At 36.9% G+C, this 269298-nt stretch overlaps 6 protein-coding genes across 14 annotated transcripts; all 6 read left to right on the top strand.

Moving 5' to 3' along the window:
* Positions 1-51072: 51072 nt before the first annotated feature.
* On the top strand, positions 51073-190972 carry LOC137020079 (5-hydroxytryptamine receptor 4-like). Of its 4 annotated transcripts, none has more exons than XM_067385308.1 (8): positions 51073-51369; positions 76404-76485; positions 92370-92483; positions 98989-99189; positions 116386-116539; positions 121939-122495; positions 149183-149267; positions 189071-189146. In XM_067385308.1, exons 1-7 carry the CDS (start codon positions 51294-51296, stop codon positions 149244-149246), a joined length of 1248 nt encoding a protein of 415 aa, XP_067241409.1. In that variant the 5' UTR covers positions 51073-51293; the 3' UTR covers positions 149247-149267; positions 189071-189146. The 4 variants fall into 4 exon arrangements, with proteins under 4 accessions (XP_067241409.1, XP_067241401.1, XP_067241385.1 ...); XM_067385300.1 differs by lacking the exon at positions 189071-189146 and adding an exon at positions 174844-175710; XM_067385284.1 differs by lacking the exon at positions 149183-149267 and having other exon boundaries at positions 189071-190972.
* A 2428-nt stretch (positions 190973-193400) lies between these two features.
* LOC137020064 (matrin-3-like) lies at positions 193401-210141 on the top strand. 2 transcript variants are annotated; one of them, XM_067385273.1, is made up of 21 exons: positions 193401-193536; positions 198982-199800; positions 200234-200295; positions 201839-201877; positions 201992-202095; positions 202188-202246; positions 202475-202597; positions 202710-202835; positions 202923-203087; positions 203874-203998; positions 204501-205101; positions 205503-205626; positions 205989-206008; positions 206113-206235; positions 206446-206574; positions 206668-206790; positions 206878-207008; positions 207112-207409; positions 209120-209270; positions 209498-209613; positions 209798-210141. In XM_067385273.1, the coding sequence occupies exons 2-21, from the start codon at positions 199117-199119 to the stop codon at positions 209849-209851; spliced, it is 3357 nt and encodes a 1118-aa protein (XP_067241374.1). In that variant the 5' UTR covers positions 193401-193536; positions 198982-199116; the 3' UTR covers positions 209852-210141. The 2 variants fall into 2 exon arrangements, with proteins under 2 accessions (XP_067241374.1, XP_067241366.1); XM_067385265.1 differs by having other exon boundaries at positions 193402-193536; positions 209117-209270.
* Positions 210142-212868: 2727 nt separating this feature from the next.
* LOC137020053 (matrin-3-like) lies at positions 212869-223809 on the top strand. Its single transcript, XM_067385254.1, has 21 exons — positions 212869-212983; positions 215525-216423; positions 216815-216876; positions 217757-217795; positions 217909-218012; positions 218127-218185; positions 218339-218455; positions 218570-218695; positions 218771-218932; positions 219200-219324; positions 219411-219972; positions 220494-220614; positions 220799-220818; positions 220939-221061; positions 221261-221389; positions 221505-221627; positions 221701-221831; positions 221935-222232; positions 222320-222473; positions 222732-222847; positions 223012-223809. Exons 2-21 carry the CDS (start codon positions 215656-215658, stop codon positions 223063-223065), a joined length of 3393 nt encoding a protein of 1130 aa, XP_067241355.1. The 5' UTR covers positions 212869-212983; positions 215525-215655; the 3' UTR covers positions 223066-223809.
* A 4163-nt stretch (positions 223810-227972) lies between these two features.
* Positions 227973-241369, top strand: matr3l1.1 (matrin 3-like 1.1). Of its 4 annotated transcripts, none has more exons than XM_067385187.1 (22): positions 227973-228072; positions 228819-230264; positions 230998-231059; positions 232502-232540; positions 232633-232682; positions 232767-232882; positions 232969-233079; positions 233203-233328; positions 233990-234106; positions 234215-234339; positions 234503-235490; positions 236123-236192; positions 236339-236373; positions 236495-236626; positions 237016-237155; positions 237268-237460; positions 237574-237705; positions 237791-237921; positions 238665-238722; positions 239304-239439; positions 239696-239817; positions 241092-241369. In XM_067385187.1, the coding sequence occupies exons 2-22, from the start codon at positions 229020-229022 to the stop codon at positions 241119-241121; spliced, it is 4158 nt and encodes a 1385-aa protein (XP_067241288.1). In that variant the 5' UTR covers positions 227973-228072; positions 228819-229019; the 3' UTR covers positions 241122-241369. The 4 variants fall into 4 exon arrangements, with proteins under 4 accessions (XP_067241288.1, XP_067241297.1, XP_067241314.1 ...); XM_067385205.1 differs by having other exon boundaries at positions 227985-228068; XM_067385196.1 differs by having other exon boundaries at positions 227981-230264.
* Positions 241370-241427: 58 nt separating this feature from the next.
* On the top strand, positions 241428-245889 carry tmem216 (transmembrane protein 216). Of its 2 annotated transcripts, XR_010895143.1 has the most exons (7): positions 241428-241509; positions 242291-242304; positions 242394-242487; positions 242949-243041; positions 244347-244548; positions 244757-244852; positions 245644-245889. XR_010895143.1 is itself a non-coding variant. In XM_067385238.1 (6 exons), the coding sequence occupies exons 1-6, from the start codon at positions 241428-241430 to the stop codon at positions 244770-244772; spliced, it is 501 nt and encodes a 166-aa protein (XP_067241339.1). In that variant the 3' UTR covers positions 244773-244961. The 2 variants fall into 2 exon arrangements, 1 of the variants encoding a protein (XP_067241339.1); XM_067385238.1 differs by lacking the exon at positions 245644-245889 and having other exon boundaries at positions 244757-244961.
* pde6a (phosphodiesterase 6A, cGMP-specific, rod, alpha) lies at positions 245668-268302 on the top strand. Its single transcript, XM_067385225.1, has 23 exons — positions 245668-245749; positions 245848-246767; positions 249349-249501; positions 249795-249884; positions 249978-250118; positions 251292-251366; positions 251513-251577; positions 252434-252500; positions 252728-252775; positions 252863-253012; positions 254311-254454; positions 254722-254787; positions 254866-255012; positions 257152-257259; positions 257747-257856; positions 260546-260633; positions 260810-260910; positions 261271-261378; positions 261555-261618; positions 262215-262289; positions 262644-262727; positions 263970-264138; positions 267142-268302. Exons 2-23 carry the CDS (start codon positions 246291-246293, stop codon positions 267189-267191), a joined length of 2580 nt encoding a protein of 859 aa, XP_067241326.1. The 5' UTR covers positions 245668-245749; positions 245848-246290; the 3' UTR covers positions 267192-268302.
* The last annotated feature ends 996 nt before the right edge of the window (positions 268303-269298 follow it).

Below are 269298 nucleotides of genomic sequence, written 5' to 3'. Positions count from 1 at the left end.
CCATTGATTTGTCTCAAGATGCAGATCAGTAATGTTTTTAAGGCACATTTGTAAAAGCTGAACTAGGCCTAATCCTGGTTTAATATAAGCCCTGTCTGTGAAAGCAGGCCTGACTGTTCTGTTTTAGTTTAGTTTTACTGTTTTGGACTTTTTAATGTTTAGTTGTACTGTTTTTGTTCTTTTTTTTTTTTAGTTTAGTTTTACTGTTTTTGTTCTTTTTTAGTTTAGTTTTACTGTTTTGGACTTTTTTAAAGTTTAGTTTTGCTGTTTTTGTTCTTTTTTAGTGTAGTTTTACTGTTTTAAACTTTTTTAAAGTTTAGTTTTACCGTTTGTTCTTTTTTTGTTTAGTTTTACTGTTTTTGTTTTGTTTTTAGTTCAGTTTTACTGTTTTTGTACTTTTTTAAAGTTTAGTTTTAATTTTTTTGTTCTTTTTTAGTTTAGTTTTACTGTTTTTGTTTTTAGTTTAGTTTTACTGTTTTTGTTGTTTTAGTTTAATTTTACTGTTTTGTTTTTAGTTTAATTTTACTGTTTTTGTTCTGTTTTAGTTTATTTTTTACTGTTTTTGTTCTGTTTTTAGTTCGGTTTTACTGTTTTTTCTTTTTAGTTTATTTTTTTTTTTTTTGTTCTGTTTTTGATTAGTTTCACTGTTTTTGTACTTTTTCAAAGTATAGTTTTACTGTTTTTGTTTTTGTTAGTTTAGTTTTACTGTTTTTGTTCTGTTTTACTGTTTTTGTTAGTTTATTTTCTACTGTTTTTGTTCTGTTTTTGATTAGTTTCACTGTTTTTGTGCTGTTTTTAGTTTAGCTTCATGGTTTTTGTTCTTTTTTTACAGTTTTTGCTCTGTTTTAACTTTGTTTTTCTGTTTTTTTTTTACTATATTTGTTTTGTTTTGTTTTACTGTTTTGATGATTGTGATGTTAGGATTTTCCTTGTCTTGTAAATTTGCATTTAACTTTTTAAAAAAGAAGAAGAAAAAGAAGGGAAGTCAATTTTAAACAAACAGAAGACGCAGCACAGTTGTGTTTTTGTCTTTGTCTCAGATGTGGTTAAAATTATCTAGATGTTGAAATATACATTGGGATTCCTTTCTACAGTTCAGTCGGTTGAAGGGCAAGAGTCAATCTCATATGAGAATGAGAGATTGATTTTATTAGAGTGGTCGTCATCCAGCAGCTTTCCACGTCAGTATTTCTTCCTGGAAAAGTCATCCATGCATATCTGCACATGCTACGTTTTGGGCAAGAATGTGGTCATTGGCTGAAGAAGTCTTGATGTTTTAGCTATTATCAGCTGGGTGAAGATGTTGTTGAGCTCTGGGATTTAGAGCAGCTGTTAAACAGATTATCGTCAACACATTTATTGCCATTTACTGGTATCTGTAGTCCATGTTCCAGTAATGAAAATTTGGTTGACCACTCTGGGATAACACATCCTAACATGTTTTGTCCTCCTGAAATTCTCAAAGGCATCTGGTCTTGTCTATTATATAAAGATTGTTCTGTAAAAAACAGAAAAACAGTTGACTTACATTCTTAATGAAATCAAATGTCCATATCTGTTAGCTTCTGTTAACTATGATCTTTACACAAATACTGTTCTTTATACATTTGATTGGCAGAGAGTGATAATATACAGGCAATAATAATGGATGATGAATTTTGAATACAACAAATGCAAAAAAAAAAAAAAAGAGGGAGATTTTTTTTTTTTTTTTTTTAATTGAATGGCTTTATCTACAGCATCTAAAACCATACTTTTCACAGTGCATAGATTTGTTAAGTGGCTCTCAGTCTTATCAAAGAGAAAGTGACAAACTGTGGCACTTTAGTGGCTGAATTACTGATCCCTTGGTCAAAGTTACAGTCAATCACTGTTTATGTTGTTGTATGACTCACTGTCACAGTCCATTAGACTGCTTGATGTAAAACATCATTATTCAGTCTTATGAAGCCTCTCCCTGGCTCATAAAAGTCACATCCTGTGAAATGAATCCATAACCTTAACAGGTGGTCTGAGCTGCCAGATTGGAGGCTCTCTTTAGTCTTTACACACATCAATGCAGCCAGAAGCCTCTGGCTTTGATCCCCGTACAACGACAAACATGCTTTCTGCCTCTGAGAATGAATATGACATGAAAAAAATGGGATGACAAATCTCACAATCCATCCCCTCAATAAGGCCTATTTGATCCGGACAGCCGACACCAGATCTGTCAGCACTTTTGGTGTAACACATTGATTTGAAGTGAGGGCATGCGACGCCTGCACTTTGCACAAACATATTAATTAGGAGGAAATCACAGTATTAATGGCTCTCGCAGATGGGGATAAGTCGATGTAGTCTGAATCAAAAACTTAATTATCATAGATTTTCTTTTGAGAAAAAATTATATATAAAAAAGTATTTAAAGTGTTAGTTCACCTAAAAGTGAAATTTCTGTCATTAATTACTCATCCTCATGTCGTTCCACACCCGTAAGACCTTCATTCATCTTAAGAACACAAATTAAGATATTTTTAATGAAATCTGAGAGATTTCTGTGCTTCCATTTACAGCCAATTTACCACTTTATTTATAAAATATTAATCTCCAGTGTGCGCTCACGAGAGCACCATGATGCATGTAGTCACTGTTTAATGAATGCACAAGGTTAATATTTTGTAAATAAAGTGGTAAATTATGTTTCTTGTGCAAGCAAAGCACTTGAGTCACCTCATAAAACTGAGGTTCAACCTCTGGAGTCACATGGATTATTTTAATGATGTCTTTACCACCTTTCTTGGGCTTGAAAGTGTCAGTTGAGTAGGCTGTCTATGGAGGGACAGAAAGCTCCCAGATTTCATTAAAAATGCTTAATTTGTGTTCTGAAGATGAACGAAAGTCTTTACAGGTGTTGAACGACATGAGGGTGAGTAATAATGACAGAATTTTCATTTTTGGTTGAACTAACCCTTTAAGATGAACAATTTCACATGTAATTCTCATCCTTTTTTTTTTTTTTTTTTGTAAGAAATAATCTAGATATGGTGTAAAATATTAAGTGTCCTAGGTGTTTTAAGGTCTCACTTATAATGATTTCAAAAAGTTAACTTTAGGTCTTCAGTAAGGTCATACTGAGGGCCTTTCCAAAACTTTTATATCAGGTAAATTGGTGTCAGACTCAGTTCTGCTTTGCAATAATGAGAAAATTATTCTGGTAGCAATGACTAAGCATACTATAGCCTACAAAATGGTGGTCCTGCAGGTTAATTGTGTGGGTTAATCACACCATTTTGACTACACAAATTGTGTTTGTTTCATCAATGGGGACAATTCATTTGCGGTGCTCATTTAACATTTGAATACTTTGTTAAGTGGGCAGTTAAATTGCTGAAATTATAAAATAGATAGCTCTGGTTTCTGGCTTTGGTCCTCATCGGTATATACAGTGTTCTAGACATGTTAAAATCCACTACATTGAGACAGCTACCATTTACCATGCAGCAGAATCCAGAGCAAAATGTTATTTGTTATATATATATACACATACATACAATACAGAATGGCCACTTTTAACTTATTGCTTAATTAAATGTTTCCGAACCACAGAGAATCCAGCAGTTTCAAAGAATTAAATCTCAGAAGTAATAAGAGTAAGAACATGTGTAATACATTGTAATCGTCTTTATTGTAGACAAGTATTCCAAGTGGCTGTATATTGTCACTTGACTGCAGGTCTACTTATCCACAATGAGGCTCTATTGCACAGTAATTCCCTACCTGACGTTTTAATGAGACTGTGATGGAATGAATCAGTCATCAAGGAAGTTATAAATGCAACCTTTGCTCCTGCTCCAGCAGGATATTAAAGACATGTTGTACTTCTAGTACAATCGACAACATATAGTTGAGAAAGAATGAACTTTATACTCGTGAAACAAACTAAAGGAAAGTTATGGAAGCTTGTTTCCGTCACTAAATAAAAAAATATAAAAAGGTAATTACGACTTTTGATCTCAAAATTCTGACTTTTTCACTCTCACAATTGCATGTTATAAAGTCAGAATTGCGATAGTAATGATATTAACTCACAATTCTTAGAAAAAAAACGTCAGTCTTTTTTCCCTCACAATTGGACATTATATCACGCAATTGCGAGTTTAAACCTCACAATTCTGACTTTATAACTCACAATTCTGAATTTATATCTCGCAATTCTGACTTTATATCGCGCAATTCTGACTTTATAACTCGCAATTCTGACTTTATAACTCGCAATTCTGACTTTATATCTCGCAATTCTGACTTTATATCGCGCAATTCTGACTTTATAACTCGCAATTCTGACTTTATATCTCGCAATTCTGACTTTATAACTCGCAATTCTGATTTTATATCACGCAATTCTGACTTTATATCTCGCAATTCTGATTTTATATCGCACAATTCTGACTTTATAACTCGCAATTCTGATTTTATATCGCACAATTCTGACTTTATAACTCGCAATTCTGATTTTATATCGCACAATTCTGACTTTATATCTCGCAATTCTGATTTTATATCGCGCAATTCTGACTTTATAACTCACAATTCTGAATTTATATCTCGCAATTCTGACTTTATATCTCACAATTCTGACTTTATATCTCGCAATTCTGACTTTATATCTCGCAATTCTGACTTTATATCGCGCATTTCTGACTTTATAACTCGCAATTCTGACTTTATAACTCGCAATTCTGATTTTATATTGCACAATTCTGACTTTATATCTCGCCATTCTGACTTTATAACACGCAATTCTGATTTTATATCTCGCAATTCTGACTTTATATCTCGCAATTCTGACTTTATATCTCGCAATTCTGACTTTATAACACGCAATTCTGACTTTATAACTCGCAATTCTGACTTTATAACACGCAATTCTGATTTTATATCACGCAATTCTGACTTTATATCGCGCAACTGACTTTATATCGCGCAATTCTGACTTTATATCTCGCAATTCTGATTTTATATCGCACAATTCTGACTTTATAACTCGCAATTCTGATTTTATATTGCACAATTCTGACTTTATATCTCGCAATTCTGATTTTATATCGCGCAATTCTGACTTTATATCTCGCAATTCTGACTTTATATCTCGCAATTCTGACTTTATATCTCGCAATTCTGACTTTATATCTCGCAATTCTGACTTTATAACACGCAATTCTGACTTTATAACTCGCAATTCTGACTTTATAACACGCAATTCTGATTTTATATCACGCAATTCTGACTTTATATCGCGCAACTGACTTTATATCGCGCAATTCTGACTTTATATCTCGCAATTCTGATTTTATATCGCACAATTCTGACTTTATATCTCGCAATTCTGATTTTATATCGCACAATTCTGACTTTATAACTCGCAATTCTGATTTTATATCGCACAATTCTGACTTTATATCTCGCAATTCTGATTTTATATCGCGCAATTCTGACTTTATAACTCACAATTCTGAATTTATATCTCGCAATTCTGACTTTATATCTCGCAATTCTGACTTTATATCTCGCAATTCTGACTTTATATCTCGCAATTCTGACTTTATATCGCGCAATTCTGACTTTATAACTCGCAATTCTGACTTTATAACTCGCAATTCTGATTTTATATTGCACAATTCTGACTTTATATCTCGCAATTCTGACTTTATAACTCGCAATTCTGACTTTATATCGTGCAATTCTGACTTTATATCTCGCAATTCTGACTTTATAACACGCAATTCTGACTTTATAACTCGCAATTCTGACTTTATAACACGCAATTCTGATTTTATATCTCGCAATTCTGACTTTATATCTCGCAATTCTGACTTTATATCTCGCAATTCTGACTTTATAACACGCAATTCTGACTTTATAACTCGCAATTCTGACTTTATAACACGCAATTCTGATTTTATATCACGCAATTCTGACTTTATATCGCGCAACTGACTTTATATCGCGCAATTCTGACTTTATATCTCGCAATTCTGACTTTATATCTCGCAATTCTGACTTTATATCACGCAATTCTGACTTTATATTGTGCAATTCTGACTTTATAACTCGCAATTCTGACTTTATATCACAGAATTCTGACTTTATATCTTGCAATTCTGACTATAACTCGCAATTCTGAATTTGTTAATTGCAATTCTGAGATTATAACTTGAAATTGTGTGTTTATATCACTCAATTCTGACTTTATATTACACAATTCTGACTTTATATCTTGCAATTCTGACTATAACTCGCAATTCTGAATTCGTAAATTGCAATTCTGAGATTATAACTTGAAATTGTGTTTATATCACTCAATTCTGACTTTATATTACACAATTCTGACTTTATATCTTGCAATTCTGACTATAACTCGCAATTCTGACTTTATATCACACAATTCTGACTTTATATCACACAATTCTGACTATAACTTGCCATTCTGACTTTATATCAGACAATTCTGACTTTATATCTTGCAATTCTGACTATAACTTGCCATTCTGACTTTATATCACACAATTCTGACTTTATATCACACAATTCTGACTTTATAACACAATTCTGAGTTTATATCTTGCAATTCTGAGAAAAAAAGTCAGAATTGTGAGATAAAAAGTCACAATTACCTTTTATATTTTTATTTCATGGCGGAAACAAGCTTCCATAGAAAGCACTAGCTATACATTAAAAACAAAAGGATTGCCTTGTAATGGTTTGTGTTGCTTCCTGTCTCTAACTCCACTTTCCACAAAAGTTCGCTCTGATTTATAGACGCTGGCCAAACTTTACTCCATCCACTTCAGGAACAAATAGGAACAAACAGATAACAAAGTATAACATTCTGTTATACTCACTAAATGCGGGGGAAATTCCTGCTGTGATGCAATTTCCTCCTTGTGAAATGACATGTCACCTCTTGAGTTATCTAGTGAATTGCTGGATCTATTGCCAGTATACCACACACTTTAACCTCTAGCACTTTGCACGAATTGGCTGTTGAAGACTATTAAACGTCTAGTTAAAGCTCAAATGGAAAGTGCACAGTGCTCATTAGCAGTTGCTCCAAGCAGTCTCATAACTGGCCCTCTTCTGAGTAAAGTGTCTCTCTATTAATCCTGGACCTGGTCTTTAAGGTTTATAACATCAGGACCCTGGTGTTCTCCATCTGATGCAACACACTGTGCTGTCCAAAGAACACCCCTCCCAAAATGGTCCAAAATGATCTCCAAAATGAAGATATTTGACAGTGTTGCAAGTGTTGCATTTCTCGGATGATCATGTGCCATGGGTGCAATCAAACTCATGGCATGACGGAATTTCATTTTTGCATGATCCTTCCACTTGCGCACACGGTACAAGAACACGTTAGCACATTGATATGTAAACCGCCTCTAAGGGAAACAGACAACCGAGGCTCATTGGAAATGCGTGCCTGTGGCTACATTTCCACAAAATCATATGACGTTGCTTCTTTCAAGTTTCGCAACAAAATGTCAAGTGTGTGGTGCTAAAGGCATGTTCAGTTTTATCTAAAACATGAACATGAATCTGACAATATTTTATTCCATAGGTTGTTGTCTGTATTTTGACAGTTCGTAAATTGAATGTCTGGTGAGTGGCGCTAAAAGTTTAATGTGTAATCATCTTTGCAAATAAAGTAGCATCTACTCTAAACCTAACTGATTGTGTTAACAAAAGTAAACGTGAGATAAAAACACATTTGCTGAAGCAATCATGCCATATTAGCTACTTCTACAGGTCACTGAGCTCTTTTATTGTGACTTGAGTGTTACATGGGGTGCTCCTCATTTCTTATTTGTGCATCCTCATTTCCTTTCCTCGCTTCATTTCCTCGCGTCTTAGTTCCATCTGCTTAGGATGCAAGGGAAGGATACACCTGTGTGCAATTAGATTTTTGAGAATTGAAATGTCTTTCTAAATGGCTGAATTCGATCCATTTCCGGGTCACGGGCTGGAGGACGGAGGACTGAGGAAATGAGGAAACATCAGTGTGACTATTGAGAAGCATTCATGTTCTTCTGTGGATTTACTGGCAGGTTGCAAACCAACTGAAAAGGTGCATACTGCCACCTACTGTGATGGAGTGTGACGAAGATGGAATACGTAGAAGATTTTCAAACCACTGTTTCCCATGAACTTCATTATTGCTGTACCAGTTTCTGGTCTGATATTTAAAATATTACATTAAGTGAATTCTGTAATACCAAAGGCTTGCAATTCTCTTACAAGATTATTTTTTTTCTGTTCATATTTAATGCATCTAATCAAAACATGTTGTACGGTTTCCATTTCCTGACATATACTGCATAAACCTGAGTTGTGTTTGCCCATGATATGAAGTGTTGCATTAAATTTAGTGTGACCCATTCTTAATCTTGTTCCTTCATATTTACCTTAGAACTAATTTTACTTATATGTTACTTTGTATTCTACGAAAATGTCTTCCTTTCTGACACGAGACCCATTATTTCTGCCTTTTCTTACATGCTTTTCGAATCAGAGACTTTCCTTCTACTTGAACTGTTATGCTAATATTATCCAAACTAAGTGCTTCCTTGGCCATTTTGTCTGCCTTTTCATTTCCTTGTATCCCAACATGGGCTGGTACAGAAGTGTTACATGTTCCCTTTTTGTTTGGAATTGTATGATGTTGTATTTCTAGTTTCCTGTTCCTGTGTCTAGTTTACTGTCTCTTTTTAGTCCTTTTGTTTCATTGGTTCCCCTTGATTGTACCCCAGGTGTGTCTTGTTACCTAGTTATCTTGTTAGCTTGACATTGACACTCACCAACCTGCCAAAGGCGGGTGGATTTCAGCAGTGGCGTGTAACGCAGTCACTCCTACTAGCCACTTTGGTGGGTTGAATTTTATATATAATATATACATTTTTTAATAGTAGTTTTTTAAAAGGCATCTGAAATAATCAACTCAGTTTCTGAAATATCAGAAACGTTTCCAATACTCATTTTCCACTGAATAGATATGATACCAGCTGCTTTTTCTCCCTCTCATCTCTCCAACAGCGAATCGACACACAAACCCGCCTCCCCTCACTCACTTGTTTCATTTGCTCTGGATGAATATTGTTGTTGTTACGGGCTTGAAGTTTGGTGTGGGATTGTGCATATTGAACATAATTTTACTCATACATGCAGATTTTGTTCTCACACCCAACGTGGAGCACATAAAGCCGCCTCTCAGTGCTAAATTTAGTTATTTTTTGCTGCTTATTGCACTAAAACAGTCAAATACACACAAAATAATTTCAAAATGCCGATCTTGGTGAGTATTCACATAAATACAGTCAGTTATGTATGAAGTGAACATAAACAGTTGAGAAAGGAAACGCATGGGTACAGTATAATGGATCCGTGCATCAGGTCTTAAAGTGACAGCAGCCTAATATACTAAAAATACCTATATGGCAGTTTTCCCCATGGTATCAATGTCAAAACTGTGGCCAGTGAAAATGCTGAGTGGCTAGTAACTTTGGAAAACCACTAGCCGCAGTGGCTGGTGAGCAAAAAAGTTAAAGTCAAGCCCTGCCTTTACTACATCAGAAAAGCCAAAGATATGGAGCTGATTATGAGGTGCAAATGTCAAAATGTATTAGTTTACAAATTATATGCTATGTTAAAAGCTTTTTGAGGTCATAGGACTGTTCGAGGAGCTACAATTCAACAGGAAACTGCAATAAACTGTATGTATAGATAGAGTTTCGCGAAAATGTAGAGACACATTTCCAATAAGCCTAACTGCAACAAGACATTGCATGCCGGACCAAAAAAGACTATTCATTATGATGAAGCAGTGATATATTTGCATTACTTGTATAAATTTGGACCATGTGGGTTTGAAATAAGAGGATAACAATTATTTAAATGAACTCATTCTGTTCCTTAGGCTCCCAGGGGGCTTTGAGCCTGCTGTCATGCCACACAATCTATTGTTTATTTTTTCCTTTTTCTCTGAATTGTGAGCCATCACTTTAATGTGTCATATTGTCCTTGGCTCCACAAGACAGGGGTAAACACGGCAAAATTGCTTCTGCGTCATGCCACTTTTTGGGCAGTGACGGTTTGGTGGGTCTCCATGACAACTAAGTCTAAATTCCAAGAAAAAAGCTCCTGGGCAGGTATTCGGCAGGCATTCTTGTCCAGAGCGGCCTTTAATGGATAGGGTGGGTGGTGGGAAAACAACAGGGTGTCAAACTTCCTTCCCTGAAGAGTTTACTGCTCAATCACAAATCCCCGCTGTTCACTGCCAAAGGTATTATCCTGATGTGAATAGGGCATCTACAGGTTTCTTCTCAGGCAATTTGCACTGGTATTTGGTGAGGTGAAGTCATTTGTAGATGATTCATCACTATGCTCAAGAAAGTGTTCGTATCTGGGTCCTCCAGAAACGCATTGCCGGCGCACAATCACAGCCTCTCTGTGGCGTGTCTCAGATGATAGAGACGTCTGGTCCGGCCTTTTCTAATACGACTGCATGAAAACCCCAGAATCTGCAGCTCAGTAAAGGCTCACCAACAGGATGTGCAATACAGGTTTATTCATCCTCGCCCCTTAAATATATTGCTTTTGTCCCTAACCTTGTTAAAAATAAAGTTTAGATGCTACGCTGTGTCATGGTGTTTTACGTGCACCCAACCCAGGATTCTGTTTGAGTCATTTTTTGATCCCAATAATATTACAATATAATAAGACTGGTGTAACGGGTGAATGGCTGCAATAAAGCGCACGGCAAAGGAGTAAACAACAAAAACGGTCTTAATAATAATAATAATAATCCAAAAAGAACATGCAGGAGATTTCAGGAGTAATAATATAACAACGACAGAAAGACGAGACCAAACAAGGAAATGATTGAACTGAAGGCTTAAATACACAGACTGAGTAATCAACGGAAAATAGAACAGGTGCGTATGGGAAACTAATAAGCACAGGGAACTCAGAAAACAGGGAAAACAGAACCAAAACACAATGAAACAAAACAGACAAAGAACTACACATCACAACTGAATATTTATTAGTATTTTTTATTTTATCTGTATTTCTTCTTACTTTGATTAGTTCCTTTATTTCTATGTTTTAGATATATTACATTAAAGGGTTAGTTCGCCCAAAAATAAATTACTCACCCTCATGTCGTTCCAGACCCATAAGACCTTCATTCATCTTCAGAAATCCAACAGGTTTTGTATCTTCCATAGAAAGCAATGTAAAGTCCAGAAAAGTAGTAAAGACATCATTAAACCGTCGACGTTACTACAGTCATTCAAACTTAATGTTATGAAGCGACGAGAATACTTTTTGTGCACAAAAACAAGACAAAAATAATGACTTTGTTCAACAATATCTTCTCTTCCGTGTCATTCTCATATGCTGTTTACGTTCAGAGCTTCCAGGTTCTACATCAGAACGCCGGCTAATTATTGGCCGACTCCTGCCTCAGCATCACACGCATGCATCGTGCTGCTCACGTGTAAAACCACTGCAGTCACGCTGACTATTTTAAAGATGTTTTTACTACTTTTTTTGGCCTTGAATGATGGTAATTATGTTGTTTTCTATAGGAAATTGTAAAAAAAAATCACGGATTTCATCAAAAATATCTTAATTTGTGTTCCAAAGATGAACGAAGGTTTCACGATTGTTGAACGACATGATTAATGACAGAAATGTCATTTTTGGGTGAACTAACCCTTTACATATTTTAGTATACACATCTGCTCTGAAAAATATAAAAAAATAAAACTTGCTGACCCCAAACGTATGAAAGGTAGTGTATATTATTTTTATTTGTACATTAAACAAAATATTTTACTCAACTTTTTTCCACATTTTACGTCTATATGCTGGTTAGGTATGTTTTGCAGCATGGCAACTGGTCATGAGCTGGATTATGCTGGTCAAGTGAACCAGCTGCCATGCTTCAAAACATACCTAACCAGCATATGCTTGTTTTTTAAACAGGGACATTAACTAAAGCTATGATTCTCATTCCTGTTCAACCTGTACCGTGCACGAGTGCCATTTGTTACAGGCAGCTGTGCAGCCTCCAGATGTCCCTTCACAGGCTGTGCTAATATTAAATTACAGTTTTCTACCTTAAAATCATCCGTCAAGCACTGCCAAGTACATCAAGTACCAACTGTATAAGTGCATGAAACTCATTAAAGTCATTTCAAGAACAAAACACACAATAAACATCAAGGGCCCTATCTGGCGCAATGTGCAACACAAGTGTTTTTTGCTAGTTTCAGCCCGACACAGTTATCATTTTCGCATCCTGTGCCACGTTGTTTAAATGGCAAATGCATTTGTGCCCACCTGTTCGCCTATGGGCGTGCTGGACTAGAAACGAGGTGTGTTCAGGTGCATTGTTGGCGTGTTGCTATTTTGAGGCAACTGAAAACGACTGTGCCATTGAGCATCTGAAACCTGGTCTAAAGTCAATGATGCAACATTTGTTTTGTTAATTAAAGAGCGCGTTAGTAATATGCGCCTATATGCGGGTGCACAACGCACATACACTCTGCTTGTTACACACACACAGGGACATGCAGCAGCACACAAACATGACAAATATTAAAAACAAAAGGATTGCAATGTAAAAGATTATTATTGTGTGCATAAAGATAAAATGCTTTGGTGGAATCCGGCTTTTCCCGTAGATGATCTGCTTTAACCTCACGCACGAGCAGATCCATTTCCTCGCTAGAGAAGCGTTCAGTTTTTCCGCTTGCAAATTCCACCCCGAATCCGCCATGGCGCGAGCGCAACTGGCTTATAAAGGGAATAGGAGATGAGACTCTGATTGTTTTTTTGCCCGTTATGCCCAAAACACACCCATGACTCATTAAAAGAATGGGGACAACTCTTTTGGACCATGCGTCTGGCACGCTGACCATTTTTCCCAGCCTTAAACTGGCAAAAGTGGATTCGTAAACACGGTGCAAGTGCACTTCAGACCATGTGTTTAGATCGTTAAAATAGGGCTCCAAATCCTTTGTGTGCTTGTCATTATTTTTAATATTATCTTGACTCAGTAAAACAAAGTACAGTCAAAAAGGCAACTTACTGCTGCAGATTTAGCAATTCAATTTAGTACCTTTTTCACTTTAAATGTGCAATGAATTTTGGTGACAGTTAACAGATGGTAGAAGCCAATTTTATGACCAGGGCCCACAGGCAAAGTCCTCTGTCATCAGACATAGTCAGAAAACTCTGGCTCCAGGATGGAGCGGCCGACAGGCCTCAATTTTACCAAAGATTGGGTCTGTTTAGATGCCCAGTGGATCCAAATAAGTCCTTAAGCTGATTCATTTCCTCTAACTAGTAATTGCTCACCATATTATGAACCTGTATTTAAGCTTTGATATTCAAAATGTGCCACATGTGATTTGGAGCAGCTACAATCAATCTGTGAGGCTTAGTGCATGAAACGAAAGCCTTGATAGATTAACAATAAAGCCCTTTTTTCCCACAAATCTCGGCATGTGCTTCTACACATTGTGCACACATGAGCGTGTTGTCAGAAAAGTGATTTCACAGCTTAGAACAGCATAAATCCTGTATTTAAAAACTGATGTCTCATTGTCATTACATTCAGCAGAACAGACCAATAACTTTTTCCACAATCAAAGCGTTACGTGACAACTGGTTTTCAGGCTTTTACTGCAGATCCAGCTAGATGCACAGGAAGTGCTCTACATGTCATTCCATCAATACAGTAATGGTACCCTACAACTCAATTAGAGGCGAGCGACAGATAAGTCATTATCACCATTGTGGGAAACCATTGTATCATCAATGTGTGGAAACTCAAAGCTCAGAATGCTGGGTGTAATATGTTTTTTTTATTTTTTTTATGCATTATGGTGTTTATCTATCGAGGTTTGTCATCAGAGGGGCACACTGAGGTCTAAGCTTCTTACTGGGCCCCGGGGAGAAGGGGACCACCCATAAAAATGTTATTCCAGGCCCTGTGATGCTTCACAGCAGCTCTAAATCTACCACCCCCTCATTGTTCCCACTCAGTAGGCATCAGTGGCTCTGATCAATAAATAAACACTGTCCTATGCCAGTATGCAACACTTAGTCCTTTGTGTGGGTCAGCTGACTCGTGGACACTGCATCCTATAATTATGTTAAATTGAGTGCAACTGTTCATTGACATGACGTGCGAGAGTGTGCTTCTGAGCTACTGCATGACTGAACCTGACATTGGACATCAGATATGGTCTCTGAAAATCTTAAGTAATCTATAAATGATGTAACAATTTTCCAAGGGCCCGGACATGCTGAAACTGTCATATCACTAATTCCACATTTCAAAAATTGCATTTGCAAGTTTATTTTTCTACGCTTGCATAGACACTGAAACCTACATTTACACCTTTTTGTTGCTTATGAATACAGAATAAATAGATAGAGTGTATTGTATCTAATTAATGAGATTAATTAAACATAAAAATGTCATTCACATTTATTTACTTAATTATGTACTTATTATTATTTTTTGACATGGAACAAAAGTCAGAAGTTTAGGGTCAGTCATATTTTCTGTTAAAAGATATTAACACTTGTATTCAGCAAGAATGGATTAAAATGAATGGATTTATTAAGGTAGCATTTATTTGATCTCTCTCTCTCTCTCTCTCTCTCTATATATATATATATATATATATATATATATATATATATATATATATAAAATATACATTATTTCCTAATTAGGCTTACCAGCAACTTTCCATTGAAGTGCAAATCAATTTATCTTAATTAACTGATTTCTGTACCATAATGTATGGCAGATGTAAGTAACAGGTCAAGTTATTGATCTGCTGGGAGTCACATTTTGGACAGGCATCAATAGTACATTGCCCTGAAGTCAGAGAGAGCCACAAATAGAATGACACCACATTGATCTGGGGACTGCAGGCCCTTGAGTGGAATACATCCAGCTGAGATACTGTGAAGACTGTATGCAGTTTACTGAACCTGATTCATTTCAAGATGCGGATAGATTCCCGTGAGAGCTGTTAAAAAGGACTGTCAGATTGTTACTGTAGGACAGTGCTTGACTTCTATCACAGATGTGTACAGTTTACATGAAGGAGGGTGAAGGCACAATGACTTTTCCTGCTCTATCATAGGCAAGTGTTTTCAATTATTGTGCTCCTCGGATCAAGCAAATGCTGTCTCCACAGAAATGCAACAGGCTAACTAATGTTAATATCTTATTGAGCCAGAACCACTCCTGTGTGGAGAATACATTGTTTTGTTAGGCCTTGCAATTGTGAGTACATCATTATGGAGTGTTCGAGCAGCTCTTCGATCAACTTTTAAAGGTGCCCTAGAATTAAAAATGGAATTTTCCTCAGCATAGTTGAATAACAAGAGTTCAGTACATGGAAATGACATACAGTGAGTCTCAAACTCCATTGTTTCCTCCTTCTTATGTAAATCTCATTTGTTTAAAAGACCTCAGAAGAACAGGCGAATCTCAACATAACACCGACTGTTACGTAACAGTCGAGATCATTAATATGTACGACCCCAATATTTGCATATGCCAGCTCATGTTCAAGGCATTACACAAGGGCAGCCAGTATTATTGTCTGGATCTGTGCACAGCTGAATCATCAGACTAGGTAAGCAAGCAAGGATAATAGTGAAAAATGGCAGATGGAGCGATAATAACTGACATGATCCATGATATCATGATATTTTTAGTGATTTTTGTAAATTGTCTTTCTAAATGTTTCGTTAGCATGTTGCTAATGTACTGTTAAATGTGGTTCAAGTTACCATCGTTTCTTACTGGATTTCTCGGAGACAAGAGCCGTCGCTATTTTCATTTTTAAACACTTGCAGTCTGTATAATGCAAAAACACAACTTCATTCTTTATAAATCTCTCCAACAGTGTGTAATGTTAGCTTTAGCCCATTAGCTGCAGCCTAGCTACTATCAAACTCATTCAGAATCAAATGTAAACATCCAAATAAATACTATACTCACAGGAATCGATGTATGCGTGCAGCACGCATGACGAACATCTTGTAAAGATCCATTTGAGGGTTATATTAGCTGTGTGAACTTTGTAAATGTACTGTATTATAGTCGAGAGCTCAGAGGGGTCAGGGAGCGCGCAATTTAAAGGGGCCTACTTAGTGGTTAACAATGGCTAATTAGCATGCCACTGAACGTTTCTGGGAAAGAATAAAAACTCTTCCCATCATAAAGCTGAGCCCAGTTGGGACTTATACGTCACTTAAAAACTTTTGAATATAGACATTTGCCAACAATTAGCTTGAGAAACTTAAAGGTCTTTTTTTTTTTTTTTGGGTTTACCAGCAATTATCTAAACTAAAAAAAAAAAAAAACAGGTATGTGAAACAACAAGCCTCCACCATGAAATCACTCTCTGGGGGAACCAAAACAATATTTTGACACAATATTCTACTAAACTCATTTCCTGTTTAATTTTCCAACAAAAATGGTGTAGATGGACCCAAATGTCACTCAGTTCACACAGAGCATTATGCAGCAAAATCCAAACTGGCGAAAAAGGTGACGGTTATGAGAAAGAGGGGGTGATCAATTCTAATACAAATAATACTCATTAATAGTATTATTAACATTAATATATGTTGTTTAGGTAGTAATGTTGTTTTGAAACAACACCAACATCTTTGCTAACATACTAAACTGTAAAATCACCTTAAAAGAAATTATGTAAAAACAACTTTACAGTTCAAATAATACAAGTTTTGAAAAGACCACAACGTTTCATAAAATGATAAACCTCAAATTTCAGCCTTTAAAATATTTCAGTCCAAATCCTTTTGCAGCATTTCTTCTCTTCTCTGGCACTGGTATTAAGATGCATTTTGGTTGATTAGATCACAAGTGGACGATGCTAAATACAGGTGTAAAACGTTTTGAGTTTGTCCACTTTCAACCACTTCCAGAGGTAGTCAAAAACCCATTCGACCGGATTGCTTTCATGGTGTAGGCGCTCATGTGGTCGAATGTGTTCGAAACAGCTACAAAAGACCTAATGCGTAAACATTATGGAAAGCTCTCTAGCCAGATGGGATTTAAAGTTTGTCGACTGAAGACCCAAGTTTGAAGACGAAAAATTATTTCTGACATACACTCACAGTGTTCGACGTGGTCTTGCAGCTGTCAGAGCAGAAACGAAAGCTGCTGCTCTCCGTCATCTTCCGGGTACGTCCATATGTAAATTGTGCAAGCTTATTTTGTTCATTAGATCGAAAGATCTGTAAAAACCCATACATTTACCCACCCATAAAACCTCCCCTCAAAGAAATCAGGACAGAAGTGGTTGAAAGTGGACAAAAAGACAGATTAAAACACCAGGTGTAAACGGGTATGTGTCTCCCACATCTACTTGTGATCCAATTGACTAAAATGCATCTTAATACAAGGTTTAAACAAGGCCTTTAATGATGTGTTTAATGGTGCGAGGGCAGAACCTGTCACTCACATCATGTCATCACAGCAAACTACAACCATCCAATCAATTCCCCAAGGACAAAATCAAGTCCTGCCCTTTCTTCATCCAGAAACTGTTTCCATTGGATATTCTCAACTTTCTTTTCATGCCGACTTTAATGGAAAACAGAAACACAGTGGTTACACCTGTACACAAAGTAGCATTGCACTGATAAACACCATTGTATCAGACATTATTTGAAGGTATGATGAAAAGAAAATGCGAAACTTTTCTGAAGACAGTCAGTTCAATCAGAGATACATTCATATAAAGCCGCTCATCCCCATCCCCCACTAACAGAAGCTATTTCTCGGATTTGTACGTCCTATTTCAGTTTCAGAATGGTGAATTTAGTAGAAGAGCGAAGGGTTTGTAGTGGTCTAGTGACTGATTGTGCCAAGTCTGAGCTTAAGGACCTCCAGTAGCGAGGGAAGTGGACTAAGTCTTTGAAATCATTCATATGCGTCCAGTATGTTATGAAGATAAAGGCCACAACCTTTCTTCTCGCCTGTGGAGAACCAACACCTTCTTAAGGTACCTCCCGTAGTCACAGCCAATACTACATCTGGACCTTGCAGCAGCTCAAAGTGTTTTGCTTTTCTTCCTTCCAATGCACGCTTCCCTATCCTGAACAATGTCATTTTCCCCCACAGCGGTTTCTATTTAAGGCTAGCCGTCAAAGTGGCCTCATTCATGGGCTGAGCGTTACCGCCGAAGCATGTCAATATCTCAGAATTAACACGAATCACTTCAGAAATCACTTAGGATTCAGATCATTCCTTATTTCTGAAGCATTCATAGCAACCAGTGTTATTTTTACACCATGCATGCAGATTAGTGAGGAAAAATGGGCTGTAAAGGAATAGTTCAAGCATTCAAAAACGAACAGCTGTGGCAATCAGATCACCCCTACTGTGAGGCAGCTGGGGTGCTGCTTTCAGAACAGATACCTACAGAAGATCACCCTTCATTTATTAGTACTGTATGGCCAGATTTTATCTCACAAAGTTAATAGTCTGATGGGGATATTTAGCCACTGGAGAAAAGACTGGAGGGCATCAGCCGCTAGATAAAGGAGTAGTCATTAATGGATCTCTTTCAGTCATACACATAATCTCAACGAACACAAAGCAGTATGAAAATGTCTCATAATTTGCATGCAAAAGCTCCCTTACATCTTTTCTGTGAGGTCACCAAAGGATCAGTGTTTTATGCTCAATGGAGTGAAACTGGAGTGGATAACAGAATTATTAACATCGGCCCATGAACGCACAAAACATTTCCTGTTAAGGAGCAGGATTTATTTTCATAAATCTCCATAATTTTAGATCCTCTATTGACCTCTTTTGAAATGTTTGCTACCCAGTGATAAATGACAATCAAATTAATCAGTGATAAAAGATATCTGGATCTATTTAACATATTAAATTCGGTTGGTTTTATGCTGTATAAGAAGACAAATTATATATTATTTTGGATGCAACTGATACTGGTGTCCACTACAGTGAAAAGATATGCAACCATTCAGGTTGTGATTTTACATCCACATTTGACCCATGCTCATAATACTATATGGCTGTCCTCTTTATATGACATTGTCCATTTAATTTATGGCAACATAAATTCAACATTGGCTGACGAAAGTCGTGAAGCACCAAGTACCTCTATGCACCTCTATCTTTTATACTACAAGGTCCAGATTTAAGGGACAATTTTATTCAGGTAAAATTTGACAGGAATATTTTTTTTAGATATATATTATAAACACATTGGGTCTCATTCATGAAATACGAGCAGAACGAATTTTTGTGTAAATCGTGTGTAAAGTGGTTCTGGCGTAAATTTTCGGATTCATTAAAATGTTCGTATTTTCCAAATGTTAGTTGGTACGAAAGAAATCTACACCTGCTCCCAGTCACGCGTAAATAGTGCGTTTAACATCCGAACGTTTTGCTCATTAATAAGGCTGCATTTTAATTCACCTTAATAAGGTACATATTGACAGCATTTTGAAAAAAATATTTTATATAGTAATCACATACGTTTTTTTCTTTTTACTTTTATTGTGAGAGCCAGTAATAGCATCTGCAAACGGAGCACTTTAATCAAATAATGGATAGATTTCAATACGGGTGGGCAAACTAATGGCCCCTTATTTGTTATGGAAATTGTTTCCTATAAAATGTCCAAAATCCTTCGTTTGGTGTCATAATATGATGCCCATATATAGTTGTCAGTCGGATTTAATGGGCGGGATTTATGGTAATTGAGAATGAGCATGTGTGTGTGTGTGTGTGTGTGTGTGTGTGTGTGTGTGTGTGTGTGCAGGGTCTGTTGTGTATGTGAAGATGGGAAAGTACTATGAAGATGTCTATGTACATTTAACCATTCTTCAGTCTTTTAAAAGCCTCAGATACTGATAAGACCTGTATTATTTTCTACAGAGGGAGAGAACATAATTTATTAATTATAGTATGTTGTTATAAATTCATTTGTCATAGGTAAACATGATAAAAAAAGAGGCATATTCTTTGCTTACCTGATTGCAGATTACATTACAACCCTAAATTTATGATGATGACTACAGTGATGAAAGCTGCTGGTTTCCATACAATGAAAGTCAATGGTGACCAAAAAAGATTTAAATTTACAAAACAAAAAAGTATATTTTAGTCTGTTCCACAAGTAGCTATCACACAGCTTTTGGAGACCTAGAATATAAGCATATGAACTACTTAGTTTTATGATACTTTTATGTGATTTTTGACACCATATACTTTCATTGTGTGGAAAACAGCTTCTCAGACATTCTGCTGAACTTCTTTTTTCTTCCACAGAAGAATGGATGTCAGTGGTTTCTCATAAGGGTTCATTTTAGGTGAGCTATCCATTTGAGATAAGGATGTAACCATGTCTTGAACATTAATTCTAATAATTTTAACTATTTGCAAATAATATTTGCATTAATTTGCATTAAAATGTGCACGCATGTACTTTTTTTTGTATTCCTAATATGTCGAAAATGTAAAACGTTTCTTGTCTTGTTACACTCAGTTAGGAAATACATGAATGACGTGAATGCATATTTTTCAATTTGAATGCATATTTTGTTGTTTCAACTCAAATTTGGATCACAAATGGACAAACCCAACTCTTGGGTTACATTTTTAAATAAACTTTTTATCTCAGTGGTTGAGTTTGTCCATATTTGACCCAAATTTACATTTTTTAGAGTGTATTGTCGGTTGTTTAACATTTCTATCTCAAAGCAGTTGACGTATCAAATGTTTCTCTATTTACATCTTATCTCACATCATAATTCACGTTCTGCTTCTGTGAACCGTAAACCCCGCCTACTTTGATTTGATTGGTCATCTTAATCATTCAGACATTGATGATCGCTGTTAGACTGTTGAGGCAAACCAGACTAAAAGTGTCCCTTTTAAACCTTTTTGTCATCCGAACAACATACAGAGCGCTGCAGAGTGGAGTGCAGCAGAACAGTGCAAGAATTTCACATAGTGGGAGGGACAATTTGGCCATTTCTAATTATTGGGGGGGACAATAATTCCCACTCAATGTCTATGGAGGTTATGGCCCTAAAGGAGACATATCATGAAAATCTGACTTTTTCCAAGTTTAAGTGCTATAATCAGGTCCCCGGTGCATCTACCAACCCAGAAAATTTGAAAAAGGACAACCCAGTAACTGTGTTTTGGCAAGCCTTTCTCTGCAAGCGTGTGAAAAAACAAGCCCCTTGTGACGTAGGTAGGGGATCTTATTATAATATTACCACCCCTTAATCTGCACATTTACACCCACAGCGCCACCATTTTTTTTTGCAATCGACAATGGCGTACCAGTTTCTACTTCTTTAGAGAAGAAGAAGAGTTGTTGTAGTAGAGTGTTGTTGACATGCCGTCATTTTACACCAGACTGCTTCACAAATGAGGGTCAATTCAACACTGGATTTGCACAAAAGATTAACATGACGCACATGCTAGTGGATGAGTTGAATCAACTCCACAGCAACTACATAAATTTATCCACTAACCATTCAGAAACGTCCAGTTTCTTTCTAAAAGTTGTAACTTCTTCCTGAGTCTCTCCATCAGTGTCGACTCCGGTTTGAACAATGTAAGGCTGAACACCGTTACTGACAATCCTCATTTTGGCTGCGTGAGATTCTCCAGCTTTGTTGTTGTTGTTGAGCAACCGAAGCGCGAGCTGATAAAGCTCCGCCCTCTTCTGGAAAGAGGCCGGGAGCAGCAGCTCATTTGCATTTAAAGGGACACAAAAGTGTTTTTGCTCACACCCAAAAAGGAGCAAATTTGACAAGCTTCAGTATAATAAATGATCTGTGGGGTATTTTGAGCTGAAGCATCACAGACACATTCTTATACAAGACTTGTGAAAAGGGGCTCTTTAAGATATTAACCATATTTTAATAATTCAAGCAGGAAAGGGATAAACTCATGAAAATGGTTTACAGGGGCTGGTTTCTATCTCTTTGTTTCTCACTTCTTACTCTCTTTTTTTTTTTTCTATTTCTCCCCATCGTAACACATGGGGTCTCGAGGGATACTTCAGTCTCAGTTGACCCTGAGTCCAGTCCCTGAAGGATTTAAAAGATGTTCTTACAGTGTTACAGTCTTACAGGTCATCTAAGAATCTGCAGAGCACATTGGGACGCATATCCTCCTCTTCCTCCACAAGGACAGCCGTCAGTGCAGCTCAACTTGTCTGACAGTATGCTGTGATTGATAGGGACGGCAAGGGGCAAGGGACCCTGGGAGAGTGCCAAAGGCTGATGCTAACCGACCCTGATGGTGCTGACAGAGAAGAGGCTTTACAAATCAGTGCTCACTGATGGAAATCAACCTCAGATTAGCCACACACAAGAGATAAAACATACTGACAATGTCAAGCCCGTCCCAGCAAAAACGTCATAGACCGCACAGTAATGTAAGTACTGTAATGCTCAATACAGTGAAAAGGTCATCTGAAATGATCAATCGTAACCATTATGCAACACCAGTAAACATTCCACCATAAGAAATTCAGGCAGTTACAAACAGGATGGGGAATTAACTTGCTTGCCCACAAGCCACTGTGACCAATATGAATGTTGAATTTTACCAACTATGCAGAATTGAACAAATGAACAAAGCATTAAATCCTGACAGCTGTTACATCTGTGTGTGTGTGTGTGTGTGTGTGCGTGTGTGTGTGTGTGTGTGTGTGTGTGTGTGTGCGTGTGTGTGCGCGCATGTGTGTGTGTGTGTGTGTGTGTGTGTGTGCACGTGTGTGCACGTGTGTATGTTTAAATATCAGATTCGTCTTTAAACCTTAAACTCTTTAAGACATAAGCTGAGAGAAAAAGAAGCCAGGTTTCTTTGTGTCCAAACATTGTAAGTGAACTCTTTTTGATTCTGGGTATCTCTTCAAACTAAAAGTAAATAAATAACAATTAAATTAACAATTAAAATCCAAAGAAAACACTCAAAAAAAAAACAAAACAAAAAAAAAAAGTGTAAAAATAATAATAATAATAATTAACACAGTAAAATGCTGTTTTCTGTTGAAACAGAAATGTACCATAAAAATAATGCATTCTGGGTAATATTTGTCATTTTTGAAAAATTAACCTAAAGGCTACTTTCTCGAAAATGACAAATATTTCCCAGAATGCATTGTTTTTACAGTAAATTACTTCTGTATATTATAATGCATTCTGGGTAATATTATTTGCCTATACTCTATTTTCTCGAAAATAAAAAATATTAACCAGAATGCATTGTTTTTTACGGTATATTACTTCTGTATTTTACAATGCATTCTGGGTAATATTATTTGCCTATAGGCTACATTCTCGAAAAAGACAAATACTACCTATAGGCAAATAATAATACCCAGAATGCATTGTAATAGAAGCAATATACCGAAAAAACAACAACATTGCATTCTGGGTAATATTATTTGCCTATAGGCTACATTCTCTAAAATGACAAATATTACCTATAGGCAAATAATAATACCCAGAATGCATTGTAATAGAAGTAATATACCGAAAAACAACAACAGTGCATTCTGGGTAATATTATTTGCCAATAGGCTTTCTCAAAACCGACAAATACTATTACCCAGAATGCATTGTTTTTACGGTATATTACTGTTTCAATGAAAAACAGTATTTTACTGTGTAAATTTGTTTTGTTTTTTCATTTATTTTTAGAGTGAATGTTGCTTTGCCATGTGTCTAACTGTATTATTTAAATCTAATTAAATTAAAATTAATACAAGCTCATATGTTGCATTAGATATTAATTCTTAATATGCACAAGTTTTTGAAAGACGTTTCTTATGTTTACAAAGGCTGCACTTATTTGATCAAAGCAAGAACAGTAATACTGTGAAATATTTCAATTTCAAATATAGTAATATTCAAATATCTTTCTACATTAATATATTTTAAAATATTATTTATTCCTGTGATCAAAGCTGAATTTTCAGTATCATTTCTCCAGTCTTCTGTGTCACATGATCCTTCAGAAATCATTCTAATATGCTGATAAGCAAAATTCTGTTTCAGAATGTGCAATTCTGAACACAGTTGTGCTGCTTAATATTTTTGTGCAAACCTTCATAAAAAAAAAATTCTAGAAAGTTTGAATGAACAGCATTTATTTAAAAAATAAACATTATTAATGTCTTTACTGTCCCTTTTAATCACTGTAATGCATCCTTGCATAATAAAAGTATCAACCTCTTTAAACATAACCTTACTGAGCCAATGAAAAAAACATTAAAGAACAATAAAAACCCAGAATGAAATCGGTATGGAATCTGTTCTTATGCCCTGTGAATACTGTGAGTGAATTGGCTCAGATGAGCAGAGAGCAGAGCAAAGCGTCGTGGGTAACTGCTTTAATCCTCAATCTGAATGCTGTGAGAGCTGCTCATACAGTCCGGCTGGCTCCTGGCACAATGGGGGGTGATGTCGGTTTCGGGGCTTTATGAGAATTATAAATAATCTTTCTAGAACAGAGAACAGTATGATTTTTAATCAGCTTACCGGTGGCAATCAAACTATCTTCTTTAATGCAAATTTAAGAATAAACAAACTGTGATAATGTGGAAAAAGCAAGAATTATAATTACAAAATGAAGGATAATTACATTATTTGCATCACAGCTTGACCAACACCCAATTATCCAATAATCGTTTTTGTGCAAATAACAGCTAAAGAGTAGCACAAGACCTCACATTGTCTCTGTTCACCAGGTCCAAGTCTGTCTGACATCGTTTCCCGCCAGCATAATCATATTCCCTTGTGATGTCTGCAGACAACCTTTTCCCTCTGAGCAGAGTGCTTCTATTTTGATGGCGATCTCTTAGATCTTGACTCAGCCTCCCTTATCTCTACTGACATATGCCATTGGTCTGAAATAAGAGAAAAAACACCTCGGTTTCTTCAGTAGCAGGTGTAATGTGAAAGCCCTCGGTGTGATTCAAGGTTCAACTAGATGTGCATACAAATAGGGCGGTTTGTGACAAATAAATAACATGGCTCTTAAAGTGAGGTTGTGTATAGTAGGCCTGGCCTTACTGGAAGATCATTACGTTATGCATTCGTTTGTTTGCTTCCTGATTACACCAGATCTGAGCCATTAACTCCTGCATATGAAATGGGCCGTCAATTGGACCTTCAGTCACAGGGTAAGACCCCGAGTTTGAGCTGTGCAGGAAACCTAATGCTTGGAGACAAAGAACATTAGTGAATAAAACTGGATGCTGTCAAAGTCTTCTGGGGCCTGGTGGTTAGGGAATGTGCTTCAACATCAAGAGATACTGTGGAAGCCTATGTGAGTGAAGTTTAAATCCTAATCCTGTGTTCAAGACAGCAAAAAGAAAAATACTTAAAACAATAAACTTGTATTAAAATATATCCTACGAAAACAGGTTTTAAAGGGATAGTTCACCCAAAAATGAAAATTCTGTCATCATTTACTCACCCTTAAGTGGTTCCAATCCTGTATGAGTTTCTTTCTTCTGTCGAACACAAAAGAAGAAATTTTGAAGAATGCAATCAAACAGTTGATGGCACCCATTGACTTCCATAGTATTTTTTTTCCTACTATGGACATCAGTGGATGCCATCAGCTGTCTGGTTGAAGAAAGAAACTCATACAGGTTTGGAAGTACATTAGGGGTGAGTAAATGATGACAAAATGTTCATTTTTGGGTGAATTACTCTTTAATATCTTAATTTACCTTGTTTTAAAGGGTTAGTAAACCCAAAAATGAAAATTCTGTCATTAATTTCTCATTCCACACTCGTAAGTCCTTCGTTCATCTCAGAACACAAATTAAGATATTTTTGATGAAAGGTTTTTTTATACTCCATTGAAAGCAATGAAATTACCATATTCAAGGTCCAGAAAAGTAGTAAAGACATTGTTAAAATAGTCAGGTTTAACCTCAACCCTTAAATGCATGACTGTTTCGCCAATCATTCGTACATATTCGGGTCTTTATCGACCCGGATCTATATCTAACACGGAAGGATCTCTACCTGATGAAAACTCCTCTGATATTAGAGTAACAATTACAGAAGAATAAAATAAATCGTATTTTGTTACCTTTTGGAGCTTGAAAGGGCTCCGTTTGAGCAGATGTTTTATGCCATCATCACTGTCCTCGTCAGAGCTCATTTCCCAGTAAATTCAGCAAATAATGGGCTAGTTTTATATTTGTGGTCACAAACATGAGCCTATTCGCGATCTCAAACGTATTCTCAAAACTATATAATTTTCAACATCTTCAAACTCACTAACAGCTTCACCAGATCAATCCAGTAACAGTTACAGTCATATTTGACTTGCTCGGCAATAAATCGCTGAGCCATTTCATGTTTTTCTTATTTTTTCGTTTTCTGTCTGAATGAGTCATCACTTCAGCATTGTGTATCAGACATTGCCCCCTTGTGGAATAAAGGTGAATTGCACTTATTCTGTCATCTAAGATTCATACACACCTCGGGTCGTTTGCGACGCTATACAATTTTTACAAAAAATTTATACAAAAATAGGCATTCTTTTATAATTTTATTATTTTTTCTTATTATATTCTTTATGATGAATTGATTGAGGAATACCAAGAAGGTTGATGTCTAACTTTAAAAAATGAACGAGGTGAAGGGTAGTGAATGATGTCCCGGGTCACTGAAGACCCGAGGTATGCATTTAAGGGTTAAAGTCATGAAGCAACAAGAATACTTTTTGTGCAAAAAAAAAAAAAAAAAAATTACTTTATTCATTAAATTCATCCCTCCACTACATACCGAGCTGATGTTCTGATGTAGAACCTGGAAGCGCTGAACATAAACAGCGTAGGAAAATGTCACAGAAGAGAAGATATTGTTGAATAAAGTCGTTTTTGCACACAAAAAGTATTCTCGTCACTTCATAACATTAAGGTTGAACTACTGTAGTCACGTCGACTATTTTAATGATGTTTTTAATACTTTTCTGGACCTTGAATGTGGTAATTTCGTTGCTTTCAATTGAGGATAAAAATTTCTCAGATTTCATCAAAAATATCTTAATTTGTGTTCTGCATATAAACTAAGGTCTTATGGGTGTGGACCAACATAATAAATGACAGAATTTTTTTATTTTTGGGTGAACTAACCCTTTAAGGATGTTTTAAAAAATAAATAAATAAATAAATAAATAAAATGTCGTCCATCATCGGTTGCGAGTTCCTCAGTTCATCTTGTGTGTTTATGATAGCAACATGATTAATTATGCAGACACTCACATACAAAATCATGCTACAATGCACTCACACAATTGTGAAAACACCAGCACACACATACTATAATAAGTGGGTCACATGGGGATGTCAGGCATTCAATTAATTTCTAAAGAGTTTTTATAAGTGGGTTTATGGTGCTGTATAATTAGGTCTAAGGATATATAGAGGGATGCAGAGATAGTTAATACAGAAGAGCACAGGACAGAATGGCCAGCAGCTTTTATTTGGTTGTTAAAGTTTCTTACATCACTGGTAGCTGTGTGTTCAATGTATGTGTGTTCAGAGAATTTAAAATTGACCCAGGCATTTCAGTATTTCATATAGCATTATAATGTTTCATAATGTTTCATATTGCAATATATGTGAAATATTGCAATATGAAACATCCGTATTATATAAACATGATCCATATGTATGTACATGTATTAGAATGATTTCAGAAAGATCATGTGATCCATCCTAATGATGCTGAAAATTCAGCTTTGCCATCACAGGAATAAATACCATTTTAATACAATATACACTAATCAGGCATAACATTATGACCACCTTCCTAATATTGTGTTGGTCCCCCTTTCGCTGCCAAAACAGCCCTGACCCGTCAAGGCATGGACTCCTCTAGACAAGTACTGTCTCCATGGATCTGACATGTTTGTTCAGCACAATTTGGAGGCCAAGTCAACACCTCAAACTCATTGTTGTGCTCCTCAAACCATTCCTGAACCATTTTTGCTTTGTGTCAGGAGCATTATCCTGCTGAAAGAGCCACAGCCTCTAGGGAATACCTTTCCATGAAAGGGTGTACATGGTCTCAACAATGCTTAGGTAGGTGGTACATGTCAAAGTAACATCCACATGGATGGCAGGACCCAAGGTTTCCCAGCAGAACATTGCCCAAAGCATCACACTGCCTCCACCGGCTTGGCTTCTTCCCATAGTGCATCCTGGTGCCATGTGTTCCCCAGGTAAGAGACGCACACAAACCCGGCCAACATCGTGATGTAAAAGAAAACGTGATTCATCAGACCAGGCCACCTTCTTCCACTGCTCCGTGGTCCAGTTCGGATGCTCACGTGTCCACTGTTGGTGCTTTCAGCTGTGGACAGGGGTCAGCATGGGCACCCTGACCGGTCTGCAGCTATATGCAGCTCCATACGCAACAAACTGCGATGCACTGTGAATTCTGACACCTTCTATCAGAACCAGCATTAACTTCTTGAGCTATTTGAGCTACAGGAGCTCGTCTCTTGGATTGGATCACAAGGGCCAGCCTTTGCTGAGACTTGGCAGCCCATGACCCTGTCTCCGGTTCACCACTGTTCCTTCCTTGGAGCACTTTTGATAGATACTGACCACTGCAGACCGGGAACATCCCACAAGAGCTGCAGTTTTGGAGATGCTCTGACCCAGTCGTCAAGCCATCACAATTTGTCCCTTGTCAAACTCACTCAAATCCTTACGCTTGCCCATTTTTCCTGCCTCTAACACATCAACTTTGAGGACAAAATGTTCACTTGCTGCCTAATATATCCACCCACTAACAGGCGCCGTGATGAAGAGATGATCAGTGTTATTCACTTCACCAATAGCAATGTTATGCCTGAGTGGAGTATAAATACAGTTATTTTAATTTGTCATAATATTTCCAATTTTTACTATATATTTTATTGTGACCCCAAACATTTGAATGGTAGTGCGTATATGAACAGCTGAGAAAAGTGTATCAGTCTGGAAAGGAAACGAAGTAGTTAGTTGAAAGTTTTTGGACTGAACACTGAACTTCATGAGCCATTACCTGAAAATGGAGGTGAATATTTGCAGAAGTGGCCAATCTGCCAAAATGTCTTCAAGGCCACAGTGCCACCTGATCCAAGAAGTTTCAAAAGGTCTAAGAAAAACTTTCAGAGAACTGCAGGCATTTGCAACTTCGGCTGAGGTCAGTATTCATGACTCACTCATAAGAAAGAGACAAAAAAATGGCATCATGAAAGAGTAGCATGGCAGAAAGCATTGGCCAAAAAGAGGATCATCAAAGCTTATCTCTATTTGCTCAAAAGCATCTTGGATGATCCCCAAGAATTTTGAGAATATATAGTATTATATTCTATGGACAGATGAGTCAAAATAGAACTTTCTGGAGGAGGCGAGTCCACTCCATGTGGGACTGCAAAGAGATGTTTTTTCTGCACTGGAATCCTGGGTACATGAAGACAATTATTAATGAGAATATCTGGCCATCAGTGTGTGAGCTGAGGCTAGTGTAATTGGGAGCAAGACAATGAGCCAAAACCCAGAAGGATTTCCACATCTGAAACAAAGGATATGAACTGGTTTAAAGTTCTGACTTGAATCCTATAGAGACGATGTGTCAGGACCTGAAAAAGATCCATTTATTCCTACGGATCTACCAGTCAGTCAGAGTTCTGCAAAGAGAGTTGCCCAAGATTTCTCAACAGAGATGAACAGGGCTCATATCAAATTATAGATGATTTTTATTTGTACGGTTGCTAGATATTCAATCATAGCAGGTTTTATGGGGGCACTTACTTTTTCACACGGATGATATGAGTCTATATTAACTGTTTTCAAAGAAATTAAACACTAAAATCTGCACAATATTTTCAATATTTCAAATTTGCACAACTTTAGTGCCTAAAAAAGGCAATAAGGCAAATATTGAGAGAATGAAAACAAATAAATATGCTTTCACAACACAGTTTGTTTGATTTTCAAAGTTTTTCAATGCGCCAATGTGAATTTGAAAGTTCTTTTTATGTCAGTACTTGTAACACAATTGTGGGCTGTCTACTGCCCATTCCATTAAATGGTTTGTATAGTGAGAAGACCTTTTAGCATGGCCTCTTTAACAGTGGAGGGAGTGGGATACTACAAATTTAATTATACTGACAATTTAATGTCTGCAAACACTGTCAAAAAGAGGAACAACATTTGAGCGCCTCCATTATTGCATCCAAACACATTATTCATAACATTTTAGCACTTGTGCAACTTTTGTGGCAAGTTTCTGGCAGCTCTGTCCCGGGTTATCTTAGCAAATAATTAAACCGCCCTTCTAATTGCCTTAGCTATGCTGTTGACAAAGAGGTGCAGGAGTCTGTACCCGGGAAAATGAATAATGTGGTGAACTGTCCACTGACACCAAATGTGCAGCCAATTCAAATTTAGAAACAACGTCATTCATTCTCTTCCAGTTCAAATCCACCTGATAGTCCATGACTGGCACACAAGAACCCATTTATGACACAACAGCCTAATGATAAAGTGTTTGTTTTTACTTCGCTATAGGAATTTGTAGTATCCCACTCCCTCCACTGTTAAAGAGGCCACGCCGAAGGGTCCTCTCACTACAAACCATTTAATGAGACAAACATAGCAGATAAAGGGAGAGAAGGTAAATTAAACCGAAATGTCTGTCAGATGAAGACCTTTAAAGGATAATTGTGTGGTTTATCAAATATACAGTGTTTGTTTGATAGAGCAAGGCTCATTGAGGCATATGTGTTCAGCAGCTGTGGATATTAAACACAACATTTAGAATCCACTGCAACATGTTTGTTTAGAGCCTGGCATATTAATTGCCTCCTTCAATCCCTTTCCTACTGATGCTATTTCTGGCTGACGAAAGGTCTGAGACATGAGTGGGCTGCCCTTTTGCCAAGTCCCCCCTACCAGTAGCGACTGCCATATTGTTCAATGAGCAATCCAATAATGTTCTTCTCCCTGTCGCACTGCAGGATGTCATGTAAATTCATAAGTGGTCCATTCATAACAACCAAGCATCACAGATTGCCTTTGTGTTGTCTATTGTCATTCACAGGGATAAAGAATGAGCAGTTATTTCGGATTTTGAATTATTCGAGCAGAACTGTGGGAGCGCAGGCCGAACTATCTGCACGATCAAGCCTCCTGCCAAACCAGTCCTCATCTGGAGTAATGAAATTCTGGTATAAGTAGGACCCGTCAGATTGGACAAAGAAAGAGGCTTTGATGTGAGACCCTTGACATTTAGGCTTGTCTACTTACGCAGGTACTCCCACATAGACGCTGTGATCAACTGAGAACGGTTTATCCGCAATCCTTATCCAGAAATGTCAAAGGCACCTTGTCATATCTCCTGTGGCTTAGAGAAGTGTCTGAATTTACTTTAAGGCTGTTTTTTGTTCTATTACTTGGTGTGAACCAGAGTATGATTGCACCCTCTTCTCCTGCCCCTGCTGGACTCTTTTCATGTAGTAGCTTCTTTTAGGACTAAACCGCCTACGATTGCGCCATCAATGCGAGTAGCTCCCACTGTTTACTATCACAATACTTCAGAATCAGAACTTGTGATGCCTATTTCAAAAATTAAATAAAACGTATTTTATAGGGAATGATCAAATGGGTTAACTAAACACTCTAAATTGATTGGTGTTTCAGACCGAATCCTAGACAGATAATTCACACAGTGGTAAAACGACACTATACTTCATAAAGAACAAACATAGTGCAATCTACAATCCAAGTACCTTTAATCCATTGACTAAGAATATGCAAATATGAAAATTACATCACCTATCTAGATCAGCAATTTTCCAAGCAATTTTACTGTTGCAGGAGCTGCAGTAAAACTTGTCTTGCGTGTTTGTCATTCATCCACTTATCAATTCCAATTTAGTCAGTTCTTTTCCATGTATTCAGCGGTGCCAGGTTTTCACAACAAAACCTGCCCAATTGCTACTCAAAACTAGCCCAAGCACATTTCAGTGGGGTCCCCCAGTGAAAATCATGTTTGGGGGGTAAAATTCTTGTTTTTGACAGGGTGTTTGCTATTTAAGCAACGTGACGCAGGACGGGCTGAAACTAACAAAAAACGCTTGCGTCGCACCTGGCGCCACATTGCAACAGGTGTATGATAGGGCCCAAGGGCTGCGTTTACACTGGCACACAAAATCAGATTTTTTGCTCACATCTGACACAGATCAGAATTAGTTGCACACGTGTAAACAAAAATCTGCACAAGATCCGATTTTTTCGCATCCGATCTGAGCCACTTCCAAATGTGGTTTTAAATCAGATACATATCCGATCTCTGGACACGTGACCTACATCTAAACACGCATATCTGATTCCCCTTGGAAATCCAAGCCACCACACGGCAAGGGCGATACATTTGCTCACTAAAAGGTAGCTTTAATGTTGTATTATGAAGCAGGTGTGCCTGTATGCACTTGAACTAAAAATTCACAGCTTTATTATTGAGGTGGGAACTTTATAGGCTATGTCTAGGCCTATATCCGTTCCTAGAAAGAAACTGCGCGCACACGCTGTGGGCACACACACATTCAGCAGCTGAATTTCAACCTCTGCCCGGTTCATTTAAAAAAGCCCACCGTGTTTTTTTGTTTATTTGTTTTTTTTTTAATAAACCAAAAGCATCACTGGGTATGCTACTCTCTCGCACACACGCTCTCTCCCTCACTCATCATTCATATTCGAATTCATTCAAATAGGCTATATATAATCTTACCTGTTACTTTATTTCACTTCAGAACTATAGATCTAACAACTGTAGATAAAAAATATCAAATGCAAATTACCTTTATTTTCCAGTCTATATCCGTTTCATTCAGATTTCGCTCTGCAAAACATCCATGACACTGACAGCTGTTAACTTATCCGTTCTGGCAGGTAATCATGGCCACCCGACGTGAAATATATGGCCATGGCCATTCAAAACCCGAGGGTCTACCATGTGCATGTAAAACTATCAATGACAATCATTTTGAGTGGGAATTAATGTAAACACAGATATTGGATACCAGTCGCATCTAAAGTGAATGTGAACACACTGGCCAAAAAATTAGATATGGTCAAAAGATCGGATCTGTGCATTAAAGGTGCCCTAGAACGTCTTTTTAAAAGACTAAGTCTAAGGTGTCCCCTGAATGTGTCTGTGAACTTTCAGCTCAAAATACCCCATAGATTTTTTTTAATTCATTTTTTTAACTGCCTATTTTGGGGCATCATTAACTATGCACTGATATATAGGTTGCGTCCCCTTTAATTCTCCTGCTCCCCCTCCCCCGGAGCTCGCGCTTGCCTTTAACAGCATAAACAAAGTTCACACAGCTAATATAACCCTCAAAATGGATCTTTACGAAGTGTTCGTCATGCAGCATGTCTAATCGCGTAAGTATTGTATTTATTTGGATGTTTACATTTGATTCTGAATGAGTTTGATAGTACTCCGTGGCTAAAGCTAACATTACACACTGTTGGAGAGATTTATAAAGAATGAAGTTGTGTTTATGAATTATACAGACTGCAAGTGTTTAATAATGAAAATAACGACAGTCTTGTCTCCGTGAATACAGTAAGAAACGATGGTAAATTTAACCACATTTAACATTACATTAGCAACATGCTAACGAAACATTTCAAAAGACAATTTACAAATATCACTAAAAATATCATGTTATCATGGATCATGTCAGTTATTATTGCTCCATCTGCCATTTTTCATTGTTGTTCTTGCTTGCTTACCTAGTCTGATGATTCAGCTGTGCACAGATCCAGACGTCCTGCCCTTGTCTAATGGTTTGAACATGAGCTGGCATATGCAAATATTCAAATAAATTCAATATTTAATTCTAGGGCACCTTTAAGACTTGCAGTGTAAATGCAGCCAATGACTCACTCATAAGTCACTTGGGCTGCATCTGAAATGGCATACTTCCCTACTACATAGTAGGTGAAAAACAAAACATGTGACAAAAGAAGTATGTCTGAACATGGTGAATGTAGCCCATCTGAATTATATTCATATTACACACATTCATATTATATAGAACTTTTTTAACGGTCAAGAGAGTATGCAGTTTCGGATGCAACCTCACTTTGTCCCTGAATGATTCAACGGCTCACTCGTTAAGATTTGCCGCCACCTACTGGCAGTTTAGTTTCAAAGCTAAAAATACAATTTCATTATGGTTAAAGAAATAGAATGTGTGGATAGTGGTAGATATAATAGTCTATTTATAAACGCATTCTGAGTGAACAATGAGATTGCATTGTTGAATATAACAGAGATAATAAAGTAAGTGCAGACGCTTTGCGTGACAAGAGGGTGGTAGGTGAAGGTAGTACCTATTTGGTCTTTTTCATTAAAACTCAAAAATCCCTACCTAACCATAATGGGCTCATGAGTTTGTCATTTTACTGATCACCAAGGTTCCATCATGAATGTTAATGTTCCTCCCTTTACCATCTTACATTGTAAATTTGCTATTATGCGTTCATAACAAATGTGAACCAAACCCCAGACAGCCTTTTTTCCTATTATTAGAAAACCATTTTCACATCAACCAAACTTTCTGCCCCATACGCTCTAGTGTAAAAGCATCCTAAAACAAGCGAGAAAGGCCCAGAATAGTGTCTGACTCATATTCTTCGCTTCAGGACTCTGCCCTCCAACATGCAGGTATCTGCATTCTTGAAGCCCTATAAACAGCAAGTTCCTCTTCAAAACGCAATTTCTGCTCTGCTCTTTTCACTTTGCCTAAACTAAAGGAACGAGACATTAGTAGTTGACTGGCCTGTACGTAACCCTGCATCAGTGACATTTGGCTGAATGGACTATGAATAGCTATGTCTCAAGGGCTTGGGATACATTAGAAACACTTTTTTTCTCAGCCCGGCAGCGGCGGACGCGTGTAGCTTTTGTAAAGACATGACCCTTGTTCAGACGGTTGTAGATTTACCCCTACTCATAAAACACGCACCGCACACACACACTGCTTTTCTGCGGTGTGCCTCCCAGCAAGGTTGTTTTCCTTCTGCATCTTGTTTGCATTAGAGTCACATAATATTGATATCAGATAGATTGGATGGTTAAACAATGCTCTGAAGGTAATGAAATCATGCACATTGTGTTAAAAATTAATGAGTACATGTTATTGAATCACTAAAACTGTGACAAAGGGCTGGAGAAAAATAAACTGATTTGATGGCAAGCACAAGCTATGGTGAATTTTTGCTGCAGGACAGATGAAGATCAGTGTGAGAGAGATGTGTGAAAAATGAGTCTTTGCACTCCCTGCAGAGTTCATGATTATACCAGGTTTCATAATGCAACTTTCCTTCATTTTACAGACTATAGATGAATGATATCTACAGGTGGTGGCATTTCATTTCGCTCTATCCACCTACATTGCAACCTACCCACACACACTATTGAGTTTTTGTCTGTGGGAATAATCTGCGCCATAATCATGTTACTAGTTCTCAGCAATAGACTGTTTAATCACATGTTACAATAAGCATGAGATACTTTGAACACTTCTGGTCCACGTCAAATTCCAGAAATCATTTCCTGCAATTCTTTCGAAAATGATTGCGTCTGCGTTTCAAAATATTTGTCTAGCTGGAAAGTGAGGAGAAAGTCGGACTTAAAAGTGCAATCGAAGAAACCCTATCCCCTCGAGATGGTAAAGGAGCGAGTGCTTCAGACCGGACGCCTCAAGGAGAGACGTGTGTGCTCAGCAGGGAGTCAAAAGGAGCCTTTGTGCAATTTACGCTGATGGAAAGTTTGATTGGTCAATTACTATTGTGCATTTACATTCCTGATCAGGGTTAAGTAGTGACTGTTCTTTACATTATGGTCACATTAAGGGTAAGTGTGGGTGGACAGGATGTCTCGAATGAATAGCAGGGACAGGACACCCATTGGTCTTGAACTTGCAATGTTCTTTATGCAAAGAGAGTGTAAAGTGTAAGTGCAGATGGGGAGTATATATATCTTTCATTCAAAAGTTTTGCATCTGTCAGATTTTTTGTAAGAAATTAATATTGTTTTTGAGCAAGGATATACTGAAGGGTTAGTTCACCCAAAAATTCTGTCATTAATTACTCACCCTCATGTTGTTCCACACCCGACCTTCGTTCATCTTCAAACACAAATTGAGATATTTTTGATGAAATCCAATGGCTCAGTAAGGCCTCCATTGACAGCAAGATAATTAACACTTTCAATGCCCAGAAAGCTACTAAAGACATATTTAAACAGTTCATATCAAACAGTGGTTCAACCTTAATGTTACGAAGCAACGAGCTTTTTGTGCACCAAAAAAAATAATAATAATGACTTTATTCAATTTCTAGTGATGGGTGATTTCAAAACACTGCTTCATGAAGCTTTACGAATCTTTTGTTTCGAAGCAGTGGTTCGGAACGTGTATCAAACTGCCAAAGTCACGTGATTTCAGTAAACAAGGCTTTGTTACATCATAAGTTTCTTGAAACGTTTCGAAATTTCAATGGTTCACCACTGTGAGGCGATGATCTCTGTGAACCCATGAATCAAGTCTATAGGTTTTACCTGATCTCTGATCAGTTTTATAAATGTGTAGATGTTTTAATTAGACATTAGTAGGCCTATAATTAAAAAAAGAATAATAGTAGTTAATAGTCTCTTATTGGCCTGGGTAGCTAAGCCATCCAATGAGCAAACAATCAAGCCCTGAACATTTATAAAAGGAGGCATTTTATACATACACTTGATATTTCATCTTATTATATGATTTATAGATTTTACTTTCAATAAAACATTAGCAATGGGTTTGTAAAAGGTGTTTATTTGCATGAGTTTTTATAGCAAACACTGTTCTGACCCAGATTCGAACCCAGTCCAGAACTCCCCCATACATTTCCTTGTTTGGCACAAACAACAGGTACATTATAATTTGTCAATGCATGTCTGAATTGTTGTCAAGGTTATTGCAAATCAACACCTGCAAGTGTTTCGAAAATTCGACACAATTCGGCTCATTTGCTTTAACTGTTTCAGTGTTTCATGAAGCCAATTTCAAAACACTTATGACATAAGGAAGCCTCATTTACTGACTTTGGCAGTTTGATGCACGCTCCGAACCACTGCTTCAAAACAAAAGATTTGTAAAGATTCAAAGCTTCATCTGTGTGGAATGACATGAATTAATGACAGAATTTTCATTTTTGGGTGAACTAAACCTTTAAGTTGATTAAAAAATAACAGTAAAAACATTTATAAAGTTACAGAATATTTCTGTTTCAAATAAATACTGTTTGTATTAATAATAATAAAAAAAAATCCTAAAAATGCATCATGATTTCCACAAAATACTAAGCAGCATAACTGTTTTTAACATTGATAATAAGAAATCTTACTTGAGCAGCAAATCATCATTACAATGATTTCTAAATGTGTCACTGAAGACTGGAGTAATGATGCTTTTTTCCCCATCCCGGAAATAAATTAAATTAGTTATTTTAAATTGTAATAATAATATTTCACAATATTATTACTGTATTTTTAATTTTTTTTTCAAATAAATGAAGCCTTGAGATCTTGCTAACCTATTACTGGACTGTATAACATACAACATAATTTTAATAAATGCACCTGCCATGTAAAAAAAAATTACTGACATTTAAAAAATAGTTTTCAGCAAATCACTTTTTCTCCACTTGTGCCTGTTCATCATAGGCAGATCGATATGATTTTTAATTTATGGTCTCATGGCAAAAATGATGCATTTTGATGGATTGAGGGGGTTATGCATCTTACCCTCTGACACATCTCACCTCACTCTCATTTACAGTATTGAGCGTCTGCGGGGACCAAATTGCAATTTTCCGACCTTAGAGTTTAATACATTAACTCAGCTGAAATATTGAACAGTTTTTCTGAGCAATCCTGATTTAATTCATTTCCTTTATATCTGCACTTGGTCAAAAACAATAGTTCAGCCAATGCATTATATAATCTGCTTTAATTTGCCACATGGTTAGTTGGTTGACATGCAGGCAGCCTATAGTGTCTGGACTGGCCTCTCCATCTCCCCTGCAGTTTGAAGCCACACGGCCTGATTAGTCTTGTCAGCCTGTTTACTCAGAGACAGACAAGATCTACTTCCAACTGCCAAGTAGTAGCAACAGTGCTAACAACCTCTGAAATGCCTTAAGACACTCACACAGAACTTTTCATTCACAGGCACTTAGCTTATTGCTCGTATTGCACAATTTAGAGACTCATTGGTTTTAATGTTCTGTCGTCAGCATTAGCACAGAGTCCTACTCCAGAGAGTCTTGTGTAATTGCAATGCAGAAAACTTTTTATTTCCAGAAGAAACATATAAACATCCTTAACAAGAAGAATTTCTTGAAAAGCGAACTTACATAAGATATTAAGATTTGCTTTCACAGACTACATCTTGGAAGTGTGTTTTTCTCTAAGCTTAGAGGAATATTAGTGGAAAAAATGTTTCTTATTCAGTGTTGTGTGTTTTCCGAGTATGTTAACCAGTCCTGTTTGGGTTGCTGTAAGTGTGAAGTTAGACCAGAGTCTCGCCAGCTCACATTCTCCACCTTGGCCTGTGTCACCAGAGGGTTTGGTTCCAAGGAAACATTCACACAGAATACAAATTAGTAACTGGAGTCGGTAGCGGCAGCCGGTTCACTGAGATAACAAGTCTGGCGGTATGTTTAGCTACTTTAAAGTCATCCCAATGTTTGCTCAATTTAAAAGTTGCAGGTGAGGACGTGGAAGCCTCATGTTCCCAATCTAGCAAAGAGCAGACATTAAATGTTGATTTTTTAAAAATGCGAAAATAAGTGTTTGGAGTTCAGTTGATAATTCAGTCGAGCATCAGAGGACTTCAACTGTGAAGAGTCTTGATGTTGTTTCGGGTGTATTTGGAGCAGGTGTTCTAGTTTAATACGAGGCAAGATCATTTAAATGGCATACATTTTGTTTTCTCTCTTTTGATATATATGCAAATCTATTTGAAAACCTGCCAGGCTTCCATGTATTTGATCAGTCATTGTTATTGAAGAGCCTGGTGGCTCATTTGGTTTAATGAATTTGACAAAGGCATATAATAAAGACACAAACACTGCGTGACCTGAACTGGTGCCAGTGTAATTAGCTTGAGATCCCAACCGATAACTCTCGTTGTGTTTTAAATGATAGATGCGTGTATAGAGCATAAGGAGCTCTAACATCCAAACGTTTACTTGTCACTAAGCTCCGGGAGGGGCCTCGTGAATAAAACTTTGCATAGAATGCATCCTAAAAGTGTGTACACGCACACTAAGTTTTCCGAGTTATGAAACCATACACACGGCAGAACATTTGCATGGTTGGCTTTATAATTCACAATTATCTAAATATTATGCACAGGGGCAAGTGCTTTCAGTTTGCCTCGGTCTCCTCTCTGAAATAATCACATATGGAGCTTAAACGTTTAGTTCACCCAAAAATGAAAATTATCCCATGATTTAGCCTCAAGCCATCTTCTTTCATCTTCTTTCAGAGGAACATAATCAGAGATATATTTAAAAATATGCTTAGTCCTCCAAGGTTTATAATGGTTGTGAATGGGGGGCCGCATTTTGAAGTCAAAAATAATGCATCATCTATAAAAAAAAAGTAATTCATACAGCTCCAGTGGGTTAATAAAGGCCTTCTGAAGTGAAGCGATGCATATTTGTAAGAAAAATATCCATATTTAAAACTTTCTTGCACACCCTATTTGTTTGATACTCCTACATCCTGCGTCATACATCGCGTCAATTACTCATTTGGTCGACTTGCGCATTTTGTGTACGGTTGTCTGCAGGAAGCTTGTTATTTGAATTTATAAAGTTTTAAATCTGACTCACAGGGTCATGAGTCAAACAGGCCCAGTGATTTTCGTTCAGAAAGCTGCTCAATCTTCATTGGCCAATGGCAGACATGTTTTTCGAGATACGTGAATGTCTTCAAAGGCATTCTTGGCACCTTGGACAAAGAAACTGCATGCCAATTTTCAAGCCAATCAGACTTAGGGTTGCATAGTTATAGCCATTTTTCCATGTTATAGCACCACCAAGTGGTCTGTCGCTATGTCCTTTTTCACGCAACCACAAAATGAGATCTTTCTAGGGCTGGGATACATCTATTCTGAGCTTAGTTTTAACAGCATTCTATCTAGTTTTGAAGAAGACTGCTGGACAGCGCTCAAGCGTTCGGCTGAGTCATGTAAGTGGTTAAATATACTTGCACTTCGTCTCAGAATGCTTTTATGATGCAAGATTTGCAATTCGTTTCAACCTTTTCAAACTTATAATGATTATTTTAGGTTTAAGTGGTGTGTGTAAAGGAACTGGAAGCAGGCAGTGTACGAGTGTTTCTAAAGCACGTATAGTAGTGCCATCTGCTGGTTAAAAACTATGCTAGGAATCGATTCAAGTGAGAATCACGATATGGTGGAAAATATCAGAATCGCTCCAGATTCTTCGTATCGTGAATCAAGATTTGATATATTGTCCCAGCCCTAGTTCTTACATAGGTGTGCTGAGTTCGGTGAAAATATCTCATTCTGTTCATGAGTTATAGCCATTTTAGTAAAAGTTCTAACATTTTGGCAGCACTTCGAAACTGTAAATCGAAATTTAAACTTTTTTCCGATAATTATTGACAATCAGACTCCAGAGAATCTTGCTGCACCAAAAACCTTGGATTAGTTCACAAAATAGGTTTTTCAAAAAAATAAAAATAAATAAAAAATCAAAAATACCTGAGAATTTTGTCTATGCCTAACGTCAAAGTCCCTTTAAGACAAGTCAGTTCACTCAGCGGCCATCTTTGAAACGACTCTCGGGCATCCTGGGCATCATGCAATCACTTTGAATTGAGAAACATCAAATTCTCCAAAACTGTTCACCGACCTTACGATTAAATTTCATATTTGAAATCACCAATGAAATCTAACAACCACCGGCTCATAAATTTAGTTTCTAAACGCTCGAATCATGACAAAAAAAAAAAACTGTATTTTTCAGGCTGGATCAAGCTAATGCGCATGCGCAGACCTAAATGCGCGTCTCTTCGGAGGCGCGCGTCTGACTGTTTCTATAGAAACCGGTGAATCTAACGGCCGCTGAAGTGACGCGATGACTTTACCAGTCGGCGATTGGCTCTTATTTAGAAGGCGGGACTTATTCCTCCATATTGCGCGTTAAACTTTCTCCCATTCAAAACAATACGAGTGACACGTCTTGTGTTATTCTGTAGTCTAACGGTTAAGGAGTTATGAGCAATTTTTTAGCCATAAGATCATTTTCTGTCCTGAGAGCTGAATTATGATATACACTCTTTCATAGCCTTTCTATTATACTAGTTCCCATACATAACATGTCAGTAGGCTACATTGTCTGCTCTTTTACTCAACATTGTTCTTGAGTTGGCTCAATAACACACACATTTCCAACGCGGAAATATTCATTCACAGACATGCTTCAAGCACTTACTCTTCAATCAGTATGATATCTGTCATGACTGGAGGGTATGAATGAGATGCTCTAATGTTAAATGGTGTTTTTTCTAAGTGTTCAAATTATGTATTCACATTAGCTAACGGTTATATAAACCTATCAGTGTGAAAGTTTCCGTTTGGTCTTAACAGCCTCTTTGTGGACCCAGTCCAGCCTTTTGTTGTGTAGACACAGCTCTTGCATGTGAATTTGTCACATCTCTTTGTATGTCTTTTGGCACAAGTGTGGACTTGTTATATCAGCACAGTTGTTTGTCCACGCTTGATAAATGACACCCAATTAACTCAGCAGAACAAAACACATTGTCTACATAGATAAATATTCATTCAGCATTTTCAACCATATTTCCTATCAAGGTTACGTTTTGTCATCCTTTACAGCTTCTACGTTGTTCGCAAATGTTATCTGTTTTCTGTGGAAGTGAAAAACCAATTTAAAATCAGCAAGCTTTATGAGTGTCTGTGCTGACCCTGACCTCAACTCATCTCACAAAGGATGACGAGAGATTTGCTTTCAAAGAAAAGTGTAAGGCCCATAGTTTCTACCAAAGAGAACAAAACACACACATTGAATCCTTCAGCCAACATAAATTGAATTGGGTGAATTTCTAAGATGTTTTACAAAGGTATACAAAGGTAAAACAACAATGTCGGCCTATTTTGAAGTTGGGCGAGATGGACTTTTTCGCCCTTCCACGGTACTTCCACCTATACGTCACGTGTGACCTTTCCAATGTGATTATGTAATGCGTGGCTCATCGCAGAGCAGTGCAAGATGAGCATTTGTGGTTAAAAAGCATATACATTTTATTTTTTTTTTTTAGAAAATGACCAATCATTTTGCTAGATAAGACCCTTATTCCTCATCTGGGATAATGTAGAGCTCTTTGAAGTTGCACTGAAACTGACATTTGGACCCGTTGGTCCCTTTTGGAGAAAAATCCTGGAATGTTTTTCTCAAAAACTTTCATTGCAGTCTTTTAAAAACACTCGTTGCAGTCTTTTAAAATGTGCATGAGGGGTGAGTATAATTTCTTGAACAATTATGTAAACTCAGTATGCAGCTAACAAGCCTCATAAAGAGAAGGTATTTTTACAGATCTTAGTCATTCTTGCACAGTTAGATCATAGAGTTAATTATCCTCATGCATTGCTGGCCACCAACAGAATGTGCCAATGAAATAAGTGGGAAAGCGCTGGAGTCTAGGCAACTGCATTTCTATAGGCATAAACGTGTACATTGTGTTCCAGATGCTTTGATTCTAGTGTGCTAAGCGGACGTGAGTGACCGCATGCACATTTTATTCTTATTTTTCTCATTGAATCTATTGACCTGTCTGCTGCAAGTATGCGAATATATAAAAAGAAACAACCTTCTGTTAAAATAAAACCTTGAAATGATCACAAATAATACTGAAGCATTTCAGCTTCATCACAGACAGTCTGTGAGAGTCTGTATTTGTCATAATACACAACACGAGCTCTGCAGCTGCAGTGAATGAGTAATCACAGTATGTCACTTTCCTCTGCTGGTATTTCTGTCAATTGTTGTGAATGAATGCGGCTTATTATCTTTTAACAGAATATGTTTTTTTTCTTGTCTTTCTCCCTAATCAACATCAAGTGGCATCAAGAGATAGTTAAAAATGAGATTGAAGTAGTTTCTGTCAGTGACTTATTGACATTGTCTTGACAAGCAAATTTTCACAGAATGTTATATTGAACTATTAAATGACACCCGATAGAAAAGAAAAAACACAAAAGAGATGTCTATAATATCTTTATTAGTCTGTAGTCAGCTGTTGAAATTAAATAAATATTTGTATTACAATAAAATAAGCTGAAATAATACAGAATTTGTCATTATTACTTTTTTATTCATCAATCATGTGCCCATTAACAACTACTTTCTATTGATAACACTTCAGTTATTTTTCTTCAGTATATGGGTCAATGACGTGACGCATAATTTTTGTCCAAAGGCCTTAATAATAATAAAAAACAAAGATATGACATTCAAAGTATGTAAGGAAGTACAACTAGATCTCTTTTATTAAATCCAAAATGTTTTAATTATATTTTGCTACATATACAGGTATTTTAAAGATTTTGAGGTGTCATTTGGTTTAACTGTCCAAAGGCCATACAGCCATTTCATTTGTGATTAAAATATCTTAAAATGTAATAAATGTATATATTTTTTTATTCTGGCACGATTTTATAACATCATATATCAACATATATGCAAAATGGTATTAAAATTATGTGTAGAAGTCGTTGCTTTGTTATGTGAAAGAATGTCTGGAAAAATTGAATTTCATTGATGTCATTTGGAGTAACCGATATAAAGGGACCGTTTCGGATCAGGTCATGCGGTCAATATCATGTGACAGGATGTGACATCATTCAGACACCTGTGAAGGACCAAATGGTCATGAAGTAACGCAACTAACTCTCTCTTAACTATTTGAAAAATTGTTTTCACTTGCTCATACGCATGTCCCAAAACATCAGGTCATTCTGTGCAACCGCTATAAAACATGGAAAATATTGAAATATTTTAAAAACTTGTACTAAATATAAAATGTTTGATTGTCCTTTTGCTAGATATCAGCCTGTTAGCATTGATTGAAAATATCGTCATTCGGTATAACCAAAAGTGTCATTTGGTGAAACCGAAATTTTGGTTACGCTGAATGACTTTTTTGGTGTCCATCTTGTAAAAAATCACAAAAACTGTCAATTGATTATAAAAACCACATAATCTCATTGTTAACAGTTAATAAAACTTTAAAATTAAAAAAAAAATTACACTTTAAAAAACCTTCTTCATCAATGACACAGATATATCTGATATATTCTCCTGAGCTAAGAGGAGGTGTTTTGTCACAATTTGGACATCAACGGATGTTTGAATTATGTGAAATAAATGTCTTGATCCTGCATGCTGTATGAAGTCTTTTGAGAATATTTAGACAAACATGAACATGATTAAATGTTATGATGCAACCTCAATTCCCAGTTTACAAATATCATTATGTATTCTCTCTCTGGTTGTATGGCACTGCAAGAAAGGACACTCGACCCATTTCACTTGTGCCCTTCCAGCTTCATTTGCATAAATGATTTTGTATTAGAAACTTTAATTAGACCTTTACTCTTGGCCGCCAAGACCTTCCTTGACAACAGCAAACAGCAAAATAATATAACTCATTACAGTGGTCTGCCAGACTCCCCTCTGTACTTGAGTAAATGACAAGTACAGTATTCTTAGTTCATCAAAATTCCCCTATCAATTTACTAAAAGGTCTATTTGGCATCCAGACATGTATCAGACACACACCGCGTGTGCAATGACATCAATTTGGATCAGACGGACACACAAACAAAGGCAAAACAATGTGTGGGTGGATGCTGAGAAGCTGAGGCCATTTGTTGTAGAGAACGAGTTTTTTGTCATTTGTTTGATGTTGATCAGCTTGCTTCAAAAGACCAGAGATGTGGACGCAGCTGTGAAAAAAAAAAAAAGTTGATCAAAGCCAACCAGGCTGCAAGACACAACAAACATTCATACAAACATTCAGCATCAGAGTCCATCGGGTAGGCTTGTGTACAGTAGTTTATTTTTCACGATTTTTCATTTTTAAGATGCACTGTGGGAATTCAGAGCTCATGCATATGATTTACCTCTCCAAAGAAACTTTGCTTTAATCTTACAACCATTGATTAATGTAGTGAGCATGTCCTCATATAAACTTGCACAAAATACCCAAAAGACTCTGTTTAGACCCTGTACAAATTCCAAAGTGAAGTCGATGCTCCATAAAAATGCAACAGCTGTCATCTAGATAAGATAAAAGCCATTTTCCACTAGTCTAAATGCATTTGTCTGGCTGAGACATTAAATATCATTAAGAAAGAACCACTTGGTCACTTAACAGTCTGGGCAAATACACAAACACATCATCCAGTTTGGTCTTCACTTTGTGCTCGGTGTGCATCGTAAGCAAAGAGCTCATAAAGTACAGTGAGATGGAAAATTTGAGCTGTCTAAAAAAGTTCAAGCGAATAAGCTTTAAGTCCATTTTTGCTTGTCCCTTATGGTATGAGTAGAACTTAAAGCCAATAATATTGCTCAGCATAACCTCTGATTTAGACTTGATTCCTCTGGGTACAGCAAACCCTCACGGTTCAGAAGGAATATTTGCTGCCTTAAGCATTGGCAGACTCTTTCTCTGAAATCCAGGTGCGGGTAATAGCATGGAGGGGCAGAAGGGCTTGAGAGGTGTTTCTCAGCCGCATCTCTTCCTTTACTCATCCCGACCTTATTTCTTTCTCTCTAGGGAGCCACTAACTTCTCTCATCCCAAGTAAATCACAAGCCCTTGATTGCGTCTATCAAAGAAATTGCGCTGCATCAGACCGATGTGCTCTGACACTGGTCACTGCGAGGAAGGGCATGACCGAGCAAGCTGCCATCGATATCGACTTCTTTGACTTGGAGTCAATGAAACATGTGGGTCAAGTGCTAAGTAGTGTCTGGAAGCAGCTGAAGATGGAGCCCTTTCTAATATGTCAGTCATTATTCATTCAGTAAGAATGTTGTTTGGAGAGCACATTAACTAGTCATTGTCAGAGTCATTGACCCGAAATTTATCTTAAAACATCACTTAACAATAATAATTCATGAACTTTTGGTGTTCCCTTAAAATCGATGTTAAACTTTAACACAATGCTACACTCTATGCTACACTCTAAAAAATGCTGGGTTAAAAACAACCCAAGTTGGGTTGAAAATGGACAAACCCAGCAATTGGGTTGTTTTAACCCAGTGGTTGGGTTAAATGTTTGCCCAACGTGCTGGGTAGTTTTATTTAACTCAACTGTTGTATAACAATTACTGTATTGCTTGCTTAAAATGAACCCAAAATTAAAATTATGGAAATTAACATTTATTAATATGTTTAATAAATGAGCATTTATTAATAAGATAATGAATAACAATAAACATTTATTAAATTGCTATTGCTATTATTAATAATAAATGTACACCTTTTGATTATTATTGTTGCCTCTAGTAATTTTGTCTGATTTTTAATTTCTCACCTATTTTGGATTAATTTTAAGCCAGACATATAGTCATTTTTAATCAGTAGTTGGGTTAAATAAAACTACCCAGCAGGTTGGGCACACATTTAACCCAACCACTGGGTTAAAGCAACCCAATCGCTGGGTTTGTCCATTTTCAACCCAACTTGGGTTGTTTTTAACCAAACATTTTTTAGAGTGCAGCGATTGGGATGTTTTAACCCAACATGCTGGGTAGTTTTACAGTACTTAACCCAACTATTGTTTAAAAATTACTAAATGGCTGGCTTAAAATGAACCCTAAATTGGTTGGAAATTAAAAATCAGACACGTAAGTATAGAGACAGCAATAATAATCAAAAGGTGGACTAATAAGCAGTTTAATACATTTTTATTGTTTAATTATTATTCATTAAAAATGAATAAATGTTCATTTATTAAGCATATTAATAAATGTTCATTTCCAACATACATTTTAAGCAAGTAATACAGTAATTTTTAAACAATAGTTGGGTTAAATAAATCTAACCAGCATGTTGGGCAAACATTTAATCCAACCGCTGGGTTAAATCAACCCAATTGCTGGGTTAACCAAACTTGGGTTGTTTAACCCAGCATTTTTTAGAGTGTTTTTTTTAAATAAAACAACAACAACAACAACAAAAAATGATATTTTGAGAAATGTCATAGTGTTTTTTGTCCATGGTCCTCAAGTTTGGTTACCAACAAAATATCTTCTTTTCTGTTCTGCAGAGGACAGAAAGTCATGAACATGATGTTTTGTTTTGAGTTAACTATCCCTTTAACACCTTATTTAATTAGATGCCAAAGAAAATAAGGCTATAAGTGATAGACATAATCCAAAATGGCGCAATGTCCCATTTGTCATTTTATGATGCCCTTTTGGCTGCTGTGCCCTCTTTTTATGATAACTGTTATAGCACCCTAATCAGAAAAGCTGGAGTTTGTACTTGCATTGTGGTATGAATTATGTCCTGGCATATTAATGACACATGAAATTAAGCTTGCAGTGATATTAAAATTCTGGTGATAATAATAAGCAGATAATTATTTTCATGTAAGACTGATAACTGGAAAATGGCTGATATTACTTTTTTTCCCCCTAAATAAATTAATTGCATTTATCATGCACAGTTAAATATCTAACATCAGTTGATACAGATAAATTAAAAAAGTAACTAACTTGTGCTTCCTTAAAGCTTGTGTAGCTAGAAATATCTGCATTCACATGCAGTTGTAAAAACATAAACATAAAGATGTTTCAAGAGCAAACTTTAAATATATACTTCACGTCAGTACAAACAGGTGCACACACAATCATGAAAGATGTATGACTAACATTTGAATGTACTGGCTGTTCATTCACCCTTTACACATACCTAGAGGGAAGCAGTCGACCTATTTTCCATAATGAAGAGAAATACCAACATTTGCACATTTCTCTAGTAACGCAAGTGGCATCGTATGTGGATGCAGAACAGAAAAGTGACTGTTTTGAAGAGGAATCTTTTTCAATTTTCGTATCACTCTGTAGGAGGAGTGGGAGTGAGATTTCACAAGAACAATGAATAGGTGCCTAAGTAATTTGGCTCTACGCATGAAAGAGCAGAAAGATCCGAATGCAATTGAATTATATACTATGTTACGGTATAGAGCACGTATAAGGTGAAGGCTTACTAATAGTGCCATTCAATACATATCGTGAACTGAACTCTACTGTAAGGAGAGCATGCTGAGCTTCGGCACACAAGCTTGATTTAGTAAGTGCCTTCCATTTATATATGGCAAGACAGAGTACTAGAGGCATAATAATGGTCCTGTCTGGCTGATGACTGGACTGGATAGCAATATCGGTCGTGGAGAGAAATCACTGGAATAAGAGAAAAGGAAATGTGTGAGGCTTAGGGAATGGAAAAATGCTGTCTTAATGAAGTATTTTCAAACATATCATTAATTCCTCCAGGAAATAACATAGGGAGACCTCCAGTTCTCATGCCCTCTTCACTCTTTACCGCATAAACAATGTCTTGTTGACAAGAGTGTGAGGGGATATATATATATATTGTGTTGGTCTGACCCGTCGAGGCATGGACTCCTCTTGACCCCTGAAGGTGTGCTGTGGTGTCTGACACCAAGATGTTAGCAGCAGATCCTTTAAGTCCTGTAAGTTGTGAGGTGGAGCCTCCATGGATCGGACTTGTTTGTTCAGCACATCCCACAGATGCTCGATTGGATTGAGATCTGGAGAATTTGGAGGCCAAGTCAACACCTCAAACTCATGCGCCTCAAACCATTCCTGAACCATTTTTGCTTTGTGTCAGGAGCATTATCCCGCTGAAAGAGCCACAGCCACCAGGGAATACCTTTCCATGAAAGGGTGTACATGGTCTGCAACAATGCTTAGGTAGGTGGTACGTGTCAAAGTAACATCCACATGGATGGCAGGACCCAAGGTTTCCCAGCAGAACATTGCCCAAAGCATCACACTGCCTCCACCGGCTTGCCTTCTTCCCATAGTGCATCCTGGTGCCATGTGTTCTCCAGGTAAGAGACGCACACGCACCCAACCATCCACGTGATGTGAAAGAAAACATGATTCATCAGACCAGGCCACCTTCTTCCATTGCTCCGTGGTCCAGTTCTGATGATCACGTGCCCACAGTTGGCACTTTCAGCAGGTCAGCATGGGCACACTGACCGGTCTGCAGCTCCATACTTATGTATTCTGACACCTTTCTATCAGAACCAGCATTAACTTCTTGAGCTATTTGAGCTACAGTAGCTCGTCTGTTGGATCAGACCACACAGGTCAGCCTTCGCTGAGTCTTGTCCGCCCATGACCCTGTCTCCGGTTCACCACTGTTCCTTCCTTGGAGCACTTTTGATAGATACTGACCGCTGCAGACCGGGAACACCCCACAAGAGCTGCAGTTTTGGAGATGCTCTGACCCAGTCGTCAAGCCATCACAATTTGTCCCTTGTCAAACTCACTTAAATCCTTACACTTGCCCATATATATATATATATATATATATATATATATATATATATATATATATATATATATATATATATATCCCATTCCTGCTTTAAAACCATCTGATGTCATACAAAGCTGATGTGAGATTATTAAAGCATTCACAGCTGGTCTTTTCATCAGGGCTGGTTATTACAGCTATGTTTTCTCTGCAAGTTATTTTAAATAGTTTAGTTTTGTCACATAATGTGGCTATGTTGTTGGACCTGGCCTTTCACGCTTTGTGAGCAAAGATATCCTACGCCTATACATGAACTAGATTAGAGAAGCTGACAGAGGTTGTGGATTAAAAAGGTTAGATAGAGAGGATCAAGGGAGTTGAGAGCAAATCCATGTTTAACTGCAACAATAGGGAAAAAAAGACTGACATGTGAGTTATTGAGGTCTCATTGCAGTTTCTGTTCAATTGTGTGCTGTTTCAGTTCCTTTATTGTCTTTATCTTCCTCAACACCGCTTCTAAGTGAAATTTTTTAGCCTTGTTCTGGAAATGTACATTGTCATAACATGACAACTATATTATAGGTAGTTTATAACACACAGTCAAAAATGAGTAGGTGTCCAGTTTTTTTTAAATGTTATATTTATTCTGTATTTTATCTTCATTTGAATTTAATTCAAGCAAAGACTAATCAAATGCAAGGTTTCATTATATGAAATGATTTTTTAATTTAATTTGCTAGCATTTACATTAAAAAGGCATTTGAATTAAAAGGGCATTTGTGAAAATTAATATTCCTATATTTATTGGTAATGGTAAATATCACGTTCATGTTCTAAATAAATATATTTATATTTAGTAAGAACGTAAATAAAGCTATCATAGCTGATGCTTACCTATAATAAGCTAATGACACATTCCTCATGAGCCATTTGAGTTAGTTTCACAAAACCTCTAAATGATCATTATTAAGCATTTATTTTGCATTGACCTCACAAATAAGTTTATGTATCTAGTTGTACAGGGGGAAAGTTTATTATGCGTTCTCGTTGTAAGCAAGATGAAAAGACCCTGTTTTTAAAAAATTGTTCAATATCACGTGTACCAAGTTGAAACATAAACGCGCGCGCTTCCTACAACGTTGTTGTAAATATGACAACGATACTGAGCACGAGTTTCTTGAAAAGGGCAATAGACACATTGGAGGTGGAAGTGGTGTGAAAGAGGAGGGACTTGAGACTTCAGTTTGCGTTTCACTGTGGAAACTGCAGGGCGCTCGCGCTCGGTTCTGTCGGACTGACCGTAGTGCCACGGAACTGCCCGCGCGCTTCTCACGCGCGTATCTAGTTTGCGCTGACATTACCGTCACACGTTAAACTCCCACAACTGTGCCCACCACCGACAGTGGACCATTCGTAAACCCGGCAAAGTCTTTTTTTTCTTCTAAGACACTCTCTTCCATGCGAGGATGTAAATTTCCTGAGGAGGATTTTGATTCGTGCCATGGTTTTGACCCGCGTGCTCCTCACAGAAATGGTGAGTGATACATTCATCATTAACGCGCTTTGTAATTGCCCTGAAACACTGAAAACTATTCACTTATTTCTGTGCTAAAGATGAATACACCGAAATGTTTGGGCTGCTATGAATCGTACACTGCTTAAAAGTGTCCTTATATGGGAGTTATATTACTAAATTATCCGCGCATTTGTCACACAGTCTTTTATATAAAGAAATCACACTAAACTGAGAGACTTTACATTCTCACATTTGCCAGTTTCAGTTCTTAGGATATGAAGCATGTTTTTATGAACTTATGTGGTATTTCGTTCAATAATATTCTAATGAGAAACAACTACATTCAAAATACGCATTTTTATGTTCATTTTCTACACAACAAGTGGCTTGGAAACAACACTGTTAGTGCTTCCCATGTCTGTGAATGTCATTTATTATTCATTAATACAAATGTCATATTCATATTTGACATATCGTTATGTAATCTACTCAAACTGTCTCTAAGGACAGAGTGGATCTGTGTACCTTGCCCAAAGGTGCAATAAGCAACCTGACTGACCCAAGATGGTGTGATTTTCAGGTGCTTGAAATGTGGATCAATTAAAGCATCCATTAAATATTGATGCATGTAATGAATCAACAGAGCATCATGTTATCATTTTGTTGAATACAACTTAAGCTTTTGCATAGCAAGATCTATTTTTCAAATAGTCCTGTTGGATTTTAGTGGCTAATCAACATTATCAGCTGTGTTGGCTAGATGCTGACAGTTCGGTAAATTTAATGGCAAGGTAATTTCATGATTGTCACATTTGGAAAGCGCTCATTCTCCATCACCAGACTTTCTCCAGTGGCGCGGAAAGAGAGAGAAGAGAGTGAACACTTTATAGAGTTGTCTGTGTTTTTGATATACGAATAATTGTAAACCTGTGGCGATGGAAAGTTTTAACCCTTTTGAATAACTGTAATCTGTTATGAGCCAAGTCACAGAGCGTGTTTTTATTCATAATCTATTTGCAAGTGCCTGTAATAGTATGTGAACCTGTGGAATAATCAGCTCTCTAAAGAGGGTAATTTCAGTTTGAGGTTCCAATCAATGAGATGACAATCAGGTGCGAGTTTCAGTGCCGTTCCCTATAAAACAAACACAGACTTTGGCTGTTGCTGTCGGAGGATATGCTCCCAGCTACGTGTTTATGAACTCGGTCGTGCCCTGATTAAATGAGACTTTTAGAAAAAGGTTTGTCGATATTAATAAGTCTGGAATGACTTAAAAAATCATTCTTAAGTCTAAAGACTTTGACCTCTGTAAATAGTGTTCAAATGAGGAAATCCAACAGCATTGTTTCTCTTTCTAATAGTGTACAGCTAACGTATAATAATAAATGCATAAAGCCGTACTTCAGGAGCTTTCAAAGACCCGAAGTTTTATCAGAATTCAAAGGTTTTTATTTTATTACTTTTCTTGTATTGCTAAGCAAACCAAATTTGTAAGACCCTGATGAAGACAATACCTAAAGAGAAAGGCATGTACGTGAACATACCACTATTCTCCAAAAAATACCTTCTCAAGTTTGTATGCCGAAGCCCGACTTGATAAAACCAGCAGCTTTTTTAGTTCACCACAGTCAGAGGCAAAACTTTTTGGGGTGTTTGTGAAACAAAATACCTTATATCATCTATCATGCAGCATTTTGCAGGTGACTTTTTCATTTAAAGCTTTCATTTTATGTTAAATGAATGGGTCAATGACACAACAGCTCATTTTTTTGTCTAAAGGCCTTAATAATAATAAAAAACAAAGATATGACATTCAAAGTATGTACAACTAGATCTCTTTTATTATTTTGCTACATATAAAGGTATTTTAAAGATTTTAAAGTGTCAAAAGGTCATTCGGTTTAACAGTCCGAAGGCCAATACAGCCATTTAATTTTTCATCTTAAAATGAAATAAATGTATATATTTTTTAATCTGGCATAATTTTTATAACATCATATATCAACATAGTGCAAAATGGTATTCAAATTATGTGTTGTTGCTTTGTTATGAGAAAGAATGTCTGGAAACATTTATTTCATTGATGTCATTTGGAGTAACCGATATAAAGGGACCATTTTGGATCAAGTCATGTGGTCAATATCATGTGACAGGATGTGACATCATTCAGACACCTGCACAGGACCACATGGTTGTGAAGCAAAGTAACTAACTCTCTCTTTTCACTTGTTCATACGCATATCCCGAAACATCATTTGGTACAACCGCTATAAAACATGGAAAATGTTGTAATATTTAAAAAACATTTAGTATATAAAATGTTTGATTGTCCTTTTGCTAGCTAGATAGCAAGATATCAGCCTGTTTGTGTTGTTTGAGAATATTGTCATTTGGTAAAAACGAAATTTTGGTTAAACCGAATGACTTTTTTGGTGGCAAATTTTGTCTATCCTGTAAAAAAATAACAAAAGTAGTGTTAATTGATTATAAAAACCACATAATCTCATTGTTAACACTTAAGAAAACTTCAAAATGAATCTCAATGTTTTGTCAGTGACCCGAATACAAATACAGATAATTCAGAAAAGCTCTGGTGCGATGCTTCGGGTGTAGTGTGTCCTAAAAAAGAGTGCAGAAACGAGTCCTCTGTGCTGATATATGGACCGTTAGCAATGGGAGGAGTTCATCACTTATCCAAAGGGGTCCAAGGTCAATTTGTGTTTATGCAATAGTGAATGCAGCGGTCAATATTGGAGTGCCAAGCATGGAACGAATGTGTTTTGATAGATGGCTTAGAATGGGTCTGTAGCCAGAAGATCAATAAGCTCTCTTTTACATTGCATTAGAGCCCTGTGCTGAGCCTTTAAACAAAGGTGAAGCTCGGCTGCATAATGCAAAACATGCGGCTCTCTTTGCGTTTCCTGTAGCTTCCTAATCAATTTTCTCTTTTGTCTAAGCACTTTTTGGGCCAAAGGTGTAAATCCATTGAATAAAGCTTTGCGTTTTCTTTGGGAGCCATGTTGAACATGCTTCAATTTTGGCATAAGAAATCTGAGGATTAATGAGTTTGGGTAACCGAAGTGATTGGGGTGATTTCATTCTCAGTCCCTGGTGTTGAACAGCTTGTAGAGGAAAGATTATTAATTGGTCTCAGAAAAAACTTGGAGATCCAGCTCACTGCTGTCAATCACAATGTGTTACAGCCCCGTTAATGGTGTTCTCAGTGTTTAGATTACTGCAGTATTAGAAAGACTTTTAGTAAGTTTTAATGAGTTGCCGACACGATTCTTTCGATGTTAACAAGGGGTTGAGTTTTGTCTCATTTCTTTGTCTATTTATCAAAACTATTTTTTAACCCTTTAGAACCTGAAGCTAAAATAGCCCGTTTTCACATATTATGTTGTTGTATTCTCATACAATGTGCTATCTTCAAGTGCAAGGTGTCAAAAAATGGCTTTCAATAAATTACAGTTATTGACCATTAATATGTTGAGTTTGTAAATAGTATGAAAATGATGTAAAATGATGATTGAAAGAATCTAACACTTCAATCTTGAAAATTTAACTATATTACATGTATACAAGTCTTTTTGTTACGCTGGGTTGCATAGTTTTCATTCAGGAGACATTTTTTTTCATACACGCACACTTAAAGGGATCACTTTTTGCCATTGAGATGACTTGGAAAAGTGTCCTAATCACTCTGAATTCACCTTACATATGCATGCATACATTTACACGCACAGACACATTATACAGATTCACACACTAAATGCAAAAGAGTCTCGCTTAGCCTTCTCCCAAGTCTTATCAAAAATCACCCCAATCGCCTGTGTACTCCTTCACCATGTTTTTGTTTGTTTCTTCTATTATTAATGCGATCCAAAACTCCCTAAACTGCTGCGCTCCATATCATTCCGTTCAAATCCTCCTCTCCCTGAAAGCGGCTGCCATTTGCTGACGGAAGGCACAAAATTACCGTAATAGCCCATTTATTGCTGAAAAGCCAATGTTGTCTATTGTCTGCAGCAATTTGCATTATTACAATATCATAAAAGGTTTAAGAGTTACGCTAACATTAAGACAGCTTGGTTGGATGTGTCGGCGCCAACACGACTGGTTTACAAGAGTTAGTGAACAGATTTGTATTAATACATTTTATGGTTTCACAGACAAGGCTTAAGCTAGTTCTAGACTAAAATGCATGCATACCTTAAAATAAATCAGTGCCATTGTTTTGTCTCAAGATGTCCAGTAATGTTTTTTCTGGTGTACAATCGTAAAAGCTACTTAAATACCCTAATTGAACTAAGGTTTAATCGGTGATGTAGTCTAGTTTTTTAGTCTAGTCCCAGAGCGACACCCCATAAGCACCGCCACACTCACTAATATAGTATGCATCTTATAGGCTACATGTTATTGAGAGCATTCTGAAAGACTGCTTATGTGTGTTTTAACAAAATGTCAGTTTATTATAAGCAACACAAGACTGAAGAGACTGGACTGATTTTCTACTGTTTAGTGTCAATCACCATCAGCCAGTTAAGATTAAATGTTATATGAATATGGTCCCTGGATAGGTTTTATCAGCTGGCAAGTTTTAATGTACATTTATGAGTGCAAGTTGCAACTATTATTACATTCTAAAAAATACAACCGAAGTTGGGTTGAAAATGGACAAACACGGTGGTTGGGTTAAATGTTTGCCCATCCTGCTGGGTAGTTTTATTTAACTCAACTATTGTGTAAAAATTGCTGTATTACTTGCTTAAAATGAACCTTAAAATATGTTAGAAATGAACAATATTACACTCTAAAAAATGCTGGGTTAAAAACAACCCAAGTTGGGTTGAAAATGGACAAACCCAGCGATTGGGTTGTTTTAACCCAGCGGTTGGGTTAAATGTTTGCCCAACCTGCTGGGTAGTTTTATTTAAACCAACTATTATACCCAATTGCTGGGTTTGTCCATTTTCAACCCAACTTGGGTTGTTTTTAACCCAGCATTTTATAGAATGAGATATAATAATTAAACAATAAACATTTATTAAATTGTTTATTAATAAATGTTCACCTTTTGATTATTATTGTTGGCTCTAGTAATTGTGTGTCTGATTTTAAATTTCTAACCTTCATTTTAATCCATCCATATAGTAATTTTTAAACAACAATTGGGTTAAATAAAACTACCCAGCAGGTTGGGCAAACATTTAACCCAACTGCTGGGTTAAAACAACCCGAGTTTGTCCATTTTCAACCCAAATTGGGTTGTTTTTAACCCAGCATTTTTTAGTTTTAGAGTTAAATGAACAATAATGGAAATATGAGGCTTATCATTATGTCACAATATCCTTCTGTTTGGACTTTGTTTTTTGCTTTGCACAATTCCCTGCCAGTCTGTCATCATAGTTATGAATTTCAAACGTGCAATTTGATTTGATATCAGATATTTATGGATATACTGTGTATCAGGTACAGTACAAATTTTAATCAAGAAAAAAAAATATCTCGTTGCTGTAAAATATATATAGGAATCAGTTGGTACTACATTAATATTGAAGGTTAAAATGAACTGATTTGTATACAAACTTAAATCACACTTAAGGGACTTAAGGCTATAATAAAGTTATAATAGGCCTACTAACTAACCTTCAAATTATTTCTACTCCAATTCGTTTTTTTTAAATATAAACATTTAAATGGTGGCTGTCAACTTGACAGATTTATTCAAACATGCATTATATAGGTTATTAAAGAACATTATATATATATATATATATATATATATATATATATATATATATATATATATATATATATATATATATATATATATATATATATATATATATATATATGTATATATATATATAGCTATGGAAAAAAATTAAGAGACCACTTAACATTGATTTCTGAACTTGGAGTGGTCTCTTAATTTTTTCCATAGCTGTATATATATATATATATATATATATATATATATATATATATATATATATATATATATATATATATATATATATATATATATATATATATTATATTATAATTAATATGTAATATGTTGCCTATATTTAGCTAAATGCTCCTCTCTAGAGTAAATTTTTCTAGCTGACTGTTTGTTCTGAGGTAAATATGACGTTACATGGCATTGATTACAAGCTTTTTTATTAATGTCTTTCCATGATTGAAACACTGAATAAGCCTACACGAGATAAGATACGGATTTCGTCAAGTTACAACTATCTTTTAACATGCCTTTAAAATGTTTGTTCATTCATGTTTATTTCACGCTTTATTAAAGCGGAGGAGAGGATCGGTTCACGTGTGCTTCATGCTGCCGCTTTTCTTCAACTGTATTACTTTTACTCTAATTATTCAAATTACTTAAAATGTACACATAATTTTGCAACCCATAGTTGTTCTTGGAATCACAGAGAACAGCATGGGAATTAGGTTTATAACATGTAATTAAATGTGTCACATGTTAGTAAGGAACATTTCATGCTGTAAACCTATGAAGGTGTTTTAATATGCTGTAAAATATGAGAAAAATCACCCTATTTCCTGTTAATCTTGTTTTCCTTTTTTTTTTGCATTTTACATATTTAATAAACATATACCCTTGTGAAAAAAATAGTAAAATGTATTTGATATAATTTTTTTTTTTTTTTTTGTGCAAAGTGTACTACAAATACATTTACAGATTTGTCTGCTAAATATAAATACCCTGCAATTGTATTTTGGTATACTAAACTGGCATGCTTAAAGTCTGCTAAATTCACTCTAAAAAATGCTGGGTTAAAAAAAACCCAAGTTGGGTTGAAAATAGACAAACCCTGCGATTGGTTTGTTTGGGTTAAATGTTTGCCCAACCTGGTGGGTAGTTTTATTTAAAGTTTTAACTATTGTGTAAAATTTAATGTATTATTTGCTTAAAATGAACCCAAAATATGTTGGAAATTAACATTTATTAATAAGTTTAATGAATAATAATTAAACGATAAACATTTATTAAATTGCTTATTAATAAATGTTCACCTTTTGGTTATTATTGTTGCCTGTAGTAATTATGTGTCTGATTTTAAATTTTTCAACCTATTTTGGGTTCATCTTAAGCCAGTTGTAAAGTGATTTTTAAACAATAGTTGGGTTAAATAAAGCTGTCCAGCACGTTGGGCAAACATTTAACCCAACCACTGGGTTAAAACAACCCAATCACTGTATTTTTGTCCATTTTGTTAATGGTTTAGTATTTTAAATAGATTTTACTAGGCTATGCATACATATTCAAGCGTACATATTCAAGTGTTCTTAACCTTAACAGCCTTCTTATCCTGCAGGTTATTGATGTTCCTGAACAAGATTCCTATTACAGTTTCTCAGTCATACAGTACAGCTTTGAAAAAAATCCCAGGGCTCTGGCGCCTAGTGTGAGATATCAGAGGACTGATGGCTATGGCATTAGAGTGGGACTCACAGGAGGCATGAACCCACAGAAACACCTGGAGTTGTCTTCATTAGCCTTATGATGTCCACCAGCATTACAGTGCATATCAGAGAAGATCATAGCAGACCATCTCCTGCAGTGCTGGAGCCACGAAAGCACTGTTATTACCAACGCTGCACTTTGAGAGGGACTAAAAGGCTTTGGTTAGTTATTTTTTGAGAAAGTACATTTTTTACAGTGGCTCTGAGACATCAGCACTGGAGTACATACTAAGCAGAGCTGTTTTATGGACATAATTACACTATTACTTCAACTATTTCAAATTGTTCTTGTTCTTCACCAAATGTGTGTACTAAGGCGTCATATGTTTTGAATTTTGGCTTCGCTCGCTCAAACATCCACTCCGTGAACTGAAACGATAGGACATATTTGGTAGCATCTGGGCCATTTTCCAAGATACTACTTGAGTTTGTTTTGAACGTGTGCTTAATGGAAATCAATAGTAACAAAGATGCGAAACTAGACAATTAGGCATCTGATATTGATTTTCAGTGTGCATATTAGTTCAGGAAATGCACTTTAGGATTGTTTATAAAACACAATAGGAGTTTTTTTCCAGAGTTGCACAATGATTTTTATTTTAACCAAAAATATGCATTAACTAGAGTCTCGCTCTGTTCGTGCAGCTAACTGGCTGACAACACCAATATGAGGCTACTTGGGAGATTTGAAAAAAACAAGCCTGCTGCTGTCAGCTCTCGCCTGCCGGTGGACAGAAAACAAACCCAGGAACGGAGCACTTGCGCTTCCGCATGCTCTCCTGGCTTGCGTAAATGTGGCTGAGCATGACGCTGATTTATCTGCCAGTCGTCTCTGAACTCGATAGAAGAAATATACAGTTTGTTCGGGAATGTTAAAACATTCCGTATGCTTTAGATCAGATCAATTTGTCTTGCCGTAACCAATGCAAATGTAAATCTTACTTTAATTTGCATGGTGGGGAGGCAGAGTTGCAGAAGTATCCGAGATGACTTATAGAGGCAGAAGTCAATGAGTGTTTGACATGAGTAGGGTATTGACACAGTAAGGATAATATTTGTTCTGCATAATACCAGTAGACCTTAATAATTATGCTTGTTGTTTTTATTACAAGTAGTTTTACTGCTGCCAAGGCTCCATAAAGCTGTCTTTCTCTCCAAAGAAAGCAAACTTGATATTCTACTAAGGTTTTTTCTATTTCCATGCAAGAACCAGTTTATGTTCACGTGTGCTAATTAATCAATTAAACATGAAATGCTCGATCTTAAAGGTGACCTTTCTGTGCAGACAGTCTAATTTATTTTCCATGCATTGTGCATTGCTATTTGAATGCATGCAGAGCAATGTGCTGACATTATCTCAGCTGATTCCAAGAAAAGTCATTATTTCAGGGTGATATGTAAATCCCTGCCACGGGGTATATTGTAGTTAGAGTTAGTGAGCAGCTTTCCACCTGACTGATAAATCCGGCACCTCCAGCTGCTTGTACCTGATCCATGCATGTTGTTTTGCAGTGCCGTTGCACATCACTTTACTTCTGCAAACCCTTCTTAGCTCAGATGAAGCACACTGGCTTTAACTCTAACAAAAACAGCGCTCCGCAATCCATCCAAGTCCTCTCGCTGCGTCTGCTCTCCACACGAGTTTGCACAGAGTCTGAATTCCAGGTCTGCTGCAATCCAAAAGCTCCACATCTGACACTTAGACTAGGAGTGCATGAATCCCAGACACCAAACTGTGAAGTATTTACCTCTAAAGAAAGGCTAGAGAGAAATCATCATAGTTTACCCTGGCAGAAGTGCATCAGCTTTATAACCCCTATATGAGATGCCACCACGTCCTCCATACCCGCTGACTCCAGAAAATAAACACTTAGAGCTAAAGCCCATTTCACAACGTGAAAATGGATTTCCCCAAGCTTTTTTCTCCCCCCTCTGGGCTTCATCCATTAAATCCATTTGGAAGCGGCACAAAAGGGGTATGCAGAGTGGCTTTTTGCTTTGTGCAAATTCACTTAAACAAACATGAATTCCCCAAAAATGTTTAATCTGTAGAAAAATACATTCGTTTTACAATGGAGACAGAAGAAAATACTCCCAAACTACCCGAAAGAAGCTTTTGCGGTTCCACACATCCCTATACGTCATTGGAAATATAGAGAAAAATAATTCCTTGTGAACTTTGCATGATATTTCAAACATGTTGTAAATTAAATAAAAGAAGCCAGTATTTGATGACTTTCTTCCTTGTGTTATTGTCCATGACCTTAATTGCATAATTTGGCCATCTGCTTTATAAATCCAATTTAAAAAGAGAGAAATTCTTGTGGGTTGACTTTGGTAATTCTAAAATTACTAGTTTTCTAGTCTAACATGTAGAACTAAAGCTTTAAAATGGGTCACCTTGTGCCATCTGCACTGCTGTTTTGATCGCTATACCCTTCATTGAAAAGAAAACTTTAATCAATTTTTTTATATATATCTGTAACAATTATTTCTGAACAAAAAGGAGAATCAGCTGTGTTGATAGCTTGACACATTCCTTCTTACATTCATGCATTTCTGGTGTCACTTCATGTACGTTGTTGTGACAATTCATTTTCAGAATATTCTTGTAAAGATGCAAATTCTCTGTCAAAAAGCATTGAGGTTTGCAAGCAGACAATAGAGCATTACAGTGATTTGCCACTTCTTCAGCTGTCTTTGTCCTGGAAGTATTTTTCTCATTCATTTTCTCTATTTCAGTAAATTCTTCAGTAAAGAGTTTCAAATCAAACCAACCATCTCTGAGATGAATCACAACATTACTAATTTTGTGTTGAAGCAAGCGCTGAGAGTGTAGAGAGACTAATGTCATTTGCAATGTTTCATGGGATTGAGCGGTCAGTGATGAGATCTTTTGTCGTCATTTTCATTGGCGTAGTAACAGTGACTTCTTTGGTCATACTCAATTAGAGATTACATTCAGTTAAAGGGTTAGTTCACCCAAAAATGAAAATTCTGTCATTAATTACTCACCCTCATGTCGTTCCACACCAGTAAGACCTTCATTCATCTTCAGAACACAAATTAAGATATCTTTAATGAAATATGAAGAAAATGACCACATTCAAGGTCCAGAAAAGTAGTAAAAACAACAGTAGTTAAAATAGTCAACATGACAGTGGTTCGACCTTAATGTTATGAAGCAACGAGAATACTTTTTGTGCGCAAAACAAAACAAATATAACAACTTTATTCAACAAAATCGTCTCTCCCCTGTCATTCTCATGCTATTTTCGTTGCAGCACTTCCAGGTTTTACTACTTTTCTGGACTTTGAATGTGGTAATTTTGTTGCTTTCTATTGAGGATAAAAAAAACCTCTTGGATTTCATCAAAAATATCTTAACTTGTGTTCCGAAGATGAACAAACAGTCTTATGGGTTTGGAACGACATGAGAGCGCTTAATGACAGAAATGTAATTTTTGGGTGAACTAACCCTTTAATCTTGGTGCACCACTACACAAGCTATTTATGCTACACATCTGCAGTAATACTAATTTCAGTGGGACTGATTTGAAAGTGTCACTGACTATCACTGACAACTCTAGGATTAGTCTACCATTTCAGTCCAGACAGGCTGGCTAGAGCAATATCTGTACTGACGTCAGTGGTTCTTCACGTTCACTGATGTATGAAAATGGCAGGAGCTCACCTTGAATGCCTGCAAATTGAGATCTCTGCTCTTCCATCTATCCAATAGATTGGAGAAGTGAGAAACATGGTCGCTATTATTAATCCCTACATGAACTGAAATGAAATGACAGAAAATGACAAAAGACCTTCATATAATTACAGTTATTGGTGAAGAAGAATAAAGGATTGCATAAACTTTATAAGGACACATACGGATTGTAAACTCTCAAACCTATGCTATTTTGTAAGATCTGCATGAATCTTAATTTATGTTGCAGACTGTCATATATTAGGCATGACATTGCGTTTTGATTCTTAAACTGTGGACATTTGCATGATTTAGTTGTTGATTTTTTACTAAAACTAACAGATTTCTTTTTCTTCTTATTCTTCTTCTCTGTGAAACTGTCTTGGAAACTTTACCATGCCCCTATTTATTTTAGCAGCTTTTCAGATACTTTACAGTAAAATATTCCATTATAAAAAAAAAATCAACTTTAATAAATGTTGATAATTTAAGCAAAAATGAAATAAATCATTATTGGATATTTTCAAATTATTTTTACCATCAGTTTTTCCTGAGTAATATTGTTTTAAATTGCACTTGTTTACCAGAGAGGCAACAGTGTCAGTAAAGATCATGCTTGAGATGAATTATGAGAGATAATGTTTGAAGAAAATATTGAAAAATCAAGTTACATTTCAAGTATATTTTCATCCAGTCAAGCTGTAATTTTGTCAAATTATGCAAAAAGTGATTTTTTTGGTTGCATAAAAAGCTTGCTATTAATATACCCTCAAAAATATATATTTTTAAAATGTTTTAAATTGTCCTCCACATTTAATTTATGCAACAATATATCCAAAATCACCAGTATTCCATTTCTTGTTACATATTTGGGTGGTAAAAAGTTAGCAATCCTAGACAGAGCGGTATGCAAATGATGACTGCAAACATTCTAAAATTAATTTCAGCAAATTCCATGAATTACATTGCTTCAATCTTGCTTTTACACTTTAGTGTAAATAATAAGTGGCTCAAATAACAGATCTTTCTCTCTCATGGACAGCCTCAGTTGGTTAACAGAATAGTAATATGAGTGTGTTCTCAGAGGAAATTTGTTGGCTACACGGAGGAATGTGACACTCATTCATTCTCACATTTTGCAAGGTTATAATTTAGCCAGAGGACATCGGAAGAGCATTACGTTTTTTGGTACATTTTATCCGCTTTATTAATTTAAGATGCAAGACAATCAGCATGCTCATTTCAAATCAGCATTTCATTTTCTCTGCCTGCCTAAGGCAGTCATTGCAGCTTTGGAACAATCCCATTTGTCCTGGATTTAAACTTAGTTTATTACTAAGGCTTTTACTTTGGGGTCTGTTTGAGGAATATAATCTGTGAAAGCATTTACTTCAGTTCAGCGTAGATGCAGATCAAAATAAGCTTGCCTTGAGTTAATGCAAAGTAAGTTTATCACAGCAAGGACACTCTTGTGTTCACCAACTGAACCATAAAGCAACTCCAAGATGCAAAGTAACATGTTTTCTACTTCTGAAATGCTCTTCGCTGGGATTTTGAGGACAGAATGACAGTCCATCTAGAGTAAAAACCCACTGAGAAGACATGCTTTCAGAATGAATCTCCTCTGTGATGAATAATTTGTCAACTAGAGTCTCGTATTGAGTTTTTCATCGCTCTGGATTTTGTCATGTTCATACAGTCCCTGCAGTCAGTGGCTGTTTCAGCTTCAATCTAAACAGCATTGTTGGGCATTTTAACATGCCAGTTATACTAAAAAATGTTGACTAAGTAGGGTTTGAAAAGATTAAAATTTGTTCAGTGACCGAAGTGGAAGCCTACTAGGCTTGAATGCTTCAAATGTGCCTATATAATGCACAAAAAAGGCTGTCAAGTCTGAACAATTCAAACATGCCTTTGATGCCCTTGAATGTCATCTGTCGTATTGAAACACAGCCAGAGATTGTGTTTTTGATAAACTTGTGGCCTACAGTAGAGTGTGTGGTCGGTGACAGTGGTTTGCGGCAAAGAAAACGCTACACAGTACGGGAGTCCTTGGACTCTGCTCTCAGCCTTTGATACATCAAGGAATCCAGACGGGCGGTAATTGGTCGTAAAATACCAGGGGGTGTTAAGATCGTAAAACCATCCACTATTGAATTAGATATGGTGACTATATTGTTCTCAGAGAAATGACTTGATTTTGGCACAAGTCACGGCTATTTACAGGCCTCTTTAGAAAGCAGTAAGACCTGTGAAATCACTGGCTAATTTACCTAGACTACATTCTGCATGTCTGATAAAAGTCTTTTAAAGGAGGGATTTGTGCATTATCAGGACTTTACTAGGAGGGCAAGTTGAAGTTGATTTTAATCACAGGTTGGAAAAATTACCTTGTTCACTGAAATGTTCAGCATAGTGTCTACAATGCCAGAGAGATCTGATTGCTATAGCTGCTACTAGGCTGTTTATTGTTGGTGAAAAGCATTGTATTTATTTTCTATGAACATAATGGGCTTGCATTACCTTGCTGTTAGAAGTTTTTTTTTAATATACTTTTTTATTATATGTGACCCGTGCTGGCAAAATGAGTCACAATGAGTACATTTTCAAAATTGAGTTATTGTTTTTCTTACATTCTCTGTTAAAAAAACTTTCAAAATTATGTGTGATTTGTTGGAATAAGACTTGAGCTACACCTGTTTGAAGTTGATAGAGTCAGCAAAGTCAATTTTAAGAAAAATCGAGTTAAAGTTTTCTGAAGATTCCAAAAACAAAATCACCATATCTTAAAATCCCTGGTAATACCACCAAATTTGACACAAACTAAGTCAAAACCCATATCTATAGTATATATATTCAACTTTTTTTCCATGATTCCACAATTGTTTGATTAACATTAATGAAACAGACAGCCTATATATTAAGACTTACTGTATCACACGGATCTAACATAATGTTACACATCAGATGTTTTTCCACAACAGTTTTTCGCTAGTCGTCGAGAAGCGAGCAGAGAAAAACAGCATTTTTCATGGTCAAAGGAAAGGTAGCCTACTCCTCTCAGAAAACATATAAACAAAGATACTTATAGATGTTTAATTGCTATTTGGAGCACTGGGATCACTAGACGAGGGTTTAATGAACTCATTTTTGTGAAAACCTCAATTTCAACCAACATTTATATTTTTTGCTGGTTTTGCCTGTATCTCGAAATTAGCCCGTGCGCATTCTGACTCATTTTGCTAACATGGGTCACATATATACAGGGTGCGATTTGTGAGGGGGACGGGGGGGATTTCCCCCCTTCTGGTCTATGTATCCCTGCCTCTGTTGAATTATTTTTATCCCGGGGGGGGATAAAAAAATATCCCTCCCGGGTGATGCTACTCCACAAAGCACCAACAGAGCATATCAAATACCAAAAATGAAAATCTTTTTTTAATACATCACCAAGTAAAACGCTGCGTTTATATAGAACTGTCTCTTTATGACCACAACAAACGGGACACTTTTCAGACGCGCATTCCGATTTCGCCTCAGCACCAGGCGCAAGTCAAACGAGTGTGGAAAGGGTAACGTTAGGTGACGACGAGGGAGCTTCAGTTGAACAACAGTGAACTCCGGTCAGATGAGATGTTGTCAGGCTATGTCTGTAAAACTCAGAAAAATGAACATGTCGGTCCAATCAGCTGTTATACTGTGCTCTTGGCACGCACTCAAGAATTGCATGCGCACATGCGCCGGCGCACACTCCATAATTACTTTATTATAGCTTAAATAAAGCGCAAAAGAAACTACGAGCAATGATCATCAGTGTTCTGTTGTAAGTTAAGTCATGAAATTACCAAACATGCGATTAAAGCTGCCTCAAAACTGTGCATGAATATTTGTTGACATGGGTTTAAAGCTATTGTTATCCAATTTATTGGCCGAAAACGTCTTAAAAATGCACATATGTACACCAGGGACATCTAAATTTTCTTGGGGGAGCATGCCCCCGTACCCCCTAGAAAACAACATTTTCTGACCTCGATAATTATGAAACCCTGCGTATGGCCGGCTTATATTCTATCTAATGAAATCTGAGGTAAATGTGCATTTCTCCAAATGTGCGCACTTTTGGACTTAAAGTTTGTTTGTGTATGCACTAGGGCTGTGTATCACCAACAATGTCACGATACGATACGCATCACGATACTAAAGCCACTATACGATACGTATCATGATATGGTTCAATTTAGAATTTAAATTTCTTTTGAGCAGAGATTAGTAACAGTAATATGTGTTTATTGAATAGCCAGTGTTATAACAGTCATGATAACTGAAAAAACTATTTTGTTTTTGTCATTTAAAAAAAAACAATGATTTAAATTAAATATAAAAAAAGTCACAAAAAAGCTTCTTTTAAAAGCTTGCTTTTAAAGTCACTCCCTCAGTAACTGAATTGACAATTATAGTGACACTGAAGCATATCAACAAAGCTCAATGACTAATTTCACTTGCAACAGTAAGTTGACTTGTAAAAAAACTAAGTTAGTTAATTATATCGGCTATAATATCATAATAATGTCTATACTGCCTGTTTTTTTTGTTTGTTTTTTTCATCTGTAAAAATGATTTTTTTGGATATCAACTAAAAAATATGTTCTAGAACAACATACATTTTTATTAACGTGGTCTACAAAATATGCGCTACATGAGTTTACAATACACACTTAACAATAAGGTTCATTAATTAAACATCAGATAATGTATTAACATGAACCAACCATGAGCAATACATTTGTTACTGTATTAACATACTAATTAAATGTGCAGGTCTCCTCTCGTGCGTCCTCCCCACTGGACGAGGCCAATATCACTTTCGTTTTGCTTTCAGATATCTCTATTATATATGCCATCACTGCTTTTAACTTTCTAGATGTAATTACCGAAATCAAAACCATAAACTAGTCCATAAACTATATCCTCACGAAAACGTCAGTCAAGCCAGCTCGCGCCTCAACCTGAGAGATCGGCCTTCAAATTTCTTGGTTTCTGAATGGACGGTTTGGCTTGATTGACAAACGCTAACGTTCGGCCATGATTTATATACCATCGACCTGTCCTAAAACGTTAGCACGCATTGATCGATAATTTGGAGATTGTGTCACGTGATTGGCTAGATTTAAAAGCAAGACAGACACGATACGGCAGCTGCTGTATCGATACGCGCATCGTCAGGAGTTCATGACGATGTATCGTTGTATCGATATTCTGAGCACAGCCCTAGTATGCACTGTGATCAAAAATAAATGGGACCAAACACGATTGAATGTAAAGGTTTGTGTCTCGTTATTCTATTAATTACTACCGATTGATTTTGCATTTCTATCAGAAACGAAGAATTATTAGTGTCATTGTAGTGGTGCAAATATCTAAGCTATCTAATACTTCAAATCTCAAGGTTAAATCAGAAGAGTTTTTGCCTGTCAAGCTTTCGCGTCTGGCAAGTCATTTACAGTGTGTATGCACCGGTGTCAGACATTTTCAAGGAGACAATTGGTCATTTTTGGCGAACAGGTGAAATATCTGAGAGAGCAAGACAAAAGGGACTGCAGCATGCATTCAAGGGATATATCCACGACATAATAAGCAACCGATTAGAAAATAATTTTGATCAAAATTGAAGCTAAAGCTCCCAGCGCGAGCAGCAGCCGCCTCATATGCTGACCATTCAAATGGGAAACACACAATTTATTGAGGAAAAGCTTTGTTCATCCACAGCAGGTTAAGTGAAATTAGTGAAAATAACCTAATAATTATAAATCAAACAGCTTATCCATAAGTCTTGTGGAATAAACAAGACGTTAGCCTGACCATTTTGCAATGATAAGATTCTCCTGCTTATATTTTTAGCACGCCAGGCTAACGTAACTCTGTCTTGCCTTTAATCATTTTATTTCATGTTCAAATATATGCGTTATGAACAAAGAACCGTCATTATTTCCAAGCAATGATGTGCTGAGTTAGCTAGCTGGCTAACCTACCCGTCAGATTGTCCTACCCGGGCTTTACTGGACATCAATATTACATCATTGCTGTCATGTTAAATAACACAAAATTACTGTATATGCACTATTATAAGGGTAGGTTCAGGGTTGGGGTAAGTGTAGATGTTAATAAAGCCATAGACCATGTTAATATCACGCTGGAAGCACAATCTGATAGGTAACGTTTGCATTTTTCGGATTTTGTCAGATTTTGCTAACTTTACCTACTGTTTCAATGGGAGGTAGCAAAATCTGACTGGGTAGCACAAATTCTCAGAACACCGGCATTCCTCCACTTGGGTTTTAGGTGTTGGGAAGGGAAAAACTTTTAGGATACCGGGTATCAGGTTAACACAATCCATAAGCACAACGCTTCGGCATGTTCCCTCGCTCGAAAGCTTGACAGACCTCCCGCGCCTAGTAACGGTTGCTAAACCACGATTGGCCTGTGGCGGTTTTTGGGCGTGGCTTAGCGAAGGGTCCATTAACACACTTGAAGTTATTTACATACATTTCTAAAATCCAGATTGGTGTTTCGATTCATCCAGGTCAAATTTTCTGTGGCTGAGTCATCTTATGCTTCCCATCATAGCTTATGGAAGCCCTCCCAGAATACTGAATGCTGCATAATATATATAATGATAAAATACAAATGTTATGAGTTCATATTGAGATCTCTGACTTTGGTATGTTGATCTGAACACAGATTGTGACATTTTTAAGATCTCTCCTGAAACTTGCTTAGGAGATTATTGGGGTCTATTTCTCGTGAGAAAAAAATCTCTCTCAATTTTGCTCTGAATTTGATCAAACTAGTGTCTAAAAGAAATAATATTTAAGATATTTGAGTAGTATCATTGCCGATTTTTTTTTCTACCATTCAAAGAACTAGTGGTCACTGCACAGTAGTTGCTGCATGGAGTGGTTTAATGTGTCTCTTCTAAAGAGCAACAGCTTGCTGAGTGTTTTTTGAGTGCAGTTTAAGTTGTACCTGCTATTGTGGGAAATTCATCTCCCATCATTTATTTCCCGTTACAGCACTCACCACTATCAACTGACTTCAGTAAGAAATTACATAATAATTCCTGAACAGGCATGTCCATATGTTTTAACAAAACATTTCATTCTTATTCAGCGCACACTATAAAAAATAAACAAGCTATTTAATTCACTTGTCTTGGCAACGTTTGAACGTTTTTCTTTAAAAGGACAATGGTGAACAAAGTGTGCAATGATTTTGTGGCTTATTACTGACATTCTGGCATTAAATTGTAAGCAATTAGTAACACATGACTCAGTTGCAACTCTGTTAGTATTAGGGTGAAAATGAAAATATTCAGCTCTGTCACTTTAAACTAAGCAATATATAGCAGACCAACGACAAATTAATGGCCCTAAAACAATGATCCAGAGAATCGGCAGATGCAGGGGTTTAAAAGAGTAGATGCCCCAGATCATCATTAAACCCAAAATTTGCATTTAAATGAAATTTGAAATTCCTCGGAGCGTTACACAGCCTCGAGCATAACGATGAGACTCATTTGGAAAGAAGAACCTTTCTCTGCACTCATTTTTTCTATTCATTACTCGCATACTGGGAGAACCTCAGGTGCTGGAGACCCTCCTCACATCTGGGAGACGGTCTCTCCAGCATTTATTCAGTCTCCCCACTAGAGAGGGCTGACTCAGCCGGGCCTGTTTTATTGAGATGGAGGAAAGTTTGAAATGCCATCTCAGTTTTCAGTGGGTGGCTGAGTCGACGCTTGAAATTCAAAAGATCCTTCAAATTTTGAGTCAGGAGATTGAGTTTACCTGGAGAGGAGTCGTGCATCTGTGATCTATTCTACATGAAAGAATGTTTCGTCACACTGATTATGTCTTAGGTGTAAAACATCTACAGTATTACCATATTATAAACTGCACACACACTGTTTAAAAGTTTGGGATCAATAAAATTTTTTAATACTTTTTAAAGATGCTCACCAAGGCTGCAGTCATTTGATAAAATTGTGAAATATTATTACAATTTAAAATATCTGTTTTCCATCTGAATATATTTTTAAAATGTAATTTATTCCTGTGATCAAAGCTGAATTTTCAGCATCATTACTCCAGTCTTAAGTGTCACATGATCCTTCAGAAATCATTCTAATATGCTGATTTGGTGCATCAATGTTGAAAGTTTTTGCGGAAACTTTGATGCATTTTTTTCCCCAGTATTCTTTGACATACGGTATGTATGCATACATTGCTTTTAAAGGTGCCATTGAACGTTTTTTTACAAGATGTAATATAAGTCTAAGGTGTCCCCTGAATGTGTCTGTGAAGTTTCAGCTCAAAATACCCCATAGATTTTTTTAAATTATTTTTAATTTAATTTTTTAAATTTTTAATTTTTTAATTTTTTTAAATTATTTTGGGGCATCATTATAAATGAGCCGATTCAGGGTACGCGGCCCCTTTAAATGCTCTCTCTCCCCACCCCCGGAGCTCACGCTTGCCTTAACAGCTAATATAGCCCTCAAAATGGATCTTTACAAAGTGTTCGTCATGCATACTGCATGCATGCGTCGGATTATGTGAGTATTGTATTTATTTGGATGTTTACATTTGATTCTCAATGAGTTTGAGGTTTTGCTCTGTGGCTAAAGCTAACATTACACACTGTTGAGAGATTTATAAAGGATGAAGTTGTGTTTATGAATTATACAGACTGCAAGTGTTTAATAATGAAAATAGCGATGGCTCTCTTGTCTCCGTGAATACAGTAAGAAACGATGGTAACCTTAACCACATTTAACAGTACATTAGCAACATACTAACGAAACATTTAGAAAAGACAATTTACAAATATCACTAAAAATATCATGATATCATGGATCATGTCAGTTATTATTGCTCCATCTGCCATTTTTCATTATTGTTCTTACTTGCTTACCTAGTCTGATGATTGAGCTGTGCACAGATCCAGATGTTAATACTGGCTGCCCTTGTGTAATGCCTTGAACATGCGCTGGCATATGCAAATATTGGGGGCGTATATATTAATGATCCCGACTGTTACGTAACAGTCTTGTGTTATGTTGAGATTCGCCTGTTCTTCAGAGATCTTTTAAACAAATGAGATGTATATAAGAAGGAGGAAGCAATGGAGTTTGAGACTCACTGTATGTCATTTCCATGTACTGAACTCTTGTTATTCATCTATGCCAATATAAATTCAATTTTTAATTCTAGGGCACCTTTTAAGATAAGCATTGGTGCACATTATTCCAAAAAATAATTCATAATCTATTAGCACAAAATATTATGACTTGTTATGCCTATGTAATAACCTTCCTTTTAGACTGGCTTCATGAAACCTTCATTCATTTCCCTATTACTAACACCCACTTTTCATGAACCTGTCAATTCCTGATGTATAAAATTAAGTCCTACGTATTTTTTTCTTGTTTCACTTGAGGAAAAAATGAGTAAAAAGGTTATGTTTCATATTGACTGAATATCATCCAGCCATCTCTTGTGTGGAATAAAATATGATATATTCTGCATGTTATTTTGGCCAAGAATCATCAACATAGACCTGAATGGACCATCTAAACATTTAGGGGAGGTTAAATCTAACATTGGACAATCGTAAAAAACAAAAGTTGAATATGCAGGTGCTCTCAACGATATTGGTATTACAGCAAGTGTCTCTAAAAAGGGAATGTTCTGTCTTTTTCTGTGTCTTTTTCTCTCTCTCTCATATCGTTACAAACCTATATGAGACCAATAACATTTGCATATATTCATACTTGTCACATACGAGACACTCAAGAACCAATGATGTTTGACGTCAAACTTGCTGTGAATCGTGACAAGCCCAGTTTGCGCATGCACAAATGAGATATGAGAGCTACAGCAGAAAGGATTCATTTTCTCTCACAAAGCTATCTTTTGGAATAGATAGAACAAGGCATGACAGACATTTCCATTCCCCTAAAAAGATCCAACCAGTGCTCAGCCAATCAGATTAGAACTAGCATTTTTCACCAGCTTACAATATCTAAATGTGCCGTGGTCTGTGAGCATGTCTGAAACTGCAGTGTAACTTGAGATGGATAAAGGCAGTGAGAAGAAAAGTTTTACCACCACAATGATCCTCCATATCAGCACAGATATAACCATTGATCACTGCAAAAAGATGAAATATTATTCTTTGTCCAATATCACTTAACAGCAGCAATGACACATCCACATCTTACATCCTGTACATGAATCATCTGCTTGTCCTTTGTGAAAGCTCTAATGCTATTTATATGGTTGACATGAGGAATATTTTAATTAAACTGTTCTGTGTGATGTATAAGTTTTTCTGATTTGAAGATTTGCTTCTAGAGGAGCGTAGAGTGTAAATACTGTGGAGCCTTTTTTCTCTTCCATTTTTAGATTAGAAAGCCCCTTGTGGGCCAAACACTTTCTGTAGCTTTCAGATTTCATAAGCATCCAGTTAATTGAATTCACTCTGATTTTAAAGGCCCACTGAAGTGCTTTAAAACACACAGCATTGTTCAGTGTGTTGATGCAATTTCCACTGAAACAAGAAGACAGGGCGGGACATATCAAACAGCTCCTCCCCTTTTTTAAAAATAGCCAATAGCGTTTCGTTTTAAATCACAGACAGCTCGGCCAGAGCCATTGAGCTGGGTAAAGCCTCTCTAACCGTTTCTCCTATAATCTGCTCCATATCGCTTTAAAAACATATTTTTGGAATAATTTTCATGCATATGATCCGCTTTGTGCTCTCGTGTTTCTTGACCGGAGCAGACTGTGTGCACGCTCGTTCATTTGCAACTTCATTCGCCCCAATGGAAAGCGTATTTACGCTGTCTGAATCATTCCTTATATCCACTATGTGCCATTCACTATCTAGAAAATAGTAAATGTGTGAACAAGTGATCAATTTTAGCCGCAGCCTCTATTTATAGTAAAGGGGGTGGAACGCTTCAGATTCTAAAGAGCATTTGATTGGTCAGAAAATCAGCTGAAGTGCATGATGTCATCAAAATCATTGATCCATACTGGCCGGAAGTGAGAGACTGTAAGTTTTGAATGCCTATATTTTCGAAATGTGAATTTTTTTGTCATTGTTTTAGAGCACATTAGCTTACAGGCCAAAAAACTGATTTCATGGGGACTTTAAATGCTTTTGAAGTCACTTGCAAGCAAATAAAAATCAAAAGGTGCTCTGAGTTAGAACAAACCGTGTCTGTGTTTTATGACTTTGGCATATGTTTGTCATGTGTTGTGCTAAAATTAATGGGATTTGGCAAGCTGTTTCAGGTGCTGTTAGCTTTAGTCATTTCTTCTTGTCTGTATATGTTTATTAGATTATGTCAGAACTCATATCCTGTTTATGTGTGTAGCGGTCGATGTGTGGTCATTTAAACTTGACAGTGATGATTGCACTTCTTGTCTTAAATAGGTGTCATTCTGTCTGCCTACGCCAGGGATTTGTGTCAGTAGAGCCCCTCATATGGCTGTTTGTATGTTCAGGGGAATGTTAAACACAGACTGCGCACCAGCCGGGAAGATTGTGTCCTGTCTGAAGGTCTAACATCCATGTTGGTGGCCTCATGCTGGAATTCTCCTCTTGGGCAGAGCTAATGAGAATCCCACCAGTCCAGCACTTTCACTGTAAACCTTTACCAGACCCTCTCTCTCTCTCTGTGTGTGTGCTTAACGTCAGCATGCTTCCCAACTGCAGAGCTCCTGTTATTGTGCCAGCATGGATTTATACGTCTGTGCATGTGCAGAACCCAGACACTTATTGCTGTTACAAATCTCTTTGCTTCAGATGTGAAAGAAAACAGGAGACAATTCATTTGACACGGAGCGCTCAATGAATCAAACCTCTCATAAGTGCCCTTGGAACTTGAGTGAAGTCTTAAGAGCTTCTGACACTCATTCTTAACCTCGTAAATGTTCGTGTTAGATTAGGGGAAAAAAGAAAACTAGCTTTATTTATTGTATATTTATATTATTATTTATATCACCCGTTTTTTTTTTTTTTTTCTCGGTTTCAAACTAGATTATTTTGTTTACCCCATTGGCAGATTATTTTATTTGTTTTAAGCAAAAACTCACTTAAATTTGACTTATTTTTTCTGAAAACAAGACAATAATTTTTTACTTGTCTAGAAAATGCTTCTTGATTTAAGAATTGTTAGATATTTGAACTAGAAACAAGACAAAAACTCTAGGTAAGAAAAGCATTTACCAGTTTTTTACTATAGTAATCGAAAAGTATGTCTAATTGATTGAAATCATAAAATTTATACAATTTTTAACAACAATTTTATTAAAAGTTCAAGGCGAGACACTACAGGCTAAAATGCTGTTTTTTTCAATTTTGAGATTTTGGGCTTTTTGGCTTTTAATAAAGTGTTTTTTCAGACTAGTGGTAAGAAAACATCCAAAATCCACCTTTAAGCATTTATTTTTTGGCACTTTATCTAGTTGTGTTTATGGATTTCAATAACAACACATATTTTAAAGAGAGAACATTTGACTCTAAAGCGTCAAAAAAATGAAACACGAATTCTGAACTTGACTTCAGATTTCTGTACTAGAAATTTATGCAAATTAGTGCATTTTTAGTAAATAATGCCTCATTTGCATATTTAAACATAACATTTTAGAAAACTTGTAATATACAAAATGTTTGCAATTCTTATTGTAATCAATCCACTGGGGAAGTATGGTGATAATTAATATTTTTTTATTTTTTTTACCCTATTCACCTGCAGTGTCTCGCCTTAACAAAAACTACATTTTAGTGTCCTATGAAATTTGTTTTATTTTTTCCCAAGTTCTGTGTTTACTTTTTTTTAATTAATCTGGATTCCATTTTAATTGTTTAATTAAATTAAAGTGCTTCTTATATGGTTTTTCCAATATACTTTTCATGAAGTGTGTGCTATAGCTGTTTGTGAATGTAAAAGGGTTGCAAATTTTTAAAGATCAAAGTGCACGACAAATAAAGTTATTGTGTTATTCGAAAGAACTGATTATAAATATGTCCATTAAGGTGTTATGTAAGCCATACATTTATTGTTTGGCGGACTGGGGGTGAAATCAGAACAGACCTAAAGTTATTGTTAACTCACTAAATCTGTGTCCACGCCCCTGCAATCAGCAGTGTTTGTTACATGAGTATGTTAAACCAATAAAAACTGAGGGTCTATGACCTCGCAGATACAATACATATAATACCAGTTCTTCAGTTCGGATTTCCAGGCCTGGAAAAGTCATGGAAATTTCAATAGTGGTTATAATTTTTCTTTTTGCTCTTGTGTTTTTGAGTGCATTCTTTGTAAAATATTTTTTTTACATCCTTATCTACTAGAGCTGATAAATCATGGATAAGTTTGGCTAAAAGGTTTGGGGTTTATATCGAGATCCTTTTTCTTCTTTACTAGCACGTTCCTTGTTTTCACATAAACTGGCTGCTGAGCTCATATGTCATTTTACCCTCTTCTGTGACACATGACATTCAACAACAGTTGTAAATTTTTCCTGCCACGTTACAGTCGGTCTCTCACAGTGTTCCCGGGGTTAATAGATAACACACATCATCCACTGATATGCTGTATGCTTTCCTTCCTTTTAAATTTAGGCTGACCCACTTTCATTGTGCAGCTATTTTTTTGTCATCACAAAGAAAGCACAACAGCAAATCATCACAACAGCCTGCATAAAATAAACTGATGGGTTATGAGTTAAAATAGATGCTGTGTCCTGACCGCTCCATCACGTAACCTTTGTTTCTCCTCGTTTCGCAGGGCCACTCCGCATCTACGGGTACATGAATCTGAGTTCCACTGGCCAGATGCCTGAGATGGAAGAAGTAGATACCAATGAGAGGTTAGAGCACAACCACCGTTATCTGTTTTTTTCCTTTAACTGTTTTAGCTGACCTTGAGTACCAAGATGGCTTATAAATAGACTTGGTTCATGCATTAATCAATGAAAGTGTTTTAACCCCGCCTGAGGCCTTTTGCATGAATTCACTCGCTTCGCTCAACATTGACATACTACCATATGTTCACCTCAGTGACCTCCTTTTTTGAATGTCATCTCTGTAAATGCACTGGTTCCTTCAGACATTACAGGAATATAATGTCTATGGGACTTCTGGGGAAGCTACTTCAGTATCAGGGGGACTTCAAGGTCTCCAGAGGTTGTGGGTCTGTTTGCTCAGCAGGACAGAGGAAATATGGTCTTTCTATGTTGGTATTAGCTTTCTCCCTTCCGGGTATATACTTACAAACCTTAAGTATCCTGTAACATCACAGGAGTCTCAAGCCACTAAACAACACAGTAATGACACTTATAAATAGCACTGAGTGTGTGTTCTTCATAGCGCGGCATCCAATGGTATTCGTGTTGTTGTCAGGTCCGCTGCTGTAAGTGAGATGTTACGGTGCTGTTATGTTGCTGTTTATGCTCAAAGTGCTGACTACAGGTGTTCTGATAAGCACTATTTTGTAATCAGCTGATTTTTATTGACTTTTGACCAACAAATGTATAAAAGAGATGCAACAATAATACATTTCTCTACAGATACAAAAAGCTGATATATATAACGTTAAGTCACTTCATTGAAGCTTATTGTATTATGTAGAGTATTATAGTATTATGAGAGAAAGATTGATTAAACAAGTGTATTACCTGCATATGATTCATTCATTCTTCAGGTCGATGTCCATAATTGGAATGTCTGCTGAGGAAAATTATGTGTTTGTCTTTGTCCTTTTAAATTTTAAGGGGATTTCCCACAGCGCTAAAACAACTTCCTTGTTCTGATTCACTCATGAAGACAGTATTTGCACCCATCTAATGTGACTTTCATTGAAGTCCACTGCATATCACGACCACTAATGGGCAATTTCTCAGTACCAAATACGGCGTACTATTTATATCAAATAATATTTATTGAACAACAGTATTTAAATTAACAACAATAGCCATTATAAAAGACAATAGAAAATAAACACAAGCAATTACAAGCAAATACAGCATTTAAAGGATTAGTTCAATTTAAAATAAAAACTTTTCCTGATAATTTACTCACCCCCATGTCATCCAAGACATTCATATCTGTCTTTCTTCAGTCGAAAAGAAATTAAGGTTTTTGATGAAAACATTCCAGGATTATTCTCCCTATAGCGGACTTCAATAGCCTCCAGACGGTTGAAGGTCAGAATTACAGTTTCAGTGCAGCTTGAATAGGAAAGGTGTAGGACATACAGCGTAAACTTTTTGGAGAATACGGAAATGCGGCTTTGGTGGAAACACTTGGAAGGTGAACATTTGTTTATATAAAGCATATACATTTACATTTTTTTTTTTTTTCGAAAATGACTGATCGTTTCACTAGATAAGACCCTTATTCCTCGTCTGGTATTGCTTAAAGCCCTTTGAAACTGCATTGAAACTGTAATTTTGACCTTCAACCTTCTGGAGGCCATTGAAGTCCGCTATAAGGAGAATAATCCTGGAATGTTTTCATCAAAAACCTTTTTTCGACTGAAGGAAGAAAGGCATTAACATCTTGGATGACATGGGGGTGAGTAAATTATCAGGAAAAGTTTATTTGAAAGTGAACTAATCCTTTAAGTTATGAAACGTAATTTTCCCCTTAACCCAAATCGTTTTGATCTGGAACAAGTAATAGATTAAAAAGACCAAAGATTGCCCTTTTGATATACCCCAAATTAATTATATCTCATGTTTAACCACTACCACTACCAAATGAATGGCCAAGATGAAGCTGCTCTCTGCGGGTACTTGAGCACTGAACGGCCCTTGATGGCCTGGAACTCATCTGGGAAAGCGTCTAGACAAACAGTAAAATAGGTACTATGAGTCACATATTTAAGGTCTAAATAACTACATTTCCCCCTTTTTAAAATTGCATTTCGTGACACAAGAACAGTAGTCTTTTTAAAAAATATGGTAGATTTGACATGACAGTCGCCACAAGCGGAGTGATACTAACAGTGAAACAGTTCCAGTGCTGATACTAAGGGAATATCGCACAGCTCTCAGCCAATCAGATTTGAGAACCAGAAAGTACTGTTGTATATATATTTATAGTACAAATCCGATTCCAAAACAGTTGGGACACTGTACAAATTGTGAATAAAAACAGAATGCAATTATGTGGAAGTTTCAAATGTCAATATTTTATTCAGAATACAACATAGATGACATATCAAATGTTTAAACTGAGAAAAAATAAGTTGATTTTAAATTTCATGGCATCAACACATCTCAAAAAAGTTGGGACAAGGCCATGTTTACCACTGTGTGGCATCCCCTCTTCTTTTTATAACAGTCTGCAAACGTCTGGGGACTGAGGAGACAAGTTGCTCAAGTTTAGGAATAGGAATGTTGTCCCATTCTTGTCTAATACAGGCTTCTAGTTGCTCAACTGTCTTAAGTCTTCTTTGTCGCATCTTCCTCTTTATGATGTGCCAAATGTTTTCTATGGGTGAAAGATCTGGACTGCAGGCTGGACATTTGGCACGGTGGATTGTGTTCACCGACAAGTATTCCTGAGCCCATGTTGTGATTTCCTTTACAGTAGCATTCCTGTATGTGATGCAGTGCCGTCTAAGGGCCTGAAGATCACGGGCATCCAGTATGGTTTTCCGGCCTTGACCCTTACGCACAGAGATTGTTCCAGATTCTCTGAATCTTTGGATGATATTATGCACTGTAGATGATGATAACTTCAAACTCTTTGCATTTTTTCTCTGAGAAACTCCTTTCTGATATTGCTCCACTATTTTTCACCGCAGCATTGGGGGAATTGGTGATCCTCTGCCCATCTTGACTTCTGAGAGACACTGCCACTCTGAGAGGCTCTTTTTATACCCAAACATGTTGCCAATTGACCTAATAAGTTGCAAATTGGTCCTCCAGCTGTTCCTTATATGTACATTTAACTTTTCCGGCCTCTTATTGCTACCTGTCCCAACTTTTTTGGAATGTGTAGCGCTCATGAAATCCAAAATGAGCCAATATTTGGCATGGCATTTCAAAATGTCTCACTTTTAACATTTGATTTGTTATCTATATTCTATTGTGAATAAAATATAAGTTTATGAGATTTGTAAATTATTGCATTCCTTTTTTATTCACAATTTGTACATTGTCCCAACTTTTTTGGATTCAGGTTTGTATTTTGTTAGTTGTTTTTTTTACCATAGTGTCAACTCCACTATTTCGTAGTGTCAACTCAAATTCCACTGCTGAATGTGAAATATGAAAAAAAGGGAGATTCATTCAGGTATAATGTCATTCTTACAATACAAATGAAAGTATGGTAAAGATAGACAGCTCCGGCAGCGATCCAAGCCTCTGTGAGTCTCGCGTTCTAGCATGTCTAACAAAGGTGTCAAATCCCCCATTGAGGAAAACACAGCACTGCAGTCTGCACTATTACTGCACTCACGGTGTCACACTTTATCGTGGAGGATGCATTGTCTCTCCAAACATTTTCATTCATACCAGCAAACATTGCTGATACCACCCTGTGCTCTATATCACAACAAACCACATGGCAATATCCCCCTCCTTTCAGTTGCTTATCTGCAGAATGTCCTTCTCTCTGGGGAAGGCCGAACTCCTTATCCCTTTGTCAATGTGTATGGCTTTCTGGATCACCACTCTTCTTGAAGAATCTCTTCAGAGTGTCTTGAAAGTGACTGCGGTTAATGCTGAAGAAGACAGCAGCTGGTATTCCGGGCCTGTGGCATGCTTAGATGAGGAATTCTTTGATGTAATGTTTTGAGACTATCATCGTGGGGTAATGTTAATCAGAGCAGGCATAAATTTAGAAAGATTGATGGTACCACTGCAGAATTAAGTTTAAAGATCATAATTTTATCATTAGAGCCTGTCCTCTGTGTTATCATGAGAGGAAGATTCCAGCATGCAGGAAGATTCAGCTGAATCTATGTTAATGAATGTTTTAGCATAGCTGGGGCACTTTTTATTTCCTATGGGGTTGATTATGAGTAAAACAAACATATTTCTTTTTTTTCTTTTCTTTTCATTTTCATTTTTATGATAAGAGACACCTTAAGGTAGGGCTGAAATGATTAGGCGACATTATCGACAACGTCGACAACAAAAAATTGTCGACAAATATTTTTGTTGTCGAATAGTCTCTTGATCTCATATTACCTATTTGAAGGGCCTGCAATAACATGATGTAACCAGTGGGGCGTTGTAGTGCAATACTGTAATGCAGCCCTCCCGGATCCAATCCAATAAAAGAAGTCAGCGCTTTGGAGTGCATAGTGCAAACGAAGTCTAAACCGTGAAATGTGGGAGATTAACATAGCATAAACATAACAAACATAACGTTTAGCATAACTACAGAATACTGTCATGCAGGGCCACCAACTCTCATTCAAACTTACTGTTCTCACGCCACACGTTCATTTTCTCACACAGTGAAAGATGCATCGCAGAGCAAAGAGGACACAGACAACAGATCAGGTTACTTTTGATATAAAACTAAGTCTCAGCTTTTAAATTCTGTCAGTTTTACTACGGGATTCAAACAATACTTGTGGTTGTGACGCTGATATATATATATATATATATATATATTAGGGCTGGGCGATATATCGAATGCTTTTGTCACACGCATTTCGTCAGTAAAGCCGGTTCCCTGATTACCGCTAAATCGCCATCACCTGCTCTCAAATGGAGCGCCATTTAATAGACAGTGCCGTAGTTCACTGATAAGCCACGCAATGTCGCGTTCAATATCGACGGCGATTCATATCGATAATGAACGCGATATTGCGTGGCAATATTTTAACTAATTGCAAAAGTAGAATAATTGAACAAAGCTTACTGATTAACCAATGCAATAATCGATGATTAGTCGATTAATCGTTCTAATAATCGATAGATTAATCGATTACCAAAATAATCGTTTGTTGCAGCCCTACCTTAATGCGAACATTAAAGGGTTAGTTCACCCAAAAATGAAATTTCTGACCTTCATTCATCTTCGGAACACAAATTAAGATGTTATGAGGCTATAAGAATACTTTTTGTGTGAATAAACAAAACAAAAATAACGACTTTATTCAACAATATCTTCCGTTCTGATGTCGAACCTGGAAGCGCTGAACATAAACAGTGTAATCTGTTCTCTGCGGGTACTTGAGCACTGAACGGCCGCTGATGGCCTGGAGCTCACATCTGGGAAAGCGTATAGTAAAATAGGTACTATGAGTCACATATTTAAGGTGTAAATAACCACATTCCCCCCTTTTTAAAATTGCATTTCGTGACACAAGAACAGTAGTCTTTTTTAAAAAATATGGTAGATTTGACATGACAGTCACCACAAGCAGAGTGATACTAACTGTTCCAGTGCTGATACTAGGGGAATATCGCACAGCTCTCAGCCAATCAGATTTAAGAACCAGAAAGTACTGTTGTATATATATTTATAGTATTTTGTTGGAACCTGGAAGCGCTGAACATAAACAGTGTAGCGGAAAGACGGGAGAGAAGATATTGTTGAATAAAGTTGTTTTATTTCTGCACACAGAAAGTATTCTCGTCCCTTCATAACATAAAGGTTGAACCACTGTAGTCACGTTGACTATTTTAACAACTACTTTTCTGGACCTTGAATTACATGGCTTTCTATGGGAGATTTAAAAAAAAAACCTCTCGGATTTCATGAAAAATATCTTAATTTGTGTTCTGAAGATGAACGAAGGTCTTACGGGTGTGGAACGACATCAGGGTGAGTAATTAATGACAGAAATTTCAGGTTTGGGTGAACTAACCCTTTAAAAAGAGAAAAAAGTTCACAGACAGAAAGATGCTCTTATTTCTTTTCTCTACTTGTACGTGTTCAGACATGCTATTTTAGAGATGTCACTGCCTTTTGATCTCCACAACTCACCCTGCAAATTACCCCGCTGTTGTGAACTTCACTACTGAACCGTCCTGTGAAATGCTGCTATGAGAGGGGCAAGGGGTCTTTGAAATAGATGACCTGACTCTCTCTTAATGAAATGCAGTTGAGAGAAGTCATGCACGATTAATGCCCTCTGTGTGAAATAGCAGGTAAAGCCTCATTGCATACAATTCAATTTCATTTTGTTACATAACTATAGCCCTGCTTTATATACGATCTCTGTAACTAAAGGTGTGCGGTCTCTTGTGTGTTATGTACATTTCTGTGTTAGCCAAGGCAGAAAGGCCAGAAACCGGGCACCTCGGTGTGAGCTGGCGCTTTTCCAGCAGCTCAGAGCAGTCAGAGCGAGGCCTCAAGGGACAGGGAAATCCAGCGCTGCTAAAAACGGGAGCCCTGCTTTCTTGCATTATCTACTGGATCTGCTCGGCAGTAATAAATCTACCCGGGCACGTAGTCCACCTCACCCTGGAGATTTCCAGCTGTAATAATGATAACATGGTCAGAAACAAACAGCAAACAGCGAGCCTTTGATGCTTTTTCTAGAAGAATGATTTAGTTTAGTTGTTCAAAAGATAAGTTGTTCGAACTCTTTATAGTCTTAAGCAACATGTTGATTAATGGAGGCCTCTCTATTAAAATGGTAGCTTGTGTTTTTGTGTGTTGTTCGGCCCTGCAAAAATCACTCCCACAATGCAAGGGTATTTTGGGTGCTTTCCAGGGCTTTCCAAAGTGTTTTCTAAAGTGGTTTTGGTTCAGGTCGATCCTTTAATGTACTGTAAATCTATAGGAGCTTGTTCAAATTACTATTGTAAACTCATTTAATCTAAAATCATTCCTTGCCTCATGCATTTTTTTCCTTTGGGTTGACCAATGAAACAAACTAAATGCCTTGTCTAAAAAAGTTTTTATGAAGTAAGTGAAAGTATGTGGTTTATTCTTGGTCACAGTCATATCTGGTGGGAAACTTTTGAGTCAAGTAGAATATTACAAACAATAAAGTAATTTCTTCTCTCTATATATATTTTTTGCATTCTTTTTACTAGCATTTTTTAAATACTTAACCATACATTGTAACAATACTTTAAAATCATTTTTACAGTTTAATGAGATATAATCAGTTACTTGTTCCCACGGGTCACAATTGTGACCACTTACATGGAAAACTGTCCTGTGAGCAAGATTTATTAAGCACCAGAGATATTATTAATAAATTAATAATAGACTGTTTAAACATTGTACCTTTACAGTGGATGTTGTATATGTTTTATGACAGGTTTGGCATACTTCTTTTTTTCCAGCATATCTGCTGTGGAGAAACAGAAAACAGATTTATAAACATGACTTAGGTTTAGCTTATCTCTAAATGGATGTTATGTGCAACACAGGCAACACTGAGTGCCGTTTTACTCAGCATGACAAGAAAAATGGCCTAATGTCTTTTGCAGTACATAAATCTATAGGCTACCATACACATACGTCCATTTACTTTCTCAAATGAGTCTAACACATGTCAAAATAGCAAGAAAATCTGAGCTTTGACATGTTTTCAAACATCTCATCAAGGGTAAAGTTTTCTGACAGCCCCCCAAATACATTCAGCGTTGACGACATGACATCTGAAAATGCCGGTAAATTACCCAGAAATATGAAGCTTTCAACCCCTAAATGATCCGCATTTGAGTCCATGCCAGTCATCCTTTGGAGATCCAAACGCGTCACATTCATCCCAAAAGACTCTTTTGTCCTCAAGGATGGAACAGTCACATGTGCCCTTAGAAAAAGCATGCTTGACACATAGCCCAACCCAGGTGCAAGTTATTAACAGATTTCCCATTTAATTACTGTCAATCCGCAGAACAGGATGAAAAAAAAAAGTTGATTTATAATAGTCAGGAAACGCATTTCCCAATGCACGCCTATCGGATGAGATCGAAGCAGTTCAATTCCATTGAGATGTCGTATTCATTCAGGGATGCAAAGTGTTCATCTGCAAATGGAATTGGGGAAATTATATCACATCTTGGAAGTATGGAAACTAAGCCTTGTATTTGCACTTCTAAAAGTGAGCTTCTTGTCTCTTGTGAATTTTCTCATTCACCTGAAATACTCATTCAGTGAGTGAAACCCGGCTGATGTATATCATGTGATCAACAGCCTTGAAGGGACTGATTTTATACTCTTTAAAACACTTTGATTTATTATATTATAACATGCATTATATAGAATCTATACTGATTTACTGTACGGCAAGAGTATTTCAATCTGCCCTCCCTTCCAGTGCTGAAGGTCGTGTAGATTGTGTGTGTGGCCTTTTATATGATTTTGTTTGCTGTAGCCGAATGAGGTCTGATACTCACTGACCTATGGAGAATATCTAATGCACAGTCACCATTGAAGCTGCACAAGTCATGGACAATTTGTTCAGCATGGTCACTGCTGATTTCTCTCATTATTCTGCAGGGTGTCTGCTCACTTACTGGTCTTGGAAAGCAAAGGCACATTTGTCAAAAAAAAAAAAAAAAAAAAGAATAAGCAAAGTCCAGGGCTGATTTATTGGGGCACCATGTCTGAATAAATTGCAAGATGTTTTCCAAAGTTTGCATTGGGCAAAGTGTGCATGGTGAAAGAACATTTCCCTGGCTTTCTAAGTTGGGAATATGACAATGAAAGAATCATGGTGGAAGAATGTGATTTGGTATGAGCATATTTTTGTTTACTTTTTCAATGTTAAAGGGATAGTTCACCCAAAAATTTAAATTATCCTATGATTTACTCACCCTCAAGTCATCCTAGGTGTATGACTATCTTCTTTGTGATGAACACAATCTGCAATATATTTAAAAATATCCTGGCTCTTCCAAGCTTTATAATGGTACTGAATAGGGGCCCAGACTTTGAAGTGCCAAAAAATGCATCCATCCATCATAAATGTTTTCCACACAGCTCCAGGGGATAATAAAGGCCTTCTGAAGCAAAGCGATGGCTTTTTTTTAAGTAAAATATCCCTATTTAAATATTAAAATAACTAGCTTAGAACATTTGACTTTAAAAATTCTGGTTTTAGATTTCTAATTCATGACCATTGTTTTGCTTTGCTCTATCCTCTGTGTTTCCTCGTTCGTCATTACATCATGCATCGGGTCAGAGATCACTAATTCACTGCAAATCGATGCTTAAGGTCATCTGCCGGAAGCTAGTTATTTTATTTAATAATAATAATTATAATAACTACCACAGAAAATTAATGATCAAATGTAAAATAGCATTGCATAGGCTTCACTGTATAAATTAAACATAATTATTCTGTGTTAAAGCTGCAAAAGTGATCTCTTTGTATTTTGTTGTTTGATAACATTCATGATGACACAGAAAGCAGCAAAAATATTAGCCTGCTGTCCAACCTGGTCTCATAGGAGAGACGTACCAGTGGGCACGTTTTGTCGAGACACAAAATTTCGTACCGACGAGTACGTCTCGCTGCAGTTTCCGACAGAAACGAACGCTAGAGGCCGGTAAAACGTTGATAAACGCTTTTGCTTGTTTTCACGCACGGTTTTGACGACGGCCGGGGTCGGATTATGGATTCGTAAAGACTCGTTTTGGCGTTTCCTCGCGCAATATCATGTCACGACTTCAAAACGCATCCGACCAGAGTGCCCGATTTGTAAACAAGCGTACTTTGGACTTTCCGGCTCTACACGTTTCCCTTTTTTTGGCCGTAACCAAGCTTGCTCGGTAGCTCGGCTGATACGGAGTTGGACTTACAGCGAGGAGTCGACTCCCCCTGCCTGGGTACGAATCCTGTGAAAGGCGATTGACGGCAAAAAAAAAAGAGCTCAAAGAGAGATCTAAACGAGCTGAAAAACGGACGCTTCTTACGTCACGTTTGCTTTTGTTAACACTATCGGGTAGGTTTAGGCGTAGCGTCGGTGGGAAGTTATTTTAAACGGAGCGCAAATGTCAAATCGAGAACCGCGGCGATTCGTTTAAAAAGCAACGTCATAAGAACATACCGCATTCACCCTATTTAATGCTCCGGCAAAAAAAAAAAAAAAAAAGAGCATGCTTTTGGCGCCGCTCAGTGGACATTTCAGAGCAAAACTGCAGCGATATGTACTCGCTGATACGTATTTCGCGACTTGCGAAAACATGCACACAGGTACGTTTTCGTCATGAGACCAGGTTGCTGCTGTCACTTAAGACCGAATGCGTGGATACAATATAATGATACACATCAGTTTTCTTTGTTTGCTTTACCTAAGCCATAAGCAACTCTGTTTACAAGGATACTCACAGAGATAGACATTTTGATATCATTTTGCGTGTATGTGTCCGTTCGCTGCTAAAACTATACATTGTGCAGCCCTATTATAGTTGTATTTCTCATTTGATTATGTCATTTGCAATGCTAAATGCTATCGTTGTTCTTTCCATCATTGAAGCCATTAAGTACACAGTCTGGCATCTTTTGTCTTTTTGTCGAACTTTTTTGCTTCAAATCAAAGTTTGTAATGTTTTGATTAACCTTGTTGCTGGTTGGTTTGGTTTATTGTTTCTAACTCATAAACAGGCTTTTTTAAAAATCCCTATGGGAAAAATATTTGGGAAAAATACTTCTGAAACCGTTGAAAAAGTTGGCGGACCCCGTTGCACTCTATACTATACATTCAAACAAAGCAGTTTATATGATTTTAGAGCCATGTGATGTTGTAAGGTCGTTAATTATCCACACTATAACTTGCAAGAGTTTTGTGGTTTGTTTAGTTAATAACAAAATTCACAGATTCGGATCATATTAAGGTTTATTAGGAGAATTCGCTTCACCACTGCACATTTAGAATTGCAAATGCCTGCTTCTGTGAGGGTCAATTGTTCATTGATCTTAGTAAATTCACACCGTGCACTCTGTGCCTTTAATCAGCATATTTGTCCTTCATGAGTGTTGCTGTGAAATCATGCTGATGCCCATTTGCACGGAGAATTAATGAAAACGAAGGGCCTAAGTTCAAGTTTAGATTGTCAGCGGTTCCACTCTTGGACGGTTTCCCAGCAATTGAGGACAAATTTCCTTTCAATCTTCATATCTCTAGCAACTGAATAACAACAGGTAGGGCTGAATACGTGACATGCCAGACAACATGAATGTTCAAACCGTCCACGCTGCAGTGCTGGGCTTTCAGAGAACTGTGTTTTTTCACTAGCAGTCTTTGTTCCTTTTTTAGTGGATTTTTTTATTTTTTTTTTATTTTTTTTTAACATAGGGCTGCATAACTTCACTTTTCTGGCATTAAATGTCTCTGTATATAATAAATAAAACAGAGATTGCAGCAAAATATTTTAGAAAGTAATTGTTAAAATAGTAGTTTTTATGAATGTTAGAATTATACAATAAATACTTTCTTATATAATAAGTAGATTGAAAAGGACTTCAGTTTAACTTGATCTGTTGCCATTGTTCTCGGGCAAAAGCATGTTTTTCAGTTCAGTCTGAAATCTGGGATGCTTGACTCTCACACTGAAAAGAAAATGTGTAGGGCTCAAGTACCATTTGGCCTAATTACATGAAATCATATTACAGGCTGCTCAAGTCAAAGTCCCTCCACTGAGTCACAGCAAATCAAGATATATTATGCACTATATCTTTTGTTATTTATCTTGTGTTATTATTTATATGCTATTATAGTATTTATTCATATAGTATTTATATTTTTGAATTTTATTTTCACTTTGCTTTTGTTTTTATATGTATTTCTATTTATTTTTATTTTAGTTTTAGAAATTTTAGCACTTTAAAGGGTTAGTTCACCCAAAAATGGAAATAATGTCATTAATTACTCACCCTCATGTTGTTCCACACCCGTAAGACCTTCATTCATCTTCAGAACACAAATTAAGATATTTTTGATAAAATACAATGGCTCATTGAGTGCAAAAAGCAACGAGAATACTTTTGGTGCACCAAAACAAAACAAAATAGCGACTTTATTCAACAATATCTAGTTATGGGTAATTTCAAAACAATGCTTCCTGAAGCTTCGAAGCTTTACCAATCTTTTGTTTCGGATCAGTGGTTCGTGATTTTAGTAAACAAGGCTTTGTTACATCATAAATGTTTTGAAATGTCAATAGTTCCTGTGACTTTGGCAATTTGATATGTGCTCTGAACCACTGATTCGAAACAAAAGATTTGTAAATCTTCGAAGCTTCATGAAGCAGTGTATTGAAATCGCCCATCACTACATATTGTTGAAAAGTCGTTATTTTGGGGGTTTTTTTGTGCAAAAAAAGTATTCTTGTCACTTTATAATATCAAGGTTGAACCACTATAGTCACATGAACTGTTTTAAATATGTTTCTAGTACCTTTCTGGGTGTTTGAATGTGTTAATTATCTTGCTGTCAATCGAGGGCTCACTGAGCCATCAGATTTCATAAAAAATCTTCATTTGTGTCTGAAGATGAATGAAGGTCTTACAGGTGTAGAACGACAGGAGGATGAGTAATAAATGACATAACTTTCATTTTTGAACTAACTAACTCTTTATACTTATTTCAGTTAGTTTCCAAGCCAATATTTATAATTTAGTTTTTTTCATCTAATATCTAATCTAATATTCATCTAATATTTATATATATTACTGGTAATTATTTTTAATAGTTTTAGATTGATATTAAGTTAACATAAACACTGATTTCTACTTCATTTAATAGATAGGTTTTATATCAAGGCCCTTTCAAACTCCTCTAATATGCCCTTGTGACACAAAAGCTCCTAATTAGTTTAAATGAGAAATTGAAACTAAAAAATGTGGTGTTCTGCAACGGATGCAAACTAAAGGGACATTGTGTGCCGAATGGCCTATAGGGTCGACTCGCTGAGTGCTTTGATTGAGCCGCTATGTTCTGATTGCACCCTCAGTTCAATTACATACTAGGGGTCAAAGGTTTCACCAGTCATTACACACACACACAATATGCACACAGTTGAGTGAGCAACCATCTGCAGGCATTGATTTTGGTCTCTTTTTGGCTGATTTCCTTAATCAATGCAGATTAACATTCTATGGCATTTGGAAAACAGACTTTACCACAGGATAATTGCGCACATTGTCAGCAAGTTGGCATTTAATAAATATCTGCATATACGATAGTACCCCAGATGTTTGGACACTGAAGACTTTTGTCCAGTTTTTTTGCCCAGATTTTCAGCCCACTGTTTTAATGGTAAAAGACTGTAAAATGTGACCTGCTAATTGGTTAACAGTAAGTTTTTTGGATGTAGGCAAACACAGATTTTTCTTTTTGACTAGATTTACTGAGCACAATTAAAGTCCCCCTGTAGTCAATAATTGTATCCCTTAAAACTTATCTTTGATCACCAAAATGACATTTAAAATGTTTTCCTGTGGAAATTTCTTTGTGCCTTAAAATAGCTTGAATTTAACTCTACACCCTTCCCTCATTTAATATACACGGCTCAATAAATATTCAAATTAGCCCCGCCTCCACTCACTCATACCAGCTCAGAGATCCACTCGGTCAACTTACTGAGGTAAACACTGCACAATGGCATTGCTCTTTACAACATCTGACACATTAATAATTAATATGATTAGCCTTTTGCTTGACTATGTTATCAAACAGCTAATAATGTGTTGCTAATGTTACACAAACCATGTTCCTGTTCACCATGTCAGAGTCAGACAGTTGCCTTCTTTGCCTACAGTTGAACATCTTAAAACGTCAGTGGAGAAATGCATATAGTTCATCATAATATACATCATACAAATGCCAAATTGCTAATTCTACACAATTTTTCAGATAAACAGAAAAATATACCGGGATAACCTGGCTTCTCTCGAGACTTCATTGCTAGTTTGCTGTTAATGATGTGCTAAAGCCCGCCGACATGTTGACGTGATTGGTTACAAGGTAGTTTGTGACGTCACAAACACCAGTGATTTCAAACCGCGGGTCTTTTTTTCCACTGCAGTTTAAAACAGAAAATACTCAGCAATGGTGTTGACATATGAATTTGCACATGGTTTGTCTTAAAGCATATTAAAAACACCACATAGACATATGAACAACATTAAAAACTACAGGGGATCTTTAAATATGTTTGCTGAGTCTTTAATGACGAACTTAAGCTATGGATACCACAATGCATCTTTTCGTTGGGGGATAATTATTTTTGAGCCAATATTTAATTGTAAATTTCGACAATTTTACAAAATACAAAGTTTTTGCTGTGCAAGACGCTACATGAGACTCAAGTACAATGGTCAAACATGTCCATCTAGCACATGTTCACATAAAAAAACAATGGAAAAGCAGTGTAGTGGAATGCAAAAATGCATTTTGTATTACTTGTGCATGCAACAATGGAAGTTGGATTCATTTTAGTAAATTAGCTGCTAGACTCTTTTTGTTTTTTGTATTGTATAGAAAGAAAGAAAGTTGTCCGCAGTGACCGCACAGATTGACAGCTTGATTGCAGAATGGATTTTAGGCTTATGTTCAATGGCATGGAAATAAAATGAAATTAAAAATGAAATAAGAGTTTTATTCTATCTAGAGGATCCTGCCAGTCATATTTTAAGGACATATAAACAACTGCTTACCTCACTCCAGAGATCATTTTTCTTCCATCCCACTTTTCATGCTGTCACGTCTTGTCTGATTTATTCTAATTTATTTCTTTAAACAACAAATTAACTTTATACATAACATGACAGTCACTGCAATACTGTTCAGATTTCTACTACTCTATGTCTTTAGAAAGGTAGAGATTTATAGCTTATGAACAAAAGCAGTGTCAAACGTTCAGCGGTTGAGCTAACTCTCTATCGGTTATCTCAAATTCCCTGCCACTCATTTGTCTGTAATGTGTGGTAGGGGGTTACCGCTTCCTAGAGCCTGCAGTTACAATAACAGGCTGTAGCCTACAATTACATAGTCAGTGTCAATCTTGAGGGAAAACAGTGCTTTGAATAAGAACTAGTTTTAAGTTTATAGGTTATACAAGAGGCGTTAGAGTGATTTTTTTCTATCTGTCTCTAATATACACAAGAAAATGATTTTCAGAATGTGATTTACCCTCTAAATCTTTATATAATTATTGCCAGTTTGAAAATCTGTTCAGAGTCAGAGAATTAATGTGAAAGATTGAAGCTTTTGCATGTCCACTAAATTGTGATAAAAGAAAACTATGATACTATGAATTGTGAGATTAATATTTAATACACTACCATTTACATGTGTGGGGTCTCTCACCAAGACTGCATTTATTTGATTAAAAATACAGAAAAACAGTAATAATGTGAAATTATATAAATAAATAAATGTTTTAAGCCTTATTGTTAATAATTATAGCACCAATGATTAGAATCAAACAATACTGCTACATGTTGATGAGATTCACATCATCAGTATCATAAAGAAGTGATCTTTTTCACAAGGAGGAATTGTCTTTTTCACCACACTGTGTGGGCAATGTGCTTTCTATTCCTGGGCAGTGCTCTTATGCTGCTGTTTCCATGGGAATTGAGGTGGCAAAACCTTTCTTAAATGTCAACATTTAATAATTAACAAATCAAACTTACTTCATATGCATCAAATGTATTTAAAAAAAAAAAGCATTTGTGTCTTCTAGAGCTGAAATGCCTGTGCTATTGTTAGTCCTGTTGAATCGCCTTCAAGACTATGACAGTCATCAGTATTTTCTTCATTCCGTGCGAACACCTGATTTTCAGTAAGTTTGTGTCTTCTCTCTGTTACTACAGCAACGGCTTGGCGAAGACGGTTGCTCTCATCAGCTTCCTGTCACTGGTCATGCTCATGAGCGTCCTGGGCAACCTGCTGGTTATGGTGGCCGTCTGCAAGGACCGGCAGCTCAGGTCAGAAACCTCCCAACTCCGCCCACTGCTCTCCACTTATCTGTCATCTCAAGGGAAAACATCCCTTTTTAGCATTTCATTTGTGCAGCTCAAGTGAACTGACATGACTCATGTTTGAGGTAATTCTTACTGGATGGTAATTGTTTTTTTTGGCTTTACAGAGTTTGAACATTATCTGAATGGCAGGAATTGCATTTTATGTCATTTCTTCTCAGTCTGCCATTTTTTAAAATAACAGCATTCGTATGTTTCTATAAAAGGATATAGCAGACTTTCAGAAATGTTTAGATCAAATTCAGTCAGTTAATCTTTATTCATTATAACTTAGAATATTAATTGGATGAAAAATAAAGAGATAAAATTACTCATTGCTCAGAGAGGGATTGAGTTCACTTACATGAGTGAATAGATTTGTTTTGTTTTTGTAATTTTGTCAGATTTTTTTAATTGGGATGTTTTTAAACCAGCGAATATCACAGAATTCATTAAAATTACAATTTAATTAATAATTAATAGTGTTTGTGGTGTTGTTTTTCAGCCAAAAGTGATGTCACTTCCTGGACAAGGATGTCCTTTGTTAGTTTGTTTGTAGGAATGGAACAGAATGGGGGGAGGGAGTATAATGAATTCTACTTCATTAATTTCTTAGTAAATCGAAGTAGAATATTCTTTCAAAACTAATGTAAATAAAAATATAACAATAATATATATATATATATATATATATATATATATATATATATATATATATATATATATATATATATAGACTACAAATGCAAAAGCCAACAAAACGCCACCTTGTCAAAAATGTGTTTGTCAGCACATAGTATACATTCATCAAATACTAAATCCCAGCCCATTTGGAAAAACCGGTTCATTGGCAGAAAACACTAAACACCACTTCCCTTTGTCAACAAAAGCCTCTAAGTCCACAGAACCAATCAGAAGATGCAAATTGAATCACATGATTTCATGATGTCGTGTGTGTAAAGAAAGTCGTTACAGTGGCAGTAATAACTGGATTTCATGAGTAGCATGTGAGCATGTGTGTTTCGTGTGGTGCTGTAACTCTGACAGAAACAGACATAAGCTACATTAAAGAATCACTGTAATACGACACGGACATGACAGCCACTTGCACCACAGCTCGCGCTACTGTGTGGATCAGTTTCTTTGTTGATACATTTTGAATTCTGCATTCATCATTTGCAATGTTTCCAGTTGCATCTTTGGTGATTTTGCAACTGTTTACTATGTCTTGTTATCCAAAGAGGTGGACTTAGAGGTTTTTGCAAAAAAAAAAAAAAAAAAAAAAAATCACACATGGACTGGTTTTGCAGAAAAAAAAATTGTTAAATACCAATGAATTTACTAAAGTGACAGTTTTGAAAATAAGGCATTTCAATAACTGACCTTTTCATTGTCAGTAAACTGAAATTGCTGAACCTAACAAACAATTTTTTATATAATTTTCATATACTCACTGCATTTATATAATCACAAATACAGTAAAACAGCAATTAAAACAACATTGTAGGTTCCCTATCTGTTAGACAATTTGACATGGTGTTGCTCACTTCCATCAAGAGTGAGCGTTCTCTGTCAGCAAAACATGCCTTGAGTTCAGTCCGGCTTACTCTCACATGTTCCTGAGACCCCAACCGGGCCATGTGACACAAAGCTCCCACTACCACTTTTAGGGACCAAGTGGTGAGCTTACAAGTGCTGCCTCAGGATGAGCCTTGTCAATGCTGTTTCCTGTATGTGCCCTGCATGTTTACTTGGACCGCACGCAGAGCTTCAGAAGCTCTCAGCAGCTCTTTGTCTGTTTTGGGCAGAGCAGATTCAGATTCAGCAGATTGTGGATGCAATTGCCTTGGTATACCAGGCCCAAGGCGTGCCTTGTCCCTTAGGACTGCGTGCACACTCCATGAGAAGTGTGGCATCTTCCTGGGCTCTAGCAAATGGCACCTCTCTAACAGACATCTGTAGAGCTGGGAAACACCCAATACCTTGAGCCAGTTTCATCCAGACAACGGGCCAGGTGTACTGCTTGCACTCAGCACATGAAGTGTGTTTTTTTGTCCACGTGAGTTCCTTGAACATACATTTATCCTCAGCACGCTGAAGCAGTCGAATTCGGCGGGGGAATCCTTGTACTCATGATGGATGCCCTTTCAGGTCAGCCCGTATACTTGGGCTAGGTGCTTCATATGTAGTGATTCTCTGATGGTAATCCCATATAATTATTGTCCATGATATGGTAAGCCCAGTACTCTTTACACGTGTGGTACTTTCCGGCAAGATGTGGTCTCCATGGAGTTCTTTCTCCTATATAGGAGGACACTGTCTCGGCTCCTCAGCACAAACCTGAATGAGTGATGCACGCCATCTCCCTTTTGTCTACCCATATGTCCAGGGGAGTGGCATGCAAATTCCATTTGCCAATTCTCATTGGCCTTTTCTCAAAATATCAGAGGTGATTGGTGCTTTCAAGTACGACCCCTAGTGTCAGTCATCGTCACCATGTCTCGTTCCCTATATCAGTGAACGGAGGTTACAACAGTAACTGAGGCATTTCTTTTCTCTCTCAAGCCTGTTGGCACCAATATGTTTTGTCATGAAATCTCTGAAGTCATGTCAATTATCTACATTCATCAAGGTTACCAAGAAACTTTGTCATGTCAAAGAGGGAGTCATGCACTGAATGTCATGATAATAGTGATAAATGTCCTTAAAATAGGCCGTCCGAACACTCCTCTGGCATGTAATCATGTCTTTCAGACACAATACACAGGTTAATGGTTAACTGTTAAGAAAGAGTGTATAAGCTCATCATTGTTTTACGGTGTCTTTGGCAACAGTGGGTGTTTTTTTTATTAGTTTAGTAGTTCACCAGCTCACAAACACTTCTAAATAGCCTCTTTGGGTTTCATTTCAGTGGGTAATTAGCAGCTTGTTAATTACTCCTTTGGAGTCCTGCTGGGTTCTTGGAAAACTATCCAATTGTTTTTACATCAATGAAAGCCACTGGCTGAATGGAGTTCTGAGTCCTTTATTTACAGAAATAGTCCAAGTCTGACAGGAAATAACAGTGGTTGTTTGCTTAAGCTCCAGATCTCCACCCACACTGTATCATATCTCACTGTATCCCCATCAAATCTGTCTAGAAAGTGTCAACACCATCAAAAATGTGAAATTCTAAATAAGCCCCTGATATGATCAGAGATGGATCTTCTGAGGCAGCCAATTTCCTTCTGAAACTGTAAAACGATTCTTAGGTTCTAAAAGGGATAGTTCACCCAAAATTGGCTGTTCAAAAAATTCTGACATTATTTACTCCCTCTCAGGTTGTTCCAAACTTGTATGACTTCATTTCATGAAACATAAAAAAATATATTTTGAAGCATGTTGGTAACTAACATTTGTGTGGAGAAAAAAAATAAAAAATCTTATATCTACTTTTGTCTTCCACTCTTTGATGCTGACAAAATAACCAATTATTTACTTGATGTAGGTTTTTTGTTGTTGTTGTTATTGTTGTTTACTTTGACAAACTGAAGTATTAATGGAAACAATGCATGTCAAAGCAGATTTTCTAATACAATACATTTTATAAGTAGTTTAACTAGCAGCACAGATATAGGTTTCTCAGAGTGCTGGAATTCCCAGCATGGTCTAGAGCAGTGGTTCCCAAACTGGGGTACGTGAGGTGACAAAAGGGGGTACGGGAACAAAATGCAGAGTAGTTCATTTAATTCTACCTTAAAGTAATATTAAAACCGAGCATGTATTTCTAACTGCCAAAATGCCGTAAATCCAGTACATTTAGTCAAAAATGACTATCCACACAAGCAGCATGCATATGAAGATCTGCTGCCTTATATCGCACTAAATTATTGTCGTTCTTGACAATGCACCTTTGTAAAAGTAGGGATTTAGCATTTACTCACATGAAGAACAAATATAAACACAGATAGTGGATTGATATCGATTTAAGACTCAAACTTTCTCTGATACAAAAACATACCTTGTGTGAGTTCTTGTATTTAATGAAGATAACGAGCATGTTTGCTTGTTTCTTTTTTTGTGGTAAGTGGTGTGATGATTATTATCATTAGTTTAAGACACCAAGCACTTTGCACTAGATGTACATTTCTTAAAGAAAACAATAGATGATGCATATTATATAAATGATTTAAAACTTCTATATAATGGGAAAAATTTGCAAAGAAATGTTTTTGGTGTTGACACAATTAAAGAATTTAAATTGAAATACTTTAAATAAATATTTTTCAGCAAGGCTGCATTAAATTGATCAAAAGTGACATTTATAACGTCAAAAGATTTAAAAAATATATATATATATTTAAATAAATGCTGTTCTTTTGAACTTTCTATTCATCCTGGTAAAAAAATTACTAAGCAAAAATATTAACTGTTTTCAACTGTTTGAAAACTCAGCTTTGCCATCGCAGGAATTAATTATTTCTTGTGTTTAGGTTGCAAATATAAAAAAAGGGACATGTGAAGCCCAAGTATGGTAACCCATACTTGGAATTTGTCCTCTGCATTTAACCCATACAAGTTAGTGCACACACATTAGGAGTAGTGAACACACACACACACACACACACACACACACATTACAAACCATGGACACACATGCCCGGAGCAGCGGGAAGCAGGAAGCGATTGGGGGTTAGGCGCCATATCATGACACCAGAAAACAAATTTGCCTTGATCTTTTGACATATAAGAGGTCTTTCTACCTTTAAAAAATTTCATAGCTTGAAACATCCTCCTCATTATAAACAAAGCATTTTTTTATTCAAGCTCCAAAAATCGTTTTGATATTACGGGATATGTGACATCATGAGGGCAAATACATATGAAAATAACAAATAATTATACATCATTGCACCATAGACCCCGCCCACTAACATTCAGCCACTTAATGGCTGACATTTGAGCGTCACATACAATTGCATGTTCAGTTTCTGACATACTTTACGCACGTGATAGAACATTTGTGTTAGTTTAAACTAGTTTGAAAAGCTTCTATGCATCTCTGTACATTTGCAACTCTGTGATTGTTTAGAGGATTTGACTGCAGATTGTTTTGTAAACGACACAGTGTAATGAAGAGTTCACAAAGAAACTTTTGTTGAAAGATGAAGCAACCAACTGTATTGGCTCTGACAGCAGCTGCATATATATATATATATATATATATATATATATATATATATATATATATATATACATATAATTAAAGGAGCTACGAGAGAGCTAGTGTAAATGATGTCTCAAGCCTGGAGGCAGCGCTAGGATTCTTATCTCCTCAAACGTCATTCCACACATCACTTCATACATTCCTTCCTCTTTTTCAGGTACTATACTTCCTTCTGATTTATAAATTGCTTATCCTGCCCCATAACACCCAGATTCTTTCACTCAAAGGTCATGTTTCCACTCCACCACCTGTGTAATGCTTATATGATAAGAGAAGTCATGAGGAAAATAATCTACATTTCTCAAAGCTACCACTTGAGTCACATGCCAAATGTTATGTCATGGCAATAATGACAAATGTGTATAAAATAGGCTGCCCTCTGTAGGGTTAAATAGAACATCTGGTGCCATTTATGCTTTAATGATGCATCCAAAAAGGATTTGTAAATACTGACACACTATCTGATGGTGTAATTACTGGATGCCTGTTGCTTTTTATTCTTCAGAATTGCTGTCAAATGTTCATGAAAGCCAATCAGTGCCCCTCTCTGCATTCTTTCAAAGATGTATATTGTTGACAGGCAGCTGGTATGCAGATTTTATGCCATGTTATAGTTACGTGACAGAATGATTTGGGCGTATTAATGCTTCTCAGTGAGCTATATATAGATCTGTGTGTTCAGAAGCTCAAGCAAGAGTTGTATTACTCATTAATAGGGTGCACAGAGCTCTGGACATTATCAAGGGGAACGAACATTATGACAACCTATCAGCAACGTACCACACACATAGCACAGACATACACAGACACGTTCAGTAGATGTTTTATCCAACTTACTGATTTAATAGTGAATATTTATTTCTAATAATTAGGGAACACATCTTGTCTAGCTGCTGTGTTTACATTCATTATTGAATTTAAAGGGATAGTTCACCTAAAAAGAAACTGAGGAAAAAAATAGTAGGATTTAAAATATTTTTTCACTCAGAAATTGCAAGTAAATTTCACAAATAATTACACATAAATAGCAAGTAACATGTTGAATTAAACATGAAAAATTGCAGTAGAAAGACTTAAGTATTTTCTTGTGAAACGCTCCAATAATCTTCGAAACTTACAGTGAACTTTGTGTCCATGCTCGTTTCCTAATTGTTTCCGCCTAAAAATCTTTAAAAGAGAAAATAAACATTTAAACGTTTATTCAGCTGACTCTAAAAAAAGATAGAAGAGAAGAAAGTAATGTATCTTCTTTTGTTTCTGCTGCAGGAAAATCAAAACCAACTACTTCATCGTCTCGCTGGCGTTTGCTGACCTTCTGGTGTCAGTGCTGGTGATGCCGTTTGGTGCCATAGAACTGATCCATCAGAACTGGATCTATGGAGAGACCTTCTGCCTGGTCCGCACCTCTCTGGACGTGCTGCTGACCACCGCCTCCATCCTACACCTGTGCTGCATATCCCTTGACAGGTGAAAATAAATTATTTTCAGGATGCTTATGTTCATGTCACGTCTTGGTTATGTATAAACCAGTGCTATTAATTGATATTCCATAAACGTGTATTCTTGACACATGACTGCAGTTGCTGTTGTCATGGCAGCCATAAATTGTTTCGCCACAGAGGACAAGCACTTGAGAGTTTAGTTCCGTGGACTGTGTAGTGATGCTGTTTCCATGGCGATCTATGTGTGACCACACAAAGTCCCTTGCCAAGTAAATCGTCCACCAACACTGCAGTGATCACGTGATTATGAACCTAATAAACTCTTAAAGTCGAGCAACAGGCAAACCTTTAAAAAGATGCAAGACTGAGAAACATTTTGTTGCTGGATAACTTAGAATATCTAAATAGGCATGTTAGAGAGGGCTTTTCACACCAGGCGAGCACAAAGAGGTGCTAAGGTGTTCAAGGAACATTTGAGAGAGAAAAAAATTATAATTTTACAATTTTTTAAAAAAAATTTTTTTTTATAAACCGTGATGCATTTTTCATCAGGATCTTTTGATGAATAGAGAGCTCAAGAGAACAACATTTATTTGAAATCTTTTGTTATGTTTTAATGCTAAATATCTCTATTTAATGCAACCTTGCTGAATAAATGTATTCATTTCATCAAAATAAAATCACACTGACCCCAAACAGTTTGGGTGTGTGTATGTATATGTGTGTATAATGAAATAATATATTAATTTTTGTAAGTTTTGACTTTTGTACATTGAAAAAATGTGTATATTATAATTATTTAAATAATTTTAATTTAAATATGAAATGCGAAAAATATATAAAATTTAAAGGTGCCATCGAACGTTTTTTTACAAGATGTAATATAAGTGTAAGGTGTCCCCTGAAGTTCCAGCTCAAAATACCCCATAGATTTTTTTTTATTCAATTCATCATCATTAGAAATGCGCCGATTCAGGTTGAGGCCCCTTTAATTCCCGTGCTCTCCGCCCCCGGAGCTCGCGCTTGCCTTAAACAGCATAAACAAAGTTCACACAGCTAATATAACCCTCAAAATGGATCTTTACAAAGTGTTCATCATACATACTGCATGCATGCGTCGGATCATGTGAGTATAGTATTTATTTTGATGTTTACATTTTATTCTGAATGAATTTGAGGTTGTGCTCTGTGGCTAACGGCTAATGCTACACTGTTGGAGAGATTTATAAAGAATGAAGTTGTGTTTATGAATTATACAGACTGCAAGTATTTAATAATGAAAATAATGACGGCTCTTGACTCCGTGAATACAGTAAGAAACAATGGTAACCTTAACCACATTTAATAGTACATTAGCAACATGCTAACGAAACATTTAGAAAGACAGTTTACAAATATCACTAAAAATATCATGTTATCAATGATCATCTCAGTTATTATTGCTCCATCTGCCATTTTTCGCTGTTGTCCTTGCTTGCTTACCTAGTCTGATGATTCAGCTGTGCACAGATCCAGACGTTAATACTGGCTGCCCTTGTGTAATGCCTTGATCATGGGCTGACATATGCAAATATTGGGGGCGTACATATTAATGATCCCGACTGTTACGTAACAGTCGGTGTTATGTTGAGATTCGCCTGTTCTTCGGAGGTCTTTTAAACAAATGAGATTTATATAAGAAGGAGGAAACAATGGAGTTTGAAACTCAATGTATGTCATTTCCATGTACTGAATTCTTGTTATTCAACTATGCTGAGGTAAATTCAGTTTTTAATTCTAGGGCACCTTAAAAAAAAAAAAAAGATGTACATTCTTTAGGGGACCTATTATGCCCCTTTATTTTAGCTCAAAATACACAGATAATTTTTATAGCATGTTAAAACGGCCAATTTTTAGGGAGTGAGCAAAAAAGCGCTGTTTTGTGTGTGTCCCTGTAAATGCAAATGAGCTGGTGCTCCCGGCCCCCTTGCAAGAAGAGGGCGGAGCTTCAAAAGCTCATACTTTAGAGGCAACAACAAAACAGGACAATCTCATTTACTGAAAATGTCAGAAACGGTCAGTATTGGTGTTCAGCCTTATATGTTCGAACTAGAGTCGGACAATGATGGAGAGACTCAAGTGTAGATTGCAAAAGGACATTTCTAAATGCCAAAATGAGTGGTCCATTCATATAAGACTTTACTAATTTTCTTCAAGACATTTCCTTGAATTTTGAAATTCAACCACAATGTCCTCAGTGACTCAGGTGGCCTATGGAGTCTATGGAGACTCTTATGTTCATTGGTACATCCCAAAACACAACACGTTTGAGGCAGACATTGTACAACTCCAGCTGCTCCAGTGAAGATACAGAAATGGTGGACTCTGTGTTTTTCACTCAGGGCTTTGTCTATGCTAATAGGGAAGATCGTCACTGGCTGTGGGTGAACATCACCCTACGATGAATCAGCTCATTTGAAGAGACTGCTTTTGATTTATCGAAATTATAAAAAAAAAATTTAAAAATGAGTGAGTGGATTTGTACTATTGTAGGCTGGTTGTTTGCACACACTGCGGACACTCATCGGTGTTCAAACACCATATAAAAGTGAATTTTGCATAATAGGTCCCCTTTAAAATATCAATTCTAAGTTTTTTACCCTCACACAGTATATATACATATACACAAAATATGCATCTTTATATTTTAGGAAATGAATGATCTCCACAGGGGATCATCATATTTGATAGTGCTTGATATGTAGCAGATTCTTTTATGCAAAGTAACTCACAGTAAACCTATTATGGAAAAAAAAAATCCCCTTGGAGCAACCCCGGGTTAAGTGCCTTGCTCAAGGGCACAGTGGTGATGAATAAATATGAATAAACAGTTCTTTTGTTTGTTTTGGCATACGTTTATGATTTACGATCATAAAAGATTGTTGCTCTTTGTGAAACGTTAAGGTTGTTTGTTGAAGTAGCTTTGTTCGGCTTACATCCTCTTGGCTTGTTCTTGGTGCTTTTAAAGAATTATTGTAACAATCACAAGAGCAAAAAACATAAATAAAGAAAGAAAAATACAGGAACCCCACCGGAACCGTTTTATCAAACCTGTCAGTACACCCTGCCCCAGTCTGATCTTATCATTTTTCTGCATATAACTTTATTAGACAATTTGTCTAAACTCTGTGAATGGGCTTTCAACTATAATACATTTTATGCTTTGACATTCTATTTAGTTTCTGGCCTTGTTCCCATCGGCAGCAAATGCTCCATCGTGAATAACAAAAGGAGAAAATAAGAGGTACTCAAACACGGTTTAGTGTCTGAAATGTCTTGTGTGACACTGGTACATTGTAAAGCTACACCACTTAGCACTTAAATAAAGCACTAAGCCTTAGTTTCCACTTCCCTCTGGTGTGAACCACCCTTTCAGCTCCAGCCCTTTACCCCAGAGTGATGCATTAGACCACAGGACTGATATTCAGGATGGGCTTTGAGTGCTCAGCTGCTTCACTAGTTTACGTCATTCGGCCCCTGCAGTTACACAGACCGCCTTCCAATGCCTCGCTTGTTAAAGGGGGCATGAGGGCACACTGAGAAGAGGGAGACTGATAATATTTGGTTTGTTACAAAATGTACCTCTTTCTCTGTTTGACTTGTGTACCTCTCTCTCTTTCTTTATTCTGGCCCATGGTTCCACTGACTTGAGAGTCAAATAATGATGTAACTATATGTGTTGCAACAGTGCATTCCCTGCCTACAAACAAACAGCATTGCAGTCTATAGTCTTCTAGTTTTGAGAACATATGAAGTACTTCATCCATCATGAGTTGCTTTTGATGCAACAGCCATTATTTAAATGTAATTGAAAAAAATTGCAATGATTCCTTGTGAAAAAGAATACTTACTATATAAATAATATACTGTAAAGAAATCAGTTGTGTATAAAGTACTCGAAAACCATACTTGAGTAAAAGTATAGATAACTTGCCAGAAATTGACTTTGGTAGAAGTTAAAGTCACTGTTTAGAATGTTACTTGAGTAAAAGTTTTAAAGTATGGGATATTTTTTGTACATAAGTACGAAAAGTATTTTTTGGTATTAAACATACTTAAGTATTGAAAGTAAAAGTACAAGTAAATGTAAAATACAAAAGGAGCAAAAATTGTTCTGTACACAGTTTGAGCAGCAAGATTGTGTTCAGTTTTAACTCTTTCTTACATTTTGTTTCTTTGAATTTAAAAAAATGGCTAAATGTTTAGTTTAATTTTTAAATATAAAAAATACGAATATATTAATTATACATTGATCGTTCATGTTAACTCATAGTGCATTATAACTAATGTAAGAGACAACTTTAAAATGTTAAAATGTAAATGTTGAAATTAAAAATGAACAATACTTTTATTAACCTTATTTAATGTTACAAATTGACTCTTACTGTAGTGTTACCATTTCATATACATCCAAACAGTCATACTTAAAAATGACCATCTTTACACGCAAAGGCATAGCATGTGTTACAGTGCCGATAAAACAGAACTGAAATCGAATACATTTCTGATTTATGTTTCTGTCGCTGCATGATGAGAATACAGTTTAAATATGCAACTTCGCTGGATAACGAATGCATAACAGCGAACAAAACTATATAAAGTAATATATAAACTAATGCTAATGAATGGTAACAACCGTGACATTAAACAGTTGGTGTTTTTGTCACATTGTTTTAACCGCTTGAGATACTACCAATGTTAGCCGCCTCTCAGCCTCGATGGCAAACGTACTAACGTACTACTAACGTTCAAACGTCCACTAATGCAGCATCTACTCAACAAACGAATTACTTTATAATTGTAACGAATGGGAGACTCAGGCAGGGGATCCAAATGCAGCGTTTTATTAGAAGTGAACGTGGTCGTACAGGCAGGGTCAAACAGGAACAAACAGGAGCAATAAGGAACAGGCAGAGTCGTAGTCAGGGTACAGGCAAGGATCGAGGCAGGCAGCAATGGGTCGTAAAACAGGAATAGGCAGGAACGATAACAGACAGGCAGACAGGAATGGTAATGCTCGGAAATGACACACGGTGTAATCAAGACTTCGCAAACTGGTGGTGAGTGTGAGTCCTTTATAGTCCTGTTAATGTGCTGCAGCTGGGTGTGGTGATTAGTGATAGTGATTGATGGAGTGAATGCAGGTGATAGGCAGAGAGGATTATGGGAAATGGAGTCCGGGGTGAACAGGAACAGACTGTGATCGTGACAATAATCATATGAAAACATGTACACTGTATAACATACCGTTTTGTTGTCTATGTTTTAAATCCGTTTTTGAAGTGTCCCGCTCTGTGCAGCGTGCACCCTCACATCACGTGTCAAAACAAACTCTACGAGGCATCAGTGTTAGTTTTTATTTCGCCTCTAGAGGCCGCTCTCGTAATGTATAATGACATCGCACTCTTCTCAGCCGCTCCAGCAACGGACGCAACCCAGAAAATGACATCAACCGCGGTTGTGCGAGCACTTGTTTGCACATGCTTGCTTGCAGTCTGTGTTTTTCCGACTTTATTTTGTAGTAAGTAACGAAAATGCTTTGGGGAAATATATTGGAGTAAAAGTATACATATTATTTAGGAAATGTAGTGGAGTAAAAGTAAAAGTTGCCAGACATATAAAAACTCAAGTAAAGTACAGATTCTCCCAAAAAATACTCAAGTACTGTAACAAAGTATTATTAAGATATGATATGAAATAAATACAGTATATTATTATATTAAATGCAGTGAAACTTGTTTTGAAACACTTTCATTGAATGGAAAAGAGTATACCTTTCTTTTAACCCACTGATAGCCTTAAAGGATTAATTCACTTCAGAATTAAAATTCCCTGATAATTTACTCACCCCCATGTCTTTCTTTCTTCAGTTGAAAAGAAATTAAGTTTTTTTTAGGAAAACATTCCAGGATTTTTCTCCATATAGTGGACTTCAAAAGTTACCAATGGGTTGAAGGTTCAAATGTCAGTTTCAGTGCAGCTTCAAAGAGCTCTACATGATCCCAGACGAGGAATAAGAGTCTTATCTAGAGAAACGATCTGCCTTTTTCCAAAAATTCCGCATTACGTAATCACGTTGGAAAGGTCATGTGTGACGTAGGCAAAAGTACTGATCCAGTTTCTACAAAGCAAACGTGCAAAGATTAAGTCAAACGCCCTTTACAACTGAAAGGTAAAACAAAGATGTCAGAAGATTTTGAAATTGGAGGAGAAAATGAGTTTTTTGCTCTACCGCGGTACACTTACACACGTGAGCTTTCCAACGTGTGTAACGCGTGGTGCATCGCAGAGCTAGTGCAAGATGAGCATTTGTGGGTAAAAAGTATATACATTTTTATTTTATTTTTTAGAAAAAATACAAATTTCTCTAGATAAGACCCTTATTCGTCATCTGGGATCATGTCGAGCTCTTTGAAGCTGCACTGAAACTGACATTTGGACCTTCAACCCGTTGAACCCCAGTGAAGTCCACTATATGGAGAAAAATCCATGGAATATTTTCTTCAAAAACCTTAATTTCTTTTCGACTGAAGAAAGAAAGACATAAACATCTTGGATGACATGGGGGTGAGTCAGTTATAAGGAAATGTTAATTATTAAGTGAGCTAATCCTTTAAATGTTAATAGCAATTGAAGATTTTAAAAAAACTCATAGTGAGAGACTTTTATGGCAATCACTTCATTATCTCTCTTTTTTTGTTCTGTTACTATGCATCTCTATTTATCGCATCTTGCATTCACGCTCCACTGGTGTCTCCTCTCGTTTTGCCATGTGATTTTCATCAAGACAGTAATGTTTTCCTGAGTATGAAGGAATGAAGTGGTTCCAGGCGGCACTTACTACAATCATGGATGTTGTGGAAAGGAAACGGCACCCATTCTAGCTATTTCACAAGTCATTTGCCTCTCTGGGTTTTGACAATAAGGCTGGCCGGGTGTCCTTCAGGCACTCACTTAGCACATACAGCAATAATAGCCATGTCATCTCAATTTAGACTGTGTGAAATGTGCTCCGCCTTGATCCTAAAAGCTTCTTTCTCCAATGTAATTCTTCTTTCGCCTTCGGGTTAGTAGCAGTCTCTTCTCATTTCTCACACAAACTTCACGCACCGAGCAGCATGTGTTTAGAGTCTGCGATACAGTGCGAGTCTCTTCAGATGATTTGCAGTCTCAGTGTTGATTTAATGCTTAATTTAGTGCTCTCTATTATGCCTCCACTCATTCCGGTTGAATACTAATTGTAGGTGCTCGTTAGCTGTGTTATTAGTGCGTTACGAGCTGCCACTTATATATGTTTTCGAAACTTCTGTAGTTCTTCTTGATAATTGCTATGTATATCAGCAGGTGAGAATAGTCTTGGGTGACTTGTGAAATATCCAAGATAAGCAAGGTCATATTTTTTTATGGCACTATAAATAGGTACACTTAGAGAATACAGCATGCACAAAACTGTCCCAAAGGTTTTGTGCTTTCATTATGCTTACATCAAAGTCATGGAGAAAATGTGTTTTACACCTGGGCATACATTTTAATCATAGCACAAAAACACAGTGTTAACCTGCAACAATGGCAAAACTCATTGTTCTCATTAAAGGGTTAGTTCATCCAAAAATGAAAATTCTGTCATTAATTACTCATGTCTTTACAAACCAGTAAGACCTTTGTTCATCTTCAGAACACAAATTATCTCTCATAGAAAGCAATGAAATTACCACTTTCAAGGTCCAGAAAGGTACTAAAGACATCGTTAAAATAGTCAACATGACTACACTGGTTCAACCTTAATTTTATGAAGAGACGAGAATACTTTTTGTGCACATAAAAACAAAAAATAACAACTTTATTCAACAATATCTTCTCTACTATGTCATTCTCATACGTTTTTATGTCCAGCGCTCCCAGGTTTTACGTCAGAATGCATACTCATTATTGGCCGGCTTCTGTGTCATCATCACACGCATCGTGCTGCTCATGTGATCAGCTTTGGCCAATCCTGAGCTAGACATAAACACGGAGGCTTTCACTGTGCTTACTGCGGCAATTATGTAAGGATAATGACAGGGAAGAGAAGAGATTGTTGAATGAAGTCATTATTTTTGTTTTGTTTTTGCGCACATAAGGTATTCTATACCATTAAGGTTGAACCACTGCAGTCACGTCAACTGTTTTAACAATGACTTTAGTACCTTTCTGGACCTTGAAAGTGTTTATAATATAGAGTAACACTTTAGATTACAGCCCGGAAAGTACTCCGTAATTACAACAAATTTACAGCGTAACTTTCAATAATTATAGTGTAACTATACAGTAAGTATGTGTAAGTATAGGGGAACAATATGTGAACTTTTGGGAATAAAGGGGTAATAACCAGGAAAAATAACAAATTATTCATACTTTTAATATTTTATAACTAAGGGGTACGTATGACATAACTAAGGGGTAAATATGACGTTACGGGCCGTAAATTAAAGTGGAGCTTGTTACCCTCTTATTTCATGTAGTTACAGGGTAAGTAATTAATAAAAATAAATAAATAAATAAATAAAAACACAAACAGTCATATCACTTGGAAAACTTTATTTGAAAAACAACTTATTTCAAAACAGATTTAAAGTTGCAACACTTCTTATTCATTTTCTTGCTTGGCTTCTTCCTCCTCTTGTTCCTCTTTTTCTTTCTTTCCACTGATGAATCTTAAGAGGGAATCCCCGGAAATGTGCTCACCGTTTACTCATCTTTTACCCTCATGCCATCTGAGATGTATACGACTTTCCTTCTTAAGATGAAATACAAAAAGGATTTTAGAAAAAAAAAATAGATCATCTGGGAATGCTTTATAATGCAAGCTCACGTGTTCCTAAAAGTCAAAGCATCAAACAGCACAAACAGCAATAACTACAGTAATCCATACGACCCTAATGGATGAATCGATGTCTTCTGAAGTGAAACGATACGTATTTGTAAGAAAAATACCAAATATTTGAATATTTTTAAAACTTTCGATCAACTGTCTCCTGCGCGTGCATGCGAGGGTTTAGAGTTCATGCTTGACGTAACTTGAAGTTGACGTAGGCATGCTGAGAAACTCACGCAGATGTTGGATGCCGTCAGTTTTTTTATTTTTTTTATTATTATTATTTTTTTAGTAATGCTCACAACAAAATACACAGAATAACAGATAATGAGAATGAGAAACAAACAAGACAGAATAACAGAGACGGCAGTTCTCGCGCGAGTTTCACATGAATCTCCCGGGAGAACGTCATGAAAGCTTCACGTTGCTCATTTCAATGTGCATCGATAAACGTGAAGTCGACTCTCATGCAGGTGCTGGTGACAGTTGGTCGGAAGCGAAAAGATGAATAGCCTAAACCATGAGAAAATTTTGGGGTTTACTGTATTTTCTTATAATACAGAATAGCAACGGGATTCCTTCTTAAGATTCATCAGCTGAGAAACAACAGCAGGTGGAAACCAAGTGAGAAACAACAACAACCAAAAAAAGGACAAAACTTGTTACTTTCTGTCAGGACTTTAGAGTTTGAAATGAAAAGTTGATTTAAAAAAAATGAATAATAAGTGTTGTAGACCTGTTTTTAATAAAGTTGTTTTTCAAATAAAGGTTTGTCAGTGATATCAGATTGTTTGCATTTTATTAATTACTTACCCTGTAAATACATGAAATAAGAGGGTAACAAGCACCACTTTAATTTACGGCCCGTAATGTCATACTTACCCCTTAGTTATATGTCATAAGTACCCCTTAGATATAAAATATTTACAGTATAAATAATTTGTTATTTTCCTGGTTGTTACCCCTTTATTCCCAATACTTTACATATTGTTCCCCTATACTTACACATACTTACTGTATAGTTGCACTATAATTATTGAAAGTTATGCTGTAAATTCGTTGTAATTACGCAGTACTTTCCGGGCTGTAATCTAAAGCGTTACCTAATATTGCAGTCTATGGACAGTCATAAACCTCTCGGACTTCATCAAAAATATCTTAATTTGTGTTCTGAAGATGAACGAAGGTCTTATGGGTATGGAACGACATGAGGGTGAGTAATTAATGACAGAAATTTTTGGGTGAACTAATGTTAACCAATAGCTAGGCTATTATCAATGCTATTAGGAATTTTGCACAGTAACAGAGCCAGAAATGTAATGTCAATTATGTTATGTACTAAAGTTTACAGCAATAGTTTTGAAGACAAACTGTTTCCATTGGGATCCGTCTTCAGGGTGAACTTGACCTTCAGCCCTCCTCATCCTGGTTAAAAACCATCCTCTAAAGTTTTTGCCAGCAATGTAATCATCCACAACTTCTGTAGAGGTCAGGCTCTTTTCTGATATGGACTCACACTTTACATGAATCAATCAATTCACAAAGGAAAAAAAAAGAAAATTTCTAGTTATACACTTAGTTTCACTTGGAAACATCTCACATTACGGAAGTGGTTGGTTCTGGAGTATATATTGTAATACACGCTGACAACATTGCAATAAGCAGACAAAATACTCAGAGCTCAACACTTGACCTAGCAAAAAAACGTTTGTAAGTTGTAAACTGATTTTGCTGTCACAACTTGTTTGCACACCTCAACAGCATGGAAGAAAGAGACCCAGATGGCACTACAGAAATGAAATGTGGAGTGCCGCACCTGATCAGCCTCCACACAGGGAACAAAAGAGCAACATGGGAGCTGTCAGGAGGTCTTTCAGCGGCAGTTACAAAATGTCGTACACTCTTGCGCAATGCAGTGACTGCAGTGTTATTCCTCTTTAAGCTGATGCATTCCTGTAAGATTTAATTTGAGGTTGTAATCATTTTAATGCAAATGTACACTTTATTATGCCATTTTTATTGGCAAAGCAGCATGAGTGAGATGATTTCCCTGTGTATCTCAGCTTTCAGTTTTAATGTGAAGAACTTTGCACTGTTCTGAAGGGCATTTTATATGACAACAATGAAACGTGTGTTCTCCAAGCATGCCTGATACATCATACTGGTTTACTGCCGGAAATGTTTTTGAATCTATTATGGACATCGCATAGGCTTTCTGTCCAGACTACAAGATCTCTAGAACTATCTTGAGGATGAGTCTCTACGAGCCACTCAATAAACCCCCCTAAAAATAGCCTCTCAAACAACTCTGTGTTCATATTACTCCATTTATAAATGATGCGTTACTTGAAAGAGCCATAAAGAGTGGGAAATGGTGAGCATGAGCCTGTAAAAACTATGATATAGGTGGATCTCACTTATGAGCTTATAGTCATTAGAACTGGGTGTCTGCCCATGCAGCCCAGACATTGGCTTTTCATTTGGCTGGAGGTTAATTTCTCCACATCACAGCTTGTCCAGTGCCAGCCAAGCTTGGAATTGGATTTTCACGCAGACTTTCATGAAACTATTTCCCCACAGGCTCGACCCTCAGGGAAACACATTTGCATGACTGATCGTTCGTACATGCTTTGGGAATTGTGCAAAAACTGACTGCATGTTGTTGATTCTGATCACAGATTTGATTTGTCTGACTGATTCAGTGTAAAGCCATTGGGGCACCATAAAGACAGTGGTTCAGTGCTTCTTGAAATTCAGTTTGACATCTGAGAGGAAAGCCATGCCTGATGGGAAGGACTTGCTGCTATAGAAGGATGATCGAATATTCATGGTGTCATGTTTTTATATTGAAGGCTGTTGCCCTCCTGCATTTAAGAAACAAAACTGCATGCATTTTGAGGAAGAACATTGTTTTGGTTGTGCTTCTGCTCTGAATAAATAAATAAAATGCAGCACAGCGCTACAAAAACCATAATGATATGACCGTTCACAATAGATAATTCTTTATAGTGAACTCTGTTTGAGAGCTACATATGGCAATTTATCTGTTCAATAAAATACCTTACTCACCTGTTGAGTAATAAAAACACCATCTTCATGTTGCTTTTACAACATTTCAAATCCCTCAGTTCTTGCCATCTCTGAAAAGCCAAGCCTATGTTGATTCTTGTTTTATTACGAGCTCTGTCTCAAACTCTTTTCGCCAGCACTCTCCTCTGTTCGGTGTGTGTGTTTAAAACAGGTGATTCCCCTGAGGTTGGAGATTTAGCTGCTCCATGTCAACTTTCTCGCTCGTTGTGACAACTAACCTATGCCATTCCCACACCAGACACATGTAGGTGCAATTTCCTGCAAAAACCATCCCGTCAGGTTTAAAATGTATACACTTACAATATGCTTACCATAATGAATCAGGGTAGGACAAAAATGTTTTGGAAGAAGGATTGATGATGTATTGATGAAAATTTGAACTTTATCATTTATTTAAGACCATCATATATATGACCAATGAGCAGTTTGAAGTCACTTTCGTATTTATTGCTTAATGCACGACATCATTTTTTTTTTTTTCATGCACTGGCCAATTTTGAGATTTTGGGCTGTTTGGCTTTTCATCACATATTGTATCAGACTAGTGGAATGAAAACATCCAAACTACACTTTTAAGTGTTATTTTAATGCACTTTATCTGCTTGCATCTGAGGTTATTGTTGTGTTCAGGAGTGAATTGTGTTGAAGTGTTCTGATATAATGTGTGTGAGAATGGAAGTGAATAGTAAACAAGATGGATAAGGTTCGTTACTCCTCCTGTCTCGTGTGTTTCTCTGCTTAATAACTCCTGACAGATACCACTGTTTTCACATTACAGTACATTTCTTTAAAGGCTGTTTTCTCAAAATGTTTTTTTTTTTTTTTTTTTTTTCTCATGCACTGAGACAAAAATATCCACTTTGGTAGCACTTACTTAAAGCAGACTTTACAGATTTTATCAGATCTAATATCTGAAGGTTATTACAGAGGTTTTTAATAAATATTTTTTATAATTTTCCTGATTTTATACATAAAAAAAAAAACACTGTGACTTTTTTTCTGGCTGTTGACAGTATTTTCTGATTTATGGAGTGAAAAAAACGATATCTAAAAATCCTCTGTAAGACTTCAGTTTCAGAATTTTATCCTGGAGATGCATGCAAATTAGTGCATATTTAAATAGATAATTGCTAATTTGCATATTTAAACTTAACATTTCAGAAAACTTGTTTACAAGATATTTGCAGATATTATAATCAATCAGCTGGGGAAGTATGGTGATATCTGTTAGTTACTAAAGGTAGCTCACCCCTTGCCTCGGGCTCCATGTGAGTCAGGGCTGCTACAGTTCATTGGAACTGTAATGTTGTCTCTAGCCTTCTCGCTTTTTTCTGCTGCGGTTCTTTCATCCCTTTAGATACCGCTTACAGGTGCCATGGTGAAAAATCAATATGCTGGTTGAGCACGTACACAGAGCTGACTCTGTGACATCCGTCTTTGACAGGGCTGTGGTTGGCATTAACAGCAATGGACCATGGCTGACAGTCAGTCCAAGAACTGCAAGTCTTCCAGCCAGAATTACTTCACAGCAGACTGGATGTAGGTGTGGAAGGCCGAGCGGTGGTACAGTAATTTGTTTATCACATGCTAATATCAGCCAAAGAAATAAATATATAAGAGCCAAATCCATAAGGCCTTATGATGATTTTTATGAGCATCTTACATATTGTGCTTTATGCACTAAAGCAATTGCTGCAATTGTGTCACCTCATTTTAATTATGTTTCGTTTTATTATCACTGGCTGGAGTAAATGCCACCAGAACAATGAGAGAACATTAAGCCCATTATTCTTATGCGTAGCCTTGTTTAAATTGTCCCAGTTCAGCTGTTTAGAGAAATGGGAATACTCTAAAAGAGTGCATGACTTTTATTGTGAGCCAAATTGATTCAAAACAAGCGCTGGCTTCAAAGTCAGACTTCCTAGGTAAAGTTGCAGAAGTCGCAGATAATTTGAACTAAATTTTGAGTAAGATTTTGGGGGAAAGATTTGGGGGTTTGGAAGAACAGTACTTTTGATCAAATTAATGCAGCCTTTTGAACAGTAGTATATGTTATGTTAACAAAACAGAGAACTGTAAACTTGGATGACTGACCTATCCGACACTCTCAAATTCCATTTCGGAATGAGTCCAGTTCTCGATTCCAGCAGGGAGTTATCTGACACTGGCTCGGAATGATTTAAGACTTTGAGTAATGCTTGGTCAGGGCTTCTGCTGACTCTCTAACAAATACTTCCCCTCGCTGCTGCAAATCTCCGAAGGGCCATCCTTTCCAAATTTTATTACAAAAGAATTATCTGTGAGTCCCATTCAAACACCCCCATATAAAGAGTCAATAAATTGCATCAGGATGTTATTTGGGGACCTGATGTAGGCAATTTTATTGCAGTTATTTTGTCAATCAGACAAAACAGTTGACTCAGAACACCTGTTATGTTTCTTGCGAGGTGAAATATGTCATTGTTGCACCACCATCTCCACCAAATGGAATTTGGACATGCATTGAAGCCAATATAAGTCCAATAAAACCCCAACTCTGACCTGTAGGGGCAGAGGCCACATTGACAGAGTGGAGCTCTAAACATGCTGTGGTGAACACATGGCCAGAGGCATGGATATAAACAGAAACTTTGACACACACAGACTGAAGTATTGGGTTAGAGAGAGAGAAAAGACACCTGTCCCATTTAGTCAAAGGGTTTGTGAGTAAAGACTGTCCTCTATGGCATTTCCTCAATCCTCTCTCTCACTATTTGAAATACCAGACCTGTCCGACCATACATCCTTGACAGCCACAAGACACAAAATGTTCATTCGAGGTTCATCTCACAATGTGCAGTAGATTGCAGAGTGTGAGGCTTAGAACGTGATGGGAAGTGAAGGGTGAAAGGTTGTGCAAGAGGTAAAGACCTTTAGGGGCATGGTTCTTAAATCTTCAGTTCTTCAACAAGTCATATGTTGTTTCAATCAAACAAAAATAGTTACACTTTTAAGAATTTATTTTGTTAGAAGTTGGTAATCATTTATAGCCGTACCTGGTAGATACTGTGATGGCTTGTATTGTGCAGTTATTAACAGCGACACCTTGACAAGTTATACCTAGTGCAGGTCAAGCATTACTTTACCCTTTAAAGAGTAGTCTTTGTTAACTGAGTGCCATTTAAGTTTAAGTCAAGATTCTTCAATTTTCCCAACCCTATTGGTGGTTTTCTACAGAGTCAATGTGATTTATTATTGAATTGAATTCTCAGATTAACATTTGCCGAATGTCAGTCTGGTTCTTCTCTTTATGACCTACAGTATTGCTTGGATTTGTGAATGAATTTTCAATAATATTCCTTATGATAGACTATACAGCATACACTATTTTTCAAAAGTGAAGGATCAGAAAGATTTTTTTTAATACTTTTATTTAATCAAGAACACAGTAAAGGTGCCCTAGAACTTTTTTTTTTTTTAAAGATGTAATATAAGTCTAAGGTGTCCCCTGAATGTGTCTGTGAAGTTTCAGCTCAAAATCCCCCATAGATTTTTTTTAATTAATTTTTTTAACTGCCTATATTGGGGCATCATTATAAATGAGCCGATTCAGGGTACGCGGCCCCTTTAAATCTGGTGTTCCACGCCCCAAGAGCTCGCACTTGCCTTAAACAACATAAAAAAAGTACAAACAGCTAATATAATCCTCAAAATGGATCTTTACAAAGTGTTTGTCATGCAACATGTCTAATCGCATAAGTATGGTATTTATTTGGATGTTTACATTTGATTCTGAATGAGTTTGAGGCTGTGCTCTGTGGCTAAAGCTAACATTACACACTGTTGGAGAGATTCATAAAGAATGAAGTTGTGTTTATGAATTATACAGACTGCAAGTGTCTAAAAATGAAAATAGCGACGGCTCTTGTCTCCGTGAATACAGTAAGAAACAATGGTAACGTTAACCACATTTAACAGTACATTAGCAACATGCTAACAAAACATTTAGAAAGACAATTTACAAATATCACTAAAAATATCATGATATCATGAATCATGTCAGTTATTATTGCTCCATCTGCCATTTTTCAATATTGTTCTTGCTTGCTTACCTAGTCTGATGATTCAGCTATGCACAGATCCAGACGTTAATACTGGCTGCCCTTGTGTAATGCCTTGAACATGAGCTGGCATATGCATATATTGGGGGCGTACATATTAATGATCCCAACTGTTACGTAACAGTCGGTGTTATGTTGAGATTCGCCTGTTCTTCGGAGGTCTTTTAAACAAATGAGATTTATATAAAAAGGAGGAAACAATGGAGTTTGAGACTCACTGTATGTCATTTCCATGTACTGAACTCTTGTTATTTAACTATGTCGAGGTAAATTCAATTTTTGAATCAAGGGCACCTTTAAATTAAACAAAAAGTGACAGTAAATATATTTATAATGTTCCAAAATATTACTATTTCAAATATATTTTCAGAAAAATACAGAGCAGCACAACTGATTTCAACATCAATAATAAGAAATGTTTCTTGAGCATCAAATCATCATATTAGAATGATTTCTGAAGGATCATGTGACACTGAAGACTGGAGTAATGATGCTGAAAATTAAGCTTTGATCACAGGAATAAATTACATTTTAAAATATATTCAAATAGAAAACAGTTATTTTAAATTGAAATAATATTTCACAATATTATCATTTTACTGTATTTTGATTAAATATACACATTCTCCAAGATATGTATTTTTTAAAAACATTTAATGACTCTTAATGAACCCAAACTATTGAACAATAGTTTGTCTTTAAATATATATAAATATCAGTTTACAACTGATTCACAGTGTTATTGAATTCTGTATCGCTATGTTGATGTAATATTCTCTTTGGTACCTCAGAATACTAATGGTTAATGTCAACCGTGTCATTTAACCAACAACCTTGAGCTGATCAGACTGGTAGATCAGAAAGGTTAAGAAGCACCTTTGCGAGAATTGACAGAATATGTTTTCCAGATGCTTGATAGGTTGACATTTTGTCAGTCAGGGGCACTGACAGGTCATCGTCTGTCAGAATATTTCAAGGTTGTTGTCATTCACGTGCATATTAAAGTTGCAGTTTCCAAGAACTGCACAACATATTTTTCAATTATTCATTTATTTTGTCTTAATTGTTTTGTATACACTTTTTGGGTAGCCAAATGAAGAATATTCAACAGATACTGTTTATTTACCCTTCCTCACAGGTACTATGCCATCTGTTGCCAGCCACTGGTCTACAGGAATAAGATGACACCACTGAGAGTGGCTCTAATGATCGGAGGATGCTGGATAATCCCAACCGTTATTTCCTTCTTACCCATAATGCAGGGCTGGAACAGTATTGGAATAAATGATTTGGTGAGTCACATCCATCAGATGGTAGACTGTCTTTGCAGATAAGGTTTGTGAAGGCAGTCTGATTTTGATTCTTTTATTCTCTCTCACCTTGCAATCAAGTGTGGATTATTAAAGGCTTTATAAAAAATCCAGAGAGTGATTATGAAAGAAACTTTTGATGCATGTAAAGTCTTTTTCAGGCTTCTTCACTCTATATGCAGTTTACAAAAGGCAATTATCCATCCATGCACAGAACCCAAGCCACATGTTTCTAGGAATGTGATTGCAGTACGTAGAAGCTCTCATAAAGATCAGCTTTGAAGGTTGGGATGATTGAGGAGAAAATTAAATGCCACAGTCTCGGGTTGGGATCTTAATTCATTACTTTCCAATAAACAAACAAAAATGACCCACGGTGATGCACCATAATTAAATTCATGCTAGAGAAAGGAAACGTTGTGTTGTTTTCATGTGCATGTTGTAAATGTAATGTTTCATGAGATTCATGTGACACCATTTCTGTTTTACTTTTGGTCTTTGGAAACAGATGTATCTGGGTCATTGACGAATAAGGTTTTTAAAAGTGTAAAAAAACATAAAGGAGATGTAATTAATTTTGAAGTTTTATTAAGTGTTAAAAATGAGATTATGTGTTTTTTTTAATCAATTAACACCGCTTTTGTAATTTTTTACAAGATGGACAAAATTTGTCACCAAAATTTCGGTTTTACCAAATGACACTTTTGGTTGTACCGAATGACGATATTTTCAAACAATGCTAACAGGCTGATAGCTAGCAAAAGGGCAATCAAACATTTTATATTTAGTACAAGTTTTTAAAATATTACAACTTTTTCCAACATATTCAAACATTTGATGTTTCAGGACATGCCAACCAAAATGGTCCCTTTATATTGGTTACTCCGAATGACAACAATTTTTCCAGATATTCTTTCTCATAACAAAATTTCTACACATAATTTTAATATCATTTTGTACTATGTTGATATATGATGTTATAAAATCATGCTAGGATAAAAAATATATACATTTATTACATTTTAAGATATTTTAATCACAAATGAAATGGCTGTATTGTCCTTCGGATGGTTAAACTGAAAGATTCTGACACTTCAGTGTCTAGCAAAATAGCAAAATATAATTAAAACCTTTTGGATTCAATAAAAGAGATCTAGTTGTACTTCCTTACATACTTTGGATGTCATATCTTTGTTTTTTAATTATTATTAAGGACTTTAGACAAAAAAAAAAGACCCGTCACATCATCACGTAGTCATATTGTCTGCCCATGTTTATACGCTGATATTTGTTTATTCATTTTAGCTTCATTCAAACTGCATTTTCAATGAGAAAAAAAAAATCTAAAAGAATGAATGAATGCACAGTCATTACATTAATGGATACCTATACTTCACACTTTCACAGAAACTTCCCGTTTTGCCAAAAGCTCCTCTCGAAGGAACTAATTAGCGGGGTGATATTGAATATCAATGATAGCACAGGCCAAAGTCCAGCTTATTCAGAAAAAAGCAGCCTGACACTGATGCAAAATTTGTTTGCAGTTCATAAGAGAAAAATGTACTGAAGGTTTTTTTATTATTAATGATAGGGATGGTGTTGGGTTTATGGTTTGGAGGGCTCGGAGTTATGTGAGGAGCGGGCAGGAGAGAGACGCAGATGAACAGTGATTAATGGTTCTCATCATTACACTTCCCTCTGTGGATCAAATCAATAACAGCCTGTTTGTAAACAGTAAACACTATATATGTATGTATGTTTATAATTTATGGTTCTCACAGACCTAGATCAGATTAAAAAAAAAAAAATCAGTGTTAATTACTCTCATTAAGCTCTCTTCACTTACAATGTCTAGTAATTTAATTTTAGGTGTTGTTGATATTAATTGTGGAGTTAAGCATGCTTCTAATGTATGTCACTAATTGCACTTTACTTAAAGGTGCTAAAGAGGATCTTTTCGTCGACTGAGAAACCAAAGACTGTTAGTGAGTTTTTGAAATGAGCACATGCGTAAGAACAACCCCCCTCCTTCACAGCTCATTTTGAGGGAACGCCTCCCAAAACTCGTGCACGAGTATTGGAACTTGAGTGTTTGTTTACCACCGGCATTTGCTGTGTCTTGTTTTTTGGATTCATTATGTCGGACTCACCGCAGGTAACTCATAATCTGCAGTTGTTACTCCTGTCTCCTGACAAAAACATTGCATGCAGCGCCTGAGGAGTGTGGAAAGTTACTGGAGCGCACAGCCGCGCTCGTCTCGCACAAGGAACGTCACGGCAGTGATTGACAAGCCAGAGGGCCAATCGTTTGCGCGATGATCGCGTAAACGATTGGCTGATGATTTTAAGGCCCTACCTCGTGCACAGATGATGTATATTAATATTATTCCTTTCAGTGCACTTAATAAATAGTCTTTTTTCAGTTAGTAAAGACAGTTTCAAGTAATATTGCAAAAAATGCATAAAACAAAACATCCTCTTTAGCACCTTTAAAAGCAATAACATTTCTTATTAGAACTTAGTTTCCTAAATTTTTCAAAGGGCTTATACAGCCAAAAAACACTAAATATGCACTATAAAAAAATGCAAAGTTGGATTGAAAATGGACAAACCCAGCGATTGGGTTAAATGTTTGCCCAACCTGCTGGGTAGTTTTATTTAACTCAACTATTGTTCAAAAATGACTGTATTACTTGCTTAAAATGAACCCAAAGTATGTTGTTCCTGTTCCTGTGATTTTCAAGCACAGCATCTCAGATGCTGTCAGTGTCCAGCAGAAAGTGACGTCACTGCAGTGACAACCAGTTCATTTTTACACTATACAGATTTAATGAGGTGAATGTGCATGTCACTCCCAAAAATAACCACATAACAAAATTAGACTTATATGATGAGCTGCAGTAGCTTTTAACTGTAGCTTCAATGTGGTTGTGGTCCACTGATACACTTTTTTTTACAGCCAGTATCTTAGAGAGCAGGGTGGCTGATATAAAGCAGATAGCTATGGTATCACACTATTTAATTTAGAGATAGATAAGGAACTAAACACTGTAATCAACAGTGCACTCAGTAATCTGGTAAATCTGTGCACACTGGGAATCATATTTTTTATATGAAGACAAGGTAGTGCTAATTTTACATACAACACACAGTAAATATGTTGGTTGAAATCAAGTATTTAAAGTTTGTCAAACATGCATTCCCAGTGACAAAATAAAAGTCATGCCTTCTACATATCAGCCAAACAGAAAACTTATCAGCCAATAATTATAAACAAATAAATACATTTTAAAAAATGATTCACCAAGGCTGATATATCAGCTTACACGTGGCCATAAAGATGAAGTTCATCTATAATCATGGGTAAGAGTCAAAAGTCATCACTTATGATGATTTGAATGTATAATCACACCCTGAAAGTTTAATATGACTTTTCAAAATCTTTCCTAACTAGAGGACATCATGCATCAGATGGCGAATTTAATTCTAGGGGAGTAATTAATTTAGCAGTTACAAATTGAATATACTTGACATAGTGCTGAACGTCACAGTATGCTGTACTTTAGAATGTCAAGCATGTTTAATTAATATGAATGGGTGAGAGTCTCTAAATAGTGTATTTTGGGAGCAAGATATTTATAGACTCATGCCCTCTAGCTAAGGTCTCTTCTATATCTAGAGGTGCTTGTGTTTTACCAGAAGAAATATTGTAAGTATAGCCACCTCTTAAAAGGTCTCCTCAAGCGACTGTTCCCTGAAGCCAAGGACACACGGGGTGGGAAATAATGACGGGATGCAGAGGGAGTGCTAGAAACCTTGTAAAGGAATGTCCTTTATATATAGTAGCCTTTATATATCATGGTTCCATGAAGAATCTTTAACATCCATGTAAACTTTCCACTTTCCAAGTATATTTTCAGTCTACTTTGTATGTACTTTTCAGAAATATACTTAAAAATCACACTTAAGCATATTTGACCTATACTGACAGAAAGGTCTAAGTATATTTGAACTATACACGTACTCAATCTTTTGATCAAGATGTACTTAAAAGTATAATTGAGTATATCTGGCTTGTAGTTGTGATTGAGTAGCCTATTAAATACTTTTTGCACATAGTTTTACATATCTTATAAAGTTACATTGTTTGAAAATATTGATTTATAAAGAAAACAAATATGTTCCTAATTCATAGTGTGCAAATCTACTTGACTCTTTCTCCACCATTGGCTGAATTTTTTTGGCTATCCATGTTTTTTACTGTTACAGTAGGGGGTGCTATTATGCATCTTCTAGTACAGAATCTCCGTATTAAAACACAGGAGAAGAAGAAGCAGAAACTATTGATAGAAGTTGCTTACGCAAATGTAAAACTACGCGATCATCAAACATTAAACAGCATATAAATCAAAACTGCCTAACGTTATTGAATGAAATGTCAACCCCGGAACAGGTCAATGACTGTGAAGCTTTTGGGGGTGTAAGTGCACTCGATCTACACCATCTGTGTTTTCATCATCGCTCTGAATCTGATCCGGACATAATCTTTGACAAAAATGCGATTTTCTCAGGTTCTTGTTTAAAATAATGCTTTTTTATGAAACTTGCCAACATTCAAGTGTTGATAAAGAATGTACAAAGCTAAATAAAATTATATTAAAATGGAAACAGTTAAAGTTAAAGGTATATTTAAACTATAAACAATTAATACCTAAATAGGAACATAGTAGTATACCTATAGTGCAAAAATAATATATAAATAGTGAACTATAAGTATGATGTTATGTCCACTTACTTGCAGTATAAAACAACTAAACTTGTAGTTTACTGAGAGTATACTTCAAAGTGTACTTTCATAAACTGAAAAGTTTAGTATCAAGTATTAAAATAGTAAACTACTTGTATACTTATGTTCATTTGTAGTACAGATACAGTACAAATGAGAAACGTAGCTGTGAACTAGTTGTGCGCTTAAAGTTTACTACTGTTACACTTACAGTACACTTAAACGTATATACTTTTATGTACTAAAAAGTGGGCCAATTTAGTCCCAAGCAGTATTGAAATAGTACACTTACAAGTTTACTACTAGTAAATTGATATTAGTATACTTCATAAAGTATACTTGAAAATATGCTTGAACATTACTTAAGTATACTTTAAATTAACTTGAAGTATACTTCGTTTTCATTGAGGCATGTTCTTTTGATTTTTAAAAAGTTCTTCACATGAAGAAAAAAGTTATTCACATGTTTTTTGGGAAACCAAACAGGGTTCTTCTATGGCATTACTGTGAAAACCCCCTTTTGAAACCTTTACTTTTAAGAGTGCACATTCTTTAGTGTTTACTTAAGCTGAATGTTTTAACATCCTCTTGACAGATAGAGAAGCGGAAGTTCTCCGGCAACTCCACATCATGTGTGTTCATGGTGAATAAGCCATACGCTTTGACCTGCTCAGTCGTGGCCTTCTACTTACCGCTGATCCTGATGGTGCTGGCGTACCAACGCATCTACATCACGGCACGGGCACACGCCCGACAGATCAGCATGCTGCAGCGGGCCGGAGGAGCAGGAAACGCAGACAGCGCAGACCACCAACGCAACCACCGCATGCGGACTGAGACGAAGGCGGCCAAGACTCTGTGTATCATCATGGGTTGCTTCTGCCTGTGCTGGGCCCCTTTCTTCATCACGAACGTGGTGGACCCTTTCATAGACTACAGTGTTCCTGAGCAGCTGTGGGCGGCCTGCCTCTGGCTGGGTTACATCAACTCCATGCTCAACCCCATCCTCTACGCCTTCCTCAACAAGTCCTTCCGTCGTGCCTTCCTCATCATTCTCTGCTGCGGACACAAGCGCTACCGCCGACCTTCCATCTTGGGCCCAGGAGCGACCTGCACGGCCACGCAGATCAACGGCTCTACACACGTCTTGAAGTAAGTGAGACAAGCATTATATTTACCTAGATCTCTCTTTTCTAATGTGGTTCTGGTAAAATTTACGCTTGGAACGAAGACTGTTAACCAAAATTATGGTCAGGAACCAAAGGTCAAGAACAGAAACATTGGCATTGAGTGTTAATCTCATCAACAAAATACATACATACAAAATGTTCTTTTTTCTTTCGATACGATACCAAAGACAAGACAAAAAAGTCACTTAAAGCCCGTTCACACCAAGAACATAAACTATAAAGATAACTATATTTACATCCACACCAACAAACTATAACAGTCTGTTTATTCTAAGCTCATGCACTGTGGTTTCAAAGTGTACACGATGTTTTTGCTATTCTTATTGCATTTACACGGCAGATGTCCTCAGCATGCTATGTTTTGAGTAAATAGCTAGCGTAATCGATCTAATCTAACAGTGAACTTAGCTGAAGTCAATATAGTGGAATAAAAACAACGCCTAGTTTCTTTCACTGCAACTTCAATGGAAGCAAGACATGCTGTCGAATCTAGTGCTGGACACCTGAGGTAATTTTATGTCACACTGTTTGCTAGTCTAGCATAATAATCCCTCTCCAAGGGTATTACCGATTATTTTCCATATATCCATTTTCCATATGTCCTTGAAAAGTGTCTTTTTCTGGAACTCGACAATTAATTGCTCCACAATGTCATCTACCGTTTTTTATGCGCGAGCCCTTAAATTAGATGGATTCTGATTGGCTGTCAGTGTTTTCTCATTCAAGAACTGGAAAAAAATCGTTCTGAAAGTGATCCCAACAATATTGTTCCTAAATATTGTTATAATTATAGCTGTGGTGTGGACAGTGCTATTCTTTTAGATTTAGAAAGATTTTTAGAACTAAACATTTATCGTTATCTTTATAGTTATCATTATTGGTATGAACGGGCCTTTAGTCTGCTTAAACTCCACCCACAATGGACTGCACGCCCACATTAATGTTTGAGTGAAACAGCCGCATCTCAAAATTCAATCAATAACTGATGCATGAAACCAAGGGCCAGATTTACTAAACAGGGTAAATTAGCGTGAGAGCGCAATTCCAAAAAAGAGACGATTTTGGAGTGGAAAGTTCTGCACATGATCTACTGCAAATTAAAGAATACCAGTAAAATACCAGTAAATACTGCAAATACCAGTAAATTGACTAGCACAAACCTTAGTAAATCACCTTGCGTGATTCATTTACATACTCTCCTCCCAAAAATGTTGCGTCTGAAAAGGAAACTCCTACAAATATGCATATGCAATAAGATCAGCTGCAAAATTAACCCTATCCATGCCTTTTCAATGCTAATTTTTCACTGCGTGTCTTTAGTAAATTCTGACCGTAGTTTTTTAACGCCAAAAGAGGGTTTGCTCTGGCGCAAGCTGTTAGTAAATATGGCCCTAAATTGCCTAGTCCGTAATCTTTCTTTGATTTAAGGGGCTTTCACACTGCACCTTTGGTGCATACCCGGGTTTGTTTGGTTGATGTGAATGCTGTTTTCCGAACTCTGGAGCACAGCTGCGAGCTGTACACAAGTCTGATTTCAAAAGGTCATCTGGGGTATGGTTCATGTGATATCTGTTAAGGTTTGCTGCTGATATGAATGCAATCATACTACATTGTGGAAATGAATCGCAATTGATAACATATGATTTTGTAACACTGGGACTGATGCATTGCATGCTGAGAGAATGTATATTTAATTTATGTTCGCTTTTAGCAGAAATGGGCGCATTAGAACATTTGCAGTGCATTCATGGCAGATAGAAGCAAGTGTTGTGTTGATGCATTACAAACTAAATATAAAAGTGAGGCGAGCTACTCTATGCATTTTGCCAGTGTCGTTGTTGCCTTGCAACAGGTTTGATGATGCAAACGGTTTGGACCAAAAAGATCCAGTGTGAACATAATCCAGCGGGGGCAGGGGACGGGGAACAATCAAACGCAGGTTTGGCCCAAGCAATCAAAGTGTGAAAGCACCCTTAAAAGTGTTCATTTTCAGTAATGTAGAAAACTTCCAGATTTATTCATTTTCATATACTACTGCTTCTCATTGTTTGCTTGGTGTATTGACTTCTGCTGGTCATTTTCACAAGTGTTTGGAGCAACAGGCAGCAACGAATAAGTCCATGTCTGGCTGTGTACACCTTTTACATTCACTGTCAGGTGTAATTTTCTACTACTTCATCAGACATTTCTAGTTTGCTCACCTCCTTGACCTTATAACATTTACTCAGAAAAGAGCACACCATGTATATATTGGAGCAGCGGAACTTCTGCTGTTGTGTGTCATGAGAACACAAACCCGAGCTTTGGTCATCTCAGACTGCACGTCTGCTAGGACTCTTAACTCTTTTGCTTCCCATCTGCTTTATTTTTAAACTATTCTCTGAAACATTGTGACAGAGAAGGGTTATTGTTTCACTAAAACAGAGCTTTTCTGTCCTGCAAGATTTTGGCGTAAAAAGAAAGATTGTCTAGAGTGTCGTTCGACCGTATTCTTTGTCACAATATTCATATAAACTTTTGCTATTTTATGCAGTTATCCAGTATGTCATAAAAGGGTTGTATATTGTATTTTTTACAGAGGTCCATTTCTAACATTTTTTGGAACCAATGTTTTGGAACCAAAGAAACAACAGTTTATATGACCACTTAGCTGCTGCTGTGCTTTTAATGAACTAGGCTGGACACACACTTGAAGATTTTAAGCCTGATTTTGGGCCCGATTTGCACCACCCAACGATCCTTCTCGCAACTGACTTTTTGTCCAAAAAATCCTCAATTGTGTGATATCAGTACTATTATTTTACTGCTCCCAATCGCATCAGAGCCTGCACAATCCCAAATCATAAATATCAAACATGTTTGATATTTAGGACTCTTGATCGGGCTGCCTCTGACGTGAATCCCCTGATAGCCAATGAGAGCAAGCAAGCGTCACCAACCGGATGTTGCGTGCTTGTGTATCTGAAACTTGGTAGCCACAAACATCCCAAGAAAGTGGAGTATTGAGAAAGAAGATCACTTTGTTTTTACTCCTTTGTTTTTCTTCTCCTAAAACAAAACTCACACCAGGATAACCAGCTGACAGCATCGATCACCCTACATTTTTTGTCACGTTTGATCTCGCGAGTCTCCATGAGATCTCGACTCACTGTGAAAATGACAGGTGTGTGGTCTTGCGGTCTGGACGAATCTTCTAGTGTGTGCATTCAGAGGATTTTAATGTTAAAAATCAGTTGAAACTGTCCTTATGTCTGTGGTCTCCCACAGTTTTAAAATTGGTTAAGATTTGAAAATCGTCTAGTGTGTCCCAGGCCATATTACCGTAAATATTTCTAAAAATAAGAAAGATTGTCTGTAAGTGTTGTCCATCCATATTCTTTGTCATTCATACAAACTTTTTTTTTGGCCTTAATAAATGCTTCTGGTGTTGGGATAATATATTTATGCTATTAAGTTTCTGAAAGCTATCTTGGCAGTAATTTTTTTTGAGATTTCGTAAGTCTTAGCCCTCTACAGCACAGCGTTGCCCTCAGGCAACGGAAAGTTTTCTTAAGCCCTATGTTTAGTAAATTTTTCTTTAAATGATAACAACCAATTAGAAAGGTCGATAAAGTACCAAAGAACAGTCCAGTAAGGTGTTGGAGTCAATATCAAGCACCATTTAAATGTGGGACGTCCTGTTCTGAGACATGGTCACAGGAGCACATGGTGTGAGAAGGCGGCAATATTATTTGCTTTAGTAATCTTATTTAAAACGACATGAACTGTACATAAAAATATGTGTGTGTGTGTTTTAAGGTATAGAGAAGCCTTTTGTCAGGTTTTATGAAGTTTTTTTATTTTGCATGTTCAGAAATTCAGTTTTTCATTTCGTTGCCTCAGGGCAACGTTGTGCGATAAGGGGTACTTTTCGAGGAGGTTTTAGATAATACCTCACATTGGCAACAATGTATTATAAGAAGGGAAGATGCAAGATTCCTGGGTGTGCAGGAACACCCAAAGTGATGTGCAAAAATTGTAACGTACACCACTGTTTCACAGCAGAGAAGAACTGCTTTTTGAAGTTTCATACAGAGTGAAATCTTATTACATGAGGTACATTATATTGCATAGCACACTACATGATACAGACATATGCATGTATCAAATTCAATATATCAATGGCTTTCAAGTGTTTTTCCCTTTTTACTTAATGATTTTTTAAATTGATTTTGATGATAATTTTCTCTATGACTCTGTACCATTGTTGCACAATGTTGCCCTGAGGCCCTGATTTATTTTTTTTTAATCAATAAAATGTTCCCAAATGAACCAAAAAAATTATGTGAAATATATTTTTTTTTTTTCATGTGCCATCAACATGTGTGCAGTAGAGGGTTAGGGTAAGTTTACATGACAGCAGTGTACAAAAAACTGAAAAACTATTCCCGTTCACACAGATCTGTGAAAATGACTAAAAATGCTGTAATACGCATGCCAGACAAGTATTTGCCAACGTCACTTTGTAAATAAAGACTACACTTGCACATACGCATTCATATACAGAGCACTCGGCCCAAACATGCATGCCTATCCACCATATTTTTACAGTTTTGATATTCATGTTTCCCTACAGTGGCTAATAAATCGGAAGTCTCGCACATTCAAAGAAAACAACTTCTGCGTTGAAAAAAAGGTGGATATACTAAACGTAATATGACGTCGTTTTCACAGATTCAGCTTTTTGCAGTTTACGCGGAGATGATAATGGTAGCGTTTTCAAAAACTTGCACTTTGAAACCTGTTATCAAAAGTTTGTGTTGTCAAGCTACCAAAACACTGTTGTTGTGAGTAAATGAATGGCCAAAACGCGTAAAAAGATTTCTGTTTTTAGTTGAAAATGGTGTTGTGTAAATAGCCACTCAGTGTAGGAACTCACACGTTATAAAAAAGTCACTGAGAAAGAAAAGGTGTCACTGGGGCAGTATCCTTTTAAAAGGTACTAATATGTACCTTTAAGGTACCAATATGCACCCTTTAGGGGTAAATAAAGTGCAAAGGTGTACCTTTTCAAAAGGTATCACCCCAGTGACAGCTGAGAGTGCAGAAATGACTGGTATGGCAGACTCAGAAGGCATTATAGAGAACTTTGTGTAATTTTTACAATGTCCCAAGTGCTCATACAAAATTCAATCTGAAAAGGGTTTTAGTTTAAGTATATTATCTTGCTTCACTAAACTTTGAGTATGAATTATGTTTTCATAATTCAACTGTTTTATCTTAAAATGTTAAGGAATATTTGAACTGCCATGATTTGAGCCTTTAAACTTTCCTGTGGTAAAGTAGATTACAATGTCAGTTGCATGTTGGTCGTGGCTGGTGAAGATCAGAGGATGAGAGGAGCGAGAGAAGCTCTTCGCTGTGAGGGGTCTATGGCTCTAACCACAGTGTAGCATGTTATTTTTGATACAGCAAAGATTAAAGATTTAAGCAGCTGGTCAAATCCCTCAAGGGAAATCTAGAATGTAAGGATGTGACTTGTTATTAATGCAACGAGACATGGAAAAAAAGACGTACTATATGCTGAGTGAAGGGCATATATAAAGGATATTAATATGACGTAACGTATTATGTTGTTGAGGGGCTTCAGTAGTGGTGGTGTGGGAGCAACTTACCATTTATTTATTTTTTTCAAGTAAAATGTACAGCATTACATAAGGCTGCATATTGGGTCACTATGATTTTGCCAAGTAAGACATGTTTCTGGATTAAGATATTTGTGTTACGGTTGTACGGTTATGCTGGTGTAGAGATGAGGCAGATCACGGATTTCCACAAATAGACAATACTTTAATGAACACAGGCAAGGAGACATCAAACATACGCTTAACACAACAGAGAACGGACAAGGAGTGCAGGGAGTGAGTGCATTATATAGGGAGTGCAGATGATAGAGTCCAGGTGCAGGTGATCCGTGATGATGAGGAGATGACAAAGGAAGTGAATGCAGGTGTAGAGAACAGGAGGATCTTGGGAAATGGAGTCCAGGGAAACAAGGGATATGTGACATTACCCCCCCCTCCCGGTAGGCGCGTCCTCGCGCCGTAGATGGAACAACCGGGAGGGGGGCGGGCGCCCTGGAGACCTCATGCCGGAACAGGAGGAGGAGCAGACTGGAGAGGAGGTCTCCAGGGCGGGTCCAAAAACAGCCATGGCGGGTCAGGGGTTAAAGGCAGCCATGGCGGGTCAGGTGCAGCGGGCAGACATGGCGGGTCAGGTTTAGTGGCCTGCCGAAAAGGCCTGGAGTCCAGGCGATGCCGAAGGTCCGTAGCGCCATGGTGACACCGACGGCTTCGCCGACTGAGGCGTAGGCAGGGTTCCAGAAGGCCGCAGCGTAACCAAGACGACAGACAACACAGGGAAAGCAGGAGGGAGTGAAGAAGCCAAGTGAACAGAGGGACGAAGGGACGGAGTGAAAATGGAGGAGTGCAGTACTGAGGTGAGGGTTGGCTGATGAGGGACCAATGCTTGACCGGAGGAAGGATGGAGGCTGGTGAAGCTGGTGGACTGATGGGCCATGGTGGAGATGAGGGAGGTTGGAGCCAAGGTGGAGGTAATGGGGCAGAGGGCCGAGGTGGAGTGCTGGATGAAGGGGCTTGAGATGGAGAAGCAGTGTAGACACCCATGGAAGGAGGCGGGAGAGGGAGGCAGGGAGGGAAAACAGTCTTTGGGCTGAATGGTTCAAAAACATAGTTCATAGTAGGAGCGGGCTCGGTGGCAGCTGGAGCGGCTGGCTCGGTGGCAGCTGGAGCGGAGGGCTCGTAGGTGGCGGCTGGAGCGGAGGGCTCGGACCAAAAGTCAATTAACCAGACCGCATCATCTGGCGTTTTGCATAGGGTTGGAGCGGGCTCTGGAGATACTGGAGCGGGCTCTGGAGACATTGGAGCGGGCTCTGGAGACATTGGAGCGGGCTCTGGAGATACTGGAGCGGGCTCTGGAGACACTGGAGCGGGCTCTGGAGACACTGGAGCAGGCTCTGGAGAGACTGGAGCGGGCTCTGGAGAGACTGGAGCGGGCTCTGAAGATACTGGAGCGGGCCCTGGAGATACTGGAGCGGGCTCTGGAGAGACTGGAGCGGCTTGCTTCCTCCTCCTCCGCTTACGGGACCCAGTGGAGGAGTGTGGGTTCCGTGTGGGGCAGGCAGGGCGTTTGCTGGAGGGGTATGCAGAGGAAGACGGTGGCTGACTGACTTGCCTGGCCAACCATGTTTCTGGATGGACTAGAGACAGACACCCATCCTGAACCCAATCTACGACAAATTTGGAATCATTTAACCACAAAATGGAATTTATGGTTTCGCTTAAGGAGAAACGATAATCGGGTTCACCAAAACGGATGGTGTCATCATCTAGTCCATCCAGAAACAGGGAGATCAAACGTGCTTCAGGCCAGTCGGACAAACAAGCGAGCTCAACGAACTCCTCCACATACCTTTCCAGCGAACGACCTACCTGCAGGAGCCCGATGAGCCGCTCGCCAGCTGACAGGGAAGAGAGAGGCATGGGATAAGTTGGAGCCAGTGAGCTGGGGAAGATCTCCATTTTTTCTGTGGAAATCCAGTCGGTTTTAGGTCCATCTTTCTGTTGTGTTAAGCGTATGTTTGATGTCTCCTTGCCTGTGTTCATTAAAGTATTGTCTTTGATTGTGGAAATCCGCATCTGCCTCATCTCTCTACCAGCATACCGTAACAATTTGTTGATCCTGGGACAATATTCCTGTCTGAGTCCTAAACCTATCCCTACCCTTAAACCTAATAACACCTATAACATAAGAGGGAAATTATAGGTGAATAACACTGATGTAGAAGACCCTAACCCTTTACAAAAACTCTAAACTTGTCCATCAAATCTGATTGGTTGATTGGAATGTTGTTCCAAGGATGTTAATCCAGAAACATGTTGTATTTTGTGAAATCACTTTCACCTGCATGTTGTGCCCTGCAGATTCTAGTAACTTTCTGGTTAAAATGTGATGCTCACATTCATTCATGTGTTTTTAGATGCTCACAATGATCTATTATCATATGAGATAACTGGATTTTTTTATCTACATCTGTTATTATGCATTTTTTGTAATGCATTACAATATGGAAGCTTGTTTCTGGCACTGAAACAAATGAATAAATAATTGAGACTTTTTATTTTGCAATTCTGACTTCTTTTCTCAGAATTGTGAGCTATAAACAAGTTATAAAGTCTTAGGAACAAAAGAATGACTTTTTTTCTCATAATTGTGACTTTATAGAATTGCATGATAAAAAGTTGCAATTACCTTTTTTTATTTTTTATTCCGTGGCGGTAACAAGCTTCCATATTACTAAGTCAATTCAGAGCAGTGAAACGAAAGCTCTGCTATCAATAATAGATGAATGATTTATTTTTTAAATAATTTATAGTAAGGGTTTGCCATTTTTTTGTGCTTTTATGCATGGTTTGTTGGTGACATTTACTGGTAGGCTTGCTGGGAAGAGAAGAAAAACTTTCACAGAGGCCAAATAAGAATATTCTGATGTCAACTGCTCTCCATAGCGATCAGTGCAGCTCAGTTCGCCATCAGTTTGTTTAGAGTTTCTCTTACATTTAATTTTCTGCATATTATGAAAAGGAGTGGTCATTTGAAAAACCTTAAATGTCTTCTGTGAGTTTTTGTCACAGTTTTTGAGGAAAAAAAATTGTCCACTTGTCTGCAGGCCCAAAGTTTAATTTGAAGCTGTTTCAGGTATGCTTTCTCCTTACAGTTCTGACAGTTTCTTGTAGTTGTGATTATAATGAGCACACTGTGAATATTGGTGTGCTGTTTCTTCTCATTCTAATCATATGTTGCAAGTCTTTTAAATCACTTTATCAAAAGAGATCTGTGGGTTTTGTTTCCATGGAGACACCAATGGATTACCTCCAGTTAGACAATGTCTTTGTGTTTGGCCCTCTCACAGTACACTTTGGCATGGGGAGTCAGCCATAATGCATTTGTTAATCTATCAGTTAGTTTCTGCATTTTAAAGAGGGCGAGTGAAATGAGACATAATGGAAAAAATGGAATTTGGTCAGCAGATGTAACACTGTGCACAATTTAATCTGAAAACATGTTTCATATTTCATTTAAATTAATGAAGCTCTTTTAAGTTTTTATTTGTATTTTGACATTATTTTCATTACAATTAAGTGCATTTCTGTATGTAATTTGTATTAGTCAAAATCTCATGATAATGGTAACACTTTACAATTAGAGTGCATGAATAAGCGTGCATTAACGCCTGAATTAATACTTACCTCAACATGAACTAATGATAAGTGAATGCATGAACTCATATGGATTCATGCACGAGAAAAAGGCAACATTGACTACATGTTAGTACATGTTTGATAATATATATATTTAATGAATGTAAAGTTCAAAAGAACAGCATTAATTTGAAAAATAAATCTTTAATAATATTACAAATGTCATTACTGCCACTTTTGGACAATTTAATGCGTCCTTGCTATTTCTTTCAAAACAATTTCTTACTCACCCCAAACTTTTAAACTAATGCACATTACATTATTATTTTTTATTTTTTTCTCTTACAGTGAGTATTAAGTTAGTCTTAATTTTCTTGCATAATATATATATATATATATATATTTTTTTTTTTTTAATGTATATTATTTGTATTAATATTTGTAAACCTTAATAAGATAGCAGAACGAAGTTGAGGCGAATACATTTTTTAAGTTTACGGTTTAAGTTCAGCTTAATATAATCAGTTATTGAGTTCACGTAACTTTTTTTCTATAAAGTACAATGAGTGATATTTGAGTGAAACAATATTTAAGTGAAATAAACTAATTTTGTTCAGGTTTACGATGTATGTCCAGAAAAGTAATTTGCTATTTGCCTTATCTGTGACACCTTAGTTTGACATGGTCAGAATAATGTATTTTGACAGTGTCCAATGTACTTTCTGCTTCAGGTCTCTCAGTGACCACTCAAACCAAATGATTCATGGGAATGAGACACACTGTGCTGTCAACAGTGTGTGCTTATAGGGATGGCAATTACAGAGTGACATGTCACTGTCATTTCCATGCCACAGCCCTCATGTCGCAATTTACTGCTATTTTTTTCTCATTGTCTTTTTTTTTTTTTTTTTTTCTTCGATAAATAAAAGGTGCAAGTACTTAAAGGGGTCATGAACTGCGTTGTTTTATTGTTTTATAATGTTTCCTGGGGTGCACTTAATGTTAGAATGCTTTTAACATCAAAAATTGTCATTATTTAAAAATTAAAGGAATTTTTCCTAATTGAATGCTTTGTTTGAAGGGGCGTGTCTGCTGTCAGACTTCAGTATAAACGCCCACTGCTGTGATTGGCTAACATCTTTACATATGAAATAGCTAAGTATTATTCTTTCAAAAACTTTTAGCAAATTTTTTTACAGCTCTCAAATTAATCGTGAAAAGTGTTGCATTACATTAAAATCTATGGCATTATATTTAGATTGTGGCATGAAAGGTTGGAGTGATGAACACTGTAGACAAAACTGTAGTAGTGATCTCGTCATTGCAACTCAATTTCTGCGCACTAACGAATGCTTTCATCGGCTGTAACTAAGAGATTTGTTGAGCTTTGGTATGAGTCCAGAACTCAGTTTCTGATAATCTCTCCTCCTCATCTCTCTAACACACCACTGGGCGGGGCTAACGTTGCAACGATGAAGTAGGCATTGATTTCTTCTGCGGAGGCGGCATTTCACCTGTCATAGATAGACACATTTCAGGATCAGTCGCTCGCTTGGTCTGGTGTCAATAAAAGCTTTTATTGGACTAACAAGGAAGTTTTCAGTTCTGAAACTTACAGGATATTCTTACAGTACGATGACGTCTTATGATATCAAAAGCTCAAGGAAAAATTTATTTCTCAATTCATGATCCCTTTAAACAAATACATTTCACCATATTTCTTTAGGCTTTTACTAAAATTAATCAAAAAGGCCATTTTGAGGGAGAATTTCATATCTTTGGATTACTTGTTCATCAAATCCATCTTCATGTTAAAGCAGCTGTGTTTCAGTTGCTTCATCAGCTACAAACAATGCAAACAGGATGTTTGCTTTAACTGGTGGAGACTGCTGGTCCGCTATGAGACATGTGAACTTAACAGCTTTCATTCTTCCCGTGAGTCCAAACGTCATCTATTATAGTTACAAACAGAAATCATTAGTGCATCTTTAACTAAGCAAGTATCGCAAGCATCTCACGTCATATCAAATGCAGTGATAGAGCAAAATATTTCATATTAACACAGAGAGCAGGAACATTTCCTTGCATAAACTGCTCACTATCAATGTTAAAATGACGAGATATTATTAATTTAGCCTTCCAGACCCCCACAGTATACAAACACACAAGGTCAGAGACACTCGCTGTTCACCCAGCTTGAACAACGAACCCACAGATGTTTGAAAGTCTTCAAAGGCCTCTCCACCACAGAAGTTGTTGTCTAAACATGTCCCACTGAAAACGGGTCCAGATCGGGCTGTGCAAATGACTGTAAAGGCTCTTCAGAATGTCCTACCGCTCTTTGTTTTTCACAGCCCTTTGGAAACCTGCCTGGGACATAAATCGTGGAACTGTTTCCAAATGGTGGGGCTGTCAACATGTTAATCTGGTTGATAAACATTGGAGTGAAGTATGTTGGGATCTCAGGGGCTCTGCCGGAGACGCTGGAGGCAGGAGCTGTGGGACAGGCAAATGAGTTTAGGGATCCAGGCAGATTAACACAGACGACACAGATCTAAACACAGGCCTGCTGTCTTCCGTCTTAATTATTCAGTAATTCACCCGAAGCTCAACATGGGGATGATAAACTCATCTGGGTATTGAAGACTCCTCTGGGTTCTGTCTGGATGTCTTATAGGTTACAATTAGCAGTGTCTTGTCAAGAAATTATTGCTGATAAAGATCAGCGGTGTAAGGTAAATGGGTCAATGATGTAATGCTTATTTTTGTTTTCCCATGATCTAATCATTTATTTAAAAATTGATTAAGAATTAAAACAGACTACGACTTTAAAACATCTCTTATACATCTTCAAATCAGGCCACCAAATTAAAGTGTGTAGTAATATCTGATTGTTTGACCTATTATGCCCCTTTTACAAGATTTAATATAAGTCTCTGGTGTCTCCAGAATGTGTCTGTGAAGTTTCAGCTCAAAATCCCCCAGAGATCATTTATTATAGCTTGTCAAATTTGCCTCTATTTGGGTGTGAACAAAAACACGCCGTTTTTGTGTGTGTCACTTTAAATGTAAATGAGCTGCTGCTCCCGCCCCCTTTCCAGAAAAGGGCGGAGCTTTAACAGCTCAACAACAACAAAGCTGGAGAATCTCACGCAGCCAAAATTACGAAAGTGTTCAGCCTTACATTGTTCAAACCGGAGTCGACACTGATGGAGAGACTCAGCAAGAAGTTACAACTTTTAGACGTTTCTGAATGGTTAGTGGATAAATTTGCATAAATTATTATATTGCATATTACTTCCCCAGTGAAGATGTAAAAAATCTGTATTTATTATATATACTGTATATATGAATACATGAAGATATTTTGCGGAGTGTTTAATGTATCTGTCTAATAACTGGCATCAGCTGCATTACTTGAATTAATAATCACTATTGATCAGTTCAGGCATTAATGAGCACTGTTTAATGCTGGTCCCGTGAGCTGTCATGGAATAATAGCTAGTGTTTCCTTTGTAAATCATAATATATCATTATTAATTTACATTTTCAGTTTTGGTGCAGAAAGTACACACTACAAACACACAGTTCAGCCATTGTCTTCAAGCTGTTGTGAATCTCAGTTTTCAACAAAACTTTTTTTCCTGTTGTGTTGTTCACCTCATTCTGCTGTTATTTGAAGCTCATACAAAGCAGAAATATTCACTGAGTTAGCACTTGCTTTAGAATCTTGATTTAGAAACATGCAGAGTCATGGATGCTTATAGAAATGCTCCAGGGTCCTCATCAGCACTACTGTATATTTGATATAGTGGATTGTTAATTGTTTTTTTTCAGTATGACTCTCTCGGGACAAGAGCACACACACCTGATTCAAAATAAATGGCTTCTATTGTGAGTGATTTTATGGAGGCCAGCCGGTGAAGTAAATGTGATGTCTGCTGCTCTGAGAGGTTTGTGTTTGTGTTGGGCTGAGGTCTCTGGCTCTTACAGCATGCCATAAATCACCCCTATTAAGAATTATATGTGAAAGTTATGGTTGGCCTAATGAGGAAGCCCAATCATTTCTGACAGACTGCATCAAAATCCACCCCTAAAATAAACTTGCAGAGCTATTATATATATGAGTCAATTATGCAACACTCATTTTGTTTTTGTATGGATTATTCAAAGATATATAAAAATGTTTTCAGTATTCTAATATTGGGGGTCTAGGTAGTGTACAGTAATCTCATAAAATACTGAACATTTTTTTCTCATAAGTAGTTTGTCATATTATTATTATTTCTTTAAAAAATATGCATTTACACTGGGGTTTTCCTTCAAATATTAAATATTAACAATTCATACTCATAAATCTATATATTAATATGATTTATTCATATATCAAATATTTTAATTATTTTTAATTATTTTAATTTATATTTATCATATGTCAAATAAATATTAATCATTAATATGACTGACTGTGGTTTGTCTGCCAAATCACAGTCAATGTGGTTTGATTTTAGATATTTTAATATGCGTGGTGAGATTAAACTTCATGATTCATTTATAATTTTTATTTATTTATCATATTTATTATATATATTGTAATTAAGCCAAACATAATATTTATTATTTATAATATATTTAATATATATTTATTATATATTTACATAAAATATCTGTAATATTTGAATAATAAATAATAAATAAAATATATAATTTTTTTTTATATATATATATATATATATACATATATATATATACATATATATATATACATATATATATATATATACATATATATATATACATATATATATATATATACATATATATATATACATATATATATATATATATACATATATATATATACATATATATATATATATATATATATATATATATATATATATATATATATATATATATATATATATATATATATATATATATATATATATATATATATATATATATATATATATATATATATATATATATATATATATATATATTTGTTATTTATTTATATGAATTATTTCATATATATTGACTAAATAGTAGTGTACGTGTAAGTGTATTCAGGGTGCATAGAAAATATTTTTTAAAAAATTATATATATATTTTTTTTTTTATTTATTTATTTTTTTTTTTAAATGATATAAAACGACTTTAAAAAGATTTAATACCTAATAACCTAGCAGATAGATTTTTCAGGAGATTTTTCAAGGATATCACCCTCCCAGCATCCTGGATATCCTTATTTGTCATTGACCCATAAACTCATTATGCACTGAACACATTAGTGCTTTGTGAGAGATGAGGGCATTGAGCTGTATCTGAAATGAGGTTTGGGGAGGCATGAAACCGACATATTACACACGAGCCTCTGAACAGTCTGCTGGTATTCATTTGAGATTTCAATCGTTCAAACGTCTCATAGGGCACATCACGATGAACCAGTCAGCACATTTCAGTGACAATCTGTTTAAAAGCTGCCTTCTTCCTGAAAGATTAATCCTCTCCTCACCCTGACACCCAATCTAGGTGACAAAACTAGACCACTCTAGGTATAAACAACAAAGCTGTTTGTGTTACAAGTTTACGATGCATTGATCTTAACAGAAGTGTCGCTTGTAGATTACACTAAAGCCTAGTGCTCTTCCTACATAGACATGGGCATTTTAAAGCATACTGTAGAAAGGTGAGTCGCATAATTGCCATGTTGTTAGCTTAGCATTATGTTAATGAATTGTTATCAGTCGTAAACCGAATCTCTCATGCGCTTCAAGTGAGAAATGCTCTAAATCTAAGACGCCAAGGCAGTTAATTAGGTTTCGGTTTGAAGAGGATTTGCCCTGTGCAAACTTTAGCACACAGTATGCGTGTGAAGCAAAGGTTAGCTACATAACACCCGGGTGGCGCTACTAAAACCAACAGCAGTTTTATGCGTTAGCTGCGCTTGAGCTGCAGTGATATATGAATTTCTGTGAGAGACAGATTACATGCATGTCTGCGCGAGTGAGTCCTGTCTGCAATGATGGACGTGCGTTTCACGGCACAACACGCAGCCTTGCCGATGACAGTTGGCTTTTGTGCACATCATCAGCTGTTCAGAAGCAAACTCAAAACTCTGTGTAATTGAGCATTACACTCGCACTGATGCCAGTTCAAACTCATGCCTCATATTTTAAAGGTATGATTCTTGTCTCCAGCCCCTATAAAACTGCCCAGCTTGAAGTGTTTTTGCTTGTAAATTTTGTAAGATTAATATTGAGGTATGACCCATGGAGTTTATGAAGGGAAACTGTTAAAGATGTTTTTGATGGCTTTAGCCATGGACTAGGCAAAGGCCTATTCACACCAAGAACGATAAGTACTGTATAAAGAAAACTGTAATGAAAACTATACTTGCGTCCAGACCAGCATATGATAACACTCCACTTATTATAAGTGCAAACTAGAGGCAAAATATGGCAAAAATGTAATCTCGATATTTTTTCCCATATTGATCGATAACGATATATTTCGATATATAAACTTTTAATGCTGCCAGCTTTAAAAGAGTATTCCAACTATGACTGAAGCCACAAAAATTTGAGGGTTCATTAATTACATGTTAAAGTAGCTATAGTTTATTAACAAAAACAGATTACACATTTAATAAATTAAGACAACTTACTAACTTAGCGTGTGACTTTTAATTATAAACAAGCCCAAAATACACTGGGACTCTTATTTTGAAATGTCTACACAATTGCAGGCCGATCGTTCATATTCATACAACCGTCTAAAACATATTATATAAAGGCCATAAAGTAGACATTGTCATAATTCATCAAGCTGAGTTCATTATCAATCGCTTGGCATAAATCTGTGCTTTTCATTGATTGAGAATCACTTTGAAGCAGCCTGAAGCGCTGTTGCACGAGCATGTAGAACGCGCCACAGCGCCGCCTTGTGACATTGCAACATGCAGCGCTCTTTGTGAAATATCCACAGCGGGAGTAAACAGTTCTGACGCACACATAACAAGCAGGTACAAAACACGTAGGGCGAGTGGAGATTTTGCACTAGTTAATCGATCGCGGATGGTTTCATTATCTTGGGTGGATACAAAAATATGAGAGGATAAAAATAATAAAAGCATAAATGTGTCTCCGAATATACTTGGGCGGCCGTAAATAAACCTGGGCGGCCCGCCCAAGTAAAGTCTATGGGTGCTTCTCAATCAGCTCCCTAGTTCAGTTGTCAGGGCACTGATCAGGGATTCACGACAATTTTCATCATTTTTGGATAATAACTTGAGGTTAATTTCACTTTCGTTGCTGCTTCCACTCATTTTTGTCATCCTCGTGTCGAGTTTGCTTTGCAAAGTGCCGTAGGAAATTGACTTTGTTCTTTGATGTGAACGTTAAAAGCTGCACACAGATTGGCTTTTGTCGTATATTTCTGTTGTATGATTTGCTCTTATATTAATCCAAATTGAGTAAAAATGCCTAGAGCTTATCATCGTTATCGACATATATTTTATCGCGATTCGATATGATATCGTTTATCGGCAAAGCCCTAGTGCAGTGGTCGCCAACCCGTCGATCGCGATCGACCAGTCGATCTTTATCACTGTTTCAGTAGCTCATGAAAAAACATAAATATGAGTGCAAAAATACATTAAATTTACTGTATACATACTGTATTTTTGTATTTATTTTCTGTTATTTTTGGAAGCTACTGGGACAGTGATTAAGGTAAATAACCCACATCATGTCTGAGTCTGTAAACAGCCGTAAACAAGAAGCCAGAGACGCTGAAGATGGACGCGAAGAGGAGACAATTATGTAGCAGGCAGAGCAGCTTACTGTTCAGGATGCTCGAAATATAGGAAGAAAATATAAATATTGAATTAGGGGTGAAGGGTTATATGAATGCATCTCTAAAAGGAATTACTGTCTTCAGAAAAAAAATCGATGGTAATGGCATTTTATTTTCCTCTTACCTCCAAATAAAGTAGCTAATTATTAGCGCAGTTCAGCTTTGTTTACACAGCTGTAAACAAGGAAACACTGTATCACTGCTGCTCCATATGCGCCACCTGCTGTCAGAGAGTGAATTTGCGTCTCATTAAGCCTGCTGTTTTTGTTTCAAGCTTTTTTGTGTAGCATATAAGTTCACAAAGATAAAGTCAGACTGTTGTGTTTTTGCTTTAAATCTTGAAATTAAATCTCAATTAATCAAAAAAAAAAAAAAAAGCATCTTTGTTTGGATTGTGATTAAAAAGCAGTGGTTCCCTCTAATTTGAAATGGCTATTTTTGTTTATAATAATAATAATAAATATCTGCAACCAGTATGAGAATCGGCCAATTTGCTTGTAAAAATAAATAAATAAATCAGAATCTAAATTGAACCCGGGTGCGCTGGCATGGAAGTCGGAAAATTTTTCTGAAAGTGATTTCAACAATATCATTCATCTGTGTCATTATCGTTATAGTTGTAGTGCGGACTCCAGCGATTATTACAACGTTATAGTTATCATTATAATTATCATCCTTGGTGCGAACAGCCCTTAACTGATTATGACTAGAGACAGTCATAAAATCTTCATGCGCGTCATATAAGTCACAGTGGGTCAGCGTAGATGGGCTTATCTTCAGGCCATTGAATTGGTTTTGCATTTGATTAAGTGTTTCCCGCTCTTGGCTCTGGATTTTGATGATAAGCATATGTTATCTTGCATGAGTGATCTCTCACTCGGGACAGGATGTTTTCTTCAACAAACCTCCGACTGAAACAACACCACACATATGTCAGCTCTTACCAGTGTTCGGACGCAGACGCGCAGTGCGCCTCGAGTGCTTTGCTTTTTGAAAATAAACTTCCTCGAAATGAAACAAGTACTGACAGCCATATCAAACAAAATGCCCAGTGAGAAGAAAACAGTATCTGTCATTTTTAGTGAGTTTTATTCTGATTGGTGTTGTCAGTGCACTTGTGCTATATCGAGAAACCAGATTAACTGTGCGCACACTTCACCAGATACTCCTATGGCTTTTATAGTGAATGATTAAACCTTGAAACTAGACTTCTGCTCTATCTGAATTTCGTAAATATTTGTTATGGATTCTAATGTATTAATCAGAATGATTTAGATAAAGAAATTTCATCCAAAAAGACAAACAAGAAAAAAATATAGGTTTTAGGACCTTTTTTATGCATTGTGACTTTATTTGCATCACAATTAAGCCCATCAAATTCTCATTACCATAATGAGTCCCAGAATGTTTCTGCTGAGTTTTTCCCCCCGCATTATTCTCATTAATGTTTCATTATTCTTAGAATTGTTTCAATAATGTCTCATTATGGTGATCATTTTTTTATTTTATACAATTAAATTAACAGGTAAATAAAAAAATTAAATAAATGAAAAGGAGAGCAACAAATACTATTATATTGTATCCTTAACAGTTTGCATATTAATTTAATGAAGATATGGAGGTAATGTGCTTAATTTTCATGAAAATAACAACACAATACATTCAATATTTTTTCTAAATACTGGCTTTATTTTTATATGCAAAATATAGTTTATTTCTTTCACATAGTTTTGGGGTGAAGACAGGCTTAAATGAAGATCTTAATATTATTACAGTGTTTTATTGAAATTAGGTGATTGTATGATTGCAATATTTGGGTCAATGACGTGACGGTTCATTTTTATTGTCTAAAGGCCTTAATAATAATAATAAAAAGCAAAGATATGACATCCAAAGTAAGTAAGGTGGTATAACTTGATCTCTTTTATTGAATCCAAAAGGTTTTAATTATATTTTGTTATATAAAGGTATTTTAAAGATTTTGAAGTGTCATTTGGTTTAAACGTCCAAAAGCCGATACAGCCATTTCATTTATGATTAAAATATCTTAAAATGTAATAAATGTGTATATTTTTTTTGTTTATTCTGGCATGATTTTATAACATCATATATCAACATAGTGCAAAACATTATTAAAATTATGTGTAGAAGTCATTGCTTTGTTATCAGAAAGAATGTCCAAAAAAATTAATTTTATTGATGTCATTCGGAGTAACCAATATAAAGGGATCGTTTCAGATCAAGTCATGCGGTCAGTATCATGTGACAGGATGTGACATCATTCAGACACCTGTAAAGGACCACATTGCCTTGAAGCAAAGTAACTAACTCTAATTTGAAAAATTTGTGTTTTCACTTGTTCATACGCATGTCCCGAAACATCAGGTCATTCGGTAAAACATGGAAAATGTAGTAATATTTTAAAAACTTGTACTAAATATAACATGTTTGATTGTCCTTTTAGCTAGATATCAGCCTGTTAGCATCGTTTGAAAATATTGTCATTTGTTATAACAAAAAGTGTAATTCGGTAAAACCGAAATCTAAACTGAATTACTTTTTTGGTGATAAATTTTGTCCATCTTGTAAAAAATGACAAAAGCAGTGTTAATTGATTATAAAAACCACATACTGTCATTGTTAACACTTAATAAAACATCAAAATTAATCTAGCCACCTTTACATTGTATTGAAACTGGTATTGCTTTAACTGAAGACGTGACGTCTGAGATGGATAAATTTACCCACAGTGCACCTTCAGAGTTCTTATTCTTGGCTTAAGGTTTCTGCAGGGATAGATGATTTGCACTTGTATTTATTGATGCCAGACTTTTTAAAGACAGGGGTTAGGATTTCATTACAGAGGTCTATAAGTCGATGCGTAAGCACTGTTTGCTTTAACACACACATATATGTGGTGTCCTTATCATCAGCTTGGAGAGTGATTGTTGATCCGTAACCTTTATGAGACACAGCACAGTGAGTCATGCAATCATTCCTGGGTCCCTTGCAAGCATCTGTTTGAGTAATTTATGTTATGGGCCTATTATGAAGCCAACAAACGAGGAACCATAGATACTGTGTATTTTAAGTGTCACCTACTTAAAACCAGGAAATAAGCTGTTTACATGGTACATAAAAGCTGTGGCAATCTGTCAAGTTCTCATTCATTGAGAGGTGTTTACTTTGCATTAAGTGGGATCAAATGTATGCTAACGTTTTTCATATATTATTGAGGAATTCAGTAGCACTCGATTTTTTTGTGTGTGTACATTGAAATCTAGTGTGTCTTTTTTCATGAGTAGCAAGTGGTGACGTATCAAAGTTGTCCCAGTTTGTTCACTGTCATGCCCAGCCTACATCTACATTGCCTTGCATGTGTTTTGGTTGCTTATTTCTTAATTTGTTATGATAACCTTACACTTTCTGAGCTAATAAACTCACAATACAGCATCATTTACAACACCCCATAGGATAACACTTACTTTTCTTACACACTTTACAAAATGCTGGGTTAAAAACAAACCAATCTGGGTAAATATTGGATTGATTTTTTTAATCAGTGTGGGGTCAGTCAATTTGATACTGGTTTTTCATTTTAAATAATAAAAATGCACTCTAATATCTCTGACAGGAACAGTTCATATAATTTTTTTTTTTTTATCCAATGGCCAGTCAGTCTTTCATAATCATCAAATATTCAAAAACATTTAGTAAATGTTTTAGGAAGAGACAGGAGCAGAGACAGCAACCAATGGGAATCTGTGGAAAGAAAACTGATATCAGTTGGCTGATCCAGTTCATTAAATGGCAATCTTATAAATTTATTTTTGAAAAGTTATATACAAAACAGTATTACCTTGTGCCATCTCATCTGTCAGGCATTTAAGTTTCAACCATCAAACACATAGCGCGACCAAAGCTGCAACATTAGTGCACTAAATCAACAGCTCTCCTATTACTGTTACAGAACCCTTGTTTCCCTGGACTTCAATTCCCATGTTCCTCCTGTTCTCCACACCTGCACTCACTTCCCTCGTCAGCTCCTCATCATCACAGATCACCTGCACCTGGACTCTATTGTTAGCACTCCTATATAATGCACTCACTCCCTGCACTCCTCGTCCGTTCTCTGTTTTGTTAAGGTGTCTGTCTGTTGTTCATTGCCATTGTTTGAAGTAAAGTCTCTATTATCGTGGAAATCCGTATCTGCCTCATCTCTCTACCAGCCACCCGTAACAGAAGAACGGACCTAAACCGACCGGATTTTCCACGAACAAAAAAATGGAGACTTTCCCCAGCTCCCTGGATCCAGCTCCTCCATCGCCTCTCACCCTAACAGCCAGCGAACGCATTATCGGGCTCCTGCAGGTAGGACGTTCGCTGGAGAGGTATGTGGAGGAGTTCGTTGAGCTTGCTTACTTGTCTAACTGGCCCGACGCTCAGTTGATCTCCCTGTTTTTGGATGGATTGGATGACGACACTATCCGTTTAGATGAACCTGTTTTTTGTTTCTCCTTAAGCGAAACTATCAATTTAATTTTGTGGTTGAATGGCTCCAAATTCTTAGTGAAAGAGGTTCAGGATCAGTGTTGTCGTCCGGTCCATCCAGAAACACGGTTGGCCGGGCCAGTTAGTCAACCTCCGGCTTCCTCCGCATACCCCTCCAGCGAACTCCCTGCCTGCCCCAGGCTGGACCCATATTCCGCTACTGGGCCCAGTAAGCGGAGGAGGAGGAAGAAAGCGGCCCCAGTATCTCCAGAGCCCGCTCCAGTATCTCCAGAGCCCGCTCCAGTATCTCCAGAGCCCGCTCCAGTATCTCCAGAGCCCGCTCCAGTATCTCCAGAGCCCGCTCCAGTATCTCCAGAGCCCGCTCCAGTATCTCCAGAGCCCGCTCCAGTATCTCCAGAGCCCGCTCCAGTGTCTCCAGAGCCCGCTCCAGTATCTCCAGAGCCCGCTCCAGTATCTCCAGAGCCCGCTCCAGTATCTCCAGAGCCCGCTCCAGTATCTCCAGAGCCCGCTCCAGTATCTCCAGAGCCCGCTCCAGTATCTCCAGAGCCCGCTCCAGTATCTCCAGAGCCCGCTCCAGTATCTCCAGAGCCCGCTCCAGTATCTCCAGAGCCAGCTCCAGTCCCCACAGAGCCAGCTCCAGTGCCTGTGGGGATTTTAATTGTATTTGAGGGGATGAAATGGCCCTCAACCCCAGTCTCCGCCGAGCCAAGTTCTCCAGTCTCCTCCGAGCCAAGTTCTCCAGTCTCCTCCGAGCCAAGCTCTCCAGTCTCCGCCGCCGAGCAAAGTTCTCCAGTCTCCGCCGCCGAGCAAAGTTCTCCAGTCTCCGCCGCCGAGCAAAGTTCTCCAGTCTCCGCCGCCGAGCAAAGTTCTCCAGTCTCCGCCGCCGAGCAAAGTTCTCCAGTCTCCGCCGCCGAGCAAAGTTCTCCAGTCTCCGCCGCCGAGCAAAGTTCTCCAGTCTCCGCCGCCGAGCAAAGTTCTCCAGTCTCCGCCGCCGAGCAAAGTTCTCCAGTCTCCGCCGCCGAGCAAAGTTCTCCAGTCTCCGCCGCCGAGCAAAGTTCTCCAGTCTCCGACGCCGAGCAAAGTTCTCCAGTCTCCGACGCCCACGAGCCCTCAGCTCCAGCCGCCGCCGCCGAGCCCTCAGCTCCAGCCGCCGCCGCCGAGCCTGCCGCTCCAGCCGCCGCCGCCGAGCCAGCCGCTCCTAGTATGGTCTCTGTGATTGAACTCTCCAGCCCAAAGACTGTTTTCCCTCCCTGCCTCCCTCTCCCGCCTCCTCCAAGTCATGTCTATACTGCACCTCCACCTCAAGCCCCCTCGCCCAGATCTCCACCTCGGACCTCTGGGCGATTACCTTCACCCCGGCTCCAACCTCCCTCTGCTCCACCGTTGCCCATCAGTCCTCCAGCTTCACCAGTCTCCATCCTGCCTCCACTCACACCTTGGTCATTCATCAGCCTGCCCTCCCCTCTGGACTTCACTCCTCCGTCTCCGCTCCGTCACTCCGTCCCTCGGATTCAGTTGGCCTCCTCACTCCCCCCGGTGTTCGTTTTGTTGGCTGTCCTTCTGCTTTCACTGCGGCCTTCTGGAGCCCCGGCTGCGCTTCGGTCGGCGGAGCCTTCGGTTCCGCCATCACCCGCCAGTCCTTCAGCGACGCCTGGGCTCAACGCCTCGAAGCCTTCGGTCCCTGACCCGCCATGGCGGCCTGCTGCACCTGACCCGCCATGTCTGCCCGCTGCACCTGACCCGCCATGTCTTCCCGCTGCATGTCTGCCCGCTGCACCTGACCCGCCATGGCTGCCCGCTGCACCTGACCCGCCATGGCTGCCTTCAGCCCCTGACCCTCCATGGCTGCCTTCAGCCCCTGACCCTCCATGGCTGCCTTCGGCCCCTGACCCTCCATGGCTGCCTTCGGCCCCTGACCCTCCATGGCTGCCTTCGGCCCCTGACCCTCCATGGCAGCCTTCGGCCCCTGACCCGCCATGGCTGCCCGCTGCACCTGACCCGCCATGGCTGCCTTCAACCCCTGACCCGCCATGGCTGCCTTCAACCCCTGACCCGCCATGGCTGCCTTCGGCTCCTGACCCGCCATGGCTTTTGAGCCCGCCCTGGAGACCTCCACTCCAGTCTACTCATCCCCCTGCTCCGGTTTGAGGTCTCCAGGGCGCCCGCCCCCCTCCCGGTTGTTACATCTACGGCGCGAGGACGCGCCTACCGGGAGGGGGAGGTACTGTTACAGAACCCTTGTTTCCCTGGACTTCAATTCCCATGTTCCTCCTGTTCTCCACACCTGCACTCACTTCCCTCGTCAGCTCCTCATCATCACAGATCACCTGCACCTGGACTCTATTGTTAGCACTCCTATATAATGCACTCACTCCCTGCACTCCTCGTCCGTTCTCTGTTTTGTTAAGGTGTCTGTCTGTTGTTCATTGCCATTGTTTGAAGTAAAGTCTCTATTATCGTGGAAATCCGTATCTGCCTCATCTCTCTACCAGCCACCCGTAACAATTATAGTCAGTGGAGCGTACTGAAACTTTGTTACATATTATCAGCTTGCCATAACAAATGACAGCGATCGTGTTTCAGCCCTGGTCACACATTCGTTTGACGGCCGTGTAGATCCGGCATATGCTGCGTTTCTAGAAGGCTAGCGTTCCAAGCAGACTGTGGCGTTCACACTCTAAAAAATGCTGGGATAAATATGGACAAACCCAGGGATTTTTCATTTTTCAACCAATTTTGTATTTATTTTTTTAGCCATTTTTTAGCATGTTTTTGCTCACCCCCAAATAGGGAGATATTTGAACAGAGACTTATAATACATCTTGAGAAAGAGGGCATAATAGGTGCCCTTTAACCCAACCTGCTGGGTTTGTCCATATTTAACCCAACTTAGGTTGTTTTTAACCCAGCAACCCAGCAATGTGAGACTACAGACGTTTTCCTTTTTGTAGAGTAATAATTTAATAGAAATACAATGTAATACAAACCTCAGTTTCATTCAGAAATTTCCCCTCAGGAAATTTTCTCTAAGAACATAAAACAAAATTACCCAGCAGGCTGAACACAGCATTTTTTAGAGAGGCAGTGAAACAGATCTAATTATAACATATATTCTCTAAAACAGTGGATCCCAATCTTTTTAGTTTGGAGTACCGCCTGAAGGGATTACCATCCTTCTGCGTATCCCCTCTCTTCCACTTAGACTGCAGTCACACCTTTACCATTAAAGGACAATATTTGCCCCCTAAATTGATTTTCCAGTGCATTTTTTTTACCTTTATGAATAGCTTTTATAAAATAAATAATGTTTTAAATAAAAATGTTCAATAGAGAAATATGCAATGATGGTAAAACTAAGTAAAACTTTTAAATATTAAACTAAAACCGCCAGTAGGTGGCAGCAAGTCACTGTTTTTATGAGTGAGTCATTGAGTCATTCATTCAGTAATGAAGCAAGTGGCTGTGAATGAATCATTGAATCATTGACTCTCACAATTCGTTCAAAGCCGCAGAAACACAGACGTGTGTTGTAGTTCTGCTGTGGTTTACGTTAGAACTATTATTTCATTGCAAAATAGAGTAAATACTGACAGTACTGTGTTTAAAATGACCTGTTGTATGATAATGTCACATTTGCAGTCATTTGGATATTTGGGAACAATCGCATTCTTGCTCGTTATTAAATACAAAAACTCACACAAGGCATTTTTGTATCGGAGAAAGTTTGATTCTTAAATCGAAATGAATCCATTATCTGTGTCTATATTTGTTCTTCAAGTGCGAGTAAGTGCTAAATCCCTACTGTTACAAATGTGTATATTGTCGAGAACGACAGTAATTTAGCGCGATTTAAGGCAGCAGATTCTGCACGCAATCTATCATATGCATGCTGCTTGTGAGGATACAGTCATTTTTGACTGCAAATGATGAGGTAATTTGGTTAAATGTACTGGATTTATGACATTTTGGCAGTTAGAAATACATGCTCGATTTTAATATTATTTTAAGGTAGAATTAAATGAACTATTCAGAATTTTTTTCGCATACCCCCTTTTGTCACCTCACGTACCCCAGTTTGGGAACCACTGCTCTAAAACATTATATTCTCTCTTTCTTTTTCCCTCTTGTTTTCTTTCAATATCTCATTCTCATTTTGTAAGCTCATATACACTTGCGGTTATGATTTTTTAGATCCCTAACCCAATACCAATATTTACATTCTAGAGCATTCAAGCTATGTTACTATTCAAAAGTCTCTTATTTTCACCAAAGCTGCATTTATTTGATCAAAATACAATAAAAACAGTAATATTGTGAAATATTATTACAATTTAAAATAACTGTTTTCAGCATGATTACTTTTAAAAAATCATACTTTTTCAGCATCATTACTCCAGTCTTCAGTGTCACATGATCCTTCAGAAATCATTCTAATATGCTGATTTGATGTTCAAGAAACATTTCTTATAGTTATGAATGTTGAAAACAGTTGCGCATCTTCATATTTTTGTGGAAAAAAATATTTTTGCTTATTTGAAATATATCTTTTGACAGTCTTTACTGTCACTTTTGAAAAAATTAATTGCAATTAATGAATATATTAATTTCTTTTAAAAATATTACATTTACCGACCACAAACGTTTGAATGGTAGTGCACATCCACAAAACCGATCGCAAACCTTCAGCCTGTTCTGTTTTAGGGGTCATTCACACTTAAACTGATGCAAGAATGTGTCAAGACTTACTTTGCTCAAATTCTCACTCAGATGTTCATGTTTTCAAATCAAACTGTCAGAAAGTTCAAGCATCTATGTCTGTGTGGCCAATATAATCCTCAAACCTTCTATTTACATTTCTAATTCTCTCCCCTATAGCATTTTTTTGTTGTTTGAAAGTATGCATTGAATCAATCCGGACTGAAATAACCTGCATTTCCTGTTCTCTCCTCCTGTTCTTCCTCTCTGTCCTTCATGTGTGCTGCCCTCTGCTGCCCCCTGTCCTCCTCTCCTCCAGTGGCTGCTCCTCTGCCTCCAAACTGCTCCTCTGGTTCTGCAACACTAGGCCTGTTCCTGTCTAGTGCTGTGTGGGGAGTTCTCAAGTGAGTCCTTTTCACACTCACACACACTCTTTTCTTTCCCATCACTTTCTTTTAGCATCTGACTTCGCCTCGTATTCTTTCAGCATCTGTTATGTCTCCATTTAAAAGGATTAATGGATTGTAATGTGTGCGCCTGTATTTGTGCGTGTCCTTTAAGTGTGTATTTGTGAATGCAGATTTATTCTGCGTCTGATATTTCATGCTTCAGTGAGCCAATGATGACACTTTCATCATTCATCTTTTTTGTTTACTGCTGCCGCTGTGAATGGTGGTTCATTCATTCAGTATTCCTGTCTCTAATCATGCAACCCTATTATCATGTTCCTTATGATACTTTCAAAAGGTTGAAATAACATGTTCATTTAAAAAGTCTCTTTTAATTACTAAAGGTAAACATCACTTCTAATAGTATTCACTCTGAGGGTGAGGGGTTTGAGCAAACTCCTAATAACACCTCAAATGATATGAGACCTTGAATTGTGCTGCTTTTTGAGCACAGGAATATTGTTCTAAGCATGTTTATAGGACATTAAAGATGCTATTGGTACATTGCTTTCAGTGTAAGACTGCTTTGTGTTATTTATATGTGAGCAACTGCGTTACTGTACATTTCAGATGATATGCAGTTATCAGATTGTCAGATTTTGGAGATAGCACTATGAATTTTATTAGACTTTCATTTTTAACACAAGTGCTACATATCAGTATCATGTATCATGATATTTGTTAATTATGAATAATCGTCTTTTGTTACATGAAATTCAAATGTAAAGAACAAATAATCAAATGAGATTATTTCCCATTCATTTGTAAATATTCAGTTCAGTGGATTATCCAGAAATATCAAAATTTCAGTTTATATTTAAAACAAAAGAACTTTTACATAAGGTTCAGTTTGTTAACATTACTTATCCCTTGTGCTGAAAACCCTATAACACTTGTGTTGTTCCCGGTCAAAAATGACGGGCCTGCAAAAAATTGCTTATAAATCTCTCGTTATGCTACCTTATCACCAAATATTGGATTCAGTCTTTTTGTCCGCTTGTTTTCTTTAAATTAGGACAGGTTTTATATGTATTTTTGGAACTGATCAATTGTAGCCCTTATTTATCTGAGCTTATGTACCTCAGTTTTTAAAAAAAAAAAAAAAAAAAAAAAAAAAAAGTATTATTTGTGGATTATTTTGTCAATTTTACATAAAATATGAAAAAAATGCACTGTTTAACCAGGAAATGTTTTGAAATGTTTTTATTTTGATTTTGTTTATTACAAAATTTGACAAAGTCACACTTGCGGTGTTCCCCGTCAAAAATGTCCTGCCTGCAGAAAAAATAACTTATAAATCACTTATGCTATTTTATCACCAAATATTGGATTCAATCTTTTTGTCAACTATGCCATCAATAATGACAGATTTATAAGCAATTTTTTGTAGGCAAAGTACAATGTGGAAAATAATTTGGGAAGTTGTTAGACTCTGGGTGAGTTAAAAGTCAGTAAATTTTAGTAGGGGTGCGCACAAATGGTCGAATATTTGAATATTCGTTCTGTAATATTCGAAAAATAAAATACGATTCGAATTTTACTATGTTGCTTTGCTGGCCATAAATACAGTGAATCCATGATAAATCCTAAGCACAAAAACTCGCAGTTATAACTAAAACTCGCAGTTATAACTAAATGCACCAGGTGGCGCTGCGGAGCGTGTTTAACAAGTTTATTTTATTTGATCGTCACATAATATTGTCGTCTGCCTCGCAAAGTTTGGAATTACTTAGATGAAAATGATCGTACAAAATGGAATTACTTTTGATCAAATTAATTAATAAAACCGAGTTATCGTAATATCAACACCATAATGAGAAAGCACATGAAATCTAAACACCCGTCGAATGAGGAAAGACAGCTGTCCATCACTGTATGTTATCCCTGAGTGAGCCAAGATGATAACTTAACTGATAGCAAAATGATTTTGAGACATTTGCTTACTTTAAGTTTCGTCGAGGGAGATATATTTGCGAACAGAAAACAAAGTGCTACTGTTAGAAACTTAGCTTAGCATACAGTTATGAATTATTATCTGTCAGCACGGCTCGTTTTCTAGCATGTGGATATTATTGTTTTTCTCAACATGAACATGTGAAACAATATAAACACAATAACCATATTCTGACTCGAGTGTATTCTGAACATTTTGTACAATAACTGGCGCTGTCTGCTTTATTAGTGTTTTTCCCGCTCGCGCTGCTTGAGATTAAATGCTTTTGTTCTTAATATTTTCTGTTTACACATATTGTTTAATGCTTTGAACTAAAAGAAAACCTTAAGATATAATGTAAGCTTGTTGTGTATATTGCTTACTAATCGTAAGCTTGTTCAGAAATATTGATGAATAAACAATAACGTTTTTCTCATTTAACCTCATTTAAATAAATGAATATTCAAATATTCATTTTTTTATGAGCCCAAATATTCGAACAATATTTTGGAAAAATGCCCATCCCTAAATTTTAGTCCAATGCAGTAACATTAACTAACATTTTCGGATACAGGAAAATCCTCTCCGGGTCAAAATTACCCGAACACAACATTTACCGCATTACATATCATGAAATAAATAAATATGCTCAATACTTTTACAACATTTATTTAAAAAAATACTCAGCAAGGATGCATTAAATTGACTGTAAAGACATTTATAATGTTACAAAAATTGTGTATTTCAAATCAGTGCTGTTCTTTTTAACTGTCTGGTGTGCAGCACAACTGTTTTCAACATTGATAATAATAAGAAAGTTTTTTTTGAACATCACATAATGATTTCTGAAGGATCATGTGAGAGTCAGTTAGTCGACTATTAGGGGGCAGCCCTTTTACAGACTCTATCATTTTTTGAACAATACTGTACATATTTAGTTTTAATGTTAGCAAACTATTTTTTCATCACTTTCCAGCACAAATAACTATATCATGATGTACAGCCTGCCTTGCTTTGCAATTACTCATATCACACAGCTCTATATCAAAGCATTAAAAACAGATCTAAGTATGATGATTGAGGTGCCTTATGCTCATAGCTTGTTTCCATGAGACACATTCCCGCTTTCCTCCTAATGAGCACATGCTCGCGGTTGAAACGTGAGGACTGCACTCCTCTAACACAGGTTTTGTTAAATTATCCTTTGCTAATAATTGCAGTTTCTCTCATGTTTACTTGCAGTGATGATGCCTCATCACCTCAGAAAGTTTTGAGGCTTTCTTCCCAGTTCACAAGATCAATAGGTGCGATAAATTGAGAAGATGACTTTTAAATAGGAAGTCAGGAGCAGCTGGTTCTGTGTTAGCATAAGAGAGCATTATTATTGAGCATTGAGAGTGAATGATTTCCTCCCTGTGCCAGTGTGCCAACGTGACATGCACAAACATACCTCGGAGGAGCATCGTGCAGAGCCATGAGTGAGCCCACATTAGACATCAATATTCTTCTAATTGTCTGAGCTGATGTATCCAGAGCTAAGAAATGTTCAGAGCATTGAGCTTCTTGTAATTTGACTGTTATTATAGCAAATCAATGGCCAAGCCGCCCAGGTTATTGAAAACAAAGGATCTAAACCAGAGCCGAGAGACCGTTGCTTCTAATGAGACGTTTGGCAAGGCAGATGCCTTATTATTAGGGGCATTGTGGACACAAGGTACTGCGTCATTTGAGGACAGATGTTCCAGGGGACATGAGGATAGTGAGCTGGGCAGGGCTTGAGATTTCAGCAGTGTAACACAGTCACTCCTACTAGCCACTTTGGCGAGTTTAATTTTATATATATATATATATATATATATATATATATATATATATATATATATATATATATATATATATATAAAATATATTTATTTTTCAATTGTAGTCTTTTAAAAAGGAATCTGAAATAATAAACTAAGTGAAATGTAGTATTGTCAAAAATATTGATTTTTCAACACATATCAATACTGAAATATCTGAAACACTTTCAATACTCATTTTCCACTGAATAAATACACTATACCAGCTGCTCTTTCTCTCTCTCTCATCTCTCCGACAGCGAGTCGACACACAAACTCGTCTCGCCTCTCTCATTTGCGCTGGATGAATATTGTTGATGTTACAGGGCTTGAATTTCGGTGTGGGATTGCATGTATTGTGCATAATTTTACTCATTCCCGCAGTGTGCATGCATAAAGCCGCCTCTCAGTAATAAATTGAGTTCTTTTTTGCTGCTTATTGCACTTAAACAGTCAGATACACATAAAATAATGTCAAAATGCTGGTCTTGGTAAGTATTCACGTTAACAGTCAGTTCTGTTTTGTGAAAATAAACAGCTGAGAAAGAAAACGCATGTGTAACAGTATAATGCATCTGTGCGTCAGGTCTTAAAGTGACAGCAGCCAAATTATAATATTAATATAATATTAAAAATATCTATATGGCAGTTTTCTCCATGGTATTGATGTCAAAATTGTGGCCAGTGAAAATGCTGAGTGGCTAGTAACTTTGGAAAACTACAGAGGCTGGTGAGCAAAAAAGTTAATGTCAAGCCCTGTCCTAATGTTATAAGGGTAAGACTTTTGGCCCTGGTTCTGCTTTTTTGATGACATTCGATTTGATTGGATGACATTTGATTGCACATTCGCAAATTTCTATATCCTAATTATTGTTAATATGTAATTCATTTTTCCAGGAGTTCATTGCTTCTACCTTCAGTTAAACTGCTAACAGTGATTGTAAATTAATTGCCTAAATTATTACATTATTTGCTAACTGCATTCTTTAAATTGTAATGTTGACATGCATTCTCTGTAAAGCTGCTTTGAAACGATATGTATCATGAAAAGCACTATACAAATAAATGTGAATTGAATTGATTCTGCAATGCTGCAAACAATCATAAGCTTCATCGTCTTTGCAGTATACACTTTTTGTAGTAATAACCAGCTGCTTATATTTTTTTCTTTGAAATAACTTTTTTCATCAAAGACCCATTAAAATTAACCAAAAGTGACAGTAAAGACATTTGTAATGTTTCATAAGATTTTTATTTCAAACAAATGCTGTTCTTTTCAACTTTCTTTCAAAGAATCACAAAAAAATGTATCAGAGTTCCCACAAAAAATATATATTAAGAAGCACAACTGTGTTCACCTTATATTGATAATAATAGTTAATGATACTAAGAAATGTGCAGCAAATCAGCATATTAGAATAATTTCTAATGGATCATGTGACACTGAAGACTGGTGCTTTTTTTTGCAGCCCACAAACCTGTATATCAAGACAGCTTTGACTGTGAAATTGTCTTTGATCTCTTGACTGTAGAGAAGCAGTGGCTTATATCAAGTGCTCCCGTAATTAAGTGGAGGCAGCAAGAGCTCTGCATTACTTTAAGGTCACGAATAAAAAATAAGAGCACATGGATCTTACCCAGTGCTCAAAACACTCAAAACACGGCAGCTTCTTTGAGATATATAGCCATATTTTTTTTTTCTTTTTCCAAAAATAATAAACTATTTTGTATAAAGAAAATGACATTTCAACACATTTTATCCACAAATGTCCACATTTTATTATTACAGCAATTATTTTTAGTGCACACAAAAATGGACACACAACATTAAATACCTACAAAACTAAGGATTTACTGTGTAACTACATGAGGCTCTGGGAAATTCCCATGTTTACTGCTAATACATTTTAGGTGTGAAGTTTAGGTGTGAGGTTTAGAGGTTTTGGGGTAAGGGTTGAGTTAACCAACATGTGCACATAAGTACATTTGATCAAATGGTTAAGTACACAGTAGTTAAGGCCACCTAATGTAAAGTGTGACCAAAAATATATATCTTGTTTAATTTAAATCAGCATAATGACTTTCAACAGTGGGTGGTAATTTTAAAATAATTGGATTTGGCTGATAGAATATATATACCTATTTACACAGTGGTGAGTGAGCTAAAATTATTTGATTATTTAAAGTTTCATTTATTTTAATACAAGCTCTGTGAGAGTGGCTTCATGGCAGGAATATGATTCAACCTTGGCTGGGAATGTTTCAGCTCAAATGAGTTATTTGTTACACCTTTGCTCTTAAAAGACAAATGTAATCTTGGTGTACCATTTTTGATTTGTGTTTTTATTTCATGGCTGTTAGTGGTTTTATTGTGCACCCAAGACACAGCAAAGACCCACAGGAAGAGGGTCAGGAAGAACTTGTGTGGTGCAGATAGCAGCGCCATTTACAGAGCTATAAGCATCATGGTTGTCATAGCTCTTTGAATGGTACTGCCATATGCACTGAACTATCAGCAATGAGCAGCTCCACACGTTTATCTCTTTTTCATGTAAGTCATTCATCTCTACCTTTGTTTCTTAATTTGTTTTATTCAGATTTGTGGTTTTTTTTTCTATATTCAGTCGTAACATTTCTCAGAGGCCTTTGTGCAAATATAAACTGACTTACCTCAGAATACCCTAGCAACCACTTGGAGCACCCTAGCAACTGCACAGCAGCACATTAACAACCACTCCAAACACATTAGCAATACCCTGGCTGAGTTTTGCTGAATTTTTCTACAGAAAATGCAAAAGTTTAGTTGGTGCTCTCTAATTAGAGTTACTTCTCTCTATGTGGGCTGAACATTTACTGTAGCACGCTGAGGCACAATTACAGGATGTCCACTGGTGTTAAAGATCTTGTCAGTAACTTTTTGGCAGAAAAAACTGCCTTAAATCTGACCTTATAAAGAAGTGTTAGTTTTTGGTAGTTTGTTTGTTTCCTCTTGTTTTCTTTCTAATGAGCACACACATAAATGTTGGTTAAAGTGGGGTAAAATGTGTCTTACATAGTCTTAGGCTGTAAGCACAAGGCGAAAGCATTACGAATAAAGCAGTTTTTAAAGGTGCCCTAGAATTAAAAATTGAATTTATCTTCTCATAGATGAATAACAAGAGTTCAGTACATGGAAATGACATACAGTGAGTCTCAAACTCCATTGTTTCCTCCTTCTTATATAAATCTCATTTGTTTAAAAGACCTCTGAAGAACAGGCGAATCTCAACATAACACCGACTGTTACGTAACAGTCAGGATCATTAATATGTACGCCCCCAATATTTGCATATGCCAGCTCATGTTCAAGGCATTAGACAAGGGCAGCCAGTATTAACGTCTGGATCTGTGCACAGCTGAATCATCAGACTAGGTAAGCAAGCAAGGACAATAGCGAAAAATGGCAGATGGAGCGATAATAACTGACATGATCCATGATATCATGATATTTTTAGTGATTTGTAAATTGTTTTTCTAAATGTTTCGTTAGCATGTTGTTAATGTACTGTTAAATGTGGTTAAAGTTACCATCGTTTATTACTGAGACAAGAGCCATCATTATTTTCATTTTTAAACACTTGCAGTCTGTATAATTCATAAACACAACTTCATTCTTTATAAATCTCTCCAACAGTGTGTAATGTTAGCTTTAGCCACGGAGTACTATCAAACTCATTCAGAATCAAACGTAAACATCCAAATAAATACAATACTCACATAATCCGACGCATGCATGCAGTATGCATGACGAACACTTTGTAAAGATCCATTTTGAGGGTTATATTAGCTGTGTAAACTTTGTTTATGCACTGTTTAAGGCAAGCGCAAGCTCCGGGGGCGGGGAGCGTGAGGAATTAAAGGGGCCGCCTAAATCAGCTCATAGTTAATGATGCCCCAAAATAGGCAGTTAAAAAAATGTATTAAAAAAAATCTGTGGGGTATTTTGAGCTGCAACTTCAAAGACACATTCAGGGGACACCTTAGACTTATATTACATCTTGTAAAAAAACATTCAATGGCACCTTTAATGATAACACAGGGAGAATACAAAACAACATAATACAATAGATGAGAACCAACGGGGATGAATACAACAGGGAGATTAAATACAAGATGAACACTATTATATATCCGGCACAATGCGACACCAGGCGCGACGCAAGTGTTTTTTGCTAGTTTCAGCCTGACGCAGTTATTATTTTTACGTCCATCGCCACGTTGTTTAAATAGCAAATGCACTCGCGCACATCTGTTCGCCCATGGATATGCTGGTCTGAAAACGAGTATTATTTCACCATAGCAATCCGCCATGGCACGAGCGCACCTGGCTTTTAAAGGGTATGGGAGATGAGACTCTGATTAGTTTATTGCACATTACGCCCAAAATACACCCATGACTCATTAAGACCTGACCTAATGTGCTGACCATTTTTTCTGTTGTTCAAACTAGCAAAAGTGGATTCGGACATGCCCTGCAAAATCGCCCACTATACGCTCATTCACTATTCCCTACATTACTCCACTAATATAGTCCACTTGAAGGAGTTTGTGCTTGCTGTTAATAATCATTTGAAACTTAAACTGGCTGCGACTCTCACAGTGCATAATGCTATTCTCTAGCCGTTGAGTGTGCATCGGTTGTACACTTGTTATTGCAGTGCATTGTGGGATTGAATGAGTGCACTTAATATCGTCCACTATGGTTTCAGACACCACTACAAATGGCTGTCCCCTCAAATAGTGCCCTATTTAAGGGTATAGGGGGGATTTCAGACACAGCCCATGTGCTTAGATCGTTAAAATAAAGCCCAAGGACTGACAGGTGTAAAATTTTAGTAATCAGATACTAACAAGGCAATAATTATTAACCAGTGAAAGTGAAACAAAATGGAGTGGGAACAGAATAACAAAATAAAAGTCCATAATTGTGACAGTGTCAGTGTTTTTTAAATGTAATATAACACTTTATTTTACAGTGCCGTAGTTACACGTTACTACATGTACTTACTATAGTAATAACAGTAAATTATGCATAATTACAAGTAACTAACCCCAATCCAAACCCTAACCCTAAATGTAACTTTATAGTAAGTACATGTAGTTAATAATAGTACTCAGTACTTATTTGAGTAATTACAAAGTAACTACGGCACTGTAAAATAAAGTATAACCCTGTTTTCTATTTTGAATTATAATTGAGTAATATATTTGTAATTTATTCCTGTGATGGTAAAGTTGAATTTTCAGCATCATTACTCTTCAACAGTCTTCGGCATAACATGATCCTTCAGTAATCATAATAATATGCTGATTTGCTGCTAAAGAAACATTTCTTATCATTATAAATGTAGAAACAGATTCTTTGATGAATAGAAAATTCATAAGAAAAGCATTTATTTGAAATAGAAATCTTGTGTAACATTGTAAATATATTTACTGACACTTTTGATCAATTTAATGCATCCTTGCTGAATAAAAGTATTAATTATTTTTTTTAAAAAGTACATTTAAGAAAGAGCCCATCATATGCAGCTGTGCATGTCAAACTAGTTTCTACATTTCAGGTAAAACAAATTTTATGTGAAAACAAATGTGACCCGTCACGGAAACCAGGGACACAAGTCGGCAGCACAACTTTCGGACAAAATGAGAAAGAAGTATTTTTTTTCAAAATTGGTGATTTTAGTTTTTTTGCAGAATCTGTTAGTTGAGATCATGAAGAAGCCTTTCCGTGTTTGAGATAGCAGTATTGGTATATTTAAAAGCGTACATTTTGAGGTTGAAATCGGCTTGTTTTTCGGAGGTTCTAGCACGCAGTAGGGGCGTGTCATGTCTGTGTGTATTTCCATACTGGGAAGCATGGCTACTTATTATGCAGCGCTCTGGCCGGCTCTAGCTGATATCAAAATTCAATGAAGAACCGTGGCCGTTACACCGAAAATGTTTTGAAGTACTTCTTCGACAAGCCGGATGCTTATGAACAAGCGCTCACTGATTCTGAAGATAATCTGAGCGACGATGAAAGCGGCATAATAAGACATTACCTCTCTGGAGTCGGGTAACACGCCGGCGCATTTCGCAGGATTTTTTTCACATTGCAGCAAAACAGACTTAAAATACTCTGTCATTTTTTGTCATAGAGACATAAGTAATATATCAATTGAAACTATAGAATGTCTTCTTTTATTTGTGTACACTCAGAGTAAAAACACAATGTTGTGCTTTTTGTAAAATAAAGAAAACTAACATGATGCGTGATCTCTCATCTCCCTCTGAACGAAGTCCAATCTGATAGTTCTCAGGAAATGAACTGTAACTTAGTGAATACTAATCATAAAAAAATTATACTTGTGTCTGAAAAAACGTTAAAATGTCAGGTTTTAAATCGTGTAAGTCAAATCAAAAACAAACATTCTCTGTTTTTGTAATCTGTATGAAAAGAGAGCCATGTCAGAAGTCTGTGATTCAGCTCATTATCCGCTAATGCGGCCACGCCCACAGAGCCAGCGCTATTCAGACACAAATTCAGTCAATACATGCATTCATCGTCTCAATCGTGTATTTATTGTCTTGAAAAGTGTTTTGAATAGCCATAGTTAGCGACCTCTGGCCTCTGTTAGTCCAGTTAGTTCCTGGATTGCCTATTCTTCTTTAACAGGCTTCTCATGTGAGAAAATTTCATTTCATGATTATAGTGACCAAAATGATCACGGTCATCACAGAATCCTGTTCAAAAAGTCAATTCACCAAGTTTCATGTGGAAAACCAGCAAATAACAAATAAAATTAGCATCAATATGTACTTTTTCTTTACATAAACATTAAAATAATAACATTAAAAATGATGGGCAGATTTTAAAGGAGTGTCTTACAACAATCTACAATGCACAAGTTCAAATAGAGTTTTGACAAAAGAAAGACACATATTTCAGCCTCTAAATCATTTTTATAAAAGTCATAAAAGATAAATTACTGACATTTATAATGCACATTAACCTTTATTATTAATAGTATGCGGTCCATGCAGCTTTACAGGGGGTATGGTTTATCTAAATGAGATGTAAATGAGCCCTATTGTCACTACCAGCAGGTGGGAACAGGTGAGAACTGCAACTTTAGAGGCGTTTTTCTCCCTATAGAGCTTTCTTGAATGCCTACCTTCAAATGGCCACAACTTCTCCAAACATTATCAGATTTCCATGTGTCACACATCGTTGGAAAGCTTGGAGACTACACTTTCAGAATCTGTGAATAACTCAAAATGCCCCAGAACCGACTTGTGTCCCTACTTTCCGTGACTGGTCACAAATGCATCAAGGTCTAAAAATATATCATGCATGTGTCATTTTTAAATGGCTATAATAGTAAATGTTTTTATAAATGTAGCAAATAGCATTCACCCTATATTATGATCATGCATTTTAGCATATCTCATTTCTCGTTGCCTAGGAGATTTAAAACACCTGCACAGCTTACCACATTCTTCCCTATATCCAAAGGTAACATACTCGGAGTCACTTTTAAAACTTATACCAGTCAGAGAGGCACCCCCTTTGTTTGTGAAAAGTTCCCATTTGCTTACTAATGCTAACAAATAAGTATTTGATGAGTAGATCAATGCGGTGAGCATTAGGATTGTTCACAGTAAACAGATCGGAGTGTTCTCAAATCTCTGCAGTTAAAAATATTGAGGAAAATGTTCAGCGCTGTGAATCCCCTCTGAGAGCATTAACTCAAGCAGAATGGGGCGAACCCTGATAAACCGAGAAGAGTTTTTGTGCTTGAGTGCTGTTTCTATATCAGGTCATAAAGTAAAAACAAAGAGGCAGCTCTATTATTAGCTCTTATAAGTTATGTAACCGCAATCATTGCATGAGAATAATGGGGCACTTTGAGTCCAGCCATGCCCAGCATTCCTTTTTTTTCATCCAGTACTTTTCAGCAGTGGGACTTTGAGCCAAACTTTTAATATTGGTGGTTGTTTGTTTTCCAAACAGTGCATTATCCTCTTTGTCTGTTGCTCTCTTGCTCTTGTAAACCACTTCTTTTTTTTTTTTCTAATTGATAACTTGTGTTCACGCCACCTGCCATTTAATTTTACTATCTGTTTCTTAGTGACAGAGGACTTTTTTAAAATATATATTTTTGCAGAGTTTTGAGCACGGATGTGTTTATAGTCTATTATTATAGTGTTGTAATAATGTGTTTGTGCTTTGCGTGCATCCCTCTGTCCAACTGTGCCATAAAGCTACAACTAGCGCTTCGGCCTTGAATAAACCATCCATCTTAACTCTTTCACCATCATTGGAATTTTCTGGCATGTTTTCATTGTTATGCGGTAGGGGGCGCTATTATGCATCCTCTGAAAGAGTACAGAATCTCCAGATCCAAAAACAAGTGAAGAAGAAGCAGAAACAAGTGATACAAGCATTGTTTACGCTCATGTCTAACACGATCATCAAACATTTAACAGCATATAAATCAAAACTGCCTAATGTTACCGAATTAAATGTTGGCCCAGGATGAGCTATAGGACTGTCAAGCTTTCGGGGTGTTAATGGACTTGATCGACTCCATCTATATTTTGATCATTGTTCTGAATCCGATGAGGCAACTTTTTATAAATAAATAAACACTGGTGGGGAAAGACATTTCTTTTTCTTCGATTATTAATTTAGTTTCTTTCTGAGTTTTATGTAATGAAGGATTAGTTCACTTCAGAATTTCAGAAATTAAGGTTTTTGAGGAAAACATTCCTGGATTTTTCTCCATATAGTGGACTTTAAAGGTTGAAGGTCCAAATGTCAGTTTCAGTGCAGCTTCAAAGAGCTCTACATGATCCCAGACGAGGAATAAGGGTCCTATCGATTGGTCATTTTCTAAAAAAAAAAAAAAAAAAAAAAAAAAAAACATTTATATACTTTTTAACAACATATGCTTGTCTTGCACTGCTCTGTGATTCGCCACACATTACGTAATCACATTGTAAAGGTCACGTGTGACGTAGGTGGAAGTACCGTGGTAGGCCGAAAAACTCCATCTCATTTTCTCCTCAAACTTTAAAATGGTCAGACATCGTAGTTTTACTTTTTTTGTGAAAGCTGTTTGATTTAGTCTTTGCACGTTTGCTTTGTAGACTCTGGATCAGTACTTCCGCCTACGTCACACGTGACCTTTCCAACATGATTACATAATGCGTGGTGCATCGCAGACGAGCATTTGTGGTTAAAAAGTACATACATTTTTATTTTTTTTAAGAAAATGACTGATAGTTCCTTTGAAGCTGCACTGAAACTGACATTTGGACCTTCAACCTGTTGGTAACTGTTGAAGTCCACTATATGGAGAAAAATCCTGGATTGTTTTCCTCGAAAACCTTAATTTATTTTCGACTTAAGAAAGAAAGACATGAACATCTTGGATGACATGGGTGTGAGTAAATTATCAGGAAATTTGAATTCTGAAGTAATCCTTTAACTAACTGGATTTCCGTTGCAGTCATTGCCGGCAATGCATTCCGCAAACATCACTGTAAATTATGTGAAAAAAATGTGAAGTAAAAACTTAATTGATTCTCTTTTGATAGATCTTTATTTGCTGTATTTTATACTCCTGTCCTGTGTTCTTCTATTTATTAGACCATGCAGAAATTTAGCTTCAGAATTACAATACATTCATTAAGCTTCATTTTGCTTAAAAGGATATCTATGAAGGCATGCATTTCAAATAACTACTCTAATGATGGTCTAAAATGCCTCCCAAATTCCCAAGGCTGTCCTTTGGGAAATGTCTTAAATGGGTTGTCTTATAAAGCACAAATGCCTTTTGAATCTTGTAATTTAAAAGGATGAATATACTGTGGCATTATTTTTTGCTGCTTTCATGTAATATTGCTTTTAAATAAATGAAAATCGCTGTAGAAAATGGCAAGCAATTTTTTCATCTCCATCACTGGCTTTTGTATAAGAAGAAGACTGGCATTCACATTAGATGAATGAAATACCATATACAGTACTGAAACTAAATTATCCTTGACTAATGGTTAAAACATGAACACTTCCAATCACGTTATGTAAAGATTTTTTTTTGTAAAGGAATAACTTAATTTATTTTTCTGATTCTTTTTTGAAAGATTTAACTGGACAGGAATAGAAAGGCTGTGAACTCATAATTCCAGGAATGGAACTGAACTCTATTCTTTATCATTACAGAATAAAGATAGTGATGTTTGATATATTCTGTATCATTAGAAACATGTATTTGCTATATCTGAGGAATGACTAGAAATATTCAAATAGAAGTCATAACTAGATCTTGGAGGAACTGATGAGAAACGCATGAACGAAATGTATTTGAGATGTTGTTGCGGCATCTGAAACTTAGAGGAGACACGTGTGATTACTGTATGAGAAGCAGGAGACTTTCAATTTTCACTCCATTTTCTATCATTGCTGTCTAGGAGAAAAATTAAGTTACTGAAAAGATCACATTAGTGATTTATTTTCCTATGGCGATGGTCTTTGAAGAATTTGTTTGAAAGAATCTGAGAATCATCTCTAGGGCTGAGTGATAAAATAATTAAATCTGTCACACAATAAACTGGATAAAAACACTGGATAAGATCGAATAAAGAACAAAAGAAGATTAATTTTCATTGTAAACATTTTAAGAGTGAGTAATTCATACGTTGAAATTGTTAAAAATGCATAACAAACATTTGTGTTGTTGATTTTGAGCTGCTATCTTGCAAGGCTTTCCTCACTAGTCTAGCTATTTCCATTATTAATGCGCTAGTCGCCGGTTCTTACCTGGTGCAGTTGCCTATTAGGCTTGCTGGATAATCCTGTGTAAGTAAAGAGTGGCCTGCTGGGATTGGATGTTATGAAACCCATCACTGCCATGCAGTGTGGTATTATGAGTTCTGCATTGATGCTGTCCTTCTGTTAGCTTCAGCCTTCGCTTTAGCCAGAAAGAAGACTTGAGAAATTGTATTATAAGATTTTGCTCTGATCTATGTCATGGAAAAATGAATCGGACGTTGACCTTAGATGGATTTGCACTACCTTTTGGACATGATGGGTTCCCATCGTGTCATTCGACCATAGACTGTAAAAAAATATGGACGTAGCGTCCGTGACGTCACCCATAGAGTTCTGAACAGCAGTTTTGAAGCGAAAATGAGGACGCGGCCATCTTAGCTGCGCGTCACCGCACGTCACTCCCGGATAACTGAAAATGGGCAAAGAGGTGGGGAGGTGGTTTGAGCTGATGTGATTGGTTGCTGAAACTACGTTAGCAAGCAAAGGAGCTATCTATCTAGATACTATCTAAATTATTAATAAAGATAAGTTTTAACATAAGAAAGTTCTAAAGGTTTACTGTCAATTTACGGTGTTTTTTTAAGATATAGATGCTCCAACACCAGTAATTTGTGTTGGGTGTGCAAATAACAACATGGAACATCAAATGGGACTTCATACCTTTATAATAGAGATCGCGAGATGAATCCAATCTGTGGCACTTGGGTAAAATATAAATGTCCATTGCAAAACAAAAAAAAACATTTCACATTTCTTCTGAATGATCTGCTCTCTGTCATCGTTCTTCAAGAAAGGATGCAATCTGCAGCGATCGTATCTAACAAACAAATGAGCCTGTGTCCAAAGTATATATTTTTTTTCAAAATAGTGCAGCAGTTTTAGTTATAATATCCAAGCAGTGCTGTCAGAGTTGTATATCCTCCTGGTATTGTCATTGTAGTAACTTAAATCTCGCAATCAAAACTTTCAGCCACGATCCAACAACGTGTGTTCTGTCTCTTCCGCATGCATGCACATCTACGACACACATCTCGAATACTATGCAGCAAGCCATATTTTATAATTGTATAAAATAATCGAGAAAAAAAAGCACAAAAACGGCTGAGATGCCAAATTCAGCGGCAGCTGAGGTAACGACGCCTCACAGACAGCAGCGCACTCTACCTGTCACTCAAGTGGCCACGCCCTTAATTATGCAGAACTTTAAGGCTTAATATAATTTAAACGGATGAGTTATAAAAAATTCACCCCCCTCAGAGTTGTCATGAAGGGCAAAAATAGCAGTATAGACCAAAACCACAATTTGAACCAACTTGTAAACATGTTTTTTTCTGCTATAAACTTGGCCAATTTAACATGGGACTCTATGAGATTCTGCTCTCTTTTGGAGCCTGTCCCTAGCGGCCAGTCGATGAATCGCAGTTTAAGTTACTTCCGTATTGGCTTCACGAGAGAAAGGGGGAGGTTGCCGCTTGCATTCGACGTAGCGTCTTGTTCCCTTACTAAGGGAACAAGGGTTACACCAGTAACCCGATACGTTCCCTTTCGTGGGAACAATCGACGCTACGTCATTCAACGTAGCGTCTCGTTCCCTTACTCAGGGAACAAGGGTTACACCAGTAACCCGAGACATTTTTCTGTCATGGTGACTTCTATTGCTTTATAATGCACTAATGATATTTTCAGTCCCCTAATCTTAAACCTAAAGTTTTCATTTAGAGATTATATAATGTTTATTCATTTCCCTTGGTTTTGGGGGATCATTTAGTTCCTAACTACATTTCTTTGTTTTCCTCTCTTTCTGTCTCGTTCTCAGTCCCTCTCCACAGCATATCTGTTTCTTGTTTCTTTCAGAAAACAATCAGATCATAGTCCTGATCTGGTGCCACTCAACTCCACAATAATCAGGTCTTATATCTTTGAGCGTGTGTTTGAAAAGCCTCAGACAGTTCTGGGAAGACAAACACACGCATATACGTGCCTTCTGAGGAAATGGCATGATCCTTTGTGGATTGACATTACCATCTGGCTGACACTGAAGGTCTAGAGTCACGTAGCCAGATGCTTGACTTTAGGCATAACGTTTGGTTCACATGACTGTGTCTTTTGGACAGAGATGCCCATTTAGACTGAAAGGGGCCATATGACTGACCACACTTATTTTTCTTGGTGGTCATCAATATCTTTTGCAGACCTTTAAACAAATCTATTGAGTATTTTTTTCTTTGAAAGTACTCATTGTTGTGGAAATACCTGCATCTCTGGAAAATTTAATCATAAATATTTCCAACACACTAAATTTTTTCTAAATTATCTGTTGTATCCTTTGTCTTGTTTAAGATCATTTCAAAGCTAGCATTGTATGAATTCCAAATACATATAATTAAAAAATATATTTCTACTTTTTTGGAATAATTTAACAAATACAGCTTGTAAATGATGCACAATAAATAATTATATTAAAAATAGTTAGAATAGAATAGATTTTTTTATAGATAGATAGATAGATAGATAGATAGATAGATAGATAGATAGATAGATAGATAGATAGATAGATAGATAGATAGATAGATAGATAGATAGATAGATAGATAGAAGTCAGTCAAAATGCGATTTACACCTTAATCCATAAGAGGGCGTGTGCAGTAATGCAATGCTGTTTGCTAACCGACACAACAGGAAAAAGCACTAAAGAAGAAGAACAGATGATCTATGCATAGATATGTTTATGTGTAATCTTAAAACCAGTGTTTCAACCACTGAAATTAAGCATTTTTTACTAAATATATGCACTATATTAGCTTATATATACATTATATTTACTTTACCTGTTAGTAATGTCTTAATTATTTAATATATGTTTAAATAAATTTGTCATGAAAACAAGTTATGACACTTTAATGTATAGAAAGTTCAAAAGAAAAACATTTATTTAAAATCTCATGTAACATTGTAAATTTCTTTACTGTCACTTTTGATCAGTTTAATGCATCCTTACTGAATAAAAGTATTAATTTCTTGCTGACTTGCAAACTTTTGAATGGTAGTGCAGTAAAAATAAATGATAAAAGCATGGTAACATGTTTCCAGTTCACGTCAAGAAGTCATAAAAGTACTAGTGAAGTAGTGTTTCTCAGGGATTTTCTGAGGACCGTCACAGTTAGTCTGAGAGCTGCGATGCGTCAGGCACTGCTGAGATTGGACTCATTTTGCAGAGCCCTGCCTGACCTGATGTGAACTGGAATATGTCTGAATAGATAAGTTCGTAATAGATTGCCTAGTCACTCTTCCTGTGAAGTGGTCTGCAATTGCAGATGGTATCAGACACCAAAGAAAGTTATCTTGCCCTGCCTTTACTGGTTAATCCTAAACAGTTCAGGGAGGGGAGATTTTCCTGGGTTGCCTCCTCTCTCAAGCTGAAATGATAGTGTGCATGCCACAAACTACATCACAAAGATGTTATTTTATCAGATAAACAAGCTTTTTTTGGTGCTCCAATTAAATGAGTCTTCTGTTATCAGCACCTGCATGAGACTTATGTGTGTTAAATAGAAGAATAGTTTGTTTTTCAGCTCTCTACATGATATATTGTGATGATACAGGCCTGTTATATATTGGAAGCACTAATTTTAGTCAGTACTCTTTTTAACTGTTCAGATTCGGATTTTAACCTATAGTACCAGGAGTCAAACTCATGTTTCTGGGTTTTGCGCCAATATTTGCCATCTTAAACTCTAGAGCTTTGATTTCAGACCAAAATATCTGGTATTCATCATCAGCATTTAACTTATGATGATGCCGAATGTCTTTTTTCTATTCATTTATTTGAAATTATATTATTATATAATTCACAGTAATGATAGAAACGAAATGGTCAAAGAGCCCGACACAACCCCTCCCTTCATTATGGCGCCAGACACAAAATGACAGACTAAAGTAGGAATAAACAGAAGCATAAACATTGAATTATCCCTAGGAACAAAATAAATCAGTAAAGGCACGTGTCAGTCCTCATACCGGCAGGCCATTATAAAACCTCATTAACATGGAGGGATGGAAACGTTCAGTCTAAAAAAGGCTGGGTTAAAAACAACCAAAGTTTGGTTGAAAATGGACAAACTCAGCAACTGGGTTAAATGTTTGTTCAACCTGCAGGGTAGCTTTATTTAACTGTATTGCTTGCTTAAAATAAACCCAAAATATGTTGGAAATTAACATTTATTTATACACTTGTTTCAACCCAAATTTGGGTCAAATATGATCAAACCCAACCGTTGGGTTAAAAAAAATGTATTTAAAAATTTAACCCAATGGTTGAGTTTGTCCATTTTTGACCCAAACTTGGGTTGAAACAACCCAGCATTTTTTAGAGTGTAAGTTTAATTAATAATAATGAAACAATAAACATGTATTAAATTGCTTATTAATAAATGTTCATTTTTTGATTATTATTGTTGCCTCTAGTAATTATGTGTCTGATTTTTATTTTCCAACCTATTTTGGGTTCATTTTAATCCAGTCATATAGCAATTTTTAAACAATAGTTGGGTTAAATAAAACTACCCAACCACTGGGTTAAAACAACACAATCACTGGGTTTGTCCATTTTCAACCCAACTTGACCATTTTTGGTCAGCTCTGTTGACACTTTTATTAAGTAAATTCTTATAACAGATCTGATAATTATTTCTATTTCTTCAACACTACAGTATTTCACGCTTTGCAGTTTTGCTTTTCTGCACTCCAGATGGCCATGAATTGGTGCTAAACAAAGTGTTCTGACTTTAATGATGTCAGGAAACTGTGGAATAGAAGTGAGAATGAACAAATCTCTCTCCTTCCTCCTCTCTGCCCTCTATCACTCTCTCTTTCTCAGTTATAGATTTATATTGGGACTAATATTCCCTCTTTGTTCTTTTAGGTGGGGATGGGCGATAACTGATTACACTTATTTTCATTTTGATCTGTTACTATGTACTTTTAAGGCAAACATACTAATAACTGTTTAAACTGCTGCATGACTGCTTGATCTTTTCAGTATTTCTGCTCATGTTCAGGTGAGTGAAAGGAGAGATGATTCCACTCCTGTGCAACTAATTGACCACAAAGTCACAGTTTTCACTTTTAAATTGAATGTTCACTTTTGAAATGTTTTGGGAAGAAGTCTCTTATGCTCACCAAGACTGCATTATATTTTGTTTTGTTTTTAAGTACAGTAAAAACAGTAATATTGTGAAATTTTATTGACATTTAATATGAATGTTTTTTATTTGATCTTTTTAAAATGTATTTTTTTTTTCCAATGATGGCAATCCAGCATCTTTACTCCAGTCTTCAGTGTCACATGATCCTTCAGAAATCATTCTAATATGCTGATTTGCTGCTCAAGAAACATTTCCTATCATTATCAATGTTGTAAACAGTTGTGCTGCTTCATATTTTTGTAGAAACCATGATACATTTTTTTAGGATTCTCTGATGAATAGAAAGTTCAAAAGAACAGCATTCATCTAAAATAGAAATCTTATAGCATTATAAATGTTTTTACTGTCACTTTTGATCAATTTAGTGCAGTGGTTCTCAACTCCAGTCCTCGGGACCCACTGCTCTGCACATTTTGTATGTCTCTCTTATCTGACACACTCAGTTCAGTTCATGCAGTCTCTCCTAACGAGCTGATGATCTAAATCAGGTGTGTTAAATAAGGGATACATACAAAATGTGCAGAGCAGTGGGTCCCGAGGACTGGAGTTGAGAAACACTGATTTAGTGTGTTCATGGTGAATAAAACTGTTAAGAGACCCCAAACTTTTGAATGGTTGTGCATTGCATATGCATTAATGTTACATTGATCACATCCTGCTTATACATCAGTATCAGAAGTATTGATATTTCAAGATTGATACTGCCCAATCTTTTTAGAGATGAATTGTTAGTCATTTAATGTGGAGCAGTTCCTTTCTTTAATTGGCTATTTATCAATAGGTTGTTGTTTTGTTTTATTGCCGCTAAGAAACTTCTGTTCAAGGATGCGGCGCTTATCTTGCAAATTTATCAGCACTGCATATTTCCATGTACAACATTTCTGACAGCTTCAGTTCCGTACTAAAAAATCAATGGACATGGAGATGGACTCCAGTTGAAATGCCACATCCATTCGTTCAGGAAATTAATTGTTTTTTCCACACATTTCTTATCCTACCATTTTGGTCTGGGCTGTCATTCATGCATGTAGCTTACAGGAAACAGTGGTGGGATCGTTCGCATATCATTGTCAAAAAATCCTGTATTTGTGATGAACTTAATCATATTTTGCCACTGTTGGTTGGTCATTTCTTTGCTCTGGTTGCTTTGGTAACTCCGGCTTCTCTGCTCTTCGTGACTGAGCTAATGGTGCAGCTCAGATCTGAATTTGTAGGTATTTTAGGCAAGCTGCTGCCAATTTCATACGCCAGTGAGTGTGGAGGAACGCTGAAGTCTGAAGAGTCTGTAGCTAGACTGTCTAGACCTGCTCTGTCACGTTTGGTGATCACATTGTTGTTGTTAGACTTATTGAAAATCCTGATCCAGATGTTTACCTCTAGATGGAGTCTAGGTGCAAACCCCATGGTTCGCTGACGGAGAACTTTGTGTTTCCTAGCTAATATACATATAATGTACTACATAAAAAAGTCATATAAATAATGCAAACTGAATGTATACATTTATTAGCTAATTTATTGCTCTACAAAGTATGGGAAGACCATCACAGCAGCGTTGCAGATGGCACAGCAGAGAAACAAGTGGTTTGTTGTAATGGTTTAGTGATTTTAACAGCTATGAAATCATATTTCAAAGGCATATCATTAAAATGCTAGTATAGAAAATTAAGTTAATATGATGTGTGTAAATATTCAGTTAGACACACAAAGCAAATACAAGCAGACTAGCAGTCATCTAGAGATAGATGTTTTAATAAACCACAGCACCATATACTGTGTGGTGCCACTTATGCACTTATAAGAATACACATTACTAATCCTTTCATGTATATTCATACAGAAAGGCATTCAAAAGTATCAGGGCAGTAAGAATTTTTTTTTTTAAAGAAGTTAAGCAAAGATGCTTTTAATTGTTCAAAAGTGACAGTAAATACATTTTAAAGGTGCCCTAGAACTTCTTTTTAAAAGATGTAATATAAGTCTAAGGTGTCCCCTGAATGTGTCTGTGAACTTTCAGCTCAAAATACCCCATAGATTTGTTTTATTAATTTTTTTAACTGCCTATTTTGGGGCATCATTAACTATGCACCGATATATAGGTTGCGGCCCCTTTAATTCCTCACGCTCCCCACCCCCGGAGCTTGCTCTTGCCTTATACAGCATAAACACAGTTCACACAGCTAATATAACCCTCAAAATGGATCTTTACAAGATGTTCATCATGCATACTGCATGCATACATCGTATCATGTGAGTATAGTATTTATTTGGATGTTTACATTTGATTCTGAATGAGTTTGATGGTGCTCCGTGGCTAAAGCTAATATTACACACTGTTGGAGAGATTTATAAAGAATGAAGTTGTGTTTATGAATTATACAGACTGCAAGTGTTTAAAAATGAAAATAGCAACGGCTCTTGTCTCCGTGAATACAGTAAGAAACGATGGTAACTTTAACCACATTTAACAGTACATTAGCAACATGCTAACAAAACATTTAGAAAGACAATTCACAAATATCACTAAAAATATCATGATATCATGGATCATGTCAGTTATTATTGCTCCATCTGCCATTAATACTGGCTGCCCTTGTCTAATGCATTGAACATGGGCTGGCATATGCAAATATTGGGGGCGTACATATTAATGATCCCAACTGTTATGTAACAGTCGGTGTTATGTTGAGATTCGCCTGTTCTTCAGAGGTCTTTTAAACAAATGAGATTTATATAAGAAGGAGGAAACAATGGAGTTTGAAACTCAGTGTATGTCATTTCCATGTACTGAACTCTTGTTATTCAACTATGCCGAGGTAAATTCAATATTTAATTCTAGGGCACCTCTAATAATATTACAAAATACCTTGCATTCAAGAATCATAAATATAAAGCAGCACAACTGTGTTCAGCATTGATAACAATAAGAAATGTTTCTTGAGCCGCAAATCAGCATATTAGAAAGTTCATGTGACACTGAAGACTGATGCTAAAAATTCAGCTTTGATCACAGGAATAAATTACATTTTAAAATATAATAAAATAGAAAACTTTTATTTTGAATTGTAATAATATTTCACAAAACTACATATTTAAACAGAGTTCTATGGCCTTTACTTTTTCTACAAGATTTCCCTGTAGAAGGCTGAAACTTCAGTATGTTCATTTCACACCATGATCTAAAGTTTGAGTTTATGTCAAAATAGATTTACTGTAAATAAGTTCGTGTTGTAATTAATACAGAGTGTATGTAGTAAAATAGGGTTAAATCGAGCCCTCTACACCCCTGCCTTCTCTCCCATCACTCTTCACGGCTCTGTTTAGTGCAGTTCCCTGATGTCCGGACACACATAATTAAGAATGAATTTGTCAGAATGAGTGATGTAAATCCTGGCCATGTGTGTGTATGACCCAAAGCTCATGTTCATGTAAATTAATGAGCTCTGCCTCTAATCCGGCCAGCTAATGTCTAGACTGGATGTACCAGCATGATCAAGACATTATTACTGAAGTGTATTGGGGAGTATTGTATGTTTAGAGTAGATCATGTTAATTTGACAGATGTCTCAGGTTGTGCTCGAGCTGAGCAGAGCGAACAGTACAGTTAGAAAGTGGCAATGTGGCAGCAATTTTGGGTTCTGCTTCATTGAAAAGCTGCCACATGTTTCCTTTCAGAATCCCGGAACATTGTTAAGGTTTTGAGAGGTTTTTCTTTTATATGTTTTCCTTTTTTTCAGGTAAATTTAATGCCCAATTGCTCTACAGGAATTGCCTTTAGTTTGTTTGTTTATGAAGAGAGAATGTAATGATTTTTTTGGACTGGAAGAAAAGGAGGTTCACGGCTTGTGTGGCTAGAGACACAGAAAAAGCAGCAATCGCAGGGCAATGTTTCCTGTTTCAGTAATTTAACAAAACAGGAGATGTCTGTCTATCTAGATGCACAAATGTGTGTTGTTTTCTGGCTACACTAAAAACTATTTTTCACTCAGAATAGCTATTAAATATTACAAATAATTGCAAAGAAATGGAAAGTAGTACATTTAATTAAATAAGTACTAAGTACTAAATGATTAGTATTAAATAGTATTTTCTTGTAAAACACTATAATAATCTTTGTTGTATTTAAGTAATGGGAAAATTATTGAAGGGTTACGAATCCTTTTAAGACACTGAAATCCATAAGATGTTGAGATTTCCAGAGGATTTCTTTTCTTAAGAACTCAATTTATATTTGATTTATGCAAAAATGCTAATAAAATTCTGCAGTCCGAATAAAGTAAGGTTCCACCAGCTTCATTAACCTTCCTGTTCATGCATTTTAATGCATTTGCCAGGCACTTTTATCCAGTTACTTACATTGCATTCAAGGTATATGTTTTGCCAGTTCTTGAATTTTGCAAGCATCACGCTCTACTGTTTGAGCTACAGGAATATGAGCTGTTGAATGCCACGTCTCTATTTTAAACAATTAAAACAGATATATCTACTTGCCATTGCTGTTCAGTAATGAGGGGAGGGACCTTCTCATTCTAGAAAGTGTTTGATTGGACAAAAAGAGTGAGTGCAAGATGAGTCATCAATATTTTTGGTCCGAGCTACTACATCTTTTATTGTTTTTAAAGGTTGGTTAAAGAGTTGTTTGTTTTCTCTGGTCTTTTAACATGTATGATATTATTATATTGTGTATTGTATGCATCATTTTATGCAAAGCATAAACTGGGTAGTTTAAAAGTACTTTATAAATAAATGAAAATGAACAAAAAGTAATTTAAGCAAGATTGTAACTGTGCACATCTGCTAAAAAGAAACATGTTTTGTCAACATTTAAAGGATTAGTTCACTTCAGAATTAAATTACCTGATAATTTACTCACCCCCATGTCATCCAAGATGTTCATGTCTTTCTTTCTCCAGTCGAAAAGAAATGAAGGTTTTTGAGGAAAATATTCCAGGATTTTCTCCATATAGTGGACTTCACTGGGGTTCAACGGGTTGAAGGTCCAAATGTCAGTTTCAGTGCAGCTTCAAAGAGCTCTACATGATCCCAGACGAGGAATAAGAGTCTTATCTAGAGAAACCAATCATTTTATATTAAAAATTTTAAATTATATACCTTTGAACCGCAAATGCTCCTCTTGAGCTGCTCTGCGATGCGCCACGCATTACGTGATCATGCGTGATTTCACGCGTGAAACCGAGCAAGTGTTTACAAAGTGAATGTGCATTTCTTAATTTCTTTTTGACTGAAGAAAGAAAGACATGAACATCTTGGATGACATGGGGGTGAATAAATTATCAGGAAATTTTCATTCTGAAGTGAACAAATCCTTTAACACAACATACTGTCATATAGTTGGCCTCAAAGCTATAAAAGCCACAAATTCATATTTTGATATCATGTTTAAACCTCTGCTGTTTTTGGCCCTCATCATTGGCAGCAGTAGGTGATGTCAAGATTGTGCCTTTGCTAAAGACCCATTTTTCATTTTTGTGAAAAGGCCAACAATGACTCCTCTGTCAAATCAAGTGTACACACCAGAGGTGGTCTTAATATTTTCACTGTTTCAGCCCTACATGTGAGGTGGTTTATATTTCCACATCTTCTAAAAGCTTGTAGAGAGATGAATATGAGATTCTGAGGTGTTTTTACATGTAACGCTGTAATTGAAGTGGTGTCCTGGTTTCTTTTGTCCTTTCAGGTATTCAGTTCTTCACAATGGAAACCACATTGAACAAGAGAAACTGTCAATACAGAATGACACAGAGTCCCAGGAGTCATGTTTCTGACACAGGTCACCCTCTAATGAGGACCATCACTGGAAGGTGCCATTTCTTACCGCCCTGCCTGCAGCTCAGATCCGACCGGAGCATTTCAGGACTCGAGTACCGGGAGCTGGACTGAACTGTTTGCTCAAAGAGCTGCTGAACAATAAAGGAAAGAACAATGTTGCCAAAGGTATCTGGTCTATATTTTAGGATACAAATCTCCATTGCAAAGGAATGTTGGTAAGGTTTTTCCCAAATGTGTTTATTTCATTTTTGGTTCTCCTGGGAATACTATTTCCAAACCAAAAATATGTCTTTCAAGCTTTATCCAGAGAGGCTTTCATTAGCTCTAGAGTCAGATAACACTTCCCGAAAGGTACTGCTCAAACGCTAAATAAAGATTTATTTTTGTTCTATAAATAAAAAATAGTGAAATGTTAAAAAAAAAAAATAAAAAAAAATCACACCACAGTATTAAAAGGTAGAGCTGGGAGCATTGCCGAGTGATTTGTCCATTTGCCCAAAAAAACTTTAATTAAAAATGCAGTAAGCAGTTCATGAGTGGACACGCCCCTATTGCTGATTTGCTCACTCTCTCTCCTCCCCCATCATGAGTGGACACACCCCCTACTGATGATTGGCTCACTCTCTCCAACCCAATATTGAGTGGACACGCCCCCTACTGATGATTGGCTCACTCTCTCCTCCCCCATCATGATTGTACATGCCCCCTGTTGATTGGCTCAATCTCTCTCCTCCCCCATCAAGAGTGGACACACCCCCTACTGCTGATTGGCTCACTCTCTCCTCCCCCATCAAGAGTGGACACACCCCCTACTGCTGATTGGCTCACTCTCTCCTCCCCCATCAAGAGTGGACACACCCCCTACTGCTGATTGGCTCACTCTCTCCTCCCCCATCATGAGTGGACACGCCCCTTACTGCTGATTGGCTCACTCTCACCTCCCCCATCTTGAGTGGACACACCCCCTACTGATGATTGGCTCACTCTCACCTCCCCCATCATGAGTGGACACACCCCCTACTGATGATTGGCTCACTCTCTCCTCCCCCATCATGAGTGGACACACCCCCTACTGATGATTGGCTCTCTCTCTCTCCTCTCCCATCATGAGTGGACACACCCCCTACTGCTGATTGGCTGAGTGTGTTGTGGTGCTCGGTCAAATGCACTTTCAGCAGCGTTTTTCAAAAATCACTAACTGCACCTTTGAATCTCTAATCAACAGTTATAAATATCCTTTTATGCTTTTTTTAATTGTAAGATCAAAGTATGAAAGGATTTGTTTCTAAGATGATTCCAGCGTCTATGTGTACATTTTTAGGTTCAACACAAGTAATGTTGCAGGAAATGTGTCTTTCAGTGAATGTGGTCTATTCCAAAGGTACAACATAAAATTCCTCAAAATGATTTGACAGGAAATTAACTTTTTCTTCTAGCCAAAAATAATTTTGTGGATCATTTTCATATGGTGTACTGAAATCTCATATATGTACTTAAGACTTCTAAAGCTCTTTGGGGAATGAGATGTACTGGTCACAGGCAAAGTTGTGCTCCTAGCTAATTCATGTAATTTGGGTTCTTGTAAACCTCTCTGAATACACAGATGTCTCAGACCCACGGGTGACCGTTCTCAGTCAGGTTAGCTCTGTGCTTCGCATGCATCGCTGAATGCATCCAATTCCATGATGATCTCCGTTACGAGGATCTCCTCTGACATGATTCACTGGCATTAACAGCGTAGTGTTTTTCTGAGAGTGCTAAAACTACATGATGCCTGCCGACTCTGCCTGTTACTGAGAATGTGTCAGGCCACTCCAAACAAAACCTTTGGTGACAGCAACCAGGGCCAGTTCTCCCAGATACCGTGTCTTAAACTGTTTTAGTCTTAGTCGAAGATGACCATCGGTTGCTGCAAGGCTGAAATGGTTTTAGGAAAGGAAATTACCTGAAGTTGTCCTTGCAAAAGTTCTTAAAGGGATAGTTCACCCAAAAAGTGTAAATTTACTTTAATTATTTATTCACTCTCAAGTTATTTCAAACTGTATGACCTTTTTTTTTTTTTTTTTTTTTTTTTTTTTGGAACACAAAAGAATGCCAATGATGCAAAACAGCATTAATTCAAAGAGAATAACAACTTTTCACATTTTCCGTTGTTCAGTCATTTTTGATAGGAATCAATGCGATTGAGAATTCTACATGAGCGCAAAGTATTTCCACATGCAGATTTTGCAACAGTCACAAATTCGCCACATTGAGCAACAGAATGCTACTTGGTTTGAAAAGGACTTATGAGAAAACCGAGAAAAAGGCTGTTGTCTTCCCTTTTGCCAAATATGTATGAAAACTTCAACACCCATAATGCACTGGGCATGCTGCCATTTAAGGCCACTCCCACCAGTGTGCTCTGGATACGCTACCAAAGTCAAATACTGCCTGGCTTTAGTAGGAAATACTTCTTAGCAAACTTTTAGTTATAAAGATGTCGACTTCTATTGTTCGCAGGTGCAAGATTTCAAAGAGTAAACGTTTAATTGGGAGTGAGTTACTTTTGGTTTCCAGTGAAGGATCCAGCGCATTGTAGGCAGTGGCCAAGGCTGCAAAGAATCATAAATACAGAGATAATGGCTCAATGGAAAATCCGAAAAGCCTCTGTGTTTGTAGTCAGCATTTCAAACTAAATGATTATGAAGGTTTTATGCCTAACAGTGGAGAAAATACTGTAAGAAACCATTCTGTCAGTTCCACCTCAGCAAAGTTACACTTTAAGTCCATACAGGTTTTCAACAACAATGCTGACAGTTTCATTTTTGGGTGAACTATCCCTTTAAGAGTATGTCATGCGATTGCTTCCTATGCATCAGGAGAGGAAATACGGCTGATGCCAGCTTTTTATTTTTTTTGTTCCTAGACATTTCTAGCTAAAACCTTCCTAAACAGTGATGTGCCATAATAAAGCTCTCTTCCAGAGCAGAGGACTCAATAAACACGCTCCTAGGAGAGCCTCGATATAGCAGAACTGACCCAGAACAATCTCCATCCCTCATTTCAGCATTTGCCAGTCTGCTGAACCGTGCCTCTGCCTAAAATTAATTACCTTTGGGAACACCAATTGTTTGAACCGATCTAAAAGATGTAAATATTTTTAAATAATTACATTTTATGCGTCAGCCAGTTTCATCAGAAAAACAGGTTTGGTTTTATTTGCTATTTTGCAGGGATGTACAGACAGCGACACAAGTACAACACTAAAAATATCAAACATGTACAGCTCAGCACTGTCCTCATGTATCGGTTTCCTGATTATTTTAAAAATGATGACCTCTCCTGCAAATAAAGCACTTGTAGCACTTTTATAATATGAGGAATATTGCATCCAAAAGTCATTCAGTATTCTGGTCACTAATATGTTGAAAGTCAATGAATGAATTTGACTTTCGTGATCAGTTTTCATAAACGTGGCGTGGTGACTTGATGAAGGAACAAATAAGACTTGGTCAACCAGTAGAGGAGTCTATTATGGCTTTATTTGTTTGAATGCAACCAGAGCTACATTACCTAGCTCGAGGGAATGCCCACTTTAGGTTCCTTTTCTCATCTTCTCATGTTTTTATCAAGCGATATTTAATTTCTAAAGGTAGAGTTTAGTTTGATTTTATTGTACATAGGAATATATATTTTTATGCAAAAGATTTGATAGTGGTCCGTGTGTTCCTTTAAATGCTTTAGTCAAATGCGTTTCTTCTTCCAGTCTGGTGTATCTGCAAACCACAAATCTACCGTGTAATTCGAAGCAATGTCCAGATAAGATGTAAGCTAGGCTACTTGTTTTTTAACAATCAAATATGTACATGGTCGTGCCTTCACAGTCATCTTACAGATGTACAGAGCATTGTGATTTGCAGCGAAACTGTGCAAGTTAACACCGATAAATGCTGGTAGTGGTTGAAAATATTTATTTTTAACAGGTTATAATGTACAATCAAAGGATTCCCCCAGGAAACCAGCCAACAGCAAGGCTTTGATGAGTTATGAAGTTCAAATTATTGATTTCATTTTCAATTATGTAGCACGCTTTGATTCAAAGGTACTTTGCTGTTATTTAACAATAAGCAGGTTTTTTTGGTGACAGCGGTGAACAGCTTGCACAATTTCCCTTCTTTTTGATGTCATTATGTTGTTTAAAGATGGAGATTTGGTAATGGTTGAAGCTTAGGAACCATGACTGTGAGCTGAAAAAGATTTCTCTTGAGTTATGAAAAGGAAATACATGCTGTTTTGAGCACCGATGGATATGGAAGGATTTGGGGAAATTATGACACTCCATAAACATGATAGAACCAAAAACACTATTATATGAGCCATGAGTCATTGCTTCTAAAGAAGCCGGCCAAAAGATATGAACTCTTCCCAAACCATCGAGGACCTTCAAGGATCAGGATTTCATCTTAAATAATAATTCCCTGCCCAGAAACCTCACATATGAAGCGTAATCGAACACCTCAGAGCCCTGAAGGCAGAAGTGCTAAGCATGAATGTGTTGTAAATCTCCCAACAAGGTGTAGAACTTTTGTAAACTCAGTATTTATTTTGGTGGATTTAAGATTGATATTTTCATGTAAGGCTTCTCTTTCAGGGAGCTATGTGTATTACTTTTTCTGTTGCTATGTGACAGCTCTAAAAAATGATAATTAAAGACTACGAGATGTTATTAATCCTCATGTGTTTTGTGTTCTCTCTAATAATATCTTCAGTCTCTCTGTCTATCATATCCCTTAATGCACATTAAACTGGTGGTTGATTATGATTTGACTTTTTTAACTTTAGTCAGTGTGTAATGTTGCTGTTTGATCATAAACAACATCTGCAAAGTTACGACACTCAAAGTTCAATGCAAAGAGATATTTTCTTTTACAGAATTCTCTGTTTAAGGACTACATGAAACGGCTGGTAGGGACTACAACAAGCTTCTTCCTGAGTTAGTGACATCACTAACTCTAAAATTTACATAAACTCCGCCCCTGAGAACATGCAACAAAGGGGGCGGGGCCATGCTTTAGAGAAGAGGAAGAGTTGTTGTAGTAGAGTGTTGTTGTCATGCCGTCATTTTACGCCGGACTGCTTCACAAATGAGGGTCAATTCAACACTGGATTTGCACAAAAGATGAACATGACGGCACACGCTAGTGGATGAGTTGAATCAACTCCACAGCAACTACATCAATGTATCCACTAACCATTAAGAAACGTCTAAAAGTTGTAACTTCTTCCTGAGTCTCTCCATCAGTGTTGAATCCGGTTTGAACAATGTAAGGCTGAACACTTTCCTCATTTTGGCTGCGTGAGATTCTCCAGCTTTGTTGTTGTTGAGCTGTTAAAGCTCCGCCCTCTTCTGGTAAGGGGGCGGGGAGCAGCAGCTCATTTGCATTTAAAGGGACACACACAAAGCGGTGTGTTTTTGCTCACACCCAAATAGGGGCAAATTTGACAAGCTATAATAAATGATCTGTGGGGGATTCTGAGCTGAAACTTCACAGACACATTCTGGGGACACTAGAGACTTGTAAAAGGGGCATTATAGGTCCCCGTTAAGATGCTTGCATTCTCCACACATGTATCGTTCTTGTTGAGAGATGGAAGCCTAGCATTTAATTATTCATCAATGTGAAAAACAACAGACTGGCAGTGAGCCCTGCAGTAATGAGGTGCAGACTGCTCAGGTTTACTCCCATCAGAGCGTGCAGCTCCACATTCACCTTTACCGATGCCAGAGCTCATTTCCCTTTACCAATTTGATGGACCATAAACTGCTTTAAAAGCTCTCCTCATGCCCTCCTGAGTCACATTCATTGAACTTTCACCTTGACATTATGGCGTCTGTAAGAGTATGCCTCAATGTTTCCAAGTCGGTGTGCTGTCAAATTTAAATTGGATGGAAAGAAGAAGAACTTTTCTCAGACTTTGACAAGGAAATAATGACGCAGTCGAGTCGCTAACTCAAGCACGGTCTTAAAAACATCATCGGGGCCATCATCACTATATCTGTGTGACCCAAGACCCCATTTTGGCTTTGCGGTTGTGCACAGGAGCCATACTGAGGGAGTTATCTGAAGGGCTGAGGAATGTCTTTTTCCCTGATTGCATTTTGTAGTGACTTGCTGAGTTAAGTGCTCCCTCATCAGCCCTGGAGAACAGACTTTGCCGTTTTTTTAGGTGAAATTCTCAAAACGCTTCATTTACACAACTCAAATGTCAAGTGTGATAATGGCTTTTGTGCTTGGTGAGCTCTCGCTTAATCAAAGTCTAAGCAGAGCGCCGGCCGGCCGGTGGGAAATCGAACGTAGCAATTAGCACTCAAACACACAGGCTAGCAATTCCATGTGAAGCTCTCAGTTTGCTTTTCAACGCTTTTTAATTTTTAATGCAACTTAGCTACGAGGTTATTCTGCTTATTTTCCCCCTGCTTAATGTGCTTGTGGGTAGCAGAGTAATACCCGTTGGCCTTTTTGCATATTTGAAGCTTTCATGTCCCTCGTGGGATGCTAATAATGAATCTAACCTTTAAACGTGGGGAGAAATTTAGGCTTTAAGCCAGAGTCTTAACTCTGACGTCTTGCACTGACTGAAGAGTTGAAAAAGTCACTGGAGGTAGACTGAGGTGTGTGGAGAAGGCCTGTAATGAGATGATTTACAAGGCAATGTCAGGCTGTTAGCCTTGCTTTAGACAAAACACGTGCCGTTTGCCCTTTGTTCTTGACTTGTAATGAGTCAGGTGGACTTTTTTCGGATGAGTATTGTTTGAGATGTCATGCTCTTTTCAGTCCTTTTTCCAGGAAGAGTAACTCAGAAGGCTTCGCAGCATGGCACACAGGCAATGGAAACTAAATATGTGGCTGTTATCCTCTTGAAGGTTTATAACTTTGACCTGAGCTTGAAATGCTTTCAGAGTCTGTGACACACAGCAGTTTTTCTTCAAATCTCGCTTTTGTCTTTTTTATGAGGCTGCTGTTTGATACATCAAATGGTGCACTTCTTTTCTGTCTGCCCAGATCTCATTCATCACTGGAGTGACATCAGTTCATACAGCATTATTTTTATTAATTCACTCTAAATCGAAAACTCTGTAAGAAAAATACTTTATAAATTAATAAAATTTAAAATACTGTCGCTGTTGGTCGTCATGTCACCGTTTACATCAGTCTGTGGCTTTTTCAAATATTTAGCCAATGAAGAGTATTAAAAAAGAGCTTGTGACTAAACCTCATATCTCCGTTTGATCCTCAAACTATCAGTCAAACCTCATAACTCCACCCACTTCTGTTGTGAATGAGGTGCTGCTCGCAGTTTGGAGCATCTCTGTTTGTTTGCAATGCAAGGGTAAATAAAACACTTTTTTGAATAAGTGCAGCGTTTTCTTTACTTAAAGGATTAATTCACTTTCAAATAAATTTTCCTGATAATTTACTCACCCCCATGTCATCCAAGATGTCCATGTCCTTATTTCTTCAGTCGAAAAGAAATGAAAGTTTTTGATGAAAAGATTCCAGGATTATTCTCCATATAGTGGACTTCAGTGGCCTCCAAATGGTTGAAGGTCAAAATGTCAGTTTCAGTGCAGCTTCAAAGAGCTTTAAACGATACCAGACGAGGAATAAGGGTCTTATCTAGTGAAACGATTGGTCATTTTCTAAAAAAACTACAAATGTATATGCTTTATAAACACAAATGAACACCTTGCACATGCTTCCGCTTTCTGTATTCTTCAAAAATCTTACGCTGTATGTCCTACGCATTCCCTATTCAACTTACAGAAAAAAATGAAACTGGTGAAAAGTTGAATTTAGTTTGGTGCCCATTGAAGTCCACTATAAGGAGAATAATCCTGGAATGTTTTTATCATAAACCTTAATTTGTTTTCGACTGAAAAAAAAAAAAAAAACATGAACATCTTGAATGACATGGGGTGAGTAAATTATCAGGAAACTTTATTTGAAAGTGAACTAATCCTTTAAGAAACACTATATGGCCCGGTTTCACAGACAGGGCTTAGCCTAAGGCAGGATTAGGCCTTAGTTCAATTAGGATATTTAAGTAGCTTTTATAAGTGTACACTAGAAAGAAACATAACTTGTGTGCATTTTAAGAAAAAAACAATGGCAGGGACATATTTTAAGATATGTCAGTGCAAGTTGCTTTCAGTTACAACAGCTCAAACATGCATTTAAGTCTAGGACTAACTTAAGCCTTGTCTGTGAAACCGGGGGTAAATGTATAAAGGCGAATGTTTTATGTATTTGAGGAGCAAAGAAAAGTATCTTAGTTGCATTTGTCATCGAGTCATAGCCAGTACATAACATCTTTTATAACATGAGATTTTGGCCAAATGACAGAAAAAACTGAGCGCCCACTTGCAGTAGCTTCAATAAACTTTGTAACCTATAAGTTAATGTAATGCGATGCACTTACTGCCCCCAAAATTTATTTTGCCTATGTCACAATATGAGGTAAATCCAGACCCGGGTGCGGGGAAACCGGTTCACAAACAAGTAAACGTCTTAAATGTGTACATAAGCAAGTCGTGAGAATGAAAAGCAGAGAGAAAAAGTGAAAAAGCTTTCCATGTATACCAAAATATCTCTGAAATGTGGAATGTGAACCACTAATTTTGCAAATAAAGTGGCCTTCTCCTGGGAAGTGGCTTTTGAAGCTTTTCTCATGCTGATTTCTAACCTAATATTCTGTATTTATTTATTTAATTGATTTTTACATGAGAGAGACTTAAGGATGAGTCCTTCAGGCTTCTGGGTAATAAAGATCAAAGCAAATGTTCAAGACTGGAGAAACAAATCTAAGAATTTAAGAATCACAGAGAAGCCTGTCTTAATGGACCACGGTTGTAAATATGGCGGGACATGAGTCTGTTTTTTGGGGAGGATGTAAAAGGCTCATAATAATGGATATAATGTGAAGTTAGATATTGAAAGTGTTATGTCATGTGCAACTGTTGGATTTCTCATTCAATTACCCTTTCATTCAGCCTCAAATGGGCTTTTTTTTTGTATTTTTATCATGGTCGTTCTTTTTAGTCTCTTTGGTTGAGAGTCAGTAATCACCATCTGTATAAATGGGTAGTTTGAAATTGACTGTATTGAAATGAAAACCTGGGATGAACTCATACAGCCCAATCAGTTATGATGTATAATGAATGAATGGAGATAATCCATGCGAATATGCGTATAAACATGCAATCAGTTGAACAGAATTAATTTATAAAGAAGGCAGAGAGATGATGTATGTCCCAGATCTGCAGAAAGAGATGAAGGAAAGATTAGTTTAGCCCTCTTTTAGCTGATTCTGATGAGAAGAACTACTTGCATGTCAAATGTACCATTAGATGTTTTATGTAGACTACATCACTACGTTCTGCATCCTGAGGTGCTCAGTTTATGTTTCTGTTAAGTTTGCAGCGTCTCCGTGAGCTGTGGTGGAGACACAAGACTTTCTTTACCCAAAGAGCACACATACATCTCCAAGATGTCTTAAGAGCATTTCTTCTGTGTACAAACATTTGATAAACGTCTTTAAACGCTTAGTTTTTATGAACCATAAACATCTCATTGGGCCTGGTGAGAGGTTTTAATCTATTATAGACCCTTTTCACATTTCCGAGTTTCTCAGAAGCGGAAGACGTCATAGTTGGGTAAACTAGCCACTTCGATAAATATATTTTTTGTGTTTCTATTTGGACAAATATCAAAATAAAAACTTCCCAATAGTGTTTTCAGAACTGTCAAAAGAGGAAAAAATAGAGTGACAATGACTTTTTATACAACTGTAATATAATACTAAATAAATGTACATACATTTTAAAAACTTTGCAGGATTTACGATATTGATGACCGTTAAAACACGTCATCACAGTCTGTGAAAAGGGTCAGTGAGGGAAAATCAGTGACTTTTGTGGACAAGAAAAAGATACTATTTTGCATCTGTTTTTTTTTTTTTTTTTTTTTTCACTTATACATGATTATTTTGGAAAGATTTAGAATTCTATATTAATAGAAAACTTGATTGTATGATAGAAATTTGTGTATTTGATGTACATTTTTATACAGAGAATGGAAACTTGAAATGTAAAGAACTACATATTATATATTTGTTTATTTCATTAGGAAAATACCATATACATAAGAAGAAATTAAAGTCATTAAAGCCATTTTATAAATAACTTTAAATTATATGTAACATTATATGTTTACATTATATGTAAATTTGGAACAAACCAAAAACAAAAAAGCACGTTAATATTTCCTTCTTCTTTTTTTCTCCTTTTTTCCCTGGCAGCTAATGTTAATATGATCATGTGAATATGTAGTACCTCTTGTTCTTGTGGCACTGAATAAAAAATAAAAATAAAAAATGATGGAAAATCAGCCAACAGGTTACCAGAATTCAGGTGAATTCAATCAGTGCTTTTTAAAAGCATCACAGGATGAACATTATAAGCTGTTTGGGTAAATGATAGAGTGTGCAGAGCTGCATATCTTGACAAAAGTATTCTTAAAAACTGAGTTAACAGCATCGTCTGACCGCTGCATTATAAAGTGTTACTCTGCCCTCTGCTGGTTCAACCTACACAATGACTTAAAGCTCAGTAAAAGAGCATAACTGATTATCAAATTAAAACATAATTTCAAATAAACAAATATATAAATAAATACATCTTTAGTGTGTACATTTTCACTGTGCATGATAAGGTAGCCAATTAACAGTAGATTAATTTTCCCCCCAGTTCAAATTACTGCCATTTTTACATCTCAGATGATCTCAAGATGACATTAGTTGCTTGCTAACCTAATAATAAGCATCTTGGGACTAAACCCCCTCTATATAGATAGACAATTGGATCAATAAAATATATAAGAGTGCTGTGCAGGATTTTGCTATTATCTCAAGGATCCCTCGTCTCACACATGCATCAATAATGATCTCATTGATATATATGTCACACTGGCTTGTACTTTAGACATTCATTGTCTGATACTGTGACAGTTCACTTGTTCTTACAGTTTAGGTCAATGATGTAAAAGGTCAGTCGAGTACAAAGTAGAGGAGAAGGTCAGTGTTAGAGTGAAAGCATTAATTAAAAAAAAAAAAGCATATGAAGGTAAAGTTCAAGGAACATTAAACAATATTCCTAACACTATCTATGATATTTGATGATTTAACCCTTATAATGGTTAATAAAGTGTTTGAAACAAATGTGAGGATACTGTATGATCAAGCAATGCTAATCCAGTGTTCTTTGACTATTATTTATACTAATATGAATTAGCTTTTATTTTGATGTTTTCAGTTTTCATTTTAGTTTTAGATTAAAGTATTTACATCATTATACCTGTAATAATGCAGTTGAGATGCAGTATGATATACTTTGATTAAAAAGTGTCAGGTAAATGTCACGGCCTATAAATTGATTGTGCCATTTACAAACCTTCTGTATGGCCTTTCCATCCTCAATTTTGAATTCTTATTAATAAAGGTTTATTTTATGACCTGCCTTGAATGCAATGCGGTTTGTGTAGTGACTGTAGAAAACTATATATGTAGAGTGGCAAAAAGTGTGACATCAGGTAAAGTGGGTCAAACACATTTCATGCTGGAATGCCCTTTAAATATCAGGAGCCAATCGTATTTTAACAGTCATGAATAATTACCACAAACGTGTATGTGCTGTTTTCATTGGCTTGACATCACTGTGGTGGGCGTGGTCAAGCGTCAACACAACCGATCGCAACAAGCACATGGTAAGCCAAATGCTCTAAAAAGATCAAATCATTTTTTATGAAAATAGCAATAATTGATAACAATATTGTATTGTGTACTTTTATTTTAAAATTATGATTTCATGGACAACTGCCAAACAATGCATAGTTTTATTTGTAAGGATGTTCAGAGTAGTGACCCACTTAGCTTAGCTTAAGGTGTTAGGTAAAGTGGGACAGTAGCTGTCTATTAATGTGGGACACTTCAAAGCATTTCTGATGAAATATGATCGTTCGTCATCATACGTGACCTATTATGTCATGGATCATGTCATAAGCCTGATGTTTTCTAAGAGTCCCATTGTAGCGATGCTAGGTGAAACTGGATGCTAATGTGATGTGCACTGATTCTCTTCTGCTGTCTGAAGTTTGAATTTGAACTTATAAAGATCAACTTTATCTGGAGGCTGTAGGATGAATCAATGACAGATCACAACACTAGCTGCATATGACACTGATGGGGCAATTATAACTACTGTTATGATATAAAATAATAAATGTATGATATTCTTAACCTTCTAGATTATATCTAGAAGGTTAAGAATGTGTTATTGCTATTTTGATAGATTGATTGATGGTTTTACTGGCACAGTATGCTGGCACATTCATAATGCAAAACTACTCCATTTCGTTTTTGAAATATAATAATGAAATATAAACTTGTTTTCATGACAAATTTATTTAAACATACATTAAATAATTAAGAAATTACTAACAGGTAAAGTAAATATAATGAATATATAAGCTAATATAGTGCATATATTTAGTGAAATGCTTCATTTCTCTTGTGAACTAACATGCTGTGGACACTAAATGACTTGCCTGAGGTAAATGTAATGCTGCGTGAGATATTATTCTCAAGCTTTTTTATTGATGCCTTTCTGCGGTTGAAACACGTATACATATCTATGCATAGATTCTATGTTTTTCTTCTTCTGCACTTTTTCCTGTTGTGGTGGTTAGCAAACAGCGGGTCATTACCGCATGCGCCCCCTTCTGGATTGGAGTGTGGATCGCCTGTCACTGACTGTATTCGTCGTCTGACTGCATGACACCCATACCGTGATGGTTTAGGACAAATACATGTACCATTACACCCCTATATATATATATATATATATATATGTGCTAATAATTTAAAGGTGCCCTAGAATACTTTTTCACAAGATGTAATATAAGTTTGAGGCTATGATCCGTGGCTAATGTGGCTAAAGCTAACATTACACACTGAATGAAGTTGTGTTTATGAATTATACAGACTGCAAGTGTTTAAAAATGAAAATTATGACGGCTCTTGTCTCCGTGAATACAGTAAGAAACGATGGTAACTTTAACCACATTTAAAGTCCCTGTAAAGTCAATTCTGAGAATTCTTTCTAAACACTTTATAAATGTTACAAATGTATTGCTAAAACACATTACAAAGTGTGTGAATTGAGTAATGCTTAATTGTGAAGTTAGAGCGTTAAACAGTTTTTCACCAAGTCTCTGCTCAGGATTTTTTGGGCGGAGCTAAAACGGGGGTCTAATGACGCACATCGGTATGCATCAGTATGTTTGACTCATTAGACAAGTAAGTTGAGACTGCAGCTCTCGCGAGTGGGTGTGGTTTCAGCGCCGACAGCGGACACGCCCCCAGCGTTTGAGAGCAAAGAGCGCTGCCTATTTTTTCGAGATTTTGATAACTTATTTCATTTACTTGCAGATTTTTTTAATCATTCAAATTTGGCTGGGTGGCACATTTTTCTGTGGTGTGAAAAGCTCAAAACACATACTTTAAAATGACTTTACAGGGACTTTAACAGTACATTAGCAACATGATAACGAAACATTTAGAAAGACAATTTACAAATATCACTAAAAATATCATGATATCATGAATCATGTCAGTTATTATTGCTCCATTTGCCATTTTCCGCTATTGTTCTTGCTTGCTTACCTAGTCTGATGATTCAGCTGTGCACAGATCCAGACGTTAATACTGGCTGCCCTTGTGTAATGCCTTGAACATGAGCTGGCATATGCAAATATTGGGGGCGTACATATTAATGATCCCGACTGTTACATAACAGTCGGTGTTATGTTGAGATTTGCCTGTTCTTCAGAGGTTTTTTAAACAAATCAAATTTACACAAGAAGGAGGAAACAATGGAGTTTGAGACTCACTGTATGTCATTTGCATGTACTGAACTCTTGTTATTTAACAATGCCAATGTAAATTAAATTTTCAATTCTATGGCACCTTTAATTGGAGTAGTGGGTCCAAAGTATTAAACCTAATTCAACAACATTCTGACTTTTATCTTTTCATAGAAAAATGGCACCTAACCCAAAGCAGTCAGGAAAACTGCAGAGAAAACGGCAAGATGAAAGACAGCTTAAAGGAAGGAAAGGGCTGAAGATGAATCAGTGGAGAGAGGACCAAATGAAAGCTGCAATCGAGGAATATAAAGAGCAGGTAGAGTTGGGGAGGCCTGCGCTGCGATTGCTCGCAAGGAAGTGGAACGTGCCGAAAACAACCCTTCAAAGGCGCGTAAAAGGGCTTGTTGAGGGATCTGAGCACGCGTCTGGAAGAAAGCCATTCATCCCTGTTGAATCAGAGCGGGAGTTAGCTCGTCTTCTCACCTTGCTTTCACAGAGAGGCTTCCCGTTGAGGAGGACTGATGTTCAATCATTTGCTTTTGAGTTTGCCAAGATAAATGGGATCCGAGGGTTTTCAGAAGAGAAGCAAAAGGCAGGCTATTACTGGTTCGAGGGCTTTATAAAACGAAACCCAGGACTGAAGATAAAGAAACCAGGGGCGATATCACCAGCTACAAGGATGAATGAAGAAGAGCTGGGAAAATGGTTCAGAATGTACGAAATCACCCTTGATATGTTGGGAATTAAAGACGTTCCTTCACATATTTGGAAGTGTAATGTATCAGGACTACAAGACGACTTCTCTCAGCAATATGTCAGGCAAGGAGAAGAGCCCTGCTTTCAGATCAGAGCTGAGGAGGAAGAGGAAACCGCCTCCACGGTACTAGCTGCATTCAATGCCAGTGGTACATTTGCTCCTCCACTTATCATTTTTAAAGAAAATAGGGTGAGAAGTGAGTGGTTAAACGAATCTCTAGAAAGCGTGTGTGTGAGAGTGTCGAATAATGGCTGGATAACAACAGAGATGTTTGTTGAATGGGGCGAAATGTTTGTGGCACAGCTCCCAAAAGATGACGCCAGACCCCACCTTCTGCTCCTCGATGGCCAAAGCAGCCACGTATTCAACCTCGGCTTTTTCAATCTCATGAACCAGAACAATGTGGAAGTCATATGCTATCCTGCACTGCAACCAGCAAACAGAGCTCTGTTCAGGAGTCTCAAACACAACTGGTGTGAAGTGAGTGGCAAGTGGAATCAGCAATGTGCAGACGTGAAGTTCCCCAAAGCACATTATTGTTCTGTTTTCACAGAAGCGTGGAAGACGACTGCCACTGTGGAAAGAGCCCAGGATGGGTTCAGGACAACAGGGATGTACCCAATAAATGAGTTGGCCTCCATTGAGCATGAACCTCCTCCTGCCACCCTGTCCCGTTTGGAAAGTAGCACGCCGCCCACTGCACATTGCAGCACAGAAAGCGGCTCTGATGTGCTGTCAGCTGTTGAAGTGGCATCATTCAAAGACTTTGTGGTCATACAAAAATGTAACAGGGGTATAAAGACACCCAGAGCCAAGACAATACCACATTTCCACAGAAACACAGAACACCTTCTCTATAATGAACATTTAAAACAAAAAACTCCCTATAAATGCAGGGGCTGTTTCATAAACCACAGCGCAGATGATGATCCGAAAGCTGCTGAAGCGTGGATCAGATGCAGCAACTGTAAGGCCTGCTACCATGAGTCTTGTGCCGACGAGGATGGGATTTATGAATGGGTTTATGATGTAGATGGTGAAAATTGATCAAATGAAGCATGGAATGAGCATGAAAAAATGAATCACAGAATGTATGATTTCTTTGATCATTTTTTCAGTCTAGCGCGTTAAACTCTTGTGCTCTGAAAATCAGCTTTTAAGATTGAATGGACTATCACAGCCTTGTTTTCATTTGTTTCAAATTAAATGAATTAAATTGACTAAGGTCCATTAATGTTTGGACACACCTTAAATAGTCAGTATTCTGTTTACAGTCTTTTAAGACGTAACTGACAAGGAGTAATAAACGTTTTTTTGCACTGTATGATTTTTTTTTTATTATTGTACTAGTATTTGCAAGTCTTGTTCCCCATGACTGCTCAATTACTTTGGTCCAGTCTATTTCTTTACCATGCCTGTCACGGGAACTGCTTTCTATGCCCTTTGCTAGGACCTTATTAGCCATGTCTTGGCCCCACATGAATACACACTGGTTTGCCCATGAGATCAGAACAATTTAGAGCTTATTGGGCATTTTCTGCATCATGCCGGTGTTCAAAGGTCACACACAAAGGTTGGTTATTGTATTTCTGCACACTTGCACAGAATTGATGGATCAGAATGGGATGAATATTGTATGCAACACTTGTTAAGTCACATTTGGGTGCATATCGTTCACAAGAAATTAACCCCGGTCTCTTGGCTGACCGTTATCCTCACCTGAAAACCAATTGTTGGACGCTGCCATTTCGATTATCCTTCAAAAGCCGTGTTTCCACCTAAATTACCCGGAACAGTTTGTCCTAGGAACTTTTTTTTCCCCTAAGACCTGTTGTTGTCTGTGTTTCCATTGTGGTCTAAAGTAACGTGAAGATTAAGGATCAGTTCACTTTCAAATTAAAATTTCCTGATAATTTACTCACCCCCATGTCATCCAAGATGTCTTTCTTTCTTGAGTCGAAAAGAAATTAAGGTTTTTGATGAAAACACTGCTAAGTGTATTACTGCCCTCCACAGGTCAAAGTTTGAACTAATTGTTATATACCCGCACTAGCATATTGTATATGACAATTTAGTTCAAACTTTGACCTGAGGAGGGCAGTAATATGCTTAGCAGTGTCTACACTGCTGGAATTCAAATAGAGAAGAAGAAGAAGAGAGCTAGTTTAAGATGAGCATTTATGGTTAAAACGTAATTTTTTTTTAAATTGTTAAGGTTTCTCTAGATAAGACCCTTATTTCTCGTCTGGGTTTGTGTAAAACACTTTGAAGCTGCAATGAAACTAATTTTGACCTTCAACTGTTTGGAGTCCATTGAAGTCCACTATATGGAGAGAAATCCTGGAATGTTTTCATCAAAAACCTTAATTTCTTTTTGACTGAAGAGAGAAAGACATGAACATCTTGGATGACATGGGGGTGAGTAAATTATCAGGAAAATTTAATTTGAAAGTTAACTAATCATTTAGTCCGGTGACATAGGGCTGTGCTCAACTTTCCAGTTCTAGGTGGATTTTGTCCTCCAAGAATAAGCTTAATAAAGCCTGAACATTGTCGTCTGTCCATCTGTCGTATTTTTAAAACTCTATTGTTGATTCGAATAACATTCATCTCTTACTGCACACATTGCAACAGACTTTTAAAAATGGTGGTTGAAATAAAATGCTGCGTGGAATCAACCAATCAAAATGCTGCATGAACCAATCAGCATGTTTGGCGCCAAAGTCCCACCCCCAAAAAGTTCCTGAACTTTGAAAAAGTACTACTTCGTGAACAGGGACTTTCTGAGAGGGACATTTTTACCCATAACTTCACTTAGACCCTGGTTCCTGCGGTCGAAACACAAGGAGTACCACCCAAAGTCCCTAGTTCCTGGGGAAAGTTCCTGTGGTGGAAACGTGGCTAAAAAAGATTATTCTCAAAAATCTCTAAAGCACAACTGCTGTGTAGATGCCTCAGTCAGATCAAGCTAATGATTTAAACTGACAGCTTTGCTTCTTTTATATGCTGCTCTGAATGTCCCAAAGCTCTGATGATGTTACAAGTCACGTGACATTCCTCAACATCAAAAAAAATCTATTTGCGTGTTACATGTGAAGCCACCGCGTCGCCATATTGCTATTCCCACAAATTCCACTGAATCAATAAAAAATCATCTGATTTTCAGGAGAAAACATTACCTAACGAGTCACCGTTTTCATACCTGTAAATTCTTACAATGTAAATGTCATAAGCATGTAAATGCTTATTTGTTTAAAAGGGGTTGTTAAAAAGTTAAGTTCATATTCATTATTGTAGCAAATATCTGATCTGCGGACGGACGGGATACCTCAGCATATGCATTACAAATGTCAAAGTGCTCATCTAAATACAGAGTTATGATTTGAGAGATCAAGCTAATCATATAAACTGACAGCTTTGCAATTTTATTTTAAATTAAACTCCAATAACTTACACAAATAAAAAGCTAAAATGTAAAGCTATGGCTTTGAAAAAGGTTCCTCCCACATTTTCCCACAGTATGGGACAAATTAGTTGAAAACATATCTGTTGTTCCAAAACCACCATATATGGGTTTACATTTTGGGATTTTTCCAGTTTTGTATAATGTATCATTTGCAAGTGTGGACCATATACATAAGAGGGCAGGTCAACGCTGTTTACATCACCCAGAGAGACTTACACAGCTCTGGATTACACACAAGTGTGAAAAGGGTCTATTATTAGTGCTTTTATTTTGAAATTTACCCCGGAAATGAAATGCTGTTTCGTTTCGTAGTCGTTTCCACCTTCTCGTGCACTGTTGACCGATTGCGTTTCATTTCGTGCGACGTAAAGGACTTCAACCCGAAGGTTGGGAACGGGAAGAAGAAGAAACAATGTAAGTAGCAACACACTGCATTACAATAACAGATATGATATTATACCATGTGTGTTTTAAGTGCAAACTATAATAAACCCGATGTCGTTTACATTTAGGCCCGTGGCTTGCTTTCTTTTTCCTAGTTTTTGTCGTCGCCCTTCATCCATGCGTTGTGTTTAACGTGTTTATTTTCTTAGATTTAACTTAACTTATTACACAAGTCTGCGATTAATGTAAACTGATTGTCCTGAAGTGAGATGAATGTTCATCAGTTAACCTCGGATTCACGTTAAAGCTGTACAAAAGGCGTCGCTTTTAAATGGTGTGGAATATTTGCAAGGTTCCTGTCCAATATTTTCTGCATTATACCCTTCAACCATCCTTTCTGGTTGTCATTAGTTTGCATTTAATTACTGCCCTGAATGCTCCAACTGAAGTTGCGATAGTGTTTTCCTCCCTGTTGTGACGGATATCCGGTTGAAACGGCTTCTGTAACAAGAAATGTGGTGCGAACTTGATTTTGTCTCTAGGGAATTAATTGACTGGACGGTTGTAGTTTGCGGTTATTATGATCTCTTTTGATTGACAGCGCTCATAAACACTTCATTAGAGTCGATATGAGATTGCAAGAGGGAGGGGACGTTATTTTGATCAAAGATTACACGATGATATGAATAAAAAAAACGATAATTGAACTGAAGACCGGAGTAATGGCTGCTGAAAATTCAACGTTTGCCATATCATAGGAATACATCTCGAAGAAGCCAGCTGCGAATTAGTCTTCCGGGTTCTGACGTGGATGGATCAAGCTAATGCGCAGTCCTAAATGCGCGTCTCTTGTGCCTCATTTCGGAGGCGCGCGTCTGACTGTTTCTTTTGAACCGGAGCTTCTAACGGCCGCTGCAGTGACGCAATAACTTTACCAATCGCGATTGGCTGTTTAGAAGGCAACACTTATTCCGCCATATTGCGCGTTGCACTTTCCCTCATTCAAAATAATACGAGTGATGCATCTTGTGTTATTCTATAGTCTTTGTTATGCGCCAGAGAAACAAACGCGCATCTTTATAAAATTGTCTTTGAACTTCCGTTTTGCGGTAGCTCTAAACATTTCTGTGGCAAGCTGTCAAAGAATAATTAGCTGATTAAGTGGATTTACTTGTTGTAGAGTTAATGAAAGTTATCATGAGCATTGTAATGTTTAAAGCAGATGTCTTAACAAATGTCAGTTGAACGAGAAGACTTCAAAACGAGCAGTTCATTCATAAATATGTAAGATCGCTGTGGAAATACAAACTGGAAGTCAAAAGACAACGAGCGCAATGCTGAAAAGGGGCGGTGCTACATAAGGTCTATAGTCTTTGTTTTCAGTTATTAAACATTGTGATTTTTTTGTGGGCGGAGCTTAGGTGGAAGCAGAACAATTCCCCTGACCACTTCGTTAATGCTAGCTAACAAGTTTTGTTAGCTTTTTTTTTTTTTACGAGTGTGTATAGTAAAGAGAAACTGAGGGCGTAAAAATCTTTAGTTGTATGACTAACAAAGTTAGCTTACTTATGCGCTAAAAAAGGTTTGCGTTACATGAGAAATCATTAAGTTCCCCTGAAATCAAAATTTAAGTTTTTTAGCGTTTGGTATGAATATGTTAGCCGTAAGGTTATGAATAAGCTAGTGTGTTCCAAAACAATGACAAAATTAGCATTTAGGAGATAAAAGCGTTCAAATCGTACAGTCTCTCGCTTCCGCTAAAATGGATCATGAATTTTCATGACATCACATCACATTTCAGTTTCTCGTCAAATCTTCGGTCCAATCAAATGCTCTCTAGAAACTGAAGTCCCGCCTACACTTTTACAGACGCTGAAGCCTCGGCTGAAATAGGTCATTTATTCACACGTTTACTAGTTTCTACATGATGAATGGCACATAGTGCAGTATATAGAGAATAGGGAACGATTCAGACAGTGTAAATATGCTTTTCATTGACGCAAATGAAGTCCGGTTTTGCGTTAGTTTCACATGAACCGCCGCAGCGCAAGCACAGTCTGCTCCGATCCAGAGACACAAGAGCACAGAGCGGATCATATCCGCGAATCGGCACAGACCACAAAAGGTATCGGACCCATTTGAATTCTGCACAGAATGCTGTATGAGTGATATTTAAGGACATTATGAGGAGAAACGTTTAGAAATTAGGAGGAACCAGAGGTTTTACAGAGTCTATCGGCTTTGGCCGAGCTGTAACAGAACTGAAACGCTATTGGCTATTTAAAAAAGGGGCGTGGCTGTTCGATATATCGCCCTGTCTTCCTGTTTCAGTTGATATTACGTCAACACATTGAATAATGCTGCGCGTTCCAACACTCTTCAGTGGGCCTTTAACTTGTTCCCCAATTTCTGATTAGGTGGGCATGCGTAAGAAATATTTAGACACGTAACTAAACCATAATCACTACCAACAAAAGACGATAACCTTAAATGATGTGAAGTATGCACTGCAAACTTGAGCATTTTTGATGGTCGTTTCGGTCCAGTCGGCTTGTTTTATTGCGTTTAACCACGGCTGTCGTCTTTTTTGTTTGTCTGGCAGTGGCAGCAGGTATGTGATCATTTCAAATTGGAGCCTGTACTTTGTTGATTTTGGCACCCAACAATACAATACAACAAAATGGCGTTTTTAAGCTTCTTGTGTAGCCGCGACTCTGCTGGTTCGTATTGGCCGCCTCCAGTTTTTCCTTTGTTTTGCCTCCAGCTAACGCTATGACGTAATTGTGATTTTGGCACTAAAAGGGTCCATTGGTAATGACGGAACTTGCGACCATAGTTGGCTTTGGTAAAATTACGTTAAGCCGGTAATAATGTTTTGTTTTTTGCGCCAATATCCATATTCGAACTAGCAGCGCCCTTTTAATGTTATTACAAAAATGGCAACAAAAAAAAAAAAAAACATGTCTAGACAAAGTTGAGAGGATCCCTTAACAACTTGACACTTTTGAAAGAGAATTACGGCAACATTATCAACATCTTCAATTTGAAACCCAGTTGACTGACAGACATCAGCCATACCAAACAGTTGATTAGCTCCACTGACCTCCATAGTATGGAAGAAGAAAAGAAAAGAAAAATACTATGGAAGTCAATGGGACTCATCAATTGTTTGCTTACCCATGTTCTTAAAAATATCTTCTTTTGTGTTCAGCAGAAGAAAGAAATTCATACATGTTTGGAACAACTGGAGAGTAAGTTAATGATGACAGAACCTTCATTTTTGGGTGAACTATCTCTACAGTGCATCTCATCCTTATGGATTCCAGCAGATTTGTCAGATCTTGCTGTGAGATGTTACACCAAGGGAACCTGCAAGTTCTTGAACACATCTGGGGGGACATATGAATACACATGTTTTTGGCACTGCAATGGTGATCATCAGCTGTCCTTCCTGTCTCCCCGTAGCACAGTTTTAGGTGTCCTGGTCTATAGCATGTTCACACAGGTGATCAGGGACCCTGGGCTTCTTTCCCCTGGTGTTTTTCAAGGCAGTAGAAAAGTCTATTTAATGTCCTAAGTTATTGGAACTGTGATCTTAACAGTTAGTGTCTTAACAACTGTAGTAAAGCTTATTTGGATTTTACAAATTATCGATACTTTAAAGGTCACACATGCACATTTAATTTTTTTGCACTAATTTATAATAGCCATATATTGTAAAACATATGCACTGAAAAACAAATGAAACTTTCATAATTAGTTTTATCCTAATTTCTATACTTGAAAGATAAACGCGTGAGCTTTTATTTTAACGGAAACTACAGTCCAGAGACACGGAGCTGATCACGTGCGCAGTTCTCTTTGCACAGCGCAAACGACAGTCTTTTGCGATTAGATAAGCACGCAAAGCCTTATCGTGCTTTTGATTTTAGTTTGTTTGACAGCAATGGCACAAAGCACAACATTTTATGTTATTATGAGAAGTATATTTTCGGGCCACCACAGTCTAGTTAAACGGTTAGTTCACCCAAAAATAAAAACTATCCCATGATTTACTCACTCTCAAGCCATCCTAGCTGTATATGACTATCTCCTTTCAGACAAACCCAGTCTGAGTTATATTAAAAAATAAAAATATCCTGGCTCTTCCAAGCTTTATAATGGGAGTGAATTGGGGACCAGATTTTAGAGCCCAAAAAAGCACATCCATCCATCATAAAAGTAATCCATACGGCTCCAGGAGGTTAATAAAGACCTTCTGAAGTGAAGCAATGCGTTTTTTGTAAGAAAAAAAATATACATATTTAAAACTTTATTATCTATAATAACTAGCTTCTGGCAGACAAAAACCCATTGCTTCGCCTTTATTAACCCTCTGGAGCCGTATGAATTTCTTTTATGATGGATGGATGCACTTTTTTTTTTTTGCTTCAAAATTTAATTTTTGGGTAAACTATCCCTTTAATGAATGGGAAGCACTGAATTCTATTTGTTGCGGTCAACTGATATTGTGGCGGGCCGCTACAAATAAATCAATGTATGAGAAACACTTCGATATGTCAGGGCTATGAAGAAGACCCTAAAGGGAATGAGTGCAAGTTATCGATGCGCATGCGTCAACCACCTGTGTACGCATACACGTCAAATGGAGTATACTTTAAAAGGCTATGCATACAACTCTGGTGTATGTGTACGATTCTTTTGCTTCAACAGAAAAAGACAAAATCTACAATGTTTTTTTTTTGTTAAATGGACCTCATCAAGCACCAAGTGCCTTTATTGTTTTTATAACATGCTTAGCATATATTAAAATTATTAAGGGCACACATTTCATTAATGCTTCTAAATATATTGACTACCACAGATTCAAATCACTGTTAATGCGTATAAAAGTTCACTTTTCTTTGGATGAAGATACAAATCTTGTTCAGAGAACCCTATGCTCTCTTTGCACCCTTCACTTGAGCCCAACTATTGGCTTGTCTGTTGTCAAGATGTCTTGATGCCAAATTATGTTTGCAGTTAAGCACTAAAGTTGATTAGCTTTATTTCTGTAAGTTTTTAGTTTGTTTGTTTGGGTTTTTTTCCCCCATGGATTACAAATTTTTGGTTATATAGTACAACTTAGAGACATGAACAGTATATCTCCCTGGTTCTCCCCTGAACAAGAAACCGCAATGCTTTCCCTGTCTTTCTAAAGATCTAATATTGATTCAGACTCTTTCTTTTCCCTTCAAAGCTCTATAAAACTTTCCCCTTAAAATATACTTCATGGTACTTGTAAATCTTCATTTTATGGTCTATTTGGTCAGTATACCAATCTGTCCATTTGCCCCTCTATCATTGTAAAATAAAAAAATTACATCTGTTACTTGCATTGTATGGATTTGTGGAGCTCGCTGTCTTGCTCTCCTATGCCACTGCTAACTATTTCGTGAGCATGCTAGAAATCATTGCTCCATTGTGTTTCTGCAGACCTGTTTCATTCTGGAGGAGCTTCTTTTCTCGATCCAGGCTTAAATTGACGGATTGTCTTTTTGGAGACTTTTTGATTCGCTCTGTTTGATTCGCTCTTTTTCCACTCGTCCAGAGCGCCATCATTTCAAGGCCATGTCCCATAAACGGACTGGTGATGATGCTCAGAAGGGCTTTTCTGTAGCCCGTGGGCTTTTGGGTGACTTTAGTATGGGCGACACTCACTCGGACCCCTACAGCTCATCTTCCCGGTCACATAGTGGCATGTCTGGTCTGGTTGGAGGGGAGGAAAAAGACCACAACTCTCAGCTGCACCGCCGAGCGGGCAGCCACCTTACTACCCTTAAACTGTTCGCCAGCCTAGGTCTGTCGCCGACTGATCTGGACGCACTGGCGCAGGTTCCAGAGGAGAACATATGCATGGAGAACTTGCCCCATCTTCTCATGCTGCTCAAGAACCACAAAATGGAAGCCAGCTGGGACGACATGCAGGGCGGAAGATTGGACTGTTCCAGTGGGCAGGCTCAAAGCCGCTCACAAGGTGACTTCGGTTATACTTCCATGCAAGAAACATCTGGTCGAGGGTACGACATGTTAGATTACAGGAGCGGTAGCGGCAGAGACCGTCAATATTCTGAGCTTTCCCGTGACTCCTACCGCAGCCTCGGCATGTCAGCGTCATCGGCATCTGACGACCTGTTCATGCAGAGAAGAATGGGCACTCCGTCTCAGAGAAAAGTGCAGGATTTCTTGGGAGTCATGCCCCTCATGTTTCCCCATGTGTGCTCCCTTTGTGATTTTGATGTGCTCTCTGTCATGGTGAGTAATTCAAGGCGCTTGCCTCCTGCACACACACTTCCTCTTCCTGAGTCCTGCTGTTTGAAGAAGGCCCTCCTTAAACATCATTGGTTGCATTTAAATCAGCACCTCTTAGTTTGGCCTAGTATCAAATTTGATAAAATGGCCTTAAAAGATAAAATGGCCCTAAATCTCATTGGATGTCTGTAGTATTCACTGTTGTTAGCTGCAATTTCTGACTTGTTCTTTATGTTTGGTTCCAGTTAGGAGAGTTAGTATCTAGAACTCATTTCAGATTCATTACAGTACTCATTTGAAGATTGCATTCATAGCCAGGGAGGGTAGCTTGTCAAGTTAGCTTTGATCCAGTATGTCAAGGCTTTGAATTACTTTAGATTTCACAGCTTAATATGTATTTTAAGGATATGTTTCACCCTTCCCTGTGTTTGTAAAGGAATGGACTCAGCACACAACTGGGATTCGTCACTCTGAAAACCGCAAACTCCTTCTGCAAATGTAAGTGGACTGCTTTGTGAAATATGAACTGTTCATTATGTTGAAAACACTTTTATAGTCATTTAGAAACATGCATAAACTTGGCCTCCAGTAGGTGCAGTTATGCTATGGATCTTTTGGATTAGACATTTTCTAGTACTCAGCATTTACCACTGCTGTCTAGCCTAAAAAAGCAGCATCATAAATTGGTATATATGACTTGTGCACTAAAGTCTTCTTAAGCCACATAATAGCTGTGTGTGTGTAATTTATGTAAAATCTCATTTGTTCTTCTGCATATTCACTTTTATTGGAGTGACAGCTTTACACCAACATAAAGGACAGTAAATGATTACATAATTTTCATTTTTAGCTAAATAAAACTTTTTAGTTAAAGGGGTTAGTTCACCCAAAAATTTAATTTCTGTCATTAATTACTCACCCTCATGTCGCTCCACACCCGTAAGACCTTTGTTTTTGATGAAATTGGAGAGGTATATGCTCGTCCATAGACTGCAATTTAACCACCACTTTCAAGGTCCAGAAAGGTACTAAAGAAATTGTTAAAACAGTCGACTGTTCAACCTTTGTACTCTTTGTGTGCAAAAACCAAAGAAAAGAACAACTTTATTCAACAATCTTAATAACAGAATTTTCATTTTTGGGAGAACTAACCCATTAGAAGAAATCCAGATTATCACCATGAAACAAACAAAGTGGAGCCCTGAGAAGTCATAGTGGTTTGATGGAAATTATATTTGCTATTGTCTCCCATACAACTTCTGCTTTGGAGGACCAAGAAATGTGAAAAGGGTCCATTATACTAATGAATCTATTCTTCTTTGAACCTTTTAGGTGTTTAAATGCAGTCTTTAACCTATTTCTAACATGAAGTTTCAGTTGAAAAACAAAAATAAAGAACATAATGACTAATTGATTTAATGTGACCTCACAGATGATTATCATAGACCATGTTTTTTTTTAATCCTAGTGCATTAAATAGTTACCATGTAGGATCTCTAGACATGGTTGCTAATTTGTGCTGTTGCAGTCTTTGAAATTGAATTTGTTGTTCAAGTGATACCAAGTCGATACTGAAATTTTAAAAATGTGACACTTTGAGCACTGTTGAGCAGATTCATAAACACCTCTGATTGACCATTGTTTACGCGCTCAACATAAATGTCTGTGATTGGCCACAATGAACAACGTTTTGAATGTTGTAAGTAGACATCAATGACGCTCTTTAACAAGCGCTTACACAGATACACACGGGAGCGTTTGAAAGCAGCGGTCCGCTGATAGACGCCTGCTTTCAAACACTCCCCCTCTTAAATTCAAACGTGTGCTTCCAAACGCTCCTGTGCATAGATCATTGTAGCCAAGCACAGACATATATTTTGAGTGCGTGAACACAGTGGCCACTTAGACTTGTTTACAAATCCGCTCAAAGTGTCAGATTTTGAAATTTCATCAAAGTTGGTACGTTTGACAACACTACATTCAACATTTATATCTCTGTAATTTAAAAAATAACTGCAAACTCCTTCCTGTTGTTTTATAGGTACCCGGACTGGGATCCTCAAATGCCCTCTAGTCTCATGTATGTTACTATTTTTATTTTTTATTTTTTAAGTACTGCTTTCGTAAGTTTGATGCATCCTGCTTTTTACAAGGATCTGTATTGAAAAGCACATTAAAAATGAATTCCTCTCAGGTCGACATCCCTTTCCCTGGACACAAAGAGTCGTTCGGATGGTTTGCTGGGAGCAGATTCAATTGGTGGTGGTCTACAGAGAACAGGGATGAGCTCTAACTGGGGTAATAAATCTTTGAGAGCATATAAATAAATGTGATTCACTTGACGACGCATTGGCTGATTTAAATCAGTAACAATTTTTAAACAACTTTAGGGTCTGATTCCAGTATGGGAATGACAAGTAAAAGGACGTCATATTCAGCGACACCCAAGGTAATAATGCACTAAAAGTGATTTGTTTTTGTTAAAATTGGTCAATCTGTTCTGTTGCATTGAAAATGCACTCAGAATTAAAATTTTGGTATATTTTATATAATCAGAATGTCCTTTTCAGTATAGAATCTTTTTTTTTTTTTTTGAATGGATGGATGGAGATATCTTGGTGCTTGCACTCATGAATATTTATTTATTTATTTATTTATTTATTTATTTATATTTTAGATAAAAAGTAGGGTGATCGTGTTAAAATACGAAAGGAAACCGAAGTTAACAAACAGCCTGTTTGACTTGGCAAAACCCTTTGGCACCATCTGTAAGCATCTAGTGCTGAAGAACATGAACAAGGTATTGTCTTTACCTGTATGAGCAATCATTGCCAATATGAATGCGCATAATTGGTATCTATTGAGTAAATAAGTCTGTTTTATGAATTTATTATTTGTTTTATTTTTCAAAGGCTTTCCTGGAGCTGCAGACTCATGAGGAGGCTTTGGCCATGGCTAATTATTACAAGCGGAAACCAGCCATTTTGAATGGAAAAGAGATACAAGTTTATTTGTCAAAGGAACTGATGGCAATTAAGGTAAGGTGTTTTTTTTTTTTTTTTAAGTGTAGAGTTAAGCAAATCAAGTAATCAGATCAATTAAGCTTATTTTCTTTATCAATACAGAAAAGTGGAAGGCCGGACAGAGACACTAGGATCAGAGAGAAGAAAGACGTCAGCAAGGTGGTGTTTTTCTGTAATTTGCCTCGGGACAGTGACAAGAAAAAGGAGCTCCTCACAATATCTCGTAGATTTGGCACTGTTGAGAAACATTTCTTTCTAAATAAAGATGTAAGTTACATATGCAGCAATTTCAAGAACATACATTATTAAAATATGTCCTCTTTCATGGATCTCTTTGATTATTTTAGTATTTATTATGTCTGTTATAAAGTGTAATTTACACTTTTTTTATATCGAAGGAACCATAATTTTGACCCACAGAGCAAAACTACATTAAAGTTGTTTAACATTAAATGTATGCATTTAGTAGACACTTTTATCCAAAACGGCTTGCGTTGCGTGACCTTGGTGGTGTTAGCGCCACTCACTACTGTTTAAACTACAGGAATCGTGTAAAATACAGTAAACATCTAGTTAATAGTAATACAGCCATTTTCCATGCTTTTTTGTTTTGATTCTGAGAATTTCAGATCAATTCTGAACTTAGTTTTTAATGCAAGTTTTAATGTCCGTTCTTGCCCTGCCAGTGTTTTGTCTTAAAACATACTAAAAGCACCACATAAACATATAAACAACATTAAAAACTTGATTTTCACCAAAGGGGTCCTTTAGCTTTTTTTATTTTTATTAGCAGTTGTCATGCAGTCTTTTGTGAACTTATTTTGAGTAATGCTAACAAATCAGAATGTTGAACTGACTCATTGAAACTTGAACTGATTTACAGAAATTAATCAAACTTACCAACTCTAGTGATGTTTAACTAGGGGATGCTATTAAAATCTCAGTTCTTATCTAATACTTGCAAGTTGCAGAAAATTGAGGGATTGCAAAACTAATCCAATTACACAGGATATTTGACAGCTCTCAGTTCTGTTTGTTTTTTCACTTTGACAGGCTTATGTTCAAATGAGCAAGGCTGAGGATGCAGAGATGTTGGTTAAGTACTACACTGCCAATCCACTGACTATCAATGGAAGATCCATTCGACTGAACATCTGCTCGAAGTATAAGACTCTAACGTAAGTTGTCACCAACCCGACATCAAAGAACTAGCACAAGTAAAGTCGACGGTGTTGTCGCCTCACGTCGGCTGCGTCTGGGAAAAAATATCACTTTCTGCGCCTGCGTATAAGGAAGAAAACTGTCTATTTAAGCAGATATATTTGTCTATATTCGTCATTCAAAAAGGGAAAGCAAAACTAAGACTGCATGTCTACATGCTTTCAATTGCTCAGGTAAAATGACGTAAAATTAGAACAACCTTCTGTCTGTGCCGTCATTACTTATTTGCTTGCTTTAATATCTTTTGCTTATATTCTCGTGAACTGACTCGTTTGCTATACTGAACAGCCAGTTCTCGGCGGTTCGACACCAAATCAGCCGAAAGAAAGCCGACGAGGACCAACTTCAGCCGATGGTGTGGAACACACTGAGAAAACTCAAACTGCCCGTCGGCTTGGTGTGTTCCGAGCTTTTATAAAGAAAACTAAACCAAATGTGCTATACGTGTTGATGTTCCAGGGTCCCACCAGGAAATGGCGACCAAGGAAGGGAAGAACCTGCCCGTAAGCGCAGGGATAGCAGGGATAGCAGGAATACCAGGAGTAGAAGGAGTAGCAAAAGTGCCACCAACAGAACTAGTGATAAACATTCATCAAAGAATCAAAGGTCCTCTACTTCCAAAGCCAAGGAGAGCTCTGATGAGAAAGAAGAGGAACCAAAGCCTGAGGAGGCAGAGGCCGTGGGCGACGGGTCAGGAGATGAAGAAGCTGATGTTATGGAAGCATGTGATGAAGATGAAGAGGAGTTTGATGAAGATCCATCTCTAGATGATGTTGACCTATCCTGTGATCTTGAAACCAGTGAACAAGCACCAGATATCGATGATTCCAACATAGAGGAAGAGGAGGACCCTGAAGCACAGCAAGCCAGAGATGGCTCCAACGATGAGACCACAGAGAACCAAATAGACTCTGGTGAAAACCAGGAAGAGACTCAGCTGGAGGAACCTGCAACATCTGACGCTGAGCAGGAGAACACAGATGAGCTTCCTAAAGACCTTGAGGAACAGAATGATGACCAACCTGAAGATGAGGGTGCTGAAGAGGATGATGAAGAGCAGGCAAGAGCTTTTGCGCATTAGCACATCATCTGAAATGAAAATAATTTGAAAAATGTGCATGCAGATCTTTTATTCCTTCTCCTATGCTATCATTATTCCTTAATCCCTGAAGGAACTTTGAATATATGTAAATGTAAGGTTTTTTTGTTGTTGTTTTTTACTGTACTTGGTATGGTAACTTAGAATTAACCCATTAACAGGTTTTTTTACTGTAGACATTTTACAATTTATTATATTTTATGTAACTTTTTTTATATTCCATAAGCCTCTGAAGTCCTCTGAAGATGTCACCACTTTTCTGGTGCTTTTTTTTGTTGCCCTCTTTAGAGCTGTTCTTTTAATATAAATGACATCCATTATTTCGACCTGCAGTTCTGTTCATTATCTGTATCTGCTTCTAGGAGGGTCAAACTGAAGATGACTTTCCTGAGAACATGGATGAGTTTGTTACTCTGGATGAGCTAGTGGAGGAGGAGGAGAATGCTAAGAGACGAGACTCAAAGTCCAAAGCTAAAAACACATCAGGTAATGCCCTTGAGCAATGGCTTTAGCAGTGATCCATGAAAAGGCTTTCTTCTTTGGATTGAGTTGACTGTTAAATAATAATAAAACATTACAATCATATTTTTGATGATCTTTGTCATCAGGAATAATTTAAATGGAAAATGGCTATTTTAAAGCCATTTTCCATTTAAATGTTTTTTTTATCAAATAAATTCAGCCTTGGTGAGAATAATTGACTTGTTTCAAAAACACTGAAGAATCTTACAGACCCCAAACTTTTGAATGGTTGTTTAATCTCCATCTCTAGTGTAATAGCTATTAAGCTTTTTTCCCCTAAAGACAGTCCATTAAAATAATGCCTTATTTCATTTTGTATGTTTCAGGAAGCTCCAGGGATAGTAGAGTAAGTCTCTAACTTCTTGGGCACTTTAAATTATATTAAATACATAATTGTCTGCATTGATTTATTGATTGCATTTAATACTAATGTGTGTTTTCAAATTGTAGGGATTTAGAGTTGTGAATGTCGTTGGGTTTAAACGTGGCCACGGTTATGTAGAGGAAATCCTTGCTCTTGCCAAGCCATTTGGTAAAGTGGTGCGGCACCTGGTCTTGGACTTGAGGCCTGAGGTAACAGCTCTCAGATATACAGCAGCTTTACTGTAGATATCCACAGAGATTTCTGATGATAGACCATTTATTAATGTATCTATAAATGGTTATTATCCATTGGCAAGCTGTTTATGATATTTTGACAATTTATTGACATTTGGCTGGAGGGAACATAGCATTCTGTCAGTTGTAAATCAGAAATTGTGTTGTGGTTGTGCTCTGTGTTAGGCCTTTTTGCAGTTCTCCAAAGAAAAAGAGGCAAGAGAAATGGTTAGTTTCTACACTAGGAATGCCTTACCATCTGTGTGTGGAAGACCTGTGAGAGTTTATCATTCACACACCTATGCAACCATCCAGGTAAGACTTGGATTTTTTAACTCACTATGAATAAAATGTATGTGAATCTAAAAGAAGCAGAATCTAATGCCTGTATTTGTGCAACATCTACAGAGTGGCAGAGTTATCTTCGTTGGTAATGTTCCAACCTTCAAAGGCTCAGATGCTTTACTTCTGAAAATTGCAGAACCATTTGGAAAAATCAGAAGATATTATCTAAATCGATTACGCAATGAGGTAATTGTAAAAATAGGATTGTTTCTGTTGGATTTACTAGGGCATAAGAAATTATATGGTGTTCGTGATATTTGTATGTTTGATCAGTGTTTCATTGAGATGGAAAGAGGGGAAGATGCTGAGAAAATGGCAGAGGCCTACAAGTTAAAGGGACCTAAATTTGAAGGCAAACGACTGGTTGTCTATGTAAGCAGGAAATTTAAGCAGCTCAAACGTGGGTGAGTTGGACATTAATATTTTTTTTTGGGGGGTAAAATAAGCAAAAATGGCTTTCCAAAGAATGTTACATGGCATCTATTTGACAAAATTATAATCTCACAGACAAAGACCTCCGACCCCAGAACCCGAGGATAAACGGCCACTCAAGAGAGAACACTCCAAAGAAGATGAGGCCCAGAGGAGCTCCTCTGGCAAAAGTAAGGACAAAAAAGAGGAAGAGCCTTCTGTCAAGAAAATCAAAGTGGATGAGCCTGTTGCTGATAAGGCTGAAAAGATGGAGAGTCAGGAAGAGAAGGAAAGCCAAAATGTTTCAGCAGAAACCGTTCCTGAGGAAAACCAAGAGCAAGAGGAGGAACAAAGCAAAGACACATCAGAGCTCCAGAATATAGAGAAGGAAGCTGTGAGTAACCTGATTATTCTTGTTCATATGTAGGGCTGCAGGTTATATCATTTCAGCATTGACATTGTGATGTGTGCATCCGCAATAATCACAATGTCAAGTAGGGATCGTAGTTGATCACGTGGTCCTAACGGACCAGGCCCCATGGTGCAGAATGCATGTAATTCATGGATTAATTGCAAAATTTATCCATCATAGAGTGAAAGTTTATCATTTGTACCTGTCAGTGTAAATATTCAAGCCAGTTTAAAGTATTCAAGTGCAAGAAGCTGCGAAAGAGAACTGAATTCGGAACTCGCATACACACAAAGCCACATAGACAACATGCGAACACCGAATTCAGTTCTCGTTCTCTTGCTTGACTTTTTGTGCTTGAATGTACATACACACAAAGTTATGTCAAAAGGCCCATCTCGGGGAGTATCCTCAAACACAGTTGCATGTAAACAATTGAGAAAGTGCTTGTGTGAGCCTCAACATAGCGCTTACAATGAGTTACAAAGATACAGCTACGACTGTGTACACTACTTGATTTATGCAAGCACTATATGGGATAAATAACTATACAAGGTTTACCCTATTATACATTATCGACACAAATTGATAGGTGAAACAACAAACAGCCACCCACAAATAGTCTATAAACAAAGCATCAGGCTGTCTTAGAGTCCACAAGAACAACGGTTAAAGTTACTCGTCAGGCTACAGAAGAATACCAAAATTCTTCCGTTAAATTAGGTCTAATACATCGAGAGTCACGCAGACCTATAACAACTCAGCCTCAACACATAATTGCGAATAACATACCTCACCTTAACACAGGCCTGGGGTCAGCTTCCTTTGCTGTTCGAGTTAACATATAGCCTACTGAACATGAGCGGAATTTGCACCGCAGCGCCCCCTACACCTTGATGCTCATGACAAGAATAGCATGTATAGTTATCTTTATTGAAGTGAATTCGCCGTCATGCATGAATGAATGAATTTTGCAATTTTACACATAATAATCCACGATGATCACATTACACACAACTGAAATTGCACATCAAAATAACACATTGTCAATCTTTTTTTGAGACCCCCCAAAATTTCACAAATCACGTTTTCAGGGGAGCCCATGTCTTATTAAGGGGAGCCGAGCTCCCCGTAGTTCGCACCCTGCGTATCATTATATTGCATCTGTGTATTCGGTTTTGGGGTTGAACAAAAATATTGGGTGTAATAGGTCATGAGCTGTTCCAAGCTTTCTCCATACTTTTTTCTTCCTGTCATTCTGGTACATGTTTAACTTTGTTTCATCCATCCAAAGAATGCTTTTCCAGAACTGGTCGTTTTTTTTGTTGTTGTTGTTGTTGTTTTTTTGGCAAAATCTATTCTGGCTTTTATATTCTTGATGCTTATGAATGGTTTGAAGACTGACAATGGCACGCATACCTCCTGCAGAATGTTCTTCACTTGGCTGGATGTGAAGGGTGGGGGTGGCTACTCTCAAGAGTATATTCTATGGAGTCTACTAAGTGGAGTGTTTTAGAACTATGTCACTCTCATTACATTATGACAGTGTGCATATATCAACTTGTCAAACGACATGATAGGTTGTTTTTTAAGACTGAATTCAGCCCAGACAGGTTCTCCAAGTGATAGACAAAGATGGTACCATATGCTTTCTCACTGTTAACTGGATATACTTGCTTTCCTTTTAACTAGAAGCCTGAAGATGAAGAAACTGTTGATTCTTCCACTGTTGTGTCAGAGAAGAGTGTGAAGACTGAGGAAACAAACATAACAGCAGCACCATCTGAAACAAAGCTTGAAACTAGCCATTCTACTCTAGAGCCATATGATCCTAAAGTCCCAGTGGGTAAGATGGCTTTGATCTTTGCTAAGAAATAAGTATGATATAACAGAGATATTAATTTTACAGCATACTCTGTCCAAGAAGCTGAAGAAAGTTCATTATATATTATAAAAAGTGATGCACCCCAGCTAATGAAAGATACTGGCTTCTTTTCATTATTGTCACTGTGCAATGTATTCATGTTTGCTTGAAAGAAGTCTCATTAATGAATCTCATCTGACCTGTTTCAGGTGTGGAGTTTGTGAAGATGGGGTACTACTGCAGAGTCTGCTTCCTGTTTTACTCTAATGAGGAAACTGCAAAGAGAATTCACTGCAGTAGCCAAGCACACTACGATAAACTTAAGGTGAGATTTTTCCCTCCTCTGTCTTTGATCATGTTTTCAGAACAGGATTGAGATCTGGTTTATGTATTACATATTAAGGCTTAAATTACTTTTTTTTATATATATATAAATAAATATTAGCATTACAATGTTGACATTGTTGTTGTACTTCAGTATGTTTTTGAAACAAATGTTTTCTTATCAGAAATATTTGGAAAAGGAGAAAACCAAAGCACAGAGTAACGGGACGAAGAAATGAACCATTGATGCTGGAACATCTGTCCATTATGTCCTCGTGTTTGTGTTTTCTTGTGTAAGCTGTTTTGTTCAGTATGTTTAATTTTTTTCTAAAAAAAAGAAAAAGAAAAAAGTAAGATTAGACTGAGGTATTGCTTTTTTTAATGTGATAATTAAAGCTGGTGCATTCATAAATTCCTAGCTGTTCTGACGTAACAATTTAGATGTGAAATTTAAAACATTTTATGCCTAAATTGCTGTTACTACTGTTTTTGTTTTTCCTTTCTTTTATTAAATTTTCAGCATTCCTCAGACTGTGTCTGACTGTTTTTAATATTTTTTTCTGTTTATTTTGGATTCTGTGAAAGGAAAAACCTATTCATGGCCCTTTGTTTAATGTAATTAATGTGTACATGTGAATATAAGCCTAAATTTAATCTTTATGGCCCAGTTTCACAAACAGGGCTTAGATTAAGCCACGATTAGGCCTTAGTTCAATAAGGATTTTTAAGTAGCTTCTTTGAGCGTGCCCTAGAAAAAACATTACTGTTGCGTATCTTGAGACAAAACAATGGCACTGACTTATTTTAGGATGTGTCAGTACAAATTTCTTTTAGTTAAAACAAAACAAACATGCATTTTAGTCTAGGACTAGCTTAAGCCTTGTCTGTAAATCGATTGTGTCTCTTAAAATTTGGACTAAACTGCTCAATCAATTCTTATGGATTAGTTTTACGATCTGTTTATGAACTCTTTGAAGCGTCAAAATCGTAATTGCGTAGCTGTCGATGGATGAACCGATGCTATTTGCTCCAATATGGCCAGAAAGTTTCCCCTCCTTTCAGACTCCATTGACTCACAATGGCCTCATTTTGTGTACCAGTAAACAGGAGAAAATCTGCCAAAAAATTGTATATAGTCCCAATTCTCTCGCTCTCTCTCTTTTGATAGTCCCTATTCAACAGAAATGCGTTACTCTCAGCCCCCCTTTTGTATTCAGACCATGCCAACATGGCATTTACAAGGTGCTCCGATTCAGTCCTTGTTCATAGTTTATGAACAAGTTTATGAACTTGTTCATAGTTTATGAACATCCATAGAACTGCCTGTACTTATCTATACATAGTATACATCAGCAATAAGTTGAATATTGAATTTGATCTTCTAATATCACTGTCCTAATATGTTAGTAATTAGTACAAACCTGGTAAAAATACACTACATGGACAGAAGTATTAGAACATACAAGCACCTAGCCATGCGGTCTGCATTTACATACATATGTGAAAAAGGGGTCATTCTAAAAGAAAGGCTTTTCTGAAGTAAATGTTGGGTAAATGTCTATCCACCTTATCCCTGCCGAGCCTACTGCATTTTGAATTATGGGAGGCACTTCCAGTTTGGGGAGCTTCCACTCAAAAAGACTGAAACAAATGAATTCACATAATAAGGTTGCCCTACAAATAATCCTTACCAGCCAATGAGCTGTCAGTTTTCCTACATGCTTTATTTTCAAACGTCATGCTTGGTATTTATATTGCCAAAAGTATTGGGACGCCCCTCCAAATCATTGAATTCAGGTGTTCACTTCCATGGTCACAGGTGTATAAAATCAAGCACCTAGGCAAGCAGACATGTGAAAGAATGGGTCGATCTCAGGAGCTCAGTGAATTCAAGTGTGGTACTGTGATTGGTTGCCACATGTGCAATAAGTCCATTCATGAAATTTCCTCACTACTAAATATTCCACGGTCAACTGTTAGTGGTATCATAACAAAGTGGAAGCAATTGGGAACAATAGCAACCCAGCCACGTAAAATGGCATGCTGAGACGCACAGTGCGCAGAAGTCGGCAACTTTCTGCAGAGTCAGTAGCTACAGACCTCCAAACTTCATGTGGCCTTCAGATTAGCTCAAGAACAGTGCGTAGAGAGCTTCATGGAATGGGTTTCCATGATCGAGCAGCTGCATCCAAGCCTTACATCACCAAGTGCAATGCAAAGCGTCGGATGCAGTGGTGTAAAGCACGAGCCACTGGACTCTAGAGCAGTGGAGACGTGTTCTCTGGAGTGACCAATCACGCTTCTCTGTCTGGAAATCCGGTGGACGAGTCTGTGTTTGGCGGTTGTCAGGAGATGAGAACAGTACTTACCTGACTGCATTGTGTCAAGTGTAATGTTTGGTGGAGGGGGGATTATGGGGTTGTTTTTCAGGGGTTGGACTTGGCCCCTTAGTTCCAGTGAAAGGAACTCTTAATGCTTTGGCATACCAAGACATTTTGGACAATTTCATGCTCCCAACTTTGTGAGAACAGTTTGGGGAAGTCCCCTTCCTGTTCCAACATGACTGCGCACCAATGCACAAAGCAAGGTCCATACAGATATGGATGAGCGAGTTTGGTGTGGAGGAACTTGACTGTTCTGACCTCAACCTGACAGAACACCTTTGGGATGAATTAGAGTGGAGACTGTGAGCCAGGCCTTCTCGCCAACATCACTTCCTGACCTCACAAATGCGCTTCTATAAGAATGGACAAAAATTCCCATAAACGCACTCCTAAACCTTGTGGGAAGCCTTCCCTGAAGAGTTGAGGCTGTTATAGCTGCAAAGGGTGGGCCAACTCCATATTAAACGGATTAAGAATGGGATGACATTAAAGTTCATGTGCACGTAAAGGCAGGCGTTCCAAATGTTTGGCAATATGGTGTATATGTATAAAGGTGTGTGTTAAGAATACTGCATTTTTTTCTATTGTTTTGAATACTGTTATATAAATACATCACAGAGGACCGCAAAAACTTTACCCACTAGACAGGCTGTTTTTTCTATCTGGGCACTTATGCAGTAAAGATGAGGCGAACTGAAATAAATATTACATGCAGCTCATGTTTGGTCACCTCTGGTACAAATTATTCGCCTGAAATAATTATTCTCACCTGAAAACCAATTGTAGTGATAAACACCTTTATTATTATTATTATTATTATTATTAGGGCTTTTATTTTGAAATTCGCATCGGAAGTGAAATGCTGTTTCGTAATAATTTCCTGCTTCACGCTCCGCGCTGTTGCCCGAGCGGTAGGTCACGTTTCACTTCGTGCGACGTAAAAAAAAAACTTAAACCCAAAGCTTGGGAACAAGAAGAAGGAAAAATGTAAGTAACAGCTCATTAAAATAAAACATGTTATATCACTTGTGTTTTAAGTACAGACTATAATAAACCCGAGCTGCAGAATTGTAAATATTAGATAACTGTTGCCCTTTAGGCCTTGTTGTGCACAATTGGTTCCTTTGCTTTTTTCAAGCATCACACTTCGTCCATGTGTTGTGTTTAACGCGGCTTTTTTTCTTGGAATTAAACGTCTGTTTCATAAATGTTCGCCTAAATAAAGTTTTACACACCAATCTGCTATTAAATTAAGTCGATTGTCCTTAAGTGAGATGAATGTTATCACAGCACCAGTTAACCTCGGAATCAACGCACATTATTTAAGGCTGTAAAAAGCGTCGTGTATATGTGGTGTGGGATATTTCTTAAGCATCTGGAAGGTTCCTGTCCAAAATATTTTCTGCATTTCCTTCTTCTGCACTGAAACTGGATAGTAGTGCCATTGCCATGTCTACACCTTCCTTATAGTGTTAAATGCACATTTCTGCTTAGTAATATATATTCATAATATCATATGTTCAAGTTGTTAGCACTGACTTGCACTTTTTTCTTTACTAATGCATATTATTTTATGCATATAATTTTAAACTAAATCAGTCTTCTTGATACAGTCTTGTCATTCTGCAAGTTATGCCATAAAACATTCAAATCTTATCTGCTGTAGTAACTTTAATGCCTTGCATCATAGTGTATACTCTTCCACCGTTCTTTCTGGTCTTGTCATCAATTTGTATTTCATTACTGCTCAGAATGCTTTAACCATAAGTTAATCTCACATAGCCAAACCTTGCTCCATAGCAGCTTTCTTTGGCCAATGTACATGTAAGCAACCAATCCCATTTCGTTTTGTTCAGCGTCATGTTTGGGGGTGTGAAAATGTAAAGTTGATGTTCATTCAATAACAGACCAGCGTGCATCTAATAAATGATTCATTCAAGAACGTTGTGCAAATTTACTGACTTTGTTCTGATAATTTCAAATCAGGCTTGGAAAATAATACTCTTCCCATATCCCATCGTCAAACAAGTTAAAAAACTCTCTTCTTTCCAACAAAGCGCCTCCAAAATTCTTGGACATCTTTTAAAGGGTCTATGCAGTGAAATTTGTACTTTTGAAAATCCAGCATTTAGTTGATCCAGATAAGCACTCATTGTCACAGTTGTAAATGCGAAGGCTTTCTTCTTCCTTGAGGGAGTTTGGCTTTGTTTCCATGCAGACCATTAACGAACGCCACTTTGAAACTCCCAAAGTGTTTCCGTTTTTGTGTGACTGATACATCAGTTTAGCCAACAATCCCTGGGCATGATGACTGAGACTACATGCAGACCCACTTGTACAATGGACTCTTTACACTTTTCATATTTGGAGTTTTTCAGCGGCCTTGTGCCTTGTGATGTTCTTCAACTCGAAGATAAAAACATTATGCAACAAAATTAATCTCCAGTGGGTGCTATGCAGTGATATATGGCTGGAACTGTATTGCTTTTTTATAATTAAAAAAAATACAATTATTTCTATTAAACTTTGCATTTTGGACTAGTGAATTCTGAGTTCGGTTTAAATGCTGTTCTTAGTAAATTTCCTGTCCATGTGAAACTTATTCATTCATACATACTGTCCATTCAAATGTATGCTTTCTCTGTGATTCAGTTTTTGTTTTTTTAAATTTTCATTATTTGATAAATAACTAATTGGTATATTCTGGTATATCTGCACGGGCTGCATGGTAGCCTGTTTTATACACTTTTCTCAGAATGTCATTTCAGCTTTCCCGAAAACGACATTATCCAAAAACAGCGTTGACAAACTTCTGCATCATTTTTCTTCTGAATAAAACGGTTAAAAATAAGTAGCTTGTCAAGAGTGACAACATTGTCTATATTTTTCTATTTTCTACCATTTTTATATAGTCTTCTCCATTATGACCACCGCAATTTCAATTCAGTTAATGTGTAAAATTTCACTTTTCTTTGGATGAAGATATCAAATCTTGTTCAGATAACCCTATGCTCTCTTTGCACCCTTCACTTGAGCCCAACTATTGGCTTGTCTGTTGTCAAGATGTCTTGATGCCAAATTATTTTTGCAGTTAAGCACTAAAGTTGATTGGCTTTATTTCGGTTAATTTTTTTGTTCAATGATTTCAGTTTTGTCATACAGTACAACTTAAACGCATGAACACTATCTCTCTTTGGTTCTCTCCTGACCAAGAAACTGCAATCCTTTCCCGTCTTTTCCATTTAAGGATCTAAATTTGATTCAGACTCTCTTTTTCCCTTCAAAGCTCAATTGAACTTTCCCATTAAAATATACTTACTGCTCTTCATGCTACTTGTAAATCTTCATTTTATGGTCAATTTGGTCAGTGTACCAACCTGTCCATTTGTACCTTTGTCATTGTAAATAATGTTTACTTCTGTAACTTGCATTGTATGGATTTGTGGAGCTCACTGTCTTGCTTTCTTATGCCATTGCTAACCATTTCGTGAGCATGCTAGAAATCATTGCTCCATTGTGTTTCTGCAGACCTGTTTCATTCTGGAGGAGCTTCTTTTCTCGATCCAGGCTTAAATTGACGGATTGTTTTTCTGAGGACTTTTTGATTCAATTTGTCCTTCTCCTTTTCCACTCGTCCAAAGCGCCATCATTTCAAAGCCATGTCCCAGAAACTGACCGGTGATGATGCTCAGAAAGGTTTTGCTGTAGGCCGTGGGCTTTTGGCTGCCGCTGAGACTTTGAATTTTAGTATGGGCGACACTCACTCGGACCCCTACGGCTCATCTTCCCAATCACATAGTGGCTTGTCTGGCCTGGGTGGAGGGGAGGGAAAAGACCACGACTCTCAGCTGCACCGCCGAGCGGGCAGCCACATTAGCAATACCATGAAACTGTTTGCCAGCCTAGGTCTGTCGCCGACTGATCTGGACGCACTGGCACAGGTTCCAGAGGAGAACATCAGCGTGGAGACCTTGCCCCATCTTATAATGCAACTTAAGAACCGCAAGATGGAATCCGGCCGCCGCATTGCTGGTGATCTGCCGAATCTTTCTTCAGAGACTTCATACAGAGGCGGCCGAGACGATTGGGGCGACATGCAGGGCGGACGGTTGGACCGATCCAGTGGGCAGGCTCAAAGCCGCTCACAAGGTGACTTCGGTTATACTTCCATGCAAGAAACATCTGGTCGAGGGTATGACATGTTAGATTACAGGAGCGGTAGCGACAGAGACCGTCAATATTCTGAGCTTTCCCGTGACTCCTACCGCAGCCTCGGCATGTCGGCGTCATCAGCATCTGACGACCGGTTCATGCAGAGAAGAATGGGCACCCCGTCTCAGAGAAAAGTGCAGGATTTCTTGGGAGTCATGCCCCTCATGTTTCCCCATGTGTGCTCTCTTTGTGATTTTGATGTTCACTCTGTCATGGTGAGTAATTCAAGCAGCTTGCCTCCTGCACACACACACTTCCTTTCTTGAGTCCTACTTGTTCAGTAGACCATCTTTAAACATCATTTGTTGCATTTAAATCAGCACCTCTTAGTTTTGCTCAGTATCAAACTTGTGTAAGAAAAATGGCCCTAAATCTCATTGGATGTCTGTAGTATTCACTGTTGTTAGCTGTATTTCTGACTTGTTCTTTATGTTTGGTTCCAGTTAGGAGAGTTAGTATCTAGAACTCATTTCAGATTCATTACAGTACTCATTTGTAGATTGCATTCATAACCAGGGAGGTTAGCTTGTCAAGTTAGCTTTGATCCAGTATGTCATTTTTTATATATTAAGGATATTTTTTTAACTCTCCCTTGTGTTTGTAAAGGAATGGACTCAACACACAACTGGGATTCGTCACTCTGAAAACCGCAAACTCCTTCTGCAAATGTAAGTAGACAAACTATGGAGCTTTTAAGCTATTATAAGCTTTTTTCCGCCACGGAAATAATTTATTAAAAAAAAAAAGGGATAATTGCGACTCTTTCTCACAATTTTTTTTCTCAAAATTGCAAGTTTATATAATGCAATTCTGAGAAAAGTCATCTCCCATTCACCACTATAGACGCTTACACAACTATGAAAACTTCTGCTCCTAAGAACCCCGGAAATGTGAAAAAGAGCCATAAAGCTAATGATTTTTTTTCATTTCCACCGAAATTACCCAGAACCTCATCGTCAGTCCATCCGGTTGTATTTTTTTTAATCTCCATTGTTTATTTGAATAGCAAACAACTCTTACTGCATGCACCGCAACAGACTTTAAAAAACAACGGTTGAAATAAAATGCTGCATGAACTCAACCAATCAGCATGTTCAGCGCCCAAATCCCACCCCCCGGAAGTTCCGGAACTTTGGAAAAGTACTACCTAGCGACCATGGACTTTCTAGGGGGGAATTTTTTTTTTTTTTACCCGGAACTTCATTTAGACCCTGGTTCCTGCGGTCGAAACACAAGGAGTACCACCCCAAAGTTCTTAGTTCCTGCGGTGGAAACGCAGCTTATGGTGAACCTTTTTAGGTGTTAAATGTAGTCTTTATTCTATTTCTAACCTGAAGTTACAGTTGAGAAGCAAAAATTAAGAACATGACTAATTTGTTTAAATATAACCTCAGATAATTATCCTAGTACATTAAAAATTTACTATATAGGATCTCTAGACATGGTTGCTAATTTGTGCAGTTGCAGTCTTTGAATTTGTCATTCAAGTGTTCAACACTTTAGATCTCTGCCGTTCAAAAACTAAAAACTCCTTCCTGTTGTTTACAGGTACCCGGACTGGGATCCTCAAATGCCCTCTAATCGCATGTATGTTACTGTTTTTTGTGTTTTTTTTTGTATGCTGCTTTCATAAGTATGATGCATCCTGCTTTTTACAAGCGTCTGTATTGAAAAGCACATTAAAAACGAATTCCTTTCAGGTCGACATCCCTTTCCCTGGACACAAAGAGTCGTTCGGATGGACTGCTGGGAGCAGCTCCAATTGGTGGTGGTCTACAGAGAACAGGGATGAGCTCTAACTGGGGTAATAAATCTGTGAGAGGATGTTGTCTGGTTAACATTAACACTGATTTTTCCAGTTTCTTATGGTGAAGCTGCTTAATTTAAATGTCACAATTTTTAAACAACTTTTTTTTAGGGTCTGATTCAAGTATGGGAATGACAAGTAAAATGACATCATATTCAGCAGCACCCAAGGTAATAATGCACTAAAAGTGATATGTTTTTGTTCAAATTGTTCCATCAGTTCTGTTGCATTGAAATGATACCTACAATTAAAATATTATATTTTGTTTGAGTGGATGGATGGATATATCTTGGTGCTTGCACTCATGAATATTTTTATTTTAGATAAGAAGTAGGGTGGTCGTGGCTAAATACGAAAGAAAACCAATGTCAACAAACAGCCTGTTTGCCTTGGCAAAACCCTTTGGCACCATCTGTGAGCATCTAATACTAAAGAACAAGGTAGTGCCTGTACCTATATGATCAGGCATTCAAGACAAAAAGTCATGACAGTATAATTTTTCCTCAATTTGGAATATGAATGTTCATAATTGGTATATATTCTTTCTCTCAAAGGCTTTCCTGGAGCTTCAGACTCATGATGAGGCTTTGGCCATGGCTAATTATTACCAGCGTAAACCGGCCATTTTGCATGGGAAAGAGATACACATTTATTTGTCAAAAGAACTGATGCAAATTGAGGTAAGATGAGGGGAAAAAAGGGTGTATATATAAGTTAAATCGGCTCAATTAAGCTTATTTGCTTTATCTCTACAGAAAAGTGGAAGGCCGGGCAGAGACATTAGGCCTCTGAAGAGAGGAGTCAGCCAGGTGGTGTTTTTCTCCAATTTACCGCGAGGCAGTGACAAGAAAATGGAGCTTCTCACAATATCTCGTAGATTTGGCACTGTTGAGAAACATCTCTTTCTAAATGATGAAGTAAGTTATAAATGCAGCATTTTTTTCAGAAGATACATTTTAAAATGTTATGTTTCATAGATAAAGCTGGTTAATACAGCTAAGTTAGCTGTTAAAAATACTGAGATATCTCAATAGTAATAAATTGTACACTTTTTTTGAATATAAAAAAGAATCATAATTTTGATCCAAAGAGCCAACAAAAACTACATAAGCTTAATTTTACATTGCAAATATATTGTGTATATTTGACCCTCAACCTTTTTTTAAAAAAAAAAAAAAAAACAGGCATTTGTTCAAATGGGCAATGCTGAGGATGCAGAGATGTTGGTGAAGTACTACACTGTCAATCCATTGACTATCAATGGAAGATCCATTCGTCTGAACATCTGCACAAAGTATAAGACTCTAACGTAAGTTGTCCTTTCTATCCAGAGAAACTAATGATATCTTTAGAAAGAAAACAAAACCAAATGTGCTATACATGTTGATGTTCCAGGGTCCCACCTGGAAAGGGCGACCAAGGAAGGGAAGAACCTACCCGTAAGCGCAGCAGTAGCAGCGGCTCCACCAACAGAACTGGTGATAAACCTTCATCAAAGAATCAAAGGTCCTCTACTTCCAAAGCCAAGGAGAGCTCTGATGAGAAAGAAGAGGAACCAAAGCCTGAGGAAGCAGAGGCCGTGGGCGACGGGTCAGGAGATGAAGCTGTTATGGAAGCACGTGATGGAGATGAAGAAGGTTTTGATGAAGATCCATCTCCAGATGATGTTGACCTATCCTGTGATCCAGAGCAAACCAGTGAGCAAGCACCAGATATTGATGATTCCAACATAGAGGGAGAGGAGGATCCTGAAGCACAGCAAGCCAGAGATTGCTCCAGCGATGAGACCACAGAGAACCAAAAAGACTCTGGTGAAAAACAGGAAGAGACTCAGCCGGAGGAACCTGCAACATCTGAGGCTGAGCAGGAGAACACAGATGAGCTTCCTAAAGACCTTGAGGAACAGAATGATGACCAACCTGAAGATGAGGGTGCTGAAGAGGACGATGAAGAGCAGGCAAGAGCTTTTGCACATCATCTGAAAGGCCACTGCGCAATCCTTTCTTAAAATTGATAGTTCACTGAAAAATGTAAATGATCATTTACTTACCCTCATGATAACAGAAGATATCTTAAAGAATGTGCATGTGGATCTTTTCCACACAATGAAAGCATACAGTGACCAGAAGCTGCCAAGCTCCAAAAAGGACCAAAAAGTGCATCGTAAAATCACGTTAAATTTATGGTAAAAAAAAAAAAAATGTCCACTGTGGTTGCCAAAAATTTAATGTAGATTGGTGCCTGTATATTTTACAACTTCTAAACTTATATTACATTAAGTGATATAATATTAATGTACCAATATACAAAAATCTGCCTTTACCTTACCATGTCATGTAGGGGCCTCTGGGAATGTCCTTTTACTGGTTTTCACCATAAATTATATAGGAATTCATAGTATTTACAGTAAAATGACATAATTCATTTATAATTTTTCACTGTCTTAGTTAACCAATAACTATCTGTATATGCTTCTAGGACAGTCAAAATGAAAATGACTTTCCTGAGAACATGGATGAGTTTGTTACTCTTGATGAGCTAGCAGAGGAGGAGGATGGCGAGAGGCAAGACTCAAAGTCCAAAGCTAAAAGCACATCAGGTAAAACCCTTGAGCAATCTCAATGGCTTTAGCAGTGATCCTTCTTTGGATTGAGTTGACAGTGTTAAATAATAAAGGTTAAAATCATATTGTTGTTGATAAACTACAAAGTCAATACTCTCTGGATTTTCCCCCCAAAAGTCAGTCCGTTTAATAATGCCTTTTTTCATCTTGTATGTTTCAGGAAGCCCCAGTGATAGTGGAGTAAGTCACTTATTTCTTGGGCACTTTAGAATGTATTAAAATAGTTTACAACTAATGTCTGTCGCTGTGCATTGATTTTATTGATTGTATTAAATATTAATGTGTGTTTTGGAATTGTAGGGATTGAGAGTTGTGAATGTTGTTGGGTTTAAACGTGGCTACGGTTATCTAGATGAAGTCCTTAATCTTGCCAAGCCATTTGGTAAAGTGGTGCGGCACCTGGTCTTGGACGTGAGGCCTGAGGTAACAGCTCTCAGATATACAGCAGCTTTACTGTATCTATCCACACAGATTTCTGATGATAGACCATTTATTAATGTATCTATAAATGTTTATTATCCATTTACAAGCTTCATTTATTAATTTCTTGCCATTTGTCCAGTGGTTCATGTCGGTTGTAAATCGAATTCTCAGAGATGTTTGTGGTTGTGCTCTGTGTTAGGCCTTTCTGGAGTTCTCCAATGAACAAGAGGCAAGAGCAATGGTTAGTTTCTACAGTGGAAATGTCTTACCATCTGTGTGTGGAAAACCTGTTAAGGTTTTTCATTCACACACATATGCAACCATCCAGGTAAGACTTGGGCATTTTAACTCAAAATGAATTAACTCACTTTTAACTCACCATGAATAAAGTGCAAGTCTAAAAGAAGCAGAATCTAATGCCTATATTTGTGCAACATCTACAGAGTGGCAGAGTTATCTACGTTGGTAATGTTCCACCCTTCAAAGGCTCAGATGCTTCACTTCTGAAAATCGCAGAACCATTTGGAAAAATCAGAAGATATTTTCTGAATCCATTGCGGAATGAGGTAAATATAAAATAGGACCGTTTCTGTTGGGATTTACAAGGACAAACTAAATGATATTTGTATGTTTGCTCAGTGTTTCATTGAGATGGAAAGAGGGGAAGATGCTGAGAAAATGGCAGAGGCCTACAAGGAAAATCGACCTAAATTTGAAGGCAAACGACTGGTTGTCTACATAAGCAGGAAATATAAGCAGCTCAAACGTGGGTAAGTTGGACATTCAGATTATTTATTTATTAATGGGGAAAATAAAAAATGGCTTTCAAAGAATGTTACATGGCATCTGTTTGACAATATTATAATCTCACAGACAAAGACCTCCAACCCCAGAACCCGAGGATAAACGGCCACTCAAGAGAGAACGCTCCGGAGAGGATGAGGCCCAGAGGAGCTCCTCTGGCAAAAGCAAGGACAAAAAAGAGGAAGAGCCTTCTGTCAAGAAGATCAAAGTGGATGAGCCTGTTGCTGATGAAACTGAGGAGATGGAGAGTCAGGAAGAGAAGGAAAGCCAAAATGTTTCAGCAGAAACCGTTCCTGAGGAAAAGCAAGAGCAAGAGGAGGAACAAAGCAAAGACACATCAGAGCTCCAGAATATAGAGAAGGAAGCTGTGAGTGCTGTTAGTTGGAGTGTTTTAGAAGTATGTCTCACTGCTAACTGGATATACTTGATTTATCCACTGCTTTCCTTTAACCAGGAGCCTGAAGATGAAGAAACTGTTGATTCTCCCACTGTTGTGTCAGAGAAGAGTGTGAAGACTGAGGAAAAAAATATTACAGCAGCATCGTCTGAAACAAAGCTTGAAACTAGCCATTCTACTCTAGAGCCATATGATCCTAATGTCCCAGTGGGTAAGATGGCTTTGATTTTTGCTAAGAAATAAATTTGACATAACAGAGATATTAATTTCACAGCATACTCTGTCCAAGAAGCTGAAGAAAGTTTGTATTGAAAGGATGTTAAGTTTGGCTTGCTATAAAATTCTAAAATGTATTATAAAAGCGATTCACCCCAACTAAGGAAATATTTAATTATTTCATGACTTGTGCAATGTATTCATGTTTGCTTGAAAGAAGTCTCATTAATGAATCTCATTTAACCTTTTTCAGGTGTGGAGTTTGTGAAGATGGGGTACTACTGCAGAGTCTGCTTCCTGTTTTATTCTAATGAGGAAACTGCAAAGAAAATTCACTGCAGTAGCCAAGCACACTATGATAAACTTAAGGTGAGATTTTTTCCCCTCATTTGTCCTTGATCATGTTGTCAGAACAGGATGTATTTATGTATTATATATTATGGCTTCACTTACAACTTTTAGCATTACCATGTTGACATTTTTGTTGTTGTTCAATATATGTTTTTTTGAAACAAATGTTGTTTTCTTATCAGAAATATTTGGAAAAGGAGAAAGCCAAAGCACAGAGTAACGGGACGAAGAAATGAACCATTGATGCTGGAACATCTGTTAATATGTCCATGATGTCCCTGTGTTTGCATTTTCTTGTTCAACTCCTTTGTTCAGTATGTTTAAGTTTTTTTCTAAAAAAAAGAAAAAAGGTTAGATTGAGGTATTGCTTCTTTTAATGTAGTAATGAACGCTGGTGTATTCATAAGAAATTCCTTGCTGTTCTGACATAGCGATTTAGATGTGAAGTTTAACACATTTTATGCCTTAATTGCTACTATTGTTTTGGTTTTTCTTTCTTTTATTAAACTTTCAGCATTCCTCATACTCTGCCTAACTGTTTTAAAAATGTTTTTTCTGTTTATTTTGTATTCTGCAAAATGAGAATCTATTACATTAAACAAGGGGCAATGAATAAATCAGTCCTAACCAGCGTTTTACAGTAAAACTGCATAAATATGATTGAATGTCTGCTATATAGTCTCAGACTTGGAATGTAGTTTGATGCCTTTCCAATGGTTAAAGAAATTGTAATTTTTGATTTAATGGAATGGAACTTCAATATACAAACAGTGCTGCAAACTTTTGATAAGAGGTATTGACAAATTTCATGATTTGATTCATGAGCTTGCGATTAAATTTTGGTGAATTTTGATTCACTATCTATAAATTTGTATACAAGGATATAGTATGTTAATTTTTGTCAAGGAAAAAAACTAATGTTGTAAACTACACAGGGAACCCTGTCTGTACATTATTGAAGGTTAATTAAAGGGTTAGTTCACGCAAAAATGAAAATTCTGTCATTTATTACTCACCCTCATGCTATTCCACACCCTTAAGACCTTCGTTAATCTTCGGAACACAAATTAAGATCTTTTAGTTGAAATCTGATGGCTCAGTGAGGCCTGCAATGACATTTCCTCTATCAAGATCCATAAAGGTACTACAAGTACATTGGCATCTGTTTGATACAGATGATTCATAACGCTCAGAAGCTTCATGAACCAGTGTTTTGAAATCAGCCATCACTATATAAGTGTTTTTATAATATTAATATTGAACCACTGTACTTGCATGAACTGACTTAAATATGTTTTTAGTACATTAATGGATCTTGAGAGAGGAAATGTCATTGCTGGCTATGAAGGCCTCACTGAGCCATTGGATTTCAGCAAAAATATCTTCATTTGTATTCCGAAGATGAATGAAGAGTGAGTAATAAATGACAGAATTTTCATTTTTGGGTGAACTAACCCTTTAATAACTGATTTGTATACAATTACATATGAGGCCATTTTATAATAACTTTATAAAATTTAGCCTAATGGTATTACAATACAAGTGTAATATAGTGGTTTTTTTGTGCAATGATCGCGTAAACTATTGGCTGATGTTTTTAAGGCCCTACCTCGTGCACATGATGATGTATATTATTCCTTTCAGTGCATCTAATATAAGTCTTTTATCAGTTAGTAAAAACAGTTTCAAGTAATATTGCAAAAATGTATAAAACAAAACATCCTCTTTAGCACCTTTAATTCGTGTTTATTTTGTACTGTAACTAGTAGTAAAGATGAAGAGACGATCACGTGCGTTACCGCTTCTTGAACTGGAGGCGCTACCGTTAACCGTCACGCCAAATTAAGAGCGCCAAAACGGTATTCGTTTGAATTTCGTAGTAAAACTCACATAATTTAAAGTTTGAGACTTTGTTTAAAATCGAAAGTAACCTGCTCTGTCTTGTCTTTCAGCGCATTGTCATGTTTTTTTTTTTTTTTTTTTCATGAGAATATGGTGTGAGAAACGTTACGTCAATTGCGCGACTCTCACGCTGAATGCGTGATTACACAATTACATTGTGTGATGAATAATGCATAAATAAGATAAGTAGTTTGTATTAGTATAATATTAATCTCGGTCGTTTATCATTTTATAGTTGCTTAGATCTTACCTGGCATCCTTGAAGCGTTAGTACCCGCTCAGCTTCTTTGAACAGTAAAACCCCGCCTCCATAGATTAGGTAAGCCCTGATTGGCTATCTCAAACATTTTGACTTTGACGAGTGCTCCTGATGATCCAGTGACGACTAAAATATTTTGCAGTGGATCTCTGATGCATTTCAAGGAGTTTTTATAAAAATAATATAAGGAAATTATATAGGTGTTCTATATTATATAGGTGTTATATAGAATAATATAAGGAAATTATATAGGTGAAAAAAAACTATAGTAAATATATAGTATACATATAATATATAGTAAATGGTAGTATACTGTATATATTATAGTATTTAAAACACTTTGTTAATGAATGCTACAGCATACTATGATATTAACTATAGTGAACTGATAAACTAATAAATACTGTAGTATACTTTAGCTTTACTACAGTAAACTGTAGTGTATAGTATAATATTACCCTATATTTGTAGAAAACTTAGTACAGTATTGGGTAAAGTAATTTGTTTATGTTACTATAGCAACTATAGAATTACCACAACAAATTAATTCATGTATGGTTAAAATATATATATATATATATATATATATATATATATATATATATATATATATATATATATATATATATATATATATATATATATATATATATATATATATATATATATACTATAAATTACTATAGTATTTTTTTTCACCTGGGAAGCAATAGTTTTAATAGCCATTACATATGGGAGTATGTCAACAGAATTGGCTAGTGCTAAATTGTTTTTGGGTGCGATAATGTCTCATTGGGTAAGTTGGCTTGGGTTTAGCTAAATTGTTTCACAAAGCCAGGCATTTGACATCTGCTTCACTGCCTATTCGTTTTTTTTTCTATTTAATGCTCGCAAAATGCAGTAAAAAGAAGAAAGAAAGAAAGGCTGTTATAATGAGAAGATTCGGCAGAATGCAGAACCAAAGTTTTGACGTCACTAACTGTGACGTTGTTAATGTACAATATGTTTCTGAAAGTAATATTCTGTTTTGTTTTTTGTTTTTTTCATCTGAAATATTTGGAAGAGGAGGACGCCAAAGCACAGAGCAATGAGGCAAAGAAATGAACCACTCATGTTGAATCTTCTCTTCATTTGTTCATTGTGCTGTTTTTTTTTTTTTTTTCTAAAAAATCATTAAAGGTTTAGTTCACTTTAAAATGAAAATTACCTCAAGACTTACTCACCCTCAAGCCATCCTAGGTGTATATGACTTTATTCTTTCTGATGAACGCAAGCAGAGATATTTTAATAGATATCCTGACACATCCGAGCTGCAGTGAACAGGACCAACGAGTATGAGCTGAAGAAAGTGCCTCCATCCATCATAAAAGTACTCCACACGGCTCCGGTGGTTATTAAAGGCCTTCTGAAGCAAAGCGATGCATTTGTGTAAGATAATATCCATATTTAGCAAGCTTTAAACGATACCAGACAAGGAATAAGGGTCTTATCGAGCAAAACGATTGGTCATTTTTGAAAAAACAATTAAAAATTATATACGATTTAAATAGACTCTCATCTTGAACTAGCTCTCTCCTTCTTTTTCATTATTAGAATTCCAGCAGTGTAGACGCTGCCCTCCACAGGTCAAAGTTTGAACTGATTATTATATACTTTCACTAGCATATTGTATATGACAATTTAGTGTTTGAAGCTAAGCCCTTTAGCCTTTTGAAGCTGCACTGAAACTGTAAATTTGACCTTCCAACCGTTTGGGCCAATTGAAGTCCACTATAAGGAGAAAAATCCTGGAATGTTTTCATCAAAAACCTTAATTTCTTTTCGACTGAAGAAAAAAGGACAGGGACATCTTGGATGACATGGGGGTGAGTAAATTATCAGGAAATTTTTATGTGAAAGTGGACTAATCCTTTAAATATGGATATGTTTTTACACAAACGCTTCGCTTCAGAAGGTCTTTATTAACCCCTGGAGCCGTGTGGTATTTTTACCGATGTGGATGGAGACACTTCATCGTTGATCCTGTTCACTGCCGTTATAAAGCTTGGATGCTTCAGAATATTTATTAATATATTTCCTATTGTGTTCATCAGAAAGAAGAAATTCATATACACCTAGAATGGCTTGAGGGTGAGTAAAGCTTGGGCTAATTTTCATTTGAAAGTGAACTAATCCTTTAAATTTCAGTTATGTCATAGCGATTTAGAAGTTTAACACATTGTATGCCTTAATTGCTGCTACTACTGTGTTTTTGTTTTCCTCTTATTTCATTAAACTTGAAGCATTCCTCAGACTCAGCTTGACTTTATAGGCCAAATAGGCCTTTATAGGTCTTTTGTGTGTGTGTGTGTTTTGAAAGGAGATACAATATGTGACCTAAGTCAGAGCGTGTGGGTAACTTAAAGCAATCTTTAAACAATCAAATAATTTTGTAAAAAAAAAAAAATATATATATATATATATATATATATATATATATATTTTTTTTTATTTATTTTTTTTTTTACTTGGCACCATTTGTTAACAATGATAGACTTCAAGGCTTTGTAAATGTCCAGAAAATATTCTGTACTTGATTCTCCCTTCCTTGTATGTATATTAGCGTCTCTGTCTCTGTTATATAAGACCTAAAATATTTACAGGGATTTTGAGATAAAAAATAATAATAAAAAAACAAATGGGTTTACCTAATTTTACCAGGGCAGCCATAGTTTTCTCATATTACTTTAGTTAGTACAGCTATTGTTACTACTGCAACATCAGTTAAAATAGATATTGACAAACATTTTATTACATTGGTGCTGAATGCCAAGTTATCACAGCTGTGATCTCATTTAACTATGAACAAGTTCAATTTCAACCAATCAATGCTATACTATTTGTGTAGCCTAATAAACGGGTCGTTTTTGTTATTAAGAGTGATATTTACTTCGTAAAACAAACAACGCCTCTGTGGTGACTTTTATTTTTAAAGATTGCACCATTTCCGGTTTTGAAAAAACGAGACGAGAAGAACAACCTTGATCAGAGCTGCTGCTTTACAGATTTTCATTGACCAGTTCTCTTATTCCAGCGTGTGTAGGTGAGTTTATATAAATGGCTAAGATTAAATTATTATTTTTCTACGTAATATATGTAATTTTCTGATGCGTCATATCGTGGTCGTTGAATTTGCGGGGAAAATGGCGCTTAGCATCAGGCCCGGACGCGAATGATTCACCTTTCATGCAAAACAACCCCAAATCATTCTTTACCTCTATGTTAGAAAAATAATCTCCGTTACTGATTAATTCATTGAGGTAGTTTATATGAAATCGCCTACTGTGACATGCAATGATTTTCTTCTTATTTAATAATTTACATTTTTCATAATATCTTTATTGTAACTTCATATTAAATAGGAAACTACATAAAAATACTATATAAAAATCGTGTTGAAATGAAAGCAAAAGTGATTAAAAGTTGTGTGGAGACTGCATAAAAGTGCTTTGTAAAAAATCATGTTGAAACGAAAGTAAAAGTGATTTAAAGGTTATAGGGGAAAGGGTAACGTTGCTTTCCCTTATATTATGTATACAATATAACCTAAAATCTTAATGAACTAAGAAAAGTGTATGATGATAATAAGTTTTATTTATATAGCACCTTTCCAGAGCTCAATGACTACAGTGTACATAACAATGGATATATGTCAGCTATCAGTTTATTGATGTACCAAGGTTATTTACTTTACTACTTGTCATAATACTGGCTTGATACAGCTGAAGTTTTATAAAGCAAATCCAGTGACATCCACAAAGTGTGAATGATTTGATTTTTCATCTCAAGGTAAGACCGATACAGGTGACGCACCTCACTGGATTCACCGGCAGATCTTCCACCTGGAGCTGACCTCTACAATATTTTAACATCAATATAAGGAGATTCTCCTTATTAACATCTTTTTAGCAGGTGAACAGCAACCATCACTGCTTTTTTGGCAGTGCCTGAAAGATCCTACACTCATTTGACCACATTTGACTTTGAGACATGTCTTACAATCCTCCATATCGAAACCCACCAGATGGTTTCAGCGCAAACAATGACAAGTACAAAGACCAACAACGAATTCATCCCCGGGAGTCTAACGCTTACATGTCAAGAATTAGGAGCACATCTTCAGAGCAGACCTCTCTATCCTCATCAGAGCTGTCGATCTTCCCACCTGGTAAGGCTTTGTCCTTTCTGCATAGCTGTGGACTGGATGCGGAAGACCTTAAAACTCTGGCCGAGCTTCCTGAGCATCTCATCACAGCCGATGCTCTTCCTGACCTTCTTGCAGAGATCAAAAAGAAGAAAGTGTCCAGCGCTTCTACATCTAGGTCCAGTGCGCTCCAAGCCAGTACATCAACTCGCTCCTGGGATGATAGGAGCCACACTCAGTCGGTTGAGTATCCATTGGATTTGCCTGTGCGTCAGTCGTATTCCCTAAATCGAGAGCAAGTTCCGACCTGGGATGACCGCTGGGGAAATGTCCAACAAACAAGCTCGGCAGCACGCACGTACTCCAGTTCAGAGCCAAACTATGTGGTTGAGTATAATCATCTGAAAGACAAAAAGTCTTATTTTGATAAAGCGTCGTCTTATGACACAGAACCATCAAGGCAGAAAACATCAGTTGTCCCGCAGTCTTACACCAACTACAGCCAATCCTCACATCTGTCCAGTAGGGACATCGGCCAATCCTCACATCTCTCCAGTAGGGACATCAGTCATTCCTCACAACGCTCTGGCAGAGACCTCGGTCAGTCCTCGCATCTGTCCGGTAGAGACCTCAATCCATCTTCGCAACGCTCTAGCAGAGATATCAACCAGTCCTCACACCTGTCCAGTAGAGATGTCAGTCTGTCAAGCAGGAACGTTGCTCTACCGTCACTCCTGTCTAGCAGAGATGTCGGTGCACCCTCAGTTTTGTCCAGCAGAGGCATCGCTTCACACTCGCTCCAGTCCAGAAGAGACCTCGGTCCACCTTCAAACCTGTCCAGCAGAGACATCGGCTCGTCTTCGTACTTGTCCAGCAGAGACGTTGGTCTACCCTCGCTCCTGTCCATTAGAGACCTTGCTCCACCTTCACGCCTGTCCAGCAGAGATGCCAGTCAGCCTTTACGTCAACGGAAGAGAGAGGTGATCCATATAGTGCCTACAAGGAAGGAGGCGTCAGATTTCCATGGGAAAACTCCACCAGTATTTCCCGATGCATGCGTACTCTGCGAAATCACTGTCCTCTCTAGCAAGGTAAGTAGCCTTTTTGTTCTCAGATTCTACATTACCAGCTATTTACCAAACAATTTCAGGCAAAATACACATGAGCGTACTGGGGCATACGAGGTAAGTCCAAGTAGCTTGTTTATTATCCTTGTAGGTTGTAATGCGTTAACGGCATAGTTTAATCCAAAATTAAATTTGTAATTTATTCATCCGAACATGATACGGACAATAAGCAATAAAACAGTCCATTCAACTTGTGCACTGTATGCCAAATCTTCAGAAGCCTTTTGATAACTAGACTTAAAGTCGTTATCCTCAAATCTCTTTCCCACTTTCACATATACGAATTTGCTGTCCGGTCACGAGACGTGCAAGAACCAATGGTGTTTGATGTCACTGACTCCATACTGGGTGTGACACACATTGATACAACAAGTATGCACATGCAGGAATAATATTTTAGAAATATGGTGGAATGGAAAATTCTTACTGGATAATTGACAGACTGGTCATTGTTCTTTTGTTTAACGTATTCTGTTGAGAAAGAAAACACCAAAAATTCAAAATTTTTAATTGAATTTGATAGAATATTTAGTTGAAGGGCCTATAATTTATCATTGTGAAATCAATCAGCACAAGTCAGTATGCATTACTTTTGTAAATGCTTTCATTTAAAATCGTATGGACACAGACTATAAATGTACTTTTTAAATTGTGGTGAGTTATGATTGAATTTTGAGAGATGTTACTTGTGTTTTAGGATTGGTCCGTGCATGTAAAAGGACCCCAACATGCTAATAGTCAACTCAGTCTTGTTGAAAAGTAAGTTTTCTTCAACTTTGCTCTTTAATTTTGTTTTCAAACTCTTTTGCAGTTATGTTGTCGTTAGATATTAATTTCTGGCCAACACTGAAAGTCAAATGGTTTAAGAAACCCATATTTGGAGTGAGGACGGTAACAATTTAAAGGGTAAGTTCACCCAAAAATGAAAATAATGTAATTTATTACTTGCCCTCATGTCCTTCTCCACCTGTAAGATCTTCGTTCATCTTCAGAACACAAATTAAGATATTTTTGATTAAATCCGATGGCTCCGTGAGGCCTGCATAGACAGCAATTACATTTCCTCTATCAAGATCCATTAATGTACTAAAAACATATTTAAATCAGTTCATGCAAGTACAGTGGTTCGACCTTAATATTATAAAGCGATGAGAATATTTTGTGCGTGAAAAAAAAAAAATAAATAACGACTTTTTAACAATATCTAGTGATGGCCGATTTCAAAACACTGCTTCATGAAGCTTCGGAGCTTTACGAATCAAATCAGTGGTTCGGAGTGCCAAAGTTACGTGATTTCAGCAGTTTGGCGGTTTGATACAAGATCCAAATCACTGATTCGACTCAAAAGATTCATAACGCTCCGAAGCAGTGTTTTTAAATGGGCCATCACTAGATATTGTTAAAAAGTCGTTATTTAGTTGGTTTTTTTTCACGCACACAAAATATTCTCATCGCTTTATAATATTAAGGTAGAACCACTGTACTCGCATGAACTGATTTAAATATGTTTTTAGTATCTTTATGGATCTTGAGAGAGGAAATGTCATTGCTGGCTATGCAGGCCTCTCGGAGCCATCGGATTTAATCAAAAAGATCTTAATTTGTGTCCTGAAGATGAACGAAGATCTTACGGGTGAAGAACGGCATGAGGGTAAGTAATAAATGACATTATTTTCTTTTTTGGGTGAACTAACCCTTTAACAGGAAACATAAGTCAGTGTACAAAAAAGGGCTAGAAAACACTTTTATTCAGAAACATGCTTGCATGGCATATTTCAAAATGTATCACCTGAATGTGTTTTATATTTTCTATCCTGTTAAGTTGAAATGTTTTATATAATAACGTACATTTTATGGATGATATTGACCTTTGTGTTTGCCATGTAAATAGTCATGATGCTAACATGGTGTAAACTTGATAAACAAATGAACATACAAACAGTAAACATCTTTGTGACATTTTATAAAGGAGTAATAATATTTTGTATTAATATCTTGATGTGGTATAACCTCTTTGTGTAAGTTAAAGTTCCTGTTGCTCCTCTAGTAGAGCATGATAGTAACATCTGCAGTCATTGGTTTAGTTCCACTCACAAACTAAATAATGCAAACTTTGAATGCATTGAAACCATTGGATAAATGCAAATGCCAAAATGTTCAAATGTAAACAAATGTTTTACACAATTATCCTTGTCCATTAGATATCCAGAGTGGGATCAGACAATCCAATCTGCTCGAAGGTAGATTTATTCCCTCCTTTATATCTTTGGTAAAACAGCACATTTCCAAAAAATTTGTTGGCTTACAATGCTAAACTTATACACTTTAACAGAAATGAGTCCAGACCTGAGAGTTCAAAGTCCAGAACAACTCAGGAACGAGGTAAAGCCTTTAACCCATCATTTGATAGTCATTTGATCATCAATATATGTGGTTTTATTTTGATTGTGTTTTGCTCTTTTCCAGGTGGAACCTCAAGAAGTAGAAATGGATCGTCAGGCAGCAGAGTTGTTGCCTCGAGTAGTAAAAAAGAATCATCAAGCAGTAAAAACCAGAATAAAACCACAGCAACAACAACGAAGGTGAGTTTTTGTTTTTGATGTTCTGTTTCACTTGCTGCTGTAGATGTTATAATGTTCAGACAATATTTGTCAATATTTGAATACAGTGCAAAGTGGTGTGTGTGAAGTTCGAAGTGGATGACGTGGACGAAGCATACCTGAAAAAATTGCTTGGCCAGTTTGGAGCTATTATCAAAATTATCATGTTTCCTAAATTGGTATGGCATTTTATATTTTATGTATAACTCTCAACAAATTTATATGAATCCATTGTATGCTTAAATGAGCTTTAATAATTGTTCTTGTAATTTTTTTTGTCAATAAATATTACATTTTTGTAGGCTTTTGTGGAGATGGGAACAGCGGGCCAAGCAGAGGATATAGTAAAATATTTCTTACACAACCCCTTGTGCATCAGAGGAGAAATGATACAAATCACTCTGTCTGCAGCATTCAGTTTCCTACAGGTGAGTAATGATCATTATACGTTTGTTAAATGTTTTAAGATTGAAGGTGCTGTAGACCACAACTTTTGATGTCAGGACCACCAAATAGGAGTACCCTCTTCCTAAAATATAAATACAGCTACATATTTTCATATATTAAACGTTTTCATACAGTATAAGAAAATATTAAGTGTGATATTAGAAAGGCAACATGTTGTCTTTCGCACAGTCAAATGCACAGCCTTGCAAAGCATACTTCATTTGACTCATAGGGATACACAGGTGTTCGACGCATGCACAGTTTTGAGCAATCTTTCGACAACCCATGTAAACATCTTTGTATTCTTTCATGCTAGAGTTGTTCAAATGAGGTTACTTTCTCCATCATCGCTGTAGCTTGCATGTGTTCCGCTCTCTTCTGTTTATGCAGTTTTTCTTTGACTACCGTGTGAATTAACGCACCCAAGGCACGGTTGCCACTTTAAGGATAAACGATCAACTTAATGCACTCAGCTTCTTCCTTCCCAGCCTAGAGAATCAAATTCAGTTATATCTGGAAGATGTCAGGGATATTTTCCAAGTGCCATTACTTACGCCACCAAAGTGACTTGCATGCATTTGGTTTGTTTTAGTTTAGAGATTTGCCACTAATGGTGATTGAATGATTTCCCTTATGTTTCAGAGTTCTCTTGTTGTGAGTTTTTCACCATTACCTGCTGGAGATGGCATAAGCTCTGAGTTGACAGCCATTGCTAAGCGTTTCGGATCAGTAAAAAAATCGCTGTTTCTGCCAAGCCGGGTAACCAAACTCTTTATTGTGCAAATATTCAATTATTCACTTATTCTTATGCCATGTTCTGTCTCTTCAGTTACCTATATAGTGTAAAGACTCTGTGTATTTGTACAGGGTTATGTGGAGATGGCCACTGTGGAAGAGGCCAGCAAATTGGTGGAGCACTATTCAACAAATTCACTCAAATTAAAGGGAAAAACCATCAATGTTTGCTTCTCATCTGAGTACCAGACGCTTGGGTAAACTTGTTCTCCTGATTTTATGCTGACTTTTTTATTTTGCATTACTATTTACTGTGTTTTGGATAATGCTAGTAATGTTATGTACTTGACCTTAATCTGATGTGCATTTTTCCATTCTGCTTCTAAAATAACATGTTTAATATTTCACTTCATGATCCAGTGATGTTGATAAAGAAAAATCACCAGTACCTTATAGCAGCAGGAGAAGGAGAAGTAACAGCCCAAAAAGGAGATCCCGTAGTTCCCGAAGAGACTCTCCCAGCCCCAAACGAAGAGCCTCTGAAGAAAGCTCCAGGTCTCGCAGGAGTCACGACTCTAAGAAACGAGAAGAAAGTCGAAGCTCTCGGGAGAAAACCAAGGAGAGCTCTAGACGGGACAGCTCGTCTAAATCCCATTCCAAAAGAAGCTCTCCTTCAAAAGACCAAAAACAGAACGATAAAACCGATGAGAGTGTGGAGGAGAAGGTTGAAGAAGACAACGATCAGTCTGAGGTCATGGAGGACGATAGTGATCTTGAAGGAGTGGCAGTTATAGCAGATGATGGTGAAGAACTGAATTCAGAAGATGAGTTCACAGTAGATGAAGACCAAGATGATGAGGAATATGATATCACAGATGCTCTGACAGAAGAGGATATACCTGAAGACACCCAAACTGTGGAAGAGTCAAATGATCAGACTAAACCTTCAGACATGGAAACATCGAATGTACAGTCAGAGACATCAGAGTGTGTACCAACTGCTACAACTTCAGATAAATCAAGTGATTGTAAGGAAGCCCAGGAGCTTGAACAAGGAGAGCAGAAAGAGCTTGAACAAGGAGAGCAGAAAGAGCTTGAACAAGGAGAGCAGAAAGAGCTTGAACAAGGAGAGCAGAAAGAGCTTGAACAAGGAGAGCAGAAAGAGCTTGAACAAGGAGAGCAGAAAGAGCTTCAAAAAGAAGAGCAAAAGGAGCCTCAACAAGAAGAGCTCCAACAAGGAGAGCAAAAAGAGCCTCAACAAGGAGAGCAGAAAGAGCTTAAAAAAGAAGAGCAAAAGGAGCCTCAACAAGAAGATCTCCAACAAGGAGAGCAAAAAGAGCTTCAAAAAGAAGAGGAAGAAGAGCTTCAACAAGGAGACCAAAATGATGAAACTGTGGAAATGGAAGAGGTAAACTCAACTGAGAATAACAGTTACATACATTTTGAAGTTATGATTGACATTCAGCAGCAAGAGAAGCAAATCATAAAATTGTCATGGTCTAGCAGCTGTTGAGCTCATTCAGGCAACACATGTTCAAATTTTGCTTGCATTTCCCAATCTCCCTTTTGATTGAATAGAAATGTAGGTAGTTGAGGTTGAATACTCCTAATGCACACGTAACTGTATTTGCACGAGTTGAGTTGCTTGGAAGTTTAATTCCAAATGAAGACGGAAGAGTAGTTTGTGTAGTTGTTGGTTTAACAGATAAATCTATGTTTTTGTGGTGCCTGCGGAGATGCCCTGCCATGTTAGTTGTGCTGCCAGTGAGAGAATATGGTACACGCACATAGAATAGCTTGCAAACTGTTGTTTTTTTGTCGACAACAGTTTGCAAGCAAGCTTGGCAAGCAACCGGACACGACATGGGGGCGTGGCAGCATCGACGATTCCATTTTTTTAATTCGAAGTTTGAGATTGTGACTTAATTTCGGTCGATTTCAATTTAAAATCGAAATCGTGACACCTTTAACAGTTATTAATGTTGCATTCTATATTTAAAAAATGTAAAGAAACAAATCTGTCCTGTTCCGTTTGTGTTGAAGTCAACAGATTTCCCTGAGAACTTGTCCACCTCAGATGAATTTAAGGAAGAAATGCTGACAGAACAAGGTATTTATTTTACAGTTACTCAATAATTCAACCATAAAAGCAATGAAGTTCTGCTGTATGTTTATCTAAAACAAAGGTTTTGTGTAGTTCTCTTCCTTTTTGGAGATTTCTGAGATAATCAAGGAAGTATGCTCATTTTGTTTTAGGTGATGAAAAAGAGATCTCGGCTTCAAGCACTGAGGTTAGTCTGTTTGCTTTTCAAAGGGTTTGTAATTGTGTATTTATGGAACAAAAATCATGATGTCTTCTATTAATTACCCAAATGGATTTTGAGTTCTGTATAATTTGCTTAATTTCTTTAGGAAAAGTATGGCAGAGTTCTTGAGGTGGCAGGTTTCCCAGTTGCTAAAAAATTTAGTGAAAAAGATTTGCTGAGAATTGGGGAAAAATACGGAGAAGTGGCAGACTGCTGTTTGGTTCGCGTCAATCGAAAGGTGATCAAATTAAACAATCTCAACACTAAATAGAAGGGAAAAAGTGTATGCAAAATAAGTAAATCATCAAACTGTTCATATGCAGTCTTTAATTTTTGTAATTCTTGCATATTATTAAATGTGCGCCTCTTTGAAACTCAAACGAAATGGATGCCGTAGAGATATCAAACCCTTCTTAGTCGCAAGTCCAAAAATCAAGAAGTCAATTGATACAATCTTTGAAGTCTTGCAAAATTTAAAAATAATAAATGATTACATTTTATAAGATTTTCATGGTGGTTATTCAGTATCACCAGCCCTACTCTTAAGTGTTCATAATATGTGATTGTACGATTTGTCTGCATGATATATGTAGAAATTCAGCAGTTTTAATCATGTTTTCTTTGCAGGTGGAGAAGGCATTAATTGAGATGGTGAATGCTGCTGATGCTGCCAAACTTGAAGCCGAGTCTAAAAGGCAGCGCATTAGACTAGGTGGCAAAATCTTGAGGATAACTGTGTCAAACACGTACAGCCAAGTGAATACAGGGTAACTTACATTCAAATTTCTTAAATAAAATCCTTTTCTTGATTTATTGTGCTTGGGTGTTCTGATGTGAAATGAGAAACACAACAGATGTTTGATTCTGTTTTTGGAAAAGTGTTGACTCTGACTCTGAAAGAGCGGAAAGTCAGGAACATGTTGAAGAGAAAATGGAGGAGCCCTCATGCTCATTGCCATCCAGTCAGGAGAGTACAGTACTGATGACCGAGACGGAGACCTCTGAAGAAGCTGCTGAGTCTCAGAAGGAAACCAACACGGATGTAATCTTGCAAATGTCTAGTGATGAGGAGGTAAAATCAAAAAAATAATTTAACACAGGGTTCAAAATGAATCTCTAATATAATATAATTCTTTTTCTGGGGGCCACATAACATGTGAAAACAACTTTTTTCCAATACTTCAGGAAGTGTATGGCAGAGTTCTCCGGATCAGAAATCTTCCAATGCCTGATGAATACACTGATGCAGATTTTCTGAGCATCGCAGAACCGTATGGGAAAGTCAAACGTCATTGGATGTTTCGCCTCCATCGAACAGTTAGTAAATATAACTGCCATATGTATTTTGAACACATTCAGTGATTTCATCATTGAAATCTAACAATTGTCTTTTTTTTCCCAGGGACTTATTGAAATGGAAAATGCCTGTGATGCTGAGAAGGTTGTATCTGCAGCCAATATGAATAAAATTACAGTCGCTGGAAAACATCCCAAGGTTTCAGTGTCTACCAAACATGCCCATTTAAATAAAAGGTAATGGATATTGAATTGAATTTATATACTTAATGCACTTGACTCTTCATAGGAGCTTGTTATTAAAAATGCACGTTCAGAACTTTGAACCCATATTGAGAATTGTTTCCTAAGAACCCATATTGAGAATTGCAAACAAATTATTATTATTAGCAATGTAATTATCAATTAGTCAAGTGATGTCACTTTACAATAATGAAAAATGCATTTATATTGGAAAAAACACTTGAAAAAAGCTGCTTTGGACAAATCCACAACACAATCCAACACAAAGTCGCTATTAAATGTTACTGAGCATGAATGATTAATATCAACCAGTTGGAATACGACAGGAAAAAAAGTTCAGTAACTTTGATTCAAGTATTTTTTTCTAACTAAATATTTATTGGACATTTAAATTTAGGTTTTAAAAGCAGTGTTTAATTGACTGCTACATCTATTAAAGGTAATGATCTTCTTTTTGAGAACAGTAACTAATGGAATTGCAATTTATGATGAGATACAAAGTCTCTTACAATCACAGGAAAAATTGTCACATATTACTATTCTTCTGACTGATAACTGGAAAAACACTAAATTTCATGCTGTTATATAGCATTATGTTTTTAATTTTTTTTTTTTTTTTTTGCCTTTTAGCCTTCAATTTGCACATTGTGTATTTTTTACATGTAAAATTCTGAAAATAATCATGCATTGCTTCACTACACTGAATTTGCTTCTTTCCGTTTTGTATTGTTTGATAGGTACTTTCAACATGGACCTTGTGATGGTTCAGTACAAACATCTACTGAGTTGGAGAAGGTAAAGGATGAATCCAAGGAACCGTTTACACAACTCCATTTTTGACCAAAATGGAAAACATTTTATTACAACAGCATTTTGGCCGTTCATTTACATGACAATGGTGTTTTCGGGGCCTGAAAATGCGAACTTTTAAAAATGGGTTTCAAAGTGCAAGTTTTTGAAAACAATACCGTTATCGTCTATATGTAAACAACAATAACGCAAATTGTTGAAAACAGTGATGTCATGCGCATGTTCAGTCTATTTGTGTATTGTCTTTTTACAAAATGGCATTGCCAACTACTTGCCTGGCAGCAGAATACAGATTTTATTTAGTCGTTTTCATGGATCTGTGTGAACGGGGATCGTTTCACAACATTGCCATCTGTACACGAAAAAAACAAAGGAAAAACTTTTCCATTTTTAGTACATTGTTGTCGTGTAAACGTATCATAAGACCCCAAAACTGTTTTTCTGAGCACATCAGTGAATGTTGAAGTCAATTACTGTCACGGTATTATTTTGCAATTGACACCATGTACTGCCTTGCAGTATACATACTGATACTGAGTGTTTAATAATGAATACGCTGGTTTTAGGAGTTGTGGAGTGATAATCCGGATGTCGACTCCCAGGAAGATGAGAAACCGGTTTCTGCCATTGATGACGGAAATGAAATGGTGGAAAATTCAGACAGTGTTTCAGAGGCACAAACACCCGTGATGGATCCAGTGGGTAAGAGCACACTCTTTAGACATACCGTGTAGGGTTCCAACACTTATGGAAAACCTGGATATAAGGGATTTTAAAATTGTGATTTCCAGACCTGAAGCTGTCCTGGAAATATCTATAGCACTTCAACACATTAATTAAAATGTGAATGTCCTTCATATTATGTCGCTACCATATAATAAAAGCAGTAAGGCACTCAAGGCCATGATATAGGCACAATCCAGCTCTGCACAACTGATCTACTGTACTTTACCAACAGGCACAGATTTTGTTCGCCCTGTTGTGGGTTACTTCTGCAGCTTATGTAATGCCATCTATGCCAGTGAGGAAGAGGCCAAGGATGAGCACTGCAGGACACCCTTGCATCATCAAAAGCTGAAGGCATGATTATTTTGTATATCTATATCAGTGTTAATTTTGTCAACATTTTTTTACGGACGAAAAAGAGACCATGGCTAAATAAAAATGTGTTTGAATGACTAAAACTATGACTAAAATCTTCTCTAATTTTCGTCAACAAATAAAAACGAAATGAAAATGATAGAGAGGGACAATTTGGGAATATCCAGTCGACTGCTGTCCTGTGTGGAAGATGCACACATTTGAAGTAACGTACTTATCTAACCGCGGGAAAAAGTGGCGCTGTTACTGCTTCGCATTTAATGAATAGCGCACATTTATGCCAATTGATTGCTTATAAGCTAATGTTGATGAATTTTGACACAATGTTTAAATGGTCATATGTTTTAAATGGTTGTAAGTGCATATTTTATCTCCCTCATCTGAACTTAAATGAGCAGCCTGCTACTGTGCAGACTGCAGATATTTCAGAATAAGAGTCACTGTGTATTTAATTTAATTTCTATTTAATTCGTAGTAAACTATATCTTCTGTCACAGGAAGGAAAGACTAAGAACATTATTTGACACATTCTATATATTTTACAGGTATAAGAGTTATTAAAGTTAACTAAACCTAAAAAGAATAAAAAAATCTTCATTACTTGAAATAAATGTTAACTGAAATAAAAAAATAAATATATAAAAAATTTAAATTTGTTTCATTTAATCTAGTTTTCAAGCTTTAGCTTAGCATGAAGTACTGAAATAACTAAATCTATATAGACATTTAAAAGCAAAAACTAAAACACATAACCACAAAAACTAAAATTACAATGAAAGCAGAAAAACTAATACAAAATTTTAAACAAAAACTATTAGTACCTCAATGATCAATGTGTCGATCCCTGACAAGTACTGAATTGAGCTCTTTCGTGTCTTTTTGCACTTAAACGGTCAAAAACCGTCTGCTTTGGCGAGTAAAAGTACAGCTGGTTGTCTTAAGTGAACATAAACAGTTTGGAGAATATCAGATGTATATCAGTGTATTAGATCTGTGTATTGTTAGAGAAATGCTTACTTAATGCATTACAATTGAACTAAATAACAATCAACTAAATTTACTGTAGATATAGTCAATAAATATGACTAAAATATGACTAAAACTAAATGGCATTTTAGTCAAAAGACTGTCTAAAACTAAATAAAAATTTGCTGTCAAAATTAACACTGATCTATATATCCGTTTGCATCAGATTTGATATTTTATTGGTAATGTGGTGAAACTTACATATGTTCTTATTCTCTTTCTCTTAGGAGCACAAGGAGCGAAACAGTTCATCATAAACCATGACAAGAATCAAGACGATCCAGAAATCCCTCATAGACACTTAATGATGATGGTTATTTCACATAATATGCTTTATATGATTGAGCATTTCCATACAAATGCAAATTATTTTAATTTCACCCTGTGTTTGTTGTTCTTCTGTTTCATTATTGATTTTATCTAGTATAATCAACAGAAAAGTCATGATGTTGTACTTTTTTGCAATATACTGTTCAATTTATAACTAAAACAATGCAGTAGAATTGTTTCTGCTCTAATAAAGACATGTCTATGTGTGTCAAATACTCCCGCCTGTTTTCTTGATGCGGGTTTTGATTGGACGGATGATGCTTGTCTCCGCCCTCAGTATGCTGTTTCCATGGCGATCCAACATGGCCGCACACGGTAAGCTGGGCGCTGGTGTGGAGTTTGATTATAATAACTTGATTTTAGCTCAACGTCGTCACCATTTACCTGTGTTTTATTGTGAATAGAGTAGGTGTCATTTAATGAAACCAAATAAAACGTTTAGTGAAAGAAGAAGCGGTCAAATAATGAGCTTTTGAGTCGGATGGAGAGAAAACATCGTCTAGCTAATGTTAGCCATTCTCAACACTACTGTTGTTTTGCCATGTCACGTTTTTTAATTATAAGTTTCTTATGAATCTCAATTTCTTGTGAGCTGAACATTTAATCTAACTTATCTGCTAGCTTGTGATTGTGACATGGGTTAGTAACTTAGTTACCGCTTGTAGCACAAAAACATGGTCAAACTCGACTCGTTTTATCATTAGTGTAACGTTACATACTTTGTTTATTGAGATATGTATATATATAAAAACTTCCAAAAGCTTTGTCTTTACGTTAGTGAAACTGAGTATTGACAATAATCTAAAAATAGGTTTTGTTTAATCGTTGTTTTGTATTAAAACATGAATTTTAACCAACCTTTTAATGTTGTTACAGAATACGCACAGATTAAGTATTTTCAACATGTAATTTCAGCATAATTTCTTAAAGTTAGCCAATAACAGATCTTTAAATATTTATAGTGGTCAGATGAAGTTAATATTTGTGAGATTTAAGACAAAAACACCTTAATAGAAAAAGAGTTACAACCATCCCCAGTCCCTCCTCTTTTAGACATACATTATATTAATTAATTCAATCATTTTTACTTCTGCAGGAAGACAACCTGTTGTATCCTTTCAGGTCTTTCATCCCTTTTCTTAATTACATGTCTGTCTTTGTTTATTCTGTTTATGTTGCTTCTTAACAAAGTCTCTTAGTTGTCCTCCACACCACTGCAGATCCTGTTTCATTTGAACAGCTGGTATTTTGCAGCATTTTTCATCGCTGAGATTCTTATGTTTATCTATAAAGGTGATGTATGCAGTCATTAAAGGCTCTAAAGATTGATTGAATATATATTTATATATATATATATATATATATATATATATATATATATATATATATATATATATATATATATATATATATAATGATTAATCGCATCCAAAATAAAAGTTTGTGTTTACATAATATATGTGTGTACTGTGTATAATTATTATGTATAGGCTATATAAATACGCATATATTTATGTGTATAAGAAAAATCAGTTATATACACATCCAAATATTTCTTAAATCTATACATGAATGTGTGTGTATTTATATAGCCTATACATAATTATACACAGTACACACACATATATTATGTAAACACAAACTTTTATTTTGGATGCGATTAATCATGATTAATCTTTTGACAGCCCTAATATATATATATACACATACATGCATATACATACACACATTATTGTTTGCTCTGGCTTCTGTAGGTGTGATACTCCCTTACCCACAATCTAACCTGATATTGGATGTTGTTCTGCTGCTGCTCTTCTTGGGCCTTGAAACCCTCAGACTCTTCTATGGTTAGTATGTTGTTTAGTATAATGTGTATTCTACAGATAGCAGCTGTAGAATTGACTTATTGATTATTGATTGATTATTCCTTGATATGTACAATACATTTTTCTCTAATTAACTGATTAGAAATACACTACTGTTCAAAAGTTTGGAGAAAGGATATTAATACTTTTATTCAATAAAGATGCATTAAATTGGTCAAAAGTTACAGTAAAGATATTTGTAATATTACAATTTTTCAAATTTTTCTTTTTTTGAACTTTCTATTCATCAAAGATTCCTGAAAAAAGCATCACTGTTTCTAGATATATTAAGCAGAACAACTGTTTTCGACACAAATATATTCTTAGAAATTAAATAATTTTTAAATAATAAAAAATGTATTAATAGGGGTTATTTTGAATTGCAATATTACTGTTTTAATATATTTTTTAATCAAAATTCAGCCTTGCTGAGCATAAGAAACTTCTTTCAATAACATTTTAAAAAATCGTACCGACCCCAACCTTTTGCACGATACTGTATTTCTAATTAGTTTATTAGAGAAAAATATATTGTACAACATGCATATCAAGGCATAAATAGCCATAATTGGTTAAAATTAATAATGTAATTATTATGTCACTTTTATGTATTTATTATGTGACTATTATATTTCTTAGAATTGGAATACAATAAATTCGGTGAATCCAACAAATAAAAAGTGAATAAAAAGTAAAACTTCAGTTCAGTTCAGTTCAGTTAGTTTAAATTGATATTGTTTGACTTGATTTTGAAGACCTTGGGGTAAATGATTGCATTCTGGAAAACTAGAAAATTGTTTTTCCATTGTCCTTAAAGTAAATGTACATTTGTATAATTATAATGTAACATTTTAATGAAATACAAATAACAACAATACAGTAACAATTCATATGAAAATGTAATTTAAAAACTAATTCTTTGACTAATTTCTTGGTTGTAGTTAGACATTAGTACATGTACTTATTATATATAGTAAATAATAATAGTAAATTATGCGTAATTACAAGTAACTAATCCTAACTAATCCTCTTTTCGTTTGAAGGCCTTCAATTCAAATTTGATGTACAATTCTACATTCTATTTGCAGCATCAGTTTAAATCCAGAATTGAATCTTAAAGACATTCTCTGCTTTGCTCTGACTGGAGCACAACCCTGCTCTGGTGATGAGAGGATGATTGTCATAACACAGATTGATTACCCTGTTGGCTGTGTACTCTTTGTAATGGTGAAAGTGCATTGATCCATGTAGCAGATGAAATAATGGCATGTGAAATATGACTTTCAGGCTGGAAGGGGAACCTGTGCCAGCGCTCTCTGGCTCTGTTTGTGAGTGTTAGTGTTCTGGTGCCCTGTGCGGTGCTGAGCGTCTACTACCTGCTACTTCAGACCTTTGTTTTACGGCTTGAGGTTGTTCTCAACGCTGTGCTGCTCTGCTTTTACGGCTTTGAGCTGCTTCTGGGAATGATGACCATCTCTGTTTTTTTAAGGTGACTTTTTGTTCGTTTTTCAACATATTTATCCCATAGTATTAAAGAGACAAATACATGGAATAGATTATAGATATATGAAATTGAGAATATACAGAAACAATTTTTGGAATATAGTTCTTAAGGTATTAGGTAACTGACTTGCTTATTTAAATACAAGTACATTATTTTTTAAATACTAGATATTTATACTTTCACTCTCTTTCAGGGCCAATGTTTATTAAGTCCATCTGCTTTTTTGATGTCAGGATGAAAACACTGAAGAGAATAAGATACAGTCTCAGACTGACAGCTGTCAAAACATGTATGTTTCATAAAACAGACATTTCATATGTATACTTTTTCTAATATATATATTAAGCACCTTTATTATGTAGAACTTGAGATATAAAAGCAAATTTCAGTTCACAATTTTTTATGTAAATGTAAAGATTGCCATTATTAAATGGTAAAGTGAAACAATTGTCATCATATATTTACTACACACACACAAACACAAAATACATAAATATTGCAAATCATTTTTACGATTTAAAATAGCTGGTTTATATTTGAATATACTTTAAAATGTCATTTTATTCTCGCAAAGCTGAGCCATTACTCCATTCTTTATTTTACTTCAAATCATTCTAATATACTGATTTAGAGCTTAAAAATATTTCTTATTAGTATCAATGTTGAAAACAGTTAGGCTGTGTAATATTTTTGTGGAAACCATGATTAATTTTTTTCAGGATTTTTTTGACGAATAGAAAGTTAAAAAGAACAGCATTTATTTGAAAAATAATATGTAAATATAACAATATTCAACTATATAACCTTAAAGGGTTAGTTCTCCCAAAAATGAAAATTCTGTCATTAATTACTTCATCTTCAGAAAACAAATTAAGATATTTTTGATGAAATCCGGAGGCAATATAATCAACACTCTTAAGGTCCAGAAAGCTACTAAAGACATTGTTAAAACAGTCATGTGACCGTTGTGTGATGTGAATGTGATGAACCGACGAGAATACTTTTCATGCGCAAAAACAAAACAAAAATAACGACTTTATTCATCAATCTCCTCTCTTCCCTGTCATTATCCTTACACAGGTGATGCAGTAAGCACAATGAAGGCTTCCGTGTTTATGTCCGTATGCCGGGCCAATAATGAGTCGGCGTTCTGACATTGAACCTGGAAGAGCTGGACGTAAACAACGTATGAGAATGACACAGAAGAGAAGATATTGTTGAATAAAGTCATTTTTGTTTTGTTTTTGCGCATGAAAAGTATTCTCATCTCTCCATAACATTAAGGTTCAACCACTGCAGTCACGTCGAAAGTGTTGATTATATCACTATCTATGGACAAGTCTACTACCTCTCGGATTTGATCAAAAATATCTTAATTTTTCTTCTGAAGATGAACGAAGGTCTAACAGGTGTGGAATGACATGAGGGTGAGTAATTAATGACAGAAATTTCATTTTTGGGTGAACTAACCCTTTAAAGCTAAAGTTACTCATTTTCCAGATGTTCTTATTGTGTCAACAAATGTTTATGCGTACTGGCTGTGACTGCTGTCAGGTGAATGTCATAATCCTAATCACAGTTGGACAGGATTATGAGCGCACACAAACGCTTCTTTAAAACAATCTCCAGTAATCCCAAGTGTTTCTCCGCGTCCTGCTGCCAGGGTTCATAGGACGACTATAACACTGTATAGAAAGGTGTAATACTTCACTGACAGCTGAGATAAAATGGCTGCAGTGGACAAGGATGTGGCTGAGAAGTTTTTGGATAGTAATCCAACATTTGCCAAGGAGTATTATGACTCCAGGTTCCGGGCGCAGGTCGTCTCCGACCTCCTGTCGACCACCAAGAAAACAGAAGTGAACACGAGCGCTTACCATGAGCTGAGCTCCATCGAGGAGTGCGAGATCATTTTCGATATGGTGCGGGACATGCAGGAAAACCTGCAGATGGAGAGGGCCGTGTTTAACCTCATGCGGCATCTCTCCTTCATAATGCGAGCAGACCGCATGAGTCTCTTCATGTACCGCCAGAGGAACGGCATAGCCGAACTGGCCACGCGTCTCTTCAATGTCCATAAAGATGCCACGCTGGAGGAGTGTCTGGTGCCACCGGACAGTGAGATTGTGTACCCGCTGGACACAGGCATTGTGGGCCATGTGGCCACTGTCAAGAAGACCATCAATGTACATGATGTCACGCAGGTAAGATTATGGAGGCTTGTTTCTGCCACAGAATAAAAAATTATAAAAGTCGTTTTATCTTACAATTCTGACTTGTTGCGAGTTTATATCTCATAATTCTGACCTTTTTTTAATCAGATTTGTGACAAACTCAATTCTGTGGAGGAAAAATGTCAGATCTGTGATATATAAACTCGCAATTCATAATTATGAGGAAAAAGTCGCAATTACTTTTTTATTTTTTATTTCATGGTGGTGTGCATTTAGGAATTTAGGATAACTAGTCATGTCAAGGAAAAGATACCTAGTTAACTTATCTTGGTCCTGTGAGTTATTAAAATGAAAGTGCAATTCACATTATTACCAGTAGAGAGCAGTGCAACGCTAACATTTTATAGTCTCATTTGATTCAAAATCATTTTCATCAGACAGACCAAAATATAATGAAGCATGACTATTTATTGAGTAGAAAAAAATGTAGTTTTGTCCTACCTTTATTGAATTGAATTATGTTAAAGGCAACAGTTCAAATCAAACATTTTACTGGCATTAAAGGGAATATATATATATATATATATATATATATATATATATATATATATATATATATATATATATATATATATATAATCACTATCTCTAAAATAGGATTTTATGCTAATTATTAGTGCTCATTGCTGTTTTGGCTGATAAACTTGAGAAATGTGCTGGAGATGTTGCACAGACAGATATGTATGACTCAATGTGCTGTGCAGAGACAGCCATGAAATCTCCTTCTCTCTTTGATTATAAATTACTAACCATTTTTTCTTTGGCGCATAGTCTGCTTCTCAGACAGCAATATAGTTTCTTCTCTACAGCTCATAATTACTAAAAAAAATGTGGTTTCTCAATCTTTGACAAAGGCGATATGTGACTGAAATACAAAGTGAGTCTATTTGAAACCCTCAAGGTGGCGACAGCATCCTATCTCAGTTTAAGATGTCTGCCAGACTGCTGAGTAACCACAAATGTGCACAGATGATGTGCTGATAATTGTAATTCTTTTTGAACAAAATAAATTTGACAGTGTGTGATTTTGTACATTTTTACAATGATATGTGTCCACTGTAGCTCAGTTATTAATATGCAAGGCTAGTGCTGGTGGATTAGAGCAGGTCAGCGCTCTTCCCCAGTGTGTTATGTTACCGGGTCTGGAGGGGATAAAAGTCTTTAATCTGAGTTGAATTAGAGCGATCCTGGATTATATCTAAAGGTCAGTGCCTAACGCCATGTTCCACAAGTCAGCAGAATATCAGTGCTTACCTTGACTCTACATTTTATATTCCCATCTCTTTCTGATGTGGAACAGAATATGGAGAATTTAATGTTTCAAAGGAACCTGAAAGCAAATGAACGCTATATGAGTGTTAATTTGCTTTCAGTTATTAAAGGGTTAGTTCACCTAAAAAAAAAATTCTGTCACCCTCATGTTGTTCCACACCTGTAAGATCTTCGTTCATCTTGAGAACACAAATTAAGATATTTTTGATAAAATCTGATGGCTCAGTGAGGCCTCCATTGACAGCAAGATCATTTCCTTTTTCAATGCCCAGAAAACTACTCAAAACCTATTTAGTGATTTCACTTTAAGGTGTGTAATTATACATCTCAGCACTGAGTAATATTAATTAACATTATGTACTTAGTACAGGATTAGGGTATGGTTTAGGGTTAGTTGCATGTATTTACGCATAATTTAAAGTGTTAACAAATATTCAAATTAATTTCTTATCTATTGTTTTTGTCTTATAAATATCTAAAATTCTTCTTAAAATTTTTAGATCAAGATACAGTTACTTGAGATGAAAAATGACAAGATATTAAGTCTCAAAAAGTATCAAAATTAAGTCTTTCAAAAGTACAGCTTACAGCAAAAACAAATATCTGCCAGTATTGGTCAGAAAAATAATCTTTAATATATATATATATATATTTTCCCTTTGAATTGAGATGATTTTTTCTTGTTTTAAGCTTATGCTCACTTAATTTTGATAATTTTTTTAGAAAACGAGACTAAGTACAATCAAATTGCTTCTTAAGTAATGTTATCTTGATTTAAGAATGTGTAGATATTTTTTATTGGAAACCAAGATAAAAAATACTGAGTAAGAAAATATTTTTTTGCAGTGTAAAAATATTTGGTAGCACATTAGTTAACATGAACTAACACCGAAAAATACTTCTTAAGTATTTATTAATGTTAGGTAATGTTAATTTACAAAAGTACAAAAGTTGTATTTATTAACAATATTTAATGAAGCTGTGGTTGAACTAACAATGAACAGTCTTATTTTAATTAACTAACATTAACAAAAATTAAAAATACTGTACCAAATGTATTAATCGTTGATATTTTTATTTAATGTTAATGCATCTGTATTATTGTAGAGTGTTTTACCGTTTTTCTAGACATTGTAACTCAGCAAAAAAAATCCTCAAAACTTTTATTCAAAGCTAAATTAAATGATTTAATTGTGCTCATCAGTGATGTTTTAGCTTATCACTGATTTAACGTTGATGAATAAATTCTCACCATGAATAAATGTGCTTCACTCTCCAGGACAGCCACTTCAGTGACTTTGTAGACACCCTGACAGAGTACGAGACCAAGAATGTGCTCGCGACTCCCATTATGAACGGCAAAGACATGGTGGCTGTCATGATGGCGGTCAACAAGATTGGTGCTCCTCATTTCACTGCTCAGGATGAAGAGGTAGCATTTACTCATATCTTCCTCTGTAATAGTGGGTATAGTGCTTTGTGTTTATACTCAACAATAAGCCAGAGTCTTGAGGATGAGGATGCCAATTTGAAATGTAAACAATGCAGAAAAGATTAATTTTATGCATTGTTCTCAACACACATATTTTTAATCTCAAATCCCCAGTGAGTGTAATAAGAGGAGTTTCAATGAATATTAATACAGTAAAAGCACTTTGATTAAACTGACTTCTACAGAACAGATTAAACGCTCTATTGAAGTAAATCGAACTCTGTGTCTTGCAGACGCTGAAGAAATATCTCAACTTTGCCAATCTTGTGCTTCGAGTGTTTCACCTGAGTTACCTGCACAACTGTGAAACCAGAAGGGGACAGGTAGGATTTCTATGAGACTGAGATTTGAAATTTAAGACATTTGCCAAAAAACTGCCACCTCACTTGTCATTTTTTCTCATATCTACATTGAAGGTGTTGCTCTGGTCTGCCAGCAAAGTGTTTGAGGAGTTGACTGACATTGAGAGACAGTTCCACAAGGCCCTCTATACAGTCCGAGCTTTCCTCAACTGTGACCGCTACTCTGTGGGCCTCCTCGACATGACCAAAACTAAAGTGATGTTTATTTGTCTGGTTATAATCTTGCATGAACATTGCAGATGATTTGTAACTATTTGTAAATAGTTTGGGTCATACTTTATATTAGTTGTCTTTAACTACTATGTACTAATATATAAAATGAGTTAGGCACAATGGACTTTGGCATTTGGCTTTTTAACTTTTGACAATGGACTGCTATAGTGGTGGTTACGGGTAAAGTGAGGCACAGGTTTAGTGGTTTGGGTAGGTTTAAGGGTGGGTTAAGGTGTAAGGGAAGGGTCGATAGTGTAATTACAGCTGTAATTACATGCAGTATTAAAAAAAAAAAAAAACATAAGTACAATGTAAAAACTTCTATGTACACCTATTTTACCGATCTAAGCGCATGGTCTGAAGCACATGGCCCTGTCCGAATCCACATATGCTTGATTAATGAAAGAAAAAATGGTCGACGTGGTCCAAAAGTGTTGTACCTAGTCTCTTAATGAGTCATGGATGTGTTTTGGGAGTAACGTGCAATAAACCAATCAGAGTCTCATCTCCCATTCCCTTTAAAATCAGGTGCACTTGCACCATGGCGGATTTGTTATTTAAATTGCGGAATATAGACACCCTCAACCTGACAAGTCGTGTGTATTGCCATGATTGGTCAAATAATTACCCAATTTCATTCGTCATTACTGCAAATAGGTCATTCTGATACATGCAATGACAGTCTATTATGACATATAGACATTTTTATCTTTATGTACACAATAATCTTCTACATTGCAATCCTTTTATTTTTAATATTTAGCATGTTTGTGTGCTGCTGCGCATCCCTGTGTGTGTAACAAGCGTGTTGTGCACCTGCCTATAGATGCACATTACTAACATGCCCTTTAAATAACAAAAAAATACTGCGCTTTTGACTTTAGAGCAGGTTTTTGTTGGTCAATGGTGCAGTCTTTTTTTTAGATGCCTCAAAATATCAACACGCCAACAACGCACCTGGACACTAGCTGAAACTAGCAAAAAACAGTTGCGTCGTGCCTGGCGTCGCATTGCAGCAGGTGTATGACAGGCTACATTGTAGTTAAAGACACTTAATATAAAGTGCGACTGTAAATTGGAGTTTTTATTTGCATGTATATTTACCTGTTGATGTATACTGAAATATGTAACTTTTGTTATTTCTTTTGCCTGTAGGAGTTCTTTGATCTTTGGCCTGTCCTAATGGGAGAGGTGCCCCCGTATAGCGGACCAAAGACACCTGATGGCAGAGTGAGTGATGCACATTGCATAAATAGGAAACGTGTATTTATTTAATCATATCAGAGAAACACAAAAGTTCCCTGAATGAATCGTCATGAGTTCTTACTTGCTGTCATGTCCGTTGTGTTTAACTTACGCTATTAATTCTGCTTCAGGAAGTGATTTTCTACAAAGTGATTGATTACATATTGCATGGAAAGGAGGACATCAAAGTAATTCCGTAAGTTAATACATTTTTATTGCCTGTTAAATTTGAGTATGTGCAACCACTTGGCATTTAATTAAGCCCAGTAGCACCACATGCTTTATCATGCATCATTCTAAACTACATGCATTGTAAATGCTGTACTTTATCAACAAGAAAGGGCAAGCCTGGCTCTAGCTCCAACATGCAGGGTGGGCCAGAGTTATGGGTTTTTGCAAGGTTCAGCCAGACTGGCCCTCTTGTAGAGCCAGATCTGAGCAATAATTATTTTATTATTTTTTGAGAGAACTCATTATATTCTTAACACATACACTACCATTAAAAAAAAAATGAAATTAATACTTCTATTCAGTAAGGATGCATTAAATTGAGAAAAAGTGTCACTAAAGACATTGATAATGTTACAAAAAATTTCTATTTCAAATTGATTCTGTTCTTTTGAACAGAATTTAATCAAGTAATCCTGTAAAAATGTATTACGATTTTAACAAAACTTTTAAGCAGCAAAACTGTTTTCAACATTGATAATAATAAGAAATGTTCATCATATTAGAATGATTTCTGAAGGATCATGTGACACTGAGGACTGGTGAAAATTCAGCTTTGATCACAGGAATAAATAACATTTTGAAATATATACAAATAGAAAATGGTTATTTTAAAATGTAAAATTATTTCACAATATTATCATCATATAAATGCAGTTTTGGTGAGCATAAGAGATTTCTTTCAAAAACATTTAAAAATCTTAAAGTCTCCAATCCTTTGAACAGTTTTGGTTTCTCTAGACCACCTAGAGATTCAAAGATGGAGTTTATTAAAGGAAAGTTCTGTATTGTTCTGGTCAGATGCATATGCATTGTCGTTACAGTAACCCTCCTGCTGACCACTGGGCATTAATAAGTGGGCTTCCCACCTACGTTGCAGAGAACGGCCTGGTGAGAGTCTAGACCTCCATCCTCCTCTACTGACGCCACAGTATTCAGACAAGTTGAAAGCCATTATGGTTTATAATGCTCCTGTCATGTGCACAGCGAGGGGGAATAGAATGTGCTCCCACACTGAAATGATGGATAATTGTAATTTTGTGAACAATAATTAATCAGCAAGCAATACCCCTTCTCAGTGAGCGTGACTGCTGCTTTCCCTTCATTCTGTCTTACAGATCTGTAATATCATGAACGCTGCTCAAGACGAGTTCTTTGAGTTTCAAGTGAGCTCACCTTAGAAAGCCCTACATAATCAATTAAATAAAATGAACTGTGTTCCAAAAGCTTAAAGTTTATTTTTGTCCTGCTAGAAAGAACCTCTGGATGAATCTGGATGGACAATAAAGAATGTGCTCTCTTTGCCCATCGTGAACAAGAAAGAGGAAATTGTTGGCGTGGCCACATTCTATAACAGGAAAGATGGAAAGCCTTTTGATGAAATGGACGAAACACTAATGGAGGTATTTGAGGCCACAGTATAGACCAGTAGTGTGTCATAGCTAAATATACAGTAATGGGTGGATCAGCAGACTCTGCATTATTCATATTTATATTGTGTTTTGCCCCTTGAAAGTTTACCATGTTTTCAGTCTATTATGCTCAGGTTGGTTGGATTTACTAAATTGCTAAACCAAAGCCCTAAAGAATACAAAAAGTACTCAATGTCTCTGTTTTATCTTAGAGCTACAGTCCACAGAAATCATTTAATGGAGTTTAATCATTTTTTTTGTGGGCGTTTGGCATTTTTTGTAGTTTTCAAATTAATTTCTGTCTGATGTTTTTAATCGCCTTGTCAGATTTCAGTCAGATTCAGACTCTTGTAACTTTATCTCAATTTGAATCCAAAATGGAATGTGAATCTGAACCTGAATCTCATCCTAAATGTGAACCTGAATGAATCTAAACCCGAATCTGAAACTAAATCTCAACCTACAGTAAAAATGAACCTAATGTAAATGTGAATCTGAATGTGAATCTGAACCTGAATAAAAACGTGAATCTAAAAATGAATCTGAATGTCAACCTGTATCCCAGCATACAGTTAATGTGAATCTGAGCAGCAAATTCCCCAAAGTGAATCTAAACCTGAATCTGAACCTACAGTAAATGTCAACCTGAATGTAAATGTGAATCTAAACCTGAATGCGAATCTGAACCTGAATCTCAACCTATGGTAAATGTGAATCTAAACCTGAATCTGAACCTATGGTAAATGTGAACCTGAATATAAATGTAAATATAAACCTGAATTTGAATCTGAACCTGAATCTCAACCTAAACGTGAGTCTGAATGTAAATGTTAATCTGAACCTGAATTTCAACCTAAACGTGAGTCTGAATGTAAATGTTAATCTGAACCTGAATTTAAACCTACGGTAAATGTGAACCTGAATGTAAATGTGAATCTCAACCTGAATCTCAACCTAAACGTTAGTCTGAATGTAAATGTGAATCTCAACCTGAATTTCAACCTACGGTAAATGTGAACCTGAATGTAAATGTGAATCTGAACCTGAATTTCAACCTACGGTAAATGTGAACCTGAATGTAAATGTGAACCTAAACCTGAATGCGAATCTGAACCTGAATCCCAGCCTATGGTAAATGTGAATCTAAATCTGAATCTGAACCTACAGTAAATGTGAATCTGAATGTAAATGTGAATCTAAACCTGAATGTGAATCTGAACCTGAATCTCAACCTAAATGTGAGTCTGAATGTAAATGTGAATCTAAATCCCAATCTGTATCTATTTCAGTCACTCACTCAGTTCCTGGGCTGGTCTGTGCTGAATACAGACACTTATGACCGGATGAACAAGCTGGAAAATCGCAAGGACATCTTTCAGGACATGGTCATGTACCATGTCAAATGCAGAAAGGATGAGATTCAGAATATCTTGGTGGGTTTCTCCAACTTGACATGGATAAGTCACTAGTATGCACTAATTCAAATAAAATACAGTGCATTGGTAATGCTTGTAATAGCAGGTAGCAGGACATCCTATTTGTACAGTATGTACAAACGTAGTTTCTGTTTGATCATGTGGAGGAGCAGTGCTGTCATATATGACACTATGATTGATGGTCTGAATAAAAGGGGTTGTATAAACAGAAGAAGAATCTTTGAATATCAGAAATGTGAAACTAACAGTGTTTTTTTTGTTCAGAACACACGCGAGGTGTACGATAAAGAGCCTGATGAATGTGACGAGGACGAGCTGGAGGATATTCTGGTACACAAAAATCATACTTGGTATAAAGTCTTATAGCTGTTTTATAGCTGTGTGTCTTCATGCTGTTGTTCTCTACAGTGTGAAACGCTGCCAGACTCAGAGGACTCCGAGATCTTTGAGTTTCACTTCTGCGACTTTGAGTTCACTGAGCTGGACCTAGTGAAGTGTGGCATCAAGATGTACTATGAGCTGGGTGTGGTAGACAAGTTCCATATTCCACGTGAGGTGAGTGATGGTGCCAGGTAACCTATTAAAGATAGAATAACCTCCAGCTGTCTTAAATCCCCAAAGGTAAAATGTTTCACAAATTGATTGGGTTGTTTCAAATATTAAATATTGCAACATAACACTAGCTATATATTAGTATTACTACAGATGTGCACAAGTATTTTAGCATTACTGAAGTCTGTCATTTTTTTATTTTATTTTATTTTTTTAAGAAAAACAAATAAGTTAAAAAAATATTTGAGAACATCTTAGAATTTTTTCAAGAATTGTACATATCAGAATTTATCACTCTAAAAATTCTTGGTTAAAAACAACCCAACTTGGGGTAAATATGGACAAACCCAGCAGGTCTCTGGTCTCTCTGGTCTGGTCAAGTTTCAGCTTAAAATACCCCACAAATGTGCCCCTATTTGGGGGTGAGCAAAAACATGCCTTTTACTATATTACTATATTGCTGGCTAAAAAAATAAATCCAAAATTGGTTGAAAAAAATGGCTGGGTGAAAACAACCCAATCCCTGGGTTTGTCCATATTTAACCCAGCATTTTTTAGAGTGATCTTTAGAAATTTCTTAAACCATTTTATCAATTGCTAAACAAGATATTCATGTCCACAACACATATGGTACAGGGCGAGACATGCACCAAAGTTTAATATTAAAAGTTATCGTCATAAGTTAAGTGAACACAATGCAGCAATTCACTTGACATTTTGACCAGACATTGATATTAACTTACAAAATACACACAGATAAAGAATCATAATACTACAATCCATAAAACAAGTTATATTTAATAACGTGCAATGACACTAGAAACTAAGAAAAAGCAGGACACCAAGGCAAGGCAAGTAATTTTACCAGGTTAGAAAAAGGCTTGCCCACATCTGAGTGCAAGTGTACATACATCTCATGATGGGCAGTGGCAAAGAACTCTCCCGAGACCTTCAGAACAAGATTGTTGCGCTACATAACAATGTCACTCCTAAATGTTCCTGTAAACACCATTGGAGCCATTATTTGCAAGGGAAGTCACTCCACCATCAACCAGCCATGCACAGGAGCTCCTCACAGGATTTCTGATCAGGCATTCACAAGGTTAGTGAGAAGTGTAGCCCAAGAGCCAAGGAGCACTCAGAAAGAGCTCCAGAAAGACTTGGAGGCAGCAGGTACAGCTGTCACAGAGAAAACAATAGGCAGTGCACTCCACCACCACGATCCATGCACACTCACCCCGGAAGACTCCATTATTGAAGAAAAGGCATGCTGAAGCTAATTTGAAGTGTGCTATACAACATTTGGAAATGCCTGTGAATTACTGGGAGAATATGGTCAGACTCAATAAAAATCTAACTTTTGGACAATAATACTACATGTTCTGACAAGAAATGGCTCTGCACATGACCCTAAAAATACCACACCAACAGTGAAGTTTGGAGGTGGACATCAAGTATAGAGCTGTTTCTCTTCTCATGGTACTGGCAGAATCCATATTATTGAAGGGAAGATGAATGGAGCCATGTACTGAGAAATTCTTGAGATGAATCTGTTGCCATCCAGCAGGATGATGAGGATGAGGGTGGACCTTCCAGCAGGACAGCGATCCAAAACATACTACAGAGGAGACTCTGAATTGATTCCAGAGGAAGAAAATAAAGTTGTTTGTGGAAGGAACTGAAGATCAAGATACACAAGTGGGAATATTCAAGATTTAAAGACGGTCTGTTTAGAAGAATGGACCAAAATCCCACCTGAGCACTGTGAGCGATTGATTTGTTCATTCAGGAAGCGTCTTGAAGCTGTCATTGCAAACTTGCAAGGCTTTTCCAACGAGTATTAAATACAATTTCATTTAGCGTGTTCAATACTTTTTTCCTGTGCTATTTAACTTAATTACATATAACTTTATGGATTGTAATATTATGATTTGTTTATCTGTGTGGATATCTTGAGTTTATACCAATATCTATTAAGTTATCTATAACTGTTGAATAAAAAAAATCAATACTTATTTTACTAACTATTGCTGCGAAGTTGTTAAAGATACTGAGTTGTCTTTAAGATACTTTATTGCACATTGTAAATACAGTATTTCCAGTGCCTTGTAAGACTGAAAGCTGACATTGCTTTATCTCTAGACCTTGGTGCGCTTTGTGTACTCAGTCAGTAAAGGTTACAGGAAGATCACCTACCACAACTGGAGGCATGGCTTCAACGTTGGCCAGACCATGTTTACACTCCTCATGGTAAGAAAAATCTCATCTCAGTCCCCCTAAAATCTGTGCTGGTTCATCCTGCTCAATAAAAACTAGTGAAACCCATGAATACATGTGCTTTTGTAACTAAGCATTTGATAAATTTGCCCCTCTGTTTGGTGGGTGCTAGAGTCATGGGCCTTTTTTAGGCAATATGTTTAATGATACGGCTCACTTCCAACACATATCCTCTCAAATGGCTGACAGCCCCATCTAATTAATCATCCAAGTGTAAACCTGCTCCTGGTTAAGTCATGTGCAATCACAGTGAGCTGGCCGTACGTCAGGAGGGATGGAGTGTTGGAGCGCTGGAAGAAACGCAGGCCAGGCTGTTAATGAGCCTTTCTCAGCACTACTCCCATGCTTCACTGAGCCTAATGAGCCCTCGCTAGTCAGCCTTTTGCTCTACAAGAGTAGGGGGTGTGTCTTAAGGAGGCTCCGCCTTCATGCCTATTAAACCGGTTCTCATGTTTCTCAGACAGGTGACCTGAAGCGTTACTATACAGACCTGGAGACGATGGCGATGGTGACCGCTGGGCTCTGTCATGATATTGACCACCGCGGAACTAACAATCTCTACCAGATGAAGTATGTACTCATTACTGTTAGCGTACCACTGCTCTTATCAAAGAAAAATGGGTATGTGTAACAATATTCAGAAATACTGTTTGAAGACTTACTCTCTTTTAAATCACCTATTTTTTGAGGGAAAATCATGGATCACACAGTTATCAATGCAGGATAAGACATGACTACATTTTAAAAAGCCTTTTAACATCTTCTGCTAGACAGGAGTTCAAAACCTGACCTGATACGTTTTTTTTAATTAACTAAGCAAAATTTTAACTTTGAGAGGTACTGATTAACAATTTAATTGTGTGCAAAAGAGCAGCTTTAACATTTTGATGAAAACATGTTTTGTACTCCATGGGGGAAAAACGTGACGTGTTTGAAACGTAATGAGATTTTGTAGAGGATGACAGCTTTTTAAAGTAAATTATCACACCTACAACAATCATGTAATTCAGTGGTGAAAGATACGTTTTTGAATGCAATAAAAATGAGCAATATCACACTCGTAGCCATGCAATGTGGCTATATATCGGCACAGCTGTGTTTCGGCTTTAGATAATAACAGTGTGCTGATATACAGCCACATCACACGGTTACTAGTGTGATATTGGGTTTATACAACAGTTCGACGGCACAACCCTCTTTTGTGAGGAACTACTTCCTTCTGCCACAGATTCAGATCTCAAGTTGACAGTTTAGCAGTTGAGCCCAAGCCTTCGTTACTAATTCTAAAACGCACATTAGAACTTAGTAAGAAAGGAACGCTGAGTCGCTTCATTGAAACACATTGTAATATATAGATTATCATAGATCACCTGAGCGAGTGCATTACCTGCATCTAGCTGATATTCTTCAGGTCAATCTTATATTCCTAATCACAAAATCAATTTGAATGTTCACTGATGAAAGCGAGATCTTTGTCTTTGTCCTTTTAACATTTAAGACATTCCCATGACAGCGCTAGATGTTTAAAGTAAAAACAACATCCTTGTTCCTTGTTTCAGTCCATTTCAATATAAAAGTCTTTGCAACTGAGGCTGCATTTACACTACAAGTCTTAATGCACAGATCCGATCTTTTGACCATATCCCACCTCAATAATAAAGCTGTGAATTTTTAGTTTGAGTTCATACAGGCATGTCTGCTTCATAATACAACATAAAAGCTAACTTTTAGTAAGCAAATGTATCGCCCTCGCCATGTGGTGGCTTGGATTTCCAAGGGGAATTGGATATGCGTGTTTTGACATAGGCCGTATGTCCAGAGATCGGATATGTATCTGATTTATAACCACATTTGGAAGTGGCTCAGATCAGATGCGAAAAATTCGGATCTCATGCGGATTTTTGTGTTTACACGTGTGCAGCAAATTCCAATCTGTGTCAGATGTGAGCAAAAAATCTGATTTTGTGTGCCAGTGTAAATTCAGCCTGAATGACTCACTAATAAAGTCTTTCCTGCCATCTAATGGCGTATTAATGTAACTTTCACTGAAGTTGAAGTCACTAACGGACTCTTTTGTCAATACCAAAAAATATGGCATGTTATTTATATATTATTTATTGAACAACAATATTTAAATAAACAACAATAGCCATTATAACAGTATACGTAAAATAGGAAATAAACACAAGCAAACTGTTCAGTCAAGCGAACAAAAAGAGCACTCTAGTAAGTACAGGATTTAATTTCAGTGTAAATATAAAGTTATAAAACTTAATATAGCCCTTAAGCCAAATCTATTAGCTCTGGAAAAAGTAATAGATTAATAAAACCAAAGATTGCCTGTTCGATATACCCAAAATGAATTATACCTCATGTTTAAACACTATCTACATAAGAGCCAGCGGCAAATTCCCAAATCACTGGCCATGATGAAGCTGTTCTCTGTGGGTACATGAGCACTGGTGACCTGGATCTCCAAAAGCGTCTAAACAAATTTTCAAACGGCCGCTATGTTTAAATATAAATCGCTTATCTGAGGTCTAAACAACAATATTCTTGCCTAAAAAACTGTTAAAACTACATTCCGTTACAAAATAACAGTAGTATCTATAAAAAAATGGTTTGCTTGTCCGCCATGACACTTGCTGTGAGAATGCTGACAGCGGAGTAATTCAAATGGTGAAAAGGTTCCCGTTGCGATACCTGTAGAATATCGCATGGCTGGAAAGAGCTCTTAGCCAATCAGATTTGAGAACCAGAAAGAACTGTTGTATAAATGGATTTAATCATCTTAAATTTTGCAAACTGCATTATGTTTATTTACATTTAGGGCTGCAACGATTAATCGCGATTAATCGTTTGCAAAATAAAAGTATGTGTTTACGTAATATATATGTGTGTGTTCTGTGTATAATAATTATTTATATATAAATACACACACATTCATGTATATATTTAAGAAAAATGTTATATTTATATATAAAATATTTATGTTTATATGTAATATAAAATATATATAAATATATATATTTATAATACATGCATATATTTCTAAACTTTATACCTGTATGTGTGTGTGTATTTATATATACATCATTATTATACACAGAACACATACATATATATTACGTAAACACAGACTTTTATTTTGCAAACGATTAATCGCGATTAATCGTTGCAGCCCTATTTACATTCAATTTTATTGAAAGTCTGTGACCTCCTGGGTTTTAAAAATCATTTTCTGTGATGATTTTGACAGGTCTGGCAATCCACTGGCAAAGCTGCATGGTTCCTCCATTCTCGAGAGGCACCATCTGGACTTTGGAAAAACTCTTCTTAGAGATGAGGTAATGCTGAAAATTAATTACATTTCTAGGTATTTTTTTTAGAAGGCTTCAGCCATCATTACAATTTTGAACTCTACAGACCATTGAGAATGTGCTTTTAGTTGATAAGCCCCATAAATAACTGGCTCCTCACTCACAGCCAGCAGTTTCTTCACTGAAATAATTTGTTTTCCAAGGCCTTAAATATCTACCAGAATCTGAACCGAAGACAGCACGAATTGGTCATCCATTTGATGGACATAGCTATCATCGCAACAGACTTGGCCTTGTATTTCAAGTAAGAAATGTATTTTCAGCCCTGTGAAATATACTTTGTGAATTATTTATTCAGAGTTAAGGCCTGTTCACACCGAGGACTAGAGCTATAACTATAACAATAAAAAAAAAAATCGTTCTAAATATAAAAGAATAGCCACACCACGACTACAACGATAATGGCACTGAGAAACAATATTGTTGGGATTGATTTTCAGAACTTTTTTAACGCTTAGAGTTAACAGAACAATATTGTGCGTTTGTGTGGATATTAATATAGTTATCATTATAGTTATCGTCCTTGGTGTGAACGGGTCTTTGCAGTTAGAGGCTGTCAGAGCTGCGTGATTAACATGAATTTAATCATGATGCACGCCCACAGGAAAAGGACCATGTTTCAGAAGATTGTGGATCAATCCAAGACCTACGAGAGCTGGGACGCTTGGACCAAATACATGATGATAGAAACAACTCGGAAAGAGATTGTCATGTAAGTGCTGTGAGAAAGTTACTTGTTAAAAACCTAATATCACTCATAATATCTGTTCGGCAAATAAGCTGATTTATATACTTGCAAAAGAAAATACGCAGCAGCTTGAATTTGGTGCCATTTAGGGTTCATAAATATGAATTCACAACGTGGTATTTTGGTTTTCCTCACCGCAGGGCTATGATGATGACTGCCTGTGATTTGTCAGCCATTGCCAAGCCGTGGGAGATTCAGAGCAAGGTTAGATATTCCTAATGCATAATGCAATGTCACATGCAAGGCCTGATACTGCAGCGATGTATTCAAACATGTAGGGCAGCCAAGGGTGTGACTGCATAGGAAAATGAAATCGCTGGGCTCTCAGCCGGCATAATGAGTCTGAAACCCCATTCATATGGTAATGTATCCATGGATGGGTTGTTTACATTCATTGTTTAACACTCATTATTATATGCATTTCACAGCAGACAGCGCTGTAGATCATCTCACATGCATGAGATTATATTGAGCTGGACATCGTGCATTTTTTTAAAAATGAATATTGCTTCTTTTCTATGTTTTTTTGGTAATGATATTATTATATTCATGAAGTAAATCCAAGAACAATGATGATAGAGCCAGATTTCATAGTTGCAAATGGAACATGTGCCAGGTCTGTCTCAGTGGAGATTGTTTTGGAGCTATTTCTGCTTCTTGTTTAAGTCATTAATGGTCTCTAATGCACAGTTAATATATTTAACACATAAAATCCATATTTGCTTCTCTCCAAATGCATCTATAATGACCATAAATCTAAGTTTAATGTTGACGGTGGCTACTTGCGTTCTGTCCTCCAGGTGGCGCTGTCTGTTGCTGCTGAATTCTGGGAGCAGGGTGACCTGGAGAGGACAGTGCTGGAGCAGCAGCCCATTGTGAGAGAGCGCCTGGAATGAAGGGGTGGGAGGTGTTGGGAGGGGGCCTGAGAGAAAAGGAATAAGAATGAAAAGTTCCCATGGGTCAAGTCGTGATGTACTGCCTATTATGCGGTGCAGTGAATCAGAAAGAGCGGTCACAATGGCCCAGTCAAACAGACCGCTCCCAAACTCCCCATTTTCTTTAGCTGTGATTGGAAATGCAGGAATATAATGTCAACTTTTGAAAAAGTGCCACTGAACTTTCTACTTTAGTCGAATGGCTCTTCTCCACCGCTGTGTATAAAGTTTGCCTCAATAGTTTGTGGGGTTTCATTTTGGTACAGAATTAAGCACATGCTGTTTCACTTACAGCCCATGATGGACCGGAACAAAGCGGATGATCTTCCCAAACTGCAGTGTGGTTTTATCGATTTCGTCTGTGCTTTCGTTTACAAGGTGAGGTCCTCCATTTCGATTAGTAAACAAAACGACATATGGGAATTCATTGATCTACACTTCTAAATGTTCACAGGATCCAGATGAGAGTCCATCAGGAAAGCAGATACATAATCATCAGCATAAATGCCCAGTGATGGTCTTGATCAGATGTCTGTATACTTGACTTTTATTGACTGAGTGTGAACGTCACAATGCAGGCCTGCTGGAAGTAGAGAATGTGAAGTAAAGAGTCACAGAAGTAGGGACAGGGGAAAGTGCTTTACATATGAATCGTGATTATATTTTCTACCGATTCAAATCCTTTACAAATTTCAATGTTAGTTAATAACGTAATGTTGTTGGCACAAAAAAGTGGTGTGCAATATCTATCAATACTTTTTTAACAATGTGTCTCACACATTACAAAAATCAAACAAAAATACGTCTTGACAGTGAATGTTTTCACTGTGTGATTTTGTAGCTTATTTGAATTCAGTTTGAATGCCAATGAAAATAGTTCCAGACAAAGCCACAGCAGCACCGGTGCACGTCTTTGAGCAGCACACAGCAGGATTTTGTTACTGAATCAATCTATTTTTGAACATTATTTGAGTGAATGATTCAATGACTCACTCATTAAGACAGGGATGTGCTGCCACCTACTGTCTGTTTTGGTTTCATATTTAAAGTATCATTTAATTTCTGTCTATTTACACTAGTGCAAAAAGCATCCCTTGTTGGCAAACACTAATTACACTAGCTCCGCCCACCAATGTCTGGTTGGGCCTCTCAAGTTTTAAAAAAGATGTGTAGAATTCAATATCTTCAGTGGTGCAGCGGTAGCGAGTAAGGTTTGCAGACCTGGCTTTTAATGCGATCGACACGGGTTCGAATCCACCTTTTGCCGAGCTTGCATTTATTTTCAATAAAAAAAAAAATTATGTTCTAAAAGTGGAAATAAACTGCGTAAGAGAGTTTAATAATATTAAAAGTGTTTATTGGGTAAGGTTAAGGGAAGGTGTAGGCAGGGTTTTTATTCTCCCAATAAGGCAGTATCCATTTAATTTAAACTTATAAATAAACTTTGCCTGTGTTAGAAAATTCTGTCAATGGCCGGGAAAAAGTTAATATGTTTAGAAAAAAAAAAAAATCTGAGAACGCTATCAAATGATATAATCCAGACCAGACACAGAAGACAAAAAGAACATTTCTACCCACCTCCAATACTCCCCCTTTACTCATGCCCCATCGCTCTTGCAGGAGTTCTCTCGCTTCCATGTGCAGATCACGCCCATGCTAGAGCGTCTGCTGAACAACAGGAAAGAGTGGAACGCTTTAAAGGAAATACATGAGGCCAAGCTAGCAATGCTGGAAGAGGCCAAAAAAGCTAAAGAGGAAGCAAATTCTACGGCATCAGCTGCCAAACAAGGTAAATAGTGTCTCACAGTTTCTTAAAGGGTTAGTTCACCCAAAAATGAAGATTATGTCATTAATGACTCACCCTCATGTCATTCCAAACCCGTAAGACCTCCGTTCATCTTCAGAACACAGTTTAAGATATTTTAGATTTAGTCCGAGAGCTCTCTGTCCCTCCATTGAAAATGTAGGTACGGTATACTGTCCATGTCCAGAAAGGTAATAAAAACACCATCAAAGTAGTCCATGTGACATCAGTGGGTCAGTTAGAAGTTTTTGAAGCATCAAAAATACATTTTGGTCCAAAAATAACAAAAACTACGACTTTATTCAGCATTGTCTTCTCTTCCGGAATCCTTTCCATTGAATTGATTCCATTGAACTGATTCCTCCATCCTTTCATCTGTCGGTGTTGGTAATGCACTTTTACGTCACCGTGGTTGTTTTTGGCGATTAGGACATCCGCGACATGTACACTTACGCACCATTTTAAAAAATATAGCAATACCAAAATACAAACAATGTAGAAAAGCTTGAATACAGCGTGCGTCTCCCTCAGACTGTAAACGAAGCTCGGGCGCACCGGATAACACGTCAGCAGCGTCTTACATCAGTCGTGAACCACACTCCGGAGCAGAAGAGGGCGGTAATGCACCAATAAGCTGGGTGCCAACCGCCGTAAAACAGGAAAGAAGAAGAAGAAGCGGAGTCGTGAACGCGGATTGACAACCAGTGCCCAAGGAAGTCGACCGGAAGTTGAAGTCGGCCGCGTGCTGCCATCTTGTAGCAGAACTTCACTTGCGTTAGCATCCCCATTGACTCCCATTCATTTTGGCGTCACTTTGACAGCGAATAACTTTACGTCTGAGGCGTTTAAAGAATCCATTTGTCCATTATTTATTTCCAAAGATACACGACAATGTATAAAGGGCTCCATTACCTTCGATGTTACATTATGGCCCCGTAGAAACAGTTTTTGTAAAAATAAGCTAACGATTGCGTCATAACCACTCGACTCTCTGTCGCACCGTAGAGAAATTACCGTACAGACAGGAGGAGAAGCTCGCAGACAATCGGGGAGATTATCTTAATATGGCGTACTGGCGTTACATTTTAAAATACTATACAAAATAATTAATCAGAATACTTACTCCTGCTCACTCACACCAAAGAACTCCCCGCTCAAGCTCGCCGTCTCTGCAAGATTAACGATGGCAGTTTGCACGCACAGCTACTAGAAGATTTACATCTGTCAGACAGGTTGCGGACGTCATCAAGCTTAGTGTGAGTCTGCGCGTCAGAAACGGATGTACTAAAAATCGCTAAAAATGGGCTTCACTTGACTCAATTGAGTTCCAATGGGGTCGCTGTGTCCATTTCTTTTACTATCTATGTTGACAACAGACCCGGAAGAGAATACAATGCTGAATAAAGTCGTAGTTTTTGTTATTTTTGGACCAAAATGTATTTTCGATGCTTCAAAATGTCGTGGATGTCCTAATCGCCAAAAACAACCACGGCGACGTAAAAGTGCATTACCAACACCGACAGATGAAAGGATGGAGGAATCAGTTCAATGGAATCAATTCAATGGAAAGGATTCTGGAAGAGAAGACAATGCTGAATAAAGTCGTAGTTTTTGTTATTTTTGGACCAAAATGTATTTTTGATGCTTCAACAAATTCTAACTAACCCACTGATGTCACATGGACTACTTTGATGATGTTTTTATTATCTTTCTGGACATGGACAGTCTACCGTACATACATTTTCAATGGAGGGACAGAAAGCTCTCGGACTAAATCTAAAATATCTTAAACTGTGTTCTGAAGATGAACGGAGGTCTTACGGGTTTGGAACGACATGAGGGTGAGTCATTAATGACATAATTTTCATTTTTGGGTGAACTAACCCTTTAAGTGTCATATTAACTACTCCTTTTTGCTCATTTACATGTTGTTTCTAACAGGTATTATTTTGTTCCTTCTGTGGAACCCAAAAGAAGATTTTTTAAAGAATGTTTACACTGATCTTGTACATAAAGCGAGCGCAAGTCCATAAATCTACTGCGGAATACAAGATTTTGAATAATGACTTAAATTATAGTGTTTTTTCCTCGCAAAGCTATCATATGTCCTAATGGACTACTTTTTTGGTGTTTTTTTTTTTTTTTTTTTTTTTTGCTTTCAATGTAGGGAAAAAAGCAACATGAACATTCTTCCAAATTTCTCCTTTTGTGCTACACAGAACAAAACTTTATATGGGTTTGAAACAACATAAGGGTAACACTTTATTTTACGGCCTTTTAACTAGTTGCTTATTAACATGCATATTACTTGAATATTGGCTGTTTATTAGCACTTATAAAGCACATCTTAATGCCTTATTCTGCATGATCATATTCTGCATTCTTAATCCTACCCAATACCTAAACTTAACAACTAACTTACTAACAATTAATTATCAATAAATTAGGAGTTTATTGAAGGAAAAGTCATAGTTAATAGTGAATGTTCCCATTTTCGTTTAAAAAATGGTAAATATGGTTTTATAAAGTCTTCGCTTCACCCAAAAATGATCCCATGATTTACTCACCCTCAAGCCATCCTAGGTGTATATGACTATCTTCTTTCTGATGAACACAGAGTTATATTTAACAATATCCGGGCTCTTCCAAGCTTTATAATGGGAGTGAATGACGCTCATCAGCCCCAAAATGCATCACTTCACTTTATTAACCCCCTGGAGCCGTATGCATTACTTTTATGATGGATGGATGCACTTTTTTGGGCTTCCAAATACAACGCCCCATTCAATCCCATTATAAAGCTTGGAAGAGCCAGGATATATATTTAATGTAACTCCATTTGTGTTCGTCTGAAAGTCATATACACTTAGGATGGCTTGAGGGTGAGTAAATCATGGGATAATTTCTTTTTTGAGAGAACTATGCTTTAAGGATTCATTTTTACAAACAACTGACTAAATACAATGTCTACATTCTCTTTCCTCACAGAAAGCGGAGCCCAATCCTCATCTCAGTCCAAGACCTGTGCAATTTCCTAGACGTCAAACTGCAGAAAAACAAACAATAAGAATGTATGTCAATGTACCCATCATTTGGGCCACTTTTATTATTTCTCTCTGCAGAAAGTCCTTTGGCAAATATTTACACTAGTCTTGAGCTTAAAGGTAAAGAAAACCCTTTAGTGCAGATAAAAGACTATTGCAACATTTCCCACACCAGGTTAATGTCATCAACAGTTTTTTTTAAAGCTAGAATTATGAAACTTTAGTGAATATTTGCTGAAACTGTACAGAATAGAATTTGTGCATACTAAATAACATGTAAAAGAGAGTAGTGTGAATACACTTGGAAAGGCTGCATTATTTTTTTTAATTAATATGTATATGTAGAAATGTATAAATAAAAGATCAAATGAGGAATTGTTGAACCGAGCCTAGTTCTTTTAAAGCTTTGTAACTCTGTTGCTGTGCAAAATAAGACTTCTGCCCCTAGGATGCAGTATGCTCGGTTGCACTTGTGTGTGTGTGCTAGTACTAACTGTCCCACTGGGACATACGTAACAGTCTTACAAAAGCATTGGATAACACCTAGGGGGTGTTGGCCTAATTGACTGCGAAGGATGAGAGCCGATTGGCAGGACAGAAAATAGAGGCAGACACGATGCTAGCATTTACGTCATGCCACATACGCAGTCACTGCACGTCAACGACTATGATGTCACGTCTTCTGCTACATTTACCTCACTCCCACAGCAAAGAGGTGGAGTCAAGAAAATCTGCAACCACTGCAAAAGCCAAAATAAGCTCTGACGTGACCGCAGATACACATGCTTTTTCAGATGAATGTGCTGCATCCTCATATACACACACACACACACACACACACAATGCCGTAGGGAATGATTATTCTGACATCTGAATCACAAATCAGCAGAGCGTCAAATTGCCACCAGCTCTCCAAATGGCTGCTTTAACAGTGGTCTCATTCAGCATGTTCTGCTACATGCCCGCAGTGAAAGGAACCGCCACGATTAGCTTCCCAATCTAAAATTCTAGGCAGTCTGCATGGATACAGCACAGAATGCCATTTGCTATTGGCTGCCATTTCAATGCAGTAACCAATCAGACTGTTTCCAGCTGAGCTGGTCTGTATTTGCAATGCATAATGTCATTTGGAACATGGAGGGGGAAAAAAAGTGACAGTCTTAAAGCAAGTGCTGTTTTTTTTTTTTTTGGTTAAAATCCTCCCTCAAGTTGCACTAGTGTTGATTTCTGCATCATTCAATGGCTTAAATAGCAATGCAGTACATGAATGAATTACAAAGTTGAATGTTGTTCATTATGGATTTTATTTTTTTGGAGGCAAAACAATGAATATATGTACTTTTTTTTTTTTTTTACAGTATATGAGGATCAGTTTCTACAGTTTAATAATGTAAACAATCTCGGAAGAGAAATGTGTTCAGTTTAAAAGGAAGCCATCATATTTTTTAAAACTATTTACATGAATTAAAATATAATTTATGACATCAAATAATTCCACTATATAGATTTGATCTAGGAAACTAGATTTTAACAATTTAAAAATACTGAAATGCTTTTGTCTCCACATTCTCAAGATGTATGAAAATCACACAATACCGAGAGAAAAAAAGAAAGAAAAAAAGTTGAAAATAAAACCAACACCATTTCAAGACATCCAAACCAATATAAATAAAAAAAAAACTCAAAATGAAACAAATATGTAAAAATATAAAATCTTGCTAGCAGTATTTACCAAAAACTACGTTAAAAAAGGAAAATCATAGCGAATTTGATAGTCATTAGATGTAAATAATCATTAAAAACAATACAATGAAAAAAATATATGCCCTTTGACTCAAAATTTTGTTTCCACAAAAGACAAGGTCTTGAAGCAGCAAAGTAATGCGACATGGATGTGTGATTCGTTAACCGATGCTCCGGCACCGTAATGACGAAAACGCTAGATTCACTTCTTGATAAAAATGACCCAAGGTTTAACACAGACAGTATAAACTTTCCCCAAATATAATCAAGGCTGATTCAATTGGAAAATTCTCTCCAATCTTGCAAGAGCATGTACTTTGTGAACAACAAATTGCAGGGCCACGGATGTAGTGAATTA

The sequence above is a fragment of the Chanodichthys erythropterus genome, chromosome 1 (genome assembly GCF_024489055.1).
Source record: "Chanodichthys erythropterus isolate Z2021 chromosome 1, ASM2448905v1, whole genome shotgun sequence".
NCBI classification, from domain to species: Eukaryota; Metazoa; Chordata; class Actinopteri; order Cypriniformes; family Xenocyprididae; genus Chanodichthys; species Chanodichthys erythropterus.
The sequence above is the reverse complement of the archived record's forward strand: the minus strand, read 5'-3'. Positions and strand labels throughout refer to the sequence as shown.

Excerpts from the sequence above, each read along its gene's own strand:
- LOC137020079 (XM_067385284.1), top strand. The coding sequence starts at position 51,294 with ATGCGAGGATGTAAATTTCCTGAGGAGGATTTTGATTCGTGCCATGGT. Across the intron at positions 51,370-76,403 it reads GCGTGCTCCTCACAGAAATG|GGCCACTCCGCATCTACGGG; the intron begins GTGAGTGATACA and ends CTCGTTTCGCAG. Across the intron at positions 122,496-189,070 it reads GGCTCTACACACGTCTTGAA|AAAAATGGCACCTAACCCAA; the intron begins GTAAGTGAGACA and ends ATCTTTTCATAG.
- tmem216 (XM_067385238.1), top strand. The coding sequence starts at position 241,428 with ATGCGGGTTTTGATTGGACGGATGATGCTTGTCTCCGCCCTCAGTATG. Across the intron at positions 242,488-242,948 it reads TCTTATGTTTATCTATAAAG|GTGTGATACTCCCTTACCCA; the intron begins GTGATGTATGCA and ends TGGCTTCTGTAG. Across the intron at positions 243,042-244,346 it reads AACCCTCAGACTCTTCTATG|GCTGGAAGGGGAACCTGTGC; the intron begins GTTAGTATGTTG and ends TATGACTTTCAG.
- pde6a (XM_067385225.1), top strand. The coding sequence starts at position 246,291 with ATGGCTGCAGTGGACAAGGATGTGGCTGAGAAGTTTTTGGATAGTAAT. Across the intron at positions 250,119-251,291 it reads TCGACATGACCAAAACTAAA|GAGTTCTTTGATCTTTGGCC; the intron begins GTGATGTTTATT and ends TTTTGCCTGTAG. Across the intron at positions 261,379-261,554 it reads ACTCGGAAAGAGATTGTCAT|GGCTATGATGATGACTGCCT; the intron begins GTAAGTGCTGTG and ends TCCTCACCGCAG.
- LOC137020053 (XM_067385254.1), top strand. The coding sequence starts at position 215,656 with ATGTCCCAGAAACTGACCGGTGATGATGCTCAGAAAGGTTTTGCTGTA. Across the intron at positions 217,796-217,908 it reads CAAATGCCCTCTAATCGCAT|GTCGACATCCCTTTCCCTGG; the intron begins GTATGTTACTGT and ends AATTCCTTTCAG. Across the intron at positions 221,832-221,934 it reads TATAAGCAGCTCAAACGTGG|ACAAAGACCTCCAACCCCAG; the intron begins GTAAGTTGGACA and ends ATAATCTCACAG.
- matr3l1.1 (XM_067385187.1), top strand. The coding sequence starts at position 229,020 with ATGTCTTACAATCCTCCATATCGAAACCCACCAGATGGTTTCAGCGCA. Across the intron at positions 234,107-234,214 it reads CGCTGTTTCTGCCAAGCCGG|GGTTATGTGGAGATGGCCAC; the intron begins GTAACCAAACTC and ends GTATTTGTACAG. Across the intron at positions 234,340-234,502 it reads TCTGAGTACCAGACGCTTGG|TGATGTTGATAAAGAAAAAT; the intron begins GTAAACTTGTTC and ends TTCATGATCCAG.
- LOC137020064 (XM_067385265.1), top strand. The coding sequence starts at position 199,117 with ATGTCCCATAAACGGACTGGTGATGATGCTCAGAAGGGCTTTTCTGTA. Across the intron at positions 205,102-205,502 it reads AAGAGGATGATGAAGAGCAG|GAGGGTCAAACTGAAGATGA; the intron begins GCAAGAGCTTTT and ends ATCTGCTTCTAG. Across the intron at positions 209,614-209,797 it reads CACACTACGATAAACTTAAG|AAATATTTGGAAAAGGAGAA; the intron begins GTGAGATTTTTC and ends TTTTCTTATCAG.